The sequence below is a fragment of the Artibeus jamaicensis genome, unplaced genomic scaffold (genome assembly GCF_021234435.1).
Source record: "Artibeus jamaicensis isolate MK-2021 breed Jamaican fruit bat unplaced genomic scaffold, CSHL_Jam_final contig_311, whole genome shotgun sequence".
Taxonomy (NCBI): Eukaryota; Metazoa; Chordata; class Mammalia; order Chiroptera; family Phyllostomidae; genus Artibeus; species Artibeus jamaicensis.
In genome coordinates this window covers 2,939,993-3,228,350 of record NW_026521717.1, presented here as the reverse complement: position 1 = coordinate 3,228,350, position 288,358 = coordinate 2,939,993, and the positions used below count along the sequence as shown (strand labels likewise).

At 35.6% G+C, this 288,358-nt stretch overlaps 1 protein-coding gene across 2 annotated transcripts; it reads right to left on the bottom strand.

The window, feature by feature from the left end:
* Positions 1–55,427: 55,427 nt before the first annotated feature.
* TFEC (transcription factor EC) lies at positions 55,428–195,989 on the bottom strand. Of its 2 annotated transcripts, none has more exons than XM_053662934.1 (8): positions 195,875–195,989; positions 142,145–142,396; positions 105,198–105,284; positions 76,197–76,311; positions 73,910–73,966; positions 70,593–70,668; positions 57,765–57,912; positions 55,428–56,902 (listed from the first exon to the last, which is right to left on the bottom strand). In XM_053662934.1, exons 1-8 carry the CDS (start codon positions 195,887–195,889, stop codon positions 56,522–56,524), a joined length of 1,131 nt encoding a protein of 376 aa, XP_053518909.1. In that variant the 5' UTR covers positions 195,890–195,989; the 3' UTR covers positions 55,428–56,521. The 2 variants fall into 2 exon arrangements, with proteins under 2 accessions (XP_053518909.1, XP_036992104.2); XM_037136209.2 differs by lacking the exon at positions 195,875–195,989 and adding an exon at positions 169,204–169,341.
* Positions 195,990–288,358: the final 92,369 nt, after the last annotated feature.

The following is a 288,358-nucleotide window of genomic DNA, read 5'->3' as shown; positions in this document are numbered from 1 at the left end:
TTTTGATGATGTTAATTCTTCCAATCCATGAACAAGGTATATGTTTTCATTTGTTTGTGTCTTCCTTGATTTCTTTCTTCAGGGCTCTGTAGTTTTCTGCATACAGGTTTTTTACCTCCTTGGTTAGGTTTATTCCCAGATATTTTATTTTTCTTTTTGCTATATCGAATGGGATTTTTTCCTTGATTCCTGCTTCTGCTGATTCACTGTTGGTATACAAAAATGCCTTTGATTTCTGGATATTGACTTTGTAACCAGCTGCTTTGCCAAACTCATTAATTAGTTCGAGCAGTTTTTGGGTAGAGTCTATAGGATTTTCCATGTACACTATCATGTCATCTGCAAACAGTGACAGTTTTGCTTCCTCCTTTCCTATTTGGATGCCTTTTATTTCCTTTTCTTGCCTGATCACTGTGGCTCAAACTTCCAATACTGTATTGTATAGAAGTGGTGAAAGTGGACATCCTTGTCTTGTTCCTGATCTTAGTGGAAAAGCTTTTAGTTTTTGTCCATTGAGTATGATATTGGCTGTAGGTCTCTCATATATGGCCTTTATTATTTTGATAAATGCTCCCTGTACTCCCACTTTGCTGAATGTTTTTATCATAAATGGGTGTTGTACCTTATCAAAAGCTTTTTCCGCATCTATTGATATGATCATATGATTTTTGTCTTTGCTTTTGTTTATGTGATGTATTAAATTTACTGATTTGCGAATATTGAACCATCCTTGCATCCCTGGGATGAATCCCACTTGGTCATGGTGTATGATCTTTTTGATATATTGTTGGATGCGATTTGCCAATATTTTGTTGAGGATTTTAGCATCTATGTTCATCAGCGATATTGGCCTGAAGTTTTCTTTCTTTTTGGGGTCTCTATCTGGTTTTGGAATTAAGATGATGCTGGCTTCATTAAAAGAGTTTGGGAGTTTTCCATCCTTCTGGATTTTTTGGAATAGTCTGTGGAGAATAGGGGTTAGCTCTTCCTTAAATGCTTTGTAGAATTCTCCTGTGAAACCATCTGGTCCAGGGCATTTGTGTGATGGGAGTTTTCTGATTACTGCTTCAATTTCTTTTGCTGTTATTGGTGTATTTAGATTTTCTGCTTCTTTTTCACTGAGTTTTGGAAGATTGTATTTTTCTAGAAATGTGTCCATTTCCCCTAGGTTTTCTTCTTTTTAAGATTTTATTTATTCATTTATAGGGGGGAAGGAGAGAGGGAGAGAAACATCATTGTATGGTTGCCTTTCATGCATCCCCTGCTGGAAACTGGCCTGCAGGGAAGCAGTCTGCAACCCAGACATGTGCCCTGACTGGGAATCGAACCGCAATCCTTTGATTCGCAGCCCCGTGCTCTCCCCACTGAGCTACACCAGCAGCTACACCAGCCAGGGCTCCCCTAGGTTTTCAAATTTCTTGGCATACAGTTCTTCATAGTAATTTCTTACAATCCCTTCTATTTCTGTGGTATCAGTTGTAATCTCTCCTCTTTCATTTCTGATTGTGTTTATTTGTGTCCTCTCTCTTCTTTTCTTGATGAGCCTACTTAAAGGCTTGTCTATTTTGTTTATCTTTTCAAAGAACCAACTCCTGGATTCACTGATCCTTAAAATTGTGCTTTTAGTTTCTATGTCATTTAATTCTGCTCTAATCTTGGATATCCTTCCTTCTGCTTGCTCTGGGCTGTCTTTGTTGTTGTTCCTTGAGTTCTTGCAGGTGTAGGGTTAGGTTGTTTGTTTAAAACGTTTCTATCTTCTTTAGGTAGGCCTGTATTGCTATAAACTTTCCTCTCAGGATAGCTTCGCTGTGTCCCATAATTTTTGGGTTGTTGTGAGATCATTTTCATTTGTTTCCAGAAACGTTTTGATTTCTTCCCTAATTTCATTCTTGACCCATTCGTTGTTTAATAGCATACCATTCAGCCTCCATGATTTTGGGTGCTTTGGGTTTTTTCACTTGGGGTTGGTTTCCAATTTCAGTCCCTTGTGGTCAGAGAAGATGCTTGGTATGATTTCAATTTTCTTGAATTTTTTGAGGCTCATTTTGTGTCCTATCATGTGGTCTATCTTTGAAAATATTCCATGTCCATTTGAAAAGAATGTGTATTTAGCTTCTTTGGGATGAAGGGATCTATATATATCCATTAAGTCCATTTCATCTAGGGTGTTGTTTAATGCCACAATATCTTTGTTGATAATTTGTTTGGAAGATCTGTCCATTTTTGATAGTTGGGTGTTCAAATTCCCTACTATAATTGTGTTGCTGTCAATATCATTCTTGAAGTCCTCAAAGATTTTCTTGATATATTTGGGTGCCCCTATGTTTGGTGCATATATGTTTACAACGTTAATGTCTTCTTGGAGGATTCTTCTTTTGAGTATAATGAAGTGACCTTCTGTGTCTCTCTTTATGGCTCTTTTTTGAAGTCTATTTTGTCCGATATGAAAATTACTACCCCAGCTTTTTTTTCTTGTCCGTTTGCTTGGAAAACTTGTTTCCAGCCTTTCACTTTTAGTCTGTGATGGTCTTTTGTCCTGAGGTGGGTCTCTTGTAGGCAACATATGTGTGGATCATGTTTCTTATCCATTGAGCTATTCTGTGTCTTTGGATTGGAGCATTTAATCCATTTAGGTTTAAGGTTATTATTGATAGATACTTATTAATTGCCATTTTTGTACCTGTGTTCCTCTCTGTCTCCCTCTTATCCTTCCTTCCCTTAAAGCAGTCCTTTTAGTATTTCTTGTAGAGCTAGTTTGGTGGCGGCGTATTCTTTTAGGCTTCTTTTTTCTTGGAAGCTCTTTATTTGGCCATCTATCTTGATTGAGGGCCTTTCTGGGTAAAGTAGCCTTGGTTGTAGGCCTCTGGTTCTCATTACTTGGAATATTTCTTGCCATTCTCTTCTTTCTTGAAGTCTTTCCATTGAGAAGTCAGTAGCTAACCTTATTGGGGCTCCCTTGTATGTTATTCCTTTTTTCTCCCTTGCTGCCTTTAAGATTCTCTCTTTGTCTTGGAATTTTGCCATTTTGATGATGATGTGTCTTGAAGTGGGCCTCCTTGGCTTCCTCTTGATTGGGACTCTCTGTGATTCCTGGATTTGTGAGACTTTTTCTCTTATCAAATTAGGGAAATTTTCTCTCATTACTCATTCAAATACGTTTTCTATCCCTTGTTCTTCTTCTTCTCCTTCTGGTATTCCTATTATTCGGATATTATTACGTTTCATATTGTCTTGCATTTCTCTTAATCCTTCATTCTTTCTGAGCCTCTTTTCATTTTCTTGCTCTTTTTGTGAGATGCTTTCTACCTTGTCCTCCAACTCACTAACCCTATCCTCCGCTTCATCTATCCTACTTTGGAAACTTTCTACTGTGTTCTTCAACTTGGAAATTGTATTCTTCATTTCCTCTTGTCTCTTGCTGATAGTTTCCATTTCCTTTTTCATGTTGATGTAGTTTGCAGAGAGATCATTGTAGTTCCCCTGTAGTTTCTGGTAGTTCACTGTGAACTCTTTGAACTTGGTAATAACCAGTGCTTTGAATTCAGTATCTGATAGTTGATCTGCCTCTATTTCATCTAACATTCTTTCTGAAGTTTCTGCTTTTTCTTTCATTTGGGATTGTTTCTTTTTCTTCTTATTGTTTGACACTCTTCTTGTTAGTCTCTGCTTCTAAAACTGATCTGTTCTGAAACCCTGGTTTTATGGTGTGAACTTCTTTGGTATGATCCTTGTGAAGTTCAGTGGTGCAGACTCCTTGAAGTTTCTTGATGTTCTCTGTCTCCACCTACTCTCACGCTGGTCCTCGTGCTGGTCCCAGCTTTGGTCCCGTACCACTGCTGAATGTCGAGACTCTAGTAGCTGCCTCCTCAAGCACCCAGGCTCGTTACTAAGGCAGCGGCACAGGAGCTGGGAATGTCGGGGCTCCTGTATCTGGCTCCTCTGCCGCCAGGGCTGTCTCAGGGGTTTGGAGTGTCCCGGCTCCCGTACCTGACTCCCCAGTATCCAGTCCAGTGGCTTTGGCATCTGCACAGGGGCCGCGTGAGACCCAGCTCCAGTGGCTGACTCTGCCGCCATCTGGTGTTTCAGCGTCCGTCACAATCTCTGGCCTTTTAATTTCATAAATGCTGGGTAACCGATGGTTTATTGTGCTGTTTCTCTATAGATCTGCCAGGATTTTCACCCATGAGTACAGGAGCTAGCATCAGCTCTGTCCTACTCCGTCACCATCTTCCCAGCATCCCGATGAGAAAACTTTAAAACAAAGGTATAAACCTAATAGAGATGTACAAGATCTAGAAAAATATTACAAAACATTTTAAGGCACAAAATCTTTTGTAGAGGGCATGACTTGACATATTAAAGATAGAAATTTTTTGAAATTACTCTTTTTAAAATTAAAAACTCTGGACAACTCATTCTTAAAGAAGTCACATGAAATTTCTCTTACGACAAGCTACTCAAGTACAAAGTAGGAGTGGATGTCATTGTAAGTTTATTTTTATATTTTTAATTATATTTTATTGATGATGGCACTACAGTTGTGCCAATTTCTTTCTCTTTGACTCTCTTCACTGAGCACTTCCCACTCCCTTAGTCAATCCCTGAAGCATTGTTCATGTCCAAGTGTCTTGTATATAGGTCCTTTGGCTACTCCATGTCCTATACTTTACTTTACATCCTTATGGCTATTCTGTAACTACCTATTTGTACTTCTTAATCCCCTCAACTCTTCACCCATTTCTCCTTATCCCCCTCTGATCTGGCAACCATCAAAATCCTCTTTGTATCTATGATTCTGTCTCTTCTTGTTTGCTTAATCTGTTTTTTTTAGATTCAGTTGTTCATAGATATGTATTTATTGCCATTTTACTGTTCATATTTGATTTTTCTCTTAAATAAGTCCCCTTAACTTTTCTTATGATAATGGTTTGGTGATAATGAGCTCCTTTAGTTTTTTTCTTGGCTGGGAATCTCTTTATCTGCCCTCAATTATAAGTGATATTTTTGCTGGGTAGAGCAATCTTGGCTGTAGGTCCCTGATTTTTAAGACTTTGAATATTTCTTGCCAATCCCTTCTGGCCTGCAAAGTTTCTTTTAAGAAATCATATGACAGCTTTATGGGATTAACCCTGTAGTTAACTGTTTTTTTCTTGCTGTTTTTAAGATTCTTGCTTTATCTTTAATCACTGGCAATTCAGTTATGATGTGTCTTGAAGAGGGCTTCTTGCCATCCATCTTGTTTAGGACTCTCTGTGCTTCCTAAACTTACATGTCTATTTACTTCACCAAATTAGGGAAGTTTTCTTTCATTATTTTTTCAAATAGATTCATAATTTCTTTCCCTTTTTCTTCTCTTTCTGGCATTCCTATGGTGTGAATGTCAGAAAACTTGAAGTTGTCCCATAGGTTGCTTATATTGTCCTTGTTTGGCGAAATTCTTTTTTCATCTTGTTGTCCTGCTTGGTTGTTTTCTGCTTTCTTGTGTTCTATATAATTGATTTGATTCTTGGATTAATCCACTCTCCTGTTGTTTCCTTATAAATTATTCTTTATTTAAGTTAGTGTATCCTTCATTTCTGACTGGATCTTTTTTATGCTGTGAGGATCTCACTAAGTTCCTTGAGCATCCTTATAACCAGTGTTTTGAACTCTGAATCTGATAGATTGCTTATCTCCATTTTATTTCATTTTTTCTAGAGTTCTGATATTTTATTTTATGCGGGCCATGTTTCTTTGTCTCTTCATTTTGGCAACTACCCTGTGTTTGTTTCTATGTATTAGGTAGAGCTTCTATGACTCCCTGTATTGGTAACATGGTCAAATAAACAAGGCTTGGTAACATGAGCCATGGTTGCTATGGGCAGATCAATGGGAGGGATTTACCCAGACCAGTCAGCTGCAAGTGTCAACCACTTACCACCAATCTCTTCACTCTGTGGAGGATCAGCTGTGCAAAGGCATGGTGGTGATGCTCCAACATGGTCTGTATATGTCCACTGGTTGCACAGCCCCTGGGCTTTCTTGCATGGCACAAGCAAGGTCAGCCCTCAAGATGTGTTTTGCCCAGAGTCACCCTGTCTGAGCTTTCAAGAAATCTGAGATGGCTGCTACTTACGCTGGGCTTAGAGATTTCTAGCTCAAATTAATCTTTGAATTAAATGCAATTTTATGAGTTTTTCAAGCAGCAGAGTAGGTTAACCTTACTCCCACCTCCTTCCACAACCAAATTGTAAATACAACTAAATTATAAAACTCTGACCTTGAATTACCAATTAAATACTTCTGAAGAGGAGACTTATAACCAAATAAAAGCAGAAGCCACCTCAAGACTGGTAGGAAGGGTGGAGACATGAAAAGGACTGGCTCAGCTCCCATGGGAAGGTAGCTGAGATAAAGGAAGAATATCTTAGTTGCATCAGGTTCCCCATGAAAGGTGTGATGCTTAAACACCAGGCCAGTCTCCCCAGGTCATTCTGCCTTGCCAAAAGTACCAGTGCCAGGAACAGGCACCCACCTAGTTTGTGCTCATAAAAAATGTTGGGGTTTCTGTCCACCAAGAAGAGGTATAGCCTGATGGAAACAAAGGCACTTTGTTAAAGGGCCAATGTACAAAATTTTATTTGCAGTTTCTCTCCCTCTGCTTTGTTAGGGGGGAGGCAGTGGAGATTGGAGTTGCATGAGGAGAGTCTGAGGTTTGTGGCTATGGGGAGAGATGTAGAACAGCCATCAGAGTTCCAGTATTGAGTCATCCTTTAATACCACAGAAGTCATCTTTCTAGGGCCAAGCAATTTCTTCCACGCAGCATTAGTCTGGGAAAAAGCAATCATCCTACTCTCTGAAATTTCTCTTGTGTGGTTAGCAAACCCTGCTGAGAAATCAGCAGCATAGGCTGGGGTATAGAAGTCTAGAAAGACTCAGGAGGTATCAGTGACAGGCTTTGGGTTGGGCCATTCCCTCCAATTTCCCATGAACCTGACAAGTGCTTCCCCCAATATGGAAAATAAGATAGAAACAACCTCCCAGCTTCTGGCAGAACCAAATTCTATGCTCTGGAGGTCCTATCTGCTTGATTAGTAGGGGTTCTTCCCTTCCAAGGTCATGGAAAAAATTTGGGAAACCCTCAGACTATGGTTCTGGGGCAAAGAATCATACACACCATATTCCTGGAAATCTGAATGATACCTCTGCTTCAGAGGATATCCAAAAGCCCCATTCTTTTGATCCCATGAGAAGTTCTTTCATTAAATGAGCTTTTTCATTGACTAATCCTAAAAGCCAGCTGGCAGGTGGAGGCAGGAAGCAGACCCCTGGGTGCATTGAGATATTTGCTCACCAGCCACTGGAATCTGGTGCTGGTAAAATCCAGCTTTGAAGTGCAGCTTGAACCTCCCCATATGCCGCTAAGCCCAGCAGAAGCAGCCAAAAGCTGTGGATTGCTTATAGCTTCAAACAAGTTGCTGAAGGTGAGGCATAGACAGTGTCTGTCATTGGCTTACATCAGAGTCCCTCCCAAGAGACCCACAACTAACACACCAAGTAGCCAATTTCAGACATCAGAGAAGAATCCAACAAGTTTCACAAACAGCATATGGAAGGGAAGATTTCAGCAGGTACTAACATTTGCTGAGGTAAACTCCACACTTGTTTTTTTTTATTCTTTTACTTGCTTTTTTCTTTTCTACTTTTATCTTTATTCTTATTTTTTCCTATCTTTTTTCTTATTTTTCATCTTTCTATTCTTATTATATTTTATTTTCTTTATTTCTTTTCATATTCATTTTCTTTCATGTTTTTCTTCTCTTATTCTATTTTTCTTATTCTTTTTTGCTTTTCTTGTTCTTTTTTTTCTTTTTTATTGTTTCTTTTTGGTTGTTCTTTGGTTTTGTGTTTTGTTTTATATTGTTTTGTTATGTTGGCCCTTGTATAGCAGTTTACATGCCATGGTTGGGTTTGAGCCTTAAGTCAGCCAGCCTGAAAACAGAATCCTACCATGGATTCTACCATCAACTACCAATCCTACCATCAACAGCAATCAACACCCTATTATAAAAGGAAGACCTATATGACCCATACAAAGTACAAATCTAGAATACATTATTCAGGGGATCAGGGTGACTACACCACTGAATCCCCCAGAATACCTACCACATATGTCACCCAACTAAGACTGGGAGTCATAGCAGTTATATCTAATACATAGAAATAAATACAAAGAGACAGCCAAAATGGGGATAGAAAGAAAAAAGTCCCAATAAAAGAATAGGAAAAACTCCAGGAAGAGGGCTAAATAAAATGGAGACAAGCAATTTATCAGATACAGCATTCAAAGTTATGGTTATAATGTCCTGGCTGGTTTGGCTCAGTTGATTATCACCCACAAACCAATAAGTATAGGGTTCTATTCTCAGAAAGGGCACATGCCTAGGTTGCAGGTTCAGTTTCCAGTTGGGATGCATATGAGAAAGGCAGCCGATCTTACATCGATGTTTATTTCCCTTCCTTTTGCCTTCCCTTTGCTTCTATTTAAAATCCAAGGGTAAAGATTTAAACAGTTAAGGTTGTAAGCATGCTCAACAGCCTCAAAGAGGACATAGAAATCATAAAAAAGGACAAGTTGGAAATGAAAAATCTCATATCTGACATCAGAAATACACTAGAAGGAATAAAATGTAGGTTGGATGAAACAGAGGATAGAATCAGCAATTAGGAAGACAAAATAGAGAAAAAAACCCAGCCAGTCGGTACAGCAAAAAATAAAATAAAAAAGAATTAAAAAGAATGAGGATAGTTTAGGGAAACTTTTGGACAACATGAAACATAAAAACATCCTCACCATCGGCACAAGGAGAAGAGAGAGAAAGAAAGAGAAAGAAATAGAGAACACGTTTGAAGAAATAATAACTGACATATTCTCTATCCTGGTGAAGGAAAAAAAAAAACAAAAACAAAAACACAAGTCCAGGAAGTACAGAGAGTCCCAGACAAGAAACACCCAAAGAGTACCATACCAAAAGACATCATACTTAAAATGGCAAAGGTTAAAGGCACAGTGAGTCTTTAAAGCATCAAGAGAAAAGCAGTTAATTACCTACAAAAGAGTTAAGACTGTCAGTGATATCTCAACAGAAACATTTCAGGCCAAAAAGGATTTCCATGAAGCATTACTTTATCCAGCAAGGCTATCATTTAATATTGATAGTGAAATAAAGAGCTTCCCAAAGAAGCAAAAGTTAAAGGGGGTTTTCTCCACAAAACTAGAAATGTTACAAGAAATGTTAAAGGGCCTGTTTTAAAAAGGAGCAGGAGGAGGAGGACAGAAAGAAGAAGGAGGAGAGTGGGGAGGAAAGGGATGAGGAGGAGAAAGAAACAGAGGTAAAAGAATGAAATGGCAGTAAATACATACTTATCGATAATCAATCTAAATATTAATGTATTAAATACTCTAATCAAAAGACATAGGGTAGCTGATTAGATAAGAAAACAAGACCCATATATATGCTGTCCACAAGATAACCATCTCAGAATGAAAGATACACACATATTAAAAGTAAAAAGATGGAAAAAGATATTTTATACAAATATAAATGAACAAAAAGCTGAGTAACAATACTTATATCTAAAAAAATAGACTAAAACAAAGTCTATAGTAAGAGACAAAGAAGGATACTACATAATGATAAATGGAGTAATTCAACAAAAGAATATAACTCTGGTAAGCATTAATGCTCCCAAGCAGGACTAACATAAAACATAAGCAAATCTTGATGTACACAAAGAGAAAGATTGACAACAATGTAGTCATGTTAGGGGATTTTAACAACTCTTTAATATCAATGGATAGATCTACCACATAGAAAATGAATAAATAAATAGTGGTCTTAAATTATGCACTAGATTAGATAAATTTAACTGATATTTTCAGAGCATTTATACTTCATTCAGAGCAGAATATACATTATTTTCAAGCCCATATGAAACATATTCTAGGATACACCACATATTAGGACACAAAACAAATCTCAATAAATTTAAGAACATTGACCCCTGGCCATGTGGCTCAGTTGGCTGGAGCATTGTCCCATAGGGAAAAAAAGTTTCCAGTTTTAATCTGTGATCAGGACACATATGTATGTTGTGGGTTTTATTCCTGGTTGGAGTAGGCATGAAACACACAGGATTGATGTTTCTCTTTTGTATTTCTCTCTTACCTGTCTCTAAAATCAATAAAAACATATCCTCAGGTGACAATTTTAAAAAATAAGAAGATTGAAATAATATCATGCACCTTCTCTAGCCATAATGGTATGAAATTATAAATCAACCATAATAAAAAAAACCCACAAAGTCTTGGAGGCTAACTAACATGTTACTAAATCATGAATGGATTATCAGTGAGATCAAGAAAGACTTCAAAAGTTACCTTAAAACAAATTGAAAATATTTCAACAACCCCATTATCTATGGGACACAGTGAAAGCAGTCCTAAGAAGAACATTCATGGCATTACAGGCCAACCTGAGGAAATAAGAAAAAACTCACAAAATGTAATGCCACACTTAAAGAAACCAGAAAAAAAAGTCCCAGAGTGAGTAGAAGTAAGAAAACAATAAAGATTAGAGCAGAAAAAAAAAACCCAAAATAGAATCTTAAAAAAAAAACATACAAAAGATTAGTTAAATAAAGAGCTGCTTCTTTGAAAAGATAAACAACATGGACAATATTTAACCAAACTCATCAAGAACAAAGAGAGAGGACCCAAATAAATAAAATAAAATAAAAGAAGAGAAGTAACATGACCACCAAAGAAATGCATAAGATTGTTTTTAAAAAATTACAAAAAAAAAACACCCTGTATTCCAACAAATTGAATAATCTTGGAGAAATCAATAAATTCCTAAAAAAATAGTATCTTCCAAAAATGAATCAGAATCATAGAAACTGAACAGACAGATTACAACTAGTAAAATTGAAGCAGTAATAAAAAAAAAAAAAAAACTCTGAACAATGGAAGTCATGAACCAGGTGGCTTCACAGGTGAATTTTACCAAACATTCAAAGAAGAGCTAACATCCATCTTCCTCAAACTATTCTAAATAATCCAAAAGAAGAGAAACCTGCCACACTCATTTTATAAGGCCAGCATTTTTCTAATTTTGAAACCAGAAGAAGACACTACCAAGAAAAAATAATAGGCCAATATTCCTGATGAACATAAAGGTTAAAATCCTCAACAAAATATTAGCAAATAGCATAATCCAGCAATACATTAAAAGATCATACACCATGATCATCTGGGATGTATTCCAAGGTTGCAAAGTTTAGTACAATACTCACAAACCAATAAATATTATACATCATAAAAAATTAGAGATGAAAACATTAGCATATTAATAAATGTAGAAGAATCATTTGATAAAATCCAGCATCCATTATGATAAAAACTCTCATCAAAGTGGGAACAGAAGGAATATACCTCAACACAAGAAAGTCCACATATGACAAACCCACAGCCAATATCATAATAGGCAAAACCCACAGCCAATATCACAATAGGCAAAAAATGTAAGTGATTCTCGTAAGATTGGGAATAAGACAAGGATGTCTACTTTCAACTCTTTTATTCAACATAGTACTGCAAGTCCTAGCCAAAACAATCAGACAAGTAGAAATAAAAGACATTCAAATTAGAAAGGAAAAAGTAAATCTCATTATTTACAGATGGCATAACATTGTACACAGAAGACTCTAGAGAATCCACCGAAAGCTAATGAAACCAATAGATGAATTCAGAAAAGTAGCAGGATACAAAATTATTGTCCAGAAATCAGTGGCATTTTTACGTACCACCAATGAACTATCAGAAAAAGAAATCAAGAAAACAGCGCCATTTACCATTGCAAAAACAACAACAAAAGTAAGTTACTTAAGGATAAATTTAACTACTAAGGTAAAAGCCCTATACTTGGAAAACTATACAACATTAAAGAAAGAAATTGAGAAAGATAGGGAGCAAGGAATGGGATGGGCAGAGGAAGACAAAGGGGGAAACTTGGGACAACATAATAAAAAATGATTTAATAAAAATAACAAATAAGTTAAAGCATATGCTGTGTTCATGAGTTAATTGGAAGAATTAACATCATTAAAATGTCCATACTACCCAAAGCAACCTACATATTCAATGCAATTCATATTAAAATACCAATGACATATTTTACATACCTAAAACAAATATTTCAAAACTTTTTATGGAACCAAAAAGACCCCAAATAGACTCATCAATCTTGAGAAATAAGAAAAAAGTTGGAAGTATCACAATACCTGACACATCAGTCCACTGTAATGAAAACAGCCTGGTACTGGTATTACGATAGGCATATACATCAGTGGAAAAGAACACAGAGTCCAGAAATCAAGCACCAATATGTTCATTTAATATTTGACAAAGGAGGCAAGAACTAACAATGGGATAAAAACAATTTCTTCAATACATGGTGATAAAAAAATTGATAGATATATGCAAAAAATATAAAACTACACTGGCAACCTATGCCATATCAAGAAAAAACTTGAGATGGATAAAAGGAAATCTAAGTCATGAAACTATAAAAATCCTAGAAAAAAAAGATAGGCAGTAAAATCTCAGATATTTCTCTGGGCAATATATATTCTATTTTATATCCTCGGGCAAGTGAAATAAAATAAAAATTGACAAATATGAATACATCAAACTACAGAACTTCAGCAAAAGAAACTGTCAACAAAATAAAAAGGGAACCCATTGTATGGGAGAACAATTTTTTCTTTTTTTATATGTTATTTATTTCTTTTTAGAGAGAGGGGAAGGGAAGGAGAAAGAATGGGAGAGAAACATCATTGTGTGGTTGCCTCTCATGCATCCCCTACTGGGGACCTGGCCTGCAACCCAGGCATGTGTCCTGACTGGGAATCAAACCAGTGACTCTTTGCTTCACAGGCCTGTGCTCAATCCACTGAGCTACACCAGCCAGGGCTGGGAGAACAATTTTTCTAATAATATATCTGATAAGAGATTAATCTCCAAAATATACAAAAAATTTATATAACTTAACACCAAAGACCAAAGAATCCAATTGAAAAATGGGCAAAGGACCTGAATAAACACTTCTCCAAAGAGGGCATGCAGATGGCCAAGAGACATATAAAAATACTCAAAATCACTAATCATAAGAAAGATGCTATTTAAAACTACAGTGAAACCTGGCTGGTATGGCCCAGTTGTTTGGAGCACTGTCTTGTAATGAGAGGGTTGCAGGTCCAACTCTAATTCAGCGCACATGCCTGGACGGTAGGTTCCACCAACCAGATGTGTACAAACTCTGGTCTGGGTGTGAACAGAAGACAGTTAATATATGCTTCTCTCTTGCATTGATGTTTCTCTCTCTCTCTCAAAAAGCAATGAAAAAATGTCCTCAGATAAGGGTAAAAATAAATAAATAAATAACACAATGATATATCACCTCATACCAAAATAATGGCCAACATCAATAAATCAACAAACAACAGGTGCTAGAGAGGATGTAGATAAAATGGAAACTTACTGCACTATTAGTGAGAATGAAGACTGGCATAGTCACTGTGAAAAAATATGGAGTTTCTTCAAAAAATTAAAAACTTAAGTGCCTTTGACTCAGTAATCCCACTTCTGGATAATACCCTAAAAATCCTGAAACATCAGTTCACAAGAATATATACACTCCTATGTTCACAGCAACATTATTTACAATAGTGAAGAATTGGAAATCGCTCAAGTACTCATTAGTAGATGAGTGGATAAAAAGGATATGCTATATTTACACAATGGAATACAATGTGGCCATAAAAAAGAAGGAAATATTACCTTTTGCAACGGCATCAATGGGCCTGGATTTATTATGCTAAGTTAAATAAGCCAGCCAGAGAAAGACCAATACTATATGATCAATAAAGATCAATAAAGATCTCTATAAAGATCAATACTATGTGATCTCACTTATATGTGGACTAAAATGAACAAAATAAACTGACAAATCAAATAAAAACAAAAGTTTGGATACATGGAGCAGACTAAGTCATTGGATGAGAGGTTGGTTATGGGACTGGATGAAATAGAATGAAGGGATTAGCCAAAGAATATATATGTATAACCCATAAACACAGATAACTGTGTGGTGATTGTCAAAGGAAAGGAGGAGTGGGTACTGAAAGGAGAGGGGCAAAGGGTTAGAAATGGGGACATCTACAAAAGTGTTAACCATAAAAATAATTTTAAAAGTACAATAATAATATAAAATAAATATAAATGCAATTTTAGTAAAAGTTTGTACATGATTCACAAAACCAGAATAGCCAAAGCAATTCTGAGGAAAAAAAAGAACAAAGCCAGAGGTATCACACTACCTGACTTCAAATTATACTACAGGGCTACAATAATAATAATTAAAAAAAGAAACATAATATTGTCAGAAAAACAGACACACAGATCAATGAAACAGAATTGAGAACCCAGGGGGAAAAAGATCATGTATATGGGCATATAATTTTCAACAAAGGATCCAAAAGGGTGTGAGGAAAGAAAATCTCTTCAATAAATAGTGCTAGGAAAACTGGAAAGCCACACACAAAAGAATTAAACTAGGTTAAAATTTGTCCCCATGTACAAAAATCAATTCAAATAGATCAAAGAGCTAAATATAAGATCTAAAACAATAAATTACATAGAAGAAAAATTGGTACTAAAGTTATGGACCTTGGTTGTAGTGAAGTTTTCATGAATCAGACTCCAAAGGTAAGGGAAGCAAAGGTAAAAATAAATTTAAAAAAACTACAGTAAATGAAAAAGCTTCTGTGTGGCAAAAGAAACCAGTAACAAAACAAAAAGGCAACAATCAAATATTTGCACACAACAGCTCTGACAAAGGTTTAGTATCCAAAATATAGTAAGAAATAATGAAATTCAACACTAAACAAGTGAACAATCTAATTAAAAATAGACAAAGGATATGAATAGACACCTCTCTCAAGAAGACACTAAAATGATCAAAAGACATGTAATAAGATGTTAATCTCCAACTAGCTTTTAGAGAAATGCAAACCCAAACTACAGTGATATGCTGCCTCACACTTGTTAGAATGGCTATTATCAACAAGCCATGTAATAATAAGTGCTGGACAGGTTGTAGACAAAAGGGAACTCTTGTTTCCTGTTAGTATGAATGTAGACTGGCACAGCCACAATGGAAAACAGTATGACGATCCTTCAAAAAATTAGAAGTATAGTTAACATATGATCCAATAATCCCTCTCCTGGGTATATACCTGACAATCTCAAAAACATATATGTGAAAACATATATGCATTTCTATTTTCATTGAAACATTATTCACAGTGGCCAAGACATGAAGACAACCAACGTTTCCTTGAATAGGGCATTGAACAAAGATATAATATAAATATTTAGTGGAATACTGCTCAGCTATAAGAAAAATGAAATACTTCCACTTGCAACAACATGGACAGACCTTGAGAATATTATGCTAGTGAAATAAGTCAGTCAAGAAGAACATAAGAATCATAAGATTTCACTCATATGTGAGGTATAAAACTGAAACTTGTGGACACAGACAGCAGTGTGGTGATTACCAAAAGGAGGAGGGTGTGGAGGAGGGTGGTAAGGGATAGACAGGGCCTAATATATAGTGATGGAAGATGATTTGACTTTGACTGACTTTGAGTACTTAATCATAGAGGTGTGCACATAAAACCTGTATGATCCTAATAATAAATATCACCTCAATAATTTTTTATTTTAATTAATTTTATTTAGTTATTTTTCAAGTACAGGTTTTTGTCTATTTCTCCCATCCCAGCCTCACCCGCCCCTTGCTCCCCACCTCCCTCCCATTTCCACCTCCCTTAGTTCTTGTCCCTGCGTCCTTCCTATTTGTTCCTCCAAATCCCTCCCCCTTTTTCCCCTTAACTTCCCTTCCCTATCCCCTCTGGTCACTGTCCCCTTGTTCTCTATTTCAGTGTCTTTGTTTTTTTTTTTCTGCTTGCTTCTTTCTTTTGTTGTTTAGCTTCCTGTTATAGGTGAGATCATATGGTATTTGTCTTTCAGCACCTTGCTTATTTCACTCAGCATAATGCCTTCCAGTTCCATCCATGTTGTTGCAAAAGGTAGTAGCTTCTTCTTTCTCTCTGCAGCATAGAATTTCATTGTGTATATGTACCACAATTTTTTGATCCATTCATTAACTGACGGGCACCTAGGTTACATCCAACTCTTGGCTATTGTAAATTGTGCTGCTATGAACTTTGTGGTGCATAGGTTCTTTGATATTGATGTTTTAGGATTCTTAGGATATAATCCTAGCAATGGAATTGCTGGATCAAAAGGCAGGTCAATTTTTATTTTTCTGAGAAAATTCCATACTGTTTTCCATAATGGTTGCACCAGTCTGCAATCCCACCAACAATGGACTAAGGACCCCTTTTCCCCACACCCTCTCCAACATTTGTTGTTTGTTGCTTTGTTTATGATAGCCATCCTGACTGGTGTAAAGTGGCATCTCATTGTGGATTTAATTTGCATCTCTCTGATAGCTAGCGATATTGAGCACCTCTTCATGTGTCCCTGAATGTTCTGTATGTCCTCCTTGGAGAAGTGTTTGTTCAAGTCCTTTTCCCATTTTTTAATTGGGTTGGGTGTCTTCTTAGGGTGGAGTCATGTAAGTTCTTTGTATATTTTGGAGATTAAACCTTTGTCTGAGGTATCATTGGCAAATATGTTTTCCCATACAGTTGGTTGTCTTGCTAATTTAATACTGTTTTCTTTAGCCATGCAGAAGCTTTTCATTTTGATGAGATCCCATTTGTTTATTCTTTCCTTTACATTCCTTGCTCTAAGGGACATATCAGTAAAAAAGTTGCTGCATGAAATACCTGAGATTTTCTTGCCGATGTTCTCTTCTAGGACTTTAATGGTGTCATAGCTTACATTTAAGTCTTTTATCTACCTTGAATTTATTTTGGTGTATGGTGTAAGTCTGTGCTCAAGTTTCTTTTTTTTTTTTTTTTTTGCGTGTAGCTGTCAAGTTCTCCCAACACCATTTGTTGAAAAGGCTACCTTTACTCCATTTTATGTTACTGCCCCCTTTATCAAATATTAATTGACTGTAGAGAGTTGGGTTGATTTCTGGGCTCTCTGTTTTGTTCCATTGGTCTATGTGCCTGTTTTTATGCCAGTACCAGGCTGTTTTGATTACAGTCGCTTTGTAACACAGTTTGATATCAGGTATTGTGATCCCTCCTACTTTGTTCTTCTTTCTCAAAAGAGCAGCTGCTATTCAGGCTCGTTTATGGTTCCATATAAATTTTCGAAGTGTTTGTTCTATGTCTGTGAAATATGCCATTGGTACTTTAATAGGTATTGCATTGAATCTGCATATTGCTTTGGGTAGTATGGACATTTTGATGATGTTAATTCTTCCAATCCATGAACAAGGTATATGTTTTCATTTGTTTGTGTCTTCCTTGATTTCTTTCTTCAGGGCTCTGTAGTTTTCTGCATACAGGTTTTTTACCTCCTTGGTTAGGTTTATTCCCAGATATTTTATTTTTCTTTTTGCTATATTGAATGGGATTTTTTCCTTGATTCCTGCTTCTGCTGATTCACTGTTGGTATACAAAAATGCCTATGATTTCTGGATATTGACTTTGCAACCAGCTGCTTTGCCAAACTCATTAATTAGTTCCAGCAGTTTTTACGTAGAGTCTATAGGATTTTCCATGTACACTATCATGTCATCTGCAAACAGTGACAGTTTTGTTTCCTCCTTTTCTATTTGGATGCCTTTTGTTTCCTTTTCTTGCCTGATCGCTGTGGCTAAAACTTCCAATACTATATTGAATAGAAGTGGTGAAAGTGGACATCCTTGTCTTGTTCCTGATCTTAGTGGAAAAGCTTTTAGTTTTTTACCATTGAGTATGATATTGGCTGTAGGTCTCTCATAAATGGCCTTTATTATTTTGAGAAATGCTCCCTGTATTCCCACTTTGCTGAGTGTTTTTATCATAAATGGGTGTTGGACCTTATCAAAAGCTTTTTCCGCATCTATTGATATGATCATATGATTTTTGTCTTTGCTTTTGTTTATGGGATATATTACATTTACTGATTTGTGAATATTGAACCATCCTTGCATCCCTGGGATGAATCCCACTTGGTGATGGTGTATGACCTTTTTGATATATTGTTGGATGCGATTTGCCAATATTTTGTTGAGGATTTTAGCATCTATGTTCATCAGCGATATTGGCCTGAAGTTTTCTTTCTTTTTGGGGTCTCTATCTGGTTTTGGAATTAAGATGATGCTGGCTTCATTAAAAGAATTTGGGAGTTTTCCATCCTTCTGGATTTTTTGGAATAGTCTGTGGAGAATAGGGGTTAGCTCTTCCTTAAATGCTTTGTAGAATTCTCCTGTGAAACCATCTGGTCCAGGACTTCTGTGTGATGGGAGTTTTTTTTATTACTGCTTCAATTTCTTTTGCTGTTATTGGTGTATTTAGATTTTCTGCTTCTTTTTCACTGAGTTTTGGAAGATTGTATTTTTCTAGAAATTTGTCCATTTTCCCTAGGTTCTCAAATTGCTTGGCATACAGTTCTTCATAGTAATTTCTTACAACCCTATCTATTTCCATAGTATCAGTTGAAATCTCTCCTCTTTCATTTCTGATTGTGTTTATTTGTGTCCTCTCTCTTCTTTTCTTCATGAGCCTACTTAAAGGCTTGTCTATTTTGTTTATCTTCTCAAAGAACCAACTCCTGGATTCACTGATCCTTAAAATTGTGCTTTTAGTTTCTATGTCATTTAATTCTGCTCTAATCTTGGTTATTTCCTTCCTTCTACATGCTCTGGGCTGTCTTTGTTGTTTTTACTCAAGTTCTTGCAGGTGTAGGGTTAGGTTGTTTGTTTGAAATGTTTCTATCTTCTTTAGGTAGGCCTGTATTGTTATAAACTTTCCTCTCAGGACAGCTTCGCTGTGTCCCATAATTTTTGGGTTGTTGTGAGATCATTTTCATTTGTTTCCAGAAACGTTTTGATTTCTTCCCTAATTTCATTCTTGACCCATTCGTTGTTTAATAGCATACCATTCAGCCTCCATGATTTTGGGTGCTTTGGGTTTTTTCACTTGGGGTTGGTTTCCAATTTCAGTCCCTTGTGGTCAGAGAAGATGCTTGGTATGATTTCAATTTTCTTGAATTTTTTGAGGCTCATTTTGTGTCCTATCATGTGGTCTATCTTTGAAAATATTCCATGTCCATTTGAAAAGAATGTGTATTTAGCTTCTTTGGGATGAAGGGCTCTATATATATCCATTAAGTCCATTTCATCTAGGGTGTTGTTTAATGCCACAATATCTTTGTTGATAATTTGTTTGGAAGATCTGTCCATTTTTGATAGTGGGGTGTTCAAATCCCCTACTATAATTGTGTTGCTGTCAATATCATTCTTGAAGTCCTCAAAGATTTTCTTGATATATTTGGGTGCCCCTATGTTTGGTGCATATATGTTTACAACGTTAATGTCTTCTTGGAGGATTCTTCTTTTGAGTATAATGAAGTGACCTTCCGGGTCTCTCTTTATGGCCTTTTTTTTGAAGTCTATTTTGTCCGATATGAGAATTGCTACCCCAGCTTTTTTTCTTGTCCGTTTGCTTGGAAAATTTGTTTCCAGCCTTTCACTTTTAGTCTGTGATGGTCTTTTGTCCTGAGGTGGGTCTCTTGTAGGCAGCATATGTGTGGGTCATGCTTTCTTGTCCATGCAGCTATTCTGTGTCTTTGGATTGGAGCATTTAATCCATTTAGGTTTAAGGTTATTATTGATAGGTACTTATTCATTGCCATTTTTGTACCTGTGTTCCTCTCTGTCTCCCTCTTTTCCTTCCTTCCATTAAAGCAGTCCTTTTAGTATTTCTTGTAGAGCTGGTTTGGTGGAGGCATATTCTTTTAGGCTTCTTTTGTCTTGGAAGCTCTTTATTTGGCCTTCTATCTTGATTGATAGCCTTGCTGGGTAATGTAGCCTTGGTTGTAGGTCTCTGGTTCTCATTACTTGGAATATTTCTTGCCATTCTCTTCTTTCTTGAAGTCTTTCCATTGAGAAGTCAGTAGCTAACCTTATTGGGGCTCCCTTGTATGTTATTCTTTTTTTCTCCCTTGCTGCCTTTAAGATTCTCTCTTTGTCTTGGAATTTTGCCATTTTGATGATGATGTGTCTTGAAGTGGGCCTCCTTGGCTTCCTCTTGATTGGGACTCTCTGTGATTCCTGGATTTGTGAGACTTTTTCTCTTATCAAATTAGGGAAATTTTCTCTCATTACTCATTCAAATACGTTTTCTATCCCTTGTTCTTCTTCTTCTCCTTCTGGTATTCCTATTATTCGGATATTATTACGTTTCATATTGTCTTGCATTTCTCTTAATCCCTCTTCATACTTTCTGAGTCTCTTTTCATGTTCTTGCTCTTTCTGTGAGATGCTTTCTACCCTGTCCTCCAACTCACTAATCCTATCCTCCGCTTCATCTATCCTTCTTTGGAAACTTTCTACTGTGTTTTTCAATTCAGAAATTGTATTCTTCATTTCCTCTTTCCCTTGCTGATAGTTTCCATTTCCTTTTTCATGTTGATGTAGTTTGCAGAGAGATCATTGTAGTTCCCCTGTAGTTTCTGGTAGTTCACTGTGAGCTCTTTGAACTTGGTAATAACCAGTGCTTTGAATTCACCCTCTGATAGTTGATCAGCCTCTATTTCATCTAACATTCTTTCTGAAGTTTCTGCTTTTTCTTTCATTTGGGGATTGTTTCTTTGTCTTCCCATTGTTTGAGACTCTTCTTGTTAGTCTCTGCTTCTAATATTGATCTGTTCTGAAACCCTGGTTTTATGGTGTGAACTTCTGTGGTATGATCCTTGTGAAGTTCAGTGGTGCAGACTCCTTGAAGTTTCTTGATGTTCTCTGTCTCCACCTACTCTCACGCTGGTCCTCGTGCTGGTCCCAGCTTTGGTCGCGTACCACTGCTGAATGTCCCAGCTCTACTATCTGCCTCCTCACTCCCCCAGGACCATTACTAAGGCAGCGCACAGTGGCTGGGAATGTCCCGGCTCCTATACCTGGCTCCTCTGCCACCCATGGCTGCCATAGGGATTTGGAGTGTCCTGGCTTCTGTACCTGACTCCCCGGCATCTAGTCCTGTCTCTATGGCAGTGGCCCAGAGGCTTATAATGTCCCAGGTCTGGTACCTGACTCCCCAGCTTCCAGACCTGTCGCTATGTGAGCGGCACAGAGGCTGATAATGCCTCAGCTGCGTAGCTGACTCCTCTGTCTCCCAGGACCGTAACAGGGATTTGGAGTGTCCTGGCTCCCGTACCTGACTCCTCGGTATCCAGTCCCATCGCTATGGCAGTGGAACAAGGGCTGAGGACTTCCCAGCTCCAGTAGCTGCCTCCTCTGCTGCCCACAGCAGTCACAGGTGTTTGGAGTGTCTCAGCTTCCGTACCTGACTCCTAGGTATCCAGTCCCATTGCTAAGGTAGTAGCTCAGAGCCTGAGAATGTCCTGGCTCTGGTAGCTCACTCCTCTGGGCCCAGGCCCCTCTCTATGGCAGCATCACAGGGGCCTCTGGTGTCCCGGCTCCTGCAACTGACTTTTCTGTTGCCCAGGCCGGTGGCTATGGCAGCGGCACAGGGACCAAGAATGTCCCAGCTCCGGTTCCTGACTCCTCTGTTGCCCAGGACCGTCACAGGGGCTTGGAGTGTCCAGCTCCCAGGCCTGTTGCTCTGGTGGCAGCACAGGGGCCATGTGTGTCCCAGCTCCAGTAGCTGACTCTGCAGCTGTCTGGTGTTTCAGAGTCGGTCACAATCTCTGGTCTTTTAATTTCATAAATGCTGGGTAACCAAAGGTTTATTGTGCTGTTTCTCTATAGATCTGCCAGAATTTTCACCCATGAGTACAGGAGCTAGCATCAGCTCTGTCTTACTCCGTCCCCATCTTCCCAGCATCCTCTCATCTCAATAATTTTAATAAATTTCTGAAAATTAAAATTACTACAACTTTTATGAAACCTGCTTTCAGTGACTTAGAACAGCAGCACTGACCACAAAGTCAGGTCAGGAAGCAATTCCAAGAAGAATCCTCTCCTGATCTCCTGTGTCTTGGTTACTCAGGCCTCCTATGTGATCCTTATTTAATTGTGCATGCACTGATTTATCTTCTCCACCAATGAGTTAGTTCTTTAAGGGTAAGAACTAAAGAAATCTTTTTTCTCTCAAGTATTGATAGAATGTAAATACTGGACAACTGACAGGAAACTTGGAGATGTTTGATAAATGGGCAAATATAAGAAGCTCCATTTTCCTGGTGATCCTCTCAATTCTGTCATTCAGAATCACTTGCACTTATGTGAATATCAAGTGAACAACTTTTAAAATTATGTAAGTCAGAGGACTTCCCCCAAGATGGAGGTGTAGGTGGAAACACTTTGCTTCCTTCCACAACCAAATCTAAAAACAACAAAGTTTTAACAACAATAAAAGCAACCAAACCACAGAAAATCAAACAATATGGAGTCTGAAAACAGTGAACTGCTCAGCTAAACTGGTGAGAGGGGTGTAGCCAGCAGTGGAGCAGGTCAGTCTAAAAAGATCCCCCGACCCAGGCAGTGCTCAGGAAGACAAGGGCACAGATCCCAGGTGCAGGGTAGCTACGGGCAGACCAAGGGAAGGTGCAGTGCAGCTGGCTGTCTGCGATGGCACATTTTTTCACAGATAAACCAGTGAAGAGACGTGCATTGAGACAGACCACACAGGCCCCTGCACGGGGCTGCGGGTTCACACATTTGTGCTCAGATAAACAGGCAGGGGCGAGCAGTGAGGTGGACTGGGTTAGCAGAGAGGACTGCCAGTGCTCCCTGTCTGACCCCGCCCCCACACACGGCATCACAAACCAGTGACCTGGGTGGCTCTGCCCTGGTGAATATCTAAGGTGCCTCTCCTCATACATAACAGGCACAAATAGATCAAAACATGGCTCAAGAATAACTCAGAGCCCCAGAGCCAATAAATCTAAGTGATGAAGAAACAGCCAAACTTTCAGATGCACAGTTCAAAACACTGGTGATCAGGATGCTCACAGAACTGGTTGATTTTAGTCACAAATTAGAAGAACATATGAAGGCTAAACTAATTGAAATGAATGGAAATGCATAGGAAACCAATAGTAATGAAAAGGAAACTGGGACTCAGATCAAGGGGGTGGACCAGAAGGAAGAAAAAAATGACCAAACAGAAAAGGATGAAAAAATAAGAATTCAAAAAAATGAGGAGAGGCTTAGGAATCTCCAGGATATCTTTAAATGCTCCAACATCCAAATTATAGGAGTACCAGAAGGGGAAGAGGAACAGTCATGAGTGGAAACCTTATTTGAACAAATAATAAAGGAGAACTTCCCCAATCTGGCAAAGGCAATAGACTTCCAGGAAATCCAGGAAGCTCAGAGTCCCAAAGAAGTTGGACCCAAGGAGGAACACACCAAGGCACATCATCATTACATTAGCCAAGATTCAAATGAAGGGGAGAATCCTAGAAGCAGCAAGAGATAAGGGGACAGTCACCTACAAAGGACTTCCCATTAGACTGTCAGCAGATTTCTCAAAAGAGACCTTACAGGCAAGAAGGGGCTGGAAAGAAGTATCCCAAGTCATGAAAACCAAAGACCTACAACCAAGATCGCTCTATCCAGCAAAGTTTTCATTTAGAATGGAAGGACAGATAAAGTGCTTCTTAGATAAGATCAAATTCAAGGAGTTCATCATCACCAAGCTCTTATTATATGAAATGTTAAAGGGACTTGCCTAAGAAAAAGATCAGTGAAAAGACAGCAAACTCAGTTATTAATAACCACACCTAAAACAAAAGCAAACTAAGAGGACAGCTAGATCAGGAGCAGAACCATAGAAATGAAGATCACATGGAGGGTTAGCAACAGGGGAGTGGGAGGAGGAGAAGGGGGGAGAAGGTACAGAAAATAAGTAGCATAGACAGTAGGTAGAAAATAGATAGGGGGAGGGCAAGAATAGTATGGGAAATATAGCATCTAAAGAACTTGAGACACGTGGTCATAAACTAAAGGGGGGGAATGGTGGGGGAGGGGGTGTGCAGGGTGGAGGGGAATGAAGGGGGGAATAGAACAACTGTAATGGCATAATCAATATAATATATTTTAAAATAAAATAAAATATCAAAAAAATAAATTAAATTATGTAAGTCAAATTGTTTTTACTAATAGGAGAAGAAATCTACTTACATTTAAGGGGGTTGCAAAAAGAAGTGTAACCAAATTCTATGTTTGAATAGAAAGAAGAGCTGTCCCTCTTACATCAAAGTTTCCTCATGCACAGATCTCAAACTGAAGGATGTAGCACATTTATTATGAGTCCCTAAGACATGGAACCAGGGCATTTCCTATGGAGAATCTCAATCTCCTGCCCCTTCCTGTCTTAAACATTGACACATGGAAGTCATGATCTGCTGCAGGTGACTGGGTTTCAAAAACATGGCCAAGTCTGTCAGAAAATTAGGTCCTTCAGTTCTGGTGTATCTTGTCATATGTTTTCACCTACCAGTGATAGAAATTCCCACCCAAACTATTTCAAATATGTAAGGAGACTTTTAAAACCACAGAACTTAAAAAGTCATGTGATAGTGCAGGATTTAGGTGACATTGGGTTAGTAACCCAGGCATATTTCTCTAGAATTATGAAATCTCCTCTCTTCACATATGTCAGCTTTGTCCTCAGGCTGACAGTCCTGCCAAATGACTAGATGGCTGCCAGCAGTAACTCGTACCATATGCTGCCCTATTCACAAACATGGAGAAATAGCAAACAAATCAATTTACAAAACTATTAAACAAAAGTTCTGAGTCTCCTGAACTTGACTGTCTTTGAACCAATTATGTCACCAAGAAAAGCCAGGAACTGGCTTACCTGGATTACTTGAACCAATCTCTATTGCAGCAACCAACACTTGAAATTTGGTATGGAATCAATGCTGCCAAATGGATACAGCTGCTTCCCATGGGGAAAAGGACTGAAAAAAAACATGGTCTGTGCCATTTTCATACTGTTGAAGAAGGCCCAAATGATTCTTCCAGCATTCAAATATTTTAGAGTATCCTTTTGATATATTCATAATAAAAGCCTTCTATTTTTGAGTCATCTCTATCTGCAAGGTATGTTGCAGACAAAGACATTCAATACACAAAAATGACTGAGTCAGCAACTATCCTTAGCACCAAGTGCTAATCATCATACTACTTCAATTAGTACAGGAAAAAAGAAGTGGTGACTAATAACTTGCCTATATTCTAACTGGTAATAATCTAGTCATAGTGAAATTGGAAAAATATATGGTTTAATATTGCCAAACACATATGGCCATAATTCTAGCCCACAAGTAAACCCAAGCAGTAATTTCTTATTATGAGATGAATTTGGAAGATTTAGCTGTAGCAGGAAGAAATGCAGGTGATACTTGTAGAACTAGAAGACTCTACCTGTCTCTACCCACACCTTTCTATTCCTCAGACAGGTGAAGTTGTTTTTGCAGTGAGGCCTTTTAAAAATTTGCTTTCTCTACTGCTGGCCTGGTCCTTTCCACAGTAGTTCATTCATAGCTTTGTGTCCCTGTTAAAATGTCACCTGTGATATTCTTCCTGATAACATGTTCAAAGCATGTATTTCCACTCTCATTGTTGTCTATGATATTAGTGTCCTTTATTTTCTTTCTAGGACTAATAGTACTTCAGTGTAATATATATATATATATATATATATATATATACACACACACATATATATACATACATGCACATGCACATGCATGCATTTATATACACATAATGCATGCATATATACACATACACACATGTGTAAATTTATGTATATGTGTGTACATAACTGTGTACATATATTTAAATATGTGTGCATATTTATGTACACATTTCTATTGTGTCTGAGATATATATATATGGATATATATATTTATATCAAGAAAATGTATGTACACAGCATAGAGACACTGGACAAAGACGATTCACTTCTACATAAGATGGAGCCAGCCTACATGATACTCATACACTACTCAGAATAGTGTACAATTTAAAACTTATAAATTTTTTTGTTTCTGGAATTTTCCATTTAACATTTTTGAATTACAATTGACCATAGTAACTGAAATAGCAAAAAGTAAAACTATAAATAAGGGAAACTACCGTATAAACATGATGCTCATTTTAATTTTTTCTTTGACATATTATGTGCTTTAAAATTAATAAAAAAATAGAATGATAATCAGTGAAAATATTTTAAGTCTATTCCCTCTTTACAGCAAGTATTATGTCCTTTTGTATTTGCCAACACTTTATTTTTGCATATATAGCAAATATATGTACATTTATATTTTTTCTTATTACCCAAAAGGAACTGTCATATAAATACAACTCAATACTCTATATTATTACTTAGTAAAAAGAAAAATTTATGGAGAATTTTCTAAATCAAAACACTGAGTTTTCAAGAGGAGGGAAGATGGCAATGGAGTAGGACACAGCAGATTCCAGCTCCCATACACAGGGGTGAAAATCCTGGCAGATCTACTGAGAAACAGCACAATCAACCAACAGTCCCTAGCATTTATGAAATTAAAAGACCAGAGATTGTGACGGATGCTGAAGGACCAGACAGCGGCAGGTCAGTGGGGTCTGGGGGACCTAGGTAAAGACAAGAGCGGCGGCGGGGCCGGGTATCCCTGGTGCTGCCTCTGTGGTTGGGGTCCAGAGGCATCGGTCTGAGACCAGCATCAGAGGTGTCTGCCACAGGAGCCTGGGCACCCAGAGGAACTTGGTAGGCGACCAGTGCCGGTCATCAGCTCCCTCCCTCTCCATCTAAGCAAGGCTGGGCAACACTGGGCAGAGACCTGTCTGCTTGAGTTTACAGGGAAGGTTACAAAGATAAAGGGCTGGATTCAACTGCAGACTCTGTGGTTGCCAGCCCAGGAGAATTGAGAGGTTCATTGTCATCACCGGTCTGGTTAGGGATTGGGCTGGGCTGAGAGGCAGAATTTCTGGAGAAGTTTTTTTTTGCAAAGTAGACTGAGGTGTTCTCCTGTGACAGCAGCTTGGCTTGCTTCCCACCTCGCCTGGCATTGATCCAGAGGAGGGGTAGAAGCATTTGAGTCCCACCACAGGACTGGGAAGGACCCTATCAGATCCCCTGGGACCTAAGCAGCCTGGCGGGTGCGGGGGTGCCTGCATCCCAGTCTGGTAGCCTGGCAGGCACACGCACGTGCGTTGGCACCCCAGCCCACAGAGAGGTCCTATGACAACCAGAAAAACTGGTCTGGACAGTTTGAAAACAAAAAAGGAAGGGTTTGTTGTTGTTGTTTTTCTTTAGAAATCTTTTTTTAGTAATCTTATATTTTTTTAATTTTATTATTGCTTTATCTTTTAAAACCTTGTTCCTCTCCTTTCTTTATTCCTGTTTTAGTCCTTCTTTCTTTCTTCCCAAACTTATCACTTTTTCCTCCCTTCTCCTGCCTTTTATGTTTGTTTGTTTGTTGCTTTGTTTTCTTTTACCCACAAGAGACACTAAAAACTGGGAACTGGGGAAAAAACAGAGTGAGACCCAGAGAGGGGGCATTACAACAGTAGAGACAGAGAGATAAATTTCACTTTGCTATGGCAGAGAAGCCACAAATTACTGCATATTTTTCATTATTCTCACTTTTTAAATATTTTAATAGTATCTTGTATTCCTAGTCTTTCTGTATAGGCTTCTTAGTCTTGGCTGTTATATTGTCTTATTTGAGAGGTTTCCCCTGTTCTCTCCTCCACAGTGTATTGCTACTCCTCTATACTTCACTCCACTTGTTTTCCTTTAGCATACTACCCAAAGCTCTATACCCCCTATTCAGACAGATCACATAGGGTCTGTCATACAACTGTTGCTCTAATATTATTGTAAATAATAGCAGTTCTATACAACTGTAAATACTTCACAACATATCTCCCAGATCTTAGCCCACTTTACAGGTTCCTGAATTCTATTACTGTAGAGATTAACTCTATTTGCTCACACTCTACACCTATTTACTATTCTTTACTCTCACCTTATCTCAAAATCTGACCGTTCCCAAACCCACTGCTTTCTGGATCCAACTCACAAGCCTTCCCTCCTGACCAAGAGACTTATCTTTTGTCCATCCTTTCCTAAAAGTGGCAAGTTGGGTTGAACATTACGGTTAACACTATATATAGCCTAAAGATGTTCTATTTTTTCTCTACCAGGTGTAACGGTGAATATCATAAAATATCTTCTGCTGTCATAAGCCATTTTCCCTCCCCCTCAAACTGATCACACACACACACACACACACACACACACACACACACACACACACACACAGGAGTAGGTGGAAGCAGAGAACATCAAGATACCTGAAAGAGATGGCACCACTAAATTTCACAGGTAATCTACCACAGAAGTTCACACCATAAACTCAGGGAGTCAGAACAGATCAATTTAAGAAGCTGAGGTAAACAAGAAGAATATGAAAAACAAAGGAAAGACAAAGAAACATTCCCAAATGAAAGAAAAGGGGAAGCCTCAGAAAAAAAATGTTAGATGAAATAGAGGCAAGCCAACTATCAGATATTGAATTCAAAGCACTGGTTATCAGGAAATTCAAAGAACTCACAATGAGCTACCAGAAACTACAGGGGAGAGACAATGAACTCAACACAAACTATATCAACATCAAAAAGGAAATAGAAATTATCAGCAAGGCCAAGAGGAAATTAAGAATGCAATTTCTGAACTGAAGAACACAGTAGAAGGTATCAAAAGCAGGGTATATAAAGCAGAAGATCAGATAAGTGAGTTGGAGGACAAAGTAGAAGAAAACTCCCAGAAAAAGCAAGTAAAGGAAAAGAAATTCAGAAAGAATGAAGAAGAATTAAGAGAAATGTGAAACAATGTGAAACATAATAATATCCGAATAATAGGAATACCCGAAGGAGAAGAAGAAAAACAAGGGATAGAAGACCTATTTGAAAGAGTAATGATGGAAAATTTCCCAAACTTGATGAGAGAAAAAGTCACACAAATTCAGGAATCACAGAGTTGCAATCAAGATGAACCTGAAGAGGCTCACTTCAAGACACATCATCATTAAAATAGAAAAATTCCAAGACAAAGAGAGAATCTTAAAGGCAGCAAGGGAGAAAAAGGAAGTAACATACATGGGAGCTCCAATAAGGTTAGCTACTGACTTCTCAATGGAAACACTCCAAGCAAGAAGATAATGGCAAGAAATATTCCAGGTAAGGAAAACCAGAGGCCTACAACCAAGCCTACTTTACCCAGAAAGGCTCTCAATCAAGATAGATGGCCAAATAAAGAGCTTCCAAGAAAAAAGAAGCCTAAGACTATTTGCCTCCACCAAACCAGCTCTACAAGAAATACTAAAAGGACTGTTTTAAGGAAAGGAAGGAAAATAGGGAGGCAGAGAGGAACACAGGTACAAAAATGGCAATGAATAAGTACCTAACAATAATATTAAACATAAATGGATTACATGCTCCAATCAAAACACACAGAATAGCTGAATGGATAAGAAAGCATAACCCACACATATGCAGCCTACAAGAGACCTACTTCAGGACAAAAGACCATCACAGACTAAAAGTGAAAGGCTGGAAACAAGTTTTCCAAGCAAACGGACAAGAAAAAAAAGCTGGGGTAGCAATTCTCATATCGGACAAAATAGACTTCAAAAAAAAAAGCCATAAAGAGAGACACAGAAGGTCACTTCATTATACTCAAAAGAAGAATCCACCAAGAAGACATTAACGTTGTAAACATATATGCACCAAACATAGGGGCACCCAAATATATCAAGAAAATCTTTGAGGACTTCAAGAAAGATATTGACAGCAACACAATTATAGTAAGGGATTTGAACACCCCACTATCAAAAATGGACAGATCTTCCAAACAAAATATCAACAAAGATATTGTGGCATTAAACAACACCCTAGATGAAATGGACTCAATGGATATATATAGATCCCTTCATCCCAAAGAAGCTAAATACACATTCTTTTCAAATGGACATGGAATATTTTCAAAGGTAGACCACATGATAGGACACAAAACGAGCCTCAAGAAATTCAAGAAAATTGAAACCATACCAAGCATTTTCTCTGACCACAAGGGACTGAAATTTTTAACCAACCCCAAGTGAAAAAGCCCAAAGCACCCAAAATCATGGGGACTGAATAATATGCTATTAAACAATGAATGGGTCAAGAATTAAATTAGGGAATAAATTAGAAAGTTTCTGGAGACAAATGTAAATGAACTCACAACAACCCAAAACTTACACGACACCATAAAGGCAGTCCTGAGAGGGAAGTTCATAGCAATACAGGCTGACCTAAAGAAGATAGAAACATTTCAAACAAACAACCTAACCCTATGCCTGCAAGAGCTCATTGAACAACAAAAAAGACAGCCCAGAGCAAATAGAAAAAAGGAAATAACAAATATCAGAGCAGAATTAAATGACACAGAGACTAAATGCACAATTCTAAAAAAAAAATCAATGAATGCAGAAGCTGTTTTTTTTTAAAGATAAACAAAATAGACAAGCCTTTAAGCAGGCTCATCAAGAAAGAAAGAGACAGGACCCAAATTAACACAATCAGAAATGAAAGAGTATGTCAGATTATAACTGGTACCACAGAAATAGAAGGAATTGCAAGAAATTACTATGAAGAACTGTACGCCAAGAAATTTGAAAACCTAGGGGAAATTGACACATTTCTAGAAAATGCAATATTCCAAAACTCAATGAAAAAGAAGCAGAAAATTTAAACACACCAATAGCAGCAAAGGAAATTGAAGCAGTAATCAAAAAAAACTCCCATCACACAAAAGCCCTGGACCAGATGGTTTCACAGGAGAATTCTACAAAGCATTTAATGTTTGTATCTTCACCTATTCTTCACAGACTGTTCCAAAACATCTAAAATGATGAAAAACTCCCAAACTCTTTTTATGAAGCCAATATCACCCTATTTCCAAAACCAGATGGAGACACAAAAAAGAAAGAAAACTTCAGGCCAATATCACTGATGAACATAGACCCTAAAATCCTCAACAAAATATTGGCAAATCACATCCAACAATACATCAAAAAGATCATACACTATGACTAAGTGGGATTCATCTTAGGGATGCAAGGATGGTTCAATATTCCCAAATCAGTAAATGTAATACATCACATTAACAAAAGCAAAGACAAAAATCACATGATCATATCATTAGACACAGAAAAAGTTTTTGATAAGGTACAACACCCATTTATGATAAAGGTACTCAGAAAAGTGGGAATAGATTGAGCATTCCTCAATATAATAAAGGCCATATATGAGAGACCTACAGCCAACATCATACTCAATGGTCAAAAACTAAAATCTTTTCCACTAAGATCAGGAACAAGACAAGGTTGTCCACTTTCACCACTTCTATTCAATATAGTATTGGAAGGTTTAGCCACAGTGATCAGACAAGAAAAGAAAATAAAAGGCATCCAAATTGGAAAGGAGGAAAAACTGTCATTGTCTGCAGACAACATGCTAGTGTACAAATGGCTCAAACTAATAAATGAATTTGCCAAAATAGCATATTACAAAGTCAATACCCAGAAATCAAAGTCATTTTTGTATTCTAACAATGAATCAGCAGAAGCAGAAATCAAGGAAAAAATCCCATTCAATATAGCAAAAAGAAAAATAAAACAGATGGGAATAAACCTAACCAAGGAGGTCAAAGACCTGTATACAGAAAACTACACAACACTGAAGAAAGAAATCAAGAAAGACACAAACAAATGGAAACATATACCATGCTCATGGATTGGAAGAATTAACATCATCAAAATGTCCATACTACCCAAAGCAATTTACAGATTCAATGCAATACCTATTAAAGTACCAATGGCACATTTCACAAACATAGAACAAACACTTCGAAAATTTATATGGAGCCATAAATGACCCCGAATATCAGCCGCACTTTTGAGAAAGAAGAACAAAGCAGGAGGGAATCACAATACCTGATATCAAGCTGTATTACAAAGCTACTGTAATCAAAACAGCCTGGTACTGGTATAAAAACAGGCACATAGACCAATGGAACAGAACAGAGAGCCCAGAAATAAACCCAACTTTCTACAGTTAATTAATATTTGATAAAGGGGGCAGTAACATAAAATGGAGTAAAGATAGCTCTTCAACAAATGGTGTTGGGAGAACTGGACAGCTACGTGCAAAAAAATGAAACTCAAGCACCGACTTACATCATACACCAAAATAAATTCAAGGTGGTTAAAAGACTTAAATATAAGCCGAGACACCATTAAAGTTCTAGAGGAGAGCATTGGCAAGAAAATCTCAGATATTTCATGCAGCAACTTTTTTAATGATATGTCCCCTAGAGCAAGTGACATAAAGGAAAGAATAAACAAATGGGATCTCATCAAAATAAAAAGCTTCTGTGTGGCTAAAGAAAACAGTATTAAATTAGCAAGACAACCAACTGTATGGGAAAACATATTTGCCAATGATACCTCTTACAAGGGTTTAATCTCCAAAATATACAAAGAACTACACAACTCCACTCTAAGAAGACAACCAACCCAGTAAAAAAAAAATGGGAAAAGGACTTGAACAGACACTTCTCTGAGGAGAACATACAGAAGATACAGAGACACATGAAGAGATGCTCAATATCGTTAGCTATCAGAAAGATGCAAATTAAAACCACAATGAGATACCACCTTACACCAGTCAGGATGGCTATCATGAACAAAGCAACAAACAACAAATGTTGGAGAGGTTGTGGAGAAAAGGGGTCCCTAGTTCACTGTTGGTGGGATTCCAGAGTGGTACAACCACTGTGGAAAACAGTAGGAATTTTCTCAGAAAAATAAAAATTGACCTGCCTTTTGACCCAGCAATTTCACTGCTAGGATTATATCCTAAGAATCCTAAAACATCAATTTCAAAGATCCTATGCACCCCAATGTTCATAGCAGCACAATTTACAATAGCCAAAAGCTGGAAGCATCCTAGGTACCTGTCAGTAAATAAATGGATCAAGAAACTATGGAACATTTACACAATGGAATTCTATGCAGCAGAAAAATAGAAAGAGCTTCTACCATTTGCAGCAGCATGGGTGAAACTGGAAATCATTCTGAGTGAAATAAGCCAGGTGTTGAAAGACAAATACCATATGATCTCACCTTTAACAGGAAGCTAAACAACAAAACCAACAAGCAAGCAAAATAAAACCAAAGACACTGAAATAGAGAACAAGGGGGACAGTGAGCACAGGGGAGAGGGGAGGGAACCTCAGTGGAAAACAGGGAGGGATTTACAGAAACTACTATAAATCAAACATGGACAACAGCTAAGGAGGTAGAAATGGAAGGGAGGTGGGGAACTTGAGGGGTGGGCTGGGATGGGAGTAAAAGACAGAAAACTGTACTTGAAAAGTAATTAAATTAAAATTAAATTGCCTTCAAACCCTCACCAAAAACAACAAAAACAACACTGAATTTTCTTCTACTTCATGTCTCATTACAGGGACATGGTATTCCATTTTATAGCTATACCATAATTCTCATGTAGACAAACATTTTTTTATAATTCCAACACCATTATTTATGGAATAGGCTCTTCACTATGATTTGCAGTGCTTCTTTTACGTTCAATTCCAATATGCCTGTGCTTAATTCTGTCCTTTGGACTACTTTTTCATGACCCATACCTCAGATTTAATTAGTAAGACTTTATGATAAGCTTTAATCTGGTAGCCCTTGTCTTCCTTAATTGCTCTTCTTTTTCAGACATTTCCTTTTCAATTTATTTATCTTATACAGTTTAATATCAACTTGTATGATTTATGAAATTAGTAATATTTATAAAATTTAAAAGTTAATTTAGGGAGAATTGAAATCATTATTATATTGAGTATTCTCATTCAGGGACATAATATACCTTCTTTTTTTCTTTTTATTGTTTTTCAAGTACATGTGTCTCCATTTTTCCCCACCACTTCCACCTATGCATCCCTCCCATCCTCAATCCAACACCCCTTTGGCTTTGTCCATGTGTCCTTTATACATGTTTTTGATGACCCTTCCCCTTTTTCTAACCCTTATCTCTTCCTCTCTCCCCTCTTATTACTGTCAGTTTGTTCTTTATTTCAATGTCTCTGGTTATATTTTGCTTGTTTTTTTGTTGTTGTTGTTGTTGATTAGGTTTCACTTATAGGTGAGATCATATGGGATTTTTTTTCACTGCCTGGCTTATTTTCCTTAGCATAATGCTCTCCAGATCCACCCATGCTGTTCTGAAGAGTAGGAGATCCTTCTTTCTTCCTACATAAATGTACCACAGTTTTTGTATACAGTCATTTACTGGTGGGCACTTAGGTTGCTTCCAACACTCAGCCATTGTAAGTGGTGCTGCTAGAAACATTGGGGTGCATAGGTACTTTTGAACTGGCATTTCAGGATTCTTAGAGTATAATCCAAGTAGAACTGCTGGGTCAAAAAGTAGTTCCATGTTTAGTTTTTGAGGAAGCTTGATAATGTTTTCCACAGTAGCTGCACCAGTATGCATGCCCATCAACAGTGTGCTAAGGTTCTCTTTTCTTCACAACCTTGACAGCACTTGTTTGTTGCTTTATTTATGATGGCCATTCTGAATGGTGTGAAGGGGTGTCTCATTAACATTTTAATTTGCATCTCTCTGATGGCTAGCGATGCTGAGCATCCTTTCATGTGTCTCTGGACCCTCTATAGGTTCTTCTTGGAGAAGTGTCTGTTCAGGCCCTTTCCCATGTTTAATTGGGTTATTTGTTTCCCAGGAGTTGAGTCCTACTAGTTCTTTCTATACTTTGGATATTAAACCCTTGTCCAAGATATCATTGGCAAATATATTTTCTAATATTGTTGTTTCCCTTGTCATTTTACTGATGTTTTCAACTATTCAGAAGACTTTTATTTTGATGAATTTCCATTTGTTTATTTCCTTCTTCATGTCCTTTGCTCTAGGGGGCATATTGGTGAAAATATTGCTGTGTGGGATATCTCCAATTTCCTTGTCTATGTTTTCCTCTAGGATTTTTATGGTGTTGTGATTTGTGGTGTTGTGACTTACATTTAAGTCTTTTCTCCATTTTCAGAATATCTTTCAGTATGGTGTAAGTTGCTGATCGAGTTTCATTATTTTTCATGTGGCTGTCCAGATCTCCCAAAACCATTTGTTGAAGACACCATTTTTACTTCGTTTTATGGGTCTGCCCTCTTTGTTGAATATTAGTTGACCATAGAGACATAGGTTTACTTTTGGGGTCTCTATTCTGCTCCACTGAATTATGTGTCTGTTCCTTTCCTAGTACCATAGTGTTTTGCTTACCATGGCCTTTTAATATAGTTTGATGTTAGGTATTGTGATCCCTCCTACTTTGTTCTTCTTTCTCAAAATTGCTTCAGCTACTTGGAGTCACTTATGATTCCATATAAATTTGAACCTGTTTGTTGTATATCTCTAAAATATGTCATTGGTATTTTAATAAAAATTGCATTAAATCTATAAATTGCTTTGGATAGTATGGGCATTTTGATGATGTTCATTCTTTCAATCCATGAACACAGTATATGCTTTCATTTGTTTGTGTCTTCTTTAATTTCTTTCCACTGTGTTCTCTAGTTTTCTTAGTACAGGTCTTTTATCTTCTTGGTTAGGTTTATTTCTAGGCACTTTATTTTTCTTGTTGCTATAGAAAGTGAGATTTGTTTCTCTGATTTCTGTTTCTGATATTTCACTGTTGGTGTACAAAGTGGCCTCAGTTATTGAATATGGACTGTGTATCCTGCTGCTTTGCCAAGTTCATTATAATGTCAAGTTTTTAGTGGTGTCTATAGGGTTTTCTATGTACACTATCATGTCATATGTAAATGATGACAATTTTACTTTTTTCTTTCCAATTCAGACGCTTTTTATTTATTTTTCTTGTTGAATTGCTGTGTCAAGGACTTCCAATAGAATGGTGAACAGAAGTGGTCAAAGCAGACATCCTTGTTTTGTTCCTGATCTTAGCAGGAAAGCTTTTATTATTTGCCTATTGACTATGATATTGGCTGTAAGGTTTCCATATATGGCCTTTCCTATGTTGAGGTACACTCCCTCTATTCCCACATTGCTCAGCATTTTATCATAAATGGGTGCTGTATCCTATCAAATTTTCATATCCACATCATACCCACATCTGTTGATATGATCATGTTATTTTTTCTTACCTTTTTTATATGTGATGTACTACATTTATTAATTTGTAAATATTGTACCATCATTGAATTCCTGACATGAATCCCATTCAGTCATGCTGTATAATTTTTTAATAGATTGTTGGACGTGGTTTGCAATATTTTGTTAAGAATTTAGTGTCTATGTTCATCAGCAATATAGGCCTGTAGATTTCTTTCTTTGTTGTATCTTTATCTGGTTTTTGGATTAAGATGATGTTGGCCTCATAAAAAGAGATTGAGAGTCTTCTCTCCTCCTGGATTTTTTGGAATAGTCTAAGAAGTATAGAGGTTAGCTATTTCTTAAATGTTTTGTAAAATTCTTCTGTGTTACCATCTGGTCCTGGGCTTTTGTGTTACAGGAATTTTTTTTTAGTACTGCTTCAATTTCACCAGCTGTTATCTGTCTGTTAAGGCTTCCTGCTCCTTCTTCATTGAATTTTAGAAGATTATATTTTTCTAGAAATTTTTCCTTTCACCCAAGTTTTCAAATTTCTGGCATATAGTTCATAGTAATGTTTTATAATCCTTTGTGTTTCTGGGGTACCAGTTGTTATCTATCTTCCTTCATTTATGATTTTGTTTATCTCTCTCACTCTTTTTTTCTTTTTCTTAAAGTTGTCCATTTAGCAAATCTTGCACTGCTGATTTGATAGATGTGTATTATTTCAGCATTCTTTTGTCTGGGAAATTCTTTATTTCACCTTCCAATATAATTGAGAGTCTCATTGGGTAGAGTAGTCTCAGTTGCAGGCTTTTGTTTTTAATTAATTAAAATATTCTTGAGGGATGCTGGGAAGACAGAGTAGGATGGAGTGGATTCTAGCTCCCGTTCTCGTGGGTGAAAATCCTGGCAGATCTATAGAGAAACAGCACAATAAACCATCGGTTACCCAGCATTTATGAAATTAAAAGACCAGAGATTGTGACCTACACTGAAACACCAGACAGCAGCACAGTCAGCTACAGGAGCTGGGACATGTTCGAACCCTGTGCCACTGCCATAGTGATGGGCCTGGGCACCGGGAAGTCAGCTACAGGAGCCGGGACACTCAGCAGTGGTAAGAGACGAGCACGAACACCAGCGTGAGAGTAGGTGGAGATGGAGAACAACAAAATACCTGAAGGAGTCTGCACCACTGAACTTCACAGGTATCATACCACAGAAGTTCCCACCATAAACCCAGGGTGTCAGAACAGAACAATTTTAGAAGCTGAGACTAACAAGAAGGGTCTCAAACAATGGGAAGACAAAGAAACAATCCCCAAATGAAAGAAAAAGCAGAAACTTCAGAAAGAATGTTAGATGAAATAGAGGCTGATCAACTATCAGATAGTGAATTCAAAGCACTGGTTATTACAAAGTTCAAAGAGCTCACAATGAGCTATCAGAAACTATAGGGGAACTACAATGATCTCTCTGCAAACTACAACAACATGAAAATGGAAATAGAAAATTATCAGCAAGGACAATGGGAAATGAAGAATACAATTTCTGAATTGAAGAACACAGTAGAAAGTTTCAAAAGTAGGATAGATGAAGCGGAGGATAGCATTAGTGAGTTGGAGGACAAAGTAGAAAGCATCTCACAGAAAGAGCAAGAAAATGAAGAGGCTCAGAAAGAATGAAGAGGGATTAAGAGAAATGCAAGACAATATTGAATGTAATAATATCCGAATAATAGGAATACCAGAAGGAGAAGAAGAAGAACAAGGGAGAGAAAACATATTTGAATGATTAATGAGAGAAAATTTCCCTAATTTGATAAGAGAAAAGGTCACACAAATCCAGGAATCACAGAGAGTCCCAATCAAGAGGAAACCAAGGAGGTCCACTTCAAGACACATCATCATCAAAATGGCAAAATTCCAAGACAAAGAGAGAATCTTAAAGGCAACAAGGGAGAAAAAAGAAGTAACATACAAGGGAGCCCCAATAAGGTTAGCTACTGACTTCTCAATGGAAACACTTCAAGAAAGAAGATAATGGCAAGAAATATTCAAAGTATTGAGAAACAGAGGCCTACGAGCAGGGCTACTTTACCCAGCAAGGCTCTCAATCAAGACAGAAAGCCAAATAAAGAGCTTCCAAGACAAAAGAAGTCTAAAAGAATACACCTCCACCAAGAAATACTAAAAGGACTGTTTCAAGGGAAGGAAGGAAAAGAGGGAGACAGAGAGGAACACAGATACGAAAATGGCAATGAATAGGCACCTAGCAATAATAACCTTAAACGTAAGTGGATTAAATGCTACAATCAAAAGACACAGAATAGCTCAATGGATAAGAAAACATGACCCACACATATGCTGCCTAGAAGAGACCCACCTCAGGACAAGAGATCATCACAGACTAAAAGTGAAAGGCTGGAAACAAGTTTTCCAAGCAAACAGACAAGAAAAAAAAAGTTGGGGCAGCAATTCTCATATCGGACAAAATAGATTTCAAAAAAGGGCAATAAAGAGAGACCCAGAAGGTCACTTCATAATACTCAAGGGAAGAATCCACCAAGAAGACATTAACATTTTAAACATATATGCACCAAACATAGGGGCACCCAAATATATCAAGAAAATCTTAGAGGACGTTAAGAAAGATATTGACAGCAACACAATTACAGTAGGGGATTTTAACATCCCACTATCAAACATGGACAGATCTTCCAAACAAAATATCAACAAAGATATTGCAGTATTAAGCAATGCCCTGAATGAAATTGAGCTGATATACATAAAGCCCTTCATCCCAAAGAATCTAAATACACATTCTTTTCAAATGCACATGGAACATTTTCAAAGATAGACCACATGATAAGTCACAAAACGAGCCTCAAAATATTCAAGAAAATTGAAATCATACCAGGGATCTTCTTTGACCACAAGGGTCTGAAATTGGAAACCAACCCCAAAGGAAAAAACCCAAAGCACCCAAAATCATAGAGACTGAGTGGTATGCTATCAAACAACAAATGGGTCCAGAATGAAATTAGAAAAAAAACAAAACATTTCTGGAAAAAAATGAAAACGATCTCACAACAACCCAAAACTTATGGGACACAGCAAAGGCAGTCCTGAGAGGAAAGTTTATAGCAATACAGGCCTACCTAAAGAAGATAGAAACATTTCAAACAAACTAACTAACCCTATGCCTGCAAGAACTCGAGGAACAACAACAAAGACAGCCCAGTGCAAGCAGAAGGAAGGAAGGAAGCAAGATAAGAGCAGAATTAAATGACATAGAAACTAAAAGCACAATTCTAAGGATCAATGAATACAGGAGGTGATTCTTTGAGAAGATAAACAAAATAGACAAGCCTTTAAGTAGGCTCATCAAGAAAAGAAGAGAGAGGACACAAATAAACACAATCAGAAATGAAAGAGGAGAGATTTCAACTGATACTATGGAAATAGAAAGGGATGTAAGAAATTACTATGAAGAACTGTATGCCAAGAAATTTGAGAACCTAGGGGAAATGGACAAATTTCTAGAAAAATATAATCTTCCAAAACTCAGTGAAAAAGAAGCAGAAAATCTAAACACACCAATAACAGCAAAAGAAACTGAAGCAGTAATAAAAAAATTCTCATCACACAAAAGCCCTGGACCAGATGGTTTCACAGGAGAATTTTAGAAAGCATTTAAAAAAGAGCTAACCCCTATTCTTCACAGACTGTTCCAAAAAATCCAGAAGGATGGAAACTCCCATTTTTTTTTTATGAAGCCAGCATCATCCTAATTCCAAAACCAGATGGAGACACAACAAAGAAGGAAAACTTTAGGCCAATATTGCTGATGAACACAGACACTAAAATCCTCAAACAAATGTTGGCAAATCTCGTCCAACAAATTATCAAAAAGATCATACACCGTGATCAAGTGGGATTCATCCCAGGGATGCAAGGATGATTCAATATTCCCAAATCAGTAAATGTAATACATCACATAAACAAAAGCAAAGACAAAAACCACATGATCATATCAATAGATGCAGAAAAACCTTTTGATAAGGTACAACACCCATTTATGATAAAGGTACTCAGCAAAGTGGGAATAGAGGGAGCATTCCTCAATATAATAAAGGCCATATATGAGAGACCTGCAGCCAACATCATACTTAATGGGCAAAAACTAAAAGCTTTTCCACTAAGATCAGGAAAAAGACAAGGATGTCCACTTTCACCACTTCTATTCAATATAATATTGGCAGTTTTGGCCACATTGATCAAGAAAGAAAAGGAAGTAAATGGCATCCAAATAGGAAAGGAGGAAGAAAAACTGTCACTATTTGCAGATGACATTATAGTGTACAGGGAAAATCCTATAGACTCTACCCCTAAACTGGTCAATCAAATTAATGAGTTTGGCAAAACAGCAGGTTACAAAGTCAATATCCAGAAATCAAAGGCGTTTTTGTATGCCAACAATGAATCAGCAGAAGCAGAAATCAAGGAAAAAATCCCATTCAATATAGCAAAAAAATATATATATCTGGGAATAAACCTAACCAGGGAGGTAAAAGACCTTTATGCAGAAAACTACACAACACTGAAGAAGGAAATCAGGGAAGACACAAACAAATGGAAACATATACCGTGCTCATGGATTGAAAGAATTAAAATCATCAAAATGTCCATACTACCCAAAGTAATATACAGATTCAATGCAATATCTATTAAAGTACCAATGGCATATTTCACAGATGTAGAACAAACACGTAGAAAATTTATATAGAACCATAAAGGCCCCGGAATAGCAGCTGCTCTTTTGAGAAAGAAGAACAAAGTAGGAGGGATCATAATACTTGATATCAAACTGTATTACAAAGCGACTGTAATCAAAACAGCCTGGTACTGGCATAAAAACAGGCACATAGACCAATGGAACAGAACAGAGAACCCAGAAATCAACCCAACTCTCTACAGTCAATTAATATTGGACAAAGGGGGCAGTAACATAAAATGGGGTAAAGATAGCCTCTTCAACAAATGGTGTTGGGAGAACTGGACAGCTATGTGCAAAAAAATGAAACTTGAGCACAGACTTACACCATACACCAAAATAAATTCAAGGTGGATAAAAGACTTAAATATAAGCAGTAACACCATTAAAGTCCTAGAGGAGAACATTGGCAGGAAAATCTCAGATATTCCATGCAGCAACATATTTACTGATATGTCCCCTAGAGCAAGGAATATAAAGGAAAGGATAAACAAATGGGATCTCATCAAAATAAAAAGCTTCTGCATGGCTAAAGAAAACAGTATTAAATTAAAAAGACAACCAACTGTATGGGAAAGCATATTTGCCAGTGATACCTCAGACAAAGGTTTAATCTCCAAAATATACAAAGAACTTACATGACTCCACCCTAAGAAGACACCCAACCCAATTAAAAAATGGGAAAAGGACTTGAACAAACACTTCTCCAAGGAGGACATACAGAACATTCAGAGACACATGAAGAGATGCTCAATATCGTTAGCCCTCAGGGAAATGCAAATTAAAACCACAATGAGATATCACTTTACACTGGTCAGGATGGCTATCATAAACAAAGCAACAAACAACAAATGTTGAGAGGCTGTGGGGAAAAGGGGTCCTTAGTCCACTGTTGGTGGGATTGCAGACTGGTGCAACCATTATGGAAAACTGGAATTTTCTCAGAAAAATAAAAATTAACCTGCCTTTTGACCCAGCAATTTCACTGCTAGGCTTATATCCCAAGAATCCTAAAACATCAATTTCAAAGAACCTAAGCACCACAATGTTCATAGCAGCACAATTTACAATAGCCAAGAGCTGGAAGCAACCTAGGTTCCCATCAGTAAATGAATGGATCCAAAAATTGTGGTACATATACACAATGGAATTCTATGCAGCAGAGAGAAAGAAGGAGCTCCTACCTTTTGCTACAACATAGATGGAACTGGAAAGTATTATGCTGAGTGAAATAGGCCAGGTGTTGAAAGACAAATACCATATCATCTCACCTTTAACAGGAAGCTAAACAACGAAACAAACAAGCATGCAAAAAAAAAAAAAAACAAAGACACTGAAATAGAGAACAAGGGGACAGTGACCAGAGGGGATAGGGAAGGGATGTTAAGGGCAAAAAGGGGGAGGGATTTGGAGGAACAAATAGGAAGGACACAGGGACGAGAACTAAGGGTGGTGGAAATAGGAGGGAGGTGGGGAGCATGGGGCGTGGGGGGATGGGATGTGAGAAATAGACAAAAAACTGTACTTGAAAAATCACTAAATATAATTAATTTAAAAAAGAATATTTTTTTTTCCATTCCCTTCTGGCTTGTAGTGTTTCTGTTGAGAAGTCAGCTGCTAGCTTATCAGGGCTTCCTCATATGTTACTCCCTGTTTCTTCCTTTCTCTTTGAATTATGCCATTTTAATTATGATGTATTGTAGAGTGGGCCTCTTTGGATTCCTACTTTTTGCATCCCTCTGTGCTTCCTGGATTTGTGTGACATTTTTTCTCATCAAATTAGGAAAATTTTCCATCATTACTTTTTCAAACATGTTTTCTATCACTTCCTCCTCTTCTACTCCTTCTGGTATCCCTATTATATGAATATTATTACATTTCATGTTGTCCCGCAGTACTTTAGCTCCTCTTAATTCTTTTTTTAGTCTTTTATTCCTTTTCTTGCTCTTATTGAAAGTTGTTTTTCTACCTTGTCCTCCTGCTCACTGAGTCAAAGCTCTGCTTCATCTGTCTTGCTTTTGATTTCTTCTCCTCTATTCTTCAGTTCAGAAATTTTATTCTTCATTTCCTCTTGGCTGTTTTTGATAGCTTCTATGTCTTTCATGGTGATATAGCTTCCAGTTAGTTCCTTGTATCTTCAATGTAGTTTTTGGTAATTTTCACCAAGCTCATTGAGCTGCCTTATAACCATTGTTTTGAACTCAATATCACATATTTGACTTTCCTGTATTTCATTTAGCACTTTTTGAGTGCTAAAAATGAATTCATCTTTTCCTTTCAATTTGGTTTTTTCTTTGTCTTTTTATTATTTGTGAAACTGTTTTTGTTTGCTTCTGCTTCTTAAATTGATTTCTTTTGACTCCCTGAGTTTGTGGGGTGAATTTCTATGGTCAGATAATTGTGAGATTCAGTGGTACAGTTTAATGTTCTTGGAGTGCCCTTTATGCTATTTATTTTGGCTCTTTTGATGTAATTGGGTTTTGATCGTTGTTGCCTTATTCTTCAGTGGGTCATTCCCTCCAGCTGGTTGACTGAGGGTCACTTTGCCCACCAGGTCTTGTATGCTGTTGTGCAAGTGCTACCAGAAGAAAAACCATATAGCCCATGGAACAAACCAACATCCCCAATGACTCCCCCTGCAATTCCACTATCAACAGCAAATGAACCAGTATTAATAAGGGTGTTAGGAGATTAAGAGTACGATATGTAAATAAAGGAATAAACCATAGTACAAATATAGTGACTTAATATGCACAAACTTGATGGACATGAAACAAATGTTTAAAAGCTATGCCAGAAAGACAATATCACAAGTCATGGAGCAGACCATGGTGGATTTTGTTTCGGTATCCTCTAGTATTTAGCAATATTTTTCTTTCTGGATCCTCCTCTGGTGATATCAGATGTTGGCTCCGTCTAACCTTAGCAGCATGCTTTGAAACTGCCAGGGATCTACTTTCTGTGGCTATCTTCTTCATTTGTTAATCTAGTCACTCTGCACTCAGCAGTAGGGCTTATGCCCCATACAATGGTACAGAATCCCTCTTAGGGTTGTGGCTATCGTTTCCTATCAGGCTGCTGCCGCTCAGAGGGGAGTGGTCTGCCTGAGCAGGATGACTGCTGCCATAGGGGTGATGATCGGGGCTTAGATCCTGTTGGCTATTCTTTCAGTTCTCTCCCCAAAGTATCTGTCCCCAATCTCCCCTCAAGCATCTCTAGTCCACCCTGGCACCCCCCCACCTTTGTCAGGGATCTACTGTCTGTGGCTGACTCCTATGGTTGTTAACCTAGTCACTGTGCACTCAGCAGTAAGGCTTAAGCACCACAGAGCCAGGGCAGAGTCCCTCCTGGAGTCAGAGCTATTATTTCCCCTTAGGTGCTACCCCTTGGAGGGAAGTGGTCTGCCTGAGCACAATGGCTGCTGCCAAATGGGTGATAAGTCAGCACCAGGATCATTGTGCCTACTTCCTGAGCTCTGTCCTCAAAGCTTCCATCCCCAGTCTCTCCTCAGAAGTCTCTAGGCCACTCTGCCCCCACCTTTGCAGGGAGCCCAGGGTAAATGGCTATAAATAAAAATGTGTGTGTTGGCCCTTTAATCGGGCCTTTGCATCTCCAGCTGTCCATCTCTGGCAGAGAGCAACCCTGCCTCTTTTTGCCACTATTTGTTATCTGTGAACTTTTCAGGCTCTGGTGCTTTATGCTGTGAATCTCAGCTTAAGGTTTAGATCCCATACTTCTCAGAGAGATCCAACTGGTTGTTTAATTATCCCTCTAGCACTTCAGCTATTTGTGGTTGCCTAGACAGCCTTCTTGATTCTCCACCACACTCCTTACCACTCAGGTTGTGCCAAAGGTGATTCTTCTGTCTGTCCAAGGTTAAAAGTCTTCTCGCTCTCTACTGTTCAGTTGTTTTTTCTGGGTAATTTCTTCACAATTTAGTTGTAATCCCAGATTGGTCCTAGGGGGAGGTTAGTGTGCTTTCCATTCACTCCTCTGCTATTTTGCCAATCTAGTATACCTTTCTACTTATTAAGTTTCCATTTCACATTAAGTTTCTTAAATAATGTATGTAGAAAATTAATAAAAGAGGCAAGGTGTTTTGGTAACTGTTCCACATTCACAGACAGTGAGGAAAGGGTATTTAATAGAGCAGTCTACTAGCTGTAAGCATAAGGTTTAAACTACATGCTTAACACTAAAAAAAAACACAAAAACTTATCCCCTGTTTGGAAAGGAGAGGTGAGTAATGGCAGAGCTATTTGAGAACAGTACCTTTTTTTCACCATACAAGTATAATTCCTCCTTCTCCCCTTCCTTCTCTCCTCACACCCCCACACACATACATTCATGCACACATATACATACTGAAATATATGCTTTCTTACTCTAGGTATAAGAGAATTGACACCAAGTACCTCTGACAAAGGGCCTGAATAACATGGGTTTTCTGTGATAAATGAGATTTTAGACTAATTACTCCAAATAAATCTAAATTTTCTGACTGTAAAAAATTACATTTCATATACTGAAAGCACTGATGAATCTCCTGAATTAGTAATAGACATCTTGTAATAAGATACAGAACATGGGTCCCCTGATAATAGGGGAATACCTGTAGGCAGGATGGGGGCAAGGGACATCAGAAAATACAGTGTTTAAAGACACCTTGCATAACAAACTCAAAATTAACAGCCATACCTCCCTGAAGGACAGAAAGCTACTGCCCATGGCAGATTGTATATGTTACTGTGAGAATATGCAGCGACTCATGACATAGCCATCAGGCAGATGTGCTCCCCAGATGCCTATGCATCACTGGGAACTCTTGCCCTGACTAAAGATAGCAGCTGAAAGAGGGTCAAAGACACTGGAAAACTGACAAAAATTGTGGACACTAACACAGCATAGGAAGAGCTGGTTTTGAGGTCACATAGGAAGTTCCAAACTGAGCATTTAAATTAGGTTAGGCTGAAAATGAAGAGGGAGCCACAAGGTCTGCCTGCCTGGAGGTGTGCCTGGAGAAAATGACATCAGAGCTGAGAAAGTTTTAAGGACCCACCAGGTGAAGCAAAGACATGTGAAAGATGTTTGGAGCTGAACTATGACTGGGAATTCTGAGTTACAGGCTTCTGCTTCTCTGAAGGCCATAAAGAGAAGTCACCCCAGATCCTGAAGGAGGGAGTTGCTGTGAGAGGACAGCTTCTCTGAAACCAAAAAGTGCACATTCCAGAGAGGATGGAGACCTATTTGCATGACCAGCTGATGGACAGATAGATAGGGGGAAGTTCTGAGCATGGTTGAGTACTCTCAGCCTCCCCCAAGGTTGGAACCCTGTTAATAAAAACCTGTTTCCTTCAACACTAATTATTGAGTCATGTAGATTCAAGGCACAAAGTGGCCAAGCCTCTGTTTGCACAGTTACAATCTGACTGATTGCCTTTGCTTAGATAATACTCTCCCTTCTCTCTGACTCACATCCTCATCTTCCACCAGGCTAGCCCTACTTGCCTTAGGATATGAGTTACCTGAGACTGGTCAAGGTGCCCTGATATGTACTTCCATACCACCCTGATTCTGCTAGTATAGCACTTACTGCAATTTATTAAAAGATCATGTTTTACATTACCCTAAGCAACAACCACTGTTCTTTGAGGAAAACAGTGAATAAATTAATGAATTAATTCTAGAATAAAAGATGTCTCTACATTCATTCTTGCAACATTTGATATTATTTTCATTTAGATAAGACAAAGAAGGCACAAATCTTACTGCAGTTGAAATAACCAACAAGAAGAGATAGGAGGAGATTCATTTCAATGAATGTTCATAGCCTGCAGTGAGCACTATTTCATTATCTGAAGAATGTGAGAATTCACATTTCTCTTACCTATAATTAATTATGTAATTATTTATTAAGGAAAAAAACATGTTAAGTAAGACACAGTGTTAAGTATTGTGGGATGTAAAGAAAGCTAGGGAATAATTTTGGTGTCCAATGCCCATCCATCCGATGAGGAAGGTAATCTCTGCATGGCTACAAAAGCAGAAATACAAAGATTTTTAAAAGTAGCTAGCTGCTATAGTCAACAAGGAGCATAGTGATGGTAACAGTTGATGTGGATGATGAGAAAAATCTTGAAGCAGGATTGTTAGACTGAAGAACAGCAGGCCAGTTGTTGCAAGGCCTAACTAAATTTATTGATTTGGGGACATGTGTAAAAAATGTAATTCATCTATATCTCTAATCTACTCTCATATTCACCAATGAATAAATAGGAATTTAATAGCATAATGAATAAAGTCTCAAATATCTCCCTCTTCCTGTCCTTAGGAATATCAGAAGGGGTTTTATAAAACTACATACCTCTTTTAACATAGGATGATTATAAAGTCTTGAAGAACTTCAGACCCTACTTGTTCCATGTAATTATAAAAAAATAAGAATTTTGGAAGAGAAAACCACATAGTTCAAACATTATTTTTCTTCACAGATATACCCAGCACCACTTTTCACTTGTGTAAGCAAATAAATATAATCTTGACTATAGTATTGTTTGCAGTACTTTAATATTTTGGAACATAACTTTTATTCTATAATAATGCTTCATTGTTTCATATGCAGTATTTCCAATTCATTTTTCCTGGCATGTGAAAGTTTTTAACAAAATGTTAGTATTTGCAGGCACCACATGTTTTGACATAAAGGGAAGCAATATATAAATTTTAATCCATGCTAGAAATAATAACCTGCAGGCTCCTTTTTCTTATTACATGAATTATATACTTAACCATAATGTGATAGATTCTATCAAAATTATCACCATCCAGAATGCTGTACACTGGTCTTCCAGACCAATTAATGAAACTGATATATATTTAACCAGATTACTATCCATTACTTAACCAATAAGTTTTCTTTATTTTACTATATAACAACCCAATAGCTACAACTCTGCTGGTGATAATAACAGCAGAGGTCAATACTTGTGTTATGTCTAAATTATCTATAGCTGTATAAATCACTTATTTTAAGTGATTTATACAAAAATATTAAAACCTGTTACAATTTTTTTTATCATTTCCATATTTTTAACTAATCTCAGTGTCAGGTGTGTGTGTGTGTGTTTCTAATTGAATTGATTTTGGGATAGCTCTGAATGTTTCCTAGACATAGGTTCAAACAAAGAATAACATATTCTTATATAAAGGGTCTTTTATAATATCAAGAGATTATCAAACTTTTTTATAAGCTCTTACATGGGCATATGAGGCATGTACACACACACACACACACAGCAAGCAATCATGCATAAAATTTGTCCAATCATCCAACTGTTCAGCCTACACTGTGTCAAAAATCATCCTGATTTATTTTTACCTGTATTAGATTGGTTATTTCTTTCCACAGAGAAATTATTATATGGATTAGTATTTTTGGCAATAACAATACCTTAAAAATATGCATGTTATAACTTTAAAAAAAGAACATATATCTGAAATAGAACACCATCTTTATAGTCAACTCAGAGTAGTACTGTTTTTTTAATTTTGAAGCAACTAAGTAGAAAAATTAACAAACATGGTATCACATATTAGAAAGTCTTAACATTTCACTGAAATTCTTATTAATTTAATTATCAAGGGATATGTCAAATCAATACCAATTAGCAGCTTTAAAATATTTTACATATTAAAATACATCATTCTATTTATCCCAGATTGGGGACCATCAAGTATATTGAAATATTTTGTTGAGTTTCTTAATGATTTTACTGTTACTATTATGCCTGTTAGCAATTTTGCAACATTTTCATAAATATTTCCCATAAATAAAAACCATAACAGAATGGAGAAGCAGATGGCAGGATAGTATATTAAGAAATGTCACAATTATTTTCATGAATAGGAAAATAATGGATCATCATTTTTGCATGTGCTATGCATTGAGCAGTGTCAGTTGTGAACTCTCATGACCATTAAGTATACTTTCAGATGATTAACCCACATTCTGTACTTTCTAGTACAGTCTACACACAAAGGCAGAACCAACAGTATACTAAATGTTCAATTATTGTATGCTTTTATTTAATATAAGCAAAGAAAATGTCAGTACATTTTTTAAAGTATGTGTACAAAGATTTATATATGTACTAAATTAGTGATCTTTTTTCGCAGAAAATTAGACGATTTACAGTATTATTAAAAAGGAAAAATAGCAATAATTTCAAACTTACACTCTTACTATGCTAACAGTATTCTCTTCATCTAACCAATGGTGTATTAAAATTATATGAATATTACTTCAGCTAGTCATATATGTAAAATAGTATTTGAGTTAAAAATTTTAAACTAGTTTGTTATTTTTATGATTAAATAATTGAATTAATTTTATCCTTGTATACTACAAGCAATTGCAATGCAATTAAATAAGATCTTTGATTTTAGTTTTTAAACTTTAGTAGTAAACTATTAAAGGATGTTGTATTATATAACTTCTTAATGATACATAATTCAGTAATGTATCTCCCTTCATTTGCATATTTTATATTTTCTTTGTTATATAACCACCAGCTTTAAATAAAATTTATTTTTGTGGAAAAAGAAACAGAAGCATGAATACATGGAACAGAACGACAGCTGTCAGAGGGGAGGGGGGCTGACTGGCTATAAGGAGGTGAAAGATTCTGCCAAAGAGCATATATGCATAACCCAGAGACACAGACAAACAGTGTGGCCACACCCACAGGGAAGTGGAGGGGCAGAGTCTGGGTAGAGTCAGGCAAGGGCAGCTGAAAGGGTACTTCTGTAATAGTGGAAACAATAAAAATAAATTCAAAAATAGCAAATTTTTAAATAAAATGGTAATGTAGGAATGGGAGAGGTAGCATTTTAAAAACAAAAGTCTTTTAAGTTTACTCTTGAAGCCTGCTGCATAAGTACAGAAAAGACATTTTACTGAGGAGTCCATCAATAGAAAGCACAATATAAATTATTTGCATATGCAGAAATACAGGCACATAATCTTTTATAAGAACATAAACAGTTCCCTTTTATGTATAAAGCAGCAGATAGTAGTAGTTCATCATTAAATTGGTTAAATCCAGTAGGAGATTTTCTTTTTTTAATCAAAATAACTATTTTTCAGTAATCTTCTATACATTAATTCTTTTTTTTAATTTTTATTTTATTGATTATGCCATTACAGTTGTTCTATTCCCCCCTTCATTCCCCTCCACCCTGCACTCCCCCACCCCTACCATTCCCCCCTTTAATTTATGACCATGTGACTCAAGTTCTTTGGATTCCATATTCCCCATACTATTCTTGCCCTCCCCCTATTTATTTTCTATCTACTGTCTATGATACTTATTTTCTGTACCTTCTCCCCCCTGCTCCTTCTCCCACTCCCTTGTTGCTAACCCTCCATGTGATCTTCACTTCTATGGTTCACTCCTGATCTAGCTGTCCTCTTAATTTGCTTTTGTTTTAGGTGTGGTTTTTAATAACTGTGAGTTTGCTGTCCTTTCACTGTTCACCTTTTCTATCTTCTTTTTCTTAGGTAAGTCCCTTTACCATTTCATATAATAAGGGCTTGGTGATGATGAACTCCTTGAATTTGATCTTATCTGAGAAGCACTTTATCTGTCCTTCCATTCTAAATGAAAGCTTTGCTGGATAAAGCAACCTTGGATGTAGGTCTTTGGATTTCATGACTTGGAATACCTCTTTCCAGCCCCTTCTTGCCTGGAAGGTCTCTTTTGAGAAAGCAGCTGACAGTCTGATGGGAACTCCTTTGTAGGTGACTATCCCCTTAGCTCTTGCTGCTTCTAGGATTCTCTCCTTCATTTGAATCTTGGCTAATGTAATTATGCTGTGCCTTGGTGTGTTTCTTCTTGAGTCCAACTTCTTTGGGATTCTCTGAGCTTCCTGGATTTCCTGGAAGTCTATTGCCTTTGCCATATTGGGGAAATTCTCCTTAATTATTTATTCAAATAAGTTTTCCACTTATGGCTGTTCCTCTTCCCCTTCTGGTACCCCTATAATTCGGATTTTGGAGCACTTAAAGATGTCCTGGAGGTTCCTAAGCCTCTCCTCATTTTTTTGAATTCTTGTTTCTTCATCCTATTCTGTTTGGTCATTTTTATCCTCCTTCTGGTGCACTCCATTGATTTGAGTCCCAGTTTCCTTTCCATTACTATTGGTTTCCTGTGCATTGCCATTCATTTCAATTAATTTAGCCTTCATATGTTCCTCTAATTTGTGACTAAAATCAACCAGTTCTGTGAGGATCCTGATCACCAGTGTTTTGAACTGTGCATTTGAAAGTTTTGCTATTTCTTCATCACTTAAATTTATGGGCTCTGGGGCTTTGAGATCTTCTTGAGCCATTTTTGGTCTGTTCCCACCCATTAAGTATGAGGAGGGGAGCCTTAGGGGCGGGGTGGGGCCTCCAGGGTGGGGTCGCTGGGTTTCCATGCTGTTTGTGGGGGCGGGGTCAGAGCCGGGAAATGGCAGTCCTCTCTGCAGCCTCCCGGTGCTGGGGCCCACTAGGTCCCATCTCACTGCCCACTCCCTCGCTGGTCTATCTGTGCAGGAATGTGCCAGCACAGTCAACCCGCTGCCCTTCACCCTCGCTGGATCCTCCAGTCGCTCACTGGGTCGGCCCTTTGCAACCCCATGCCTGGGATCTGCGCACCTGAGTCCATCTGACCGAGTTTTCCTGTGCAACCCTGCTTCGCTAACTGCTGGTTTCGCCCCTCTTACAGGTCAGGCTGAAGAATTTGTTGTTATCAAACTTCCAAAAAGTTCAATTTTCTGTGTTCTGGCTGTGTTTTCTGTTGCCAATATTTTGTTGCCTCTAAACTTGGTTGTGTGAGAAACCATGGTGTCTCCACCTATACTTCCATCTTGGCAGAAGTCCACATTAATTCTTTATGAACTTCAGAGAAGAAAAAAGTAGAAGAACAAAACTATATAATTTTTAAATTGTTTTTGTTAAAAATTAAAATTATAGGATTATGAAATATTGCTACAAGCAATGAATAATGATTATAGAAAGGTTACATGATGCATTAGATCAGCAACACTCTAAATGTGTTTAGTGTTTACTCATTACATATAATAAAATGTCTTTATGTTTAACTTGCACTAACTCAGATTGACATTATACTTGTCAGCATGCAGGGCCCTGGAGGGGCAAATGGTGTAATTTCATGTAGCACAGCTAGGCTGTACCCTCAATATTGAAGGTACCTCAAAATTCAATCTTTCAGGTGTTTTCAAGAAACACAGATAGCTGATCTAGTGCTGATAACACAGCAAAATGATAAATTGATTCCAGTTTTCATCTATATCTTTGATATTTTAAGGTCATTAAATAGCCTAGAGATATTCTAAAAACATTGAAAACATTAGTCAACCATTTATTTAAATATCCAAATTTCACAATATCTACAGCAAAAATAATTTTCATAATATTTTGAAGTACAAGAAAATGACAATATATTCAATCTATCAAAACAGAAAAAAATATATTATTTTTTACATTGTAAAATCTAACTATTCATCTGACATAAAGGTAAATGAGTAAAGCAAATAAAGAAGCTCATTGTGTCTAATTTTTAAGAGCTATTAAACATTTTATTTATAGTTATGTGAGAGAAAATATGAATTAAAGAAGAACCAGGAAGAGTATTTACCCAATGTCCACAGCTCATCTCATTATTTATTATTTAGAGCTTCTGTGCCCACATAAACAAAGTTATAGTCACTGATATCACATCTTTATATTAAAGAAATGTGTTCTGTTTATATATTCTTCAGTTATGGGAAAAGTACAAAAAGAAAGAATTAAAGAGAAATTATGAAGATCTATTTCAAATCATAGGAGGCCCTTGTTAAGATCACTGGGAAATGGAATAGTTGCTTAGTGTAAAGATGGTCAATGTTTTATAATAAATACAGAGACTAGATTGGATGTGACATTGCCTTAAAAATGTACCTAAAAATAATGAAAACAAAATTAATCTTATTTTTCACTAAGTTTTTATTATCATTGCAATTATGCATTAATTATTTGAATGAACAGGCTTGGTTAATTGTATGTCAATAATCCAGCAATAGTTAATGCTTTTTCTTGACAAAATTGTTTGATAAACAGTATAACTCTCTCCTTGTTAATATGTCTAATTTCTGCAAAAATATTCTAGACAATGAATTTTCCCAAGGATCACTCATGATTATTTACTCAAATAATTTTGCTGTTGGATTTATATGTTTTTACTCTGTTATTTATTTGTATCATTCAAAATTTTATTGTCAGATGCTTACAACATTTAGTAGCCATAGAGAAACTGACCAATAAATATTTAACAAATATATAGCAGGAGTCATACATATATAATGGGGCGTTTGAAAGGGGACTATTTTATAATTGAACAACTCCCTCAGTAGATTGTCTAATGCTTGGTACACTTTCAATTTCCTATGCAACCTCATCACTATTGCTGTTGGGATAATGATATTCAAATAACAAGGGCTCCATCCTCCATCATTATATACAGTATTAATTATGCACTTAGCTCTTGATGAATATAGCTACAATTATATAGCCACAATGGTATATATGAAAGTATCAGACTATGCAGAGACTCTTCACCTGGGATCCAAGGAGACATTCAGGGGGTTCTTAAAACCTCCTGGTGCATGCAAATTCTTGACTGTATATATAATTTTATGTTTTTCTGTGGAGAGGGTCTATTTGTTACACAGTACCACTCTTGCCTTTCAAAAATCCATTATCCATTTTACAACCCTCTAATAGTTATTATAATCTGAGAATAGCAAAAAACATTTGTTCTTTTTCCAGATCTCTTTTGTCCAGACTGAAAATATATCCTGTGTCAAGTTCTTACAATTAGCTATGATAATAAAAATTGGGTGTCAGGACTGGGTAGTAGTATCTTGAATAGAAAATCATGATGAAGGAATGATATCATCAGTATTTCTTCTCAAACTATAACGAAAAGAAAATAATTGATAATATGAGAGCATAAATGAGATTCTATACAGAATTATATGTTTTCCATGGACTGAGAAACATATTGTTTCTCTATGATTTACAATGTTAAATTATCAACTCAAATAGTAAAGTGGGATTTTATCATAAAGTTAAAAGTATATAAACTTCCCCTAAAAATTCTTGAGGAAGTATATCTCACTGCTCTATTTTACATGCCATAATCTCTCTATCTGGCTTTAATGATGGCTCCTATAAATTAAGAATTATTTTTCCATGTCAAATTATGAAAATTGATTATCTAAACTCTGAGGTAATGTTGTAAACTAAGCCAGATATAATCATTATACCATAAGAATGTAATATTTTCTTCTTTCATCAGCATTTATCTCAAACTTTGTGATGGTGTATTTTCCATGTAACATTAAACACTCTGAAAAATTTATCACCAAGTTGATATGCATGAAAGATTGTATTTCAATCACATTAATAATATACAGAAATATTTTACTTTTTAGACTTCTTCCTAATTAAAAAAATCTATTTCTACTGTCATTTTCATTCTAATTTTCAAGGGCTTTCACAATCTGTTGCCAATATTACCTTTCAGAACTCCCTAACAGGCATCTTTTAGGGTTTCCAGGTGAATGTTCTATTTCTAACAATGTTACATTAAGATATTTATATAACTTATTTTCATTTTTATCATTCAGTTCATATTTTTGCTCTATCTTCCCTTCATTTCACTCAATTTATGCTTCCAAATTACTTAAATTCTGTTCTTCACATAGATTTTTGTGATTCTCCAGACTTTATTCATTTTTATTTTTTGTCTGTATCTGTACCCTATGGTGCTCCATGTAGGCTTTAATTCTTATATTGTCTATAATTTTTATTCTCTTTTCATGTCCTCTTAATAACTCTCTGAAGAGAAAGACCATACCATTTGCTTCTCTGTTGTATATTGTCACAGGACAATGCAGTTTTGAGTATCCCTCAATAAATACACATTGATCAGATTACCATTCATGGAGGTCTAGTACAGAGCAATATACTTAGTTAGTAATTTCCCATTCCTAAAATAAGTTCAAGAGAGAAAAATTTGAGTAAAGCATTATAAACATAAATATTCTTAATAAATACTAATAAACAATAAAAATCAGTAGAGTACCTCAAGTACTTATGAGAAAAGAACTTTAATTCAAAGCTGGATGTAATAAGAGCTTCTGTTTCACAAATTATTTTGTCACTTGGCAATACAATTCTCAACATTTTGGCAATCTGAAGTGAGACTGTATTGACAACTAATTATTTTACATTCAATAGTGGACATAGTGATAAGTTTTAAATAGCTGACACATTGTCATAGTAGCAAGATTTTTTAAAAAAATAGTTCATTTGCTGAAATTGATTCCCCAAAATCTCTTCTTGATTAAAAATGTTAATTTAGAATGTGATTTCTGATGAAAAATAAAAAATCAGAAGAGTGAAAGAAAAAAACCACATTACCTGCATTGTATGCATGTGTGGGGGGGTATATCTGTGTGAAGGCATAAAATTCTAATCCATATTCTTGAGAAAGGTTATTCTGAACAAGGCATATTTCCATAAATATGCAAAGAAACTTTTAGAATGTGTGTCATTAAACAGACTAGCAAAATTAAGATATAATTTTAGAAACCAGTTCATATGAATTTTAGGAACTAGTATTATTTTGAAAAATTTTAATGTTTATTGTGGATTCACTTCAATTATGAACAACTGATAGATAATCTATGTAATTACTTTCTTAGAAGGTGGAACTTTAAACAACATGGTAACCAGGTGGTAGAGAAAGGAAATGAACTTCCAAATCTATTGATCAAGATTCTTGCAAACCGTTTTGAGTTGAATAGGAAGGAGTTGGAAATGAGTAACTAAGAAAATGTTTGTATATTTCAGAGGTTTACCCTTTGCAGTCTGTTAGTTACAATAGTACATCCAGTAAAGAGCTATTTCTTATTTTGCACCTCTTTCTAGAAAACAAAATTTGAGTAGATTTAGGTTCCATAGTCAAAGAGGAAAAATATGTTTTAGCCTTCAGTAATTCCTCAATACCATATTTCTTCTTCTTTGAATTTATTCTACTGTTGTTTTTAATCCTCAAGTTTTTCGTGAACAATATATTCTTTTCAAAAAATGAAGCCAAAGCAACACATGAAACACAGACTATAATTGCATAGCACCAGAATACAATTGTTTCCTAGTTGATGAGTGGACTGTGTTTACTTCTTATAATTCATCACCATCATCTGAGCTAAAACAGCTTCTCCTACTGCTCTCTTTGGAAACTGCAGAGGAAGTGGCAGATAGCAGAGGATCTGTTCCTAAATGAGATATTGTATCATCCAGTAGCATATCATCCAATCTTTGTTCCTCTTTCAAAGCAGCACTGAATGATAAATCTGTGAAGTGTGACAAAGGATCAGAGAAAGCCATAGCTTGATCACAGAGTTCGGGGCTTGTTCCCTGAGACAGAGTCAGTTGTTGACAATAGTCTACTGAATTCTGTTCAAGATGGGTCTGTTCTTTGGTGACATGAGCACCTAAATCAACTCGGTCCAGTGAAACCAGGGTTGGCAGACCATGAACACGAGCCTGTATTTCTAGTTCCTGCAATTTCAAACAAGAATAATTAAATAATGATTTTGAAAGGGGACTTAACACTAGAGAGTAAATCAGAAATAAAAACAAAATATTTTCAAGTATTTGAAATGAAAAGTAATACAAATTATAAATATTCTTGCAAATAAGAGAATCTGATGTTTCTATTGCCTAAAAAATAATATTTAGAAAAATATGAAAAAAAAGTAAAGTCCATATCCTTGTCCTTTAAAGGAATACACTACGGTCCCATAGTGACTCAGACTCTAATACACTTATTCGGAGAGAATAAAAAATCTTCCATTTACTCTTCCAGATTAATTTCTCACTATATTACCATTTCATGGAAACAAAGTAAGTGGTTTACTTGGCCATAAGCATACTCATGTAAAAAAGACTTATTATGAAAGCCCATATTTTAATATTTTTGTCACATGAACAGATGAGGAGTGACTTAATATAAACTTGCACAATATGCCTTGAGGCAATGAAATCCATAGCAATGTTACTAAAGAAATAAAAGGGGTAAAGGAGAGTTTAGTGTCCAATATTATCTAAAGAAACAAATGTTCTACTTTATTAGTTTTTGTCTGAAATATTATCGTGTGTGTTTATAAAATTGATTCAATGTTTTGCATTTTGCTATTAGTTGTCATTCATTATGTATTTTTTAAGTCATCTTGATCCTAGATTTCCAATGAAAACTTAATTGAAGCAACCCAATTCATAAATGCCTAAAAGGCAACAAATTTATCATTCAGAAGGAAAAATAATTGTTAACAAGAAAAAATAAGTGAGACTAATGAATAAAACTGATGACAGGTAAATCATATTTAAGCTACGTGGTTTGCAGCAACATTCTTATAAAAACCTGAATCCGGAGTAGAAGCCGCCTGTTAGCCTGCTCTAATTTCTTCTGTCTGTGTTCTAATTCTCGAGCTCTCTGTTGTTCTTTTTGTAGCCACTTGATGTACTCCACTGATGCTTTTAGAATGGTTCCTTTGTTCCAGCGCATATCACTGTAGAAGGGAGAGATAACCTTTTTCACAATTGTGCATGTCAGCAGAATTCATAAGAACTTACAAAATCCTTTACATTAATATGAAATAATGATTTACATGACTATTATTCACTGTTAGATATTATTGCTTCTGAATAGAAATTTTAATAGAATAGTTAAGGAGCCCTTATATAGTAAAATTAATCCCAGAATGAAAATAAGTGTCAAAAAAAGTAATAAAGTGACTTTTTGTGGGGAGAGCTAAATACAATATCATGATTCTACCATTACAGTTTTTATATTTTTAGTGAAAATTGCTTTTATTATTAACTCCAAGATTAAAATCTATGTGCTGTATTTCTGCATTAATGAACTGGAAAATGTACATTAATGAAGACTTAAGCCTAAATTTTTAAAGATCATTTCAAATGTACCAATCTTTTAACCTACTCTCTAATAGGGTTGCTTTTATGCTTCTAAGAAAAAAAAATAAGGTCCCTCTTGAATGTTGATCCCGAGTCATTGTGAAACAAAACCAAATTTGGCAATATTATTTTATGCAACAGAGCAAAACTTTCTAGAATTATTAAGCAAATATTTCTGTACAGAAAGTATCAATACTTTTTTTTAAAAAGCTAGATACCTATTTTTAAATAAATTGAATATAAGTAAATACAATTAAACTATATCAGATAGCCTTTCAGGCTATAGTATATAAAAATATTAAAACTTATTTTTGATATAGGAGAATGATAATCTGTAATTACAGAATAGACTACTGATTTTAATACCTGAAAACACATCAATAAATTTAACACTTTATGAGAGTTAATAATATTTTAGGAGAATGAAGCCAAATTATTTGCTAAAAGTTAACCCAAGCTATTAGAAAACCTAGAAGAATTTTCCATTTATAGTCATGAGGTGTTTCAAATACAGCAGAAAGTAAGAATGTAGGACAAATTTAAAAGGATTGCACTGCATCTATTTTTTAGTTTACATGATCTTAGTAAAATATATTGAACTTAATATATACAGCATCTGGCAGAAATAATGCCTGCTTGAATGTGGTTGGTTGGTACAGTAATAATATGGGTCTAATAATTTATACTTTTAATTTGAATATTTCACCTAAAATGCCATATGGGTTTCTTGAGTGTGATATGGTTATGTTACAGAATTACATGCTTATGATATTGTAGTAAAATATTTTGTGATAAAAAGGGACATTATTTATGCCAGACCCTGTATATATTTATTAAATGATCAGAAGTGGAAACATATTTTAAGAAACAAATCTGCTTTGCATATGCCTCATTAGAAGTTCATGTTAAATGACAATTTCCTTAACTTTAACAAACTAAGTGTAGCTGCATTTTTCCACCAGCAATTGAAAATGTTTATTAGAGACTGGATAAGCCTTCTTCTACTGAAATACACCAAACTATTCAGTGTCCCTTATAACTCTAAAAAGGCTTTGTCAATTGTCTAAGGCTAAAATAGCTTTTCATTCCATTTATCTCACAGTGACTTATCTGATGGTAAGAAGGCTAGGAAAAAAAGAGGGTACTTTGTCACTAAATCAAGAAAGTACTTGTATTTGAAAAGCATAGTGAACTTCTGAATTAAAACTCTAACCAGTAGGGAGCCTTTCGGCCCTAATTTTGTTTCATTTCTTCTCATGAGAAGAAAAAGTTGGCCAGTAAGACTAAAATGAAAAAATATAACCCTAGCTAACTTCCAAGTTTAAAGCACTCTTTACTTATATCTAAAAATAAATCCTCAATATGGTAGTAGAAACCACACAAGGAGTCTTCCTTCAGTTCCTACATGATATAATTTAAAATTTTATTAAGTGATCACTCTATTTTAAAGCCACTTTAATATATAGTTTCACATGCTCAAACTTTCATCAACTGGTTTTCTCAGAATTAGGACTATATGCCTGAAAACACCAATAAGAAATTCAACAGAGGCTTAGTCAAGTCAAATAAGGTAATATACAGCAGCCGAGGACCTATTCTAGCCCAGGACTGGGCATGCCAAGAGAAGCCATGCACAGAGCTCTCCAAGGAGAGAAATTCAATAGCTTCTCAAGTCCCCTTTGCTCTGCATACAAGCTGATAGGAGTCCTTCTGTGGCAGGTGAAGGAGTGAAGAGGGCACCAAGAAGGTGGTGAACTCATTAATGGAAATTCTGTATTGTACTGTGGGGAGCTAAGGATACTAACTTCCAGTGGAGCTGAACCACAAGAATCAACAAGACTATGTGTGTGATATAATAAAGAAAGAGTCCTTTTACTTGAATTCTTGTACATGAAATAAATAAAAGTGGAAAGAATGATTTGTGTTTTTCCTAGTTTTAAAATATGGCTTGTATATTTTCAAATTTTTCAATAAAATAAAGCAAAAATAAAGGTCACTTAAAATCTAAAAAAAATAAGATAAAAAATATATAAAGTTCCTTCTTAATGTATTTTAAGTTTTCTAAACTCATTAAGGAGATGTAAGCCTTTCCCCCAAGACAATTTCAAGCAGCTAGGCATTCAAAACACTATATACAACAGTAACACCAACACATGTACAGCAATGTCCAACAAATTAATGTTTATACTAACTTTCCATTTTTTACAAAATATTTTTCTTTGAAGAACTTAAAAATTTTTAGGAGATTTAATGCATTTAGATTTAAAGCAAGTAATAAAAATGCATACATTGTAGTAGAAGTGTGGCCATGCTTAAAATTATTTAAAATGCAGTCTGTTGCCATTTTAGGAGTTCACATCCACTAAAAAGCATTAAAACAAAACAAAAAAAGAAGACACCATGGCAGGTTTAATTTCTTTGCTTAGATTAATATTTAAAAAGTATTGTTAGATCTCTTGTACCACTTCAACCATCATTCATACATAAAAGCAGGTTAAAATTATAACTATAGAAAAATACTAAAAAAACTATAATTTGTTTTATAATTTAAAAAGTTGAAAAACAAGAGCAATTTTATAGCATCAGTATAATAACTTATGCTGATAGTATTTTATAGTTCTACTAATACAATTTTTATAAATATGATTCATAAAAACCACATATAAATTAGACCTCAACCACTTATCTGTAGAAGCACTTCATTTTTGTGTTTATTAAGGTTTTTTGGTGTTATTATTTACCAATGGTCAGGAGATTGTCATCCCCTCATAGTTGGTTTTTTTAATCTAATTTTCTCAACCTATATATTTTAAGTACAGATTTTCACTATATTATTTCCTCTTCTGACCTTACTATTTTGACCTAGCAAAGAAATAGTAATTTCTGAAGTTTTTTGACACATAAAAATGACCACTTCATAGAACTAAATATGTCCTTCATTTCCTAAACCAAGCAATAAGTTTATTCTAATCATGAACTGGAAAGTTCCTCAGAGTTCAATTGCTTCACAGTTCCTGCTATTTGCCCAAGAGCACGTGATGTTTAGAAGATGAACAACAGATCTCTTCACTCAATTAGTAATCTTTCTGCAAATCTCTGGCTTTTCTACTTTTTCAAAAGTATCTGCCATACAAATATACTTTCCATTGTAATTGAGTGCATAAAATTGCAACAAATATTTTACAAGTTATTACTATCCTCTTTATGTGCAATATGTAATATTTTTGATGTTTGCAAAGCTATTTTTCTTCTTTGTTTAAAAATTCACAATCTGTCCCTTTTCATTGATTTCATGATCTATTAATAAGTTATGGTAAACAATTTGAAAAATTCCATTCTATATTACTTAATGATCTGATATATATCCTTCTTTTAAAAAAAGAAAAACTGATCTTATGTATTTTAATGGTTACAGTCATTTATTCAACAAATTACTCTGATTTTTTTACCCACTTTTGGTTAACTTCATCACTGCCATAACATGGTAAATTTTCAATGTGAAACTTAGATTTCTGGTCAAGATGGTAGCAATATGGTACTCACACCTTCCCACAACCACAATTAAACTACAGAACAACTAAACTACAGAACAAAATTACAACTAAACTACAGAACAACTATCATCATAAACCACCTGAAATCTAAAGAAAGTCCTACAACTAAAGAATTAAAGAAGCCACATTGAGATGACAGGAGGAACAGAGATGAAAAACAGGTGAACCCACGCTCATGTGTAGCAGATAAAAATCAGGAGAGGATCTCAGCTGCAGAGGTGCCCCTGAGGAATGAAGGGTCCTAGCTCCACACCAGGCTCCCAAGCCCCGGATTTTAGTCCTGGAGAAAAAAAGTTCCCATAACTTCTGGCTGTAAAAAAACAAAACAAAAAACAAAAAAACAAAAAAAACACACACACAAAAAAAACACAGCAGAAATTGAGGTCAAGTAAGATGGAGTGCCCTCGGAGTCCTAGGCGTTCTTCCTAAAGGGCCTAAAAACACTTATTTGGATTCAGTCCCTATAAGCTCTAGTGATGGGGCAGTGATTTGAAAGGCACCAAGAACATATGAGGCAGAACTGAACTGTCTGGAATCAAGGCTAGAGTTCCTACTGCCAGGCAAAAGTGCCAGCAGAGGCATTGTACCTTTGATGAGACATGTCCCTACAGAGCCAGCAGTTGGTGCCCTATAGGAGTTTCCATCAACTTGGCTCACACTATTCACCCAACCCTGGTGATTCCCTAAGACCACGCACCACCAAAATTTCAGGCCCACCTAAGCTTTTTCTAGTGGCTTTTCCATATCAGTGGCCCATCTTGCCTCACACTTAAGGTTTACCTAAAATCTCTCAAACAAGCAGCATCTGGCCTCATTGTTCCATACCTCTCCATAAGTGGCTTAGCCTTTCCTTGGAACTTCCAAGCCAAGCACAGGTAGCAGTCATTTTATGATCACTTTGTATTTCAAGCTGGATGGACACTGGGCAGAATACAGGTAGCTGCTGACTTGGGTCTACACTCCCTGCCAGGCCCCAGAGCCAGCACACCCAGTGGATAACTTCAGACCTTGTCGAAGCACCATGCAACAACTTCCACAAACAACACACTCAGAGGCAGACTTAGTGAAGTAAGTCCTGCTCCATGGAGGGGCACCCTATACAACTGATCCTCCACTGTAGTTGGTGGTCACAGCCATTCCATGCAGTCAGCCTATTGGCCTGGCAATAAATCACTCTTATTGATGTGCCAACAGCAAGAAAGTTTCAATTACAATAGTAAAGTGTATACAGCCCACATAAGGAGGTTGTGCTACTATACCTACAGGGCACCTACTACCTTAGGACACTCTATCAAGCCTAAGAGATGTAGTAGCTCTACCTACTGCATAGAAATAGCCCTGGCTGATGTAGCTCAGTGGATTGAGCTCAGTGGAGCAAAGGCCTGCAAACCAAAGCATGCTGGTTTGATTCCCAAACAGAGCACATGTCTGGGTTGCAGGCCAGGTCCCCAGTGGGGGTACACAAGAGGCAAAAAAAACACTGATGTTTGTCTCCCTCTCTTTCTCTTTCCCTTCCCCTCTCTCTAAAAATAAATAAATAAAATATTTTTTAATAAAAAAAAACACAAGGAGGCTCTTAAAGTGAGGAGACAAATAAACATGTCCCAAGTGAAAGAACATACAACCCCAAAAAAGAACCAAACAAAATGGAGACAAGCAATCTATAGATGTAGCGTTCAAAACATTAATTACAAGAATGCTCAATGAACTGAGAAGAAAAATTGTTGAACTCAAAGAAAACTTCAACAACATAAAAAAAGACATAAAAACCACAAAAAAGAATCAGTCAGAAATTAAAGATACATTAACTGAAATGAAAAATAATTTAGAGTATAAACAGTAGGGTAAATTAAGCTGAGAATCAAATCAGTGATTTGGAATATAAGAAAACAAAACTACCCACTCAGAATAGCAAAAAGAAAAAAGAATCTAAGAAAATGAGGGTAGTGTAAAGAGCCTCTTGGACAACTTCATTCACATCATGGGGGTGCCCTGAGGAGAAGAGGAGCAAGAAATAGGACAATCTATTTGAAAAAATAATGACGGAAAACTTCCCTAACTAGGTGAAGGAAATAGACATACAAGTCCAGAAAGCAGAGTCACAAGCAAGATGAACCCAAAGATGCCCACATGAAGATACAACATAATTAAAATGCCAAGGGTTAAAGACAAAAATAAAATTTTAAAAGCAACAAGAGAAATGCAGTTAGTTACCAACAAGAAAGCTCCCATGAGACTGTCATCTTTGCAGACTAGAGGGATTATGAAGAAATATTCAAAGTGATGAGAAGCAAGGACCCACAACCAAGATTACTCCACCTAACAAAGTTATCATTTAGAATCAAAGGTAAAGAGCCTGCCAGGCAAGGAAAAGCTAAAGGGGTTTGTTTATCACCACCAAACTAGTATTAAATGAAATTAATCTAAAAAAATAAATAAATAAGCAAAGAAGCAAAACAGAAATAGACACATAGGTGTAGATAATATTTTGATGGTTACTAGATGAGATGGTGCTTGCAGGGATGGTAAAAAAAAGTTGAAGGGATTAAGAAATATTAATGAGTTGTTGCAGAATAGTTTTAGAAATGTAAAATAAAGCACATGGAATATAGTCAATAATACTCTAATAAGTATGGATGGTGTCAATTGGGTAGTAGATACATTGAGATGATTACTTAGTAAAATATGCAATGTCTAATCACCTGGGTGCATACCTGAAACTAATATAATATTGTAGGTCAACTGTATTTTTAAAATATTTGAAATTTAAAAATACTAATAAAGTATAACTATGAAAAAACAACAAAGTGAAAATTGCCCACTTTATTTTATCCCCACATTCTACTTCCCATTAATTTATTTTCTGCAACTTTTAAAAAATTATTATATTTAGTTATTTATTTATTTTTAGACAGAGGGGAGGGAAGGGAGAAAGTGAGGGAGAGAAACATCAATGTGTATGCCTCTGGCCAACCCCCTACTGGGGACCTGGACCATGACCCAGGCATGTGCTGTGACTGGGAATTGAACTAGCAACCTTTTGGCTTGCAAGACAGCATTCCATCCACAGAGCTGAACTAGCCACAGTCATTTTCTGCAACTTTTATATTATCCACAGTAGCATCTGAAAATTCAATAAATGAAATTAAAATAACTTCATAGAGTAAACGGCTAGTACTTAAGCCCATATACCCAGACTCTACTTCTCAAGTTAAGTCAGTTTGAAGAGGCTACATTCTGGATTCAACCATGAGACTTACATTGGTGACCCCCATAGAGGGACATAGAGTGACAGGTCAGGCCACAACAATCCAACAGATAAGATGTATTGAAACAGAATTGGTATTTGGATGTCTGGAATGTCACAGCTGGCAGGGAGTAATCTCTTCTGTCTGTGCTATGTGGACAGAGTCACATATACACATATTCAACATCTGACTAATGTTTTTAATTAGATGAAAAATAAATATAATTTGGCTACATATAAAATAATACAGTTAAAGTAAATACTAATCACTCTTTCCGAGATCAATAGAGAAGAGAAATACACTTAAGAACCATTCCTAATGGTTGTCCCATTCAGGGTAAATAGATTTTCCATATTCTAGATTAGAGGATTTTTATGGTATCATGTCTTATATTTAAGTATTTTATCCATCTTGAGTTTATTTTTGTGTGTGGTATAAGTTGGTGGTCAAGTTTCATTTTTTTGCATGTAGCTGTCCAGATCTCCCAATGCCATTTGTTTAAGAGTCTATTTTTACTCTATTTTATGCTCCTCCCCATTTGTCCAATATTAATTGACCTAGTAGATACATGGGTTTATTTCTAGGCTCTCTATTCAGTTCCATTAGACTATGTGTCTGTTCTTATGCCAGTACCAGAGTATTTTGATTACAGTGGCCTTGTAAATACAGTTTGATGTCAGGTATTGTGATACCTCCTACTTTGTTCTTCTTTCTCAAAATTGCTGAGGCTATTTGGGGTTGTTTATATAGTTCCTTATAGATTTTTGAAATGTATGTTCTTTGTGAAATATGTCGTTAGTATTTTAATAGGGGTTGCATTGAATCTATAAATTCCTTTGGATAGTATGGACATTTTGATGATGTTCATTTTTCCAATCCACACAGTATATGCTTCCATTTATTTGTGTCTTTCTTAATTTCTTTCTTCAGTGTTCTATAGTGTTCTGAGTACAGGTCTTTTACCTCCTTGGTTAGGTTTATTTCTAGGCACTTTATTTTTCTTGTTGCTATAGCAAATGAGATTTGTTTCCCTGGTTTCTGTTTCTGGTATTTCATTGTTGGTGTACAAAAACTGAATATTGACTGTGTATCCTGCTGCTTTGCCAAATTCACTATTATGTCGAGTTTTTTGGTGGTGTCTATAGGGTTTTCTATGTACACAATTATGTCATTGAAAACAATGACAGTTTCACTTCTTCCTTTCCAATTTGGATGCCTTTTATTTCTTTTTCTTGTCAGATCACTGTGGCTAGAACTTCCAATACTATGTTGAATAAAGGTGGTGAAAGTAGACACCTTTGTCTTGTCCCTGATCTTAGTGGGAAAGCTTTTAGATTTTCCCATTGAGCATTATGTTGGCTGTAGATTATTCTTATATGGACTTTATTATGTTGAGGTGTGCTAGCTCCCTTTACTCCCACTTACTGTTTTTATCATGAATGTGTGGTGTAATTTATTGAATGTTTTTCTGCATCTATTGATATGATCATATGATTTTTGTTTTTCCTTTTGTTTATGTGATGTATTATGTTTATTGATTTGTGAATATTGTACCATCCTTACATTCCTGTCAGGAATCCCACTTGATCATGGTATGTGATCTTTTTAATGTAGTGCTGGATGTGATTTGTCAATATTTTGTTCAGGATTTTAGCATCAATGTTTGCCATTGATGTTTGCCAAACATTTAGCATCAATGTTTGCCAGTAATATCAGCTTGTAGTGTTCTTTCTTTGTTGTGTTTTTATATGGTTTGGGGATTAGGATGATGCTGGCCTCATAAAAGAAGTTTGAGAATCTTCCCTCTTCTTGGATTCTTTAAAATAGTTTGAAAAGGATAGGGGTTAGCTCTTTCTTAAATGTTTTGTTAAATTCTCCTGTAAAAACATCCAGTCCATGGCTTTTGTGTCCCAGGAGTTTTTTTTTATTACTGCTTCAATTTCACTAGCTGTTATTCATCTATTTCAGCTTCCTGCTTCTCCTTGACTCAGATTAAGAAAATTATATGTATCTAGAAATTTGTCCATTTCACCCAGGTTTTCAAAGTTTTTGGCATATACTTGTTTGTAATAATATCCTACAATCCTTTGTATTTCTGTGGTATCAGTTATAATTTCTCCTGTTTCATCTCTGATTTTACTTATTTGGGTCAAGCCTCTCACTTTTTTTCTTGATGAGACTGTTTAAAAGCTTGTCAATTTTGTTTATATTTTGAAAGAAGAAAACAATTGTTTTTCTTTTTCTAGATTTATTGATCCTTTGAATTGTTGTTTTAGTCTTTATGTCATTTAATTTTGCTCTGATTTTGATTGTTTCCTACCTTCTACTCACTCTGGGCTTTATTATTGTTCCTCTAGGTTTTTTTAGATGCAGTGTTAGGATGTTTATTTTAAATATGCCTATCTTTTTTAGGTAGGCCTGTATTCCTATGAACTTCTCTCTCAGGACTGTATTAGTGGTATCCCATAGTTTTTAAACTGTTGTGTGTTCATTTTAATTTGTTTTCAGAAACTTTTTGATTTCTTCCTTGGCTCATTATTCACCCATTCATTATTTAATAGCATAGTATTCAGTCTTTATGAATTTGAGTTTGAGTTTTTTCCTGGAGGTTGGTTTGTAGTTTCAAGTGCTTGTGGTCTGAGAAAATGCTTGACATGATTTCATTTTTCTTGAATTTGTTGAGGCTTGTTTTATGTGGTCTATCTTTGAACATGTTTTATATGCATTTAAAAAGAATGTGTATTTTGCTTCCTGGGATAAAAGATTTTATATATATCAGTTAAGTTCTTTTCATGTATTGCATAATTTATGCTGTTTATGTTGACTCTCTGGATGTAATTGGGTTTTGACTATTGCTGGGCCATTCTTTGGTGGGTCCTTCCCTCCTGCTGGTTGACTTAGTGCCACTCCACCCACCATGTCTTGTATGCTGTTGTGCAGGTGCTGCCAGAACAAAACCACAAAGTCCAGGAAATAAACCCACACCCTCAAAAATAACTTGCACCCCCTACTACTATCAACAGCAAATAAACCAGTAAAAATAAGGGTGTAAAGAGATTAAGGGTATTATAAGAAAGGAGAGTGAATATGAGATGACCTCCCAAAAGAAAAATGGTTTTGAGAGGATAGAGGGAGGAGCACTAACAAGAGTTGCAAATTTGAGCAATGCAAAGAGAGAAAGTAAAATTTACATGATAAATAAAAAAGGAATGAAGAAGACAGGATGGAATAAGAGAAGGGAAGCACATACTATTAGATTTAAACAGAAAATAAAATCAAATAAAAGTAAATTAAAAAGTGAGAGACAGAAAAAAAGGAAGAAAAAGTAAATAGATTAAAAAATAGGAACCATATTGGAAAGAAAGATCCACCACACACAGCACTATCAATAACAAATGAGCTGATCCAAGATGACTGAGAAGTAAGTGGAAGTTACACTAATCTCCTCCCAGGACCAAACTAGAATTACAACTAAATTGTGGGAAAACCACCCAGAAAAAAATGACTGAATAATATTGAGAGAGAAGCCTTAAAACCTCGGACAGACAGAAGAATCAGCTTCAGCTCCACGTGACTGGTAGGGAGTGCAGTGGAGACACAAGAGGGCTGGCTAGGGCTGGCTAGGCACCCACTCGGGGCAGTTGAAGTGGCGAAGGGACATTTAAGCAGCTGGTTGGATCCCCCAGAGAAGTGTGGGATCTAAACCCTAAGCTGGGATCCCCAGCCTAGAGCAACAGAGCCTAAAAAGTACTCAGATAATAGCCAGCTGTGAAAAGGGACAGGGTTGCTCTCTACCAGAATTGGATGGCGGTAGAAGCAAAGAGCTGTTTAAACAGCCAGCACATAAATTTTCATTTGCAGTTACTTACCCTAGGCTTTAGCAAAGGGGAGGGGGGCAGGGTGGACTAGAGACACTTGAAGAAAGACTGGGGACAGAAGCTTTGGGGAGAGAACTGAGAGAGTAGCTGGAAGCAGCTTGAGGGGAAACAATAGCCTGACCCAGGAGGGATTCAGCCCCTTCCTGTGGTGCTTAAACCTCAGTGCAGATTAACTAGATTAATAACTCAAGGAGTCAGCCACAGACAGTAGATCCCTAAAAGTCTAACACCATATGACATCACCAGAGGCTGACACAGAAAAAAAAAAAAAAAAACAGTGGTAAATACTAGATGTTACTGAGATGAAATCCACCACAGACTTCTCCATGATCGGTGATATTTTCTTTCCTGTATAGCTTTTTAACACAAATTTCTTGGCCTTCAAGTTTGTGCATATTAAGTCACTAGATTTTATACTATAGTTTATTTAAATTCACATATTTTACTCCTTTCTCCTCTTACCTCATTTTACCTTCCTCTTTCCTCTTATTTTCATTTTAAATTTTATATTCTCTCATGCTATGACTTGTTTCCATTCTGCACTCTTGCTATTTCACCCCCATCCAGCCTCTCAAAGTCAATTTTGTTGTTAATGGTCATCTCACATTTTTTTCCTGCTCTTAAAATACCTGCATTCTATCTCTACATTTATCAATCTTTGTTCATTGATTGTGGATAGAGTAGTCATTGTATCTTTTTTTTTCATTTTTATTTTTAGATCTTCACTAATTTTGTATTTCAAATCTCAAATTTTACCATTCCCCTCCCCTACTCTTTTTCCTTCTTAAATTTTAATTTTGTTGTCTTAGCCTGCTTTTTTACTTTCTCTTTTTTTCTTTCATCCTGACCTTTTTAAAATTTTTTTCTTTCTTTTTTTCCATATCAAATATTAATTTTTCCCTGTCTTAGCCTGGTTTTTATTCCTCATTCTTAGTATTCCCTCTCCCTCTGTCATCTCAAAATCAGTTCTGTTTCCTTTAGACATCTCTTAAGCCATTCTTTCTTTCTTTTTTCCTCTTATTCCTATCCCACCTATATTAATTTTAGTTCAAACATCTTGTTTAACTGGTTTTGTATGTATGATACCAAAACTTGGCTAAAAATTTCATTACAATAATCAATTACTAGTTGAAATCTGTAAGCATGTTTTTTTATAATTTTATTTTTTACTTGCATGTCTCCAGAATGTTGGAACCTATAAAAATCTGACATTCCAATGTCCATGCACACACAAATCTTACATTTGAAGAATTGTTAGAACCATAAATTAAGTATAGTACTGTTTTAGACATCATGTGACACTAACAATAAGTTTGTCAGTATTGGTGTTATACAGAAAGACCCACTATAAACTAAAAAGAAATAATTTACTTATTTTTTACAGCTCAAAAGGATGACTGTTAGTGACAACTTTGATGCTTAATGGCTTTCATCCTTGAATAAATATTTTAAAATAAAATCAAAAATAGATTTGTCTCTACCATAAGCTCCTTGGCTTCCTAGTTATTAGTCCTCCTCTATCCTTCTTCCCTCCCACCCATTTTGTAGGGTATTAAAACCATAACTTTATTATAGAAATGGTTATTGAACTCACGGATCATTAGTCTTTGGAATAAGAGTACCAAGCTCCTTGATTTGGTAATTAATATTATACCTTCTTCTTCTTTCAACTATTGAAAAAAAAAATGTATTATTCTCATTAAAGCACAATTCACTATTTTATAGATGTAAACTTTCTTAATAATTTTTAAAGAACAATAAAAATGTCATTTAATCAAAAGAATATTTCTCAAAACAAAATAAAAATTCAAATATATTTTATTGTAAAATAATAACAATATATTCACAATGTCTTAAAATATTTCCTTCTTAATACACATTTCTCAGTATTTAAAATGTCATATAAAGCCCTGGCTGGTGTAGCTCAGTGGATTGACCGTGGGCCTGCGAACCAGTTGATCGCGGTTCAATGCCCAGTCAGGGCACATTTGTGGGTTGCAGGCCAGTTCCCAACAGGTGCCAGTTCCCAGCAGGGGGTGCAACCATACATTGATATTTCTCTCCCTCTCTCCTTCCCTTCCCCTCTAAAGATAAATAAAATCTTTTTAAAAGATGCCATATAATATTTACTCATACTGAAACATATATGTATTATATATATGTATTTTGCAAGACCATAAGGATTATAAACACCTGAGGACTGAACTCTCCTTATATACAGCCTTGAAGGCCTAACATAAAGTTTGGCACATGGTAGGTATGTGTAACCAAGTGAACTATGAACTTTCTGAGGGAAGGAACCATTTCCTCCTGATTTTTGTATCCCCAGAGGGCTTGGCATATAAGAGAAGCTAAATAAATATATGTCCATTAGAGTGTAAATATGTTCTTTTAAACTTTTCAATTATATATAGAACAGTGGTTTTCAAAATTTAGTGTATATCAGATATGCCTGAAATAACTGTTAGAATATATATGTACCCTACTGGTAGAGATTCTGAGTTTAGTAGGTCGGGGTCAGGGCCCCAATATTTGCATTTATAAAAAGCTTGCAGGTGAATCTGATATTCATATTTAAAGCCTTCTTTAAAAATGATTATGCTTGAAAATTAAGATCATTACCAGAAAGAAGGAAAGACATGAAAGACAATCAATGGTCTTTGTGAACCTATAATATATGAATGGATTTGACCTTCGGGAATAATATATTGCTATTCCTTTGAAATTAGAAGATAATTGATTCTTGAGACAGTTGATTTCCCTTCTTTATTAATTCTATTTGCTCTGTGCATGGGATTCAAACAGCATGACACCACATTTAAAAAAAACTGAAAAGAAAATAAAGATAAAGCTGATAGAAATGCATGTATATTTCACAGTGAGAATGTATTAATAATTTTATGTTCACACATACTAACTCCTATACTATAAAAAGACTTTTAAGTATAAAATGAGTCCCAGGCAAGGGTAGTACATTTGGTTAGAGCATCATTCTAATACACCAAGGTTGCATGTTCGATCTCCAGTCAGCGCACATACAAGAAGTAACGAATAAATACATAAATAAGTGGAGCAACAAACTGATCTCTCTCTTGCTCGCACTCTCTCTCTCTCTAAAAATTAATAAATAAAAAATTCAATTAAATATAAAATGAAGAACAGCTATGAAGTATATTCAAAAACTTATCTCAAAATGAGGGGTTGTTTTAGTCTTAAAATATTTCCCCAAAATCTATTCTTTAAATATAAATAATAAATTTACCTCATGTAAAATATTAGAAGTTTCTATTCTATTTTTCTTAAGCTGTGCTCAATACATGTTTAATGGGTAATTATAATGAGAGCTTTGGTTTCTTCATACCTAGTACTAGTTATTTGTAGAGAAGTCAATTTTTAAAAATTACAAGATTACTTCATGCCATGTGTGATTTCACTTTTCACAAAGTTGTTGATATAGTCAATCATTTCTGCCTTTAGATCCAGGCAAGAGTAGCCCCTATCTAGGATCCCATATTTAAGAGGAATCACACTTGCCTTCTCTCATCATACCCATCTTCACTGAGCAAGGCAGCCACAGAGTCAGTGTGATCCCTTCTAAAATACACACATAAGGGATATCCTCTATACACTGAACCTCCTGCTAGAGCCTGCATAGGCCACTTCTGAGGTCCATCTTTCTGGAGAAAGATCATAACACCAGTGTGCTCACCAGTATACCCAAGATATGGAAAAGGAGCAACTATTTGCTGAGATGTGTATGGAGCTTGAATGTACTGGATGAAGTTGTCATACTCATAACTGAGACCACTGGCAACACAGAATGAAATATGGGGTGAAGAGACAAGTGAGATGGGCTAGTATTGCCCCACTCTGATATTCCCATTCAGAACTCCAAGGATCTGAGAATTCTAAACTCACACCTGGCCTTCCAGTCATTTGGAAGAATAGAGCATACTTATTTTAGCACTTTATAACTTGAGTCATAACTTTTAAATATTTAGACATCTGGTAAGTGGGACTTCATCTGTCTTCTTGTCAAAATCTTCACAAACTTTAGTGGTTATCCTAGATTCAACATATTTAAAATGTGATATTAATTTTTTAACAATGATATCTCCAAAAAGCAAAATCACTCAATAAGGGAATCCAGGTTAGAAAACACTTTAATAATGGACATACAAGGTATCTATCATACTTAATCTTAAATGACCTGTTATTTAAACTGCAGAAATAGAAGAGAGAAGAAACAAGGAGAGTGATAAGCAGTCTAAAATAAAAGAGAAGCCCACAGTTCCTTACTCTATTAATTCTTTCTTTTTTATTGTAATTCAATTACAGTTGCAATTCCCCCCCTACTACTTTCCCCCTTCCCTACCTACCACCTTCCACATTCAATCCTATGAATCACAATAGAGTTCAACTGTAACTAGGTCACAGGTGGAAAACACAAGGCCCTCAGGCCAAATCTGGCCCTCCACCTTGTTTTATCCATCCTGAGGTGGCAGTGCTGGGCTCATTGCCCCTACTTAAGCAGTAGTTACATTTATACAGTCCTAAAATTACATTTGGCTTCTTGAAGGCAACTGTGAGGCTGATGTAGCTCCCAGTGAAAATGAGGGTTTGACAACCCTGAACTAGGTGAACTCATCTCCATTACATGCAACATTCTTGAGAGAGAATGATCAAGGAGAGAATTTCAGAAGTTTCAATTTGTGGAAGTGTATAGCTTTTCCGAAATTTTACATCATTTAAATGTCTCCAAATAGCTCAACTGGTAAGATGTACTATTAATTTTGGTCATCTAACCTCAAAATGGAGGAGACACGATAAATAACAACACATTTTAATCTCCATGAATTTTCTCTTGTATTAGTTTCATTTGGAAAAGAAGAAAAAGAAAAATGTACTCACTGAGGTTGTGGTTGTCCTTTTTTTGTCTCTCTTTTGTTAAAGCTCGAGTATCAGTTTCTGATAAAAGGAAGATAAAACAATTCTTAGTTCTACTGTTTACACCTTTAATCAACATAATTCAATAATACTAAGTGAAATACAATATTACTTATTCCAAGCAATGTAGTATTTTTACGCAAATATTTAGATATCAGAAGAAAAATATTTTTTGAGTAGGAGGCAATGGCAAACCCTTTAGACTTTGAGAAGTAAATATCAGATTTGTATTCTGGCCCTCCATTTAATAGCCCTCTGATTTATTAGGTAAATTTCGTTTCAACTGTAAAATTGATATAATATTGTGATGATTAAAAGAGGAACAGTGCACAACAAGTGTTTAGCAGCTCAATTATTATTATTTCAGAACATTAATATTATTTAAACCTAAATTTTACAACCTATATTTACAACACACATACACACAATCTTTACCTGAGGATATGTTTTTGATTTTTTTCAGAGAGAGAGATAAAAACATTGATGTGAAAGAGAACCATCAGTCAGTTGCCTCACATATGTGCCCTGAATGGCGATAGAACCCATGACCTAGGTATGTGCCCTGACCAGGAATCAAACCCACAACCTCTTGTGGTTGGGTTGATGCTCCTAACAACTGAGCCACCCAGCCAGGGCAACAACCTACATTTTTCATAACTAATTATGATTTACAAATTATAGAATTTGGAATTAAGTACATTTCTCAGATATTACTATTAAACAATGCCAGTAAATAACACATTATATGCTATTTGATTGTAAGCATTTGTGATAGTCATCTTCCAACATGGCACACAATAATTATTCATGACATTCACACACTCGGTAATTCCCTCTCATATTGAATAAGGTTGACCTGTAAAATCAATATAATATTGTCTAAATGACTAGTGTGGCTTCCAAGAACAGGTATAAATGACATTTTCAGCTATCAGTTTGATGTCTTGGATCACCACTTGTCATGTCATGATGAAACTTGAGTAGCCCTATGAATGTCCACATGTTAAGTACCAAGGTCATTTGCCAACTAGCAGCACTAACTTTCAAGACCTGTAAGTGAACTACCTTAGAAACACACGCTCCCGCCCATTAAGGGACAAATGTCTGTATCTTTAGCAAACATCTTGACTATAGCCTTATGAGAAACTCTGAGTTATAACCAACTTTCTAAGCTACCCCTGGATTTTTGACCCATAAAGATTATTTGAGATAAGTATCATTTCAAGCTATCAAATTTTCAGGTATTTTTTTATAAATTAATGCAGTGTCCCTTAAATTATTCTAGTTTTTAAAGTAGGTAATATAGAAATACATTTACTTAAATTTGTTCATTTCAGCTATAGGCATTAATTTTGCTCTAAATTATTTGAATGCATAAATATTTGTGCATTATTGATTAGACTGTGTAAAAAATATTTAAAAAACAATGTTTGGCCCCCCAACTAAAAATGTGTAATTTTAATTTAATTTAATTTAATTTAATTTCAATCTTATTTTATTTTATGCAAATGAAGGAACTAAAACTTGACTTATAAGTCAAGAAATCTTTATTTGATCCATTTTTCCCTATTCAGCTTTATGACTAGTGGAAAATAACTCCTCTGACTCCTGATTTCCTCATCTATATATTGAAGGAATTTTACCATGTCTCTATAATGCCTTTGAGTTGTAAGAATTTTAGAATATATTCTTGAAAATTGAGAGGTTTTTACCCACTTGTGAAAGTTAAATGTGAGTCCATCATAAAATGAATAAAACAAGCTTTTAAAATTTTTTTTAATTTGATTTTCTCTTTTTTGAACTTTATAAAATTCATAAAAAGAGAAAATCAAGCTGTTTTATATCAAATTTTACATACAAAAGGACTAATTTTCCCTAATCTATTAATATATTATTTTGCAATCATGCTAATAAATTGCATTATTTAATATTAAAATGAACCTATGTTACATAAAGAACTTCTCAAGCTGTTTTATACATGTATCTCTTATATATGCATATGTATACATATTCATATGCATATATGTGTATGTGTGTATATCTATGTATGTAGAGAGAACATATGTGTATATTTGCCTATTTTCTAAAATAATAAATCAATTTATTTGAACTACAAGTTACACCCTAAATCTTAAATGCCCCCTATTTTAACTGACAATTTTGGTATTTTAAATTTTTTATTTATCTTGATAATACATGCTATTCTTATGTAATTGACTAAAGAAGGATAAAAGGGTAAAAGTAACATTACCTGTAATTTCTCTTTTCACTGATAGACTCCTTGGACAGGAAGCACTAGTAAGTCCCATATTAACTGATGAAATTTCCTGCTCGCTACTATACACATCCAAAATACTGCCAGATAACTTTAGGGAAAAAAAGAAAGAAAAGGTCAATTAATCTTTCTGTGGGCATTGACATATTTGGCTGTATATTTTAAATTTGCCATTTTCATCTGAAATAAAAATGAATATGCATTGACTTTAAAATCAATATTGGATGCTTGTGGAAATGTTAAAAAAGTTATTTGTATGTAAGCAAAAAAAGAAATTAGTTTACTCATGCAGGAAAATTCTGATTACAATTTACAAATTTATAAAAGTTTGATCTATCACATTACCTCATTATAAATGAATAAGGTTAGATACATCACTTGAACAAAAATCAATATACATATTAGCAAAGCTGCTAAGAACAGCATAAATTAGGTATAATGGTTGAACATTTTGGAAACCTTCTTAACACTATTAGTGCTACCAGACACTCACAGTCAAGAAGTGTTTTACACTGTTTATTGAGAAATTCCCTTTTCTCACAGGAAGGCATACTTTTTTCATTGTACATCTAATGTTCTAGATTATTGTAATTATTCCAGATGGTAACAAAAGTAGCCTAAAACTACTCTTGCCTGTAGTAAAGTTACATCTAATTATAGCAACATTACAATTCTTAAAGTGATGTTGGGAAAAATTTTTCAGATAGCTGTTTTCTATACAATTCAAAACTGAATTCATTTCTCAGAGAAAAATGTTAAAAATACAGTGGAAATTAGGTCAATCTGTAAGTGCATGTACGTATCAATGAAGACACTATAGAATACATATGTATTCTGATATATATTTATAAGTATTACCATATTCTGGACCATAAAACACATCTAGGTTTTAGAGGAAGAAAATAAAAAAAATGTTTTGAAACAAAAAATGTGGTAAAATATTTCATAACATAAATAACAATATTTTAGCACTGTAAATGTAAACAGAACTCAATGGCAACATTAACAACCATTATTTCTCCCAAATTGGGGGGGGGCGTGTGTTATAGTCCAAAAAATATGGTAGTTCTTTTCATGTTTACTCTATTAGGAATCTTTATCTTTGTTTTATATAAACTCATTATTTTAAAATGGATTTGCACTTCATGCATCTTGGAAGGGAGCTATTTAAGTCAGGAAAGTCTTCTCAATTTTCTCATCTGAAAAACAGGGACAAAGTTGATCATATTGGATAGATGATGAATGTTAGTATCAGAACAATACAAGTAGGGAGAAATTTTAAAAGCAGTTATTTCCTTAACTTGTGAGTCATTTAATCTTACTTATAAAAAAAAATGTTTCCAAGATCTTTTTGGGAAACCCTATTGGTTATAAGCTGAGGTGTCACCATTCTAAATTGTGTATTTCTACTTTACCTTTGAGAAATAGAATGGTTGTGCCAAACAAGAAAACAGGCACTAAGGGGAAAGGAAGGGAAAAGGAACTAGAGAAAGGGCATTTTTTCTCTGAAAAGCTGGAATTCAGATGGATTTCAAAGCAGCAGCAGCAAATTGCAAAAATGTTTAAGAAAAAAAAAGAATCATATTACATATATGCTGAAACAATAAAATGATAGATTCTTATCATACCATTTTGCTGAGTCCATATTACCTAGTCAAACTATACCTAATCAATGATTTTAGTCTTAGAAATGGGGCTGAAATTCTGATAATGAATCTAATCTTGCTTCACCACAGGTATATTACATCTTCTACTAACCTTGGTTATTGTCTAATTTATACACTAAAAGCACAATGATTAATATCCTATTTAATTTTATGCTATAAGTACTACTCTATTTTATGTAAATGGCTAATCACTTTTTGACTATCATTACACAAGTATCACACATTTCATATAATCTAACGTGCCTTTCTCCATTAAAATATATACAAGTATACTGTTAGGGAATATTTAGATATTAAATACACATCTGAAAGGTCTTACAAAGCAAAATTATATTTAGTTTTCACAAAATTATTGATATAATTCGCTTAGGCAATAAAGTCTTAGTGTTTGTTTTATAAATAAGTTGGCAAATGGATATTTTATGAGGAAATATTTATTATCCTTGTTTAAAAGAATAATATTTATTATGTAATAATATTTATTATTCTTTTCACTAAAGCCAAAGCTTTGACTTGAAATATTAGAACATATTATTAACAAAAAACTAATCAACGGGCAATGGATTGATGTTTCTCTCACACATCAATGTTTCTCTCCCTCCCTTCTCTCTCTAAAAATAAGTAAAATAAATCTTTAAAAATTTTAAATGCATATAAAATAATTTATTATAAAATATTTTCAACAAGGGAGAATGTTCTCCTCAAGACAATACTTCTTACTAGTAAAAATTAAACTCATTATCTAAGAAGTTGCTTTGAGTAGAGAAATAATTGACAGTGGTTTTATGCACATTTTCACTACTGAGATCATAGAGTATGAAAAAGGTAGGGATCTGACCTTTCCACATATAGTTGCCTTTCACAGTAGCCAATATTCCCTGAAGAAAATGAGCTCACAGCTCATAAATATCATAGCAACATGCAGCGTTAAAAATAACATCAAAAGATGCCCCAGCTGGTGTGGTTCAGGGGATTGTGTGCAGGCCTGTGAACCAAAGGCTTGCTGGTTTGGATCCCAGTCAGGGCACATACCTGGGTTGTAGCCCAAGTCCCCAGTAGGTGCTATGCCAGAGGCAACTGCACATTTATTTCCCTTCCCCTCTATAAAAGTATAAAAAATAATTTTTAAATAACATCCAAAGAAGCAATAAAAATAAATAATTTCATGAAACAAAGTTCTTAAATTAGCCATGTAAATTCTTTTTTTTAACTTTTTAAAAAAATTTTATTTATTTATCTTTAGAAGGGAAGTGAAGGAGAGAGGGGGAGAAATATCAATGTATGGTTGCTTCTTGTGCATCTCCTGCTGGGAACTGGCCCCTGCTGGGAATTGGCCTGCAACCCAGGCATGTGCCCTGACTGGGAATCAAAACCATGATCTTTTGGTTCACAGGCTCATGCTCAATCCACTGAGCTACACCTGCCAGGGCTTAGCCATGTAAATTCTTTAAAATATATATTTGTAATAATTTATAATACACAATAAAAACAATTAAAATAAAATTCTCCAAAATTATCAAGCAAAAATAAGAAGTGTGAAAATATAATACTTTAAAAAAATCTGTACAAGAAAATAAAGCATAATGTATACACTAAAAAAAGAATAAAGAAATTAATAAATTATAAAACCAAATTAATCTCTCAGGAGGATGAAGAAATGGACCAAGAACTAGAAGACATAAAATAAAATATAATCAGAAGATCAAATCATTAGAATTAAATACAAAGATTATCATCTCAGAGAAAGAAAAATAAAATGGGAAGAAAAAATATTTTAATGAATAATGGAGATATATTTCTGAGAATCAATACTAAATAAAACACTAAAGTCTTTTATTTATTTTATTTTATTTTTTATTTCTTAATTTTTTATTTCAAAAAAAGTCAAAGGGCTTAGGATTGACAATGAGCCCTGACCAATGTGCCTCAGTTGGTTGGGTGTCTTACCACAAAGTGAAAGGTTACCAGGTCACTGTTTTGATTCCTGCTCAGGGAACATGCCTGGGTTGTAGCTAGTACCTAATTGGGGAAAGCCCGAGGGGCAACATATATTGATGTTTCTCTCACACATCTATGTTTCACTCCCTTTTTTCCCCCTCCCTTCCTCTCCTTCTAAAAATAAATACATCAAATCTTTAAAATAAAAGAATGACAAGGAAAAATAATATAGAAAAACCTAAACCTAGATATATTTTATAAAAATTTATACATATACAATGATAAAGAAAAAATCTAAAAGCCTATATAGAAAAAAATTATGTCCAAAATAACAAGAATCTGATTTACATAAGATTTTTCAATTGTAAAATTAGTTGAAAGAAGAAAGTGAATCAGTAAGAAAAGGAAGGGTCATCAAGGAACATGTATGAAGGAGCCATGGACAAAGCTGAAGGGGAGAAGGACTGAGGGCAGGTGTAAGTGAGGTGGGGGAAAGGGGTGGTAGGAAAATAGAGACAATTGTACTTGAACAACAATAAAAAATAATAAAAGCAAATGAATTTCAAAAAATTAAAAGGTTAAAAGAAAAGAACTTAAAACAGTTTTATATCCAGCTCAAATGTCATCCACATATTAGACCATGATAAAAATATTCTTAGAGGCATAAATACTTAAGGATTTATTTATCCAAACAGACAAACATTGAAAACAATTTTGGATGAATACCTAAGTGGAAGGATATATTTAAAAAAATCTTCAAAAATATAAAATAAAATGACCAAATATATTGGTAAAGTACTTGTGGTCTAAAAAATGATGAGAAGAACCAAGTTCAAAGATAAAGTGAAATGAGCCAGTCAGAGAAAGACAAATACCATATTATTTCGCTCATATGTGGAATGTAATGAACAAACTGAGGTAACAAGAAAAATGGGGACAGACTCAAAGATGGAGAACAGAATGACAGCTGTTAGTGGGACAAGTGAGGGGGTAGAGGGATTGAGCAAAAAGGAAAAAGAACTCATGGACACAGGCAACATTGTGGTGACTGCTGGGGGGAAGGGAGTATAAGAGGACTAAATGGTAAGTGGAAAAAATACTGTAAAGATTAAATCAAGGAAAAAAAGAATTGTTCATTCTCAGTGAAGGTTGAAAATGCACACTAGAACATTTCAGCTACTTTCAGGGTTCCCACCAGCCTAGTTGTATGTGTGTTTGCAAAGGGACAGCCTGTCTCAGAGTAGATACATGAGGAGCCTTTGGGAGCTGACATAACTGAAAGACAAGTTTGTGAATAATTTCAAGGTGTAGGGACATTGATGAAGGGATGGTGTGCTGAGAATGTATTTCCAATGGAGTCAGCTCCATAGGTATAAGGAATAAACAAGCATCACAGTTGGCCTGGGACTGATGAGTTTCCCAGGATGGGAATTAAAAGCTTTGACGATAAAAACAGGGAAAGTTCCAGGCAAACTTTGACAAGCTGGACTTTCCAGGTACAGATCCCTTTGGTCCTAATAACAGAACAAAACAAGAAAAAATATATTTAAGGCACACAAGCATCAAAAACTTGTGCAAACAATAACCAAGTTTCATTGGTTCCTTGGTCTAAAAGTTGCTGAGAAGCAAATGAAACTCTCTCACTATGAAAAAAAAAAAAAAAAGATAGTGACCTGGCTGGTGTAGCTCAATGGATTGAGAGTGGGCTGTGAACCAAAGGGTTGGTAGTTAGATTCCCAGTCAGGGCACATGCCTGGGTTGTGGGTTAGGTCCCCAGTGGGGGCCATGTGAGCTACAACCACATACTGATGTTTCTTTCCCTTTCTCCCTCCCTTCCCCTCTAACTAAAAATAAATAAATAAAAATTTTTAAAAGATAAAATGAAATATATAACCATATAAATCAGTCTATTAATATCAATATGATTGGGTAGAGTAGTAAGGAACTTAATGAATGTGAAAATAGTAAAAAAAAAGGACTACAAAGAAACATTAAAATATGGGACAAAAATAATAAAGATGAAACAGGTAAAAATATATCAATAATAACAATCAATGTAACCAGTAACGCCTCAGCTAATAGGTTGAAAGTCTCAGTAAAAACACAATATTTAGATATATGTAGCTTACAACAAACACATTTGAATAGTAACAGGAAATACAGAGGTTAATGGAAAAAATACAATAAAGATTAAATAAAACACAAAAATATTCATTCTGGAACTCAAAAAATAACAATAAATAAATAAATAAATAAATAATAAAATGGAAATATATATCCAACAAATAATAACCACAAATAATAACAAATAATTGACTCTTGCATGTTGGTTTCATATCCTGTAACTTTGCTCAATTCATTTATTAGCAGTAATACCCGTGTATGTTCATACACTCATATGTACACATGTGTGTAATCACAAGGTTTTCTAAATATCATCAGTAAAGCTGATGTAGCTATTAATATCAGAAAATTTTGATTTTTAAATTAGAAAAAGCATTAGGGATAGAGAATATCATCATATAATAATAAATAGTTCAATTGTCAAAAAAAAGCACAGCAATTAATAGCCTGCCATGTACCTAATAAAATAACATCAAAATATATGAAACAAAATGGTTTGAACTACAAGAAGAAACTAATAAATTCACAAATGTAGTGAGAGATTTCAACACTTCTCATTTATGAGAAGTCAAGTAGGCTGAAATAATCATATGTTACATAAGATTTTATTTTGCTTTTTTTGTATTGAATTTTTTGGGGTAACACTGGCTAACAAAATTATACGTGTTTCAGGTACACAATTCCAACAAGATTTACATGCTTCTGGCAAGAGTGATTTAAAAAATAAAAAAAGAATATTTTATTTTTTCTTAAAGATTGTATTTCTTTAGTTTTAGACAGAAGGGAAGGGAGGCAGGAAGAAAGAGGGAGAAGTATCAGTGTGTGGTTGCCTCTCATGTGCCCCTTACTGGGACCTGACCCGAAACCCAGACATGTGCCCTGACTGGGAATCAAACTTGCAATCCTTTGGTTTGCTGGCCTGCACCCAATCCACTAAGCCAAACCTGCCAGGGCAATAAATAATATTTTAAGTTAAAGGAGAATATAACTAGAGTGCAAGTTGAAATTTAAAAGATATTTTTCCTACTAAATTCAGGGAAAAGGATGCCTGCTTTCATTTCTATTCAACATAAAAAATGGAAGTTCTAGCCAGAGAAACTAGGCAAGGAAAGAAAATGAAAGTCATCCAAATTGGAAAAGAATAAGTTAAATGATTTTTGTTCACAGATGGTATTATCTTATATTTAGAAAACCCTGTGATTACACACATGTGTACATATGAGTGTATGAACATACACGGGTATTACTGCTAATAAATGAATTGAGCAAAGTTACAGGATATGAAACCAACATGCAAGAATCAATTACATCTTTTTACACTAACAATCAACAATCTGAAGATAAAATTAAGAAATCAATTTCATTTCAAATAACATCAAAAAGGTAAATACATAGTAATAAAGTTTCCCGAGGAGGCAAAAGAACTGATACTAAAAAACCTTGCTGAAAAAATTTAAAAAGACATAAACAGGTGAAAAGACATCTCATATTCATAAATGAGAAGGCTTAATGTCATTAAGATAACAATAGTACCTATAGTGATCCACAGATTCAATCTCTGTGGAGATTGAATCAATCTCTATTAAAATCCTAACAGCTGTTTTTGCAAAAAAAAGAAAAACTCATACTAATAATAAAATTTATATGGAATCTCAAGGACCTTCAAATAGCAAAACCAATCTTAAAAAATTAACAAAGTCAGAGAATTTGCACTTCCAAATTTTAAAACTTAAAAAAAAGGCAGTTAGCAGTGTGACATAAAGACAAACATATAGACAGACTGAGTTGGAAAAAATGGGCCAGAGGGGTGGGAGAGAGGGATAATGGTGCAAAGCAGGGGAAGGGACTAGTCAAAGAGCATGTATGAATGGCCCGTGGACATGGACAACAGTGAGATTGACTGTGGGATCAAGGAGTAGTCTGGGCAGAGGAGAACTAGGGGAGGAAAATTGGGACAACTGTAATAGAATAATGTTAATTTTTTTAATGAGGCAAGAAATAAACTCTTAAATATACAAATATGTGAAGACCATTCAGTGGGAAAAGGCACAGTCTTTTCAACAATTTTCCCAATAATATTGGGAAAGCTGGATATTCACATGCAAAAGAATAAAGACTCTTATTTTACACAATATACAAAAATTAATTCAAAAGTGGATCAAAGACATACAAAAAGAACTTAAACAATGAAACTTAGAAAAACAAGAAAATATTGGAGTTAGTGATTATTTTGGGGGTATGACACCAAAATTATAGGCAACCAAAGAAAAAGATAAAATGGACATAAAACTTTAATACTTTGTACATTAAAAATACTATCAAGGGAGTGAAAAAGACAACCTATAGAATGTGAGATACTATTCACAAATAACATATCTAATAGATTAATATTTAAACTATATTATAAAAACAACTTCTACAATTAACCCACCACCGACAATAACTCAATTAAAAAAAATAAAGGTAAAGGCCCTGACTACACATTTGTTAAAAGAAGTTATACAAGTGGCAAAAAAGCACATGAAAAGATGCTCAACATCACTAGTCATTAGCAGGATATGAATCAAAGCCACCACGAGATACCACTTCCGACTTATTGAGATGGCTTATCAAAAACAACAACAACAACAATGTGTTGGTGAAAATTAGAACCCTGATGCACTGCCATTGAGAGTGTGAAATTATATAGCCATGGTGGAAATCAATATGGCACTTTCTCAGAAAATTCAACTTATAATTACCATATGACCAGCAATTCCACCTGTAGTTATATACCAAAAATAATTTAAAATGGAGACTTAAAAAGATACTTACATACCAATGTTTGTGCCACCATTTTTCACAGTAGCCAGAAGGTAGAAAAAAAAACCTGTCTACTAATAGATGGGTGAATAAATGAAATATGGATACAAATATAATAGAATACTATAAAACCTTAAAAAGAAATAAATTCCTGATACATGCTACTACATGGATGAATCTAGAAAACATTATGCTAAGTGAAGTAGGCTGACAGAAAAAAAGCAAATATTGTATGATTCCACTCATAAAAGTACAAATTAGGCACAATTCATATAGACAGAAAGTAGAAAAGAAGTTACTAGGAGCTAAGGGTCAGTGGGAAATAGGTAGCTATTGTTTAATAGATGCAGTTCTGTTTGCAATAATGAAAAGATATGGGAAATAGTGGTGGTTGTTGCAGAACTTTGTGAAATTTTTTAATGCCACTGAATTGTACACTTTAAATTGTACATATTGGCAAATGTATGTATATTTACCACAATTTAGAATGTAATGAAATATAACAATAATTTGCCAATGATTATAAATGCTTATACAAAAGAGCATATTTTTGAAAAATATTATTTAGTAGGACTGAAGAAATAATAGCTTAGAGTCTTCTGATCATTGGATATCAAAATAAACTCCAAACATATTGCACAAAAAATCAGAAAATTAAGTTTTTATGAGCCAAAGTGTTCAAGAAAAATATTACCCCAATTTTGCACAAATATTTTTAAACAATAGAGACCAGAGGGAATCTGTCCCAATTCCTTGAAAATGAGTCATAAAAATACATTATAATAATGAAAAATTATAAACCTGGTTAACTCAACTATAAATTTTAATGAAAATTGCATTAGCAATATGAATCCAAGAAAATGTACACAACATAATTTGCTATAATCAACTTGGGTTGTCTATAAATACATTTTATGATATTAAAAGAGAAAAATTTATGATCATCTCAATAGATTCATAAGAATTATCTGATAAAATTCAACCCCATTTATAATAGAACTCAGTTTTTGAGATTATAATTTTCCATAATTGTAGAAAATATAGCTTTACCTATTTTAAAGTTACTGCTTTCCCCTGAGAAAATAAAATCTAGGTTCAAATTATTGTAGAAACATCTAAGTAAACTATGAAAATGTTCATATATCCATTTATTCTTATCAGGCCAAAATACTAAAGGACAGCATACGTAATCTGACCTAAATTTCACATATTTTTCTGACTGTTTTGACCTATTCCATCTCTTATATACTATGTTCAACCTATCACTCAGTTATTTCTTTTTCTTTTTTTTTAAATAATTTTAAGATTTTTAATTTATTTATCTTTAGAGGGGAAGGGAAGGAGAGAGGGAGTGAAATATCAATGTATGGTTGCCTTTCGTGCATCCCCTGCTGGGAAGTGGCCTGCAGGGAACCAGCCTGCAACCCCCGCATGTGCCCTGACTGGGAATTGAACCGCGATTGTCTGGTTTGCAGGCCCGTGCTCAATCCACTGAGCTACACCAGCCAGGGCTTCTTTTTCTTTTAAATCATGTATCAGTTTAAATTTTCTTCTCTATTCTCATATCTCAAGATCCGCAGGGCCCTAAGCCTAACTTATATCCTTTTATCTAATATCCATCCATTCTTCTTAGTTAATTCCCAGCTGCCCCTCTCAGCCCAAATCGTGTTTAAAAAGTAGAATTTCTGTTTTCTTCCAGCTCAAAATCTAAAATATAAAATATTTTCCCTTTAACTCATATATTAAGGTCAAAATTTTTTGTCTAGCTTTTAAAATCTGATTAAATGTACCTACATTATCTAGCCAACATTATTTACCACTATTCTCATGTTTTGAAAGGCTTCTCAACAGCACATACACATACCTAAGCCATGGCTTCCAACAACAGATTTCAGATTCCAGTGGGAGATAGAGAGTGGGGAAAAGAGAGTTGCCATGAGGAATCTATAAATTAAAATTTAAACATAATAAAATATAATATAAAATATAAGCATTATAGTCATCTTACATCTATAGGACACAGAGGCTGGAATTTTTACTACTAACCCTATTGTGGAAGGGTCCTTGCTTTAAAACCTTTAATGGTGAGAACTGTTTGAATACTCAAAAATGTTGAAATCCACTGGACTATATTTTTCTCTGTTTTATTCTTTCCAATTGATATTTTCTGTACTTCAAATATCCTCACTCATTCATTAATTATCAAAATCTAGCCTATCTTCTAAGACTCGATTTAGGGCCCAAGCCATCTCTAACACTCTTCTTTATGGGACCCTGGTTTATTTTTCTTTATCCAAACTCTGTAAGACTAATAAACTTGACCATATTTTTAAGAATTTAACTTAGGAAGGAAGATGGCAACAGAGCAGGACAAAGTGGATTCCATTTCCCATACACATGGGAGAAAATCCTGGCAGATCTACAGAGGAACAGCACAAATAGCCAACGATTCTCCAGCATTTATGAAAATAACAGGCAAGAGATTTTGATGGACACTGAAGGACTAGACAGTAAGGAGACAGCTGCAGGTCAGTGGGGTCTGCAAAGACAAGAGCAGCGGTGGCGTTGGCTGGGGCGTAGTGGCCTCAGTTGGCAGCCAGTGCTGGGGTGTCTGCCACGGACTCTTCAGGAGCCCAGGCCCCCAGAGGGTCTATGGCAGACTCTTTGGGAGCCCCAGGCCTGCTGCAGGGTCCTTGGGGGAGAGCCAGGTTATCAGCTCCCTCCCTTCCCATCTAAGCAAGTTTGGGCAACATCGGGCAGAGACCTGTCAGCTTGAGTTTATAGAGAAGGTAATAAGGACAAAGGACCGCGTTCATCCACTGACTCTGTGGTCACCAGCTGGGGAGAATTGAGAGGCGCAGTGTTCGGTTCTGACTCTGATAGTAACCAGTCTAGCTGGGGGATTAGGCTGGGCTGAGAGGCAGGCTTTGTTAAGGAGAAATTTATTGAAAAATAAACTGAAGGATTCTCCTGCAACAGCAGTTTGGCCTACTCCACAGCCAGCATTGTAGCGATCCAGAGATTGGGCAGAAAGCCTTGTATTCCCCCACAGAACTGGGAAGGTCCATGCCAGATCCCTCAGGACCCGGGCAGCCTGGCTGGTGCACGGGTGCGCCCGCACCCCACCCCACACTGAGGTCCCCTGGGGAATGTGCTCTGGGAAGAACCTAGATCACTTTCATCAGGTGCTGGGGAGAGGTGCTGGGCTAGCTCTTGGGAGAGCACATGCAGAAAGACCACACCAATCTACCCTCAGCCTGCTGCAGCCACAAAAACCGGTTTGGCCAGTTTGAAAACAAAAAGAGATGATTTTGGGTGTCTTTGGGTTTTTTTAGTAATTTTTTTAGTAACCTTGTAGGTTTTTAATTGTATTATTATTTTTTCTTTCAGTACTTTCTTCCTCTTTTTCTTCTTTCCTGTTTTATTCCTTCTTCCTTTCTTGCCACCTATTGCTTTTTCCTCCCTTCTCCTGCCTTTTTGTTTGTTTGTTTCTTTCTTTGTTTTCTTTTCTCTTACCCACAAGGGACACAAACAACTTGGAACTGTGAAAAGACCAAAGATGGACCCAAAGAAGGGGCATCCCACCAGTAGAGACAGAGACAAATTTCAATTTGCTATAGAGGCCACAAGTTGCTGCATATTTGTTTTGTATCATTATTCTCACATCTTTTATATTTTAATAGTATATTTGTATTCCTCCTCTTTCTGTATAGGCTTCTTAGTCTTGGCTGGTTATATTGTAACATTTGACAGGTTTCCCCCATCCTCTCCTCCACAGTTTATTGCTAATTTTCTGTACTTCACACCACTTGTTTTCCTTTAGCACACTACCCAAAGTTCTATACCCCATTCATGTTATCCAGACCACATAGAGTCTGTCATATGATTGTTGCTCTAATATTATTGTAAATAATAGCTGTTCTATACAAATGTAAATACTTCATAACACATCTCCTGGATCTTAGTCTAATTCACATTTTCCTGAACTCTATTACTGTAGTGATTAACTGTATTTGCTCATATACCACACCTATTTACTACCCTTTACTCTCATCTTACCTCAGAATTTGACCTCCCACAACCTCACTGCTTCTAGATCCAACTCACAAAGCTTCCTTTGCAAACAAGAGACTTATCTTTAGTCCATCATTTCTTAAAAGTGGCAAGTTGGGTTAAAGATTACAGTTAACACTATATATAGCCTTAAGATCTTTTATCACTTCTCTGCTGGCTGTGACTGTAAATATCATAAAATACTCTCCTTCTGTCATAAACCATTTTGCCCCCCCCCCTCGAACTGATCACACACACACAACAAAGGAGTAGGTGAAAGCGGAGAACACCAGAATACCTGAAGTAGACTGCACCATTGAATTTCACAGGTATTCTACAATAGAAGTTCACACAATAAACCCAAGGAGTCAGCAAACATCAATTTAAGAAGCTGAGGTTAACAAGAAGAGTCTCACAAACAATGGGAAGACATTCCCCAAATGAAAGAAAAGGAGGAAGCCTCAGAAAAAAATGTTAGATGAAATAGAGGCAAGTCAACTATCAGATATTGATTTCAAAGCACTGCTTCTTAGGAAGTTCAACGAGCTCACAGTGAGCTACCAGAAACTACAGAGGAGCTACAATGAATTAACCACAAACTGTATCAACATGAAAAAGGAAATAGAAACTATCAGCAAAACCCAAGAGGAAATGAAAAATACAATTTTGGAACTCAAGAACGCAGTAGAAGGAATCAAAAGCAAAATCGATGAAGCAGAAGATCAGCTCAGTGAGTTGAAGGACTAAGTAGAAAAAAAAAAAAAACTCCCAGAAAGAGCAAAAAAAGGAAAAGAGGCTCAGAAAAAATGAAGAGGGATTAAAAAAATGCAAGACAATATGAAACGTAATAGTATCCAAATAATAGGAATACCCAATGGAGAAGAAGAACAAAAGATAGAAAACCTATTTGAAAAAGTAATGAAGCAAAATATCCCTAATTTGATGAGAGAAAAAGACACACAAATCCAGGAATCACAGTGAGTCCCAATCAATCAAGATAGAAGGCCAAATAAAGAGCTTCCAAGACAAAAGAAGTCTAAAAGAATATGTCTCGAACAAACCAGCTCTGCAAGAGATGCAAAAAGGCCTGCTTTAATGAAAGGAAAAAAAAGAGAGAGACAGAGAGAAACACAGGTACAAAAATGGCAATGAATAAGTACATATTAATAATAACCTTAAATGTAAATGGGTTGAATGCTCCAATCAAAAGACACAGAATAGCTGAATGGATGAGAAAACATGACCCGCATATGCTGCCTACAAGACCAACCTCAGGATAAAAGACCAACACAGACTAAAAATGAAGGGCTGAGAACAAATTTTCCAAGCAAACACCAAGAAAAAAAAAGGGTACCAATGCTAATATCAGACAAAATAGACTTCAAAAAAAAAGGGCCATAAAGAGAGACCCAGAAGGTCACTTCATAATACTCAAAGGAAGAATCCACCAAGAAGACATAAACATTGTAAATATATATGCACCAAACATAATAGCACCCAAATATATAAAGAAAATCTTAGAGGACTTCAAGAAAGACATTGACAGCAACACAATTATAGCAGAGGATTTTAACACCCCACTGTCAAAAATGGACAGATCTTCCAAATAAAATCTCAACAAAGATATTGTGGCATTGAACAATACTCTAGAAGAAATACCATAGATGATATATATAGAGCCCTTCATCCCAAAGAAGCTAAACACACATTCTTTTCAAATGCACATAGAACATTTTAAAACATAGACCACATTATAGGATACAAAACAAGCCTCAACAAATTCAAGAAAATTGAAATCATATCAAGCACTTTCCCCAATCACAAGGGACTGAAACTGGAAACAAACTCCAAAGGAAAAGACCCAAAATACTTAAAATTATGGAGCTTGAATAGCATGTTATTAAACAATGAATGGGTCAAGAATGAAATTAGGGAAGAAATCAAAAAGTTTCTCGAAACAAATGAAAATGAACTCAAGAAAACCCAGAACTTATGGGACACAGCAAAGGAAGTCTTAACAAGGAAGTTCTTAGAAATACAGGCCTATCTAAAAAAGATAGAAACATTTCAAATGAACAACCTAACTCTACTCCTATAAGAACTTGAGGAACAACAACAAAGACAGCCCAGACCAAGTAGAAGGAAGGAAATAATGAAGATTAGAGCAGAACTAAATGACATAGAGACTAAAAGCACAATTGTAAGGATCAGTGAATCTAGAAGCTGGTTTTTATAAAAAATAAACAAAATTGACAAGCCTTTAAGTAGGATCATCAAGAAAAGAAGAGAGAGGACCAAAATAAACACAATCAGAAATGAAGGCGGAGAGGTTACAACTGAGACCACAGAAATAGAAGAGATTGTAAGAAATTACTATGAAAAACTATATGCCAAGAAATTTGAAAACCTAGGTGAAATGGAAAAATTTCTAGAAATATATAATCTTGCAAAACTCAATGAAGAAGAAGCAGAAAGCCTGAACAGACCCATAACAGCAGATGAAATTGAAGCAGTAATCGCAGCTGCAATTTTGGGAAAAAAAAAGAACAAAGCAGGAGGGATCACAATATTCTATACCCTATACCTTGTATTACAAGGCCACTGTAATCAAAACAGCCTGGTACTGCCATAAAAACAGGCACATAGACCAATGGAACAGAACAGAGAGCCCAGAAATCAACCCAAGTGTCTATGAGAAACTAATATTTGACAAAGTGGGCAGTAACATAAAATGGAGTAAAAATGGCCTCTTCAACAAATAGTGTTGGGAGAACTGGACAGCTACATGCAAAAAAAATGAAACTTGAGCACCAACTTACACCCTACACCAAAATAAATTCAAGGTGGATAAAAGACTTAAATATAAGCCATGACACCATTAAAGTCCTATAGGAGAGCATTGGCAAGAAAATCTCAGATATTTCATGCAGCTACATTTTTTACTCATATGTCCCCTAGAGCAAGGGACACAAAGGAAAGAATAAACAAATGGGATCTCATCAAAATAAAAAGCTTCTGCATGGCTAAGGAAAACAGTATTAAGATAAAAAGAGAACCAACTGTTTGGGTAAAGGTTTAACCTCCAAAATATACAAAGAACTCACATGACTCCACTCTAAGAAGACAAGCAACCCAATTAAAAAATGGGAAATGGACTTGAACAGACACTTCTCCAGGGAGGACATACAGTGGATCCAGAGACACGTGAAAAGATGCTCCATATGCCTAGCTATCAGAGAGATGCAAATTAAAACCACAATGAGGTACCACTTTACACTGGTCAGAATGGCCATCATAAACAAAGCAACAAACAACAAATGCTGGAGAGGTTGTGGGGAAAAGGGGACCCTAGTTCACTGTTGATGAGATTGCAGACTATAACAACCATTATGGAAAACAGTATGGAATATTCTAAGAAAACTGAAAATGAATATGCCTTTTGACCCAGCAATTCCTCTTTTAGGAGTATATCCTAAGAACCCTGAAACACCATTCCAAAAAAACCTATGCACACCAATATTCATAGCAGCACAATTTACAATAGCCAAGAGTTGGAAGCAACCTAGGTGCCCATCAGTAAATGAATGGATCAAAAAACTATGGTACATATACACAATGGAATTCTATGTAGCAGAAAGAAAGAAGGAGTTCCTACCCTTTGCAACAGCATGGATGGAAATGGAAAGCATTATGCTGAGTGAAATAGGCCAGGTGCTGAAAGACAAATATCATATGATCTCACCTTTAACACTAAGCTAAACAACAAAACAACAAGCAAGCAAAATATAACCCAAGACACTGAAATAGAGAACAAGCTGACAGTGTCCAGATGGGAGAGGGGAGGGAATTTCAGGGGAAAAGGGGAAGGATTCACAGGAACAAGTATAGAGGACACATGGACAAAAACTACGGTGGGGGGGTGAAAATGGGAGGGAGATGGGGAGCACTGCAGGGGGTAGGCTGGGATGGAAGTAAAAGACAAAAAACTGCACCTGAACAATAATTAAATTTTAAAAAATCTTTAAAATAAAAAAATTATAAATAATAAAAAGAATTTAATTTATATATTTACTTTTTTACTTCTATTTATTTATATTCACTCAGAAAGAGAGAAGGTACCAGAGTATGTACTCACTATGTGCCTGAAAATTGATTGTTCATTTGAAATCCTGAGAATTTTTTGAGATATATGTGTTTATATATGTATGTATACATATATATATTCTGTATTTGTGAATGTGTTTGATAGAGCTATCTCCCAGATAATCTCATTATAAATACATGTAATGAAAAAATATAATAGATATACATTATATATTATATGTTCAGACAATTTGTCAATATAAATAGCAAAAAGAAAATAAACACCCTGAACCCTTACATACACATGTGTATATGCCCCATCTATATATCTATATTATATATTTAGTGTGAGTTTTATAAGAAACTGACAGAAGAATTTTGCATTGTTTGGATCCTCTACTTTGGTTTTATGTGAAGACATTCATCATGGACCTAAAATGTTCAAAATGATCATGAAACTATTAGATAAAATAACTGTAGACAAAAAAGTAGATAAACTCAAGACATGAAGAGGGACCACTATAGAGGAGCTTATACCACACATGTATGAATACTTGAAAAACTGACATTTAACTATTATTTTCTGTCCTTTTGTGTATTTATTCATTTAAATGTAGTAAACTAGATTTTTCCAGTTTTAAGACACATGCAACTGACCTCCCTCTAACTTTACTTGGGTTGCTAAAGTAAAACTATGAGGTTTGAATGATAAACATAGAACAGAGAGGTCCCACTGAATTATTATTATTTTTGTTCTATTCTGAGCATATAAAAGTAATGTGCGGAGTAGGAATGGGAGACCCCTTGCTCTTGACTGGCTTATAACTCAAATAGACAAAGAAAAAATACAAAACAGAGAATGTTAACTTATAAAATCTTTTGCATCATATACTTTAGAGGCATATAATCTATTTAGTATTAAACTAATAAAAGTTATTAATTTAATGTATACAGTTCAATAAGTAATTAATGGAACTCTCACTTTGTGATAAAATAGTTAAAATAAAACATTATTTTATTTTTAACAATTTTTTTACTAGACTGTTTTTATAAAAGGCTTACTACATCATGACCACTAAAAACTACCCTGTCATTAAGTGACTTTTTAATACAGCAGATTATATATGACATATTTCAAAGCTCAATTTCTACATTCCATATTTTATTAACTACTAATTTGTAAAGTTTTATGTCAGTATTTAAGGTGGTTTCATTTCCAAACATTGAAACAATGGCAAAATGCACTTGCTCACCATTTTAACTTTGAAATATCTATAAACTTCACAATAGCAATGGTCTTCTCTTTCTCCTTCATCATTTACTTTTCCTTAAACTTGCAAACAATAACCAGGAGAGCTGCACAAAAATGTCTGCACTAAAGTGACCTTTGGTTCTTTCTTGGAATTTAAAACTAATCTAGTCTAGATTGTGATCGAGAAAAGCTTGCTTGTTGATGGTATGCAGTCCTTTCAAGTTCCAACCAAGCACATGGGTTGTTAATATTTACTCAGTCTTCATCTCTCCAATGATCTTGAACTACAATAGTTTACTGAGATTGGCAAATGCCACTAGCATTTATAGACACCTGATTGAAAAATACATATTTATGATAAAAGAAATGAGTTACTGTGCACTACCATTTCATTGAAAGGAAGGGGTGAAACCATACCAATTGGTGAAGATTATAGGGAAACATATCTAAACTCAGAGGTTAAATAATCATTCAACTAGAGTCAGAGAATTAGATCAGTCTAATGTCTCTACAAATACTAAGGTTCTATAATTTAATTAAATGGCTTCATTCTGAAGCTGCAGGCATAGCACAGTGGTTAGGATTGCTGCATATGGAATCATACAGGACTGGATTCAAACCCCTTCCCTGCCATTCACTAACTATATGAACTTGAGTGAGCTGCTAAATATTTCTAAGCCTGTTTCATTTATAGATTATACTAGGTGATTATAGCCTTTATCTCATAAGTTTATTGTGGTGATTAAATGTAGTTTTTCACACAAAAAATATTTTGCACAATCCTTGTCACATAACAACTTCCTAAGACATAGCAGCAATTATTACTGTTGTCATTCTAGTTATGCTACTACTTTTTATGAAATAGTAACATATAATGAGGAAACTTTTTAATAATCCATGTGAATTTTATAGCATGTATTTAATATACTTGCTTAGCCTCTATGATGGACTAGACACTTGGCTGGACGCTGAAAATAAAATAATGAACAGGTCACTATTCTAGGCTCCAGAAACAGCAGTGAACAAGACAGACAAAAATAGCTATTTTCAAAGAGTTTATATTCTAGATATGGGAACACACAATATATATGTAAATAAAATAATAAGAATGATAGTATTTTGGTAATCAAATCATAAATGTCAGAGGAAATTAAAATGATACTGATTTAAAGAGTGATGGGCTAATGTTTTTTAGTAAGGGTGATTGTGGATAGACTCTCTGACAAGGTGATATTAGCTAAGCATCTGAAGCATAAAGAAGCTTCCATGCAAAGATCTATAACAAAAGTATTCCAAGACAAAAAAGGAAGTTAAGTAATTCTAAAATGATAATATGCCATCATGTTCAAGGAGCAGGAAAAAGACTATGAAGGCTAGAGCCGAAAGTTAAAGGGAAGTACTGACTATGATAAAGTACCTAGATTATATTCAAGTATTTCAAGGAGTTAATAAAATTTTAAACAAGGAGAAACGGGATCTTATTTTTGCTTGTGAATGTCATTCTGGTTACTGTTGAGAAGTAGCAAGAAAGTTAGGTTGGAGTTTGTTTCTGAAATTCAAGTTAGACATGATAGGGCATACTGAAGGGCATATTGAATAGATGTGCAGGTGTGGTAGTAAGAGAGAGGAGAAAACAAATGGCTTTGGGGGCATTCAGAATTAGCAAAAAGCAGGTTGGGAGGAGACAAAGATTTTCAGTCATATGAGATGATGTTAGAAGCACAAAAGATGTCAAGTAAGCAGTAGGATATATGAGTCTAGCATATAGGGGAGAATCTAATCTGGAACAGGTTGGGATCACCTCTAGGATGTACAGATACATGAGAAAAAAGTCTAAAGTCTGAGCTTGGAGGCACTTTAGCAATTAGACATATCTTACAGGAGAAATAACACAAGATTATGTAAACCCAGATGATGTAAAGCCATCACAGATACTACTTTCAGGAGACAGTGGTCAAACATGACAAATGCCACTGAGAAGTCAATTCAAGTGAGAATGAAGAATTTACTATTGGCTTTTGTCCCCCTTGGTTTTAAGAGCCCTTTTAAAATTGTGAGGACAACAGCGCCATAGGGTAGTAGAGAGTGGGCAATGAGGAAATGGAGGCAGGGTGAAAATCAAAGCAATGAGGTTTTTTTAAGGGAAGGAGAGTCATGAAATTGTGCAGTGACCAGAGAGAAAATGTATACAAAGAGATTTGTTTGATTTGGTTTTATTTTGGGGAGTTTTATTAAAGACTAGTGTAATGCTGCTATTTACAATCCAATAAATCTGAACAGACTGGTAATACAGGAGGAGCTGCTGTTTAAAGAAGGAAACTTCTTGAGAAGATAATAATGAGTGGGATCTGAGACACATGTAGTTGAGCTGGTTTTAGATTATGAGCTGGGATAACTATTTTATTATTATAGAAGAGATGTGCCAGAAAAAAATGAAAACATATACAAGTGGTTTGATAGAATTGGTAATAAAACTTAATGAATCAGTTCTAATCTGATTACATATATTTTTTCTCTGAAATATGTGGTAAAAGAGAAATTAGCTAAAAAAATGGAGAATGGGTGAGGGATCATGGAGATTTGAGGAGAGCAGGGAAGGTACTTAAAAGTTATTTTAACTCATGGGAATTTTATTCCAAGGAATGGCGATAGTATTATCTGTGAAATTTTACTGATGCATTTGAGGTGAAACCCCCAATGAAATTTTGGTGATGTATTTGTGATGAGTAATATGAGAAATGATGTAAAATTTTATCCACCCACTGCCTAAGTGAAGATATGGAATAAGATAAGTAATAAGTTTAGCTTGGGTTGGGGTTTTGTCAGGAGAATAAATTAGGAAAACAGAAAACATGTCAAGAGTATCTGTAAGAGAACTGGTTATAGTGCTTGACCAAAAACTCTAGACAGGTTAAGGAAGAAAGTTTCAAAATTCTGTGACTGGAAGTAATAGCTATTGAAAACAGTGATAGAGTCCATCAATATGGAGTATCCGCCCTGGCTGGCATAGCTCAGTGGATTGAGCGCGGGCCTGCGAACCAAAGTATCGAGGTTCTAGCTCAGTGGATTGAGCGCGGGCCTGTGAAGCAGACAATCGCGGTTCGGTTCCCAGTCAGGGCACATGCCAGGGTTGCAGGCAGGTTCCCTGCAGGCCAGTTCCCAGCAGGGGACGCACGAAAGGCAACCATACATTGATGTTTCTCTCCCTCTCCCCTTCCCCTCTAAAGATAAATAAATAAATAAAATCTTAAAAAAAAAAAAAAAAAAAAAGTATCGAGGTTCGATTCCCAGTCAGGGCACATGCCTGGGTTGCAGGCCAGTTCCCAGCAGGGGACACATGAGAGGCAACCATACATTGATGTTTCTCTCCCACTCTTTCTCCTTCCCTTCCCCTCTCTCAAAAAATAAATAAATAAAATATTTTTTAAAAAATATGGAGTATCCACACCTTGTACAATCTTGTACAATTGGTGAATTTAGAAGACTGGGAAAAATAGAATGTAACAATCAAAAATACAAAATAAAATTGTTACAGGGTAGAGAAATTGGTTATAATGAGATCTAGGATACCATCATATGAGGGATGACTAAACAGGGAAAAATAAAAATACCAATCACACTGAGACTGAAAGACTGAATAGTTAAGCAAGATGTTAAAAGCACAACTAATATGCTTAAATATTGCTTGCTCTTTGACTCTTTTCAATCCTGTTTACTAGTTGTTGCAGTAAGAATAATTGAAAGGTGACTAACTCTGTTGATCAAGTAAAATTGAGAGGTAACTTTCCCTTAATTATTCTGAGTCTAGTCACTAATCTATTCAATTCATTTCTGAGGCAGAAATGCCTGGGCTGAATTGATCTATGAACATTTTGAACTATTTTATTCAACCTACATTAATAGGAAGAACCACCACAGGTGATCCAAGCTACAAGTCAACAGCTTCAAAGTGTCCCACCAACAGAAGTTACAACATGACTTTTAGTTAAGCCTGTATACAGTGGTCTGAGATAAATCTTAGCTAAGTGATATTTTAGGTTTTATGCTTAGGGCACAGCAAAGGTGCCAAAAAAGTGTCTAAGAACACATGCAGTAGACAGCCCCAGAGATGTTGCATATTTCTGTAAGAACTAGAGAACATATACTTAGAAAACTCTCAAAAGTAGATGAAAATTAGTCATAATTATTCATAGTAAATCTCACTTTTGAAGCTTACCATAATGGACAGCTGTTGTCCATATGACATTAGAATTCATTCACATTTATTTTGTAACAACCCCTATGCTCCTAGTTCTGACTCAATCTAGGTAATTTGGTATATGGGGCTGCTCAATCCACAGCTCTAGGGTGGGCCTAAGACCAGAGAAGTTGGACTAGGTATATATAATTTATAAAGTTGCTCCAATAGGAATTATCCAACGTATTTAACTAGAACTATGGGGGTGGGTGGTGGAATTCTACTTCTCTTTGGTTGCCAAGCCTAGCTGAATGTATCCATTAGTTGTGATAAACAGAAAATTCTGACACAATTAGCTCATAAAATAAAGAAAAAAATCTTACATAATAGAAAATCCATACGTAAAAAAAAATTCTCTGGGGACACACAAGTATTTCTTTGCATTTTTCACATTTCTTCACAATTTGTTTATATTTTTCCTCAATTTACCTTCTGAGCAATAAGTAGCTAAGTTCTATTATCCTACAACACCATAAAGAGGCAAAAAATCCTTCACTCTCTTGGGTCTTGTTTAAGGACTGAAAAGAACTTCCCAGAAGGCCCAGTAGCCTGCTCAAAATACCAGAGTTACAGCACAAGCCCATTCTTAAAATAATATCTGGCAAAAGAAATGGAGCCACCGGAATTAGCTTACGTTGTTAATCAAACACTATATATCCTTTGTGAAGGAGTGGGTGTCTGAAAAAAATGTACCATAGTCTTTTTATCTACTTATTTAATAGTAGGCAAAAAAAAAGATGGTATATTTACACAGTGGAATGGTACACAGCAGAAAAAAAATAAAGAGCTCCTACCCTTCAGGACAGCATGGATGGAACTAGAGAGCATTATGCTGAGTAAAATAAGCCAGGAAGCAAAGTACAAATACCATATCATCTCACCTATAAGTGGAATCTAATCAACAAAACAAGCAAGCAAGCAAAATATAATCAGAGACATTGAAATAAAGAACAAACTGACAGTAACCAGAGGGGATGAGGAAGAGAGATAATGACAGAAAATAGGGGAAGGTCCATCAAGGAACATGTACAAATGGCACATGGAAAAAGCCAAAGGGGGTAGGTTCAAGGGTAAGAGGTGGGGATGGGTGGGGTAAAAATGAAGACAACTGTACTTGACCAATGATTTAAAAATAACATAAAAATACATTAAAAAAAAGAAAAATGGTTGGAAGGACAAACTGTGTCCATAGCTAAGGATAGGCTATGATAGTGTCTACTCAATGGCTGGGAATAAAGACAGCATAGAAGAAAGCAAAGGCAAAGTTATGGAGGAATGCCCACATACATACAAGGCCTATCCAGAAGGTATCTAGCCATGTAAAGAGTGATGTGAAAAAATAGAGATATTTATTGAAAAAGATAGAAGATACAAGAAACATTGTACATAAGACCCCCTTCAAAAGTAACTTTAGTTGAGAAAAGCCAGAAATCATAGCACAGCAAATCTGGTTTGTAGTGGGGCTGAGACACCTGGGTGATTTGATGTTTCACTAAAAAACTCTCCATGAGATGTGAGGCATGAATGGGCATATTGTCATGATGAAGTTGCCAAATATCAGTTGCCCACAGCTGCAACCTTAAGGAAAAAATGATCTGAGTCTGGTTGTATGATCTCATTTCCCTCTTGTTCTCATACATAAGGTCTGTCCAGAAGGTATCCAGCCATGTAATTTGAAAAACAGAGATATTTATTGAAGATACAAGAAACAAAAAATATTGCACATAGAACAATGATGTATCAGTCCCTACCAAAGTTGGTACCTTGGGGCCTCACCCAGTTCTCCCAATCACCTTCAGCTGCCCCACTGTATTTTTCTGAATATCATCAATGGTCTGAAATCATACCCCTTTCAAAGGTGATTTTAGTTTTGGAAAAAGCCAGATGTCACAGGATGCCAAATATGGGCTGAAGGTAGGCTGAGTCACCTGGGTGATTTAATGTTTCACCAAAAACCCTGCACGAGATATGATGTATGAGCAGGCGCATTGTCATAATGAAGCTGCCAATCATGACTTTGCTCATAGCTGTGGCTTTCTAAATCATCAGAATAGTTTCTGTGGAGGAATGTTCATGCTTAACACAAAATTTGATGCAGATTCATTGATCTCCTCACTCAGTCATTTTAAATGAGATGGCCACACAGTACACACGCTCACTCAACAGACATCACCACCTCCATTGACTAGTACAGTGAAGGCGTCATTGTTTATGCATGCACATTCCAGTCCACTCTCCTTGGCTGCCAGTTTACATTGATGTCATGCAAACCATTTTCATTATATTAACAATAGCTGGACTTTTTCTGTACAGACCTCGTATTTTTAGGTAATTCCTTTCATGCCTAAGCCCCATAGAACCAGATTCTGCCATCTCCAATCAATAGTTCCCTGACTAATATGAAATTCAAAGCATTCCTCTGAACCTAGCAGGTTTTATATTTATCTACATGAACTAAAATAATTCTTCATGGTTTCCTATCTCTGGTCTTATCTATCTTTATATCTACCCTTAAAATCTTAACCATCTTCATAACTATATTTCAAACATCATCTTTTCATAAAAGCATTTCTCAAAAAAATTCATTTTGGTAATGGTTTCTTCTTCACTTAAACTGAAGAGCAACTATCTGACCAACATTTAAAATATACACATGTAATCTACTAAGATTTGATATATAATGAATTTGGAGATAATTATTTTAATTGTTCTTATAATATGAAAGAAAGAAGCAAAGAGAGGTTATGTGTCTTGTACAATGTCTAAATTAGAACCTGGATTTAACACCGAGATTCATACTCTTTCCTTCCCTGCTTCTCAGGTGTGCCTCACTGCACCACCCCACTATGATGTGGTCTCTTGACATGTCCATTGTATCTCACTCAACTTTTCTTTTCTATGGTGCAAGTATTATGCTTTATACATAATAAGTATTAAATAAATATTTGGTTAATTGAACAGTTTGGTTTGATATATAAATAAAAATTATCAATAATTACTGATTGGTTAACAGTAGATATTTCTTTATATAAATACAGATAGGTCAGTATTATCTAACTTTTAAACAATCTGGCCCTGGCCAGTTGGCTCAGTCTGTTGGAGCATCATCCCATACACAAAAAGGTTGTGGGTTTGATTCCCTGTCAGAGCACTTACCTAGGTATATGGTTCAATCTGCACTCAGGGTTCATATGAGAGGCAACTGAGGGATGTTTCTCTCACATATTGAAGTCCCCAACCCTGCTCTTTCTTTTTCCCTTCCTCTCTTTCTAAAAATATTAGTAAATATATGCTCAAGTAAGGATTAAAATTATATTCTGAATATCAAAAGCAAATCCCCAATAATCATTGGCAACAAATTGTACTGTTATTCTATGCAGTCTCTGGAAAGCAAGATAATTGGCAAAGAAAAGTTTTCAAAATATAATTTCAATGAAATACTACATCCAATGAAAAGAATTAGCAGGAAATATATATAATTTTCTCTAACCCAGAGTTAAATACTAATTAAGAAAATAGAATCCTTATTCGGTGAAATTAGACTCAGAAAGCTAGGCTTTAAACCTCATTTCATCTTTGTCAGATAAAATTAGTATTAGTGACTTTTTATAAAGTAGAGGTTCTGCATATTGGAAAAAAAAAGAAAAGAAATATTTCTCTTTAAATAGTCTATTTGGGAATTAGTAAAGAAAAAAGGGACCCTTTCTCCAAATTTTTAGATTTAAATTTAAGACATCCATCATTAACATATTCCAGTTCAGGGATTTACTGATGAATGGTATCCACACTATGCAATAATGTCAGTATTCACTTTCTTTAAGTAAAAAATGTTTAAAGTCACACTTCAATTAAAATGTTTCATATTTTCTCATATTTTCTGCAAAATCGAAAGCCATAAATAAACCAAATATAACTTTTCAAAATGTGTGAGAAGAACTTACACACTCTTTAGAGATAACAATTTTAGTGGTTGATAAATGAGCAATGTAAAGGCAACAGCAATAAAGTAGGGAATAAGGTACTATCACTTCATTGACTGTTATTCCAGGAATATGTATTAGTTTCAACATAGACGTCCATCCATTACCTTAAAGGAACATTCTTTCTTCAGTTCATCTTTAACTTCTTGTTATTCTCTCAGAGTAAAGTTATATTTCTTTTGTGGTAACAATCCTTTTTTCTTTATTCTACAAGGTGTAGAGCATCTGAATGTAATAGTTATTAGTCCTGGTAAATTAAGCAAAACTCAGTCATGACCTTATGAGGATGTTTGATTATGTGCGGAGCTTCAAACAGAAAATCTGAAGATTAAATCACTCACAGAAAATGTTATAGAAGATTAGACATATAATTAAATGAGTGTTTATAGAGATTAGAAAGATAGATAGATGATAGGTAGACAGACAGGACAGGTAAAGCCATATTACCTAGCTTCCTCAATAATATTATATAATAATTTTTTCTGCATCAAGAAATATTTTCTAATATTCATCCATTATCTTGTCTGTTTCAAAAATTCAGAAGAAAACACCATTTACTAAGCAATTTATTGATTTATTTATTGTAAATTGAATTATATATTTTTTACTTAGTTATTTTTCAAGTACAGTTTTCTGTCTATTTCTCCCAGCCCAGCCCATTCCGCCCATCAATTTAAATTTATTCTACAATCTGACTTCCGCCAAGATGGAGGCATAGGTGGATATGCCGTGCTTTCTCACACAACCAAGTTTAGAGACAATTAAATATTAGCAACAGAAAACACAGCCAGAACACAGAAAATTGAACTTTCTGGAAGTCTGTTTACAACAAATTCTTCAGTCTGACCGGTAAGGGGCGAAACCAGCAGCTGGTGAAGCGGGGTTGCACAGGAAAACTCGGTCAGACAGACTCAGGTGCAGGGTTGGACCTAGTGAGCTACTGAGTGAGCGACCAAGTAAGCAGCGACTGCAGGGAAACAGCGAGGGAGCAGGGCTGTGGTGGACTGTGGTTGTGCATTTGTGCGCAGATAGACCAGTGAGGGAGTGGGCGATTGGACCAGGACCCAGCCGGTCCTGCTGCAAGTGGCAGGGAGGGCGCCGCCATTTCTCTGCTCTGACCCCACCTCCACATACAGCATCATAACCCAGCGACTCTGAGTGGCCCGGCCCTGGTGAACCACCTAAGGTTCTGCTCCTCACCCAGCAGCACGAAACAGCAAAGGGTGCCACCATTTCCCCGCTCTGACCATGCCCCCACATACAGCATCACAACCCAGCGACCTGGGAGTCCAAGGCTCCGTTCCTCACACTTAAAGGCAAAGGCAATAGACTTCCAAGAAATCCAGGAAGCTCAGAGAGTCCCAAAGAAGTTGGACTCAAGAAGAAACACACCAAGGCACATCATAATTATATTAGCCAAGATTAAAATGAAGGAGAGAATCCTAGAAGCAGCAAGAGATAAGGGGACAGTCACCTACAAAGGAGTCCCCATCAGACTGTCAGCAGATTTCTCAAAAGAGACCTTACAGGCAAGAAGGGGCTGGAAAGAGGTATTCCAAGTCATGAAATCCAAAGACCTACAACCAAGATTGATCTATCCAGCAAAACTTTCATTTAGAATGGAAGGACAGATAAAGTGCTTCTCAGATAAGATCAAATTCAAGGAGTTCATCATCACCAAGCCCTTATTATATGAAATGTTAAAGAGACTTATCTAATAAAAAGAAGTTAAAGAAACATGAACAGTGAAAGGACAACAAATTCACAGTTATTAACAACCACACCTGAAATGAAAGCAAACTAAAAGGACAGCTAGATCAGGAGTGGAAACATAGAAATGAAGATCTCAAGGAGGGTTAGCAACAGGGGAGTGGGAGGAGGAGAAGGGGGGAGAAGGTACAAAAAATAAGAAGCATAGACAGTAGATAGAAATTAGACGGGGGGCAAGAATAGCATGGGAAATATAGAATCTAAAGATCTTGAGACACATGGTCATAAACTAAAGGGGGGGTAATAATGGTGGGGATGGGGGGTAGGGTGGAGGGGAATGAAGGGGGGGAATAGAACAACTGTAACAGCATAATCAATAAAAAATTAAAAAAAAATAAATTTATTCTTACAATCTGAAGCTTCTTTATTTGATATTTTATTTTGAAAACATAAATACAAGTTTGTATTTCTTTTTTTATAGCATAATCAATAAAATATACTTTATTTATTTTTTTTGCATTCATAGTTTTCCTTTATTTTTTTTATTGGGTTGTGGGTTACACTTTATTTTTTTTATTTTTTAATTAATTTTATTTAGTTATTTTTCAAGTACAGTTTTTTGTCTATTTTTCCCATCCCAGCTTCCCCTGCCCCTTGCTCCCCACCTCCCTCCCATTTCCACCCCCTTTAGTTCTCGTCCCTGTGTCCTTCCTATTTATTCCTCCAAATCACAAGTTTGTATTTCTTTTCATTATTATATGGAGAACATAGTAGTCAAGTGTGTTATTTAAATTCTAACTGCACATATTTAGTTTAATCATATTTACATATATTAATTTGGGTAATTTTATACATGATTATTGGAGTAGTATTTCATTAACTATTCTATTATGCAGAAAGGGTCGTAGCATTTCAGGGTGCAGTTTAAATAATGTTCATTCTTCTTTCCTGATACTTAAATTATCCTTTGGCAATTGTAATCAACAAAAGAATAAAAGCATTTTATTTTTTCCAATAAATTGAATTTAAAAGATCTTAGGGAAATGATTTTACTATATACTAAGACATTTTTTTGTAATCAGAACTATTATTTATTTAAATCACATTGACCTCAGGTCTAGAAATACTTACTTTTCTTTGCATTAGCAGAAGAGAGTCTGTTTCTTCCTCTTTAAAACTTGATTCCATACTGCTTATATCCTCAACAGCATCTTCCATCTAGCAAAATACAGTACATTTAGAATAATGGGTATAATGATAAAAGTTATGCTTCATCCTGAATTTAAAGACAAACATTTTAGTAACTATTAAATTTTTTTAAATTTCAAAGTTCTATGTATACAAAAACCTAAAATATTTCAGAACTAAAAATGATGTCATCTTATCAATAGATGTGGAAAAAGCATTTGATAAGGTACAGCACCCATTTATGATAAAAACACTGAGCAAAGTGGGAATAGAGGGAGTGTTCCTCAATATAATAAAAGCCACATATGAGAGAACTACAGCCAACATCATACTCAATGGGCAAAAACTAAAAGCTTTTCTACTAAGATCAGGAACAAGACAAGGTTGTCCACTTTCACCACCTCTATTCAATATAGTATTGGAAGTCTTAGCCAGAGTGATTATACAAGAAAAGAAAATAAAAGGCATCCAAATTGGAAAGGAGGAAACAAAACTGTCATTGCTTGCAGATGCCATGATAGTGTACATAGAAAATCCTATAGACTCCACCAAAAAAACCCTGCTCAAACTAATAAATGAATTCAGCAAAATAGCAGGATACAAAGCCAATACTCAGAAATCAAAGGCATTTTTGTACACCAACAATGAAATATCAGAAACAGAAATAAAAAAATCCCATTTGATATAGCAACAAGAAAAATAAAATACCTAGGAATAAACCTAACTAAGGAGGTAAAAGACCTGTATGCACAAAACTACACAACACTGATGAAAGAAATCAGGGAAGACACAAACAAATGGAAACATATATGGTGTTCATGGATCAGAAGAATTAACACCATCAAAATGTCCATACCACCCAAAGCAATTTACAGATTCAATGCAATACCTATTAAAGGACCAATGGCATATTGCACAGCCACAGAATAAATGCTTCAAAAATTTATATACAACTATAAATGACCCCGAATAGCAGCTGCAATTTTGAGAAATAAGAACAAAGTAAGAAGGATCACAATACCTGATATCAAACTGTATTACAAGGCCACTGTAATCAAAACAGCCTAGTACTGGCATTAAGAACACACACATAAACAAATGGAACAGAATAGAGAGCCCAGAAATACACCAAGTCTCTACAGTCAATTATTATTTGACAAAGTGGCAGCAGCATAAAATGTAGCAAAAATAGCCTCTTTAACAAATGGTGTTGGGAGCACTGGACAGCTATGTGCAAAAAAAAAATGAAACTCAAACACCAACTTACGCCATACACCAAAATTAATTCAAGATGGTTAAAAGACTTAAATATAAGCAATGACACAATTAAAGTCCTAGAGGAGAACATTGGCAGGAAAATCTCAGATATTTCACCCAGTAACATTTTTACTGATATGTCCCCTAGAACAAGGGACATAAAGGAAAGAATAAACAAATGGGATCTCATCAAAATTAAAAGCTTTTGCACAGCTAAGGAAAACAGTATTAAAATAAAAAGAATCAACCATATGGGAAAACATATTTGCTAATGATATTTCAGACAAGGGTTTAATCTCCAAAATATGTAAAGAATTTACGTGACTCCACTCTAAGAAGACAAGCAACACAATTAGAAAATGGGAAAAGGACTTGAACAAATATTTCTCCAAGAAGGACATACAGAGGATCCAGAAACATGAAAAGATAGATGCTCGGTATTGCTAGCTATCAGAGAGCTGCAAATTAAAACCACAATAAGATACCATTTCACACCGGTTAGAATGGCCATCATAAACAAAGCAACAAACAACAAGTGTTGGAGATGTTGTGGAGAAAAGGGGACCCTAGTGCACTCTTGGTGGGATTGCAAACTGGTACAACCACTATGGAAAACAGTAGGAAATTTTTAAAGAAAACTAAAAATGGGTCTGCCTTTTGACCCAGCAATTCCACTGCTAGGATTATATCCTAAGAACCCTGAAACACTAATCTAAAAGAACCTATGCAACCCCATGTCCATAGCAGTACAATTTACAATAGCCAAGTGCTAGAAGCAACCTAGGTGCCCATCAGTAAATGAATGGATCAAAAAACTATGGTATATTTACACAACTGAATTCTATGCAGCAGAAAGAAAGAAGGAGCTCCTACCCTTTGCAACAACATGTGTGGAACTGGAAAGCATTATGCTAAGCAAAATAAGCCAGGTGTTGAAAGACAAATACCATATGAACTCATATTTAACAGGAACCTAAATAACAAAACAAATAAGCAAGCAATATATAACCCAAGACACTGAAATAGAGAACAGGCTGACAGTGTCCAGAGTGGAGAAGGGAGGGATTTTCAGGGGAAAAGGGCAAGGGTTTACAGGAACAAGTATAAAAGACACATAGACAAAAACTAGGATGGGTGCAAATGGGAGGTTGGTGGGGAGCACTGTTGGGGGTGGGATGGGATGGGAGTAAAAGACAGAAAACTGTACTTGAACAACAATTAAAATTAAAAAGTTAAAAAATAAAATGATGTAATCTTCAAACACTTTGATTTGTGTTGCTTTTTCTTGCATTTATTTCTACCTACTGGCAGATAATGGTTGGGCAAATGATCCTGGGCTAGTCTCTTGGAAATCACTATCACCATAAATACAGTGTTTTTCATGAAGTAACTCAAGCCATAACCCATATCCTTAAATTGTAGGAAGAGAACTTTTCAAATATTTCAATTGAAATCTAAGTACTAACCAGGCCTGATTCTACTTAACTTTGATATCAGATCAGATCAGGTACATTCAAGGTGGTATGGCCATATTTGAAAAACAAGAGCTAGTTCTTTGAAAAGATAATCAAGATTGATAAACTTTTAACCAGACTCTTCAAGAAAAAAAGAGAGAGTTTTTGTTCATTAGATTCCACATATATGTGAAACCATACGGTATTTTTATTTTTCTGGCTGGCTTATTTAACTAGCATAATAGTGTCCAGGTCCATCCATGCTGTTGCAAAAGGCAAGATTTTCTTCTTTTTTTATGGCTGAGTAGTATTCTATTGTGTAAATATACTGGTGATATCTTTTATCCACACATCTACTGATGGCCAATTGGTAAAGGGATTGAGCAGAAAAAAACAACACTCAAACAAACACCAGTATGGTCATAATCAGAAAAAAATAATAAAATGGTAGGATCAGAAGAGTGTAAATGAGGGATAAATAGTGGTAGAAAGAGACACCTCTTGAGGTGGTGAACACACAATACAATATACAGATGATGTACTACAGAAGTGTACACTTTAAACCTACATAATTTTTATATAATGTAATCACAATAAATTCAATAAAATTTAAATTAAAAAAGAGGACCCAAATAAATAAAATAAGAAATGAAACAGAAATAACAAATGATATCAACAAAATACAAAAATTGTAAGAAAATATAATGAACAACATTCCAACAAAATGGGCAACCTGTAAAAAAAAAATGAATAAATTTCTAGCAACACACAATCTTCCAAAACTGAATCAGAAAGAATCAGAGAATCTGAATAGACAGACTGAAACTAGTGAAGTTGAAGTAGTAATCAAAACACTGCTAACAAACCAAAAGTCCTGGACTGAATGAATATACATGTAAATTTTACCAAACATTCAAAGACAAACTAACACTTATTCTTGAATTCCAAAAAATTCAAGATCAGGTAAGACTCCTAAGCTCATTATACGAAGCCAGCATTATCTGAATCTCAAAAGCAGATAAAGAAACTATAAAGAAAAAAATTACAGTCTGATATCCCTGATGAACATAGATGCTAAAATCTTCAACAAATATTAGGAACCAAAAACAGCAATAAATCAAAAAAATCATACACTACAATCAAGTGGAATTTATTCCAGGGTGCAATGTTGGTATAATATCTACAAAACAATAAATGTGTTATGTCACATAAAATGTTGTATAAAAGCACATAAGCACATTATCAGATGAAGATAAAGTATTTGATAAAATACAGCACCCATCTATGACTAAAAAAAACACTCAGCAAAGTGGGAATAGATAGAACAAACTTCAATGTAATAAAGGTCATATATGACAAACTCACAGCCAATATCATACTCAATGGGCAAAAACTGCAAGTGTTCCCCTTAAGATTGGGGACAAGACAGGTTTGTCTGATTTTGCCTTCTTATTCAACATAGTAGTTAAAGCCCTAGCCACAGCAATCAGACAAGAAGAAGAAATAAAAGGCATCCAAATTGGAAAGGAAGAAGTAAAACTGTCACTATTTGCAGGTGATGTGATACTGTATATAGTGAACCCTAAAGACTCTACCAAAAGCTTACTAGAACTGAATTTATTAAAGTAGCAGGATACAAAATAAATATCCAGAAATAAGTTGCATTTTTAAACATTAATAATGAATTTTCTGAAAGGGAAACTAAGAAAACAATCCCATTCACAATTGCTTCAAATGTAATAAATACCTAGAAATAAATTTAACCAAGGATGTAAAATACCTGTACTCAGAAAATTATAAGACACTGAAGAGACAAACTGAAGAAGATAAAGTGAGTGGAAGCATATACTATGTTCATGGATAGGAAGAAATTACATCATTAAAATGTCCATACTGCCCAAAGTACTGAATCTATAGATTCAGTACAATATCAATCAAGACACTAATGGTGCATTTTGCAAAATGACTACAAATATTCCAAAAATGTATGTGGAACACCTAAAAGAGCTTGAATAGTCATACCAATGTTAAGGAAGAAGAATTGGAGAAATTATGCTACCTGATGTGAAACTATACTATAAGATCATAGTAACCAAAACAGCATGATATTTGGCATAAAAATAGACATACAGATGAATGGAACAAATTAGAGAGCCCATAAATAAACCCACAACCTTATGGTCAATTAATATTTGACAAAGGAGATAATAACAAACAATGGGGTAAAGACAGTTTGTTCAATAAGTCATGTTTGGAAAATTGGACAGAAACATGCAAAAAGTGAAACTAGACCACCTTCTTAACCATACAGAAGAAAAACTCAAAATGAATTAAAGACTTACATGTTAGACTTGAAACAATAAAACTTCTAAAAGAAAACATAGGCAGTAAAATCTAGAATATATCTCATAGCAATATTTTTTCTGATATACCACTTCAGACTAGAAAAACTAAAGAAAAAATAAACAAATGGGACCACATCAACTAAAAGCTTTTGCACAGCAATAAAAACAAACAAACAAACAAACAAAACAAAAAACCATCAACAAAATGAAAAGACAGATATTTGAGAACATATTTGTCAATACTTCTGACAGGAGGTTAATATCCAAAGTTAACTAAAAAACTTACAAAATTCAACACCAAAATAATAATTCAATTAAAATATGTGCAAAGGGCCGGAACAGACACTTCCCAGAGAGGACACACAGATAGCCAATAGGCATATAAAAACATGTTAAATGTCACTAATTGTCAAAGAAAATTTACAAATTACAGATTACAAATTATAACCACAATAAAGTATCACCTTATACCTGTCAGAATGACTACCATCACTGAATCAACAAACAGTAAGTGTTGATGAAGATATAGAGAAAAGGGAACTCTCATGCACTGTTGGTAGGAATGCAAAATTGCTGCAGCCACTGTGGAAAGCAGTAGGAGTTACCTCAAAAATTAAAATTGAACTGCTTTATGTCCCAGTGATTTCACTGCTGGGGAATTTATCTAAAGAAACTTGAAACTAATTCAAAAGGATATATGCAATCCTATATTTATTGCAAAGTTATTTACAATAACCAAGATTTGGAAGCAGTCTAAGTGCCTATCAGTAGATGAATGGATAAAAAACGTGATACATTTACACAATAAACTTCTGCTCAGCTATCAAAAAGAAGAAATTTTTATCCTTTGCAACAGCATGGAGGTATCTAGAGAGTATTATGGTAAGTGAAATAAGCCAGTCAGATAAAGACAAATACCATATGATCTCACTCATGTGTGAAATCTAATGAACAAAATTAACTAATGAGCAAAATAGAGAAAGACTCGTAGATAGAGAGTAGGCTGAAAACTGTTGGGGAGTTGGGTGGCTGGGTTGGGGGAGTGGAGGGATTGAGCAAAAAAGAAAAGAGGAGAAAAAACTCATGGACATGGATAACTGTGGTGCTGCTAGGTGAGGGGTTAGGAGGGGGGTGTAAAGATGATAAATGGTAATGGAAGGAGATTTGATTTAGAGTGGTAAACACAGAATATAGTGCACAGATGATGTGTTGTGGAATTGTGCACCTGAAACCTGTATAGTTTTTCTAACCAGTGTCAATGTAATAAAATCATTAGAAAAGAAAAAATGTTTTGACTGCATCTTACAGGTATATAAATGTAAGTGGTCAAATACAAGTACAACTAACTAGAAACACATTGAACTTTACAAAATGACCAAGAATAATGAAAAGAATAACAAAAATAATCATAGATACCTTAAACTGTAACAGTAACAAACATTTATATAGTGTTGAAGATGCACTGGGCACTGTTCTATATACTTTGCATACATCAGTTTATTTACTCTTTCATATTAGCCCTATGAATTGGATACTATCATTATCTCCATTGTGAGATGAGAAACTGAGAGAAAAGGAAGTTTAATAATGTGTTTCAAAATATGGAGCTAATAAATGACAGAAGCAGGACTGAAATCCTGGAAATTTGGATTTATAGTCCTGATTTATTTATTGATTTTCTGCAAAGATTTTTTTTTTACTGCTTTTTCCTATGTTCTTCCAGAAAGCAATACAAAAACAGATGTATCTGATTTTGTGGTTAGTTATTTCTTAAAGTCTCAAGGTTTATACTTTACTGTCATGTGATAGGTAGTCTGTGATTTTAGTCATGTTTCCTATAACATATACCTCAAATATAGGGACCCAAGTTGTGAAGGGATCAAAATATTTGTCAAATATTCTCAGTTCTTCACAAAGTTAACCCATTGAGGAAATAAAGATCTTATTCTTTAAAATCATGTCTATTACTCCTACAAGCCCATCAGAGCAATGAACCAGGAACCGCTTTTTAAAAAAACATTGCAGTTTAAAACACAGCTGATGACAAATTCTACTCCCTTTCTCAACTCTTTCTAAAAATGATGTATTTCTAAGTTGTAGAAATAACTTAGCTGAAGATTTACAAAGCTGTTTTAAAATACCATGCTTGCCAGCCCCCTTCATTTCTATTTAGCTTTACTAGCTATCTTCTGTCTCATTATCTTCTCTCTGGTGAAATTTTAAAATATGATATAAACACAATGAGTGTGAAAATACTGATTTATATAACTGTAATATTGTTAATCTCCATGATGTACAGAAACAATCAAGAATAAACTCTGGGAGATATACAAAAATATTTTATGATTTTGTTATCTTCTAAACAAAATTTCTGAGAATTTAGAGCATCAAATGTTCAGAGACATCTACTAAGATACTTTCAAAGGTCATATGACAAAAAATAGAACACTATTCATATGTTAATTTAACAAATATTTATTGAACAATATTTATTTCAAGATCTTGTAAATACTGGAGCTATAAAAACAAGCAACACAAAGTCTCTGTTCTTATGGAGTTCAAACTCTTTTGAGGAAACAGAAAATAAGCAGTTAATAGCAAAAAGTAGTTTGAAAACAAAGAAGGAAGTCAATGTAGTTTAATGGGAAGAAATGTTGTTTTAGAAGATTGTCACAGAAGGATTTACTGATATTTGAACACAGGCATGAATAACATGAGGAAGAATAGCCTTTGGAAATAAATTTTAAAAAAATACAAAGACCCTAAAGTAGGAACAAGCTCAGACTATTTGAGAATGGGAATGGAGTGGAGTGAACAAAGGCAACTGAGGTTTCAAAGTCAAAAAGTAGGCAAGAAACCTACATTGTAGAAATCTGTAGGGCAGTGCTATCCTACAAAAATTTCTGCCATAATGGGAATGTCCTATATTTTGTTGTTTATATAGCAGCAACTAACCACATACGGCTACTGAGACTTGACATGTGGCTAGTGTAACTGATGAAATAAATCTTAATTGCATTACATTTTAAATATTTCATTGACTTTGAATTAATTTAAAATTAATTTAGGAGAAGATGGCAGCAGAGTAGGACAAAGGATTCTGCTTCCCCCTACGCGTGGGAGAAAAGCCTAGCGGATCTGCAGAGGAACACAGCAAATAGCCAACAGTGACCCAGCATATAGGAAAATAGGAGTCCAGAAATTGTAATGGACACTGAAACACCAGATGGTGAGGAGATGGCTACAGTTCAATAAGGTCCAAGGGAACAGCACAGAGGCCTCAGGCTGAGGCTGCTGCCTCCGCCTGGCCACACCAGGTCTGCCTCAAACTCTTTGGAAACCAAGGGCCAGCAGCAGGGTCCTTGGGAAAGAGCTGGGTCATCAGTTTCGTCCCTACCCAGCCAGGTGCAGTTTGAAAACGCCCAAGAGAGATCTGTTTGCTTCGAGTGTCAGAGAGAGGAACAGGCAGGAGGAGGCAAACATAGGGGCCTTGATCATCTGTGGAGTCTGTGGTAGTCAGCTTGGGAGATTAGAGAGTCGCCTTGCATTCCCTGTAGTACTGGGAAAGGTTTGCGCCCAAGCCTGCAGGAACAGGGAAGCCTGGCCTGGAGCACATGCCTGAACCCCAGCCCATGACAGTGACTCCCAAGCAAAGACTGCTCTAAAAGGACTCCAGGGGAAAGACTGCTCTCAGGGGAGCATTGCAGAAAGGTGCCTGTCTGGATCTTGGGATAGCACTCGTGAGCCAGCTGAGTACACAGAGAAGGGAAAAAAGCCACACCAATCACCCCTAAGACAAGGGAGAAAAGCCACACCAATCGCCCCTAAGACAGCTGCAGCCAGTGAGACCAGACAAACCAGTTTGGCCAGCTGGAAACCAACAAGAGGTTTTTTGTTTGTTTGTTTTTAATAATCTTTTATTTTTTAACTTTATTGTTGTTTTATCTTTCAATACTTTAACCCTTTCTTTCCTTCTTTCTTGTTCTATTCCTTCTTTCTTTCTTTCCAAACATCACTTTTTCCTCCCTTCTGCTGCCTTTTTTCTCTCCCCCACAAGTGAGACAAAAAACTTGGAGCTACAAAAAGACCAGAGTTGGAGCCAAAGAGGGGGCATCCCAACAATAGACACAGAGAGACAAATTTCACTTTGCTATAGCAGAAAACCTATAAGTTACTGCATATTTGTATTATTTTTCATTATTTTTCATTATTCTTACATCTTTTATTTTAATAGTATCTTTGTATTCTTCCTCTTTCTGTATAGTCTTCATTGCCTTGGCTGGATATATTGTATCACTTGACAGGTTTCCCCTGTCCCCTCATTCATAGTATATTGCTAATTTATTGTCCTTTAATTCACCTTGCTCCATTAGCACACTATTGAAGGTCCAATACCCCCTAATCTTGGTATCTCATAGATTCTATCATATGATTGTTGCTATAATATTATTGTAAATAATAGCTGTTACATACTATTACAAATACTACACAACACCTCCCCCCCAGATCCTAGTCCACTTCATTGTTTCCTGAACTATAATACTGAAGTGGTTAACTCTATTCTCTCTCACACTACACCTATTTACCATCCTTTCTTCTCACCTTACCTCAGAATCTGACCTCCCACAACCTCACTGCTTTCTAGATCCAACTCACAAACCTTCCCTCCCCAACAACAGCCTTATCTTATTTCCATCCTTTCTAAAAAGTGGCTGATTAGGTTGAAGATTATGGTTATCACTATGCATACCTAAAGGATCTCCTATCCCTTCTCTTCCAGCTGCTACTGTAAATATCATACAATACTATCCTGCTGTCATAAACCATTTTCCCTTTCCCTCCAAATGAACAACAACAACAACAACAACAACAACAACAAAAAGAATAGGTAGAAGCGTTGAACACCATGACCCACACTGGAAGAGGAAACCCAACAACAAAGGAATCACCAACATAAAACAACAAAAGAAGGTGAAGGAGAGTGGAAACTAAACAAACCTCAACCCAAGACCTATCTGGAAATAAAACTAAACAGTGGAGAAACTACCCAGGGGAAAAAAAAAAACTGAACAAGAGCAAAAGAGAATCCTCAAAACCCTGAACACACAGAAGAACTAGCTTCAACACAACCCACCCTCACCAGCACAACAAATTAAACTGGGTAGTGGATAGAAGGACCATCAGTTCACAAACTGGTGGGAAGGACCCACAATAGACCCCAAAACAATCAAAACCCAAAGACAGACTCAGAGCCAACATAAAGGGCAGCCCAAGACCAGTGAGATGGGGAGATCAAGAAAACTGAACCACTGAATCTCACATGTATTATATCACAGAAGTTCACACCATAAACCCAGGAAGCCAAACAGATCATTATAAGAAGCTGAAGATAACAAGAAGAGTCTCACAAACAATGGGAAGACAAAGAGACAACCTCCCAATGAAAGAAAAGGAGGAAGCCTCAGAAAAAATGCTAGATGATATAGAGGCAAGTCAACTATCAGATATTGAATTCAAAGCACTGGTGATCAGGAAGTTCAAAGAGCTCACAGTGAGCTACCAGAAACTACAGGGGATCTACAATGAACTCACTGCAGACCATACCAACATGAAAAGAAGGTACAAACAGTCAGCAAGGACCAAGAGAAAATGAAGAATACAATTTCGGTACTGAAAAACACAGTAGAAGGAATCAAAAGCAGGATCAATGAAGCAGAACATTGGATCAGCGAGTGGGAGGACAAACTAGAAAAAAATTCCCGGAAAGAGCAAGAAAAGGAAAGAGGCTCAGAAAGAATGAAGAGGAATAAAGAGAAATGCAAGACAATATGAAACGTAATAATATCCAAATAATAGGGATACTAGAAGGAGAAGAAGAAAAGCGAGGGATACAAAATTTATTTGAAAAAGTAATGATGGAAAACTTCTCTAATTTGATGAGAGAAACAGTCATACAAATTCAGGAAACACAGAGAGTTCCAATCAAGAGGAACACAAAGAGGCCCACTTTAAGACACATCATCATTAAAATGGCAAAATTCCAAGACAAAGAGAGAATATTAAAGGCAACAAGGGAGGAAAAGAAAGTAACATACAAGGGAGCCCAAATAAGGTTAACTGCTGACTTCTCAATGGAAACACTCCAAGCAAGAAGAGAATGGTAAGAAATATTTTAAGTAATGAGAACCAGAGGCCTGCAACCAAAGCTACTTTACCCAGCAAGGCTCTCAATCAAGATAGAAGGCCAAATACAGAGCTTCCAAAACAAAAGAACTCTAATAGAATACACCTCCACCAAACCAACTCTGCAAGAAATACTAAGAGGGTTGCTTTAAGGAAAGGAAGGAAAAGAGAAACACAGGTAAAAAAATGACAATGAATAAGTACCTATCAATAATAACATTAAACATAAATGGATTAAATGATCTAATCAAAAGACATAAAATAGCTGAATGGATAAGAAACCATGACCCACATATATGCTGCCTACAAGAGACCAACCTTAGGACAAAAGATGTACACAGACTAAAGTGAAGGGCTGCAAACAAATTTTCTAAGCAAATGGCCAGGAAAACAAAGCTCAGGTAGCAATACTCATATAAGATGAAATATTCTTCAAATAAAGGGCCATGAAAACAGACCCAGAAGGTCACTTCATAACACTCACAGGAAAAATCCACCAAGAAGACAAAAATATTGTAAATATATACGCATGCAACATAGGAGCACCCAAATACATCAAGAAAATCTTAGAGGACTTCAAGAAAGATATTTAAAGCAACACAATTATAGCTGGGGATTTTAACACCTCACAGTCAAAAATGAACAAATCTTTCAAACAAAATATCAACAAAGATATTGTGGCATTGAACAACCTCCTAGATAAAATATACTTAACTGATATATATAGAGCCCTTCATCCCAAAGAAGCTAAATACGCATTATTTTCAAATACACATGGAACATTTTATGTTTTTTCTTTTTTTTTAATATTAAATTTTATTTAGTTACTTTTCAAGTACATTTTTTTTAATCTATTTCTCTCATCTCACCCCACCCCCCCGCCCGGTCTCCCCCCTTCCTCCCACCCCCCCCCCGCAGTCCTCATCTCTGTGTCTTTCATACTTGTTCCTCAAAATCCCTCCCCCTTTTTCCCCTTAAGTTCCCTTCCCTCTCCCCTCTGGTCGCTGCCCACTTGTTCTCTATTTCGTGTCTTTGTTTTTATTCTGTTTGCTTGTTTGTTTTATTCTTTAGCTTCCTGTCAAAGGTGAGATCATATGGTATTTGTCCTTCAATGCCTGGCCTATTTCACTCAGCATAATGCTTTCCAGTTCCATCCATGTTGTTGCAAAAGGTAGTAGCGCCTTCTTTCTCTCTGCTGCATAGAATTCCACTGTGTATATGTACCACAATTTTTTGATCCATTCATTTACTGATGGGCATGCAAAAAAATGAAATTGAGCACAGACTTACACCATACACCAAAATAAATTCAAGGTGGATAAAAGACTTAAATATAAGCCATGACACCATTAAAGTCCCAGAGGAGAACATTGGCAAGAAAATCTCAGATATTCCACGCAGCAACATTTTTACGGATATGTCCCCTAGAGCAAGGAATATAAAGGAAAGAACAAACAAATGGGATCTCATCAAAATAAAAAGCTTCTGCGTGGCTAAAGAAAACAGTATTAAATTAAAAAGACAACCAACTGTATGGGAAAACATATTTGCCAATGATACCTCAGACAAAGGTTTAATCTCCAAAATATACAAAGGAACATTTTAAAACAGACCACATTATAGGACACAAAATAAGCCTTAACAAATTCAAGAAAACTCAAATCATACCAAGCACTTTTCCCAATCACAAAGGACTGAAACTAGAAACCAACCCCAAAGGAAAAGACTGAAACACTCAAAATCATGCAGGTTGAATAGCATGTTATTAAACAATGAATGGGTCAAAAATAAAATTAGGAAAGAAATCAAAAAGTTTCTGTAAACAAGTGAAAATAAACTCAAGACAACCAAGAACTTATGGGACACACTGATGGCAGTCCTAAGAAGGAAGTTCATAGCAAAACAGGCCTCTTTAAAAAAAGATAAAAACATTTCAAACAAACAACCTAACCCTACAACTATAAGAACTCGAGGAACAACAAAAAAGACAGCCCAGAGCAAGTAGAAGGAAAACAGTAAACAAGATCAGAGCAGAATTAAATGACATAGACACTAAAAGCACAATTGTAAGGATCAATGAATCCAGGAGCTGGTTTTTTGAAAAGATAAACAAAATCAACAAGCCTGTAAGTAGTATCATCAAGAAAAGAAGAGAGGACTCAAATGAACACAATGAGAAATGAAAGAGGAGAGATTACAACTGATACCACAGAAATAGAAGGGATTGTAAGAAATTACTAAGAAGAACTGTATGCCAAAAAATTTGAAAACCCCAATGAAATCGACAAATTTCTAGAAATATATAATCTTGCAAAACTCAATGAAGAAGAAGCAGAAAGCCTGAACAGACCCATAACAGCAGATGAAATTGAAGCAGTAATCAAAAAACTCCCATCACACAAAGCCCTGGACCAGATGGTTTCACAGGATAATTCTACAAAGCATTTAAAGAAGAGCTAACCCTTATTCTTCATAGACTATTCCAAAACATCCAAAATGATGGAAGATTCCCAAACTCTTTTATGAAGCCAGCTTCATCCTAATTCCAAAACCAGATAAAAACACAACAAAGAAAGAAAAATTTAGGCCTATATCACTGATGAACAGAGACACTAAAATCCTCAACGAAATATTGGCAAACCGCATCCAACAATACATTAAAGAGATCACACACCATGACCAAGTGGGATTCATCCCAGGGATGCAAGGATGATTCAATACTCCAAATCAGTAAATATATCACATAAATAACAGCAAAGACAAAAACCACATGATCATATCAATAGATGCAGAAAAAGCTTTTGATAAGGTACAACACCCATTCATGATAAAACACTCAGCAAAGTGGGAAAAGAGGGAGCATTCCTCAGTATAATAAAGGCCATATATGAGACACCTACAGCTAACATCATACTCAGTGGGCAAAACTAAAAGCTTATCCATTAAAATCAGGAACAAGACAAGGTTGTCTACTTTCACCACTTCTATTCAATATAGTATTGGAAGTTTTAGCCACAGCTATCCAACAAGATAAGAAAATAAAACACATCCAAATTGGAAAGGAGAAAACAAAACTGGCATTGTTTGCAGATGACATGATAGTGTACATGGAAAATCCTATAGACTCCACCCCAAAACTACTTGAACTAATTAATGAATTTGGCAAAACAGCTGGTTAAAAAGTCAATATCCAGAAATCAAAGGCATTTTTTATACCAACAATGAAACAGCAGAATCATAATTTTTTTTAAAAATCCATTCAATATAGCAAAAAAAAAAAAAAACAACCTTGGAATAAACCTAACCAAGGAGGTAGAAGACCTGTATGCAGAAAACTACACAACACTGAAGAAAGAAATTAGGAGGGAAGACACAAATAAAAACATAAAACATGTTCACAGATTGGAAGAATTATCATCAAAATGTCCATACTACCCAAAGCAATTTACAGATTCAATGCAATACCTATTAAAGTACCAATAACATATTTCACAAAAATAGAACAAACACTTCAAAAAATTATATGGAACCATAAACGACCCCAAATAGCAGCCACAATTTTGATAAAGAAGAACAAAGTAGGAGGGATCACAATACCAATACCAAACTGAATTACAAGGCCGCTGTAATCAAAACAGCCTAGTACTGGCATAAAAATGGTCACATAGACCAATGGAACAGAAAAGAGAGCCCAGAAATAAACTGAAGTCCTATGGGCAATTAATATTTGACAAAGGAGGCATCAACATAAAATGGAGTAAAGATAGGCTCTCCAACAAATGGTGTTGGCAGATCTGAACAGCTATGTACAAAAAAATGAAACTCAAGCACCAACTAATACCATACACCAAAATAAATTCAAGATGGATAAAAGACTTAAATATAAGCTGTGACACCATTAAAGTCCTAGAGAAGATCACTGGCAAGAAAATCTCAGATATTTCGCACAGCAACTTTTTTAGTAATATGTCTGCTAGAGCAAGGGACATAAAGGAAAGAATAAACAAATGTGATATCATCAAAATTAAAAGCTTTTGCACGACTAAAGAAATCAGTGTTAAAATAAAATTGAACCAACTGTATGGGAAAACATATTTGCCAATGATACCTCAGACAAGGTTTTAATCTCCAAAGTATACAAAGAACTTACGTGACTCCACTCTAAGACAAGAAACCCAGTTAAAAAGTGGGCGAAGAACTTGAACAGATACTTCACCAAGGAGGACATATAGAAGATACAGAGACACATGAAAAGATGCTCAATATCACTAGCTATCAGAGAGATGCAAATTAAAACCACAGTGAGATACCATTTCACACTGGTCAGAATGGCCATCATAAATGAAGCAACAAACAAGTGTTGGAGAAGTTGTGGAGAAAAGTGGGCCCTAATACAATGTTGGTGGGATTGCAGAGTGGTGCAACCACTATGGGAAACAGTGTGGAATTTTTCTCAGAAAACTAAAAATTGAGCTGCCTTTTGACCCAGCAATTCCACTGCTAGGAGTATATTCTAAGAACCCTAAAACACCAATCAAAAAGAACCTATGCATACCAATGTTCATAGCAGCAGAATTTACAATAGCCAAGGGTTGGAATCAACCTAGGTGCCCATCAGTAAATGAATGGATCAAAAAATTATGGTACATATACACAATGGAATTCTATGCAGAAGAAAGAAAGGAGCTCCTATCCTTTTCAACAGCATGGATGGAAATGGAAAACATTATGCTGAGTGAAATAAGCCAGGTGTTGAAAGACAAATACCATATGATCTCACCCTTAACGGGAAGCTAAACAACAAAACAAACAAGTAAGCAAAAGATAACCAAAGACACTGAAATACAGAACAGTGTGACAGTGACCAGAGGGGAGGGAATTTCAGGGGGAAAAGGGGAAGGATTTATAGGAACTAGTATAAAGGACACATAGACAACAACTAAGGGGGGTGGGAGGGAGGTGGGGAGGATTGGGGGCTGGGCTGGGATTGGATAAAAGACAGAAAACTGTACTTGAAGAGCAATTAAATAAAAAATAAAAAATAAAATTAAAGAGCCACATCTGGATAATGGTACTATATTTAATGGTGTAACTCTAGAACAATGTCTAAACTTAGATGTTATTCTATGTGCTTTGAAAGATGTTCCAACAATCTAGGATAATAAATATGTTTCATTTCTTTCGTTTAGTCCAGTCTATGAAAGTTTTATGGTGTGTTATTTATTGTTACTAAACTAAAATTTTAATTTCATAACATTTCTCTCATTTACTTTATGCTATTAAGAGGACAACAATATTTTTATGAACAGATATAAAGAAGACCTGAAGAGAGAAGGGTGGTAAGAATAACTTATGTCAAATATTTTTATTTGAGGTACTGCTGATTGTTTCACAAACAATTACAAATAAGTCATTTAACCTTTTATATTTCCTGTAAATTTACAACATAAATAACTCAATCTCTTGCATTTCTAATTTTTCTCTTGCCTATAAACATGCTTAGGTTTCTCCTATTTCAGAGGGAAACTTTCCTTCCCTACATGTGATAGTTCATCCACCTAAGAGTCTCTGTCTTTTCCTTTCACACCTCTGTCTCTTATTTCTGTTACCCACCAACATGACTTTTTCCCTAATTTACTGAAGAGGTTGGTTCTTCTATTATCCTAAATTGATTTAAAGATCTAAAATACAGTCCAAATTTTTGTTTCACATCTTCCAAGAATCTTCATAATTAATCATCTTGGAATCCAATTGATATTTTTAAAGAGATAATAAATACAACATTTTGTATCAGGTGAAATGATTAACAGCTTAGACAAAAGCACAATTACAAATCTGCAGAATAACCACCCTGAAAGTAATAAATGAAGATAATGAAATACACAGAAAAGGAACATATAATTTTAACAAACATCAAAATGTCAAAAATAAACACAGAAAGTATGAGGTTCAAGGACAAAGGAAAATGTTTACAAGGTTCAAATGATTTTTTAAAAAGGTCTACAAACAACAACAATCAAACCTTTCAACATCACAGGTGCAAAATAACAATGGGATAATATTTTAAATATTAAAGGTAAAGGATTTGAACCTCAACATTTATAACCAATAATATATCCTTTAAGTATATGGTGTGATAAAATTTTTCTTAGGCATAGAAATTCTGAAGTTTTAAAGCAAAAAGAAAATTTAAAAATACTCTTTCAGAAGGCAATTTAGTCAGGTGATAAATACAACTATAAAATAAATACAAAATATAGAAAGAATGAGTAAGCTACAGTAAAGATTTTGAGATATAAATAACAAGTATATACCATAGGTCTGTCCAGAAAAAGCCCAGCCATTGTTAATATAATGAGAATGTTTTGCATGGCATCAATGTAATATGGAAGCCAAGGAGAATGGACTGGAATGTGCATTCATAAACAATGATGCTTTCACTGTACTAGTCAGTGGAGGTGGTAATACCTGCTGAGTTAGCATGTGTACTGTGTGGCCATCTCATTTAAAATGACTGAGCAAGGAGATCAATGAATCTGCATCAAATTTTGCATTAAGCACAAACATTCTTCCACAGAACCTATTCAGATGATTCAGAAAGCCACAACTATGGGCAACTCATGATTGGCAGCTTCATCACAACAACATGCTTGCTCATGCATCACTTCGCATGCAGAGTTTTTGGTGAAACATCAAATCGCCCAGGTGACTCAGCCCCTGCATAGCCCAATTTGGCACCCTGTGACTTCTGGCTCCTCCCAAAACTAAAATGACCTTTGAAAGGGAAGAAATTTCAGACTGTTGATGATATTTAGAAAAACACAATGGGGCAGCTGATGGTGACTTGGAGAACTGTGTGAGGCCCCAATGTGCCTACTTTGGAGGGGACTGAGGCATCATTGTCCTGTCTACAGTGTTTTTGTACCTTGTTGTCTTCTTCAGTAAATATCTCTAATTTTCATATTATATGCCTGGATACCTTCTGGACAGACTTTATATATGAGATCAAGAAGGAGATGGGACCACACAATCATAATAACTTTTTCCTTAAGGATATAATATAGCTATTTCTAAACAATGATATAGATAGAAAACATAACTATGTTTCTTAAAAAGTTAGGAGTCATAAGAGAGAAAAAGAGAGAAAGAGAGAAACTTAACCTGTCCAATGGTGTATAGGAAAAAGATTGCAAATAAGAAAACAGTATAGTAATTTAAAGAAGACATGAGAAAAGAAAACCATTAAATATTAATAGTAACCTAATTGTAAGAGTGTAGATAAGTTAACATACTAATCAAGAATCTGTCTTAAATTTGATTTTAAAAAAGGTATTGCATAGTATATCTATAAGAGACACATTAAAAATAAAACAATAGAGAAAACTGAAAATATAGTGAAAAGTTTAACCACAAATGAACAAAAGGAAAGCTGCAGTAGCAATTTTACTATAAAGCCATATAAAATTCAAAGTTAAATTTTAAAGAAAAAATAATACCATATGATTAGAAATGCACATGCATCTAAAAATACTTGTAGTAAACAACTTTCAGAACTCAATATATAAAGCAAACCTCTAGATTAATATTTTAGCTCACCACTCACAAAGTTATAAATCTGAATCTAAACTTCTCTTCACCTATTCTCTAGGCCATGACTTGGGTCTTGTCATCTTCTAAATCACTCTATTTCTGAACTCTTAAATTTTATTTTTTCACTCATCAAATGTAATCTTATAGTTAGATCCAATCTAGACCCTCTAGCAGATAAATTGGATAAACTTCACAATTTTCATTTTAGATTCTTCATGCCTTTTTCCTATTATCTTTTGCTATAACCACCCCAAATATCTATAGATTCAATCTCTCCCCATCCTGTTAACTCTGAATCCAGGGTGGAATGGCTCTTGCGTACTATTCTAACTGAAATTCCTTTTGTTGCTATTTTATTTGACTTATTTTTTTAGTGAATTTAATTTTTTTTAATTTTATTGTTGTTCACGTACAGTTTTCTGCCTTTTCCCCCCTGACTTTCAAATTTAATGTATATTCATCAATCCTTATTCTATAAGAGTCAATTGCTACATTTGAGTGTGTGGGTGATTCTCTCCTTCTTTAACTCTTTCTTTGGCTTCAGTGACACCACACTGGTTATCTTTTTACTTTCTCTTTATGGCCCCTCTCCTCTGACCATCCGTAAATGGTGATATCCTCAATCCCATATCCCATACATGGTTCACCATTCTCTTAACTAGGTTCATGCTCTCCAAGGACTCTCTAATTTCAATTTTCAAGTACCACCTGTGTGTTGACTACTTCCAAATCTCTTCCTCCAGTCTAGATTATTTCTCCTCAAGGCAAACTTGAATATCTAGCTATCACCAGCATCTTCACAAGCTATCATCAGCATCTCACAGATACCCCAGCCCTAATGTGTTCAAATAGAGGGCCTTATCATCTCTCACCGCATTATAGAAAAAAAAAAAAACAAACTCAACTCCAGGCTTCTTCCCCTACAAAGCTGACAGAGTGATATGAAACTCAAATATGATTATGTCATTATGGCCCCCACATTTAATCCATTTAATTATTTGGTGTTGTTTAACATAAAGTACCAGACTTCCTGTGATTTGTCTATTGCCTACCTCTCTGGTATCTCTTTTAAACACTATCTGCTTCTCACTTTCCACTCACCTCATGCTACTTCCCATCTCTATTCTTGGTTTATGCAATCTCACCTGGCTCAATATTGCACTAGCCATTTTCCTCCATTTCTTATTGAAATGGAGGAAAATATATATATATATATATATATATATATATATATATATATGTGTATGTATATATATATATATATATAATTGCCCTTTCTATATAATATTATAACTATTTGCTTATTTTTCTCCCCCCTTAACTTGGAGCACCTAGAAGGTACAGAAGATAAAAAAAGACAATGAATAGTAAATGTAGGACATGATCTGAAAATGCTATAAGTGCAATTTTCATCCACGTAATGATATAGCTGTAATTATAAAAACTCAGAGAATAGGCACTTAATTCCACTCAGAGAACCACCAGGGAAATTACCATATAGAATAAACCTAAAATTAATTCTCAAGTGATTTGGGATTTTCCAGACAAATGGTAGACTATGAATGAGTAGTGGGAGAAGAACAGGTGTTAAGAAAGGAAACACTGTGAGAATCATATGGCTGAAGCCAATAGGGCTGAAACACAGAGCACCATCATAAGTCTGGGTCAAAAGGCAAGGGTTAAGTGTGGAAGGGTCCTGTGTTCCATGAATACAAATTTGGATTATCCTGGAAAGACTATGCTATAAAATGCTTCTTTTGATTTTACATTTCATTGTCTCAGAAACCTTTAATCACCAAGATATTTCTAATTCCAGCTCCCAAATCCTGAATCTAATGATCCTCTCACAGAATTATTCTGTGATAGCTATGACTTCTGGGGTATTCCCTGAATTCACAAAATGCTCCTAATGTCACAGGAAGACAGCTTAGGAGAAAGAAAAACTAAAGTGACAACATCCAACATCACCTGAGCCACCATGTTGTCCTTGTATTAGGAATTTTTTAAATGTAAGCATCAAAACAATTCTTCAAGATGTAGAAATGTTGATGAGTGAGGTTAAGAATTGAGACCCCACAGCTAGAAGAGGTAGCAGTAACCTCATGCTGTGTCTCTAAAGAATGTACAGGGAAGGAAGAATGATGGTGATGGAGTAGGACAGAGAGTATTCCAGCTCCAGTACACATGGGTTAAAATCCTGGCCGAGCTACTGAGAAACAGTGCAATCAACTAATAGATCCACAGCATTTATGAAGTTGGAAGAGCAGCGACTGCGATGGACGCTGAGGGTCTGGTCAGCGGCAGGTTGGTGGTGCATAGGGGAGTTGAATGGAGACAGGAGCGTTGGGTCTGGGACCAGCACCAGAGGAGTTTTCCTTGGGAGCCGGGATACCCAGCAGCCTCAGCAAGCGACCAGCGTAGGTCAGCAGCTTTCTCCCTCCCCGTCTGGGCAGCGCCAGGCAGAGGTGGTCTTCTTGAGTTTACACAGAGAGCAGAGAGTAACAAGAACAAAGGGCCGTGTTCATCTTCGGACTCTGTGGTTGCCAGCCCGAGAGAATTGAGAGGTGCATTGTTGCCACCAGTCTGGCTGGGGATTGGGCTGGGCTGAGAGGCAAGCTGTCTGGAGAGGGTTTTTGTGTTTTTTTTGGAAAGTGGACTGAGGTACTCTCCTATGACGGCTTGGCTTGATTCCCACCTAGCCTGGCAGCGAGGGAGTACTATGCCAAAGACTGAGGGACCCAGACAGCCTGGCAGTTGCGAGGGCACGTGCATACCACTCTGGTAGACTGGCTGGTGCGCACTGGCAATCCAGCCCACAGACAGCTCCTGCTGCAACCAGAAAAATCAGTTTGGAAAGTTTAAAACCAACAAGGGAAGTTTTTTTGTTTTGTTTTGTGTTTCTTTTCTTTTCTTTTTTTTTTTTTAGTAATCTTATACATTTTTAATTTTATTATTGCTTTATCTTTCAATACTTTGATCCTCTCCTTCCTTTTTTCCTGTTTTAGTCCTTCTTCCCTTCTCCCCAAACATCGCTTTTTCCTTCCTTCTCCTGCCTTTTTTTTTTGTGCTGTTTTCTTTTGTTTCTTTGCAGCTTTGTTTTCTTTTACCTACAAAAGACACAAACAACTGGAAACTGTGAAAAGACCAGAGTGGGACCCAAAGAGAGGGCATCTCAACAATAGAGACAGAGAGACAAAGTTCACTTTGCAATAGCAGAGAAGCCACAAGTTGCTTCATACTTGTATTACTTTTTTTTTCATTATTCTCACTTCTTTTCTATTTTAATAGTATCTTTGTATTCCTCCTCCTTCTGTATAGCTCCTTAGTCTTGGCTTGTTATATTGTATTATTTGACAGGCTTCTTCTGTTCTTTCCTCCACAATGTATTTCTAATTTTCTAAACATCAGGCCTCTTGTTTTCTTCTAGCACACTACCCGAAGCTCTACACCACCTATTCAAACAGATCTCATAGAGTCAGTCATATGACTGTTGCTCTAAAACTATTATAAATAATGGCTGTTCTATATAACTGTAAATACTTCACAACAAATCTCCCAGATCTTAGCCCATTTTGCAAGTTCCTGAATTCTATTACTGGAGTAATTAACTCTATTTGCTCACACACTACACCTATTTACTATTCCTTACTATCACCTTACCTCAAAATATGACCTCCCACAACCTCACTGCTTTCTAGTTCCAACTCACAAGCCTTCCCTCCCCAATGAGAGGCTTATATTTTGTCCCTCATTTTATAAAAGTGGCAAGTTGAGTTGAAGATTACAGTTAACACTATATATAGCCTAAAGATCATCCATTTCTTCTCAACTGGCTGTGACTGTAAATATCATAAAATACCCTTCTGTTGTCATAAACCATTTTGCCTCCCCCTCCAACTAATTACACACACACAAAAAAAGAACTAGGTGGAAGTGGAGAACATCAAGATACCTGCAAGAGTCTACACCACTGAAATTCACAGGTATTTGACCACAGAAATTCACACCATAAACCCAGGGAGTCAGAACAGATCAATTTTAGAAGCTGAGGCTGACAAGAAGAGTCTCACAAACAATGGGAAGATAAAGAAACAATCCCCAAATGAAAGAAAAGCCAGAAGCCTCAGAAAGAATGTTAGATGAAATAGAGGCAAGTCAACGATCAGATATTGAATTCAAGGCACTGGTTATCAGAAAGTTCAAAGAGCTCACCAATGAGTTACCAGAAACTACAGGGGAACTACAATGATCTCTCTGCAAACTACATCAACATGAAAAAGGAAATAGAAACTATCAGCAAGGGGCAAGAGGAAGTGCAGATTTCTGAATTGAAGAACACAGTAGAAAGTTTCAAAAGTAGAATAGATGAGGCAGAGAATAGGATTAGCAAGTTGGACGACAAAGTGAAAAACACCTCATAGAAAGAAAAGGAAAAGAGGCTCAGAAAGAATGAAGAGGGATTAAGAGGAATGCAAGACAATATGAAACGTAATAATATCTGAATAATAGGAATACCAGAAGGAGAAGAAGAAGAACAAGGGATAGAAAACCTACTCAAAAGAGTAATGAGAGAAAATAATTTGATGAGAGAAAAAGTCTCACAAATCCAGGAATCACAGAGAGTCCCAATCAAGAGAAACTCAAACAAGCCCACTTCCAGACACATCATCATTAAAATGGCAAAATTCCAAGACAAAGATAGAATCTTAAAGGCAGCAAGGGAGAAAAAGAAAGTAACATACAAGGGAGCCCCAATAAGGTTAGCTACTGATTTCTCAATGGAAACACTCCAAGCAAGAAAAGAATGGCAAGAAATATTCCAAGCAATAAGAAACAGAGGCCTACAACCAAGCCTACTTTACCCAGCAAGGCTCTCAATCAACATAGAAGGCCAAATGAAGAGCTTCCAAGACAAAACAAATATGTCTAAAAAATATGTGTCCACCAAACCAGCCCTACAAGAAATACTAAAAGGACTGCTTTAAGGAAAAGAAGGAAAAGAGAGAGAAAGAGAAGAACACAGGTACAAAAATGGCAGTGAATAAGTACCTATCAATAATAACCTTAAACATAAATGGATTAAATGTTCCAATCCAAAGACACAGAATAGCTGAATGGATAAGAAAGCATGACCTACACATATGCTGCCTACAAGAGACCCACCTCAGGACAAAAGACCATTACAAATTAAAAGTGAAAGGCTGGAAACAAATTTTCCAAGCAAAAGGACAAGAAAAAAAAAGCTGGGGTAGCAATTCTCATATCAGACATCCAAAAATGGCCATAAAGAGAGACCCAGAAGGTCACTCCATAATACTCAAAAGAAGAATCCACCGAGAAGACATTAACATCATAAATATATATGCACCCAACATAGGAGCATCCAAATATATAAAGAAAACCTTAGAGGACTCCAAGAAAGATATTGACAGCAACACAATTATACTTGGGGATTTTAACACTCTACTGTCAAAAATGGACAGATCTTCCAAACAAAATCTCAACAAAGATATTGTGGCATTAAACGACACCCTAGATGAAATGGACTTAACTGATATATATAGAGAGCCCTTCATTCCAAAGAAGCTAAACACACATTCTTTTCAAATGGACATGGAACATTCTCAAAGATAGACCATATGATAGGACATAAAATGAGCCTCAACAAATTCAAGAAAATTGAAATCATATCAAGCATTTTCTCTGACCACAAGGGACTGAAATTGGAAACCAACGCCAAAGGTAAAAACTGAAAACACCCCAAATCATGGAGACTGAATGGTATGCTATTAAACAACAAATGGGTCAAGAATGAAATTAGGGAAGAAATAAAAAGTTTGTGGAAAAAATGAAAATGAACTCACAACAACCCAAAACTTATGGGACACAGCGATGGCAGTCCTGAGAGGGAAGTTTATAGCAATACAGGCCTAGCTAAAGAAGATAGAAACATTTCAAACAAACAACCTAACCCTACACCTGCAAGAACTCGAGGAACAAAAACAAAGACAGCCCAAAGCAAGTAGAAGGAAATAAATAACCAAGATCAGAGCAGAACTACATGGCATATAGACTAAAAGCACTAAAGTGTACATGGAAAATAATATAGACTCTACCAAAAAACTGCTTCAACAAATTAATGAATTTGGCAAAACAGCGGGTTACAAAGTCAATATCGAGAAATAAAAGGCATTTTTGTATACCAACAATGAATCAGCAGAAGCAGAAATAAAGGAAAAAATCTCATTTGATATAGCAAAAACAAAACAAAACAAAACAAAACAAAACATCTGGGAATAAACCTAACCAAGGAGGTAAAAGACCTGTATACAGAAAACTACACAACACTGAGGAAAGAAATCAAGAAAGACAAAAACAAATGGAAAGATATACTGTGCTCATGGATTGGAAGAATTGACATCATCAAAATGTCCATACTACCCAAAGCAATTTACAGATTCAATACAATACCTATTAAAGTACCAATAGCATATTGCACAGACATAGAACAAACACTTCAAAAATTTATATGGAACCATAAATGACCCCAAATAGCAGCTGTAATTTTGAGAAAGAAGAACAAAGTAGGAGGGATCACAATACCTGATATCACACTAGGTTACATGGCCACTGTAATCAAAAGAGCCTGATACTGGCAAGAAAACAGGCACATAGACCAATAGAACAGAACAAAGAGCCCAGAAATAAGCCCAACTCTCTACAGTCAATTAATATTGGACAAAGAGGGCAGTAACATAAAATGGAGTGAAGATAGCCTCTTCAACAAATAGTGTTGGGAGAACGGGACAGCTACATGCAAAAAAAAGAAACTTGAGCACAGACTTACACCATACACCAAAATAAATTCAAGGTGGATAAAAGACTTAAATATAAGCCATGACACCATTGACGTCCTAGAGGAGAACATTGGCAGGAAAATCTCAGCAACATTTTTACTGATGTGTCCCCTAGAGCAAGGAATATAAAGGAATGAATAAACAAATGGGATCTCATCAAAATAAAAAGCTCCTGCATGGCTAAAGAAAACAGTATTAAATTAAAAAGACAACCAAGTGTATGGGAAAACATATTTGCCAATGATACTTCAGACAAAGGTTTAATCTCCAAAATATACAAAGAACTCACACAACTGCACTCTAAGAAAACAACTAACCCAATTAAAAAATGGGGAAGGGACTTGAGCAGACACTTCTCCAAAGGGGACATACAGAATATCCAGAGACACATGAAAAGATGCTCAACATCACTAGCCATCAGAGAGATGCAAATTAAAACCACAATGAGATACCACTTTACACTGGTTGGGATGGCTATCATAAACAAAGCAACAAACAACAAATGTTGAAGAAGTTGTGAAGAAAATTGGACCCTAATCCATTGTTGGTGGGATTGTAGACTGGTACAACTATTATGGAAAACTATGGAATTTTCTCAGAAAAATAAAAATTAACCTGCCTTTAGACCCAACAATTCCACTGCTAGGATTATATCCCAAGAACCCTAAAACACCAATCTCAAAGAACCTATGCACCACAATGTTCATAGCAGCACTGTTTACGATAGCCAAGAGTTGGAAGCAGCCTAGGTGCCTGTCAGTAAATGAATGGATCAAAAAATTATGGTACATATACACAATGGAATTCTATGCATCAGGGAGAAAGAAGGAGCTAGTACCCTTTGCAGGAGCATGGATGGAACTGGAAAGCATTATGCTGAGTGAAATAAGCCAAATGTTGAAAGACAAATACCACATGATCTCACCTTTAACAGGAAGCTAAATAACAAAACAGGCAAGCAAGCAAAATAAAAACAAAGACACTGAAATAGAGTACAGGGGGACAGCAACCAGAAGGGAGAAGGGAGGAAATTTAAGGGGGAAAAGGGGAGGGATTTAGAGGAACAAGTATAAAGGACACAGGGACAATAACTAAGGGGGGTGGAAATGGGAGGAAGGTGGGGAGCACAGGTCGGGGTGGGCTGGGATGGGAGAAATCTAAAACTGTACTTGAAAAATAATGAAATTTAAAAAATAAAAAAAAGAAAGAAAAAAAAAAGAATGCACATTTTCTGCTTAGTTACATGGACTCCTAGCACCAGTCAAAGAATCTTGTAAAATTGCAAATCATAGGATACATTTTAGCTATTAAAGATAACAAGAGTGTAAATAATGGCAGTATGTGAAAATGTGCAAGTTACAAGTCAAATTCAAAAAGAACGCAGAATGATTAAAGCTCTAACAGATTGATTTAAACTATGACTTAAAGGACATCAATGAAGGAAGAGACTTTTATATACATGCTTTGTAGTAAACTGATTTTTTTTTTAAAAAAATTGTGCTCATTGCCCTTAGATTACTCTAGGGACTTTCAGTCCTTCCAAGCCATGCAATTCCTTGTAACTGATAAAACCTAAAAAGCCACATTAATTTTCTTTACAATGTACAAACATTATTTTTTAAAGGTAAACTGTATACCTAAGGAATAAAAATACTTGCCAAAAATACCTGAGAAGACTGATATATGTCAATTATCCTTTCTTGGTTTTAGAACATATGTATCATAAGAAATATAATACCTTTTTCTGAGTTTTGCCTAGAATTGACTGGCATATGCATATCCTTTGGGATTTGTCTTTTTGCTTTAGAAACCACTCTTCTACACACACAAAAAAATGAACTTTGAAAGAAGGTGGTTGTAAAATAAATTGTATTGAGTTACATCTAATATTTACTGTACAGATGGTTTTTGTCCTACATACATTTTTTATATTCACAGAATGAATAGAAATTCTAGTTTACATTTTTAAAGGGTGGATTTTTTTATATACCCACTATTGAAAAGTTTAAGTAAATATACATGTAGAGATTTATATTTCATTTCGGACTTCAATGAGTCCCATTTTGTGGTCGTTTTAAATTTTGTTAAACAATTTCCAGATCCTTATTCTTTTACTTTTTTCAGATTAACATAAAACTTGCACACACAAAAGAATCTTCTTCTATTACTTGGAATTCAAATAATGAGATACTGAGCATTACTCTTTTGTACCTGGAAGCTACAGACTTAATAACTAAAAAGCAGTGACCCAAAATCAGTAATATCCATCAGGAATGTAGATTGGTAGATTGAACTTGGGGGAATCATAGGACCATAGCTCCATCTAACAAGTCAAGTGAAAAGAAAATAGAAAGCTCAGTGATTAATGTGTTTTTTCTACATTGTGATAGTAAAGGAAGTCATTTACCCAGTTCTAGCATTTTTTCCTGTTCTCTTCATCCTTCATCATTTTTTGAAGGCTTATGTACAAGTCAGTCACAAAAAATATAAATCCCATAAAGCTACATAATCTCATTTATTTTATATTGTCAGTGGTTCTAACTTCCTCTTATTTAGTAAACAGAGGCAAGTATGTTTTGAAAAAATAATAATAGTAAAATTTCCATATATAATTTCATAAAATATTAAGTCCAAGATTATTAGTCTTATTTTGATTAATATTTCTAAAGCACATATTTACTACTATTTAAACACTGTCTGCCTTATTCATTTAAATGTGTATTTAAGATATATAACTATGATAAATATTTTAACAATTTATTAGAAAACCTTTAAAATTAAAGCTAAATATTCTTGAGAGAGGATCCAATATGGTGACAGTATAGGTTGAAGTTTACACTCACCTCTTCATTAAAGAAATATTACAACTTAATTATGGAATAATCAACCTAAATAAACAATGAAGACTAGCTTAACAGAAGTCTTATGACCAAGGATTTACAGAAGACATATCAGAATTTGTAGGTAGAGTTGAAACCAAAAAAGGCAAACACATAAAATGGTTCAAACTCTGGAGAGGTAGCCTAGCTGCTAAGGTCTCCCCTCAGGAGTGAGAATTCTCAATCCCACAAGACTTTCTAGCCAGAGGACTAGAACCAGGAAGAGAAGCTCACATAACATCTGGCTATGAAAATAGATAGGGATAATATTAGCTAGGAAGAGATGACAGCCTGCTGGAAGCCCAGGTGCCCTCTTAAAAGGATAAGCACGAAGTCTCATTCCCAACCATTCACTCTGGGTGAGGAAAGGGAAAGCACTTAAAATCAAACTGGAGTCATACAGAGAGAAACTGGTAGATTGGCTTTGCAGAGAAGGCTGGTGGAACAGCAGCCAGGGTCCCTGTGCTGAGACTCTCTCCTATACCACCCAGAGATGCCATCTTTACCTCAAGCACACCCCTTCATATGATACAACCCTGGGGAAACACACTAGCTCCACTCTCCTGAATCCCTGTGGCCCCAGTCTGTCAAGCTTGTGTCCTATGGAAGAGTCTGCAGGCTGCAGCCATTTTGGGCCTACAATAAAGACATTATTGGAGGGCCCTTAAGAAGGTCTGAGCAAACTCAGGGGCTATTAAAGACTGAGTTGTATGAATCTAGGGTAAGGGCCTTTTTTCCCTTTCCTGCCTGACAGGTGCCGCCATTCTTATGCAGAACCTTTCCTCCACACTACCACATTTTGGTCTGTTTTAGCCTAATAAACCCTATTGGCTTCACTGTGATCACTCCCTGAGACCCAGACATAGCACAAAGGTGTTTGGGCACCAGGTCTTTGGGTGGGGGTAGCCATACTGTACCCTGCGATAACTGCCAAATGGCCTCAGACCTAAGTTTGAATCTGTATCAACCTGGTGACCTCCGCTAGTCCCTACCTGGTAATTCATTTAGAACCTACCACATGCACTCATACCACCAGAAGCTCTTTAAGGACTGAGCCTAACAGGCCACTGGCAGGCAGAGGTAGATCTTGAGGTACCTTGAGGTACCTTTTCCTGGGCTGGCCTGGACCCAGGGCTGGTTGAAGCCAGCCATGGTGTAAATCTAGGCTCTTCTCATGTACAACCAGGCAGTATCTACAAAGGTAGCCAAACACTGTAAAATGCTTTGCAGCTTCTAACAGGTAGCCCAGGGCCAGTCACAGGCAAGTATCTGGCTTTACCTGCACCACTGTCCCTCCCAACAGTTCCCAGAACCTACATACGCACCATCAGGCAAACTTCAGATCACACCAGAGCACGACCCAATTAGCTCCACAAGTGGCACATACAAAGGGAAAATCTCAGCAGACACCAGACACTGCTGGGGTTCATTTCACTCTATGGAGTAGCCTCCTACACAGCAGCTTATACAATGTGATTCAGATCAATCTTCACAGTCAGACAGCCTGAGGGAAAACCCAATCCAGAGACAAACCAAAAACAATCAACTACCAATCAACACAACTACCACAGAAGGGCTCACATAACCCACACAAAAGACATTCTGAAAGTACCTAGCTCAGGGGACCAGAAAGACTGTATGAATGACCCCACAGGGTACCTACTACCTAAGATAACCATACCAAGACTGAGAAACATACCAGATGCACATGATACATAGAAACAAATACAGAGCATCCAAAATGAAGAAAAAAATAAACAGGCCCCAAATGAAAGAAGAGAATGAATCCCCAGAAAATGAACTGAATAAAATGAAGGCGAGCATTTTACCAGAAACAGAGTTAAAAACAACAGTAATAAAGGATGTTCAAGAGACTTGGGGGAAGAATGGATGAACTCAGTGAAAACTTAAAATAATATATATTAAGTAAGCATAATAAAAAAAAACAGCAACCATAAAAAATGAACCATTCAGAAATATAAAATTGAATATCTAAAATAAAGAATAAAGCCCTGGCTGGTGTAGCTCAGTAGATTGAGTGCAGGCCCACGAACTACACAATCCCAGGTTGATTTCCAGTCAGGGCACATGCCTGGGTTGCAGGCCAGTTCCCAGCAAGGGACTCATGAGAGGCAACCATACATTGATATTTCTCTCCTTCTCTCCTTCCCTTCCCCTCTAAAGATAAATAAATAAAATCTTTAAAAAATAAAAATAAAAATAAAATAAAATAAAGAATAAAGAATCAAAAGCAGACAAAATGAAACAGAAGACTGAATCAGTGATTTGGAAGACAAAGTAGCAAAAGAAAAATAATAAGAGCAGCAAAGAGAAAAATAAATAAACAAATAAATGATAGTGTAAGGGACCTTTGGAAGAACATGAAGCATAACAACACCCACATAATAGGAATTCCAGAAAGACAAGAGAGAAATCAAAGGATTAAGAAATTATTTGAAGAAATAATAACTGAAAACCTTACCAACCTGATGAAAAAAATAAACACAAGTTCAGAAAGCACAGAGGGTCCCAAACAAGATTAACCCAAAGAGGCCCACACCAATAAATATTCAAAGTAAAGAAAAGCAAGGACCTACAATCAAGATTAGTCTCTGAACAAGGCTGTCATTTAAAATTGAAGGAGAAATGATGAGATTCAAATGCAAGAAAAAAAGAAACATAGTTTAAAAGAATAAAATAGCAATAAACATGTACTTATCAGTAATCACTTTAAATATAAATGGGTTAACTGCTCTAATCAAAATAACATAGGTGCTGAATGAAAAAAAAAACAGATCTGCACATATGCTACCTACAAGAGACCTACTACAGAACACAAGATATGTACAGACTGAAAGTAAAAGGATAGAAAAAGATACTTCATGCATATGGAAATGAAAATAAAGCTGAGGTAACAATAATTATACCAACCAAAATAGACTTTAAAAGAGAGGTTATAAAAATAGACAAGGAAGGCCATTACATAATGATGAAGGAATTAATCCAACAAGATTGTAAATATTTATGCGCCCAACAAAAGAACACCTAAATATGTAGAGCAAAATTTGATGGACATAAAGGGACAGACTGCCAGTAATACGGTTACAGTAGGGGATTTTGATACCCTATTGACATCAAATTTTAGATCTTCTAGAAAGAAAATAAATAATGACCTTAAATGACACACCAGATCAGATGGATTTAAACGATAGCTACAGGGTATTTATCCCCAAAACATCAGAATATGCATTCTTTCAAAATACACATTGATCATTTTCCAAGATAGACCACATTGTAGGATACAAAACAAGTTTCAATAAATTTAAGAAGACTGAAATTATATCAAACATCTACTCAGACCACAATAGTAGAAAACTAGAAATCAAGGGTCCAGTCCAGGAACATACATAAAGGGCCCATGGACATGGACAACTGACTGTGGGATTGGGAGGGTAGGTTAGGGCTAGGGGAGAACAATAGGGAAAGATTGGGACAACTATAATAGAATAACAGAAAAATAAAATTTTATTATGTAAAGGGAACAAAACTAAAAAACATACAAACATATGTAGGCTAAATAACATATTAGTAAACAATGAATGGGTTAATAATGAAATCAAAAAGGGAATCAAGGATATGTTGAGACAAAATTGAAAATACAACAATCCAAAAAGTTATGGAGCCCAGGAAAATTAGTCCTAAGAAAAAAATTCATATCAGTACAAGCCTATCTGAACAAAAAAAAAATTCAAATAAATAATGTAACCTTATACCTAAAAGAACTAGAAAAAGAACAAGATACAAAGCCCAAAGTAAGTAGAAGTCAGGAAATAATAAAGATCAGAGTGAAAATAAACAAAATAGAGTCTAAAAAACAATACAAATTTTCATCAAACCAGGAGCTGGTTCTTTGTAAAGATAAATAGATTGGTACCTATAATCAGACTCATAAAAAAAAAAAGTGAGGTAGCGGGCACCCAAATAAAATAAAAAATGAAAGAAACAGTAGCAACTGACACCATCGAAATACAAAGAATTATAACAAAATACTATAAACAATCATATGGCAACAAATTGAACAATCTGGATGAAATGGATAAATTCCTAGAAACATACAATCTTCCCAAATGAATCATGAAAAAAGCAAAAAAGCTGAATAGACCTATTTTATTAAACAAAATCAGAGGGATAAAAATAATAAGAAAAAACTCCCAACATTTGTCCTGGCTGGTGTAGCTCAGTGGATTGAGCATGGGCCTATGAAACAAAGAGCAACTGGTTTGATTCCCAGTCAGGGCACATGCCTGGGTTGCAGGCCAAGTCCCCAGTAGGGAATACAGGAGAGGCAACCACACGTTGATGTTTCTTTCCTTCTCTTTCTCCTTCTCATTTCCTCTGTCTAAAAATAAATAAAATATTTTAAAAACTCCCAACAAAGAAAAGTTCTAGACCAGATGTCTAGACCAGATGTCTTCACATATCTTCAAAGGTGAATATTACCAAACGGTCAAAGAATACCTCTCCTTCTCAAACTATTCTGAAAGGCTCGGGAGAAAACAATATTCTGAAGGCCATTTTACAATGTCAGCATTATCCTAATTCCAAAACCAGCTGTGGACACTATTAACAAAGAAAATAATAGACCAATATCCCTGATGATCATAGATGTTAAAATCCTCAACAAAATATTGGCAAACTGAATTCAGCAGTGCATCAAAAAGATCAAAAACCATGATCAAAAAGGATTTATTCCTGGGATGCAAGGTTGGTACAATATCCATGAATCAATTGATGTGATACATCACATACAAAATTAAAGGAAAAAATCATATGATTGTATCAATAGATGTAGAAAATCATTTGACAAAACCCAGCACCTATTTATGATAAAAACTATCAATGAAGTGGGAATACAGGGAACTTACTTCAACATAATAAAAGCTATATGTCAAATCCACAGCTAACTTTATATTTAATGAGGAAAAACTAAAAGTGTTTCCATTAAAATTATAAACTATACAGCATGTTCACTTTCACAGACCACTGGAGTTCTGGCCACAGAAATCAGGTGAGTAGAAGAAACAAAAGGCATCCAAATTGGAAAGCAAGAGGTAAAATTGTCACTATTTGCAGGTAACATGTAATTTGCAGGTAACATGCAATTTGCAGGTTCTTTATATAAAGAACCCTAAAGATTCCACCCAAAAACTAGAATTGATGGATTTATTAATGCAGTAGGATAAAACATAAATATTCAGATATTATTTGTGTTTTATTTTATTTTTAAGTATATTTTATTAATTATGCTATAACATTTCTCCAATTTTTTCTTCCCTTTATCCCTCCTCTACCCTGCACCACTCCTTGCCCTCCAGAATCCCTGCCCCTCATGACTGAGCTCATGCCCATGGGTTGTACATGTAAGTTCTTTGGCTTCTCTGTTTCTTATACTATTCTTAACCTCCCTCTTACTATTTTATGTCTATCAATCATGTTTCTTATTCTCTGTACCACCCCATTCTTCCCCTCCCCCACCCCACTGAAAACCCGCCATGAGATCTCCATTTCTGCTTCTGTTCCTGTTCTAGTTATTTGCTTAGTTTTTGTTTTCTTTAAGGTCAGTTGTTGATAGTTATGAGTTTGTTGTCATTTTACTGTTCATAGTTTTTAATCTTCTATTTCTTAGACAATAAACTATCAAACAGGGAAACTAAGAAAACAATTTCATTTACAATTGTGTCAAAAAATGCCTAGGAATAAATTTTTAAAAAGGAGGTAAAAGATTTGTACTCAAAAAATTATCTGATTTGAAGATTACAATCAAATATGATAAAATAAATGAAAGCATATAACATGTACCTGCATAGAAATAATTAATATCATTATAATGTGATACAACCTAAAGCAGTTTTTAGGTTAACACAATCTCTATCAAAATACCAATGATTTATATGACAGAACTGGAATAAATAATCCCCAAATTTAAGCAGAACCACCAAAGACTTCAAATAGCTACAACAAACTTGAGAAATAACAAAGTGGAAATATCATGCCACCTGATATCAAACTATACCACAAGGCTAGTAATCAAAATAGTGTGATAATGTCATAAAAAGAGCCACATAGGTCAATACAATAGAATAAAGAGCCCTGGAATAAACCTATGCCTATATGGTTAATTAATACATATTTCACAAAGGAAGCAAGAACATACATGGGTAAAAGCAGTCTATTTGATAAATGGTTTCAGAAAAATTGGACAAATATATGCAAAAAAAATGAAACCAGACCACTTTCTTACACCATGTACAAGAGAAACCTCAAAATGAGTTATAGGCTTAAATGTAAGAATCAAAATTGTAAAACTCCTAGAAGAAAACATAGTAAAATCTGTGACATTTACCTCAGCAATAGTTTTTTCTGATACATCAGATCAGACAAGGAAAACAAAAGAAAATAGAAACAAATGGAACTATAACAAACTAAAAAGTTTTTGACCAGCAAAGGAAACCTTTGACAAAATGAAGAAAAAAAAAAAAGACCCTACTGAATGGGTGAAAGATATTTGCTCAAGATACATTTGATAAAGGGTTAGTATAAAAAAACTCAGGTTAACTCATACAACTCAATACCAAAAATTTAAAAAAAAAAACTAATTCATTAAATATGAGCAGAAAACCTGAATAAACACTTCTCCAAAAAGGACATACAGATGGCCAACATGAAAAGACACTCAACATTACTGAAAATTAAAATCACAATGAGATTATTTCCTCACACCTGTAAAAATGGTTATCATTTTTTACCTTCACCAGAGGACATGCTTATTGATTTTAGAGACAGGAAAAGGGAGAGAGAGATAGAGGAAGAAAAACACTGATGTGAGAGAGAAACACCAATCAACTGCCTCTCACATGACTTGACCAGTGACCATACTGGCAATCCAAACATGTGCCCCAACTGGAGTTGAACCTGCAACTTTTCTGTTTATGGGTCTATGCTCCAACCAAGTCACACCAGCCATGGCAGAAAACTCAGAGAATGGCTGTCATTAATAAGTCAACAAACAAGTGTTGCTGAGGATGTAGAGAAAAAAGAACCCTCATGTACTGTTGGTGGCAATACAGAGTAGTGCAGCCACTATGAAAAACAGTATGGAGGTTCCTCAAAAAATTTAAAATGGAACTGCCTTATTACCCAGTTATTCCACTTCTGGGTATATATAAAAAAATCCAAAAAACACTACTTTGAAAGAACATATGTACCCCCCATGTTCACTGCAGCATTATTTACCATAGCTAAAATATGGAAGCAACCCAAGTGCCCATCAATAGATGATTGGCTAAAGAAGTAGTGATAAATATATACAATGGAATCATTTGCCACAGCATAGATGGATTTAAAGGGTATTATGCTAAATATAATAAGTCAGTCAGAAAATACAAATATCATTTTATTTCACTTACATATTAATCTAAAGAACAAAATAAATAAACAAAACAGAAATAGACTCACAGATACAGAAAACAAAATATTTGTTGCCAGAGGAGATGTGGGGTAGAAGATTGATTAAAAAATGTAAAGAGATTAAGAAGTACAGATTGGTAATCACAATATAGTCACAGGGATGTAAATTACAGCATAGGGAATATAGTAAATAACTATGCATAGTGCCAAGTGAGTACTGGAAATATTAGCAGGAACAATTTTTTAAATTATAAAATTGTCTAACCACTGTGTTGTACACCTGAAACTAAAGAAAAAAAACTTTATTAATGAAGATGATCACCACAGAGGGTCTATATTTAGGTCCCATAACTTAGTATTTCATTCATATCAATAAAACCCAAATAATTTCAGAATAAATTTTTCATTTATTGTCAGTAAAGTGGTGAGAGTCAGTTCCAGTATGGGCAATGGACCCATAAGTCATGCAGTGGTTACTGAATACTCTACTTGAGAAGAACGGTGCTTGACTCTCAGCTGGTTTGTTTGTTTTATAAAAGAAATTCTTTTAATTATTATTTTTTATAACAAAGATCTTTTCATGCCACACTTAAAAGCTAAATCTTAACATATATTACTGTTAGTGATTATTTTGTCTTACACCAATAAATAACTGAAATAAATATTGAAATAAATTTTATATTTTATTATGTATAATTAATATATATAAATAAATATTACAAATTTTAAAAATAAGACATCTTTTGTTAAATGAATTTGTATTTGGATTTTTACTATAAAAGTGTCAACTTCAATTTCTTTGAATGCCTTTTTTTCAAAAACTCACTATATATTTTCATTAGCAGCTATTAGACATACATGCCATTCCACATTGTCATCTTCTTTCCCAAGAGTTAGCAATTTGGTGAGTGGATCTCCAGCCAGGACAGTGTCACTCTTAGGAGATAAGTGTCCAGGATGTGCCACAAGCACACTTCTTTGTATCGGAGGGTTGGACTGTTTAAAAGTCTGGTTGACAATCGGGTGGTCAAGGGTCATGAAGGGTTTTACTTTCTGTCTCTGGACTTGCTGTACGTGAGTCCTCCCAGGAGTTTCCAGATATTGGGCAACCTAAAAATAGAAACCAAAATGTTGCAAAATGTAGCATCATATTGTATTTCAAAATTCTGTTTTCAACAATTGAATTACAACAATATCACTATAACATATAGTTGCTCTCAAATTTATGATCTGCAATTTACTAAAATATATTAAGTGCTAGCTATGTTTTTTACCATATAACCTTCAAAATTATATGCAACTAAAACAAAGTTTGGAATAAATATATAAGTAGTGATACTTTTTTCAGGGTCTAAAAAGGAAAGACTAAAATAATACAAAAAAGTTATAGACAATTCATTATTAGTGTAATTTTTACATTCCTTTATATTACAAATCTAAATATTCTATGGGGTATAATCACAACTATCTTTTAGTTTAAAAATTTAAAAGTTATCCAGGAGGGAACAGAAAGAATTTTTTTTTCTGGAAAAAGTCTAATCATTGCCAATATAATGGGAATGGTTTGCCCAACATTGGTGAAACCTTGCAGCCAGGGAGAGTGGTCTGGGATGTAGGTGCATGAAAATAACAACTTCACTGTAGTAATCAGTGGGCTGTACATGCTGTTGAGTGAGCATGTGTACTGTGTGGCCATCGCATTCAAAATGACTGAGTGAGTATGCAACAAATCTGAATCAAATTTTGTGTTAAGCTTGAACAGTCTGCTGCAGAAACTTGAACATTCCTCTGCAGATTCAGGAGGCCTCTGCTATGGGCAACTGGTGTTTGGCAGCTTCGTCATGACAACGTGCCTGCTCATGCATCATGTCTTGTGCAGAGTGTTTTGGTGGAACATCAAGTCATCCAGTTGACTCAAGCACCCCACAGCCCAGATCTGGTGCTCTGTGACTTCTGGCTTTTCCCAAAACTAAAATCACCTCTGAAAGAGAAGACCTTTCAGAGCGTTTGTGAAATTCAGGAAAATATGATGGGGCAGCTGATGGCAATTGGGAGAACTGTGTGAGGTCCCAAAGTGCCTTCTTTGAAGAGGACTGAGGCATCATTGTCCTATGTACATTGTTTCTTATATCTTTTATCTTCTTCAATAGATGTCTCTATTTTTTATATTACATGATTGGATAGCTTCTAGATAGACCTCATGTCTAATCACAAAGTATTACATGTGATTCTTTACAGGTGGCGAAAATCTAGATGATTATTTTCACTTTTCTATATTTTCCAAAGTATCTATACTAAATTTATTTTAATATTTTAATAATCTTGTTGCTAAAGCCTTTCATATTTCTTTTTATTTTTTATTTATTTTGTGTTATAACTTTTAAAGTACCCTGTACCCCCCATGCCCTGCTCCACCACACAATCCCCACATTATTTTCTATGTCCATGAGTCCTTCTTCCTTTTTGCTTGATCCTTCCACCCCCAACACCCACCAAGAGCTATTAGTCTCTTCTCTTAGTCTGTCTCTATTTTGCTTGTTAGTTTAGTTTGTTCAATAGATTCCACCTACTAGTGAAATCATATAACAACAACACTTTAGCAGAGTCATTATGAATGGCAAAAAAGCATTCAGAAAAATATGTAATAAACTAAACAACTGTATTATATTTTGAAACTCCTTTTTCAAAACATAGATTAAAATGCTGGGAATCTTCAGTCTAGCTATTGTAGTTAACAATATACCAACAATATACCATTATTTACATGAAGACAATTATAAGCATTTTCAAGCTTTCCCTTTAAAAACATCTGAAAGTATTATTGTCTGCCAGTCCTGTTTATATCAACTGTGCTGTGATGTGAATACATTTTCCTCAAGTGACCTATATATAAACCTATTTAATATTTTTCTCATGTTAAACAATAGTAAAGATTGCTGCACTGTGCCTATTTTACTTATTTCCACTACATAAACTACTCCTTAAAGCACTTAACATGAATTAGACCAGATAAATGGCATTTATGAAGTATTTTGCACTTAAAGTAGCTGGTTTGGGGTATGATATTGTAGCAGTTACTTTAGTTCAATTCTGCTATGCTGACAGTTTTATCATTATTTTAATTTTACTAGTATAAATAATTTTTCAGTCACATAAAAAGATTGATTGGTAATAGATATTATATATATTATTAATTATAGTGCTATAAACTAAAGTTATAACATAACATTGCATTAAAATGCCATGAGTATTTCTAGGGTAGCTATTTCAATTAGCCTAAATTTTAAATCAATACTTCTTAATCTATGTACATTTAAAAACACACATTATACATACATTTTTATATTCACAAATTTGTATCATTTATACAATGTAAATGAATACTAAAATATATGTTGTATCTACAAATGGTAAATATTTCTTATAAGAAAAGTATGTTGAATCAGAATTTATAACATTAGTTAATTCATTTTTCACTTTTCTTCCACCAACTGTAAAAGCCTTCATTAGAGTACTTGTATTTTGTGTTATATCAAGAGTACAAGAGAAGTCATAGGTGTGATCCCAGGGCCTGAGAAGTTTTCCATCTATGGCAGTATTAATATCAACTACAGCAAAAGCAACAATCGTGATAAAACTATGCAACAGGTACCAGACACTGTGCTGAAAAATTTACCCACATTACTACTTTTTATTGTTGTTATAACCTTAGGAGATAGGTATCACTAGTATATCCATTGCAGCTTATAGATGAAGCCACTGAGACTTAGAAGTTAAGTGCCATGTCAATTATCACTCCTTAGTGAGAGATGAATCCAGAATACAGAGGCTGCCTTCCTACACATTACACATATTGACTCAGTAATGTATATAACAAATTAAAATTTTGATTTTTTCCACAAAACAAGAGTTTAAAAAAATAATTGGAAGAGAAAATGGTTATAAATCAGATGTTGGAGGGAGATGGACCTATGCCTGGAGACTAAAGGAAGGAAATCTCAAATGCAAAAAATTAAAATGAGGACATTTTACTTTAATAAAAATAAGTGTCAAACAGTAAAAAGAAAGTTAAAAGGAAAGAGGAGATGGCAATGATGTAAGTGGGAGCTGAGCCCACTTGCTCCTGCACCCAACTGGGACACTTAGCAGATCTAAATAAATGGAGGCATATACCATGCTCATAGATTGGAATAAGTAACATCATTACAAGGTCCATATTACCCAAAGCAATTTATAGATTCCATGTAATTCTTATTAAAAATACCAATGACATATTTTACAGATATAAAACAAACATGTCAGAAATTTAATTGGAACAAAAGAAGACCCCACATAAACACAGAAATTTTGAGAAAAAACAAAGTAGGAAGGATCACGATACCTTATATCAAACTATATTACAAGGCCACTGTAATCAAAACAGTCTGGTACTGGCATAAGAACAGATATATAGATAAATGGAACAGAATAAAGAGCCAAGACAAGAAATATTCCAAGTAATGAGAAACAGAGGCCTACAACCAAGGCTACTTTACCCAGCAAGGCTCTCAAAAAAGATAGAAGGCCAAATAAAGAGCTTCCAAGACAAAAGAAGTCTAAAAGAATTTGCTGCCACCAAGCCAGCTCTACAAGATATACTAAAAGGTCTGCTTTAAGGAAAGGAAGGAAAAGAGACAGACAGAGAGGAACACAGGTACAAAAATGGCAATGAATAAGTACCTATCAATAATAACGTTAAATGTAAATGGATTAAATGCTCCAATCAAAAGACACAGAATAGCTCAATGGATAAGAAAGCATGACCCACACATATGCTGCCTACAAGAGACCCACCTCAGGACAAAAGACCATCACAGACTAAAAGTGAAAGGCTGGAAACAAATTTTCCAAGCAAATGGACAAGAAAAAAAGCTGGGGTAGCAATTCTCATATCAGACAAAATAGACTTCAAAAAAAGAGCCATAAAGAGTGACCCAGAAGGTCACTTCATAATACTCAAGGGAAGAATCCACCAAGAAGACATTAACATCATAAATATATATGCACCCAACATAGTAGCACCAAAATATATAAGGAAAATCTTAGAGGAATTCAAGAAAGATATAGACAGCAACACAATTATAGTGGGGGATTTTAACACCCCACTATCAAAAATGGACAGATCTTCCAAACAAAATATCAACAAAGACATTGCGGCATTAAACAACACCCTTGATGAAATGGACCTAACTGATATATACAGAACTCTTCACCCCAAAGAAGCTAAATACACATTCTTTTCAAATGCACATGGAACATTCTCAAAGATAGACCACATGATAGGGCACAAAACAAGCCTCAACAAATTCAAGAATATTGAAATCATACCAAGCATTTTCTCTGACCATAAGGGACTGAAACTGGAAACCAACCCCAAAGGAAAAAAACCAAAACACCTAAAATCATGGAGACTGAACGGTATGCTATTAAACAATGAATGGGTCAAGAATGAAATTAGGGAAGAAATCAAAAAGTTTCTGGAAACAAATGAAAATGATCTCACAACAACCCAAAACTTATGGGATAGAGCCAAGGCAGTCCTGAGAGGGAAGTTTATAGCAATACAGGCCTACCTAAAAAAAACAGAAACATTTCAAACAAATGACCTTACTCTACACCTGCAAGAACTCGAGGAACAACAACAAAAACAGCCCAAAGCAAGTAGAAGGAAGGAAATAACTAAGATCAGAGCAGAACTAAATGACATAGAGATTAAAAGTACAATTCTAAAGATCAATGAATCCAGGAGTTGGCTCTTTGAAAAAATAAACAAAATAGACAAGCCTTTAAGTAGGCTCATCAAGAAAAGAAGGGAACGGACACAAATAAACACAATCAGAAATGAAAGAGGAGAGATTACAACTGACACCACAGAAATAGAGAGGATTGTAAGAAATTACTGTGAAGAACTGTATGCCAAGAAATTTGAGAACCTAGGGGAAATGGACACATTTCTAGAAAAATATAATCTCCCAAAACTCAATGAAAAAGAAGTAGAACACCTGAATAGACCAATAACAGCAAAAGAAATTGAAGCAGTAATCAAAAAACTCCCATCACACAAAAGCCCTGGACCAGATGGATTCACAGGAGAATTCTACAAAGCATTTAAGGAAGAGCTAACCCCCATTCTTCACAGACTATTCCAAAAAATCCAAAAGGATGGAAAACTCCCTAACTCCTTTTATGAAGCCAGCATCATCCTAATTCCAAAACCAGATAGAGATACAACAAAGAAAGAAAACTTCAGGCCAATATCGCTGATGAACATAGACGCTAAAATCCTCAACAAAATATTAGCAAATCGCATCCAACAATATATCCAAAAGATAATACACCATGACCAAGTGGGATTCATCCCAGGGATGCAAGGATGGTTCAACATTTGCAAATCAGTAAATGTAATTCATCACATAAACAAAAGCAAAGACAAAAACCACATGATCATATCAATAGACGCAGAAAAAGCTTTCGATAAGGTACAACACCAATTTATGATAAAAACACTCAGCAAAATGGGAATAGAGGGAACATTCCTCAATATAATAAAGGCCATTTATGAGAGACCTACAGCCAATATCATACTCAATGGACAAAAACTAAAAGCTTTTCCACTAAGATCAGGAACAAGACAAGGATGTCCACTTTCACCACTACTATTTAATATAGTATTAGAAGTTTTGGCCACAGCGATCAGGCAGGAAAAGGACATAAAAGGCATCCAAATAGGAAAGGAGGAAACAAAATTGTCACTGTTTGCAGATGACATGATAGTGTACATGGAAAATCCTATAGACTCTACCCAAAAACTGCTCAAACTAATTAATGAATTTGGCAAAACAGCAGGATACAAAGTCAATATCCAGAAATCAAAGGCATTTTTGTATACAAACAATGAATCAGCAGAAGCAGAAATGAAGGAAAAAATCCCATTCGATATAGCAAAAAGAAAAATAAAATATCTGGGAATAAACCTAACCAAAGAGGTAAAAGACCTGTATGCAGAAAACTACACAGCACTGAAGAAAGAAATCAGGGAAGACACAAACAAATGGAAACATACCGTGTTCATGGATTGGAAGAATTAACATCATCAAAACGTCCATACTACCCAAAGCAATATACAGATTCAATGCAATACCTATTAAAGTACCAATGGCGTATTTCACAGACATAGAACAAACACTTCAAAAATTTATATGGAATCATAAACGAGCCCGAATAGCAGCTGCTCTTTTGAGAAAGAAGAACAAAGTAGGAGGGATCACAATACCTGATATCAAACTGTATTACAAAGCCACTGTAATCAAAACAGCCTGGTACAGGCATAAAAACAGGCACATAGACCAATGGAACAGAACAGAGTGCCCAGAAATCAACCCAACCCTCTACAGTCAATTAATATTCGACAAAGGGGGCAGTAACATAAAATGGAGTAAAGATAGCCTCTTCAGCAAATGGTGTTGGGAGAACTGGACAGCTACGTGCAAAAAAAATGAAACTTGAGCACCAACTTACACCATACACCAAAATAAATTCAAGGTGGATAAAAGACTTAAATATAAGCCATGATACCATTAAAGTCCTAGAGGAGAACATTGGCAAGAAAATCTCAGATATTCCACGCAGCAACATTTTTACGGATATGTGCCCTAGAGCAAGGAATATAAAGGAAAGAATAAACAAATGGGATCTCATCAAAATAAAAAGCTTCTGCATGGCTAAAGAAAACAGTATTAAATTAAAAAGACAACCAACTGTATGGGAAAACATATTTGCCAATGATACCTCAGACAGAGGTTTAATCTCCAAAATATACAAAGAACTTACACGACTCCACTCTAAGAAGACACCCAACCCAATTAAAAAATGGGAAAAGGACTTGAACAGACACTTCTCCAAGGAGGACATACAGAACATCCAGAGCCACATGAAGAGATGCTCAATATTGTTAGCTTTCAGAGAGATGCAAATTAAAACCACAATGAGATACCACTTTACACCAGTCAGGATGGCTATCATAAACAAAGCAACAAACAACAAATGTTGGAGTGGTTGTGGGGAAAAGGGGTCCTTAGTTCACTGTTGGTGGGATTGCAGACTGGTACAACCATTATGGAAAACAGCATGGAATTTTCTCAGAAAAATAAAAATCGATCTGCCTTTTGACCCAACAATTCCACTGCTAGGATTATATCCTTAGAATCCTAAAACATCAATATCAAAGAACCTATGCACCCCAATGTTCATAGCAGCACAATTTACAATAGCCAAGAGTTGGAAACAACCTAGGTGCCCATCAGTAAATGAATAGATCAAAAAATTATGGTACATATACACAATGGAATTCTATGCAGCAGATAGAAAGAAGGAGCTACTACCCTTTGCAACGACATGGATGGAACTGGAAAGCATTATGCTGAGTGAAATAGGCCAGGTGTTGAAAGACATATACCATATGATCTAACCTTTATCAGGAAGCTAAACAACAAAACTAGCAAGCAAGCAGAAAAAAAAACCCAAAGACACTGAAATAGAGACAAGGGGACAGCGGGATCAGAGGGGAGAGGGAAGGGAAGTTAAGGGGAAAAAGGGGGAGGGATTTGGAGAAACAAATAGGGAGGACACAGGGACGAGAACTAAGGGGAGTGGAAATGTGAGGGAGGTGGGGAGCAAGGGGTGGGGGAGGCTGGAATGGGAGAAATAGACAAAAATACTGTACTTGAAAAATAATTAAATAATTTTTTTTAAAAAGGAACATGTATGAAAGACCCATGGACAGACACCAGCAGGTGGGTAGAAGATTGAACGTGGAAGATAGGGATGGGTATGGAAGGGGGAGTAATGGAAGGAAAATGGGGAAAACTGTAACTAAACAACAATAATAAAAGTTTAAAAAACATTATCTAATTTAATTTGGCTAACAAAAGATTAAAAAAAGAAAGACAAAAAGTTGGGAGATAGTGACAAAGCTATTCATGAAAAGGAACTCACACAAGTACCTTCTTTTCTCATAGGAAGACTACCATTGCCTCTTTAGATCACTCTATACAGAGACAAACTGAAATATAAGACAAAACCAACTCTAATTCTGCCTAAATTATTGGTTATTTATAGGGAATCCCAAATGTTTAGCAGGCAAAGATGAAGAATGTCTTGGGCCCAACCTATATAGCACCTGGAAACTAAGCAAAAAGAGTCTAAAAGCTTAGTGAAGCAGAGAAAAAAAAATCAATGAAATGTGATTAAACTACTCCCCAGAAAAATCTCTGTTCTTTTCCAGTCATGAACCGATATCAGAAAAATGAGACAACTAAGTGTAAATATCAGTTAAAATCATATGCAGCCAATTTTAAAATACTTTTAAATTTCCTGAGACCTAAAGATGCATTCATAAAATTATTCATTGCATTTGTTTACTAAAGGACCTAGTATTTGGTTGGATGAATGAAATGAAATTAGAGGCTGTTATTGTTCATTTAGTCACTTATGTAAGAAATATATTTTGAGTGCCCAGCATGTTTGCAGAATGATACACTTAACATAGAAAGGAGATAACTGGAATGTCTGGTTTCAAAGAAATTGCAGTGTTGTCATAGTCTAGACAGGGAAGAAACATATGTGATTTCCAAGAGCACGCACTATGTTTATCTTGCTGGCTGCTATACTGCCATTATTTTCTATGCATATGCCAGATAATGGTACAGAGTATGCTTTTTAAAATATGTATCTAAGCCCTACTTGGGAAGCTCAGTTGGTTAGAGCATTGTCCAGATATACCAACGTTGCAAGTTCAATCCCCCTGCAGTCAGGGCACATACAAGAATCAATCAATGAATTCATAAATAAGTGGAACAACAAATCTCTCTCTCTCTCCCTCTCTCTTGCTCTCTCTCCTGTCCTTTCCCCTCTCTATAAAATCAATACATAAACATTTTAAAATATGTGTCTGTATATATTCAGTGAATGATTGAATGAATGAGTCATCAAAGTACAGACTGACTATAGTGACCACAAAGTGCTTTGGGAATCCACAAGAGAAACAGATGACTGTAATAAAAAATATCAGTATTAACATAGAAGACTGAAGCATCTATAGATTGTTATTTGGTTCACTAAAATACCACAGATTAAGACCATAAATATTGTACTTCCAGAACTCTGAATTATGTCTCAACATTGTCACTCTGCTACTGGAAACTAAATATAATGGTGGTCAATTGAAGTCCAAGATTTTTTCTATGTGCAGAAATCTGTTTTATTTCACTTAAAATAATTTATTTTTAGTCTCCCTATTTTCTGAAACATTGTAAATAAATAAGAAGGGTGCATGTGGTGAGAGTTATTTTACCAAAAAATGTAGGTAGAAAAATTAATTTATAATTGTGTATACAATTTACCCATGAGCATCCTGTCAGCCAACAAAAAAACTTTTTTTTTAATTATTAGGTGAGAACTTTTGAAATGGCAGATATTTGGCCATTTTTGATCCACAGAATATCAGTTCCATCTGATTCAATCTAATATATATCTTACTGATGTTTTATTATACCAGTTCTAAGGAGAGAAAAATATTTTTAAGGATAGTATCAGAATTTATGAACTAGGTTTTTTAATGTTTTCAATGACATAGGAACAAAATTTCAACAGCAACTTTTACAAATATGCAATGACATTCTTCATATGCCCATATTTTTTAATATAAAAATATACATTTATTGTCATAAGTTAGGTGACCTAGGAAATGTACTCTGACTTTATTAGCAGGTGCTGTCAGAACCTGAGCCACGGTAGGATGAAAAAAGAAAGATTATGCAGGCAAAGGCAAGGGTGGTTCAGTCATGAAGAGGATAATCTAGTCCATGCACTGTAACAGCCGTTATATTCACTCTTAATCAAAGGCTCAAAGAATAATGTAAGTCAGCTCAAGTAAAAAGTCCAAATACATAATTTGGTTCTGGTTTGACTGATTCTTTGATAGTATTTACACAGGCAGAGACAACAGTGTTTTCTAAACCAAATTATCATGCAGATTCTGTATTTGTACATACAAACCCAAAAGATCACCTGGTTAGATCATTACCTCATTATCAATTGTCTCAAACTAGACTTTAGATAAAATCACATTTTTTTTTACTTAAAGATCCATTATTTTAAGTTACAAAAATAAAAAACTGAGCTTAAAAAGTTTAACTTTTTAGACACTGGCTGGTATGGCTAAGTAAATTCAATGCCAGCCTGTGAACTGAAAAATCACAGATTCAATTCCTAGGTAGAGCACATGCCTGGGTTTTGGGCCAGATTCCCAGTTGGGGGTGGGTAAGAGGCAACTGATCAATGTTTCTCTTGCATATCAACTTCTCTCCCGCTCTTCCTCTTTCTCTAAAAATAAATTTAAAAAATCATTTTTATTTATTGTTTAAATATATTTTATTGATTATGCTATTATATTTGTCCCATTCCCCCACTTTATTCCCCTCTGTCCCTGCACCCTCCCTCCCACCTGCAATTCCCACCCCTTAGTTCATGTCCATGGGTCATACATATAAGTTCTTTGGCTTCTACATTTCCTATACTATTCTTAACCTCCCCCTGTCTATTTTGTACTTACTATTTATGCTTCTTATTCCCTGTATCTTTTTCCCCATTCTCGCTCCACCTGCTCCATGCTGATACCCTCCATGTGATCTCCATTTCTGTGATTCTGTTCCTGTTCTAGTTATTTACTTAGTGTTTTGTTTTTTGTAGGTTCAGTTATTGATAGTTGTGAGTTTTCTGTCATTGTATTGTTCATAATTTTTTATATTCTTTTCCTTAGATAACTTCATTTAATATTTCATATTATAAGGGCTTGGTGATGATGAACTCCTTTAACTTGACATTATTTAGGAAGTACTTTATCTGCCCTTCCATTCTAAATGATAGCAGTTCTGGGTAGAGTAATCTTGGATGTAGGTCTTTGCCTTTCGTGATTTGGAATACTTCTTTCCAGCCTCTTGTTGCTTGTAAAGTTTCTTTTGAGAAATCACCTGATAGCCTTTGGGGAACTCCTTTGTAGGTAACTGTCTCCTTTTCTCTTGCTGCTTTTAAGATTCTCTTCTTCTTTAATCTTGGGTAATGTAATTATTTTATGCCTTGGTGTATTTGTCCTTGGGTCCAACTTCTTTGGGACTCTCTGAGCTTCCTGGAAGACTATTTTCTTTGCCAGAGTAGGGAACTCTATTTCCTTTGCCAGTTTGTTCAAATTTTTATTTTGAACAAACATTATTTTTTCAAACAAATTTTTAATTTCTTGCTCTTCCTTTTCTCCTTCTGGCACCCCTATAATTCAGATTTTGGATTATTTAAAGTTTTCCTGGAGGTTCCTAATCCTCTCCTCATATTTTTTAATTCTTATTTCTTCATTCCATTCTAGTTGAATATTTAGTTCCTCCTTATGCTCCAAACCATTGATTTGAGTCCCATTTTTCTTTCCTTCACTGTTGGTTACCTATGCGTTTTTCTTTAATTCACTTTTCATAGCCTTCACTCCTCTATTTTGCAACCATACTCAACCATTTCTGTGAGTATCCTGATTACAAGTATTTTGAATTGTGTATCTGATAGACTGACTATCTCTCCATTACTTAGTTGTACTTTTTCTGCAACTTTGATCTGTCCTTTTACTTGGGCTTTTTTTTTTTTTTTTTGTCTCAGTATGCCTATTACATAGTAAGCAGTGGAGCCTTAGATACTCACCAGGGCTGGGCAACCCATGTCACTGCATTGTGGTGATGTATATAGGAGAGGGATCCAGAAGAAAACACTGAAGCTAGCTGGGCTCTCTGCTAGCTTTCAATCACTTCATCTGCTACCCACAAGCAAATTGGGCCCTTCTAGCGCCCATTCCCAGGTAGGTGAGTTTGTGTAGGTTCTAGTACTCTGTGGGTCTCTCCAATGAACTTTCCTGTGAGGCTGAGAATTTCTCCCCCAACCACAACCACCACAGGCCTTTTCAGTCAGATATGAGACTTTATTTCCCCACAATAGAAACCTGGGTGGCAGAGTCTGTTCCCCCCACCCAGTTGTTCCTCCTGGTTTATCCTAATACAAATATGGGACCTCCCACTCCACCAGCTACCTCCACCTTGCCACAGATCCTCTCCACCTGGGATGTCCATCTGCACCCATCCTATTCATCTGGGTGAATATTTCTTTTTTAACTCCTTGGTTGTCAGACTTCCATATTGTTTGATTTTCTAGCAGTTCTGGTTCTTTTTTGTTTTTAAATTTGTTGTTGTCCTTCATTTGGTTGTCCTACCTATACCTCTATCTTAAAATCCTTTTTTAAAAAGTCTTTTTAAAAACTATGATTCAAATATAGTTCAATACCCATATTCTGATAAAAAGATGTTGCTCTTTTAAAAATTAGAAATACAATTGTAGATACCAGAGGTAAAAGGAGGTGCAAGCAGATTTAATATGGTAAACAGGGTCAAATATATAGTAACAGAAAAGGATTAATATAATATACAAATGATATATTGTAATATTGTATACCTGAACTGTACATAATCTTCTTAATCAATGTTACCCTAATAAATTTAATAAAAAAGAAATATATGTATTGGTGAGCTATTAAAATGCTTAGACCATTTAATAAGAGAGCTGAAACAATGGGTCCCACTTCTCAATGCTTAATGGGTAATCTGAAGTACTTTAAAAAAAATAGAATCACAAAAAATCCTACAAGTACCAAGTGCCAAAGAAAAGGAGTTGGTCAGGAAGAAAAATATCATTTTCAAGAGTACAGAGAACATGATCATAGGGAAATCACAATCACAAATACAAAATGTATGTATGTGGTTTTTATTGTTTTCATTTTTCTATTCTTGTTTTTGGACTAGACTAGATACAGGAATTCTGCCCTTTAAGGTATTTGATGGAACTCCATGAGAATGCAGCATACTACTATAGAGTCAGATATCATTCTCTGACAATAGCAGGTGAAATAACAGAATAAAATTTAGAGTATCAGATATCTGATGATGTTTTTTAATCTTAGAGTTTAGATCAGTCTTACAAATTTTCTACTCTACAAAATGGCAAATATTTAATTAGAAGTTAATTCATACTAACAAAATATTATGTGGTCCTATTTGCATTTGAATTTAAAATTTCCCACTAGGTAAAAGAGTTGAGGAGTAATGTGCACCAGCCAAGCAGTGCTAACTAAAAAGACCTCAAAGTCCTCACATGGAGTGATTTTCACATAGTGGTTTTCAAATTATGCTCCTACATACATGAATTCATTCCTCCAATTTACTGTTTGGTGTTCTATATTTTAATCTTCTGATCTAATTCTTACATGTGTTTCAGATCCCATCCATTGGATAACAACAGGAAGAAAGTATATTGTACAAGGAAATTTTCAAATCAAACAGATAATTGTACCAAAAAAAAACTTTGGAGGACTCCACCAATCCTGTGATTCTCCATGTATAAGGTTAAACATATCATATTTAATATTTGTATTATATTTCCTTAAATATTGTTATACATTCATATGTATGCAGGCTTGTATAAACATATTTTTGTCTTCTTTTAAAATGTTATCTTCTGCTAAAGAAAGTGTAAGATTATGGTAAAGCCCTCAGATATTCTTTCAATATTCACTCAGTAAACAATTAATAATAGTTTGCTCTTTCTTAAAGCCAGTTCCAAGAGAAATTAATTTCTTTCTAGAAAGCAGGTTTGTGACCCATGTGTCACCATCCACCTGAAGACCACTTATCTAAACTGAGGGAAAAGAACCTGGGAGGAGATGAGACAACTTCTGGTACTAGCTTTTTGAAACTCAAAACTAAAATGGAATGGCGAACATCACATACGCAATTATATCAATAAAAAGACTCTATTATCATGTTTTATTTAATTATTGTTAAAGTACACTTTTCTGTTTTTACTCCCATCCCAGCTCACCCCCCCCAGTGTTCCCCACCTCCCTCCCATTTCCACCCCCCTTAGGTGTTGTTCATGTGTCCTTCATACTTGTTCCTGTGAATCCTTCCCCTTTTCCCCTCAAATTCTCTCCCCTCTGGTCCCTGTCAGCCTGTTATCTATTTCTGTGTCTTTGGTTATATTTTGCTTGCTTATTTGTTTCATTGTTTAGGTCCCTGTTAAAGGTGAGATCATATGGTATTTGTCTTTCACCACCTAGCCTATTATATTCAGAATAATGCTTTCCAGTTCCATCTATGCTGTTGAAAAGGGTAGGAGCTCCTTCTTTCTTCTGCTGCATGTAATTCTGTTGCGTAAATGTACCATAGTTTTTGGATCCACTCATTTACTGATGGGCACCTAGGTTGCTACCAACACTTGGCTATTGTAAATTGTGCTGCTATGAACATTGGGGTGCATAGGTTCTTTTGTATTGGTGTTTCAGGATTCTTAGGAAATAATCCCAGCAGTGGAATTGCTGGGTCAAAAGGCAGGTCAATTTTTATTTTTCTGAGAAAATTCCATACTGTTTTCCATAATGGTTGTACCAGACTGCATTCCCACCAATGGTGAACTAGGGTCCCCTTTTCCCCACAAACTCTCCAAAATTTGTTGTTTGTTGCTTTGTTTATGATGGCCATTCTGACTGGTATACAGTGACATCTCATTGTGATTTTAACTTGCATCTCTCTGATAGCTAGAGATATTGAGCATCTCTTCATGTGACTGGATGCTCTGTATGTCCTCCTTGGAGAAGTGTCTGTTCAAGTCCTTTTTAGATTTTTTTATTGGGTTAGATGTCTTCTTAGAGTGAAGTCACAGAAGCAGAAATCAAGAAAAAAATTCCATTTGATTTAGCAAAAACAAAAATAAAATATCTGGGAATAAACCTAACCAAGGAGGTAAAAGACCTGTATACAGAAAACTACACAACACTGAAAAAAGAAATCAAGGAAGACACGAACATCACTACAGTAATAGAGTTCAGGAAACTGTGAATTAAACTAAGATCTGGGAGATGTGTTGTGAAGTATTTACAGTTGTATAGAACAGTTATTATTTTCAATAATGTTAGAGCAACAATCATATGACAGACTCTATGTGATCTGGATAATATGAATAGGGGTATAGAATTTTGGGTAGAGTGCTAAATGAAAACAAGTGGCATGAAGTATAGAAAATTAGCAATACACTGTGGAAGAGAGAACAGGGAAAACCTGTCAAATGATACAATATAACCAGCTGAGGCAAAAAAGCCTATACAGAAAGGGGAGGAATACAAAGATACTATTAAAATGTAAAAGAAGTGAGAATAATAAGAAAATAATAATACAAATATGCAGCAACTTGTGTCTCTGCTACAGCAAATTGAAATTTGTCTCTCTGTCTCTACTGTTGGGATGCCCCCTCTTTGGGTCCATCTCTGGTCTTTTCACAGTTCCAAGTTCTTTGTGTCAGTTGTGGGTAAAAGAAAAAAAAAAGGCAGGAGAAGGAAGAAAAAAGTGATAAGTTTGAAAATAAAGGAAGAAGGAATAAAACAGAAAAGAAGGAAAGAGAGGAAAAAAATATTGAAAGATAAAACAATAATAAAATTAAAAAGATAAAGGATTACTTAAAAAAAAAACCACACATCTCTTTTTGGTTTCAAACTGGCCAAACCAGTTTTTGTGGCTGCATCAGGATGAGGAGCAATTCGTGTGGGCTTTCTGGGAGTGCTCTCCCAAGAGCTAACCTGGTGCCTCTCCCCAGTGCCCCATGAAGGCGATCTAGGTTCTTTTCAGAGCACTCTCCCTGGGGGTCCTCACTTTGGGTTGGGGTGTGGGCATGTGTTAGCCAGGCTGCCTGGGTCCCAAAGGATCTGGCACGAACCTTCCCAGTTCTGTGGGGGAACTCAAGGGCTTCCACCCAATCTCTGGAATGCTGCCAGGCTGGGTGGGGAGTAGGCCAAGCTACTGTCACAGGAGAATTCTTGTTTACTTTCCAAAACATTTATCCTTAAGAAAGCCTGCCTCTCAACACAGCCTAATTCCCCAGCCACACCAGTGACTATCAGAGTCAAAGCCTGACACTGTACCTCTCAATTCTCCCGAGTTGGCGACCACAGAGTCTTTGGTTGATCTTGATCTTTGTCCTTAGTACCCTCTCTATAAACTTAAGCAAACAGTTCTCTGACCAGTGTTGCCCAGCTTGCTTGGCGAGGGAGGGAGGGAGGGAGCTGATGACCCAGCTCTCTCCCAAGGACCCTTTGGCAGGCCTGGGGCTCCCAAAGATTCCATGGTAGGCACAGGGCACTGGGCACTGGCCAAGGCCACTGCTGCTCCTGTCTTTGATTCGTTCCCTGAGACCCTACTGTCCTGCATCCGTCTCCTTACCATCTGGTTTTTCAGTGTCCATTAAGATGTATGGTCTCTTCTTTTCATATACGCTGGGGAACTGTTGGCTGTTTGTGCTGTTCCTCCATAGATAGGCCAGGATTTTCTCCCATGTGTACAGGAAAATGGAATCTGCTCTGTCCTACTCCATTGCCATCTTTCCTCCCTCTCCTCAAGGTTTTAGGTAGACCCTTTAAGGTAAGATATTACTTCTTCATTTATTTCTTGTTCTCAGCTCATAACATAGGACCTTAGTGCTCAGAGCCTCAAGGTCTGGCCAGGAGAAAGCTATTCCTGGGTCACCTAGGGCAGTCCTGTTCTTGCCCTCTATTATCGTTAATTTGATTAGCCAAACAAATTAAACAAACATGGGCACCTGCTTAGTAGGAGTATATAAACTATCTGCAAGCAAATAAATAAAATGTATTCAACCAGAAATAAATTTCTTCTAAATATATTATGAGATGATAGTAAATAAATACATACACACTGGCATTAAACACATACACACATCAGAAAGAAAGACAATCTCATTCACTACAACAGTGTTCAATTTTGTTAAATTTGTACTAAGTTTGAATTTAATAAATGAAGTAAAGGCTTGGACTTTACATGTGAGTAATAGGTTACCATTAATTACATTCTATATCACAGGTACATAATAGAAAATCTATTTGGGGGGACTTATGAATCTACTACCTCCTAGCTATCTTCTCATAAAAGCCATATGACATTTGTTAAGATTCTGTAGTAAAGATTAATAGCTCATTTCTTCAAATCTTTTTTATAGCAGTCTTTGGATATGATATACACATAAATCTCACCCTGACTAAACTTAAGATTATATAGTTGAGCTTGTCTGATTGAGATATAACTATTGAAAACAAAGTAGGGCCCAGTTCATCAAAAGTTTTACTTAGGTTTCTGAATAAATGTCAGCATATTTCAACTGAGTATTATGTAATCCAAAGTTATCTGATGGATAATAATATTAAATGTGAATGTAATATAAGCCCTTCAGTTGTAATCTTTGAATTTGAATAATTCCAATGGTATATCTTTGAGAAAAGACCCACACTTAAAAGACTTTAAGAGGCATGGATACTATTAATCAGAGTTTTTCTAATTCAATAATATTCTAGCAGTAAAAATGCTTACACTCCACAAGCACTCATATTTGCATTATAAAGTCTAAGGTTCCATTACAAATCCTTCACAACTAATCCAGGGCCATCTACTGCACCAATTTGTTTTATTTTAGTATTTCAGTAAAATTTATATATTTAAAATAATTAGATAAACCAACTATATAACTATGGTTTGTTTAGTCTGATCTCTCCTGTTTTGTAGTGTTTACCACACATTAGGATTCATGCTACTAAATTCTAGGAATAAAATTATTAACAAAAAAGACATAACCCAATCTCCAAAGAGTTCATAGTCTACTAACAGAGACAGATAACATATAATTCTTTTTTTTAATTTTTTTATTGAATATGCTGTTACAGTTGTTCTATTCCCCCTTTATTCCCCTCCACCCTACCCTTCATCCCCACCATTATCCCCCCTTTAGTTTATGACCATGTGTCTCAAGTCCTTTAGATTCTATATTTCCCATGCTATTCTTGCCCCCCCATCTATCTTCTATCTACTGTTTATGCTTCTTATTTTCTGTACCTTCTCCCCCCTTCTCCTCCTCCCACTCCCCTGTTGCTAACCCTCCTTGAGATCTTCATTTCTATGTTTCCACTCCTGATCTAGCTGTCCTTTTAGTTTGCTTTCGTTTTAGGTGTGGTTGTTAATAACTGTGTTTGTTGTCCTTTCACTGTTCATGTTTCTTTAACTTCTTTTTCTTAGATAAGTCCCTTTAACATTTCATATAATAAGGGCTTGGTGATGATGAACTCCTTGAATTTGATCTTATCTGAGAAGCACTTTAACTGTTCTTCCATTTTAAATGAAAGCTTTGCTGGATAGAGCAATCTTGGTTGTAGGTCTTTGGATTTCATGACTTGGAATACCTCTTTCCAGCCCCTTCTTGCCTGTAAGGTCTCTTTTGAGAAATCAGCTGACAGTCTGATGGGGACTCCTTTGTAGGTGACTGTCCCCTTAGCTCTTGCTGCTTCTAGGATTCTCTCCTTCATTTTAATCTTGGTTAATGTAATTATGATGTGCCTTGGTGTGTTCTTTCTTGGGTCCAACTTCTTTGGGACTCTCTGAGCTTCCTGGATTTCCTGGAAGTCTATTTCCTTTGCCAGATTGGGGAAATTCTCCTTTATTATTTGTTCAAATAAGTTTTCCACTGGTGGCTGTGCCTTTCCCCCTTCTGGTACCCCTATAATTTGGATGTTGGAGTGTTTAAAGATGTCCTGGAGGTTCCTAAGACTCTCCTCCTTTCTTTGAATTCTTGCTCCTTGACTCTTTTCTGTTTGGCCATTATTTGCTTTCTTCTGGTCCACTCCATTGATTTGAGTCCCAGTTTCCTTTTCATTGCTATTGGTGTCCTGTGCAATTCCATTCATTTCAATTAGTTTCGCCTTCATATATTTGTCTAATTTGTCGGTATAATCAACCAGTTCTGTGAGGATCCTGATCACCAATGTTTTAAACTGTGCGTCTGTGAGTTTTGCTATTTCTTCATTGCGTAGATCTATTGGCTCTGGGGCTCTGAGATCTTCCTGCACAATTCTTGGTCTGTTCGGGCCCTTTAAGTGTGAGAAGCTGCGCCTTGGATTCCAAGGTCGCTGGGTTGTGACACTGTATGTGGGGGCGTGGCCAGAGCGGGGAAATGGCGACCCCTTTTGCAGCTTCTCACAGCTGGGTGCGGAGGAGCAGTGACTTAGGTGGTTCACCTGGGCCAGGCCACTCAGCATCGCTGGGTTATGACGCTGTATGTGGAGGTGGGGTCAGAGCAGGGAAATGGCGGTGCTCTCCACTGCCCCTTGCCTGGGGACCTGACGGCCAGGTCCAACCGCCCACTCCCTCGCCTGTCCACCCGCGCACAAATGCGCGACCTCAGTCAACACGCAGCCCCGCTGCCCCGCTGTCTCCCCCGTGGTTGCTCGCTCGGTGGCTCACTAGGTCTGACCCTGCGCCTGGATTCCACGGGCCTGGGTCTGTCTGAGGGAGTCCTCCTGTGCAACCCTGCTCCGCCAGCCCCTGGTTTCACCCCTTACTGGTCAGGCTGAAGAATTTGTTGTTAACGGACTTCCGAAAAGTTCAATTTTCCGTGTTCTGGCTGTGTTTTCTGTTGCTAATATTTAGTTTTCTCTATTCTTGGTTGTGTGAGAAAGCACGGCACATCCACCTATGCCTCCATCTTGGTGGAAGTCAACATATAATTCTAATATGATAATATCAGCCCTATAAAATCAAAAGTTGTCACAAAATTAAGCATAAAGACCCACATACAAATGGGAACAAATCATTCAAATGAAAGTCATTTCTAGAAAAAAATGAATGAAAGAAAGACAGTTTCTCCTACTAATTTCACTAATTCATTCACTTAACAAATATATGTATGCTTATATAGCCTAGCTACCTGGATTAGTAAATATGGTAAGCAAAGTCTTTCTCCTCAGGAGCTCATGGAAAGGTGAAAGAGACATATTTTTTTATCAAACCATCACACAAATTACTGTAAATTTTCCACAGAAATCTTTAGTAAAAGGTGAAAGATTTATACAATTTGAAGAGAAATCAGAGTATGATGACTGTAAGTTTTCAAGTACTATAAGTGATAGGAAGGATAGATACACATGACTATGAGCAGGTACAAAAAGATTAGACATAAATTAGGGATAATTTCTCTGAAGAAGGAATGGCAGGGCTGAATCTGGAGGATGATAAGAAGAAACTAGAGGAAGAGCACAGAAAAAAACATTGTAGGGAGATGAAACGGCATGTGCAAAAACCCTTGCAGCAGGAAGCAAGATGAGAAAAATGCACTGAAAGGAAATAACTGGGAGCAGAGAGCTTAGAGTGTGTTACAAGGTTGGGGAAGCCAATAGGACCAGTTTATGAAATCCTTTAGGTATTTAAAAGTGTCTTCTTTTCTTTATCACAAGGAAGCAGACATAGTAGTTTGGTTGGATGAATTTTAGAGGTATAAAATGAGAGTCCAGGAGACAAGGGCTGCTGCACTAGGGTTAGTATAGCTGGATTCCAGGGACATTAGAAATTGACTTAAGACTGTTACCTGAGTTTCTGGCTTAAGTGACTGAATAAATAGTGATATACTTCACAGAGAAAATTTGGTTGTGTTTTGGAGGGGACATAGAATCATAAACTTTGTTTTCAAGATATTCAAGAGGGTATATGAAATATGCAGTTGGACATGTGGGCCCGAAACTCAGAAGTAAGGTATATACTATCAATAAAACTTATATGACACATATACTTAGGTGGTAACTTATGAGATTATCATTAGAGGATGTGCAGAATTTTATGGGGAGAGGGCCTAGAACTGAATAGGCTCTACTCCCAAGTTCTAATTACACATATGAAATTTATTCTGATTCCACATACTACATTCCCTTAAGACCCACTGATTTTTTCACACATTTTTCAAATGCTTATTTGTTGTGTGTTTACATTGTCAGGTAAATCCTCCTTAATTAAATAATTATTAGTTTGCCTTGTTTCCAAAATTATTCATTCCTCTGATACAGATGCAGCAGTATTTTCCTAGTTCAACTACATTACAACTTTTATGTTACCAGTCCTCAACTTCTTCACTGCAGTTCCAATATCCAAAAAGCTCTAAAAATCAGATTTTAAAAAAATTGATGTAGTTCCTGGTCAGATATATCAGTTGGTTAGAGTGTCATCCCAATACACCAAGGTTTCAGTTTAATCCTTGGTCAAGGCACATACAAGAAGCAACCAGTGAATGAAAAAATAAGTGAAACAAAAAATCTCTCTCTCTCAAATCAACATATAAAAAGATTTTTAAAATTACTGCATACCTAAATGGTGGCAAAATCAGATACAAAATGAAGTCAAGCTATATATACAGTCTTATCCCACGTAGAGTAGATATCTATCTGCACTGCTGCAGACATATTAATGTATTTGATTTGGAATGGTGTTTTTGGAATACTGCATTAGTTTTTTTTACCTTTACTTTATTTTTTGTTTTAATAACATTTTTGCAATATAATGAGGCAATAGGAAAAAACAGTTTATTCTAATATTGTCTTAGTTACTCCAGTGATTAGATGAAGCTTCAAATATGATTTAAATTTTCTATGATTCAGATATTTCTTATTTCTCACATATTCTTCATTGTTGTGTTGAGGAAAAAAGATATTTAAAGAATAATCAAAGGCAATTTCTTTTGTCACTTACCCTTCCCCTATAGGCAATCATATGGCTTACAAAAATACATGGATAAGAATATTCATTGATGTTTTATTTTTAATAACAAAAACTTGGAAGCAAAATAAGTTGTGATATAATTATTAAATTATATATTACATAATGACAATAAATATATTTATTTTCTAAATAAGAATAAATCATGTGTATACATACACACATACATACAACAATGCTTTATTTGAAGCTTATAAAATGATGTAAGTCATTTAAGATTGTTCTGTATTACCTTTTAACATCAGAAATATTGTGAATTCTGAAGACAGCTAGACCTAGGTTTTTGAATAGTAAATTTTATAACTCATTATTTATTGGGTGAATGTCATACAGAAAAGACTATGCTATATGCTTTGCATATGTTATTTCATTTAAATTCACGAACCATAAATAAAAATTGAAATGGGCTTTCACAATTAGTTTTTAAAATGTCACTACAATATTTGTTTTCTTTTCAAAAATTATGTATTCAAAATTCAAATTTAAATTGAGCACATTCTATCTCTTGATAGCAAAAAAAAAAAAAAAAAAAAGAATGAGCCCTGGCTGGTGTAGCTCAGTGGATTGAGCACAGGCCTGCAAACCAGAGGATCGTGGTTCAATTTCCAGTCAGGGCACAGGCCTGGGTTGCAGGTCAGTTCCCATCAGGGGACACACAAGAGGCAACCATACATTGATGTTTCTCTCCTTCTCACCTTTCCTTCCCCTCTAAAGATAAATAAATAAAATCCTAAAAAAAGAAAAACTAATGAGTTATGCCCTTTCCAATTCAACAGATCAATTCAATGAATGAGAGGTATATTCTTACATTAATAAGAATTAATTGTCCAATATAACACCATATTTGTATTATTAGTCATATTTGTATTTAGTGCTTATGGCTATATTTAAATAAGTTAGTACTACAATTTGTATGCTTTTTAGAAGTTCCCTATACAATTCAATTTTTTCCTGTAAGAATGGAAATATGCAAGTAAAATACTTAAGCTAGATTCAGTAAAATATCTTAAGTTTCTTTTCATAAAAAATGATTGTCTAACTGAATGCTAGATGATTAATATTTATTAGGAAGATTTTATAAACAAAGGAGATGTTGCTTCAGAAATCAACAATTGTGTTTAAATGATGTTTTATACTTCATAGTTACTTTCAACTTAAAACAAACCTTTCATGTAATGCTTAAATGTATTAATTTTCATCCTTGGTATAGTGACATTTGGTATAGTAACATTTTCATATTATTTTCATTATAAAGTTGTGAGTGTTCTTTCAAGGATGCAGAAAATAGAGATGCAAGACTGACTTCTCTAAAAGGTCCTATTTCAAATATCTTAGAGAGTCATCAATTGCACTTTTTAAAAAATTTACATGTTGTAAAATATAACCAAAGCCATAAATAAAACATCCGGAGAAAATATTCAAGCCTTTCAACAATAATTGACATTTCTTGTATCATTTTATTAGAATTATATTATATTTCTATTTTTAATTATATTAATGGTTATTTCAGGAATAATGCCAATAGATTATCAATATTACAGACCTTGTAAGAGAAAGAAACTGGTCATGTAATATAGTTAAATTTATAACAAAGAAGTTCATACAACTTTGTAAAAATAAAAGTATCATAAATGTTTATTCCTCAAAAAATTCCAAATAGTCCAAAAGATTTTATACTAACTTATACTTGAAAACTTTAAAAATTAAAAAATATATATTTACCTTATAAGTTGATATATGATTATCAATTAATAAAGTCATTTTATCATAATAAAATATTATCATTAGAGATGCAGTAGTGTAGTCTAACCATTTCTAAAGAATATGATTGTGGCATTTTAGGTAGTTAAATATTAAAATAATGTAGCTGAAAATGAGACTTTGAAATGATTCACTTTGATTGACAGAAGAAATTGGCTTTGTTTAATAAGTACATATGTATCACTCAATTTTTTGAGATATTACTACCTTTTGAGGTGGGAAGGTAAAATTTATATTGTCTTTGTTTACTTAACTGGTAAATATGATATTTGGGGCTCTGTGTTTTAAATGTACCTGTTATTACATTATCTACATTAATCAAATCCCTTAAGTAAGTATGCCTTCTTGTAGAAAAGTCCTTCAGTTATATAGTTGTAGATTTACCTTACCTTTGACACTGAAGAATAATATTTTTTTAAATCAAGTAAACATACTTAATTTTTTTATTGTTACAGAAAGCACATTATCATGAAACATTAATTCATCAAGCAAACTATTCACAGAGACCTCATGGACTAGTTGAAATCTCAAAATGAAAAGTAAGTTGAATCAAACATTCCAATGAATTTTATACAAACTTTTATCTTCACTTTACAGATGAATACTGAAACTCAAAAAAATTATCAGACATACTCACAATCATACAGGCAAAAATAGTGAACTCAACTTCTCATCTTTTGATTACAAATAAGTTTGACTGCAAGTTATTTATTATCAGCTCACAAAAAATATTTTAAGTTTACTCCAGTTAACACTATTACAAAAAAAAGTATCCTATATCCAAACACAAATATGAAATAATCACTTCTACTCTCTGACAAAAAAACTTTTGGAGTTGCTTCCACACTCTTAATAGAGTTTGATTTGATTAACTTATAATTCTTTGTTTTATTTTCTGTTTTATTTCATCTGTGTGGTAACCATTATATGCTGCAATATCTGGGTTGTCCATACAGTGTCAGACAATGCTATAATAAAAATCTACCATCAGCAAATATTAACTCTAGATGAGTCTTACTTTAAGGTGCTTTGTTCCATGTTAGTTTCTAGATCTATTTATTAAATAGACACTATTCGAAAAAGTTCTTGTCCTCTTACCAAGGGAAAATTTTAGTTTCCTTAAACCTTCTTTACTATTACCTTCATGATCCTTTCCTAAAAATCTCTAACTGCTTTTCATATGAGAGAAAGTTTGGTTAGGGATGGAGGTAAAGGCAGAGATTATTATTTTCAGATTGGCTTGTTCTACATATATCATGTTTATTATATTTTATATTTAGTATTTTAACTTCTTTCTTTGAGGAATAAACTTAAGAAATGAATAAATGCATATAAAATTTGGCAAGAATTGAAATAGACCCAGAAGAAAATTTTAAACTTGTTGGTTAAGATTATATTTCTTATGAAAGTCAAAACCACAATTATGACAGGATTCTGAAGATACAGAATAGTGGATCCAATCTTTTATCGGCTTATTAAAACATATAGTATGTGAATATACACGTCATTGTCTATTTAAGCATAGGGAAATCTAAGATAGTGTTGGAGTAAGTAGAAGCTACACTCATCTCCTTCTGGAATTAAAACTGAATTATAGAACAATCATCCTAAATAACCAACTGAAGACTAGCTGAAGAGAAATCTTATAGCCAAGGAAGTACAAAAGTGGTCATATCAAGACTGGTAGGAAGGGCAGAAGTGAAAAATGGCTGGCTCTGTTCCTAGGGATAGCCACTAAGTTTCCAGAAGGATATCTCATCTGTGGAGGGTTCCCCCTGAGAAACATAAAGTCTAAACCACAAACCAGGCTCCCCAGCCCAGAGCACCAGAGCCAGTGTCCACATGAAATCTGGCTGTGAAAAGCAGCAGGGTTTCTGTCCACCAAAAAGAAACAGGAATCCACTAGAGGTACATGCACTGTTATAAAGAGTCAAGGCACAAAATTTTGTTCACAGCTACTTACTCTGATCTCTAGTGAAGGGAGGGTACAGAGGACTAGGGTCACATGAAAAGAGTCTGGGGTTTATGGCTCTGAGGAGACAGTTTAAGGGATACTTGACAAGATCCCTGTGCTGAGACATTCTACCATACCATGGATGCCATTTTTCTTGGGTGAAGCACTCTGTTCCATGTGGCATAAAACTAGTGGAAGGCAATAATCCTACAGTCTGGACTGCCTCTCACCCAACCATATGGAGCTTATATCCTGTTGAGGAGTACAGCCAGAGGTTCTTTCAGTGTCAGAGCCTAACAGGAAGCCAGCAGGTATAGGCAGGTAGGGGTGGATCTTGGGTTGCCTTGAATTTGCTACAGAACTGCCCACAGACCTGGTACTGGTAAAAGTCACCATTGGAGTGAAACCTGGTCCTTTTTACTCACACTCAGGCACAGCAGAGGCAGCTACAAATTGTGGGTCACTTGTAAGTCCAAACAGGTTGCTGAAGGGCAGTCACAGAATCTTATATTGGCTTGCACCATGGTCCTTCCCCAAAAAGCAAAAACAACACACCTAGTGGCTAGCTTCAGACAACAGCAGATCAGAATCCATTAAGGTTAAAATCACATATCCAAAGGCAGATTGTAGTGACACAAAACCCTGCAAATTTCACTTCATGTGGTCAGAACCTGCATGGCAGCTTACAGTGTGAGATTGAGATTGAGCCTCACAGTCATCTGGCCTGTAGGTTGATCCCAAACACAAACGAGATAATAGCAATCAATATTTAATTACAATAAGAAGGCCCACCTAACACAAACAAGAGATACTCCTGGTTCACCCAGTTCAGATAATTAAGAAAATCAAACTCTGGAACCCACATGAAAACTACTTCATAATGCCACCCTCAAAACACTGCTGTCATAGAAGATCTAATACATAGAAACAAATACAAAGAACCCAGCTGGGGAGACATAAAAATAAGCCTCAAAGAAAAACAAATAGGACATTCAAAGGCCAGTACAATGGCAGAGGAATGAGTGGAAGCCACCCCAACCTCCACCCAGAACCAATATGGAATTGTGGAGAAATTACCCAGAAAAAAACAACTGAACAATAGCGAGAGAGAAGCCTTATGACCTTGGACATACAGAACAACCAGCTTCGGCACAACCTGTCTGGTAAAGAGTACGGTGGAGACTCAAGAGAGCTGGCTGGGTGCCCACAGGTGGCAGAGCCAGAGGGATAATTAAGCAACTGATTGGATCCCCCTGAGAAAAATGGGGCCTAACACTAAGCTGTGACCCCCAGCCTAGAACACCATACCCAAAAAGTTCACAGATAACAACCAGCGGCAAAAAGCCATAGGTTTGCTCTCTGCCAGAGATAGACACCTGGAGAAGCAAAGAGTCATTTAAAGGGCCAACACACAAATATAATTTGAAATCACTTACCTGAGGTTCTGGCAAAGGCAGGAACAGAGTGGGCTGGAAAAGCCTGAGGAGAGACTGGGGATGGAAGCTTTGGGGAGACAGCAGAGAGAGTAGCCTCAGGGATACTGGTCCTAGTCATCCCCCAAACAGTGGCAGCCATCATGCTCAGGCACATCACTCCCCTCCAAGTGGCAGCACCTGAAGGGAAACAACAGCCCTGCCCCCAAGAGAGACTCTGCCCCAGCTCTGTGGTGCTTAAACCTGACCGCTGAGTGCAGAGTGACTAGATGAATTACTGAAGGAGACAGCCTCAGACATAGATCCCTGTCAAAGAGGTGGGACAGAGTAGACTAGAGAGGCTTGAGAAGAGACTGGGGATGGCAGCTTAAGGGAGAGAATTTAGAGAACAGCCCCTGTCACCCCAGTGCTGAGTCATTCCCCAAACAGTAGGAGTCATCCTGCTCAGGCAGACCACTCCCCATTGAGCAGCAGCAGCCTAAGGGGAAACAATAGCCCCAACTGCAACAAGAATTCTGCCCCACCCTATGGAGCTTAACCCTATAGCAAGGTAGTCATGAAAGGGAAGTTCATAGTGATACAGGCCTACCCAAAAAAGATAGAAACATTTGAAAGAAACAACTTAACCCTACATCTACAAGAACTGGAGGAACAACAACAAAGACAGCCCAGAGCAAGTAGAAGGAAGGAAATAATTGAGATCAGAGCAGAATAAAACAACAATGAGACTAAAGAATCAATTCTAAGTAAGGATCAATTAATCTAGAAGCTGGTTCTTTGAAAAGATAAACAAAATCAACAAAGCCTTTAAGCAGACTCATCAAGGAAAAAAGAGAGAAAAAAACACAAGCAGAAAAAAAAGAAGAGAGTTTACAAATGACACAGAGATACAAAGAATTGTAGGAAATTACTACTGGGAACTATGTGCCAAGAAATTTGAAAACCTAGGTGACATGGACAAATCTAGAAAAAATATAATATTCCAAACTGGATAAAGAAGCAGAAAGCCTGAATAAACCAATAATAACTAATGAAATAAAACCAATAATCAAAAAACTCTGGGCACACAAACACCCTGGACTGGTCAGTTTCACAGGAGAACTTTACAAAACATTTAAAGAAGAGCTAACCCCTATCCTTCACAGACCATAACAAAAAAAACCCGAAAGGACTGAAAACTCCCAAACTCTTTTTGTGAAGTCAGCATCATCCTAATCCCAAAACCAGATAAAGACACAACAAAGAAAGAAAACCACTGGCCAATATCAATGATGAACATTGATGCTAAAATCCTCAACAAGATACTGGCAAATATCATTCAGCAATACATCAAAAAGATTATACACCATGACCAAGTGGCATTCATCCCAGGGATGCAAGGATGATATGATATAAGCAAATCAATAAATGTAATACATCACATAAATAAAAGGAGAGACAAAAATCACATGATTGTATCAATAGATGCAGAAAAAGCATTTGATAAGGTACAGCACCCACTTATGACAAAAAACACTCAGCAAAGTGGGAAGAGAAGGAGCATTCTTCAACATAATAAAGGCCACATATGAGAGACCTACAACCAACAGCATACTCAATGAGCAAACACTAAAACCTTTCCCACTAAGATCAGGAACAAGACAAGGATGCTTGCTTTCACCATTTTTATTCAACATAATATTGGAATTTCAAGCAACAGAAATCAGACAAGAAAAAGAAATAAAAGGCATCCAAATTGGAAAGGAGGAAGCAAAACTGTCATTGTTGCAGATGACAGGATAGTGTATATAGAAAATCGTATAGACTCCACCAAAAAACTACCCTACCTAATAAGTAAATTTGGCAAAACAGCAGGATACAAAGTCAAAATTCAGAAATAGAAGGTATTTGTACAACAACAATGAAATATCAGAAATAGAAATCAGGAAAAAATCTCATTTCATGTAGCAACAAGGAAAATAAAAACCTAGGAATAAAACTAAGGAGGTAAAAGACCTGTACTCAAGAAACTACACAACACTGAAGAAAGAAATTAAGGAAGACACTGTAAATTAATGGAAGCATGTACCATGTTCATGGATTGGAAAAATTAACATAATCAAAATGTCCATACTACTCCAAGCAATTTATACATTCAACACAATCCCTATTAAAATACCAATGTTGTATTTTAACAGGGATTGAACAGATACAGAACAAATACTTCAAAAATTTATATAGAACCATAATTGACCCCAAATAGCCACAGCAATTTTGAGAAAAAAGAACAAAGAAGGGGGAATCACTATACCTGATATCAAATTGTTTTACAAGACCACTGTAATAAGAAATGTCTAGTATTGGCATATGAACAGACACATAAGCCAACAGAACACAATAGAGAGCCCAGAAAAAACAAAGTCTCTACAGTCAAATAATACTTGATAAAGTGGTCAGAAGCATAAAGTGGAGTGAAAATAGCCTCTTCAATAAATGGTTTTTGGAGGTCTGGACAGCTACGTGCAAAAAAATGAATCTTGACCACCAACTTACACCATACACAAAAATAAATTCAAGGTGGATAAAAGACTTAAATATAAGTCATGAGACCATAAAAGTCCTTCAGGAGAACATAGGAAGGAAAATCTCAGATATTCCACATAGCAATATTTTCACTATAGGTCCCCTAGAGCAAGAGACTTAAAGGAAAGAATAAACAGATAGGATCTCATCAAAATCAAATGCTTTTGCATGGCTAAAGAAAACGGCATTCAATGAAAGAGAGAATAAAAAGTGAAAAGAGAACCAACCATATGGGAAAACATATTTGCCAATGATACCCTAGACAAAGGTTTGTTTCTCCAAAATATATAAAGAACTCATGTGACTCCACTCTAGGAAGACAAACAACCCAATTAAAAAACGGGCAAAAAGATTTGTACAGACAATTCTCCAAGGAGGAGCTACAGAGGGTCCAGAGACATATGAAAAGATGTTCAGTATCACTGGCCATCAGAGCAATGCAAATTAGAACCACAATGAGATACCACTTCACATCAGTTGCTTTGTTTATGAATAGCCATCATAAACAAAGCAACAAACAACAAGTGTTGGAAAGGTTGTGGAGAAAAGGGAACCCTAGTGCATTGTTGGTGGGATTGCAGAGTGGTGCAACCACTATGGGAAACAGTATGTAATTTCTTCAGAATACTAAAAATGAAACTACCTTTTGGCCAGGTAATTCCATTGCTAGGATTATATTCTAAGGACCCTGAAACAGCAGTTCAAAAGAATCTGTGCACCCTCGTTCATGGTCATAGCAGCACCATTTACAAAGACAAGTGCTGAAAGCAACCTAATTGCCCATCAGTATATGAATGAATAAAAAAACTATGGTACATTTACACAATAAAATACTATGCAGCAAAAAGAAATAAGGAGCTCCTTCTGTTCATGACAGCATGGATGGAACTAGAGAGTGTTGTGCTAAGTGAAATAAGCCAGGTGGGAAAAGACAAATACCGTATGATCTTACCTATAAGCAGAACCTAGTCAAAACAAACAATCAAGCAAAATATAACCAGAGACATTCAAATTAAGAACAAACTGACAGTAACTGGAGGGGAGTTGGGAGGTGATAATAGGGGGCAAAGGGGGAAGGGTTTGCAGGAATATTTATAAAGGACAAAATCAAAGTAGTGTAGGATCAAGGGTTGGAAGTGGGGATTCCTCAGTTGGGGAGAAGTGGTGGGAGAAAAATTGAGACAATTGTGTTTTAACAATAATAAAAATAATAATAAAATAAAATACCTAAAAAAGAAAAGAAAATTCCAGAAAAAATAGCTAAATAAAATGGAGGCAAATATTTTATCAGATATAGAGGTCAAAATAATGGATATAAGGATATATATCCATTAGCAAAAAAAGGACATAGAAACAATAAAAAGGGACCAGTCAGAAATGAATAATGCAATATCTGAAATGAAGAGTAGACTAGAAGGAGAAAAACAGTATATTGAAAGAAGCACAGGATTGAATCAGAAATATGGAAAACATATAGAAAATATACCTAATCAGTGCAAAAAAAGGAAAAAACAGTTTAAAAAATAAGGATAGTTTAAGGAAACTTTGAGACAGCATTAAGCTAGTGACATCTGAATCATAGGGTACTATAAGGGGAAGACAGAGAGCAAGGGACCAAGGACCTGGTAGGAGAGAGAATGACTGAAAAGTTCCCTAAATTGATAGAGAAGGACACACATGTCCAGGAAGTGCAGAGAGTCCAAAACAAGATGGGTACAAACAGACTTACCTCAAGAAACGTCATAATTAAAATGGCAAGGTTTAAAAACAAAGAGAATCTTAAAACCACAAGAAAAGGATGGTTAGTTACCTGCAAGGCAGCTCCTATAAAACTGTCCACTGATTTCACAACACAAATATTTCATGTCAGGGGGGAATTGTCATGCGACAATGAAAATAATGAAAAGCAAAGACCTACAACCAAGACTACTTTACCCAGCAGAGTTATTATTTAAATTGAAGGAGAAACAAAGACTAGAGCTTTCCAGACAAGGAAAAGCTAAAAGAGTTTGTTACCAGCAAGGCAGTAGTACAAGAAATTTTTTAAAACCTGGTTGAAGAAGAAGGAGGAGGAGGAGGAGGAGGAAGAGGAAGAGGAAGAGGAAGAGGAAGAAGAAGAAGAAGAAGAAGAAGAAGAAGAAGAAGAAGAAGAAGAAGAAACAAAGAATGATAGTTAAAAAGTAAATAGCAATAAACATATACCTATCAATAGTCACTTTAAATGTAATTGACTTAAGTGTTCCAATCAAAAAACATAAGGTAGCTAAATAGATAAGAAAGCAAGATTACAGATAATATTATATATATAGATATATAGATCTATATATCTCTCTATATCTATATAGAGATCTATATATATTATAGATATATAGCTATACATATCTGTAATATACATAGATTTATAATCTATCTACATCTATAAAGATACAGATATATATATCTGTAATCTTGCTTTCTTATATCTCTCATAGGATATATAAATATATTCTATATATTTTTCTCTATATATAATATAACATATATATTTTTTCATTTTTTAGTATTTTATCTGCATTGTCTATAAGAGACCAACCTAAGAATGAAAGATGTACACAGGCTTAAATAAAAGAGATAGAAAAAGATATTTCACACAAATGGACATTTTAAAAAGCTAAAATAGCAATAATTATATCTGACAAAGCAGACTTTATAACAAAGGCTATATAAGAGACAAAGAAGGAAAGAACATAATAATAAAGGGAATAATCCAACAAGAAAATAAAACCCTAGCAAACATTTATGCTCCCAATATAGGAGAACCTAAAAGCAAATCTTAATGGAAACAAAGGCAGAGATGGACAATAATACAGTCATATTAGGAAATTTCACACCTAAATAACATTAAATGATAGAGCTTTGAGACAGATAATCAACAAGGAAATAGCAGCCTTTGGTCAGATGGGTGTAATTAATATCTTCAGAGCACTTCACCCCAAAGCAGCAGACTATACATATTTTTCATATGCACATTGAATAATTTGTAGGACAATCTATATGGTAGGAAACAAAACAAGTCTCAATAAATTGAAGAAGATTTAAATCATAGCAAGCAGCTTTTCTGACCACAAGTGCATGAAACTACAAATCTGAAAAACACATAAAGACATAATGGTGAACAACATGTTACTAAACAATTAATTAGTAGCAATGGGTTAACAATGAGATCAAGAAAAAATCAAAAGGTACCTTGAAACAAATAAAAATTGCTACACAACAACCCAAAACTTATAGGACACAGAAAAAAGCACTTTTAACAAATAAATTTACAGCACTACAGGCTTATCTCAATACATGAGTAAAATCATAAATAAACAATATTACTTTACACTTAAACTTAAAACAAAACAACAAATAATGCCCAAAATGAGTAGTAAAAAAAGAATTAATAAAGATCAGACAAGAAATAAATAAAATAGATTCTTAATAAAAGGAATAAAAAGGTCAATAAAACCAAGAGCTGGTTCTTTGAAAAGATAATCAAGACTGACAAACCTTTAACCAGACACATGACATTATAAATATATATATATATGAAGAGAGAGAGAGAGAGAACCCAAATAAATAAAACCAGAAACGAAAGAGGAAAAGTAACACCTGATATCAAGGATTTATACAGTATTATAAGAAAATATTATGAAAAACTGCAAAAATATGCCAACAAATTAGACAATCTGGAAGAAATGGATAAATTCCTAGAAATGTATAATCTTTTAAAACTGAATCAGGAAGAATCAGAAAATCTGAATAGACAGATTAAAACTAATGAAATTAAAGCAGTGATCAAAAATCTCCTAATAAACAAAAGTCCCACATAAAATGGTTTAACAGGTGAATTTCACCAAGCATTCAAAGAACTAAGAACTATCCTTTTCAAAGTATTCCAAAAATTTAAGACAAAAGAGGACTCCCAATTTCATTTTATAAGGACAGCATTATCCTAATTCTAAAACCAGGTAAAAGATTACCAAAAAAGAAAATTTTATATGGATATCCTGATGAACATAGATGCAAAAATTCTCAATAAAATACTAGCAAACATAACCAAACAATACATTAAAAAATCATATACCATGATCAAGTAAGATTTATCCCAGAATACAATGTTGTTATAAGATTTATAAAATAATAAACATGATATACCACATAAACCAAATGAAGGATAAAAACCACATGATCATATCAATAGATACAGAAAAATATCTGGTAAAATCCAGCACCCATTTATGCTAAAAAATGTTATCAAATTGGGAATAGAGGGAACATAACTCAATGTAATAAAGACCATGTATGACAAGCCCACAACTAACATACTCAGTAGGCAAAAATCAGAAGCATTTTCCTTAAGATCCAGAACTAGACAAGATGTCCACTTTCACCATTCTGATTCAACATAATACTGAAGTCCAAGCCAAACAATCAGAAAAGAAGAAATAAATTGCATCAATATTAAAAAGAAAGATGTAAAACTGTCATTATTTGTAGATGGAATAATACTATATAGAGAGAACCCAAACATTCCACCAAAAATCTACTAGAACTAATAAAGGATCCCATAGTACAAGTTGGCAGAATATAAAATAAATGTCCAGAAACCAATTGCATTTCTGTACAACAATAATGAACTATCAGAATGGGAAAGTAAGAAAATAATTTCATTCACAATTGTTTTAAAGGTGATAAAAATGCCTTGGAATAAATTTAAACAAAGATATAAAAGACCTGCATTCAGAAAATTATAAGACACTGAAGAAATAAATTAAGGAAGGTTCAAATAAGTGAAAGCATACATTGTATTTATAGATAGGAAGAACATCATTAAAATATGCTTACTATCTCAAAGCAATCTATAGATTCAGTACAATTCTTATCAAGAAACCAATGGTGTATTTCACAGAACTAGTACAAATATTTGAAAAATTTATATGTAAACCATGAAAGAACCCAAATAGTAAGGCTGATCTTGAGAAAGAAGAATAAAGTTGGAGGATTCACTGTACCTGATATCAAACTATACTACAGGCCAAAGTAACTAAAACAGCATACTACTGGTATAAAAATATACATATAGATCAATGAAACAAAATAAAGAGCCCACAAATAAATTCATGCTTTTATAAACAGTATTCAACAAGGACACAAAAACACACAGTGGGGTAAAATAGTCTATTGAATTATTGGTGTTGGGAAAATTAGATATAACCTAGACCACATTCTTATACCATGCACAAGAACAAACTCAAAATGAATTAAAGACTTGAATATTAAACTTGAAATCATAAAACTCATAGAGGAAAACATAGGCAGTAAAATCTCAAGATTTCATGTTACAATATTTTTTTTGATGTATCTCCTTCGGCAAGGCAAACAAACAAAGAAACAAAGTGTATGGGACTACATCAAACTAAAGTGCTTTCTGCATAGCAAAGGAAATCCATCAACAAAATGAAAAAACAATCCATTAAATGGGAGAACATATTCATCAATACATCTGATAGTAGGTCAATGTCTAAAATGTATAAAGACCTTACAAAACTCAACACCAAAAAATTGAACAATCCAATTTTAGAAAATGGTCAAAAGTCCTGCAGAGACACTTCTCCAAAGAGGACATAGAGATGGCCAGTAGGCATATGAAAAGATGTTCAACATCAATAATGCAAGAAATGCAAATTAAAACCACAATGAGATAACACCTCACTCCTGTCAGAATACCTATTATCAATAAATCAACAAATAACACCTTTTGGCAAGGATGTGGAGAAAAGGGAACTTTTGTGCACTGTTGGTGGATGCAGATTGATGAAGCCACTATAGAAAATAGTATAAACTTACCTCAAAAAATTAAAAATAGAACTTCTTTATGACCCAGGGATATTGCTCCTGGGAAAATATCCAAAGAAAACCAAAATAGTAATTTGAAAGAAGATATGCCCTGCTATGTTCATTGCAGCATTATTTACAATGGCCAAAGTCTGGAAGCAGCCCAAGCATCTATCAGTACATGAGTGGGTAAGAAAACTGTGGTACATTTACACAATGGAATAATACTTGGTCATACAAAAAACAAAAGAGTTTTTATTTTTTGAGACAGCAAGGATGGACCTGGAGAGCATTATGCTAAGTGAAATAAGCCAGTTAGAGAAAAATAAGTACCATATGATGTGTGGAATCTAATGAACAAAACACAGCTAACAACAAAATAGAGAGAGACTCACAGAGAGCAGGCTGACAGCTCTCATGGGATGGGGAACAAGTTGGGGATGTGGAGGATTGAGCAAAAAAAAGAGAAAAATTCACAGACACAAGCAGTGGTGTGGTGATTGCCAGGGAGAGGGAGAGAGGTAACGGAAAGTGGATGAGGGTATGGAAGGGTATAGAGGAAATAAATGGTGCTAGATGGAAACTTGACCTGGGGTGGTGAACACACAATACATTGTACAGATAATGTGCTATAAAATTGTGCATCTGAAACCTGTATATAATTTTGTTAACCAGTGTTACTCAAATAAATTCAAGAAAAAGGAAAAAAATAAAATAACAAAAAGTTCTTTGTAAGAACTTTCTTTTATGTCATTTACTTTTGAGAAATAAAGAAAAAATCAACATGGTAGTTAATAATATAGCTTTGAAATATGTGGAAAATATTTTACTGTCACTTCAAAGGAGATGATCCAGGTTTATATTTTCCATTTTATTTTGAGTAGACTAACCAATTAAAATAAAACTTTTTTCATTGAAGACTAAAGAAGAAAATGAAAATTCATTAGAAAATATATTGTTTTTAGCCTTTTAAACATTTATCAATTATTTGTAATTATTTTGTGATATGTAAAATATCGCCTTCCTCACCAAAGATATTTACATATTAATCCCCAAAACCTTGGATATATAAGCTTACATTATAAAAGGGACTTTGTAGATGTGATTAAAATAAAGAGTTGTAGGTGAGGAGATTATTTCAGATTTTCTAGAAGGGCCAATGTAATCTCCAGGGAGTGTCCTTCTTAGAGGGAGACAAGAGGGTCAAAATTCAACAGAAGGAGATGTGACTCTGGAATTAGATGTCACAGTGATAAACATTGAGCCAAAATATGCAAACAGCCTGTAGAAGCTGGAAAAGGCAAGGAAACAGATTCTCCCCTGGAGCCGCCAGAAAGAAACTAAGCCCTGATGGTGCTTTCATTTCAGCTTAATGAGAATGATTTCCTCTGAAACTATAGGATAATAAATGTGTGATCTACAAGTCTCTAAGTTTGTGGATTTTTATTACAGCAAAGATAGGGAAGTAATATGTACTCCTTTTAAATTTAATTCAATTTTTTCTTTTCTCATTTTTTAAAAATTGTTGTTTAAGTACAGTTGTCTCAGTTCTTATGGGAATTTTGCTAGTGGCTTTTAAGAAACACTCGGCATTGAAATACTGATAGTATGGGATTTCCCCCTCATAGTTGAAGTCACTTGAGGAAAAACCTAAATGAAGTCAGTTCCCTAATCTAACACCTTTAATTAACTGCACAATGTTACTAAAATGTTCCAGTAATAGAAGTTATAAAAGCAAAATATTCTTCCTTTCTTTCTTCCTCCATTCTCTCTTTTCTTTCTTTCTTCCCTTTCCTTTCTTTCTTTTTCTTTCTCAGAATGATCTGAAGAAAGTATAGTTAAGGACAGATGAAAATAGAAAACTAAATTGAAGCCAAGTTTATAAAGAGGAATAAATATCATCCTAAACTTATAGCCCTGATGTGCCATAAGATGCTTTTAGTAGGATAGTAACATGATCAACTACTATTTTTGAAATATCCCTCAGGTAGCAATATGAAGATTGAATCATAGAAAAACCAGACTGTGCACAAGAAGATTTAGGAGTTTTCAGTAATATTACAGGAAAGAAGAATTAGAGGGCCCAAGCTAAGGCAATAGTATTTAATACTGGAAAGATAGATAAAATATTACTTCTAATATGGAGGAATTAAACCAAAAACATGTATAGGACTTCTGATTGATTTATAATATAGTAAAAAAGGAGGAATGTGTGTATGTGATCCTTCAGGCTGAGGGGGAAAGTTCTGGAGATGGTATTTACAAAAATAAGAAGTGGAGGGAAAGTTTTAATGAAAAGAGTAATTTCAATGAAATCTGAGTACCTCTTCAGAAGGGTACGTGATAAAGAGATATATGGGTTTAGAAATTAGATTTGGTTGCCAGCTTAGAAGCATTGAATCAGGGTTTTCGATAAAACCACACAGGATGAAGAATTAAAATTAAAAAGACAAAATACCAAGTCAAGACCTGTGAGGACCATCAACATGAAATACACAGGAAAGACTAAAGGAATCTGAAAAAAGTAAAAAATTAGTATAGAGTGACATGACAAGGACAATGCCAAACAGTTTCAAGGTAAAAAAAAATGGTTAACAAAGTTCAATGTCACAGGGATGTGGGAAGAGAAAGAGCAGAAGATATTGCTGAAGAAACTGGGCCACTGGTCCAGTTCCTCATAAGAATAATCTCAGAGACTTAGAAGGGAAGTCATTCTTTAGGGACAAGAAGTACATTGTGAATTGTAAATGAGACCTTAGGGCTCAGCATTTGGCACTTTTTCTTCTCTCTTTACACTCTCTCAAAGGTAGCATCTGTTCTTGTGGTTTCAAACACTACCTACATCTCTGACTTCAAAATTTGCATTTCTGTTCCTGTTGACCTGTGAGGACAGACCCCAGAATGCAGTGACTTAAGAAGTGAATTGGAAGTGCCACAAGACTCTGTACTAGGCATCTTCTCCTCTTGTCTATGCAGATGTTATCATCTATTCCCAGTTATAATACCATTTACATACTAACAGAATATAAATCCTAAATGTTCTCTCTCTGTAGGATATATATATATATGTATATATATATATATATGTATATATATGTGTATATATATACGTATATATATACATATATGGGAATATATATATATATATATATATATACATATATGGGAGAGGGAAAGAAAGCCAGAGACAGAGAAAGAGAGATAACTTACAAATATTTCAAAATTTAAATTTAATGTCTAAATACCCCTGAAACTTGCTTCTCCCCAGTCCTCTCCAAGTCAATCAATGGCATCATTATTCATTCAATTTTTGAATTCAGAAACTGAAGTCTTCCTTGCATTTTTCATTTTCCTTACTCACAACATATGATCAATACTGTACATGCTAGATCTCAAATGTATCTCAAATAGACCTATTTTTATCTTTACTACCAGAGCTCTAGTCCAAGAGGCCATCATTGCTAACTGTGAATCCTCTGCTACTGATCTTTCAGCTTCCTTCATTGCTCTCCTCAACCATTCTTCATATACCTTCAGAATCATATACCTTTTAAAATCATAAAATGGATTATCCTCTCTTGCTTAAAATCTTTCAATTGCTTCTCATTTTATCTAAAATAGAGTTCAGTTTCCTTATTATGGCTTACAATTGGATAGGTGGTTCCTGGCCTATTCAACTTCATCACATGCTGTTCTCTTGCATGCTCACTTTGGTCTACCCACAATGGACTTTTATTTTCAGTTATTGTAACAAGATAAGCACTATCTCCTCTCACTTTTAGAGCCTCTGGATATGCTTTTGTTCCTACTTGGAATGTTTCTTTTCTTGGATTCTTTAAAATATTGATAACTTACCTCACAAGACTTAATTTTAATGTATTCTGATCACTTTGTTTAAATGTTTTTCCTAATATGTTCCTAATATTTTCCATTTATAAATACTTTATAGTGTTGGCATTTTTCTCACTAGTTTTCATGTAATTCTTTATTACCTATGTATTAACTACATTATAAGCTGTTTTAGGACAAAGACTTAGCCCCTTTCATTTAAAATTAGACATCCAGTACTGCACACAGCACCAAGTAAATGATAGGTTCCAAATAAATAATTTTGAAATAAACAAATCAGTGAATTTTAACAAAACCTTAAGTAATAATGATTATCATATATTGGGTGCTTACTATATGCCAAGAACTATTCCAATCATTTTACATGTATTAATTCTTTAATCTTCCTACCAATCCTAGGGGGCAAGAACTATTCTCATCCCAATTTCAATGATGAAAACACTGAAGCAAAGAAAAGTAATATTCCAAAGATCACACAGCTAATAGTGCCAAGATTTGAACCTAAGAAGTCTAATTCTAGATTTTACACTTAATCGGCTTTAAAATTTTAGAATGCTTGAGCATAAAAAAAAGAAATCTAGAGGGACATTAGCTCTTATAGTTGACTCTAGGGTTAATAAATGGGAGTGTTAGTATATTTGTGTGTTTGCATATATGTGTATAAGTGGAGAGACTTCACCATATTTACATGTAGATGCTAACATTTAATTAAGGAGAGGTAAAAGATACAAGCAAGAAAGAACAACTGATTAAGCAGGTGATTGACAAACCAGGTGTTGAGTGGAATCTAAAGCAAGGTACCTACTTTGGCAAAAAAAAAAACAAAAAACATTATCTTTCTATGAAACAGGAAGAAAATGAATGTGCTTTAACAAAAATATTTTTTAGATTTCTAGGAAGAGATTTGAAAAATTCTTTTTTAATTAGAGTTCCTTAGTAAAGTTGTAGGCAAATGTATCTGCTGGAAATTGTGAGCAGAGGCGATGAAGTACAAGTTTTGATGAGAGAAATAAAGTGTACAAAATCTACTAGATGGAATGGAAGAGAAGTGGAAGGCCCAGCTAACACTAAAGATCACTAAGTTGTAAAGGCCTCAATTCACATATTCTCCTGGACTGTTATCCTTGACAGCTGCCTGGAGGCTGAGCTAAGAGGCTGCACTGGTCAATAATAGTCAGGTATAACAGAAAAACAATGGGGCAAGAAATAATTTTAGTTGTGAGAACTGAGTGAAACAAATGGGGTAAAAGCTTGATATGGAAGGGACAAAGACAAAGACCAAAAGGTGAAGAAATTGATTAACAAATGGATAAGAACACTCAGACCAATGAGAAAATTTAAAGATTGCAAGAGCAAGAGAACTGGAAGGCTGAGGGCTGTGGCCTCTGCCCAGGACATTGGCTCATCCTCTAAAACTTCCTGACCCTGGGAAACAAGGTACTACACAACCCATCCCCTACTGATTTTTATATTTTTATCCTTCCCTTTAATTGCTCACTAATCCTCTGCCTTAGAAAACCATTGACAATTCTAATAAATATTCACGCATGTTAACTTGACCACTTGCTTGGTGGTGGAAAAAAAATCACACAGGAGAATTCTACAAAGCATTTAAGGAAGAGGTAACCCCTATTCTCCACAGACTATTCCAAAAAATCCAGAAGGATGGAAAACTCCCAAATTCTTTTTATGAAGCCAGCATCATCTTAATTCCAAAACCAGATAGAGGCACAACAAAGAAAGAGAACTTCAGGCCAATATCGCTGATGAACATAGACACTAAAATCCTCAACAAAATATTGGCAAATTTCATCCAACAATATATCAAAAAGATCATACACCAAGACCCAGTGGGATTCATCCCAGGTATGCGAGGATGGTTCAATATTCACAAATCAGTAAATGTAATACATCACATAAACAAAAGCAAAGACAAAAACCACATGATCATATCAATAGATGTGGAAAAGCTTTTGATAAGGTCCAAAACCCATTTATGATAAAAACACTCAGCAAAGTGGGAATACAGGGAGCATTTCTCAAAATAATAAAGGCCATATATGAGAGACCTACAGCCAATATCATACTCAATGGAAAAAAAAACTAAAAGCTTTTCCACTAAGATCAGGAACAAGACAAGGATGTCCACCTTCACCACTTCTATTCAATATAGTATTGGAAGTTTTAGCCACAGTGATCAGACAAGAAAAGGAAATAAAAGGCATCCAAATAGGAAAGGAGGAAGCAAAACTGTCACTGTTTGCAGATGACATGGTAGTGTACATGGAAAATCCAATAGACTCTACCCCAAAACTGCTCGAACTAATTAATGAATTTGGCAAAACAGCTGGTTACAAAGTCAATATCCAGAAATCAAAGGCATTTTTGTATACCAACAGTGAATCAGCAGAAGCAGGAATCAAGGAAAAAATCCCGTTCTATATAGCAAAAAGAAAAATAAAATATCTGGGAATAAACCTAACTAAGGAGGTAAAAAACCTGTATGCAGAAAACTACACAGCCCTGAAGAAAGAAATCAAGGAAGACACAAACAAATGGAAACATATACCTTGGTCATGGATTGGAAGAATTAACATCATCGAAATGTCCATACTACCCAAAGCAATATACAGATTCAATGCAATACCTGTTAAAGTACCAATGGCATATTTCACAACCATAGAAAAAACACTTCGAAAATTTATATGGAACCATAAACGACTGTGAATAGTAGCTACAATTTTGAGAAATAAGAACAAAGTAGGATGGATCACAATACCTGATATCAAACTGTATTACAAGGCCACTGTAATCAAAACAGCCTGGTTCTGGCATAAAAACAGGCACATAGACCAATGGAACAAAACAGAGAGCCCAGAAATCAACCCAACCCTCTACAGTTAATTAATATTTGACAAAGGGGGCAGTAACATAAAATGGAGTAAAGATAGCCTCTTCAACAAATGGTGTTGGGAGAACTGGACAGCTATGTGCAAAAAAATGAAACTTGAGCACCAACTTACACCATACACCAAAATAAATTCAAGGTGGATGAAAGACTTAAATGTAAGCCGTGACACCATTAAAGTCCTAGAGGAGAACATTGGCAAGAAAATTTCAGATATTCCACACAGCAACATTTTTACCAATATGTCCCCCAGAGCAAGGAATATAAAGGAGAGAATAAACAAATGGGATCTCATCAAAATAAAAAGCTTCTGTGTGGCAAAAGAAAACAGTATTAAATTAGCAAGACAACCAACTGTATGGGAAAACATATTTGCCAATGATACCTCAGACAAAGGTTTAATCTTCAAAATATACAAAGAACTTACATGACTCCACTCTAAGAAGACACCCAACCCAATTAAAAAAATGGGAAAAGGACTTGAACAAACACTTCTCCAAGGAGGACATACAGAACATTCAGAGACACATAAAGAGATGCTCAATATCGTTAGCTTTCAGAGAGATGCAAATTAAAACCACAATGAGATACCACTTTACACCAGTCAGGATGGCTATCATAAACAAAGCAACAAACAACAAATGTTGGAGAGGTTGTGGGGAAAAGGGGCCCTTAGTCCACTGTTGGTGGGATTGCAGACTGGTACAACCATTATAGAAAACAGTATGGAATTTTCTCAGAAAAATAAAAATTGACCTGCCTTTTGACCCAGCAATTCCACTGCTGGGATTATATCCTAAGAATCCTAAAACATCAATCTCAAAGAACCTGTGCACCACAATGTTCATAGCAGCACAATTTACAATAGCCAAGAGTTGGAAGCAACCTAGGTGCCCAGCAGTAAATGAATGGATCCAAAAATTGTGGTACATATACACAATGGAATTCTATGCTGCAGAGAGAAAGAAGGAGCTACTACCATTTGCAACAACATGGATGGAACTGGAAAGCATTATGCTGAGTGAAATAGGCCAGGTGTTGAAAGACAAATACCATATGATCTCACCTTTAACAGGAAGCTAAACAACAAAACAAACAAGCAAGCAGAAAAAAAAAAACAAAGACACTGAAATAGAGAACAAGGGGACAGTGACCAGAGGGGAGAAGGAAGGGAAGTTAAGGGAAAAAAAGGGGGAGGGATTTGGAGGAAAAAATATGAAGGACACAGGGACGAGAACTAAGGGGGGGTGAAAATGGGAGGGAGGTGGGGAGCAAGGGGTGGGGGAGGCTGGAATGGGAGAAATAGACAAAAAAAACTGTACTTGAAAAATAACTAAATAAAATTAATTTTAAATAATTCACAATAAAAGATTTATTGGCAACATATACTTGTCTATTCACCAGGCTTCCTCTTTTCAATGGAAAATTATCTCCAAGGACTTCCACCAAGATGGAGACATAGGTGGAGACACCGTGCTTTCTCACACAACCAAGTTTAGAGACAACTAAATATTAGCAACAGAAAACATAGCCAGAACACAGAAAATCGAACTTTTTGGAAGTCCGATAACAACGAATTCTTCAGCCTGACCAGTAAGGGGGGCAAAACCAGCAGCTGGTGGAGTGGTGTTGCACAGGAAAACTTGGTCAGACAGACTCAGGCATGCGTGGATCCCAGGCATGCTGATCCAAAGGGCCGGGCCGACCCAGTGAGCGACCTAGTGAGTGCGACCCAGTGAGCGACCGGTGGATCCGGGGAGGGGGAAGGGCAGCAGGGTTGACTGTGCTGGCACATTCCTGCGCAGATAGACCAGTGAGGGAGTGGGCAGTGAGATGGGACCAAGCGGGCCCCAGCAACGGGAGGCAGCAGAGAGGGCTGCCATTTCTCAGCTCAGACCCCACTCCCACAAACAGCGTCACAATCCAGTGCCCTGAGTGACCCTGCCCTGGTGAACACCTCAGGCTTTGCTCCTCACCCAGTGGCGGGAAGCAGGAGAGGGGGATGCCATTTTCCCACTCTGACCCCACCACCACATACAGCATAGCAACCCCTCCAGGACCCCGCCCTGGAGGCCCTGCCCCACCCCTAAGGCTCCCCTCCTCATACTTAATAGGCATGAACAGACCAAAAATGGCTCAAGAAGATCTCAAAGCCCCAGAGCCCATAAATCTAAGTGATGAAGAAATAGCAAAACTTTCAGATGCACAGTTCAAAACACTGGTGATCAGGATGCTCACAGAACTGGTTGATTTTAGTCACAAATTAGAGGAACATATAAAGGCTAAATTAATTGAAATGAATGGCAATGCACAGGAAACCAATAATAATGGAGAGGAAACTGGGACTCAAATCAAAGGAATGGACCAGAAGGAGGATAAAAATGACCAACCAGAAAAGAATGAAGAAATAAGAATTCAAAAAAGTGAGAAGAGACTTAGGAACCTCCAGGACATCTTTAAACGCTCCAACATCCGAATTATAGGGGTACCAGAAGGGGGAAAAGGAACACCACCAGTGGAAAACTTATTTGAACAAATAATAAAGGAGAATTTCCCCAATCTGGCAAAGGAAATAGACTTCCAGGAAATCCAGGAAGCTCAGAGAGGCCCAAAGAAGTTGGACCCAAGAAGGAACACACCAAGGCACATCATAATTACATTAGCCAAGATTAAAATGAAGGAGAGAATCCTAGAAGCAGCAAGAGCTAAGGGGACAGTCACCTACAAAGGAGTTCCCATCAGACTGTCAGCTGATTTTTCAAAAGAGACCTTACAGGCAAGAAGGGGCTGGAAAGAGGTATTCCAAGCCATTAAATCCAAAGACCTATAACCAAGATTGCTCTATCCAGCAAAGTTTTAATTTAGAATGGAAGGACAGATAAAGTGCTTCTCAGATAAGACCAAATTCAAGGAGCTCATCATCACCAAGCCCTTATTATATGAAATGTTAAAGGGACTTATCTAAGAAAAAGAAGATAAAAAATATGAACAGTGAAAGGACAGCAAACACAGTTATTAACAACCACATCTAGATAAAAAAAAATGTACTTGAAAAGTAACTAAATAAAATTTAATATTAAAAAAAAACAACCACATCTAAAACAAAAGCAAACTAAAAGGACAGGTAGATCAGGAGCAGAACCATAGAAATGAAGATCTCATGGAGGGTTAGCAACAGGGGAGTGGGAGGAGGAGAAGGGGGGAGAAGGTACAGAAAATAAGTAGCATAGACAGTAGATAGAAAATAGATGGGGGGCAAGAATAATATGAGAAATATAGAATCTAAAGAACTTGAGACACATGGTCATAAACTAAAGGGGGGGAATGGTAGAGGTGAGGGGTGCAGGGTGGAGGGGAATGAAGGGGGAAATAGAACAACTGTAATGGCGTAATCAATAAAATAAAATTAAAAAAAAGAAATAGTCATTAACCCTAAGACTAATGCTAGGACTAGTAGTTTCAGTGAGTGCAGATAGGAAAAACAGAAACAACAGATTCATTTGGTATTAGGGAACTACAGAAGTGAAACAGCTACATCAGGAAGGACTGGGCAACTATTTGGATGATTCAGAAAGCCACAGCTACGGGCAACTGGTGTTTGGCAGCTTCATCATGAGAATATGCCTTCTCACATATCATGTCTCCTACGAAGTTTTTTTTGGCAAAACAACAAATCAACCAGATGATTTTGCCCCCTACAACACAGACGTGGTGCCCTGAGACTTCTGGCTTTTCCCAAAACTAAAATCACCCTTGAAAGGGAAGAGATTTCAGACCATCTGTGAAATTGAGGAAAATACAACAGGGCAGCTTATGGTTATTGGAAGAACTGTGTGAGGTCCCAAGGTGTCTACTTTGAAGACAACTGAGGTGTCATTGTCCTATGTACAATGTTTCTTGTATCTTCATCAATAAATGTCTCTATTCTCAATAAAAAAAAATTATCTCCAAATATTGCAGCATGAAACAGATTTTTATTACTCTTCTTACTGTTTATGGAAATTTTTACAATGACAAAATGGTAGGCATTTTCTTAACTTTAATTATAATATTTTCGTGAGACTTAATCAAAAAGCAGGGATTCAGAAGAGAGCAGCTTAATGGGTGGAAGCTGAGCCCATTTGCTTATGTCCTCAGCAAGAATTCTCAGCTGATCTTCCAAAAGTAATGTGAATAGTCAACAGAATCTCAACTGACATGAATTTTTGAAGCCAAGGACTACAGAAGATGCTTTGCACCATTCAGTAGGAGATTTTGCACATTGAGGGGGAAATGGCCTGTGTGAGCTGAATGCAGGAGGAGAGAAAACAGACAAAAACACAGCTTACTGGCTTCCTCCCCTGCTGGAGCCGGATCATTGTCACACTAAGGGAAACCACTAACCCTAATCAGGGGAGACATGGAAGGACATACAAAGTCTGGGAGACTTAGACTACACAAACAGAGTGAGCAACACATCCATAGCTGCAACACCCAACCAAAAGAGTTCCAGAGAGAAACTCCATCCCTAAAACTGTCAGAGGTACTGGGAAGGCTGTTGGCAGCCCTGATTGAGAGACACTTTGTGCTTTTTGGGGAGGTGGAGCACATGGAGAACTGGCCAGGACTCAGTGCTACAGTGTGAGGGTCAAATAGAGACTCTTTAAAAGGGGAGCTGAGGTGAGCCTTGGCAGGGACCCTGTACTCATACACATGTGCAATTGCTCTGCCAACAAATAAGCCATAATGAAAGCTCAGTTCAGTGCCACTGAGTCCAGCTTCACAGGAAGAACAGAAAGTGGTATGGTAAAGGGATTGTGGGACCTGGTGTGACATAGCTGGTGATAAGAGGGCTGTACAGAGCAGACAGAGAGTCAGGGCTGAGTCTCCTGCAAGAGTAACAGGCTAGGGACTAGACAGCCAGGAGCCAAATGCCTGAGATTTATTGCAGCCAGGCTGGTGCTGCACAGGCAGGTGCGTTCAAACTTCACCTGTGGAATTGCAGGTTCTTCAGATCAGTGAGGCCAGGCTAGTATCCCCATGTTCAGTACATATACACAAGGGAAAGAAGGAGAAGATCTAAAAGGGCCCTTTCTGAACTTCTATTAGATGCTGTGAGCTATGCTGATTCCTCAGGCCCTGATCCACTGAAACCAGCAGAGCAGAGAGATTACATGCAAGGGGTGTTCAGGGCTCTGCCCAGCCTCAGCTCTTATACAGAGCTGCCATCAGTGCTAAGCAGAAAAGAATTACTCCTTTTACAAAGATTGGCCTCTCATAGGAAGTGGACAGCTAATTCATCACAAATGACATATTACTGAAAATAATCTGGGACAGACCAAGACAAATTATGGTGGACTGTAGGGTGGGGAAACATTCTCACCATCTTCCCTGAAGACTTAACAGTACATACTGAGGGTGATCCAGGGATTCCACTCTCCTGATAGCATTAGAGATCCCCTCTTGGGCAGGGAGGGTGATACTGGCAACACACTCAGACTTTAGATGAAGCAGTCCTGGGTCTTGTGCTAATGGAAAGCTGGAAGAGAAGAACAGTGAGGCCCAGCCAAGCCTAAAGGAGACAGTCACAGATTGTGGATTGCTTGTAGTTTCAAACAGGCTGGCAGGGCAAGACTATGATACCATCTGACGAATGGTATGACCAGGAGTGAATCCAGAAAGAGAAGACAGTGGCAAATACTAGACTCAGCTGAGATGAATTCCACCATGATCTTCTTCGTTATGTCCTTTATTTTTTCTCCAGCATAGCTTTTTAACATTTTTTTCTTTTTCTTCAAGTTTATACTTGTCACATCACTGTTTTTATTTTAGTTTATTTCAAATCTCATATTTTACTCCTTTGTTCTCTTACTCCCTTTTGCCATCTTCTTTCCTCTTATTTCTCTTATTTTATATTTTCCCTCTTTGTACCTTGTTTTTATTCTACTCTAGCTATTTCTCCTCCCTCAAGCCTCTCAGAAGCATTTTTTCTGTGATTAGTGATCTCACATTCTTTTTCCCTTTCATGTAATATACTTATCCTCTCTCCACCTTTATTAAACTTTGCTTGTTAGTTACTGATATAGTGGTTGTTGTTGAATTTCTTCAATTATAATCCTAGAGTTTCACTAATTTGTATTTCAAATCTAAAATTTTACTGTTCACTTCTCCTATTCCATTTTTTCTTCTTCCTTCTCTTTTCTATTTACAATGTAAATTTCATTTTCTTTACTTCTTCACCTTGTTTCTATTCTCTACTCTTATTATTTTTCCTCCTTTTATTCTCCTAAATCATTTTTCTATTAGTCATCTCATATTTGCTTTGCCTTTCTTATAATAATTTTAATCTCTTTCCACTCTTACTAATATTTGTTCATTTGTTGTTGATAATGTGGCTGGGGTTAATTTGGGGGATGTGTATTTACTTACTGGGTTGTTTTGTTTTCTTCAAGCAACACCTGTACAATAGCATAAAAGAGGTGGTAGGTGGTGTGAGTCTCAGTCAGTCAGCTGGAGGGAAGAACCAACCAAAGTATGACCCAACAACAATAAAACCCAATTACACCCAGACAGCCTCCAAATAAACAGCATAAGGGGAATCCCAAGAGCATCCACCTCAGGAGATCAAAGAGACTGCTCCACTGAGTCCCACAGGTCTCCTACCATAGAAACCCACACCATGAAGAAAGGGAATCAGAGCAGATCAATCTAATATGCAAAGACAAATAAAAAGTCGCCTAAAATGGGGAGACAAGGAAATAAATTCCAAGTGAAAGGAAAGAAGAAATCCCTAGAAAGAGTGCTAAATGAAATGAGTGAGGCAAGCAATATGCCAGACATAGAGTTCAAAATAATGGTTATAAGAATGCTCGAGGAGCTCAGTGAGGACTGTAAGGAACCCTATGGGAGCTACAAGGAACATAGTGGGAACTATAACAGCATTAAAAAAGATATAGAAAAATAAATAAAAGCGAGAAAAATAAAGAATATAATATCTGAGCCCTGGCTGGTGTAGCTCAGTGGATTGAGCGCAGGCCTGCAAACCAGAGGATTGTGGTTCGATTCCCAGTCAGGGCACTTGCCTGGGTTGCAGGCCAGTTCCCTGCAGGCTATTTCCCAGCAGGGGAAGCACTAGAGGCAACCATACATTGATGTTTCTCTCCCTCTCTCCTTCCCCTCTAAAGATAAATAAATAAAATCTAAAAAAAAGATTAAAAAAAGAATATAATATCTGAAATGAAAAAATACACAAGAAGAAATTAAAAGAAGGCTAGATGAAACAGAGTATCAAATCAGTAAGCTGGATTATAAGGCAGAAAAAAATCCCAGATAGAGCAACAAAGCAAAACAGAACAAACAAAAAAAGACTCAAAAAGAACAAAGACAGTTTCATACATAAGGGATATGTATGAAAACATAAAACATTATAATATTTACATCATAGGGATACCAGAAGGAAAAGAAGAAGAGCAAGGGATAGAAAACCTGTTTTAAAACTAATAACAAAAAAATTCCTTAACTTAGTGAGGGAAAAAGTCCAGGAAGCACAGAGTGTCCCAATCAAGATGAACCCAAAGAAGCCAACTCTGATACACATCATAATTAAAATGGCAAAATTCAAAGACAAAAAGAGATTCTTAAAGGCAGCAAGGGAGAAATAAATAGTAACATACAAGGGAGCTCTGTTAAGGCTAGCAACTGATTTCTCAACAGAAGCACTGCAAGTCAGAAGGGAATGGCACAATATATTCCAAATAAAAAAGCAACAGCCTGCAACCAAGACTACTCTATGCAGAAAAGCTCTCATTTAGAATAGAAAGCAAAATAAGGAACTTCCCAGACAAAAAATGGTTAAAAGAGTACATTTCCACTAACCTATCATTGCAAGAGATGCCAAAGGGACTGCACTAAGAAGAGGAAGAAATAAAGAGAGAGAGGAATACAGATACAAAGGGGAAAATGCCAATGAATAAGTACCTATCAATAATAACCTTAAATGTAAATAGATTAAATACTCTAATCAAAAGATACAGGGTATCTGAATGGATAAGAAAACATCACTCACAATATTCTGTCCACAAGACACCCACTTCAGAACAAAAGATCTACACAGGATTAAAGTGAATGGTTGGAAAAAATATTCCAAGCAAATAGACATAAAAAAAAAACTGGGGTAGCAATATTCATATCAGACAAAATAGATTTCTGAAAAAGGTCATAACAAGAGAAAAAGATGGTCATTACATAATACTTCAGGCAGTAGTCCAATAAGAGGATTATAATCCTTGTAAACTATATGCACCCAACATAGAAACATGTAAATACATAAGGAAAGTCTAGCAGACTTTAAGAAGAAATCAACAGCAATGGTCACCATTGAGGATTTTAATACCATACTGTCAACAATGGATCTTCCAAAGAATCAACAAGGATTCTGTGGCATTGAATTATACTCTAGATTAAATAGACTTGATATATACAGGACATTTCACCCCAAAGAAGCAAAATGTACATTCTTTTCAAGCACATATAGAACCTTTTCAAAGACAGACCACATGATAAGACACACACACACACAAAACACCTCAACAAATTCAAGAAACTTGAAATCATATCAAGTATCTCAGATCACAAAGGCTTGAAACTAGAAACCAACCTCAAGGAAAAAACTCAAAAATGTTCAATACATGGAGACTACATAAAATTTTATAAAATAATGAGTAAGCTAATAATGATTGTACAAAATTACTATGAACACCTACATGCCAAGAAATTGGACACCTTGAGCAAAATGGATAAATGTCTAGAAACATACAACTTTCCAAAGCTAAATCAAAAAGAAGAAGAAAGCCTGAATAGACTGACAACAATTATGAAAATGAAGCAGTAATCAAAAACCTCCAGGCACACAAAAGCCTTGGTCCTGATGGCTCCACAGGAAAATTTTACTAAACATTTAAAAAAACAACTAACTTGTATCCTTCTCAAGCTATTTCAAAAAATTCAAAGAGGGAAGCCTCCATGCTCTTTTTAAGAGGCCAGTATTACCCAAATTCTAAAAACAGGTAAAGACACAGCAAAGAAAAAAAAACACAGGCCAATATTTCTAGTGAATATTGTTAACATATATCGAATATTGTTTAACATATATTCATTTCTAATGAATATACGTTAAAATATTAGCAAAATGCATACAAAATACATTTAAAAGCTCATACACTATGATCAAGTGAGATTTATCCCAGGGGTGCAAGGATGGTACAATATTTACAAATAAATAAATGTAATATACCACATAAACAAAATAAAAGTCAAAAACCTTATGATTATATCAATAAAGGCTGAAAAAGCATTTGATAATTTAAAGCACCCATTTATGATAAAAAACACTCATCAAAGTGGGAATAGAGGGATCATTCCTCAACATAATAAAAGCCATGTACAAGAAACCTACTGCCAAAATCATACCTAAAGAGCAAAAACAGAAAACTTTCTTCTTGAGAACAGGAACAAGACAAGGTGTCCACTATTACAACTCTTATTCAGCATAGCTCTGGAAGATCTAGCCATAACAATCAGACAAGAAAAAGAAATTAAAGACATCCAAATTAAAAAGGAGGAAGTAAAACTGTCATTGTTTGCAGATGGCATGATAGTGTACATAGACAGCCTCATAGTTTCCACCAGAAAACTATTTGACCTAATAAGTGAATCAGGAAAAATAGCAGAATACAATGTCTGTATCACAAATTAATGACATTTTTGTACTACAGCAATGATCAGAAACTGAAACTAGAGGAAAATCCTATTTACTATAGCTGTAAGAAAAATAAAGTACCTTGGAATAAATTTAACCAAGTAAGTAAACGACCTGTACTTGAAAAACTACAGAGTACTAAAGAAAGAAACTGAGGAAGATACAAATAAATGTATCTTCCATTTATAAAAGTTTGTAAACTTCTATTTATACAAATAAATATACCCTGTTCATGGATTGGAAGAATTAACATCTTTAAAACGTCAATAATACTCAAAGCAATTTATAGATTCAATATAAATCTTATTAAAATATCAATGGTGTATTTCACAGAACTAGAACAAATGTTTAAAAAATTTTATGAAAATAAAAAGATCCCAAATAGCTTCAGCAATTTTGAAAATGAAGAACAAAGCAGGAGGGATCATAATACCTCATATCAAACTATACTAGAATCCTGCTGTAATCAAAATGTCCTGGTACTGGCATAAGAACAGACACATAGATTAATGGAACAGAATAGAGAGCCCAGAAATGAACCCATGTCTCTATGATTAATTAATGAATCACAAAGGGGGTACAGGCATATAATGGAGTAAAAATAACCTCCTCAATAAATGGTATTGGGAGAACTGTATAGGTACATGAAAAAATGAAATTAGACCACCAACTCACACCATATGCCAGAATAAACTCAAAAGGGATAAAAGACTTAAAAATAAGTTGTGATAGCCCTGGCTGGCGTAGCTCAGTGGATTGAGCGCGGGCCTGCGAACCAGAGTATCGCGGTTCGATTCCCAGTCAGGGCACATGCCTGGGTTGCAGGCCAGTTCCCGGCAGGGGACGCATGAGAGGCAACCACACATTGATGTTTCTCTCCCACTCTTTCTCCTTCCCTTCCCCTCTCTCGAAAAATAAATAAAGAAAATATTTAATAAAAAATAAATAAAAAAATAAGTTGTGACACCATTAAAGTCCTAGGGGAAACAGGCAGTAAAATTTCAGATACCTCATGTGGTAATATTTTTGCTGATATATCTCCTAAGACAAGGAAAATTAAAAAATAAATAAACAAATGGGACTACATAAAATTAAATAGCTTCTTATGGCCAAAGAAACCACCATCAAAATGAAAAGGAAACTGAGTATATGGGAGATCATATTTGCCAATAATACATTGGACAAGGGTTTGATCACCAATATACATAAAGAACTCATATGACTTAACAATAGGACAACAAACAATTCAATTAAAAAGTTGGCAAAGGACATGACTAGACCCTTCTCCAAGGAGGATATACACATGTCCCATAGACATATGAAGAGATGCTGAGCATCCCTAGACATCAGAAAGTTGCAAATTAAAACCAAAATGAGGTATCGCTTCACACCTGTCAGAATGGCCATCATTCATTAATTAACAAACAAGTTCTGGCAAAGATGTGGAGAAAAGGGAACCCTAGTGCACTGTTAGTGGGAATGAAAACTGATGCAGCTACTGTGGAAAACAGTATGAAATTTTTTCAAAAAATTAAAGATGGAACTGCCTTCTGATCCAGGAATTCCACTGCTGGGAATATATCCCAAATCACCTACTGCAAAGAACTTATGTACCTCTTATGTTCATAGCAGCACTATTTACTATAGCCAAGTAATGGAAACAGCTTAAGTGCCCTTCAATTTATCAGTGGATAAAAAAAAAATGTGGTACATTTACACAATGGAATACTATGCTGCAGAAAGTAAGAAGAAACTCCTACCTTTTGCAACATCATGGATGGACCTGGAGAATATTGTCCTGAGTGAAACAAGCCATTCTATGAAAGACAAATACCAAATGATCTCACCTATAAGAGGAATCTAATGAACAAAATAACTAACGAGCAAAATACAACTAGAAGCATGAAAACATAGAACAGACTGACAGTGACCAGAGGGGAGGAGAGAGGGTGATAATGTGGAAAGAAGGGAAAGGCAAAGTCAAAGAACATGTATGAATGACCCATGGACATATATAACAGTACAGGGACTGACTGTGGTGGCAGGCTGATGGGCTGAGTAGAGGAGGGCAAAGGGGAAAAATTGGGATTCAATTTAAAAATATTAAAAAATAAAATAAATAAATAAGATATGGACCTAAATTCAAGAAATTTATGAAATAAGAAGCTATAACAATGAGCAAAGTTCAATGTAAATTCTATAAAAGTAAGCACAATGTTCACAATAAAATGTTCTGAACATTTTGTGACGATGGCATAAACAACTTAATTTTTAGACATTTCCGCTATTTTAATAATTTTCACCATCAGTGTCACAGACTTTGTGTCTTCTCTGTCATTGAAATTCAATTTTTAAATATGCAGCCACAAAATTATAGGGAAAGTAGACAATTAGCATGAAATCCAGAGATAAAAATGAATAAGACTTATAGAATAGTGTATTTTATACACTACTTTACAATTTACACAGCATTTTCTTATCCATTGATTCCTTTTGTGATTTCTTATTTGATCCCTTATGATATGACCCCATCCCTATTTGACACATTTTATTGATGAGCTCAGAGAAATTAATCAACTTATTAAAGTAGCACAAAGTTAAAAATTAATCCATCCAAGCCTGCTTATCTCTGTTATGGTGCTCTTTTTAAAGTAAAATCTATGTGCCTTGGCTGGTGTGGCTCAGTGGATTGAGTGCCAGCCTGCACACCAAAGGGTTGATGGTTCAATTCCCAGTCAGGGCACATGCTGGGTTGCAGGCCAGGTGCCCAGTGGGGAGCACAGAAGAGAAAACCACATCGATGTCTCTCTCCTTCCCTTCCCCTCTCTAAATATAAATAAATAAAATCTTTTGAAAAATAAAATCCAATCTATGTTAGTATCATAGTGTTAACAGTGGCACACACTGCTGGTAAGTAAAGAAAAACTGCTTTATGTCAGGCCCAGAGCTTGAAACACTGTAACTGCCACAACAGGCCAGTGAGGTGACCAGCCTTATTTTTTATTTACTCCACCTGAAAAAAATGGAGATAAAGCATAGGTGAAAGAGCTCTGAGACAAAGTGAGATTTCAAATCCTTACTAGTCTCACTACTGAATTTTGTTCCTTCACCAGGGTGATAATTAAAATGAAGCTGTTTGTCTCTCGAATTAACAAATATTTTAAAATGATAATACCTGGTGCTGAAGAAGGAATAATGCTACAAGGCACCAGCAAGAGTTGCTGCTAGGCAATTAAATTCATACATTTGTATAGCCTAAGGAAGTAATCCTCAATGTGTACAAGGTTTGAAGCATTAAGATGATCACTGAAACCTTATTAATGATTCCATAATGTAGAGAACATATAAATTTTAAATAGTATATATCCTGCTGGCCTATTTATAGCAGTCTTCAAACTATGAGATTTAACTTCTTACTTTTACTCAAGTCAAAGGGCCTTATTGCTAAAAACAATCATAAATGACTAAAAGCAAAAACTTTGAAAGTGAGGCTAAAGTAATTTTCTTTTCTTCCACTATTTAAACAATTTTTAAAAATGAATGACACATTAAATGACTCTAATACAAGAGAAGCTATGACTATTAAGTAAGCTATTTTAAGATAAGTGTCATCATTTTATTCATTGCTGACATTAGCCCTAACTTCTCATTGCTGACATTGGCCCTAACTTCTATCTAATCTTTCTATTGAACTTATTTAATAAAAGTAAATGAGGCACTGGCTGGTGTAGCTCAGTGGATTGAGCGTGGGCCCCGTGAACCAGAGGATCGCAGTTCAATTCCCAGTCAGGGCATATGCCTGGGTTGCAGGCCAGTTCCCAGCAGGGTACCTACGAGAGGCAACCATACATTGATATTCTCTCCCTCTTTCCTTCCCCTCTAAAGATAAATAAATAAAATCTTTAAAATTTTTTAAAGTAAATGAAATAGCATCTAAGTCCTGAATATTTACAAAACACTTTTATGGAAAAAGGTAAAATTTTAGGAGTGTTAGAAAGCAGTTCATGGATGTCTTTCAAACAATAACAGGGTATTTCAAATTATTGATGTAAAAGCAGTAGGATACTCAACCAATGTATGTCAAACCTTATTACAATGTGCTACAGCAAGCAATAACCTTGGTATATTCTCCGTATAAATGTGAGACTAAATCATTATGTCTATCTTTTATACTGGTGTTTTTATCTTGCCCGATCCTGGGAGCTCATTTCAAAGTAAATTTCCTAAAGGAACATAAGCATGGATGTATAGAAAGGTGCTTGCTTTAAAAAGCTGCTCAAATAGTAGTAGCAACCAGATTCTCTTGCCTCATCAAAGGTTTTGTTTGGTGTTTTGTTTTAGTGGATCTTTTTGTCTCAAATTCTTTTTTTAGTACAACTACTATTAGTAGCAAGGTCAACTTTTCCTTACCACAAGTCATTAATGACTGAATTAGTAACCTGATATCAGAGAAGTCATTTGCCACCATACATCTATCATCAAACCTTCAGAAGGGTAAGAAAATATGATGCCTTTTAGTACGTGGCCAAGTTAGGGTAGAGTTACAGTCTTATTGAACTCTATATGTGCACAGAGAAAATATGATTGTTTTGTAGCCTATAAATATATTGTGAGCCCTAGAAAATGTAAAGACATCTTACCCTTAAAATTCAAATATTGCAATTTGTCAGTTTTGAACTTCTTACTGGTTCCAGGAAAATAGGTTCAGTTTCAAATAAAGCTATTTAACGTAGATTCTAGTATACAGACACCCATGTACTCCAAAGTTAAATTTCCCAGGTAGGTTGTCTCCAGTCAATCTGACCACTTACACATGACAGGCAAGCCAGTCAAATAAGCAGTCACAATGGGCCAAAAATCTGTCAAAATGGTTTGCTTAACTAGTGATTACTTTTTGAGTGACTGAGCAGTCAAGTGCATCAAAAGAGTCAAACCAGATTTCCCATGTATACACAGTCTTAGCTCTTCCTGTTTTAGTAGGTGTGCCCTGTTTATATATTTATTTGATTACATTACATTGTTTAAGAGATACAAATCAGTTATGAGCAAGTAGTGTGATACCTGGGGCTCTCTTCATCATTGATTCTGAGATTCAACACTGGGGAGAAAGGGCTCACTGGGCCTTCCTGAGTGTTGGTTGCAGAAGGGAAGCAAGGGGGAGAGGCAGACAAGAGAAAACACCATGGGAGCAGGAAGGAGCCATAGGCCTAGTTCCCAACAGTTCTTGGTAAGAGGACTGAGACTTGTGTCCTGACAAGGAAATGGGCTAGTTGTACTGTTTGAGATTAGATTAAAACCCTTAGAAAGAACTCAGTTTAAGGTTTGGTGACATAGATATCTCTGTTGATAATGTTTTTTGTTCTTAGTATGAATAATCATTTTTGTCAGCAGAAAGATAAGCTTTAGGAATCCCCTTAATTGATTTAGAATGAGGGTGATGGTGATTTCATGTCTTGGCATGCACAAATGATAACCTTGAATTGCAGTTTGATATTTCAAAAGGATTGGTAGAACAGCAATTGGGATTGCAGGTTTGGGAATTAGTCCACCTAGCTTAAAACCTGAGTGTCTTTGGGCCAAATATTTTCCTCACGTGATGTAAATACCTTTACAATGAGGGCAATAATACTACTCAATTCCTAGGATTGTTCTGATTGGTAAATAACTTCATGAGAATACAGCACTTTTAATAAGGTAGGGTAAGGGATACTTGCTGTACAGAGATATCTGACGGTAGGCAGATGGTCCAGGTCAAGTTCACCATAACTGTCAGAGAATTTTACTTGAATAGTTCATTTTTATTGTACTTTTTCCATTACCATTTATCCACCCTATACCCTCTTATACCCCTACTCACACCCTCTCCCCTCCACTATTACTACAGTGTTAATAAAGTATTTTTATAGAAAGTACTAAACTTCTTCTATACCAGCATCTTATGTTTGTTTGGCCTTGCTTCAATTAATAATGTTATAATTTAATAACTGTACAATTTATAATAACAACACTAAGGCATATGGCTAAAGTTTCTAGGATGGACTCCATCTATGCAGGCATTGAGCTACTCGTTTTCTTTCACTTTCACATTGAATAACCATAAAACCCATGAAGTATATCAGATTAACATAAAGAAACTGAGTTTCAGATTATATGAGCTGTCTGGGATCAAACAACTGATTCTGACAGAGCTTGTTTTAAAATTCAACCATCTTGCTTTAAAACATATGTCCATTCTAATTTGTGTTTCTAAGAGCCTATAATGTAACAAATATCAACAAATATCTAATTAATAATAACTTATATTTCTGCTTTTTCCAGCAAAGAGTAGTTGATACTGCAGATTTGGAACTTCCCAAAAAGAACTTGTCTATTGGGTCTCTGAAGGTATTACAAGTAAACCACAGAAGCCAAATGATTGTACACTGACCTATCATATCCAGAGCACATGTTCTTTCTTTTGTCTATATTGCTATTTTTTATTCCAAAAGAATAAAGCAAAATGTCTAAAATATAAAACTCACATATTTCAAAAGACATGGGTGGAGATTAACAAGACTTCAAAGACTGGTTAATTCAGACTATAAAAAGTACAATTTCTCACTAACTGAAGATAGCTGGAGCATCAAAAGTTTACAAGTGACACAACTGTTGTGACATCAAATGGTTCATGCTGTTTCTTAGTTGATTATTCTGTCATTGAGAGAGGTTGTAATCTCAGACATTAACATAGAAAATCCTAAAAACTCCAAAGAAGCATGAACAAATAATGCCTATGGGAAGAGCCCAGGCTTACAGCTAAAATTCAACATAGGAGGTTATAATCCAACACACAGGATTAACATCTCAGGAGACTTGCCCTAGGTCAGTTCATCTCTCTGTGATACCTTATCCTCTAGATGGAAATAAAAACAGTGAACTCTCTTAAATGTGCCCTACGACCTGATTAAAGATTGAAAAGGTTTCTAAAAATCTATAGCATTCCCAGGGAAAAATGCTATCATTGTCATTATTACACCAAATGCCATAATTTGGTCTCTTCAGATTCCCTTTTTATGTAGATTCCATCAAACTCTGACTTTTGACTTCTTGCCTCTCTGACCAAATCTCCAAAGACAAAGCAAAGGGAAATGTTGAGGCAATTAGTTGAAAATGGAAGCAATTAATTTCCTTTTTTACTGGAGACCTGGCCTCTGTGAACCAGTTTAACCAAAAATAATCAATGACCTTTCTCTGACCAAACTGAAGCAAATCTACTTGATATTTGTCACTGGTTATCCATCTACTCCTTCAAAATTAATGAGTCTCTTCACTTTGCCCCTTTCTTTTATGAAATAGAGTCATCTATTCTGGTCCTTTGTTACATCTACAATTGCTATTTTTGCAAACGTAACATAGTCAAAGACCTCATTATCCATATGTAAGCCTAGAAACCATTTTTAACATAACAGTGCTTTCTGATTTTCTGAAAACCTTCTTTCTTGAACTGTTTTCCCTTCTGTGCTATAAAGATAGGCTCTTGTTCAAAAATTAATTAAATAGAACAACAAAGACAAAGTTTAAATTTAAAAGTGGTCAAAAAAAAGATTGTACAATTTACCTGTGTCTAATACCACACATGCCAAGATCCAAGTCCCTGCTCCATTATTTACTCACTGGTCACCTTGGGAAAGTTACCTATCCTTCAAAAACCTCACTTTTCTGAACAATAAACGTAAGAGATTTTGCCTCAAGATTATTGTCAGGCTAAAATGAGGTGGTATATGTAAAATCTTTTAGTACCTGATGAGAGCCCAGTCAATGTTAGCGACTATCAATTGGTGAAGAGAAGAGAAAGAATTTCATGTAATAGAGCTCATATTGATACTCTTTACAACTCTTCTAAGATGACTGCTACTCAAGCAGAATAGTTAACATTTACTGATTCCCACTTATCCCTCAGTGAAGGACTTAATATTTTAGTTAATGCATTTATTTTATAAATTCTTTTCAACTAATATATTCTGAAATATCTTTGCTTGCTATTTTGTTGTGGTGGTGGTGTTTGTTTTGTCTTTAGACAAATACATCTTAAGCAACTGATGAAATTTTGCATACATTTCACTGTGTTCAGTAGGGCTAAATATAATTGAACTTAAGATACAAATTAGTACAACCTGTGCTTCATGTTGAAACAAATAAAAATGCAATTAATTGGCAATAACTTTTTAGAAATTATGGAAAAGTAGAGATAACTTATGAAGAAAAACAAATTATTGGTTACTTGCCAAATTATGCAAAAAAATTGCCTCATTGTTGCTCTGAGAGTTCTGTCTGAAGGCAAAATTCTCAGACACACTGTTTTCAGGAGAGGATATTGGAGGAAGAAAGGCCAGATACATGAAATAGTAGCTCCTGGATATGTTTCATGGTGTGAAAATCTGAAATGTGAGATCATGGATCCTAAAGAAAAAGGAGGTTCTACATTTAGGCTCTGAACTAGATTTCCAATTTTAGAGTTCCCACATCCACTGTAAGTTTAGTATCCTAGGAGTAAATTCAGAACACTGTTTAGGAACAGGGGACCTAAACTTGAACAACATCAGACCCCTTCTTCACGTTCAGTCCAGTCCCTCACTCACCACACTAGATATTGGATATTAATTTAACTTAAAATATTTAGTAAACACACAAGAGAGAGACAGAGACAGAGAGAAAGAATAGAGAGACTTTCTCAAAATCACATGGTAAGTTAGCAGCAAGCTAAAAATGCTGAACTGACTTCCTATTTCACAGTGTGTTATATCAGCACTAAACCAAGCAACCACAAAGAAATCACTGAATCACTTACAAATATTTTCTCGGCCCACTGCTTTAGGAGCTAGTCCATGTTCAGTTTAAATGCTTATTTGCACGATAAAAAATGTTATAGTACACCATATTTTTAGCAAAATAGATGTTTTTGTTCTTTCCAAAATACATACATTTTGCAAAGTATTATCCAGGAACACATACTTGTCCTTGCTTTCTTAAAGCAGGTACACTCTATAGTCAAACCTAAAACTAATAACTGTAGTCTTTTGTTCCTCCAGTATGTGTTCTGAATGGCCAGAGATATCCTGCTAGAACACAATCAAACCAAGATACTCCCTTTGAGAAGATACCAAAATAAAAGACTCCTGAATGTGCCATGCTTTCTGAGCTCTCTGCACATGCTAGTTTTGGGTTTGATGCTTTCCTGCTACCTTGTGTCTGCCTAGAGAATAGCTAATTACTTTTCAAGATGTCCTTCAACCATCATATCTTTGAACACTTTGCAAAAATAGAGGCTCATAACAAATTCATATATACTTTTATTATATCACTTTTCAGTGTAATTAATTGTTGAAATGCAGTTGTTCATGGGCAGATAACATATTTTACATATCTAGTGAACTACCTGGTACACTCCTTTATATATACACCTTCAACTTAAGCAAACTTATGTAGTTATTAACTAAGCAAATGATCACGGCAAAATCACAAATTTTCTACATCGCCAGAGGATGGTGTTGCAATCATCTTACTGTGCAGACTCAATTCCTGTCTTGTTTCTACATTTAAGAGTGGATATTATCAGAGTTTGCCAAACACTATAACCTCACATGTCCACAATAAGCATTCAAAAGGCAAAAATTTTTAAATAAAAGTGATGGATGTTTTAATATTTGAGAGCAGAAAGTATAGAAGGTTGATATGGGAAGAACATTTAATGGCAGGTATAATTCTGATGGAATGAGAAAATTATAGATCATGTGAAAAGTGCCTTGCACATTTGAAGAACAATAATAAGCTACAGGAAAGGAAAATTGATTGAAAAATGGAAAAACCTCTGAGAGTACAACTCTTAGTTATAGATTAGATGTCTCTTAGACTAAGATTAAGAAAGATAAAAGTTTACTAGAATTTAAAGTCTGATGGTAACAAAAAAATGCTGCTTCCAAAACTGTTGCAGACCTCAGATTGTTTAGTAGAGTCAAATTCATTTGAATTTGCATAGGATCAAAAGGAACAGAGAGTGTAAATATCTTATCTGATGAAAAATTCCTACAGACACTAACTGAGATTATTACCTGCCAGGTTTTCAATGTAGTAGATACTGGTTTAAATTTGGGGGGAGTGAGGAAAGATGTTTGAGAGAATGACTTTTGGCTAAATGGGAAAAGGATATAGCAAAGCATATGACTAAACATAGAAAATTCTGGCTCAAACATTTCATGTTTGGAAATACAACTAAGGAAGCTGAATGTCTTTCAGAACTTTACTTGTTCACGTGCACATAAACTTTTGTATTGGAAACATGTTCATACAATAAGAAATAAAGAAAAGAAACAAAGGGAGGAATGAAAGGATTCTCTGGCCCAGTAGAAGAAGCTAGAAAATGAATCACACTCTGTTCTAGTATGCAAGCTCAGCAGGAGCATTTCAGAAAAGGCAAGAGCTGATTTGGAAATACTCTTCCATGGTAACTCTTAGGAATAAATATAAGGAGGCCTGCGAATCTTTATTAAAACTCAGTCTCTATTTCTTCATTTCCATCAATTGCTTTTTAAATTCTGTTTTTGAATTTTCAGTCTTTCAAAACTGAAGAGATATTGTAAAAAGAAAAAGAGCAATCTAATGGGTCTTCAAGACCATTAACCTCAATCTCTGACTCTATCATGAGAGCAACTATAAAATCGGGAACAAGAGATTTCACCTGAGGAAATTCTACAATATACCTTACTATTTCACCTTTCAATAATATCGATTCCCCCAATTTTCCTAAAGTTTAACATACATTACCTGTAATACATATTCATGTCATTCTATTTTTGTTGATAAGTGGCCAAGCCTTCTTAAGCTCCAATAAATACAATTTAATAAAATCACAAAAGTATCTACCATTCACTAAGTTCTCATAGGCAAAATAGTATCTGTCAAATGTTGAATATCTCCAAGGACCTGCACCCCAAACCAATTAACTGGATAATAATTTATAATTATAAAAAATAAATGCTTCTGACGCAGCAGAGGAGCCAGCTACGGGATCCGGGAAGTTCTCAGCTCCTGTGCCCCTGCCGTAGCAATGGGACTGGACGCCAGGGAGTCAGGTAGGGGAGCCAGGACACTCCAAACCCCTGAGACAGCCCTGGGAGGCAGAGGAGCCCTATACGGGAGCCGGGAAGTTCTCAGCCCCAGTGTCGCTGCCATAGCGAGGGGACTGGACACTGGGGAATCAGGTACGGCAGTTGGGACATTCTAAGCCTCTGTGCCACTGCCATAGAGACAGAACTAGACACCGGGGAGTCAGGTATGGAAACCGGGAAACTCCAAACCCCTGTGATGGCCCTGAGCGACAGAGGAGCCAGATACGGGAGCTGGGACATTCCCAGCCTTTGTGCAACTGCCATAGTAATGGGCCTGGGTACTTGAGGACGCGGCTACTAGAGCCGGGACATTCAGCAGTGGTAGGCAACCAACACAGGGACCAGGGCGAGGACCAGCGTGAGAGTAGGTGGAGACGAAGAACATCAAGAAACTACAAGGAGTCTGCACCACTGAACTTCACAAGGATCATGCAACAGAAGTTCACACCATAAAACTAGGGTTTCAGGACAGATCATTTTTAGAAGCAGAGACTAATAAGAAGAGTCTCAAACAATGGGAAGACAAAGAAACGATCCCCAAATGAAAGAAACAGCAGAAACTTCAGAAAGAATGTTAGATGAAATAGAGCCTGATCAACTATCAGATAGTGAATTCAAAGCACTGGTTATTACAAAGTTCAAAGAGCTCACAGTGAACTACCAGAAACGACAGGGGAACTACAATGATCTCTCTGCAAACTACATCAACATGAAAAAGAAAATGGAAACTAACAGCAAGAGACAAGAGGAAATGAAGAATACAATTTCCGAATTGAAGAACACAGTAGAAAGTTTCCAAAGTAGGATAGATGAAGCAGAGGATAGCATTAGTGAGTTAGAGGACAAGGTAGAAAGCATCTCACAGAAAGAGCAAGAAAATGAAAAGAGGCTCAGAAAGAATGAAGAGGGATGAAGAGAAATGCAAGACAATATGAAACGTAATAATATCCGAATAATAGGAATACCAGAAGGAGAAGAAGAAGAACAAGGGATAGAAAACATATTTGAATAAGTAATGAGAAAAAATTTCCCTAATTTGATAAGAGAAAAAGTCACACAAATCCAGGAATCACAGAGAGTCCCAATCAAGAGGAACCCAAGGAGGCCCAATTCAAGACACATCATCATCAAAATGGCAAAATTCCAAGACAAAGAGAGAATCTTAAAGGCAGCGAGGGAGAAAAAAGAAATAACATACAAGGGAGCCCCAATAAGGTTAGCTACTGACTTCTCAATGGAAACACTTCAAGCAAGAAGAGAATGGCAAGAAATATTCCAAGTAATGAGAACCAGAGGCCTACAACCAAGCCTACTTTACCCACCAAGGCTCTCAATCAAGATAGATGGCCAAATAAAGAGCTTCCAAGACAAAAGAAGCATAAAAGAATGCACCTACACCAAACCAGCTCTACAAGAAATACTAAAAGGACTGCTTTAAGGGAAGGAAGGATAAGAAGGAGACAGAGAGGAACACAGGTACAAAAATGGCAATGAATAAGTACCTATCAATAATAACCTTAAACGTAAATGGATTAAATGCTCCAATCCAAAGACACAGAATAGCTGAATGGATAAGAAAACATGACCCACACATATGCTGCCTACAAGAGACCCACCTCAGGACAAAAGACCATCACAGACTAAAAGTGAAAGGCTGGAAACAAGTTTTCCAAGCAAATGGACAAGAAAAAAAAGCTGGGGTAGCAATTCTCATATTGGACAAAATAGACTTCAGAAAAAAGGCCATAAAGAGAGACCCATAGGTCACTTCATTATACTCAAGGGAAAAATCCACCAAGAAGACATTAACATCATAAATATATATGCACCAAACATAGGGGCACCCAAATATATCAAGAAAATCTTAGAGGACTTCAAGAAAGATATTGACAGCAACACAATTATAGTAGGGGATTTTAACACCCCACTATTAAAAATGGACAGATCTTCCAAACAAATTATCAACAAAGATATTGTGGCATTAAACAACACCCTAGATGAAATGGACTCAACTGATATATATAGAGCCCTTCATCCCAAAGAAGCTAAATACACATTCTTTTCAAATGCACATGGAACATTCTCAAAGATAGACCACATGATAGGACACAAAACGAGTCTCAAAAAATTCAAGAAAATTGAAACCATACCAAGCATCTTCTCTGACCACAAGGGACTGAAATTGGAAACCAACCCCAAAGGAAAAAACCCAAAGCACACAAAATCATGGAGACTGAATGCTATGCTATTAAACAATGAATGGGTCAAGAATGAAATTAGGGAAGAAATCAAAACGTTTCTGAAAACAAATGAAAATGATCTCACAACACCCCAAAACTTATGGGACACAGCAAAGGCAGTCCTGAGAGGGAAGTTTATAGCAATACAGGCCTAGCTAAAGAAGATATAAACATTTCAAACAAACAACCTAACCCTACACCTGCAAGAACTCGAGGAACAACAACAAAGACAGCCCAGAGCAAGCAGAAGGAAGGAAATAACCAAGATTAGAGCAGAATTAAATGACATAGAAACTAAAAACACAATTCTAAGGATCAATGTTTCCAGGAGCTGGTTCTTTGAGAAGATAAACAGAACAGAAAAGCCTTTAAGTAGGCTCATCAAGAAAAGAAGAGAGAGGACACAAATAAACACAATCAGAAATGAAAGAGGAGAGATTACAACTGATACCACAGAAATAGAAGGGATTGTAAGAAATTAGTACGAAGAACTGTATGCCAATAAATTTGAAAACCTAGGGGAAATGGACATATTTCTAGAAAAATACAGTTCTAGACTGTATTTTTCTCAAACTCAGTAAAAAGAAGCAGAAAATCTAAATACACCAATAACAGCAAAAGAAATTGAAGCAGTAATCAAAAACTCCCATCACACAAAAGCCCTGGGCCAGATGGTTTCACAGGAGAATTCTACAAAGCATTTAAAGAAGAGCTAACCCCTATTATCCACAGACTATTCCAAAAAATCCAGAAGGATGGAACACTCCCAAATTCTTTTTATGAAGCCAGCATCATCTTAATTCCAAAACCAGATAGAGACACAACAAAGAAAGAAAACTTCAGGCCAATATCGCTGATGAACATAGATGCTAAAATCCTCAACAAAATGTTGGCAAATCGCATCCAACAATATATCAAAAAAATCATACACCATGACCCAGTGGGATTCATCCCAGGTATGCAAGGATGGTTCAATATTCGCAAATCAGTAAATGCAATACATCACATAAACAAAAGCAAAGACAAAAATCACATGATCATATCAATAGATGTGGAAAAAGCTTTTGATTAGGTCCAACACCCATTTATGATAAAAAACACTCAGCAAAGTGGGAATACAGGGAGCATTTCTCAAAATAATAAAGGCCATATATGAGAGACCTACAGCCAATATCATACTCAATGGACAAAAACTAAAAGCTTTTCCACTAAGATCAGGAACAAGACAAGGTTGTCCACTTTCACCACTTCTATTCAATATAGTATTGGAAGTTTTAGCCACAGTGATCAGGCAAGAAAAGGAAAAAAAGGCATCCAAATAGGAAAGGAGGAAGCAAAACTGTCACTGTTTGCAGATGACATGATAGTGTACATGGAAAATCCTATAGACTCTACCCAAAAACTGCTCGAACTAATTAATGAATTTGGCAAAACAGCTGGTTACAAAGTCAATATCCAGAAATCAAAGGCATTTTTGTATACCAACAGTGAATCAGCAGAAGCAGGAATCAAGGAAAAAATCCCATTCAATATAGCAAAAAGAAAAATAAAATATCTGGGAATAAACCTAACTAAGGAGATAAAAAACCTGTATGCAGAAAACTACACAGCCCTGAAGAAAGAAATCAAGGAAGACACAAACAAATGGAAACATATACCTTGTTCATGGATTGGAAGAATTAACATCATCAAAATGTCCATACTACCCAAAGCAATATACAGATTCAATGCAATACCTGTTAAAGTACCAATGGCATATTTCACAGCCATAGAAAAAACACTTCGAAAATTTATATGGAACCATAAACGAGCCCGAATAGCAGCTGCACTTTTGAGAAAGAAGAACAAAGTAGGAGGGATCACAATACCTGATATCAAACTGTATTACAAAGCCACTGTAATCAAAACAGCCTGGTACTGGCATAAAAACAGGCACATAGACCAATGGAACAGAGCCCAGAAATAAACCCAACTCTCTACAGTCAATTAAGATTTGACAAAGAGGGCAGTAACATAAAATGGAGTAAAGATAGCCTCTTCAACAAATGGTGTTGGGAGAACTGGACAGCTACATGTAAAAAAATGAAACTTGAGCACAGACTTACACCATACACCAAAATAAATTCAAGGTGGATAAAAGACTTAAATGTAAGCCGTGACACCATTAAAGTCCTAGAGGAGAACATCGGCAAGAAAATCTCAGATATTTCATGCAGCAACTTTTTTACTGATATGTCCCCTAGAGCAAGGAATGTAAAGGAAAGAATAAACAAATGGGATCTCATCAAAATAAAAAGCTTCTGCGTGGCTAAACATATTTGCCAATGATACCTCAGACAAAGGTTTAATCTCCAAAATATACAAAGAACTTACATGACTCCACTGTAAGAAGACACCCAACCCAATTAAAAAAATGGGGAAAGGACTTGAACAGACACTTCTCCAAGGAGGACATACAGAACATTCAGAGACACATGAAGAGATGCTCAATATCGTTAGCTTTCAGAGAGATGCCAATTAAAACCACAATGAGATACCACTTTACACCAGTCAGGATGGCTATCATAAACAAAGCAACAAACAACAAATGTTGGAGAGGTTGTGGGGAAAAGGGGTCCTTAGTTCACTGTTGGTGGGAGTGCAGAGTGGTACAACCATTATGGAAAACAGTATGGAATTTTCTCAGAAAAATAAAAATCGACCTGCCTGTTGACCCAGCAATTCCACTGCTGGGATTATATCCTAAGAATCCTAAAACATGAATCTCAAAGAACCTATGCACCCCAATGTTCATAGCAGCACAATTTACAATAGCCAAGAGTTGGAAGCAACTTAGGCACCCAGCAGTAAATGAATGGATCAAAAAATTGTGGTACATATACACAATGGAATTCTATGCAGCAGAGAGAAAAAAGGAGCTCCTACCCTTTGGAACAGCATGGGTGGAACTGGAAAGCATTATGCTGAGTGAAATGAGCCAGGTGTTGAAAGACAAATACCATATGATCTCACCTTTAACAGGAAGCTAAACAACCAAACAAGCAAGCAAGCAAAAAACAAAAAAACAAAGACACTGAAATAGAGAACAAGGGGATAGGGACCAGAGGGGAGAAGGAAGGGAATTTAAGGGGAAAAAGGGGGAGGGATTTGGAGGAACAAATAGGTAGGACACAGTGACGAGAACTAAGGGGGGTGGAAATGGGAGGGAGGTGGGGAGCAAGGGGCGGGAGAGGCTGGGATGGGAAAAATAGACAAAAAACTGTACTTGAAAAATAACTAAATAAAAATTAATTAATAAAAAAATTTAAAAAATAAATGCTTCTGTACACATTAGTTTCTTATTCACTTCTACAAAAACTGTTGAGTTCTCTCTCAAAGATTATGTTTTTGAAGACATGATTCTTAATAACTTTCCGTATTCATCTTCTGCCCTATGCCTCACAGACTCTTCTTTCTAAACTTAGTAAATATAATCAGTAAAACCTGCACAGGAACTATATTTTGGATTATATATTTTTATTTTGCCACATGGCAAAAAATTGCAATCTGCTATTTGTAAACACTACCTCTGGATTTGTTATTACTCAACTCCTTAATTAATTAATTTTTTTTACTATAAGAATTAATTAAGTTTATCTCTGTGAAAAGTCTGGCATGCTTACCTGATTTTGTATAATTTTACTTGTAAATTAATTAATAAAGAACTGAATGATTGCATTTACACATGCACACATTTACTATTATCTATAGCTATCATTATTCCCTTTGAATCATATTTTATTAGCTTATTTGAAATTTTTGTGTAAAAATATTTTATTTTTTTAGTTTCTTTTTTTCTTATTTCTCCTTTCTAGCCATTCAAACCACTGTTTTCAAAATTATTTTTCACTTCCACTGTGTTAATTACCATAATTTCTAAAAATTTTACTTATGCTAGAAATGTACATCATATTTAAATTGCTCATAATTATTTTGGCTATCTAGCACTTATAACAAACCCTTATGTCGCAGCCATTAAAATTAATCTGACTTTTAAAAGGCGTTTCTCAGCTTGTTTTATTTTTCATTTCATCTCCAAGTTTCAGTTCAACAAAATTCTACTGCTTTGATATGAAACTGAAAATTTAAAAATAATAATAATAGTTAAAACCAAAGAAATATATACAATGAAAATCATATGGGTTCCATTTGTTTTATAGATTATTTTTATACTAAAAATGGATATCACAAAAATTAGTCTTCTTTAAGACAGTTTCCACCCGAAATAGTAAAATATTTAATATTAATTCAAAAGCTACAAAAGTGTATAAAACTATCATCAGATTCATCTAAAATAGAAGTAAAGCAGAATTATATAAATAAGCTTGATAATGTACTTTACATTCTGTTTCACTTTTCTTTGTTGACACAGTCTCTGAACTGGGAAGAACTTTGAAGTTTATTTTGGTCTCTTAAATGTTAAATGAAATTACTAGTAAGTAAGTTAGTAATAAGTTCCCTGAAATAAATTAAAGGTCACCTCAAGTTTATTTTTCTCAAAATGTTATTTCTGATTAACTATTTTAAGATAATATTGATAGTATGAGATTACAATTCATATAAACAAATATAGATATATAATACATGTACAGATAGATGTGTGATGTTTTCAGATATAAAACTCAACTCCCTACTCCAACTCTAATTATTGCAATTAAAATCTATTACTATAAAAATTATTGCTTTGGGATACTTGACATTACCTAAACAAACTTTCTGGATCCAGAACTTCATTAAGAAACTCAAGAGTGTTAACCATGGATAAATAACATATGCTAATGTACTACCTGGTGTTATTTCTGCTATGAACAGTAGTATTTTCCTACATTTAAAATCCAATGACATTTCTGTTTCAAAGACAAATACCATATGACCTCACCTATATATGGAACCTAATCAACAGAACACAAAAGCAAGTAATATACAACCAGAGACACTGAAATAAAAAACAAACTGACAGTAACCAGAGGGGAGTGGGGAGGGGAAAAGCAGAAGAAAGAAGGGGAAAGGTCATCAAGGACCATGTATAAAGGACACATGGACAAAGCCAAAGGGGGGTAGGATTGAGTGTGGGAGATGAGGGTAGGAGGGGCGGGGAAAAGTGGTGGCAGGAAAATGGAGACAGCACTACTTAAACAATAAAAAATAAAAAAATAAATAAAAGCCCATGACATATATTTTGCTAAAATATAAACAGAAATTAATACTTACTCAAAATAATATATAAGATGCAATGAAATGTTAAATCATGTTTCCATTTAGTAAATATTTGAGAATATTGCACTAGAAGAATAGCTTTGGTTATCATGAACTGAAACAGTGATTTCTCTCTTTATTAAAATAAGATGCTTAGTTTTAGATGTATTTTACCCAAATTACAGAAAATCACAGTTGACTACTTTAATATCTTGATACCTAGTGATCATGCAAAATAAAACCATAATTATAAGCAAGCCACACATATCAAAGTAAAATAGGTATTGATTAAACTCAGAATTTGTTTAAAGTACAGAAGATTAACCTGCCAGTTTAGTTACCTACCAGCAATGATTGGATTCTATCAGTGTTATCACCTCTACAAACAGCACCATAGAATAGTCCCTCTTCCCATAACATAAGCACCACGCCAAAGAGATAATCAGAGTAAAAGATCTGAACATGAATAACTTGGGCTGGTAGGAATCCACTTATTAGAGGAAAGAGAAAAGAGAAGTGGCTCACTAGGGCATTTCCTGAACCTTGTTTGGAATTTCAGTTAAGGAAGAAGAAATGACACAGCAGTTTCAAGTAAGGGAACTTCCTTTCTTTATCTAAAATATGTTACCAATTTGAGAAAAAGCACTCCAACAAAACTACTCCACCACAGTACTGTGGCCACAGTAAAAGCTCTTGTTTCATTTATTACCCCATAAATAACATTTCTCCCAGGATATAAACAAGCATTATGTGGTTTTTATCAAAAAGGACTTAAAATCCCACATTTATTGCAGCATGTTCAGTCTCATATTTAACATCTTTTTAACAAACTGACCTGCACCAATTTTTACTTTTTAAGAACTTTAATTTTATTTAGAGTAGTATTAGATTTTTAGTTTCTATTGAAGACCATCGAATTTCCCATGTTTCATATAATCACATTTTCCTTACATGTACTTTTGCTCTCAATGTGACCTCAGGATAATATTTATTTTGTCCAAGAATATTTTATTTTCCTATGTAGATGGAGGCTATACAATTCAGCTTATAAATTTTATAATTTTTATTTTTATAATGCAGTATTTTTAATGAACGTGAACACCTATTTACTCACTGCCTTTAATTATGAAGTTTCTTTAGAAGTTTCATTTTACATACTAGTTATCTGCAAAAACGTATAAAATCTAAAGATATAAATTTCTTCCCAAACTATAACTTGTGCTGTAAAAATCTTCCTTCATTCTGTAATATTCTACCATGTTTATTTTACCTATATTTGAAAACATTTAAAAACAATATATGTGAAGCAAAACATTCATGTTAATTACTAAAGTTTCATGCAAAATTTCTCTTGCCTTTTTGTTTTAAAACATTAATCATCCTACCCAAGTTACACATGAGCAGAGTGGATTTTGCCATGCTGAGGGCAGCCCTCTGACAAACCTTCCACTGCAGACTGTTGGAAGACAAACTCTCATTTGCTGAAATGATGAGGGATGTGGAAATACAGTCAGAGCACCAATAGCATCTTCTCCAAGTACTTAGAATCAATCCTGTCACACAGTAGACAGTGCACATTAAATACTAAGTCTTAATGTTTTTTAGATTAACCTCTCCATCAGAACTAATATCATATTTATTTATTCATTCATTCATTCATTTATTAATAAACTTCTATTGAATATCTACTACATATGAGGCACCAGGAGACTAAGACAAACAGTTATGGTTATTACCCTGAAGGATATTAAAATCTAATAGAATGTGGAAGATAAATTACCTATGGTTTAAATTAGTTAAAGAGAGAGAAATAGTAATATAATGGGTAATATATGAAATAACAAAAATAATATAAGGAATAAAAGGATTATTTTCTTACATATGATTTTAGGGTAAAAAGGATATTGAAATAAGAAATGCCATGAAAGTAGAGATTGTTTGGTTTCTAAAGTCAAACAATTTGGATGCACTAAAGTAATAAATAATAACTAATGTCTAAGTCAAATAATGTTTAAGTTAAAAATATTAACAGTTCATATAGGAAAAAATTGCTGTTTGCAAAGTGGCAGCTAACACACTTTTCAAAATTGATTTAAAAAGTAGTTTTACAAGTAAGTAAAAAGCAGACCACGATATAGAATATTAGCCCTTTGAAAAGGAAAAACAATAAACTTGTTGTTATTCAGTTTGCTTTTATAGATGCCTCAATACAAAGGTTATTATTAAAATGCTTTATTGTCAATTGATTTTATACTTACACACCTGGGATTTTGAGTCTTTATGCCCATAACTATGTTTTTAATCTTACCAACAAGTAGCCAAGGTAAAGACAATCATTAATTTACAAAAAACTTCCAATCTCAGTGGATTGAGCACAGGCCTGTGAACCAGAGGATCGTGGTTCGATTCCGGTCAGGGCATATTCCTGGGTTGAAGACTGGTTCCCTGCAGGCCAGTTCCCAGCAGGAGATGCACGAAAGGCAACCATACATTGATGTTTCTCTTCCTCTCTCCTTCCCCTCTAAAGATAAATAAATAAATAAAATCTTTAAAAAAAAAAAACTTCCAATCTGATAAAACTGGAAAACTCCAACTTCTTTTTTAAAAAAAATCAAGTAAGTCAGTCAAAGGAAAAGATATTTCTCTTTTAAGAAGCTTGGAAAGGAAGTCCCAAATCAACAGTACCAAAGAAAACAAGTAAATAAAATCAGATATGAATATATAATTTATATGCCACTCATGGATATGAATCATACTTTTAGAGAGATTATATTACAATAAAGTCACTTAGCAAATAATTGATATTGATTATTCTAAAGTCTGGTTTCATTACCAGTTTGGGGAATTTCAGAAGTTAGAAAGTGAATGTTCTCTGTTTTTACATAACTGCAGACTCTGCCTGAATAGTGCTTTATGGTAAACACTGAATGTCCAATCTGATCTTAAATTCCAGTATCATTTAAAAACTACATATATCTAACATATAGGAGCTGATCTCACTAAAATACTAACATTGAAACTTATCTATATTACAACTATTTCACTAGCACACTATAGTTTTTGTAAACTTTAAAAATATTTTTTAAAACTGCACTTAAGTTTTATTCTATCAAAATTAATACATCCTTAACAAGAAGCATACCAACCATGAGGGCTGTGGAACACATGTAAAATGTGCACATCACTATATAATTGTAATAGTAGTACTTTTTCACTTCTGAAATGCTTTTCATCTACCTCAGTGGCCTTAAGAATTCTCAACCCGTTAACCCACCTGTGTCAGCATCAATGCATGGACTTATCATCACCCTATGAGAAAAGGGTAAATGCAATCAAGAGAATCAAATGACTTTCCTAAGTTTGTCCCTAACTCAGTTTTGAAGAACTAGGAGTTCCTAGAAACCTTAAATACATTAATGTAATTTAATTATTCAATGATGTCAAGGGCTTTAAGAATTCCCTGGAGTTTATCTTTAATTTTGGCATACACTGGAGTATTAAACAGTCAGCCCTTCTGAAATTTATGAAGTAGGCAAAATTTGTCTTTAGCATGCACTGTCTATGTCCTTTTCTCTTTTGCCAGACAGGTGCCATGATGCCATATCATCTCCCCACTTTGCCACTGTCTACAACTATTTTTAGAAAACTCTATAATTAATTCATTATACACTTTATTCACTAAAATATACATGACTGATGAGACATAAAATATTCTTCCTCCTAAGCATGTTTGCATTTGAAAGGTTATGAATGTTTAAGGTAAAGAAGGGAAGATATATTTAAAATTGGGAATGGATTATTATATAAAAAATTGGGGAAATCAAAAATATTCCATGGAGACTGTCATGTAATCTGAGCACTGCTATTCTCAGACTAGATGGTGTATTATCCATAACATATATAACAGTATAAAGCTTTTTCCGTTGCACTGTTAGGATCTTCCAAATGAGATGGCATCTCCCATGATTGACACTGTAACTCCCTAAAGATTAGAAAAATGACAAGACTTCTACAGTCTGCCAGAATTGTAGTTTCTCTCTGTCAGACAGGGAAGGATAGGCTATGCTGTCATAACAAACAACTTGTAAAAAACACAAAATATTAAAAACAAAAATGTTATTTTATACTCTATACATTCAGTATGGATTGGTAAGAAAGCTCTGTTCCACATAGTTACTCAAGGACCCAGGATCTGAAGGCCTCATCTCCACACCACTGAGGCAGGAAAACAAGAAAAGGAAAACTGCACACAGGTTCATAAAGCTTTTGCAGAAAGTAATACTCATAAATTCTGTTCATCATTCATCAGTTAACACTGTTAATGGCCATATCTGCATCAAAATAAGTTAACCTACAATTCTAGTATGTGTTGAGAAGTGAGAACTAAGATATTTGTTATTAAGACCAATGATTATAACACTCTTTTAATAGTTTTTAATAATCAACTTTCCCAGGGAAGAACTCTTTTTTTAATATATTTTATTAATTATGCCATTACAGTTGCTCTATTTCCCCATTCATTCCCCTCCACCCTGCACACCCCCTCCCCCACCATTCCCCCTTGTAGTTTATGACCATGTGTCACAAGTTCTTTAGATTCTACATTTCCCATACTATTCTTGCCCTCCCCCTATCTATTTTCTACCTAGCATCTATGCTACTTATTTTCTGTACCTTCTCCCCCCTTCTCCTTCTCCCACTCCCCTGTTGCTAACCCTCCTTGAGATCTTCATTTCTATGTGTCCACTCCTGATCTAGCTGTCCTTTTAGTTTGCTTTTGTTTTAGGTGTGGTTGTTAATAACTGTGAGTTTGCTGTCCTTTCACTGCTCATGTTTTTTTAACTTCTTTTTCTTAGATAAGACCTTTAACATTTCATATAATAAGGGGTTGGTGATGATGAACTCCTGGAATTTGATCTTATCTGAGACGCACTTTATCTGCCCTTCCATTCTAAATGAAAGTTTTCCTGGATAGAGCAGTCTTGGTTGTAGGTCTTTGGATATCATGACTTGGAATACTTCTTTCCAGCCCCTTCTTGCCTGTAAGGTCTCTTGTGAGAAATCAGCTGACAGTCTGATGGGCACTCCTTTGTAAGTGACTGTCCCCTTAGCTCTTGCTGCTTCTAGGATTCTCTCCTTCATTTTAATCTTGGCTAATATAATTATGATGTGCCTTGGTGTGTTTCTTCTTGAGTCCAACTTCTTTGGGACTCTCTGAGCTTCCTGGATTTCCTGGAAGTCTATTTCCTTTGCCAGATTGGGGAAATTCTCCTTTATTATTTGTCCCAATAAGTTTTCCACTCGTGGCTGTTCCTCTTCCCCTTCTGGTACCCCTATAATTCGAATGTTGGAACATTTAAAGATGTCCTGAAGGTTCCTAAGCCTCTCCTCCTTTTTTTGAATTCTTGTTTCTTCATCCTTTTCTGTTTGGTCATTTTTTTTCCTCCTTCTGGTCCACTCCTTTGATTTGAGTCCCAGTTTCCTTTCCATTACTATTGGTTTCCTGTGTATTTCCATTCATTTCAATTAGTTTAGTCTTCATATATTTTTTTAATTTGTGACTAAAATCAACCAGTTCTGTGTGCATTCTAATCACTGGTGTTTTGAACTGTGCATCTGAAAGTTTGGCAATTTCTTCATTGCTTAGATTTATTGGTTCTGGGACTCTGAGTTGTTCTTGAGTCATATTTTACTGTGTTCGTGCCTGTTACATATGAGGAGTGGAGCCTTAGTTGTTCACCAGGGTGGGGCCACCCAGGCCACTGGTTTGTGACACTGTATGTGGGGGCGGGGTCAGAGAGGGACAATGGCGGTTCCCTCTGCTGCTTCCTGCAGCTGGGGCCTGCTCGGTCCGTCTCACTGCTAGCTTCTTCATCGGTTTATCTACATGCGAATGTGTGACCGCGATCACCCCTCAGTGGGTCCACTGCCTTGCGCCCTCAGTGGGTCTGCCTGCTTCTCCACACCTAAGATCTGCCCATGGCTGCTGGCACACCTCGGTCTTTTGCCCGGGTCAGTCTGGTGGATCTTTCCTGCCCGACCCTGCTCTGCTGCTGGCTCTGCCCCTTTTACCGGTTTGGCTGAAGGGTCCATTGTTGTCAGACTTCTGTGTAGTTCAATTTTCTGTGGTTTGGCTGCATTTTTGTTGCTAAAACTTTGTTGTTTTAAGCTTGGTTGTGCAAGAAGGTACAGTGCTTCCACCTATGCCTCCATCTTGGCAGAAGTCCTCCCAGGGAAGAACTCTTTAGCAAAGATCAGTTCTTCCATAATGTCACCTAAGAAGCAAATTCAGTCCATGCAATAATAAGCTCTGAGCTTTATTAAATGATTCTACTATAAATACAAACAAGAAGGGGAAGTAGGCAAAGGGATAAGAGAAGGAGCAGATAAACAAACAATAGAAGAGGATAATTTGGATTATCATGATTTAGGGAAACAAAAATTGAACTAGAAGACAACTTCTAGGTAAGAGTATATGGGCTTAACAGTGTTACAATTTTTGTTCTTAAGATCTACATTAAACATACCTTCCAGAATTTATCTGCGAGGGGAGGATAATTTATTTGCAACTAGAGCATCTTTCAGAGAAGCATAAAAATTTGAGAGAGACATTTCACAAATTTGAATTTTGCTACAAGCATACATCAAGTTTTCCTGAGAAAATTATATAAAAAATAACAATTATTTTTATTATTTTTTCTTATTTTTTAAATTCTCACCTGAGACTATGTTTATCGATTTTTTTAAGAAAGAGGGGAAGGGAGAGAGAGACACATCAACCTGAGGGAGAAACTGATTTTCTCCCATATGCATCCCCAACGGGGGACAGAACTTGCCATCTACATATGTGTCGTGACTTGGAATCAAACTTGCAACCTTTCGTGTACAGGACAATACTCTAACCAACTGTGCCTCCTGGGCAGGATAAATACAGCTTTTTTAAAGGAAGAAAATTTGGAAAGAATAATAGAATCAGAAATACAAAAATAAAGAAATTCTACTATATGTACAATATTTTTCATGTTTTTTACTCACTTAGAAGTTTAAAAAATACCCATGTATACATAAAAATCATCAAGCAGCACTTCTTGTTTTAATTTGTAATTATTAAAAACTATTTCATTGTTATCTCTAGAACTGCACTGATTTTGTATGTCAAATAAAAAATTTCCCAGCCCCCTCTCCTACAGTTTTTTTTTTACTCAAATTTTAATTATGCCATCTTAGCCTGTTTTTTTCTTTTCCCCTTTTGTCTTTCTTCAATTTCTCTTTCATCCTGCCCTTTTATTTCTCTTAATTCTTTTTTTCTTCTTTTCCCTTACATCCCAAATTTTAATTATATCCCACAGTCTAGGTTTTATTCCTCACTCTCAGTATTCCCTCTATCACTACAAAATCACTTCCCAGTCCTCTAAACATCTCTTAGACTTTGTTTCTTTTTCCCTCTTATTTCCATACCACCAATATTAATTTTAATTTGTTGTTGATGGTGCTCCAGTAGATCTTTCCAATTTGGTTCCTATATATTTTTTTAATTACATAGTTTTTTTATTATGAGTTTTTTTCACTTGATTTTTTTCAATTTAATTATTTTTCAAGTACAGTTTTCTGTCTTTTACTCCCATCCCAGCCCACCCCTCCGTGCTCCCCACCTCCCTCCCATTTTCACCCCCCTTAGCTGTGGTCCATGTGTCCTTTGTACTAGTTTCTCTAAATTCCTCCCCTTTTCCCCCTGAAATTACCTCCCTTCTCCCCTCTGGTTGCTGTCCCCTTGTTCTCTATTTCAGTGTCTTTGGTTTTATTTTGCTTGCTTGTTTGTTTTGCTATTTAGCTTCCTGCTAAAGGTGAGATCATGTGGTATTTGTCTTTTAACACCTGGCTTATTTCACTCAGCATAATGCTTTCCAGTTCCATCCATGCTATTGTTGCAAAGGGTAGAAGCTCTTTCTTTCTTTTTGCTGCATAGAATTCCATTGTGTATATGTACCACAATTTTTTTTGATCCATTCACTTACATACTTTTGATTTTTATTGTTGTTCAAGTACAGTTTTCTGCCTTTTCCCCCCACCCTTTACCACGACCCCAGCCTTGCCCACCTCTCTCCCCTGTTTCCAGCCACTCTTGTTATTGTCCATGTCTCCTTTATATAATTGTTCCTATAAACCCTTGACTCTTTTCATCCATTATTCCTTCCCCCAACTCCTTTGGTTACTGTCAGTTTGTTCTCAATTTCAATGTCTCTGGTTATGTTGGCTTGCTTGTTTGTCTTGTTGAGTAGGTTCCACTTAAAGGTGAGATTATAGGGTATTTGCCTTTCACTGACTGGCTTATTTCACTTAGAATAATTCCAGTTCCATTCATGCTGTCCCAAAGCATAGGAGCTCCTTCTTTCTTTCTTCTGTGTAGTATTCCACTGTATAAATGCACTATAGTTTTTTGATCCACTCATTTACCAATGAGCACCTAGGCAGCTTCCAGCAGTTAGCTAATGTAAATGGTGCTGCTATGAACATGGGGGTGCACAGGTTCTTTTGAACTGCTGTTTCGGGGTCCGTAGGATATAATCCTAGCAATGGAATTTCTTGGTCAAAAGGCAGTTTCATTTTTAGTTTTCTGAAGAAATTCCATACTGTTTCCCATAGTGGTTGCACCACTCTGCAATCCCAACAGTGCACTAGAGTTCCCTTTTCTCCACAATCTCTCCAACACTTATTATTTGTTGATTTGTTTATGATGGCCATTCATAAACAAAGTAACTGATGTGAAGTGGTATCTCATTGAGGTTCTAATTTGCATTGCTCTGTTGGCCAGTGATACTGAGCATCTTTTCACATGTCTCTGGACCCTCTGTAGCTCCTTCTTGGAGAATTGTCTATACAAATCTTTTGCCCATTTTTTAATTGGGTTGTTTGTCTTCCTAGAGTGGAGTCACATGAGTTCTTTATATATTTTGGAGAAACAAACCCTTGTCTGCGGTATCATTGGCAAATATGTTTTCCCATATGGTTGGTTCTCTTTTCATTTTAATGCTGTTTTCTTTAGCCACTCAAAAGCATTTTATTTTGATGAGATCCCATCTGTTTATTCTTTCCTTTATGTCCCTTGCTCTAGGGCACATATAGTGAAAATATTGCTATGTAGAATATCTGAGATTTTCCTTCCTATGTTCTCCTGAAGGACTTTTATGGTCTCATGACGTATATTTTAAGTCTTTTATCCACCTTGAATTTATTTTTGTGTATGATGTAAGTTGGTAGTCAAGTTTAATTTTTTTGCATGTAGCTGTCCAGATCTCCCAACACCATTTGTTGAAGAGGCTATTTTTGCTACATTTTATGCTGCTGCCACTTTGTCAAATAATAATCAATTGTAAAGACTTGGTGTATTTCTGGGCTCTCTATTCTGTTCCATTTGTTTATGTGTCTGTTCTTAATGCCAGTACCAGGTTGTTTTGAACAGTGGCCTTGTAATACAGTTTGATATCAGGTATTGTGATTCCTCCTACTTGGTTCTTCTTTCTCAAAATTGATGCAGCTATTTCGTGTTGTTTATGGTTCCATATAAATTTTTGAAGTGTTTGTTCTCTATATGTGGAATACACCATTGGTATTTTAATAGGTATTTTGCATTGAATGTATAAATTGTTTTGGGTAGTACGGACATTTTGATGATGTTAGTTATTCTGGTACATAAATATGATATATGTTTCCATTTGTTTGTGTCTTCCTAAATTTCTTTTTTCAGTGTTGTATAGTTTTCTGCATATAGGTCATTTACCTCCTGTGTTAGGTTTGTTCTGAGGTATTTTTTTTGTTGCTCTATCAAATGGGATTTTTTCCTGATTTCTGTTTCTCATATTTCATTGTTAGTACACAAAAATGCCTCTGATTTCTGAATATTGACTTTGTTTCCTGCTGTTTTGCCAAATTCATCTGTTAGGTCAAAAAGTTGTTTGATAGAGTCTATAGCATTTTCTATGTTGTACACTATCATGTCATCTGCAAACAATGACAGTTTTATTTCCTCCTTTCTGATTTGGATGCTTTTTGTTTTCTTTTCTTGTCTGATCGCTGTGGCTAAAACTTTTAATACGATATTGAATAGAAGTGGTGAAAGTGGACAACCTTGTTTTGTTCCTGATCTTAGTGGAAAAGCTTTTAGTTTTTGCTCATTGAGTATGATGTTGGCCATAGGTCTCTCATATGTGGTCTTTATTATATTGAGGAATTCTCCCTCTATTCCCACTTTACTGAGTGCTTTTATCATAAATAGGTTCTGTACCTTATCAAATGCTTTTGAAGCATTTATTGATATGATCACGTTATTTATGTCTCTGCTTTTGCTTATGTGATATATTATATTTATTGATTTGTGAACATTTTACCATCCTTTTATCCCTGGGATGAATCCCACTTGGTCATGGTTTATGATCTTTTAAATTTATTGCTCGATGCAGTTTACCAATATTAGTTATTTAATATTTTCCTATCTTTTACTTTCTCTCTCTCATTTTATTTTATACTATTTCAATTTCTGATTAAATCTAATATTATATGCTTCCCTTCTCATCCTCCATTTCCACACTCTTCATTTCCTTTGTTTATTCATGAGGTAAACTTTACCTTCTCTTCTTCCATTGCTCCAACTCCCAACTCTTATTACTGCTCCTCCCCTCTACCATCTCAAAATCATTTCTCTTTCAGTAGGTTGCCTTGTATCTACTTTCTCTACTTATAATAGTCTTAATCTCATTATGTGCTTATTAACACTGGTTCATTTGCTATTAATAGTGGTATTGTGGAAGGGAGTTATACTTGTGGGTATGGGTTTGTGTCTTGGGCTCTGTTGTTTTGTTCAGGCAGCGCCTGCACAACAGCACACAAGACTAGATGGGCAAAGTGACCCTCAGTCAAATAGTGGCAGAGAAGGACACTCAAAAGAATGGCCCAACAACAATCAAAACCCAATTACATGCAGAAAAACAGCATAAAAGGCATAAAGGACATCCCAAGAACACCAAGTTCAGGTGATCAAGGAGAGTGTACCACTGTATCTCACAGGCCTCCCACCATAGAAGTTCACAATACAGAGTCAGAAAGTCAAAACAGATCAATTTAAAAAACAGAAGCAAACAAAAAGAGTCCCACAAACAATGGGAAGACAAAGAAACCACCCCAATCTAAAGGAAAGGTGAAATCCTCAGAAAAAAAATTGTAAATGAAATAGAGGCAAGTCAAATATCAGATATTGAGTTCAAAACAATGATTATAAGGAAGCACAATGAAGTCAGTGTGAACTACCAAAAACTACATGAAATTACAAGGAACTTACTGCAAACTATATCAGCATAAAAAATGACATAGAAACAATCAACAAGGGCCACAAAGAATTGAAGAATATAATTTCTGAATTGAAAAATACACTAGAAGGAATCAAAAGCAGGCTATATGAAGCAGAGGATCAATCAGCAAGCTGGAGGGCAAAGTAGAGAAAAACCTCCCCAAAAAGAGCAAGAAAAAGAAAAAAGATTGAAAAAGAATGGACAGTGGTTAAGGGAAATGCAGGATAACATGAAACAGAATATCTGTATAATAGGGATACCAGAAGGAGAAGAAGAAGAGCAAGAGATAGAAAACCCATTTGAAAAAGTAATGATGAAAACTTCCCTAATTTGATGAGAGAACAAGCCACAAAGTCCAGGAAGCAGGCAGGGTCCCAGTTAAGAGAAACACAAAGAGTCCCACTCCAAGACACATCATAATATTTTAATTTTAGGCAAAATTTCAAGACAGAGAATCTTAACAGCAACAAAGGAGAAACAGGAAGCAACATAAAAGGGATCCCCAATAAGGCTACCAGCTAGCTTGCAGCATTTCAACAGAAATGCTGCAAGCTAGAAGGGAATGGCAAGAAATATTCCAAGTAATGAAAAACAAAGGCCTGCAACCCAGACTACTCTATCCAGCAGGGCTCTCAATTAAAATGGAAGGACAAATAAGGATCTTCCCAAACAAAAGAAGGCCCAAAGAATACATCTCCAACAAACAGCACTGCAAGATGTGCTAAAGGAACTGCTTTAAGAAAACATCAACAAAATGGAAAGGAGAATCTACTGTATGCGAAAACGCATTTACCAATGATACCTAAAACAAGGGTTTGATCTCCAATGTAAAGAACTAATAGGACTCCACCCCAGGAAGACAAACGATGAGACTAAACAGTGGAAAAAAAGGTCTGAACAGACATTTCACTAAGGAGGACATACAAAAGGTCCAGAGACATATGAAAGGATGCTCAGCATCACTAGCCATCAGAGAGATGCAAATTAGAACCACAGTGAGATACCACTTCACACTGGTGAGGTCTAGCCATCATAAACAAATCAACAGACAATAAGTGTTGGCAGGGTTGTGGAGAAAAGGGAACTTTAGTGCACTGTTGGTGGGAATGCAGACTGATGCAACCACTGTGGAAAACAGTATGGAATTTCCTCAAAAAACTAAAAATGGAACTGCCTTTTGACCCAGTAATTCCACTGCTGGGTTTATATCTGAAGAATCCCGAAACACTAATTCAAAAGAACTTATGCATCCCAATGTTCAAAGAAGCACAATTTATAATAGCCAACTGCTGGAAGCCGCCTAGGTGCCCATTGGTAAATGAGTGAATCAAAAACTATGGTACATTTGCACAGTGGAATACTACACAGCAGAAAGAAAGAAGAAGCTTCTACCCTTTGGGATGGCATAGATGGAACTGGAGAGCATTATGCTAAGTGAAATAAGCCAGGCTAAGTGAGGGACAAATACCCTATGATCTCACCTTTAAGTAGAACCTAATCAACAAAACAAACAAGCAAGCAAAATATAACCAAAGACATTAAAATAGAAAACAAATTGACAGTAATCAGAGGATAGGGAAAAGGGAAATATTACGGGAAAGAAAGGAAAGGAACATAAATGAACGTGTATGAGGTACTCATGGATGGAGCCAAGGTGGGGTGGGATTTAGTGTGGGAGGTGGGCATGGGTAGGGTGGGGGAAAGTGGTGGTGGGAAAATAAAGACAACTGTATTTAAACTGCAATAAAAATAATAGAAGACAAATAAAAACTTTCCTGCACTTTCTAAACCTTTGCAACCGCTTTTTTTGCCATTGAAACTAACCTGATATGATTTAACCCAGATATACTATACTCCATGAGTGGCCTCTGCATTTGGGAGAATTCTGATTTTTATACCAAATGGTAAGGAATTAACACTGGGATATTTCATTTTATTTTGACAGAGTTTAAATAACAACATAAGTTAGATACACTGTTGGGAACCGCCCTACCTAGTATCAGAAGCTATAACTCCCCATGGCTAAGGCTGAGTAAAAAGACCTTGGGCCCTGGCTGGTGTAGCTCAGTGGATTGAGCATGGGCCTGCGAACCAAACAATCGCGGTTCGATTCCCAGTCAGGGCACATGCCTGGGTTGCAGACCAGTTCCTTGCAGACCAATTCCCAGTAGGGGACGCATGAAAGGCAACCATACATTGATGTTTCTCTCCCTCTCTCCTTCCCTTCCCCTCTAAAGATAAATAAATAAAATCTAAAAAAAAAAGACCTTGGGACAATAAGCCACTAAAGATACAAAGCTTATCTTCCTGTCAGGAACACCACCTCTGCCCCCCTTATTTCACCTTGCTTGGCCCTGAGCAGATGACTGGTTAGCCAACGACAGGTCAGATTTCTCAAGGGAGGGATGACCTAAGACAGGCATGGTCATGAAAAGGCCATAAGGGAAGGACTTGGGGACTATAGAAAAAGGGGGTAATGGACCCTCACCCCTCAGCTTTGACATACCCTGATTCTTCATTCTACCTGTAAGAAGTCTTCTAATATCTTGGCAGCTGGCATTCCCCACCTGACTTAAGCCTGAAACAATGCTGGAGGTGGGTATAGCCCTATGCTGGAAATAAGGGGTTCCCTGGGCTATCAGGCCTAAAAAAGAATGCAAAAACTCCTGTGAAACCTGCTTTGCTAATACAGCCAGTTTAAATTATAAGGGTCCAAGCATAAAATGAGTTTGCTTCCCAAAGTTTTATGGAGCTTTGGCTATCAGACCCTGACTAAGAATAAGCCATCATAATTCTTTGATTGTTATTTATTGTTTGATCATTACTGCCCGACAATGATTGAGCCTTATGTATATGCCCTGTATTCCTATGCAAATTAAACCCAATGAAAGCCCATTGAAGAACAGGCTCAAGGCTCTTCTCCTTTGAGAGATTGGCCACCTCTCCTCCCCAAGCAGATCATGTCTTGGTAGACTTATTCTCATCCGTGGCAGATGGATGACTCTATAGGCAGAGATTTCCACCCAATACACTATCATGGCTTAGTAAATTTACAATGGAATACATTCCTCGTAGATAGAGGTTTCCTCCAAGGAAATGTTAATATTTAATTTCCCAGAATACTTAGGTTATGTTGCTTGAATATCTGTCTCCTGTCATGACACTTAAATGAGAAGAATCTGTTGTATTTACTACTGAAATATTTCTGAAAATATAAATAACTGGGTATATCTACACTAGCATGTAAACATACTAATTACATGGGTGTAAGTTTTCTTATTTTTAATATAACATTTGTAAGTATTACATGTCCCACACAATGGTTTCTTTCATTGTGCTATCAACTAATGAGGAAAAAGAAAAAAAAATTTAATTGAAAAGATATCCAGTTACATGCTAGAGGTAGCCAACTATTATAAAATACAAACACAACTCTAGTCACATATCAGATCTAGAATTTAGATAATTTAGAGCCTGTGTATTGTATGCCAGGAGTGTACATGTGTTCACTTGCATACATAATGGAATGCAGTGATTTTTTAAAAATAAATATAAAGTTAGAAGATTGTAAAATTAAACCCCTTAAAACCTTTTTATGTTTAATAAAAAAACAGGAAGCTGGTAAATGGCAGTGATCAAGTTGGAATACCTGAAAATTTATGACAAGGAATGATGTGCTCAGAAGTGATGATTATTTTCTCCTATGTGTAGATCTTGCTAACCATGTAGAAAACTGTCTTGTTGCAACTGAAAGCAGGAAGAGCTGAGCTTTGAAAAACCCCAAAATCTGCTCTGATCAGTGTGGTTCAGTTGGTTGAGCATCATCCCACAAAGCAAAATGTCCACAGTTTGATTCCTGGTCAGAGCACATGCCTGCATGGGGCTCATATCAGAGGCAATCAATTGATATTTCCCTCACATGCCAATGTTTCCTTCTTTCTCTCTCTCTCTCCCTCCCCACTCTTTAAAAATAAATAAATAAAATCTTCTTTTAAAAGTCCAAAATCTCACAGGCTTTATGTTTTCTGTTATAGTCTCCCTGTTCAGGATGACAATTCTGAAGCAAACTTAGACACACAGGCATGCATGCACACATATATATGTATGTTGGTGAATCTGACTCCCCTAGGCAGAGCTTCTTGATCAGCCAGTTTCTGAAAGAAGAGGCAAGAGATGCATCTCTCGTGCAATATGTACACCTACAACTCATCACCCACTGGCAAGCTCATATATTATTGGTGAAATATAACAGGTGTGACAAGCAAGGAACAATAGGGATAGTGGTACATAGTAATCTTAATTTTAAAGACAAAAAAATACAGGGTGAAGTGTCTGAAACTGCAGTGAGATTTCCGAGGTACATGTTATCAATTCACAGAATATAGATAACATAGCATTGCTTATGAAGAACAAACAACTAAATGGGTTACATGGGCTCAGGGAAACATTCACAGTATAGACAAGTTTGTCCAGTTATTGACAAAAAGAGAGGTAATATGCAATAGTCACTATTTCATATCACAAGTAAGTTTGGAGTTTTATGACTAATATAATTTAACTCTGAATGTTAAGGGTTTTTATTTTGTTTTTCAGGTTTATTGAGGAATAACTGAAATATATAATTGTATTTTTTAGTGGACAACATAATGATTCAGTAGACATATACATTGTAAAATGATTATCACAATAAAAACAATTAACACTTTATCATGTCACAAAATTAACTTTCTTTTTTATGGTGATGACACATGATCTAGTTTCAGTAGATTTCAAGTACATGATACCATATTATTAACTGTAGTCTAGTTGAAAACAGAACTTAACTTCATTATTAATCTGCTAATAGTTCACCCCTATAGGAATATTAAACTTGAGTCTGGATATAAGTAATCTACAATGGCTTTTTATTAAATATAATTGACACAAAATCATTTGGAGGCATATATGTGTGTGTGTGCATACACACATACACACATGAATTTAAAAGAATGCAAGACTCATTCAGAAGTCAAGCAGTGATGATGAAGAAAGTGAATAAGAACAAATCAATATCTATGCAATGACTCTTCTCCCTCCAAACTTCATTGATGGGGAATTCCTTCCCCATTCCATCCAATGAAGAAGTAGCTGTATAAACCTCAAAAGGATAACTTGAATAACATATTTTGGCTTCTTTTAAAGTTAACAATTCATATTTTTCAGAAATTAAAAATAAACTTATAATTAGAGAGAACACTATAATGTATGACAGAATTGATGACATTGATAACTACTTTGTTACTAAAATTTGAATCTTTTTATTTGTTAACACACTGCCTTGACTTCTCATGCTTATGCAAAACAGATTTTTTGGAGAAATAAATAAAGGTACAATATCATCTGAGAAAATCATTAAAGAACTAGTGGCAACATCTTAAGACTTTTATCAAAGTAGAGAGAGAATGCATTAAATAACAATATATGAAGCTTACATGTGATGGAACTACTAAGTTTAACACAGCATCTTACAAATATAAGTGGATATAATAATTTTTATAAGAATACCCCATTCTAAAAGACTTTTTCTGAGTATAAGAACATCATTATTTCAAGACAATTCAGAAAAAAACAATATTTCATTAATAATTGATGTATTACACACTACAAACAGAGAACCAAAATATTTGAAAAGCGATATGCAGTGTAGGTGAAGGTTATACAAAGAGAAATAAACTTATAAATGAAAAAAAAAGTCATTTACAACATCCCTCATCAAATTCCTATGAAAAAATGGTGGGGATAAAACATGAATGAGTCATAGCACATAAGGGTTTAAGTAAAAACAGAGAGCTCTTGTTTAACAAATCTTGATAGGCAAGCTATAATCAAAAGGGGGCAGAAGCACAAAATTGAGTAAAAATAGCTTCTTCAACAAATGGTTTTGGGAGATCAAAACAGCTATATGCAAAAAGAAAAAAGAAAAACTCAATCACCGGCTTACACCATACACAAAAATAAATTCAAGGTGGATGAAAGACTTAAATGTAAATCATGAGACCATGAAAGTCCTTCAGGAGAACATAGGCAGGAAAATCTTAGATATTCCATTCACCAATAGTTTCATGATATGTCTCCTAGAGGAAGGGACATAAAGAAGAGAATAAACAAATGGGATCTCATCAAAATTAAAAGTGCTGAACTGCTAAAGGAAACAGCATTAAAATGAAAAGAGAACCAAGCATATAGGAAAACATATTGCCAAAACGCTCAGACAAGGGTTTAATACCCAAAATATATAAAGAACTCACATGACTCCACTCCAGGAAAACAAACAATCCAATTAAAAAATGGGCAAAGCACCTGAACAGACACTTCTCCAGGAAGAAAATACAAAAGGCCCAGAGACATATGAAAGGATGCTCAGCATCACTAGCCATCAGAGAGATGCAAATTAGAACCACAATGAGATACCACTTCACAACAGTTGCTGTGTTTATGAATGGCTATCATAAACAAAGCAACAAACAAGTGTTGAAGAGGTTGTGGAGAAAAGGGAACCCTGGTGCACTGTTGGTAGGAATGCAGACTGGTGTAGCCACAGTGGAAAACAGTATGGAATTTCCTCAAGAAACTAAAAATGGAACTGCCTTTTGACCCAGCAATTCTACTGCTGGGATTATACCCTAAGAACACTGAAACACCAATTCAAAAGAACTTATGCACCTCAATATTCATAGAAGCACCATTTACAATAGCCAAGTGCTGGAAGCAACCTAATTGCCCATCAGTAAATGAAGAGATCAAAACACTATGGTTTACTTACACAATGGAATACTACAAAGAAGAAAGAAAGAAGGAGCACCTACTATTTGCAAAAGCATGCATGGATCTGGAGAGAATTATGCTTAAGTGAATTAAGCCAGGCCATGAAAGGCAAATACCATATGCTCTCACCTTTAAGAGGAACCTAATCAACAAAACAAACAAGCAAGCAAAATATAATCGAAGACATTGAAATTAGGAACAAACTGACAGTAACCAGAGGAGAGGTGGGAAGGGATAACGGGGGGGGGGGGGGGAGAAGGGGAAGGGTTACCAAGGAACAAGTATAAAGGACGCATGGACAAAAGCAAAGGGGGTAGAATCAAGGGTGGGACATGGGTATGGCTGGGGGCAGAAAGTGGGGGGAAATGGAGACAACTGTACTTGAACAACAAAAAACAAAAAAAGGAGAAAAAAGAAAATAAATGCAAACTACACAACAGAGAGAAAATGAATATAAGAAAATGAATGTGCATAAATAAATGTAAAAAATACAAATTTGAGATATCTATTCACAGTTATCAAAATGTGTTAAAAATAAACCACTTATTGTTCTTAAAAATGTACTGAAATATAATCTTACCTGCAAATAGTAGGTAAAAGGGAAGGGAACATAATGAAAATTTGTATCTTAATATTTAACATAGTGTGACCATTTCAGACACTACTAATAAGAAATATCATGGGAGGTTACCAAGGAATTCTCTCATATACTGGCAAATGCAAGGTTAACTTCTTATGCATAGTCAGTCTCCTTAGGGATTATTTTATAACTCAATCATTATTGAGCTCTTTGGGTAATGAAGTAGAATGCATGGGTGGGAATGGTAATGCTGTAAAGGAAGACTCTTCTGGGTTCTATAAAGGCCTGTCCTGTAAATGGGTCTACAAAGCCACTAGTATTCCATTTTGGGGATGTTCAGCTAACACATAATGCTTATTTTCTCAAAAATAAAGAGGTACTCTACAATCTCTAAAATTATATCATTTAAATTTATGGCACTATTAGAATCTGCCATCCAATGTGAATGATGTAAAAGTTTTACACAGGAGTTGTGAACTTGGGCCTGTGAAAATAAAACAAAAGAGTGACTTGCCACAAAGCAGACAGAAATAGAATTCATTAAATATTCTAAAGTTCTCCTGTATACATTTTTTGTCACAGCCATAGAAAGTCTTATGTGCTACCATGCAGGCTAATAATATGTGAAATCCTTCTGACTGATATTTTAAGGTATTCACAGAAAAAAAATCTATTTAACAAGAGTAGGATTTACTCTTAATTAGTATTAATAGTATAACTTTTTTTAGTCAAAATAATATACTGATTTCATGCTCTGAACATAAAATTTAAAATACTTGGAATATTATTTTCTTTCACAGTCATCAACAATAAATGTGACTAACTTACACTTATTATGTAATAAAAAACATGCAAATGTAAGTATATGGTCTTTTGGCTACTATATCAGCAAAATATCTTTCAACTTCTTAAGTGGTTTTGTGTCCTCTCATTTTTTGTTTTTTGTTTTTTGCAACAATATTTTGGAAACATATTTAAGGCTTAAAGATTAAGTGATAAGTTGAACCAGTGATTCAACTTAGGAACCAGTAAACAGCTGGATGCTGAGCATCATTCCCTCCTTGAGCATTTTCACTGCTTCACATACTGTTTTCAGGCATCTGACAGCTGTCTGGTTTTAGGCTTAGAGGCATAATCTGTATAGTTCCACCTGGAACCTGCCTATATGAAATGCAAAATACTCAACTGGGACAGACCAGAAACTGTGAAGAGGTTTTTGTTTTCCAAATGTATTTCTGCTGGGTGGCACTGTTTACTTCAGTGGAGGGTAGACCAAATTAGATCCTACCAATTTGTAAGGAATTGAGTGGGAGAAACCTGAGCAAGCTAGCAACCCAGTTCCAACATATCCCAGTGTTGCTTCAGTATTGCCTATAAACTGGCACCCTATGATGATGCAAAGTTGGTTGAACCCTTAATCCAACACACATATCAAAAAGAGGAGAAATCATCGTGCTTATGGTAATTTAAGTGAAAATTATCTCTGATTTCATAAGTTCAAAGAGGGCAGAAACTTTTCAGCTTAATCACCATTGTACCCCATTACAAACTTTGTGCATAACATTTAATTAGTGCTTAATAGCTCTCCATTGAATGGATGAAATTGACAGACATTTGATACTGATTATGTTCCTCATACTTTAAGTACAGCTAAAGTTGTCCATTTTTGTTCCAGAAAGATATATATACAAAAAAATTAAAGAATCTAGGACAAAATCTTGCTGTGATTTATATTTTGGAGGTTGTGAAAAACTATTGTCATATGCATAGACTTTCACATCTGTAAAGGAAATAAACAATAATACAATTCTTCAAATTTATGCCTCAGAAATTTCTTACAAGTTTATTGCAATAAAAACAAAAAGACCACTTTATTGCAATAAAAACAAAAGTGGTGAAAGACCACTTTATTGCAATGAAAACAAAAGTGGTGAAAACTCTCACTTATGTATTGATAACTGCACTAAGTACTACACAAGTAAGAAGAAATTTAAAAAGCTTACGAGGAGGTATTGTTATACTCCCCATACTAAAGATGGGGAGTATAACATAAAATAAAAAATAAAGTTCTAGTCAGTAACCAGAGTAATACTAGAGGCAAAATTCAAGCTCAAAAATCTGAATCAAGCTGAATTCTTAAGATTACACAACATAACTTCTAGTAATGAGGTTTTGGGGGATACCTCTCAAGCTAAACCTATATAAGCCGTTCAAAGGAATTGTTATTTTAAGAACTTGGGCAAATAGCATATTTTGTATTAATATGTAGCTGATGACAAGTCGGCCCATGGTGTTTTATATTCAGGTGAATGTGTGTGTGTAGTTATCTACATTAATAATACCTAGAGGAGGAGAAATACAAAATGGAGCAGTATTAATAATAGTAAAAATAGCTGAAAACACTTATTGACCATTTACTACACACTGTGTTCAGCATTTTTCATGCATTATTGGTTTAATTCTCCCTCATTTTTTGACAGGTGCTACTATTTGTTATCCTCTACTTTTTCCAGATTATAAAACTAAAAATTGGGAAATTAATTTTTTGAAACATCAGGCAATCTTTGGAACCCATGCAAAGGATGTCTGGTATGAGAGGAAGGGAGGAGCCAAGTGATTTGTGCTAAGAAACTGTAAGGTTGGAACTGCTGTTTTCTGTGATAGGATAATCTGTTGGAGAAATTAGCAGTGCATACATGTTAATTTTGTGGTGCCTATTATATATCCAGATGCAAATAAACAGGAGGGTAGGAGATGCAGTGCACAAATGGGGGCGCTTGCTCATAGCCAGTGGCACTGAGAGTACAGTGAAAGGAGGAAATCCAAAGTATGCAGACAGACTTAGAAAGCCTGGGAAATATGGCTGTGAAGAGTTTTTGAGTTTTTGAACATTCTCTCCTGATGGCTCAGATTTCCTTAGTGAAGTAAAATTTAAGAGTAAGAAGAGGAATTCCAGGTTAGTGAGAAAGGAGAGGTGTAAGACAGGGATGGAATGAGTCTTGAACATGTAATTGGATTTCTGGAGAGCAACCATGGCCCAAAGTTCACAGTAACTAATTTAAAGTGAAACTAGACAGCCTATTTATTTTTATTTTTGTCTATCTACTTTCTATGTGCATGTGCAGAATGCAGTTTAATTTAAATAATGTTGAGGTTTTGCCAAACAAGAAAGGTGAAGAAAGAGAAGGACAAAGGATTTGAGAGTGTGAATAAGAGCATTATGATATTGCCAATGGTGATAATGTTAATGATGGTGACAATGATAACAAAAGCTAATCTTATTGCATGCTATGTACCAGTAGGAGCTAAGGTTCTAAAGAAGGTTCTAAGCACTTTATATAAACTGTTTTTATTCACAATAACCTGATGTGAATGTGTTTTATTATTGCCATTTTCTAAATCAGGTAACTGAGGCAGAAAGATTAAGTAAATTATCAAAGACTATAGCTAGTAAATAGGGAAGGCAGGATTTAACTCCAGGTATTCTGGCTCCCTGCCATAATAGTTCTATATTTTTATGAGGAATGTACAATCTGTTGAATAGTCCATTGATTCTGATATATTCTGAGAGAATTAAGAGCTTGAAAGTAAAGGTAATGAAACAGTCGAAGGATCAGTGGACTGTAGATCCTAGTGGAGGAAAAAGAACAAATTCTAGATTTGGGGATCTTTGATGATGCAAAATAAAAATACATAGTGTTAGTTATAGAGTGGAATTATTAAAATTTAATATAATGAATGATGTGACCATATTTGCAGTGGGTCTATAATATAACCACATGAAAGTATGATTAATGTAGTAGTGTCCAATAACCCTGGAGGAAAAAAGATCAAGAAATTAAGAGACCAAACTAGTGGAGATATCATCTGCAGAGGTATTGAAATCACCAAGATAGAACCGGTTGTAGAAAGAATTACATGGGTCCAGGGGCTAAATGTAGAGAATAAAGGGGATTAACACTGAGATGGTGACTGATGAATAGACTTGCCCAATTAAAAAAATAAAAATATAGGATCCCAAGATACATTAAAATTTCAAATAAAAACTGAATTTTTAGTACGTTTCAAATATTATATGATACATATGTAAACCAAAGATATTATGTGTGTTCATCTAAAGTGCAAATGCAGTTAGGCATCTTATGTTTTATCTGGCAAACCTACTAATTGATACAGCATCTGAATTTAGATTTGTTTTACTCACAGACTGATTTCCTAAACTTGATATACTTTATCACTAGTATTAATTTAAGCAAATAAAGTAATGAGTAAATCTTACCAAGTAAATATTATACTCCTACTTTACTAAATGAGAGTAAATGCATTCCATGATCTTAAGATATTCTATTTATATGAATACATAAACATATATGGTACTTTATAAAACCAAATGTATTTCAAAAACATAAACTTCATATTCAAATTTTTATCACCAGTTATATGTACAATAAGATTTCAATGGCCCAGTTCCCCAATTATCTCTTTTGTTAATTTAGCCTAGCAAGTAAAGCCAGTTATGATATAAGGAAAATAGCTACGCATTATCACAAATGAGCTTATATCTCTGACATAAATTGAAAAAGATTCCTCTCAGTAATTCTATAGTTATATTTAAAACAAATTTAGCATTGTGGTTGAAGTTATGCTTTTACAAGCAAGAGGCCTCACAGTTTGGAATCAATGGTATAGTAATATCATTTATTTAAATGTGGCTTTTTTCTTTTTTCAATGCCATGTTAAGCTATTTCATTATTAATTTAAATTTTTATTCAGTTATGTCAATAAAATTCAAAAGATACAGGAAGATATGTGTATAAAAAGAATAGAAATCTAAATAATTCCAAAAAAATTAAACATACAAATATTTTAAATACTTTTTATATGCTAGTTTATAGTGTATTAGGATTTTTAGTGATTTGATATTATGCATATTTTCTGCAAAACATAAGTAATATAGGAAATATATATTCATTATATAATGCAAAAATATTTGTAATAAATGTTATATAAAAGTGAAATTCAAAACTTTTAAAGAGATCTTATATTTACATAAAATGTTTATTTTTCAAAGTAATTTTACAGACATTATCCTAATAATTTTATAATTCTGTGAAGATAATAATATAACTATAATACTCTTTTTTGCAAGTAAGAAAATCAAGTATTAACAGAAAGCTAAAATCCTGACAAACTAACAAATAATAAATTTAACTCAAAGATCAGATATTTCTATTACTGTTTCTTTAATTTTTTACTATAATAACTTACATCCTCAGATGCTCCTACATAGTACTTATTTAAGCATTTCATTTATGTTATTATAGATACTATAATTAATAGCTATAAATTTGAATGTGTAATTATTGCATGTACATAGTTGGAATCTCACTAAAACAGTAGTAAAAATATTGTTAAGAAAGCACAAACTGAATGTTACCATAGCTGACCAAGACAGAGTAAAAAGGACCATTTATCTTGTAACACAAACAATATATTTCAATATATTTCAATATATTTGAAACACAGAGAATATATTTGAAACACAAGCTTTGAAGAGACTGGATATCAATCAAAGAAAATGATTCCTGAGAGACAAGAAACATTCAAAGAGAAAATTAGCTCAATTATTTCCCCAGCTTATTGTCAAGAGAGTTTCCAAGTTGTGGTACAAAGAAAGTAAACCCAGGCAGAAACTGGCACACTCTGAGAGTGGAGAAAGCTGATATGAGTTACCAAGAGACCAATGTGGCTAAAGTTCGCAATGCAGTATTCTGGGGACAAAGGGATGGGGGAGGGCTGCAGAGAAAGAACTCTATTTCTCCCATCTCAGCCCACCCTGCACGGTGCTCCCCACCTCCCTCCCATTTCCACCCCCCTTAGTTCTCGTCCCTGTGTCCTTTACACTTGTTCCTCCAAATCCCTCACCTATTTTTCCCTTTAAATGCCCTCCCTTCTCCCCTCTGGTCTCTGTCCCCTTGTTCTCTATTCCAGTGTCTTTGTTTTTATTTTGCTTGCTTGCTTGTTTTGTTGTTTAGCTTCCTGTTAAAGGTGAGATCATATGGTATTTGTCTTTCAACACCTGGCTCATTTCACTCAGCATAATGCTTTCCAGTTCCACCCATGCTGTTCCAAAGGGTAGGAGCTCCTTTTTTCTCTCTGCTGCATAGAATTCCATTTTGTATATGTACCACAATTTTTTGATCCATTCATTTACTGACGGGCACCTAGATTGCTTCCAATTCTTTGCTATTGTAAATTGTGCTGCTATGAACATTGGGGTGCATAGGTTCTTTGATATTGATGTTTTAGGATTCTTAGGACATAATGCTAGCAGTAGAATTGCTCATTCAAAGGGCAGGTCAATTTTTGTTTTTCTGAAAAAATTTCATACTGTTTTCCGTAATTGTTGTACCAGTCTGCAATCACACCAACAGTGAACTAAGGTCCCCTTTTCCCCACGACCTCTCCAACATTTGTTGTTTGTTGCTTTGTTTATGATAGCCATCCTGACCAGTGTAAAGTGGTATCTCATTGTGGTTTTAATTTGCATCTCTCTGATAGCTAACGATATTGAGCATCTCTTCATGTGTCTCTGGATATTCTGTATGTCCTCTTTGGAGAAGTGTCTGTTCAAGTCCTTTTCCCATTTTTTAATTGGGTTAGTTGTCTTCCTAGAGTGGAGTCCCATAAGCTCTTTGTATATTTTGGAGATTAAACCTTTGAGGTATCATTGCCAAATATGTTCTTCCATACACTTGGTTGTCTTTTTAATTTAATACTGTTTTTTTTAGCCATGCAGAAGCTTTTTATTTTGATGGGACCCCATTTGTTTATTCTTTCCTTATATTCCTTGATCTAGGGGACATACCAGTAAAAACGTTGCTGCATGAAATATCTGAGATTTTCCAGCCAATGTTCTCCTCTAGGACTTTAATGGTGTCACAGCTTATATTTAAGTCTTTTATCCACCTTGAGTTTATTTTGGTGTATGGTGTAAGCCTGTGCTCAAGTTTCTTTTTTTTTTTTTTTTTTGCATGTAGCTATCCAATTCTCCCAACACCATTTGTTGAAGAGGCTATCTTTACTCCATTTTATGTTACTGCCCCCTTTGTCAAATATTAATTGACTGTACAGAGTTGGGTTGATTTCTGGGCTCTCTGTTTTGTTCCATTGGTCTATGTGCCTGTTTTTATGCCAGAACCAGGCTGTTTTGATTACAGTGGCCTTGTAATACAGTTTGATATCAGGTATTGTGATCCATCCTACTTTGTTCTTATTTCTCAAAATTGTAGCTACTATTCACGGTTGTTTATGGTTCCATATAAATTTTTGAAGTGTTTGTTCTATGTCTGTGAAATATGCCATTGGTACTTTAATGGGTATTGCAATGAATCTATAAATTGCTTTGGGTAGTATTGACATCTTGATGGTGTTAATTCTTCCAATCCATGTGCACCATATATGTTTCCTTTTTTGTGTGTCTTTCTTGATTTCTTTCTTCAGTGCTGTGTAGTTTTCTGCATACAGGTCTTTTACCTCCTTAGTTAGGTTTATTCCCAGATATTTTATTTTTGTTTTTGCTATATCAAATGGGATTTTTTCCTTGATTTCTGCTTCTACTGATTCATTGTTGGTATACAAAGATGCCTTTGATTTCTAGATATTGATTTTGTAACCCACTGTTTTGCCAAATATATTAATTAGTTCAAGCACTCTTTTAGTAGAGTCTATAGGATTTTTTATGTACACTATCATGTCATCAGCAAACAGTGACAGTTTTGTTTCCTCCTTTCCTATTTGGATGCCTTTTATTTCCTTTTCTTGCCTAATCGCTGTGGCTAAAACTTCCAAAACCATATTGAATCGAAGTGGTGAAAGTGGACATCCTTGTCTTGTTCCTGATCTTAGTGGAAAAGCTTTTAGTTTTTTCCCATTAAGTATCACGCTGGCTGTAGGTCTCTCATATATGGCCTTTATTATATTGAGGAATACTCACTCTATTCCCACTTTGCTGAGTGTTTTTATCATAAATGGGTGTTGTACCTTATCAAAAGCTTTTTCTGCATCTATTGATATGATCATGTGGTTTTTGTCTTTGCTTTTGTTTATATGATATATTACATTTATTGATTTGCGAATACTGAACCATCCTTGCATACCTGGGATGAATCCCAGTTGGTCATGGTAAATGAGCTTTTAATGTATTCTTGGATGCAGTTTGCAATATTTTGTTGAGGATTTTAGTGTCTATGTTCATCAGCAATATTGGCCTGAAGTTTTCTTTCTTTGTTGTATCTTTATCTGGTTTTGGAATTAGGATGATGCTGGCTTCATAAAAAGAGTTTGGGAGTCTTCCATCATTTTGGATTTTGGGGAATAGCCTGTGAAGAATAGGGGTTAGCTCCTCATTAAATGATTTGTAGAATTCTCCTGTGAAACCATCTGGTCTGGGGCTTTTGTGCTTCAGGAGATTTTTTATTACTTCCTTCAATTTCATCTGCTGTTATTGGTCTGTTCAGGCTTTCTGCTTCTTCTTCACTGAATTTTGGAATATTGTATTTTTCTAGAAATGTGTGCATTTCCCCTAGGTTTTCAAATTTCTTGGCCTACAGTTCTTCATAGTAATTTCTTACAATCCTTTCTATTTCTGTGGGGTCAGTTGTAATCTCGCCTCTTTCATTTCTCATTGTGTTTATTGGATTTTTTCTCTCTTTTTGTTGATGAGCCTGCTTAAAGGCTTGTCTATTTTGTTTATCTTTTCAAAAAACCATCTCCTGAATTCATCGATCCTTAGTATTGTGCTTTTAGTCTTTATGTCATTTAATTCTGCTCTGATCTTGGTTATTTCCTTCCTTCTACTTGCTCTGGGCTGTCTTTGTTATTGTTCCTTGAGTTCTTGCAGGTGTAGTGTTAGGTTGTTTGTTGGAAATATTTCTATCTTTTTTAGGTAGACCTGTATTGCTATGAACTTCCCTCTCAGGACTGCCTTCACTGTATCCCATAAGTTTTGGGTTTTCATGAGTTAATTTTCATTTGTTTCCAGAAAATTTTTGATTTCTCCCCTAATTTCATTCTTGACCCATTCGTTGTTTATTAGAATGCTATTCAATCTCCATGATTTTGAATGTTTGGGGTCTTTTCTCTTGGGGTTAATTTCCAGTTTTAGTTCCTTGTGATTGGAGAAAATGCTCAGGATGATTTCAATTTTCGTAAATTTGTTGAGGCTTGTTTTGTTTCCTATATTGTGGTTTATCTTTTAAAATGTTCCATATGCATTTGAAAAGAATGTGTATTTAGCTTCTTTATAGGGATATAGGGATAAAGGGATATATATAATCAGTTAAGTCCATTTCATCTCGGATGTTGTTCAATTCCACAGTACCTTTGTTGATATTTTGTTTGGAAGATCTGCTCATTTTTGACAGTGGGGTGTTAAAATTTCCAACTATAATTATGTTGCCATCAATATCTTTCTTGAATTCCTCTAAGATTTTCTTTACATATTTGGGTGTTCCTATGTTGGGTGCATATATATTTACGATGTTTATGTCTTCTTGGTAGATTCTTCCCTTGAGTATTATGAAGTGACCTTCTGGGTCTCTTATTATGGCCCTTTTGGGTCATAAAAGTCTATTTTGTCTGATATGGGTATTGCTACTCCAGCTTTTTTTTTCCTGGCTTTTAGCTTGAAAAATTTGTTTCCAGCCCCTCATTTTTAGTTTGTGTAGGTCTTTTGTCCTTAGGTGGGTCTCTTCTAGGCAGCAAATGTGTGGGTCCTGCTCTTATCTATTCACCTATTCTATGTCTTTTGATTGGAGCATTCAATACATTTATGTTTAAGGTTATTATTGATAGGTATTTATTCATTTTCATTTTTGTACCTGTGCTTCTCATTATCTCTCTCTTTTCCTTCCTTTCCTTAAAGCAGACCTTTTAGTATTTCTTGCAGAGCTATTTTGGGGGAGTTGTATTCTTTTAGACTTCTTTTGTCTTGGAAGCTCTTTATTTGGCCTTCTATCTTGATTGAGAGCCTTGCTGGATAAAGTAACATTGTTTGCAGGCCTCTGATACTCATTACTTGAAATATTTCTTGCCATACTCTTCTTGCTTGGAATGTTTTCATTAAGTCAGCATCTAACCTTATTGGGGCTCCCTTGTATGTTACTTCTTTTTTCTCCCTTGCTGCCTTTAAGATTCTCTGTTTATCTTGGCATTTTGCCGTTTTAATGATGCTGTGTCCTGAAGTGGGCCTTTTTGGGTTCCTCTTGATTGGGACTCTCTGTGATTCCTGGATTTGTGTGACTTTTTATCATATCAATTAGGGAATTTTTCCCTCATTGCTTTTTCAAATAGATTTTCTTTCCCTTGCTCTTCTTCTCCTTCTGGTATTCCTATTATTCAGATATTATTACATTTCATATTGTCTTGCATTTCTCTTAATTCCTCTTCATTCTTTCTGAACCTCTTTTCCTTTCCTTGCTCTTTCTGGGAGTTTTTTTCTACTTTGTCCTCCAACTCACTGATCCAATCTTCTGCCTCATAAATTCTGCTTTTGATTCCTTCCACTGTGTTCTTCAGCTATGAAATTGTATTCTTCATTTTCTCTTGGCCCTTGCTGATAGTTTCTATTTCCTTTTTCTCGTTGGTATAATCTGCAGTGAGTTCATTGTAGCTCCCCTGTAGTTTCTGGTAGCTCATTGTGAGCTCTTTGAACTTCCTGATAAGCAGTGCTTTGAATTCAATATCTGATAGTTAACTCGCCTCTATTTCATCTAGCATTCTCTCTGTGACTTTCATTGGGAGGTTGTTACTTTGTCTTCCCATTGTTTGTGAAACTCTTCTTGTTAGCTTCAGCTTCTTAAATTGATTTGTTCTGACTTCCTGGATTTATGGTGTGAACTTCTGTGGTATAATACCTGTGAGATTCAGTGGTGTAGTCTCCTTGATCTCCCCAAATCCCTGGTCTTGGGCTGTTCTTTACATTTGCTCTGAGTTTGTCTTTGGGTTTTTGTTGTTTCTGGGTCTTTTTTTCTTTTGTGGGTCCTTCCCACTGGCTGGTGAACTTGGGTCCCTCTCTCCACTACCCATTTTATTTTCCTGTGCTGTTGAGGGCGGGTTGCGCCAAAATTAGTTATCCTGCACATGTACAAGGTTTTGAGGATTCTCTTTTATTCTTGTTCAGTTGTTTGCCCTGGGTAGTTTCTCTGCTGTTTAGTTTTATTTCCAGATAGGTCTTGGGTTGAGGTTTGCGTGGTTTCTACACCCTCCTTCACCTTCTTCTCTTGTTATTTGTTAGTGGATTCTTTGTTGTTGGGTTTCCTCTTCCTTTGGGTATCCTGGTGTTAATCTTTCCACCTACTCTTTTTTTGTGATCAATTTGGATGAGAAGGCAAACTGGTTTATGACAGCAGGACAGTATTCTATGATATTTACAGTACTAGCCAGTAGAGAAGAGATAGGCAATCCCCTGACTATGTATAGTGTTAACTGTAATCTTCAACACAACTAACCACTTTTTAGAAAGGATGGAAGATAATGCTCTTATTGGGGAGGGAAGGTTTGTGATTTGAATCTAGAAAGGAGTGAGGTTGAGGGAGGTCAGATTCTGAAGTAAGATGAGAATAAAGGATGGTAAATAGGTGTAGTGTGAGAAAATAGAGTTAACCACTACCATATTATACTTCATGCAACAATGAAGTGGGCTAAGTTCGGGGGGAGGGTGTTGTGTAGTATTTACAATAGTATGCAATAAATATTATTTACAATAATATTAGAGCAACAATCATATGACAGAATCTATGATATACCAAGATTGGGAAGGATTGGTCCTTTAATAGTGTGCTAACTGGGCAAGGGGAAGTAAAGGACAGTAAATTAGCAGTATACTATGATTGAGGGGACAGGGGAAACCTGTCAAGTGATACAATATATCCAGCCAGGGTAAAGAAGACTATAAAGAAAGAGAAGGAATATAGAGATACTACGAAAATAAATGATGTAAGAATAATGACAAAATAATGAAGAAAATACAAATATGACGTAACTTGTTGTTTTTCTGTTATAGCAAAGTGAATTTTATTTCTCAGTCTCTACTGTTGGGATGCCCCCTCTTTGAGTCCAACTCTGGTCTTTTTGCCTTTCCTAGTTTTTTGTCTCACGTGGGGGGAGGGGGCAAAAAGAAAGTAAAAAAAGGCAGCAGATGGGAGAAAATAGCAGTAGGTTTGGAAAGAAAGGAAGAAGGAATAAAACAAGAAAGAAAAAGAGAAAGGGGAATAGTATTGAAAGCTAAAACCATAATAAAGGTAAAGGAATAAAAGATTGTTTAAAAAAAAACCTCTTGTTGGTTTCTAGCTGGTAAAACCTTTTCTTCTGGTCACACTAGCTGCAGCATTCTGAGGGGCGATTAGCGTGGCCTTCCTCCCTTCTCAGTGAACTCAGCCAGTCTCACCAGTTCCTTCCCAAGATCCAGACTGGTGCTTCTCCCCCACACCCCACTGATAGCAGATTTTCCCCAGGATTTACAGTCCTGGCCTAGGGTGCGGTCGCGTACACTACAGGCCAGGTTTCCCTGGTCTCGCAGGCTTGGGTACAAGCCTTTCCCTGTGCTACAGTGGAGCGCACGGACGACTCTCAATTCTCCCCTGGCAACCACAGATTGATTTCATGGGTGATCAGAGTTCTGTGGTGTGCTTCCTAATGGCCACTCCTCTCTCTGACACTCCAAGCAAACTGATCTCTCCTGGTATTTTTCAGTCTGCAGCGACCAGGTAGGGAGGGAGCTGATGACTGGCTCTCTCCCGAGGACCTTGTGGCCAGCCCTCGGCTCCCTGCATCCAAGATAGAGCCTGCAGACTCGGCCCAGGCCCAGTGCAATGGGGAAGGCATGGGCATCTCTCAATTCTCCTAAGCTGGTCAGCACAGACTGACTCCACACAGGTGATCAGAGCTCTCTGGTTTGCTTCCTGATGCCCACTCCTCTATCCGACTCTCCAAGCAAACAGATCTCTCCTGGCATTTTTCAATCTGTGCTCGGTTGGGTAGGGAGGGAGCTGATGACTGGCTCTCTCCCAAGGTCCTTGCTGCCAGCCCTAGGCTCCCAGAGACCAAGGTGGATCGCCCGGGCCCTGGCGAGGCCCTGAGGAGGGCCTGTGGCCTCTGTGCTGTTCCCTCAGACCTTGTTGACCTGCAGTCATCTTCTCTCCTCACTGTCTAGCCATTCAGTGTCTGCTACAATTTCTGAAGTCCTACCTTCCTATATGCTGGGTCCCTGTGGGCTATTTGCTGCACTCCTCTGCAGATAAGCCCGGTGTTTCTCTGGTGCGTGGCGGGGGAGTGAAATCCTTTATCCTACTCCACCACCATCTTCCCTCCTCCCCCCAAACTCTTTTTATGAGACCAGCATCATCCTAATCACAAAACCAGTTAAAGACACAATGAAGAAAGAAAACTATAGGCCATTATTGCTGATAAGTATAGATGTTAAAATCCTCAACATAATAGTAACAAACCATATCTAGCAATGCATTAAGAAGATTGTACACCATGATCAAGTGGGATTTATCTCAGGTGCAAGGACAGTACAATATTCACAAATCAATAAACATAATACATCACATAGACAAAAGGAAAAACAAAAATCACATGACCACATCAATAGATGTGGAAAAACATTGATAAGGTACAGAGCCTGCTTATGATAAAAACACTCAGCAAAGTGGTAGTACAGGGAGAATATTTTCAACATAATAAAGGCCACATATGAGAAGCCTACAGCCAACATCATACTCAATGGACAAATACTAAAATCTTTCCCTCTGAGATCAAGAACAAGACAAGGAGGTCCGTTTCACCACATGTATTCAACTTACTATTGGAGGTTCAAGCCACAGCAATGAGACAATAAAAATAAATTAAAAAAACATTCATATTGGAAAGAAGGAAGTAAAACTATCATTGTGTGGAGATGTCCATAGAAAACCCTATAGTTTCCACCAAAAAACTACTCAACCTAATAAGTGAATTTGGAAAAATAACCAGATGCAACATCAACATTTAGAAATGAAAGGCATTTCTGTGCACCAACAATGAAATAGAAATTAGGGGGAAATCCTGTTTACTATAGCAAAAACAAAAAATTAGCACAGGAATAAACTTAACCAAGGAGGTAAGAGACCTATACTAAATAAAATACACAACACTAAAGAACAAAATTAAGGAAGATACAAGAGAGTTCTAGCCAAGATGGAGATGTAGGTAGAAATCCTGCACTTCCTCATGAAACCAAAAGGAGGATAGAAACCAATCTAAATTCAATAAACAACCAAAAGCACCAGAAAATCAAACTGCATGGAACTCCAACAACCAAGGAATTAAAGAAAAATGGAACCAGAACAACCACACTGGTAAGGTGGCAGACTATGTGGGTGGAATCAAAAAAACCACTGTGAGGTGGCAGACTGAGGAGGCAGGGTTGGTTGAAGGCAAAACTGAGACTCAGATTTGACTGTGGACTATGGTTGTTGCTGCAGTGGGAGAAATGCCCAGTCTCACAGGAGAGTTTGTTAAAAAATGGGCCAGAGCCCAGTAGGCGAGCTGCATTGTTCCCTCTCTGGTCCCTCCCGCACAGGCAGCACAGCAGCGCGGCAAAGAGGTTTGCCCTGTCTGGCTGAATTCCTAAGGCCCCACCCACTTACAACTTATCAGGTATGCCAAGATAAAGAAATATGGCCCAAATGAAAGAACAGAGAAAAACCTCAGAAAGAAAACTAAGTGATGAGGAGATAGCTAACCTCTCTGATAGAGAATTTAAAGTACTGCTAATCTAAATGTTCACAGATCTGACTGAGCTTGGTCAAAAAAAAAAAAAAAAAGAATGATACCCAAAGTGAAATAAAGCAAAATATTCAGGGAACCAACAATGAAAGGAAAAAAGGAAGAACCAACAGGAAGGAAACCAGGACTCAAAGCAAGGACGATTTGGAACAAAAGGAAAAAATAAACATCCATTCAGAAAAAAAAAAAAAAAAAAACAAGAAGTAAGCATTCAAAAAAGTGAAGAGAATCTTACAAACTTAGGGGACAACCTTAAATGTTCCAATATTTGAATTATAGGGGTGCCAGAAGGAGAACAACAGCAAGAAATTAAAAACTAATTTGAACAAATAATGAAGGAAAACTTCCCCAATCAGGCAAAAGAAATAGACTTTGAGGAAGTCCAGGAAGCCAAAAGAGTCCCAAAGAAGTTGGACCCAAAGAGGAACATATGAAGGCACATCATCTTTAAGTTATCCAATATTAGATATAAAGAGATAATCCTAAAAGAAGCAAGAGGAAAGGAGGGAGTTACCTACAAAGGAGTTCTCATTACACTATCAGCTGATTTCTCCAAAGAAACCTGGCAAGCAAGAAAAGGCTGGAAAGAAGTATTTGAAGTCATGAAAGGCAAGGACCTACATTCAAGGTTACTCTATCCATTAACACTTTCATTTAGAATGGAAAGGCAGATAAAGTGTTTTCCAGATAAGGTCAAGTTAAAGGAGTTCATCATCATCAAGCCATTATTACATGAAATGTTAAAGGGACTTATCTAAGAACAAGAAGATAAAAAATATGATCAGTAAAATGACAACAAACTCACAGCTATCAACAAATGAACCCAAAAGAAAAGAAAAACAATGAAAACAAAAACTAAGCAAATGACAGAACAGGAACAGAATCAGAGGAATGGACATCACACAGAGGGATTTCAGTAGGTTGGGGAAAGGAACAGGAAAGAAGAAGCATAATTAGTAGCCATAAAATAGATGGGGAGAGACAAAAATGGTATAGGAAACAAAAGACTCAAAGAACTTATATGTATAACCCATGGATATGACTAAAGCAGGGAATGCTCCAGGGTTGAGGAGGCAGGGTGGAAAGAGGATAAAGGAAGGAAATTGGGAAAACTTTAATAGCATAATCAATTAAAAATATTTAAGAAATAAAAAATGAGTTTAAAAAATAAATTAAGGAAAATACAAATAGATGGAGCATATACCATGTTCTTGGGTTGAAAGAATTAACACCATTAAAATTTTCATATTACCAAAAAGAAATTTATAGATTCAACTCAATCCCTATTAAAATACCAATGACATATTCCACAGATATAGAACAAATGTTTCAAAAATTTATATGGAACCATAAATAACTTGGAATAGCTGCAGCAATTTTGAGAAAAAAGAACAGAGAAGGACAGATTGCCATACATGACATCAAACTATATTACAAGGCCACAGTAGTCAAAACAGTCTGGTACTGCCATAAGAACAGACACATGTATTAGTGGAACCAAACAGACAGCTCAGAAATAAACCCAAGTCTCTATGGTCAATTAATATTCAACAAGGGGGTCAGAAGCATAAAATGAAATAAAAACAGCTTCTCCAATAAATGGTATTGGTAGATCCAGATAGCTACGTGTAAAAAAAAAATTAAACTAGACCACCTACTTTCACCATACATAAAAATAAACTCCAGATGAATAAAGAACTTAAATATAAATCATGACTTCATAAAAGTCCTAGAGGAGAACAGAAGCAGGAAAGCTGCCAATATCCCATCCAGCAATAGTTTAAACAATATGTACCCTAGGGCAAGGGACATAAAGGAAAAAATAAACAAATGGGGCTATATCAAACTAAAAACCTTCTTACAGCTAAAGAAATCATCACCAAAATGAAAAGAGGGCCAACCATATAGGGAAACATATTTGAAAATGATACCTCAGACAAGGGTTTTATCTCAAAAATATTTAAAGAACTCACAAAATTCCACACCAAGAAGACAAATAAACTGATTAAAATATAGGCAAAGGACCTAACACCTACTTCTCTAAGGAGGACATACAGAGGGCCCCTAGGCATATGAAAGGATGTTCAACATCATTAGCCATCAGAGAGATGCAAATTAAAACTCCAATGAGCTACCACTTTACACCAGTCAGATTGGCCATCACTAACAAATCAACAAACGACAAATGCTGGTGAGGTTGTGGAGAAAAGGGAACCCTAGCACATTATTGTTGAGAGTGCAGATTGGTGCAGCCTCTGTAGAAAACAGTATGGAATTTCCTCAAAAACTAACACTGTAACTACTTTTTGATCCAGTGATTCCACCACTGGAATTATATTCTAACAATCCTGAAACAGCAAATCAAAAGGACCTGTGCACCCCTATGTCCATAGCATGTTATTTATAATAGCCAAGTGCTGGAAACAGCCTGAATGTCCATCAGTAAATGAGTGATCAAAAACAGTGGTACATTTACACAGTGGAATACTATACAGAAAAAAGAATGAAGGGGATGCCTAACCTTTGTGACCACATGGATGGAACTGGACAACATTACACTAAGTGAAATAAGCCAGGCAGTGAAAGACAAATACCATATGATCTTTCCTATAAGTGGAATCTAATCAACAAAACAAGTGAGAAAAAAACAACCAAAGACATGGAAATAAAGAACAAACAGACAGTGACCAGAGGGGATGAAGGAGGGGGATTAAGGGGGAAAGAAGGGGAACGTGTACAAAGGACCCATAGACAAGACAATGAGGTGGGGATTGTCTTTGGGAGATGGCATTGGTCAGGCAGGGGAGAGCAATGGGAGTGGGGGTAATGGGGATTATTGTAACAGAACAATATTAAAACATACATGTTAAAAAACTATTGAAATCATATGAGATTTTTATCAAGATTGCAGCATACATCAATATAAATAATCAATATAAAATCAATGATAACTTTATAATTAGGAATAAACTATTGAAAATTTAAATTAAAAACAATACTATTTAAATCTCAACAAATTTTAATATTTAGAGGTTCCGAAGATGGTGACAGAATAGGAGGTAGCAGATTACATTTCCCCCATACATATGGGAGAAAATCCTGGCCAATCTACAGAGGAACAGAGCAAACAGCCAACAGTTCCCCAGCATATATGAAAATAAGAGACTAGAAATTGTAACGGACACTGAAAAACCAGACAGTAAGGAGACGGCTGCAGGACATTAGGGTCTCAGGGACCAGAGCGGAGATAGTAGCTGTGGCAGTCTCCACCCATGCTTGGCACCCTGCAGGTCTACTTGGGCTCTACGGGAGCCCCAGGCCTGCTGCAGGGTCTTTGGGAGAGAGCCAGGTCATCAGCTCCCTCCCACCCCAGCCAAGCAAAGCTGGGAAAAATGACAGGGAGAGACCTCTTTGCTTGAGATTGCAGAGAAGGTGATAAGGACAAAGGGCCGTGATCAACCACGGAGTCTGTGGTTGCCAGCTTGGGAGAATTGAGAGGCACAGGTGTTGAGCTGTGACTCTGATAGTCACCTGTCTGGCTGGGGGATTGGGCTGGGCTGAATATCAGGCTTCTTAAGGAGAAATGTTTTGGAAAGTAAACTGAAGGATTCTCCTGTGACAGCCACTTGGCCTGCTCCCCACCCAGCCTAGCAGCAATCACGGAGGTTGGGCAGAAGACCCAGAGTCTCCCCACAGAACTAGGAAGGGTCTGCACTCAAAACCTCGGGACCCAGGCATCCTGGCTGGCAAGCACCCGCAACTCAGCCCACAGCTATGATTCCCCAAGGACAGTGCTCTGAAGAAGACCTAGATCACCTTTGTGAGAAAACTGGGGAGAGGCTCCAGGTTGGCTCTTGGGAGAATACTCACAGAAAGATCACATGAATTGTCCCTCAGCCTGCTGCAGCCATCAAGACCAGAAAAACCAGTTTGGCCAGTTTGAAACCAACAAGAGATGTTTTTTGTTTTTTTTCTGTTTTATTAAAACTAATCTTTTATCTTTTTAATTGTATTATTGTTTTATCTTTCAGTACCTTTTTCCTCTCTTTTCTTCTTTCCTGTTTTATTCCTTCTACCTTTCTTTCCAAACTTATCTCTTCTTCCCCCCTTCTCCTGACTTTTTTTTTCTTTAAAAAAAGGTGACATAAACAACTTACAACTGCAAAAAGACAAGAGGTGGAACCCAAGAGGGGGCATCCCAACAGTAGAGACAGAGAGACAAATTTCACTTTGCTATAGAATAAAAGCCACATATTGCTGCATACTCGTGTATTATTTTTTTTATTATTCTCACATTTTTTATATTTTAATAGTATCTTTTTATTCCTCCTCTTTCTGTATAGGCTTCTTTGCCTTGGCTGGTTATATTGTATCATCTGACAGGCTTCCCATGTTCTCTCTTCCACAGTGTATTGCTAATTTTCTATACTTCACGCCACTTGTTTTTGTTTAGTATACTACCCAAAATTCTATACCCCTATTCATGTTATCCTGATCACATAGAGTCTCTCATATGATTGTTGCTCTAATATTAGTGTAAATAATAGCTGTTCTAGATCTTCCAAACAAAATATCAACAAAGACATTGTGGCATTAAACAACACCCTTGATGAAATGGACCTAACTGATATATACAGAGCTCTTCACCCCAAAGAAGCTAAATACACATTCTTTTCAAATGCACATGGAACATTCTCAAAGATAGATCACATGATAGGGCACAAAACAAGCCTCAACAAATTCAAGAATATTGAAATCATACCAAGCATTTTCTCTGACCATAAGGGACTGAAACTGGAAACCAACCCCAAAGGAAAAAACCCAAAACACCCAAAATCATGGAGACTGAACAGTATGCTATTAAACAATGAATGGGTCAAGAATGAAATTAGGGAAGAAATCAAAAAGTTTCTGGAAACAAATGAAAATGATCTCACAACAACCCAAAACTTATGGGATACAGCCAAGGCAGTCCTGAGAGGGAAGTTTATAGCAATACAGGCCTACCTTAAGAAAACAGAAACATTTCAAACAAATGAACTTACTCTACGCCTGCAAGAACTCGAGGAACAACAACAAAAACAGCCCAAAGCAAGTAGAAGGAAGGAAATAACTAAGATCAGAGCAGAACTAAATGACATAGAGACTAAAAGTACAATTCTAAAGATCAATGAATCCAGGAGTTGGTTCTTTGAAAAAATAAACAAAATAGACAAGCCTTTAAGTAGGCTCATCAAGAAAAGAAGGGAACGGACACAAATAAACACAATCAGAAATGAAAGAGGAGAGATTACAACTGATACCACAGAAATAGAGAGGATTGTAAGAAATTACTATGAAGAACTGTATGCCAAGAAATTTGAGAACCTAGGGGAAATGGACACATTTCTAGAAAAATATAATCTCCCAAAACTCAATGAAAAAGAAGTAGAACACCTGAATAGACCAATAACAGCAAAAGAAATTGAAGCAGTAATCAAAAAACTCCCATCACACAAAAGCCCTGGACCAGATGGATTCACAGGAGAATTCTACAAAGCATTTAAGGAAGACCTAACCCCCATTCTTCACAGACTATTCCAAAAAATACAAAAGGATGGAAAACTCCCTAACTCCTTTTATGAAGCCAGCATCATCCTAATTCCAAAACCAGATAGAGATACAACAAAGAAAGAAAACTACAGGCCAATATCGCTGATGAACATAGACGCTAAAATCCTCAACAAAATATTAGCAAATCGCATCCAACAATATATCCAAAAGATTATACACCCTGACCAAGTGGGATTCATCCCAGGGATGCAAGGATGGTTCAACATTCGCAAAACAGTAAATGTAATTCATCACATAAACAAAAGCAAAGACAAAAACCACATGATCATATCAATAGACGCAGAAAAAGCTTTCGATAAGGTACAACACCCATTTATGATAAAAACACTCAGCAAAATGGGAATAGAGGGAACATTCCTCAATATAATAAAGGCCATTTATGAGAAACCTACAGCCAATATCATACTCAATGGACAAAAACTAAAAGCTTTTCCACTAAGATCAGGAACAAGACAAGGATGTCCACTTTCACCACTCCTATTCAATATAGTATTAGAAGTTTTGGCCACAGCGATCAGGCAAGAAAAGGAAATAAAAGGCATCCAAATAGGAAAGGAGGAAACAAAATTGTCACTGTTTGCAGATGACATGATAGTGTACATGGAAAATCCTATAGACTCTACCCAAAAACTGCTCAAACTAATTAATGAGTTTGGCAAAACAGCAGGATACAAAGTCAATATCCAGAAATCAAAGGCATTTTTGTATACAAGCAATGAATCAGCAGAAGCGGAAATCGAGGAAAAAAATCCCATTCGATATAGCAAAAAGAAAAATAAAATATCTGGGAATAAACCTAACCAAAGAGGTAAAAGACCTGTATGCAGAAAACTACACAGCACTGAAGAAAGAAATCAAGGAAGACACAAACAAATGGAAACATATACCTTGTTCATGGATTGGAAGAATTAACATCATCAAAATGTCCATACTACCCAAAGCAATATACAGATTCAATGCAATACCTATTAAAGTACCAATGGCGTATTTCACAGACATAGAACAAACACTTCAAAAATTTATATGGAATCATAAACGAGCCCGAATAGCAGCTGCTCTTTTGAGAAAGAAGAACAAAGTAGGAGGGATCACAATACCTGATATCAAACTGTATTACAAGGCCACTGTAATCAAAACAGCCTGGTACTGGCATAAAAACAGGCACATAGACCAATGGAACAGAACAGAGAGCCCAGAAATCAACCCAACCCTCTACAGTCAATTAATATTCGACAAAGGGGGCAGTAACATAAAATGGAGTAAAGATAGCCTCTTCAGCAAATGGTGTTGGGAGAACTGGACAGCTACGTGCAAAAAAATGAAACTTGAGCACCAACTTACACCATACACCAAAATAAATTCAAGGTGGATAAAAGACTTAAATATAAGCCATGACACCATTAAAGTCCTAGAGGAGAACATTGGCAAGAAAATCTCAGATATTCCACGCAGCAACATTTTTACTGATATGTCCCCTAGAGCAAGGAATATAAAGGAAAGAATAAACAAATGGGATCTCATCAAAATAAAAAGTTTCTGCATGGCTAAAGAAAACAGTATTAAATTAAAAAGACAACCAACTGTATGGGAAAACATATTTGCCAATGATACCTCAGACAAAGGTTCAATCTCCAAAATATACAAAGAACTTACACGACTCCACTCTAAGAAGACACCCAACCCAATTAAAAAATGGGAAAAGGACTTGAACAAACACTTCTCCAAGGAGGACATACAGAACATTCAGAGACACATGAAGAGATGCTCAATATCGTTAGCTATCAGAGAGATGCAAATTAAAACCACAATGAGATACCACTTTACACCAGTCAGGATGGCTATCATAAACAAAGCAACAAACAACAAATGTTGGAGAGGTTGTGGGGAAAAGGGGTCCTTAGTTCACTGTTGGTGGGATTGTAGACTGGTACAACCATTATGGAAAACAGTATGGAATTTTCTCAGAAAAATAAAAATTGACCTGCCTTTTGACCCAGCAATTCCACTGCTAGGATTATACCCCAAGAATCCTAAAACATCAATTTCAAAGAACCTATGCACCACAATGTTCATAGCAGCACAATTTACAATAGCCAAGAGTTGGAAGCAACCTAGGTGCCCATCAGTAAACGAATGGATCCAAAAATTGTGGTACATATACACCATGGAATTTTATGCAGCAGAGAGAAAGAAGGAGCTACTACCTTTTGCAACAACATGGATGGAACTGGAAAGCATTATGCTGAGTGAAATAGGCCAGGCATTGAAGGACAAATACCATATGATCTCACCTTTGACAGGAAGCTAAAGAATAAAACAAACAAGCAAACAGAATAAAAACAAAGACGCTGAAATAGAGAACAAGTGGGCAGCGACCAGAGGGGAGAGGGAAGGGAACTTGAGGGGAAAAAGGGGGGAGGGATTTTGAGGAACAAGTATGAAAGACACAGAGTTGAGGACTGGGGGTGGGGGGAATAGGAGGGAGGGGGGGAGACCGGGCCGGGGGGGGGAAGGGAAAAAAAATGTACTTGAAAAGTAACTAAATAAAAAATAAATAAAAAAAATAATAGCTGTTCTATAAAACTGTAAATACTTCACAACACACCTCCAAGATCTTAGCCCACTTCACAGTCTCCTGAACTTTATTACTGTAGTGGTTAACTCTATTTGCTCACACACTACACCTATTTACTATACTTTACTCTCACCTTACCTCAGAATCTGACCTCCCAAAACCTCACTGTTTTCTAGGTCCAACTCACAAGCCTTCCCTCCCTAACAAGAAACTTATCTTTTGTCCATCCTTTCTGAAAAGTGGCAAGATGGGTTGAAGATTGTGGTTAACACTATATATAGCCTAAAGGTCTTCTATCTCTTCTCTACTAGCTGTGACTGTAATTATCATAACATACTCTCCTGCTTTCATAAACCATTTTGCCTCCCCCTCCAACTGATCACACACAAAAAAGTAGGTAGAAACAGTGAACTCCAGGATACCCACTGGAAGAGAAAAACCAAACAGCAAAGGAACCACTAACAGAAGAAGGTGAAGGAGAGGGTGGAAACCACACAAACCTCAATCCAAAACCTATCTGCAAATACAACTAAATAGTGGAGAAGCCTACCTAGTACAAACAACTGAACAAGAGGAAAAAAGAATTCTCAAAAACCTTGTACACACAGAAGAACTAGCTTAAATACAACCTGCCCTCAACAGTACAAAAAATTAAAACAGGTGGTGGACAGAGGGACCATCAGTTAACAAGCTTGTGGGAAGGACCACACCAAAAAGACCCCAAAACAACCAAAAGCCAAAGACAAACACAGAGCCAACTTAAATGACAGCCCAACACAAGTTAGCTTGGAAGATCAAGGAGACTACACCACCAAAGCTCACAGGTGTGATACCACAAAAGTTTACACCATGAACCCAAGAAGCCAGAACAAATCTATTTAAGAAGCTGAACCTAATGAGAAGAATCTCAAAAACTATGGAAAGAAAAAAAAACAATCCCCAAATGAAAGTAGGGAGCCTCAGAAAAAAATACTAGATGAAATAGAAGCAAGGCAGCTATCAGATATTGAATTCAAAGCACTGCTTATCAGGAAGTTCAAAGAGCTCACAAAGAGCCACCAGAAACTGTAGGGGAACTACAATGAACTCACTGCAAACTATATCAACATGAAAAACGAAATAGAAAGTATCGGCAAGGGCCAAGAGGAAATGAAGAATACAATTTCTGAACTGAAGAACACAGTAGAAGGAATCAAAAGCAGGATCAATGAAGCAAAGATCAGATGAGAGAGTTGGAGGACAAAGTAGAAAAAACTCCCAGAAAGAGCAAGAAAAGGAAAAGAAACTCAGAAAGAATGAAAAGAAATTTAGAGAAATGCAAGACAATATGAAATGCAATAGTATCCAAATAAAGGGATACCAGAAGGAGAAGACAAAGAACAAGGGACAGAAAACCTGTTTGAAAAAGTAATAAGGAAAAACTTCCCCAATTGGATGAGAGAAAAAGTCACACAAATCCAGGAATCACACAGAGTCCCAATCAAGAGGAACCCAAAGAGGCCCACTTCAAGACACAGCATCATTAAAACGGCAAAATGCCAATATAAACAGAGAATCTTAAAGGCAGCAAGGGAGAAAAAGGAAGTAACATAAAAGGGAGCCCCAATAAGGTTAGCTGCTGACTATTCAATGGAAACAGTCCAAACAAGAAGAGAATGGCAAGAAATATTCCAAGTAATGAGAAACAGAGGCCTGCAACCAAGGCTACTTTACCCAGCAAGTCTCTCAATCAAGATAGAAAGCCAAATAAAGAACTTCCAAGACAAAGAAGTCTAAAAAAATATGCCTCCACCAAACCAGCTCTGCAGGAGATGCTAAAAGGACTGCTTTAAGGAAAGGAAGGAAAAGAGAGAGGCAGAGAGGAACACAGGTAAAAAAATGGCAATGAATAAGTATCTCTCAATAATAACCTTAAATGTAAATGAATTGAATGCTCCAATCAAAAGACATAGAATAGCTGAGTGGATAAGAAAGCATGACCCACACATATACTGCTTACAAGAAAGACACCTCAAGGCAAAAGACGTACATAGACTAAAAGTGAAGGGTTGCAAACAAGTTTTCCAAGCAGACAGACAGGAAAAATAAGCCAGGGTAGCAATACTCATATCAGAAAAAATAGACTTCAAAAAAAAAGGGCCATAAAGAGAGACCCAGAAGGTCACTTCATAATACTCAAGGGAAGAATCCACCAAGAACACATTAACATTATAAATATATATGCACCCAACATAGGAGCACCCAAATATGTAAAGAAAATATTACAGGACTTCAAGAAAGATATTGACAGCAACACAATTATAATAGAGGATTTTAACACCCCACTGTCAAAAATGGACAGTTCTTCCAAACAAAATATCAACAAAGATACTGTGGAACTGAACAACACCCTAGATAAAATGGACTTAACTGATACATATAGAGCCCTTCTTCCCAAAGAAGCTAAATACACATTCTTTTCAAATGCACATGGAACATTTTCAAAGATAGACCACATGATAGGAAACAAAACAAGCCTCAAAAAATTGAAGAAAATTGAAATCATACCAAGCATTTTCTCTGACAACAAGGGACTGAAATTGGAAACCAACCCCAAAAGAAAAACCCAAAACACCCCAATCATACAGATTGAATAGCAGGCTATTAAACAACAAAAGGGTCAAGAATGAAATTAGGAAAGAAATCAGAAAGTTACTGGAAACAAATAAAAATAAACTCATGACAACCCAAAAGTTATGGGACACAGCGAAGGCAGTCCTGAGAGGGAATTTCATAGCAATACAGATCTACCTAAAAAAGATAGAAACATTTCAAACAAACAACCTAATACTACACCTACAAGAACTCGAGGAACAACAACAAAGACAGCCCAGAGCAAGTAGAAGGAAGGAAATAATCAAGATCAGAGCAGAATTAAATGACATAGAGACTAAAAGCACAATTCTAAGGATCAATGGATCCAGGATCTGGTTCTTTGAAAAGATAAACAAAGTTGACAAGCCTTTAAATAGGTTCATCAAGAACAGAAGAGTACATGGAAACTTCTAAAGAATACCCAAGAACTGCTGAGAGGGAAGGGAAGTTAAGGGGAAAAAGGGAGAGGGATTTGCAGGAACAAATAGGAAGGACACAAGGACAAGAACTAAGGGGGATGGAAATGGGAGGGAGGTGGGGAACAAGGGGCAGGGGAGGCTGAGATGGGAGAAATAGACAAGAAAACTATACTTGAAAAATAACTAAGTAAAATTAATTTTAAAAAAAGACTACCCAAGAACTGCTTGACCTAATAAATGAATTTTGCAAAACAGTGGGATACAAAGTCAATATCCAGAGATCAAAGGCATTTTTGTATACTAACAATGAAACAGCAGAGGCAAAAATTAAGAAAAAAAATCCCATTGGATATAGCAAAAACAAAAATAAAATATCTGGGAATAAACCTAATCAAGGAGGTAAAAGATCTGTATGCAGAAAACTACACAGCCCTGAAGAAAGAAATCAAGGAAGACACAAACAAATGCAAACATATATGGTGTTCATGTATTGGAATAATTAACATCATCAAAATGTCCATACTACCCAAAGCAATTTACAGATTCAATGCAATACCTGTTAAAGTACCAATGGCATACTTCACAGACATAGAACAAACACTTCAAAAATTTATATGCAACCATAAATGACCCTGAATAGCAGCTGCATTTTTGAGAAAGAAGAACAAAGTAGGAGGGATCACAATACCCAATACCAAACTATATTACAAGGCCACTGTAATCAAAACATCCTGGTACTGGCATAAAAACAGGCATATAGATTAATGCAACATAACAGAGAACCCAGAAATAAACCCAACTCTCTACAGTCAATTAATATTTGACAAAGAGTACAGTCAATTAATATTTGACAAAGAGGGCAGTAACATAAAATGGCCTAAATATAGCCTCTTCAACAAATGGTGTTGGGAGAACTAGAAAGCTACATGCAAAAAAATGAAACTCTAGCTCCAACTTACACCATACACCAAAATAAATTCAAGGAGGGTAAAGAACTTAAATATAAGCCGTGACACCATTAATGTCCTAGAGGAGAACATTGGCAGGAAAATCTCAGATATTTCACACAGCAACATTTTTACTGATATGTCCCCTAGAGCAAGGGACATAAAGGAAAGAATAAACAAATGGGACCTCATCAAAATTAAAAGCTTTTGCACAGCTAAAAAAAAAAACAGTATTAAAATAAAAAGGAACCAGCTGCTTCGGAAAACATATTTGCCAATGATACCTCAGAAAAAGGTGTAATCTCCAAAATATACAAAGAACTCACACAACTCCGCTCTAAGAAGTCAAGCAAACCAATTAAAAAATGGGCAAAAGACTTAAACTGATACTTCTCTAAGGAGTATATACAGAGTATCCAGAGACACATGAAAAGATGCTCAATATCACTAGCTATCAGAGAGATGCAATTGAAAACCACCATGAGATACCACTTTACACTGGTCAGAATGGCTATCATAAACAAAGCAACAAACAACAAATATTGGAGAGGTTGTGGGGAAAAGGGGACCCTAATTCACTGTTGGTGGGATTGCAGACTGGTATAACCACTATGGAAAGCAGTATGGAATTTTCTAAGAAAACTAAAAATGAATCTGCCTTATGACCATGCAGTTATGCTGCTAGGATTATATCCTAAGAATCCTGAAACACCAATCCAAAAGAACCTATGCACCCCAATGTTCATAGCAGCACAATTTACAATAGCCAAGAGTTGGAATTAACCTAGGTGCCCATCATTAATTGAATGAATCCCAAAACTATGCTACATTTACACAACTGAATTCTATGCAGCAGAAAGAAAGAAGGAGCTCCTACCTTTTGCAACAGCATGGATGGAACCAGAAAGCATTATGCTAAGCAAAATAAGCCAGATGGTGAAAGACAAATACCATGTGATCTCACCTTTAACAGGAACCTAAACAACAAAACATTCAAGCAAGCAACGTATAATCAAAGATACCTAAATAGAGAATAGTTTGATAGTGACCAGAGGGGAGAGGGGAGGGAATTCCAGGGGGAAAGGAGAATGATTTGCAGAAACTAGTGTAAAGAACACATGAACAACTTCTAAGGGGGGTGGAAATGGGAGGGAGTTGGAGAGCACTGAGGTGTTGGGCCAGGATGGGAGTAAAAACCCCAAAACTCTACTTAAACAACAATTAAATTAAAAAAATATTTTTTTAATATTTAGGAATAATCTGACAAAATATGTGAACTACCAGTACATTAATACTATAAAAATTATTTAGAAAAGTTAAAGACCTAAATGATTAATAAGGTACATTGGAATCATGAAGTAAAAGACTCAATATTTAATATGTCAAAAAGTCCCAAAGTTTTTCATAGCTTCAGTACAATATTAATTAAACTCCACTCAGGGTATTTGTAGAAATTGCCAGGTTAATTCTAAGATTCATATGAAAATAGAAAAGATACAAAATTACCAAAATAACAAAATGATAAAATTTAGAATAATAACACTAATTTACTTCAAAACTTGTAAAGTCATGATAATCAGAACAATAAAAACCATGTAAACAGATACTCCAACCAGCCAAAAAAGAATGTTCAATATCAATAGTATTTAAGGAAAATGTAATTTAAAACCACAATGAGATACCGCTATGCATCTACCACTATGCCCATGTTAGAATGGCTGAAATGTAAAAGACAGACCATACTGTGTTAACAGATTATAAAATTGTACAACCACTATAAAAAGTGTTTGTCAGAGTTTATAAAAGGGTAATCAATCATTCATCAACTATATGAGAGAGCCATTCATTTCTAGGAATTTATTCTGGTGCAATGAAAGCATATGTTCATACAAAGATGTATACAACAATATTCATAATATCTTTATTTCTAGAAACCTAAAGTTGGAAACAGTGCAAACAAATGTCCATCAATAGATTTATTTATATAAGGAAATGCTACTCAGCAATAAAACAGGAATGTACTATTAGTACATGCTTCAATATGGAAGGATCTCAAAATGATACTGAAGAAGTTTTTCTAAAACAGAAAAAGAAAGCTCATACTGTTGAATTCCATTTACATAAAATTCTAGAAAATGCAAGCTAATACATAGTGATAGAAATCAGATCAGAGATTTTCTTCAAATGGCAGTAGAGGAAAGTGGAAAGAGTCATGAAGACATGTTTATGAAGAAACAAGAGAAATCTTTTGGGAAATTATATTCATTATCTGGGTTGTGGCTTTAGTGTCATAGGTTACACACACACACACACACACACACACACACACACACACACACACAATATCTATATTGTTTCCAGAAGGCACCCAGATATGTAATATGAAAAATAGAGACATTTATTGAAAAAGATACAAGAAACATTGTACATAGGACAATGGCTTCTCAGTCCCCCTCAAAGTAAGCACCTTGGGACCTCACAGTTTTCCCAATCACCATCAGCTACACCATTGTATTTTTCTGAATCTCATTGATGGTCTTAAATCTCTTCCCTTTCAAAGGTAATTTTAGTTTGGGGAAAAGCCAGAGTCATAGAGCAGCAAATCTGGGCTATAGTGGGGCTGAGTCACCTGACAGATTTGATGTTTCACCAAAAACTCTGTATGGAATGTGATGCATAAACAAGTGTGTTATTGTGATGAAGCTGGCAGTCACCAGATGTCCATAGCTGTGGACTCCTCTATCATCCAAATAGTTTCCACTGAGGAATGTTCCAGCTTCAGGCAAAATTTGAGGCAGATTCATTGCTCTCTTACTTAGCTCAGTCATTTTTAATGTGATGGCCACATAGTACACATGTTCACTCAACGGGTGTCTACCACCTCCACAACTAGCACAGTGAAGTCATCATTGTTCATACATATGCATTCCAGTCCACTCTCCTTGGCTGCCAGGTTACATCGATGTCACAGAAACCATTTTCATTATATTAACAATGGCTGAACTTTAATATGCAGAATGCATTCTTTTTATGTAGCATATTTTATATCAATTATACCTCAATAAAGAAAAACAATGTAAAGTCACAAGAACAGGAAAAAAAGTAAAGAGGAAAAACAAGTTTAGGAAACCAGAAAGCAGCTAACAAAAAAAAAGCAACTTATAAAATATTGAGAAATCTGAATTTTAAGCAAGCATCAAAACAAAGCAAAAAATAATAAGTTTTTGGCTTTAAAACAAGCTTCAGAAATTGCTGGCCCAGTTACATTTGAAAATAAAATGAGACAGGAAGTGCTAATAGAAAGGTTGGTTAAAAATTATTTAGAAATTTGTTAGATCCTAGTATATTCCACTACCACAATAGAAGAGACTGGAGATTAATCCCCTGAAGAAAACAAAACATATCCTATATACTGCACTCAGATAAGAGTGAACTATTCCACTGAAAACAGAGGGATGAAGTGAACATGTGCCCACCAGGTCATTTTTCTAGACTACCCAGAACCCTCACAGCCTGGCCTCTTCTATCCAGGTAGGAGACTTAAATGGTCTTTCTGGGAAATCAGACAGGGACAAGAGGAAAAACCTAAAGATAAAAGAATGAAACGGTTCAATCTGATCATCCTACAATGAAGTTAACAATCAACAAGCCCCATACACTCACTCTGGTTTCCAATCATCTTTTGAGCCTCTTGTTCTTAAATATGAGCACAAAATCCAGGACTAAATATGAACATAAAAACCTTAGGGAAGCCCCTAGGAGAGAATAAAACAAACTTACACACACACACACACAAATAACATTAAGAAAACAGAATGGAGATTTCAAGAAAACTATTATTAACAACTTCAGAGGAAAATGAGAATATATTACAAGCACAAAACTAAAAAAGGATTTCTATTAAAGGAATATTGCATAGAACAGAAAGCAAATTAGAAATTAAAGTTATAATTATATTACATATAAATCATTCTTGGTGATTAAATATATTAAAAATATATAACATTATTGGTGATTAAAAAGAGAAATTAGAAGCAAAAAAAATCATGAAAGTTTTAGAATATAGAATTGAGATAATCCCCCAATTATCTCAATTGGGGGGTTGAGAAATATAAAATAGGAAAGACAGATTTTTTTAATTAGAGAATCAGTTCAGGAAATCACTATTCCAATAAAAGGGAAAATAAGTGCAGACTGAGGTCAAAAAAAAGAACCAAAAAATAATTCATGGATATTTACAAGAATTTAAGGACATGAATTTGAACATTAAATTGGTCCACTGATGACAATGTATTAAGATATACCCACCCCAACTGTCAATAATGGGACTAAAATAAGATCTTACAACTTTCCAGAGAGGAGGGGTAAAGAAAAATAACATGTATAAGAGATCAAGTATTAAAATGGCCTCTTTCTTCTTAAGAAAGAAGAAAGAGTTTCATAACTGAAACTAGAATTGACTCAAATAAATTCTGAGAAAAAATTATTTCCAAGTGAGAATTATTTGTAGACATAACAGAATTCAACTTGTTTAATATGTAATATAAGAAATTACACCTGAAAGGATGATGTGGTGTAAGAACACAAGGGACAACATGAAAGTCCCCAGGGTGATAGGAATGAGATCCCATAGGACTGCTATAAACCAGACATAAAGAGCAACTTCTTTGTATCGGAGAATATCAAATTTCTTTAAAAAAGACGAAATTCTTCAGCAAATGGTGTTGGGAGAACTGGACAGCTACGTGCAAAAAAATGAAACTTGAGCACCAACTTACACCATATACCAAAATAAATTCAAGGTGGATAAAAGACTTAAATATAAGCCATGACACCATTAAAGTCCTAGAGGAGAACATTGGCAAGAAAATCTCAGATATTCCACGCAGCAACATTTTTACGGATATGTCCCCTAGAGCAAGGAATATAAAGGAAAGAATAAACAAATGGGATCTCATCAAAATAAAAAGCTTCTGCATGGCTAAAGAAAACAGTATTAAATTAAAAAGACAACCAACTGTATGGGAAAACATATTTGCCAATGATACCTCAGACAAAGGTTCAATCTCCAAAATATACATAGAACTTACATCACTCCACTCTAAGAAGACACCCAAACCAATTAAAAAATAGGAAAAGGACTTGAACAGGCACTTCTCCAAGGAGGACAAATAGAACATTCAGAGACACATGAAGAGATGCTCAATATCGTTAGCTTTCAGAGAGATGCAAATTAAAACCACAATGAGATACCACTTTACACCAGTCAGGATGGCTATCATAAACAAAGCAACAAACAACAAATATTGGAGAGGGTGTGGGGAAAAGGGGTCCTTAGTTCACTGTTGGTGGGATTGCAGACTGGTACAACCATTATGGAAAATAGTATGGAATTTTCTCAGAAAAATAAAAATCGACCTGCCTTTTGACCCAGCAATTCCACTGCTAGGATTATATCCCAAGAATCCTAAAACATCAATTTCAAAGAACCTATGCACCACAATGTTCATAGCAGCACAATTTACAATAGCCAAGAGTTGGAAGCAACCTAGGTGCCCATCAGTAAATGAATGGATCAAAAAATTGTGGTACATATACACAATGGAATTCTATGCAGCAGAGAGAAAGAAGGAGCTACTACCTTTTGCAACAACATGGATGGAACTGGAAAGCATTATGCTGAGTGAAATAGGCCAGGTGCTGAAAGACAAATACCATATGATCTCACCTTTAACAGGAAGCTAAAGAACAAAACAAACAAGCAAGCAGAAAAACAAAAAACAAAAACCAAAGACACTGAAATAGAGAACAAGGGGTCAGTGACCAGAGGGGAGAGGGAAGGGAAGTCAAGGGGAAAAAGGGGGAGGGATTTGGAGGAACAAATAGGAAGGACACAGGGACGAGAACTAAGGGGGGTGGAAATGGGAGGGAGGTGGTGAGCAAGGGGCAGGGGAGGCTGGGATGGGAGAAATAGACAAGAAAACTGTACTTGAAAAATAACTAAATAAAATTAATTTAAAAAAAGAAAAAATCTTATTTGTCTGCTAACATTTCTTAAGATTTTAACTATTGCATATTGAGTTTCTTGAAGGTAAGAATTAAAAGAATCCTTGGAACAACTGCTCTAGCTCCAAAGGGCAAGGCCATAAAACACAGACAGGGCCTGAAAAAGCCTCTTTAGTTTTCATAGCTTATATTAATCAAGATTACCACATTTTACACATTTTGTTTTATTCATTTAAGATGATTATACAAGACATAATTATCATAGGTATTTTCAAGTGTATGGCAGAGATCAATCAATCATTTTTCCAGTGTTAATTTGCAAATATCTGCAATGTCTCTGATTTCAGCAAAAATGCAATGACTGCAGTGTGAGATTGACCAACTTTAACTGTGGATTATAGAACAGAATGTGAAATTAATAAAAAGGACAAGAGAAATATAGAGAAACTGTTGGCACTAGACAAAAAATTGGTTATAAGCACAACTATGAGCATTTAGCTTGACATATTCATTTTGTATTGTGTAGATCAGGTTCACAGGGCAATTCTCTGTGTTGTACACATTAAGTAATAGCATTGTCCCATCTCAATTACTGCTCTACACTCATCATGCATTTACTCATTAATTTAGAAATATATTTTAAGATCTATTATGTGGTATATAGTTACTATTTTCAAACTCACTGTTACATAATCCATCTTTACTCAAAATTGACCATTGGAAATTTTCTTCTACTTAGTCTATTTTTCTCCTCCACTTACTAATTCTTGACCATTAACCTGCAGTAACATATATTTGCTGTCAAACTGCTCTTTTGATAAATAAATTTTCTGAGAAAATAAGGAAAGGGAGGAGCTCTAGTCTCATTTCTAACCTAATGAGCAATAAGTCACTTAAAAAAGCAGAAATGCTATTTATTATATCTAGTTCATTAACTTATCAGCAGGCTTTTTAACAAAGATCAACTTTCTCATTTTTAAAATAACATTTATATTTTCCAAGGATATTTCCAAAAATACAATATACTGAACTTGAATAGAGCAAAATAATAAAAGTAAATACCAACTAAACACTAAGAAATAAGAGAAATAATAAGACAATTTTTAGAAAATAGGAAGAATATATAAATGTAATTTGTTAAGATTTGTGGATTTGGGATTTATAAATATTGGATTTCTCCATGCTTGATTCTTGGCTAACATGCTGAGCTCTCATTTGTAGAAAAAAAAATGATTAATTTTCAGATTCATTGAAACATAAACAAGAAGTACTCTAGAGGAGATCAATGAAGCTGAAGTTGAAGAAAAAGTGTAACAAAACAAATAAATCTCTGGCAAAATTGATTAAAAAAATAGAGAAGACCTAAACAATAGAATGAATATAAAAATGGATGCAATCACCCATAAAGAAGAGATTTTAAAAGGTATGGAACATTGTCAATACCTATAGGCTTCAATTTGGAAAACAAACTTACAAATTCTTAAAATACATGTCTTGACAGAATTGACTTGATGAGAAGTGAAGAGCTTGGGTAAAATTACATACTTAATTCATTTTTCTACTTCATGCTGATGACAAAAGCATGGAAGAGGAAGAGATTAGACTATATTCTCTGAAATACTGCTAGAGCCTTACTTCCAAATTGATAGAACATTATTAATCAACAACATAATAGTCAGTAATCATGATTCTTAACTATAATTTTAGATTAATATGATTTATTCATGCAGGCTTTTAGTAAGCATTGCTTCCTCTTCCAAAGAAGCCATAATTAATGGTTAATCTTAAATCACTAATGTATTAATCAGTGGTTTAAAATTTTTTACTTTTCTCCTTCTCATTGCCACTGACTTAGTTGATGGGCTCATGATTTCTTGTCTGAAAAATTGTAAAAGCTTCCTAATGGTTTTTTTCAATCACAATTAATCTTCCTACATATCAACTTAAAAATATTTGTAGAAATTCTCGGATTATTAGTCTAGAATATATAGCCATTTCAAAATTTTCAAAAAAGATCAATTTTGACCTTGTTAGTGCTTCATAAAACCTATACAATCCAATATCACTTCTTTGTCATCAGATAAAGCAAGAGATCAAATTGATCCCTAAAGCAAACAAATGAATCAATTTTATTTATTTGTAAAAAATACTTTAACATGTATTTATTTGAAAAAATGATGTTTAAATTTAATATTTATGAGGGAACATTGAACTAATAAATTCTCTCAGATCACCTAATATAAAATTATAGTATTAGGCATTTTAATATTTTGACAGTTAAGAATATAGAGTTATACTTTTGGAAATTAGTATCACTGTGTTAGGAGATATAACTGAAGAAAACAAATGTAAACACAGTGGGAATAAAAGGAAAACACATTCAATATGCACATCCTACTTGGTAGTTGATTAAAATATCATCTTTTAATATATATCACAATAAATACTATTATCTGTTAAATTTAAATTTAAGTTTCAATGACAGTGTTTAGTTTTTAAGTAATAAAATTTTCTTATAATAAACTATGGAACACTTGATATATCTTAATCATGTAGTTAAAATCAAACTTAACAATGTGACTAGCCATGCTGAAAAAACAATCCTCTAAAGCAAGACAACAAAACAAGCACAAACCCCAAAGTAACACATAGATACACACTTACTCTCTCAAGTTATGCACAATGAAACTGACTTAAAATATTCCTCTAAGCTATACAAACAGTCTATATTCTTGACACACAATGAAGAATGAAAAAAGTAACAAAATATATAAACACATATTAAAATTATTTTATATGATTACTATATAAGAAAGGGAATTTGTAAAATAAAACACTTTGCTGATCAACAAATTAACACTTTTACTATATTTAGGTGATGCTAAAATAAGACACCTAATGAAACTAAAAATACTCCCAATACAAAGCTTCAAATGTTACTATTAAAGTTGAGAGATTCTATGAAATTCAAGCTTATCACAGCAGCTATGACATAATGATATTCTCTATATATAATACATACATGATCTATACAGAAAATATCCAGCCATGTACTAGGAAAAATAGACACATTTATTGAAGAAGATATAAGATACAAAAAACACTGTACATAGAACATTGATGCCTCAGTCCCCTTCAAAGTAGGAATCTTGGGACCTCACACAGTTCTCCCAGTGTCTCTTTCACTGTTCAGAACACTGCAAAATCCTTTGTTGGAATTGCCATCAGATGACTGTCCTACTTTCCTGAATCTCATCAGCAATTTGAAATCTCTTCCCTTTCAAAGGTGATTTTAGTTTTGGGAAAAGCCAGAAGCCACAGGGCACCAACTCTGGGTGATAGGGTGGCTTAGTCACCAGGATTGCTGATCTTTGTTGATTGCAGGCTGTACACATTTGACATTCTCAGGTGTTCTGCTTGTTGCAGACGTTCCAGAACATATATCTCTTTCAACATATTCTTGACCATCTTTGAAGTATTTGTACTACACTATTATTTGTGCTGCACTCATTGTATCATCCCTGAAAGCCTTATGAATCATCTGAATAGTTTTTGCCAAAGAATGTTCAAGCTTAACACAAAATTGGAGGCAAATCCTTTGATCTACTCACTTAGTCATTCTGAATGCGATGACCACAGAGTACACATGCTCAATCAATAGCATCTACTGCACTCACTGACTAGTGCAGTGAAGTAATAATTATTCATGCATGCACACACCAGTACTCCCCTGGACTGCCAGGTTATATTGATGCCACCCAAACCATTCTCACTATATTAACAATGGCTAGACCTTTTCCAGACAGAACTTGTACATATCTCCAAATGAAATAAAACATTCTTCCACACAAAATTTATGCATGTATATTATAGCAGCATTATTCACAATTATTAAAAAAATAGAAGAGCCCAAAATATCTATTAACCCATTAATGGGTGAAGAAAATATAATATGACTATACAATGAAACATTACTTATCAATAAAGAGGAATGAAGTTCTGATACATGCTACAACATGGATGAACTTTGAAAACATTATGCTGGATCAAAGAATTTAGTCACATAAGACTACTTATTTTATTTATATGAAATGCTCAGAATAGGTAAAATGGAAAGCATAACGTTGGTTGCCCAGAATTGGGGAAAATGGGGGTAACAGGGAATGATTGCTAATGGGTATGGTGTTTTGGGGGACAGATGATTAAAACATTTTAAAGTTAAATTTTGATATTTACACAACTGTGAATATGTTTAAAAAACATTAAATTTCACCTTGTGAGTGGACTGATTGGTATGTGAGTTATATCTCAATGATGCTATTTTTAAAATGTGCTTCCTATTATCTTCCTACAAAGATATATTACACCTTCAATGTCCCAAACACCAAAAATGTAAATCTTGGGGCTCTCCTCCACTATAGCAAATTCTTTACTGGCAATATCAAATCCCATGGACTCTCTCACAGTTGTCTTCTTAAAATAAGCTGTACTCTGCTCCATGTCCACTGCCCCTGCCTTGTTGAGCAGGTGACAGTTTATTGTCTAAATAATCACAACTTCCCAGAAGTTCTTGCAGCAAGCCACCATTCACTGCTCTCTTCATATCAGCTTATTCACTGCCTACTCTCTTATCTTCCTAATGTGCACACTTTTAAAGATGTTTTAAAGTTCCCCAATAACTCCCATAATTAAGTTCAAATATTTAGCATAGATACAAGGTACTTTTCAACCTGACCCTACACAATAAATTAGCCTAATATCCCTGCAACTTCCAATGAACTCAGTACTCAAGGTAGTGTTTTAAGCAACTTAGCTTGCTTTTTTTTCTAACACAATATACTCTTTATGCCTCCATAACCTAGTCTAATACATCCCTTGCATCTTTTACCTTAACTGCCTGATTGTTTCTCTCAGGACCTTTTTGAAGTCTTTTAGGATTCCCTTCAGGAATATTTCATGACTCATTTCTCCCACTTGGGAAGAATTTTATTCATATCTTCATTATAGTATTGGTCATCATTATAATGATATTACTTGTTTATACACAAATAGACTTTGAGCTTAGTAATGATACTTTTATTCATCTTTGATTTTCTAGTCCATCTATTAAAACCCTTGTTATATTAGAAAATACTTAGTTAATACTTATTAAAGCAAGGAATATATACAGGAGCAATAAATGTGTATACATATGCATTTACTTCAGAATGAGTGAAAACTTTAACACTGAGGAAACACATCCTTCAAAAACTCTACTGCTAAATTTTTCTACTTCACCCAGATTTAACATAGCATAGTAGAGCTAGAGGACTTTTTACTAGATTAACTTAATGAACTAAAGTCAAAAGATGTCCTCTAAAAATTTTTAAACTTAAAAATTTTAAGTCCAAAATATTTTTAACTCACCATGAGAAATATTTGATCAATATTATGTATTGACAAATTATTTATTAACCAAAATTAAAAGGTGCTTTTCATTACATATAAAGAAGAGAAAAAAGTTTATTTATTTAAAATTTAAGGCACCATTATAATCTAAAATAAAATAAAATATGCTAAGTTAAACCAATAAATATAAAAGCTACCAATAAATATAAAAGCTAAATTTGCAGATTCATGTATTTATATTGAACTGTAATGATTTTTCAACAGTATGCTTACATAAATTAGGATATCAAAAATTTTATTTTTTGTTGGCAAATTATATTGTCAGCAAATACATCCTAAAATACATGTGTGTGCATGTATGTTTCAAATTAGTCTCATCTCCATTAATCATCTTCAATACATTTTAATAGCTGTTTAGTGAGAATCCCAAAACTAAATGTCTAACTCAATTAATTTCATACTTTGTATTTGATTCCTATTTGCCTCTAAAGTTTGAGAGAAATTTGAATGAAACATTAAAAAAATATATAGCTTATTTACAAATATACAGTATGCTTTTGAAAAACAAAATATAACCAAAAATATAGAAGCTTTCAATAAAATGCTAGTTTAAAATATACAGCTAAGTTTTTAATTAAATAAATAATAACTCATTATGTTCTATGAAAATATTTGAAATTTTAAATGTTAAACAGGTGCTTTAATTATTTTTGTACTTATGTTTACAATTGCATTATTATATGTAATTCCTAAAATTGAATTACCTGTACTAGTATAAAAATGTAGATGAATAACTGAATTCTATCTTCTAAAGACTTTAGAGTAATTAATAAAAATAGAGATAGTGTTCAGGTATCTATGTGCAGAAAGAAAATTTATACTGTCTTACATAATGACCCCAGAAAATTAAAAAGAAAAGCATGAAACTTGAAAACATTTGCATATTTTGTGTACCAGTTGCTATGAAAACTTCCATTTATAAAACAAATTTAGCTTACTAAATTAAAAGAATTAAGAAAAATTATCTTCAAATTTATCAGAATACTTTCCATGTTTTCTTCCAGTATGAACTAAAGTAAGTAATCAAAAGGAATAAAAACATCTAAAAAACTATATAATTAAAAAATATATAAGAGATAATTTACAGTTCCGTGCTTGGAGTGATAAAACTCTTGGTGTCATATGGCAGTAATTCAGTCATTTAAAATAACATCTGAAGTGTAAATCTTTCACCACAACTTCCAACCTCATTGAAATGGAAATATACATACCTGTCCACACCAACCATATTCCAGCATTGTAGAGTTGAATAATATAAAGCTTTCAAGATTCTGAATATGTATATAAAAGCTGTTGGTTCACTCAGAAGAAATCTATTTTCCTTCCACAAAGAGTAGTTATCAGCTACAACTTTTTGCTCAGCTATCAACACTGCCACAATCCAAACTTTGTTGTCACATTGTATTCTTACAGTTAAAAACCTGTTGATAATGAACCTGAACCCATTATTTTGAATCAATGAATTGAAAGAAATAAGTAAAGAATGAAAGCCACAGGGCCAATTATGGGCATTCTCTGATGTATTATATACTAGTACCCAACATATTACTTTGTGTCTTTGTCTTGATCCCCTCTGTTAGTCATTAATTATTCTGGAAGGGTTAAAGTTCAGAGAACTAATTGCACAAACCATCTTTCTTAGTAAGGATTCTCCTTACTCTGACACTTTCCCCAACTGTGCCCAACCACTTTGTATTATGCCAATTAACCCACTTCTTGACATTTTTTGCTTGGCCTTCTAGCATTTTTTAAGGTTTACCTAAAATCATTTCCCAGGGTAACCTACAGAATAAACCATGCAAGTTTAAGATTTGGTTAAAACTTATATCATGATTTAATCTTTCCTAAACTTCTAATGATACAATTCTATTTTTCTATGACAATTATGTTATAAATACATTATTTATAATAAATAAAAATATCTTATCTAACCAATTGCTGAACATTTAGCAATATTAAGTCATTCATTCTGCTGTCCTACACTGAGTCACAGCCTATTCTAATTAAGATTACTTTTTGAACATTTCTTAGCAAAGATTGGAACTAAGAAGATTCAGTTTTTTTACAAGTATCTGGTAATTGTTTGAAGTCATCTATTTCAGAGCTATGCACAAATTAAGTACTTTATTGTTACTGCAGTGGTATTTTCATTGATTAGGAAATTATTGAAGTTACTACATATCAAGCATTTGCTAACTGCTGTGGATGAAGGATGAATAAACCAGAGTCTCTGTTTTCACAGAACTTTAGACTAATATGGTTGTCAAAAAATAAAAAAAGTTAAATGCTAACTGAAGAAGAAGGAGGCCCATTAAATTTTCTCCATTTAAATATTTTATTATTTTTGTTATAACACTGTCCCAATTTCCCCCCTCACCCCCTTCAATCTATCCCACTGCCCCATTTTCACAGTCAATCCCCTCACTATTGTCCTGTCCATGGGTCAATTAATATTTAACAAAAGAGGCAAGAACAAACAATGGGGTAGACAGTCTATTCAATAAACAGTGCTGGGAAAATTGGACAGGTGTGGGGGCAACTTTGCCCACAAAGTCCCCCTGTCCACCAGAGATGAAAGTGAAACTACCAAGACAGGATCTGCTTGGGGAGGAAAGGTAGCCGATCTCTCAAAGGAGAAGGGCCAAGATCCCCTTCCTCAAGGGGCTTTTATTGGGTTCATTTTGCACAAGAATACAGGTAAGGATCAAACAATAGATAGCATTTAAAGAACTAGGAGCGCTTATTCTCAGTCAGGGTCAGATAGCTAAAGAGCCATAAAACTTTGAGGAACAGACTTCTTGCTTGGACCCTTATCATTTAAATGAGAGCATTCTAAACAAAGCAGGTTTCACAGGATTTTACATATTCTTTTTTTAGGCCTGATCACCCCAGGACCTGCTCTAGCTGGCAAAGGGTTGCACTGCCTTCCCAGTCATAGGTGTTTAGGCTTATGTGGATTAGAGACAGGAAGTGCTTCTCCCAGATGGAAATGGGCACTCAGGCTGTGTCAGAATAGCCAGGGGATGAGGGTCCATAACTCCCTGCTTGTTGCAGCCCCCTGAGTCCTTCCATGATGGCCTCCCAAGTGATCATGTCTGGCTTAGGTTGCCCACCCCTCTGAGGGGTTGTACCTGTCACAGACTAACTGACCAAGCATTGGGAGCAAAGGACAAGCTTTGTCTCCTTAGTTGCTTGCATTCCAGAGGTTGCTCACTCAGCCTTAGCCATAGGGGGAAGTTACAACTCCTGAAACCAGGCAGAGCGGTTCCCAACAGACAGATACATGCAAAAAATGAAAGAAGAGACAAGAAGAGGAGGAGAGGAGAAGAAAGAAATAAAGAAAAAGAAAGAAAGGTAGAGAGAGAGAGTGAAAAGAAAGGAACCATACTACCTTCTTATACCATATACAAGAATAAACTCAAAATGAATTAAAGATTAAATGTAAGACTTGATACCATCAAAATCCTAGGAGAAAATGCAGGCAATAACATACCTCACATTTCTCTTAGTTATATTGTTTTCAGATATACCTTATTGGGCAAGGGAAAACAAAAGAAACAAATGAGACTACATCAGACTAAAAACTTTTTGCACAGCAAAGGAAACAAAATGAAAAGGCAAACTTTCTGAATGGGAGAACATATTCACCAGTATGGGGTTAATATCCAAAATTTATAAAGAACTTTTAAATTTCAACCCCCAAACACAAACATTCCAATTAAAAAACGGGCAAAGGACTGAATAGATATTTCTTCAAGGAGGGCAAACAAATGGCCAATAGACATATAAAAAGTGATCAATAATCATCATAGAAATGCAAATTAAAACCACAATGAAATATTACTTCAACATGTCAGAATGGCCACCATCAATAAATCAACAAACAAATGTTGGTGAGGATATTGAGAATGGGGAACCCTTGTGCACTGTTGGTGGGAAGGCAGATCAGCACAACCACTGGGGGAAGCAGAATGGAGGATACTTAAAAAATTAAAATGACACTGCTTTATTGTAACAGGGTGCAGCCAAGAGGGGGCCCCCAAATAGAGATTTGTAATGGGGTCCAGAACTCAATATTAGTAAATATTAGAAAAAAATATATGATACCCACACAAACCCCCACAAGTCTGAGCTGAGGGATGGGACACATGCAGCAGGGCTATCCAGAGGTGTTTTGTACAGCAACAGCTTAGCAGCTAATCTCTGGCATAGTCATTTAACATATCTATAACCTTTCACTGGTTTCATAGATATGTTAAATAGCTGTGGCCATGCTTTGAGCCAGGGGATGGGAGTGACTTCCATCCAAGATGTAACTGGGAGGCAACTCACCTGAACACAGCACCTGTGAGAGAGCTTGGGGATGACTGGCTCCATGCCATGGGGCCACAGCTGCCCAGAATTACTATGGCATCCCAGAAAAGCTAGAAGAATACAGGAATGCTGGCAGTTGTAACTGATTATTGGAGGAGTCAGAAATGGGGCTGCGAAGGAAGATTGGTGTGGGGATTTAAAACCCGGGTGTGGCTGCCATACCAAGGAGAACCATGTAGCTTTGGCAGTGCGGACCCTACAGCTTTGGGGTGCTCCCTTTTGCCACATGCCTTAGGAAGCAAAAAACACTTTGCCTGGAAGAAAAGGGGTAAAAGGACTCTTGCTGGTAGGCCACAAGGAGGTGCCACATGGCTTTGGATTAACTGGAGATTGTGGCGGTGACATAGTGGATGGCACTGGGAGCCCAGACCAGGGCAGAGGGAGAAGGAAGGACTGTTTGCATCTGTGGGTATTCTAAAGGACTTTAGTATTTTAACGAAGACATTAAGTCATGACTCTAAGTCTGTATAGCTTTTAAATAAATAATTCCTTTCCTTTGCACAAGTCTCTGGCATTGAGAAATGTCTTTCCTCTGGTGGTGGGCATAGCAAACCTAGTGGGGAGTGGAACCCACAGGGATAAAAAGAGGGGTCCTTTCAGTAATAGTATATTGCACACCCCCCTTAGGTATGTTCTGTAACATTATGACCCAATGATTGTACTTCTCAATATATATCTGAAGAAACCCAGAACACTAATTTGAAAGAATATATGCACCCCTATGTTCATTGCAGCATTATTTACAATAGCTAAATTATAGAAGCAACACAAGTGCCTATCAATAGATGATTGGCTAAAGAACTAATGGTTTTATATATATATAATGGAATATTATTCAGTCATAAAAAATAAGGAAATCTTACCACTTGCAATAGCATGGATGGACCTAGAGGGTATTATCCTAAGTGGAATAAGTTAGTCAAATACTGTATAATTTCATTTATATGTGGATTCTAAAGAACAATGTAAACAAACAAAACAGAGGCAATCCCACAGAGAACAGACTGATAGTTGCCAGAGGAGAGGGAGTTGGGGGTTCTGGGTGCAAACATGAAGGAATTGAGAGGTACAGATTGGAAGCTACAAAATAGTCATGGGGATATAAAGTACAACAGGGGATATAGTCAGTAATATTGTAATAATTATGTATGGTGTCAGTTGAGTACTAGAAATATCAGGGGAAACACTTTTTGAAGTGTGTGATTCTCTAACCACTGTGCTGTACACCTGAAACTAATACAAAATAATACTGAATGTAAACTGTAATTTAAACAAATTAAAAATTAGAAAAAATAGTAAGATACAAAATATAAGTAAGCAAGCTGAGTTTGAGAAACTGAATTAAGGTTGTTTGCAATATAGTGAGAGAAAGTAACTGTTGGGACTAAATTAGAAAGATAGATAAGAACCAGATTATGCAGGACATTTAGATAGTGATAAGAAGTTATATTTTATTTAAAGAACAAGACATGTTATATGACTGATTTTGTACTGCTAAAAAGAATATATGAAATAGCTTTTAAATTTAAGAAAAGAAGCCAGGGATAAGTTTTTAAGTAGAAATTCCATAAATCTTCTAATTAGTTCTATGGAAGAGGGTGTTATTTGCACATAGGCATAAAATTTTTTTAAAGTTTAATTTATAGAACTAGTTTGACCACATGAATTGTACTTGTTAATAACCATTAGGTGCATGATAAAACCCCATACTCTACCAACAGCTGTGTCAGAAGAACAGGCTAATGATCTTTTGTCTTAAATAAAAATATGTTTAAAATCCCAAATTATATAATTGTTTAATAAGATTTTTAAAGTTTGTTTACAGAGTTCATTAAATGGTACAAGAATAAAATAAGTCCAACATAAAGCTAAAATAAAATTATTAGCTCTAGTGAAGCTGAACCATTCATTCAAAGTTAGATAGATATCACCTTTAGCTAGAACTGTATATTAAATGCATTTGTTTAGTTTATAGGATCGTCAATAACAGAACTTTTCATTTTGACTTTTTGATAAAGCCAGCACAAAAATAACAAACTGTGATTCCAAAGGTATTAAATGTATCCTTTAACCTCTCTTTTAAAGATTCCCTAATTTAATATTAGAATTGCAAAAATAGGTTTATGAATTAATTAACTCGTATACAACATCTGCAAAAATACATCTTTCAGACCTGTGGTTTATCTATTTCTTATTTTGAGAATGCCAATTATTCTCTTCTAAATTTAACTTTTCTCACATATGATTTAGGAAGATATTAAGCTATTCTTAATATAAATAAAAGATAAATGATCATTATAAAAATAGTTTTGTTCTAATGATTCTTCTCTCTAAACACAAAGTGGTTAAAGTAAAGGGGGTGCTCTAGACTGAGGTTAGCCCCTAACACCCTGAATTCAAAGGACTTATTGCTTCATTCCAATCCTCTTCATCTCTTCAGGCCCAGTTTATCAAAATATGTATTCCTCTCTCTATTTCTGGTTGGTCATGTAATAGGTACTTTCCCAAAATAATGCTATATTTAGGACCAGGAACTCTGAGAAGTCCAATTCCAAATTATGATTCAATTGTTATTATCATCACTTTTAAATACTTTGATTGTTTCTTTATTATTATGTTTCCCACTCTTAAGTTGTAATGTTACAGGACACTGTCTACATCCTAATGAATTCCTAGCAAATGCAAAGTGACAATATCAATACTTTGAGCGATTTGAACCTTACCTCTAGGGGTCAAATTCCAGAAGAATGGTAACTCAGCATTCAACAGAAAAGAAAGTGGAATGTTTAGCCAAGTCATGATTTTAAACTCCTATCCTCTCTTTGTAAACTACTGGTAAGCTGCTTACACTGAAATAGAATGGAAATTATATAATTTTGTACTTTCTGCTACAGATTGCTTTCTGGATCTCTAGGTGAAATAATTCTGAATCTGCAAAATATTGTAAAAGAAGTGAAGTGATGTCCTTAGAGCAGCCATACCAATAATAGAGTTATTTTTTCATTGGTGAATTTATTAACCCTCTGGCTCAATCTACCACTATTTGGACCATTACTGGGAATTTTATGGTAAAATTGGTACATGATTTACAATCAGTTAAAGATCAGGGAAGAGAAGATATTTCAGTCAATGTTAAAAACTTCCAACTAACCCTAGATGCCACCAACTGCTTTTCATAATTTTATCCCAATGAAACTGTGCTTAAATTACATTTATTTAGAATAAACTATATTAAAAATTGTGTTAAATATTTTACTAAAAACTTATATACCCAATAGAAGTATTTCTCTTTTAAGAGATTTTTTTCAGGTAAAGTTTAAAAATAAAAATTATTCAATAATGTTTAGGGCCTCTAAAACATGTATCTTACAAAAATAGAATGTCTAGGATACTAAGAAGTATAGATCATTATTGCCTGTGTTTTGTCTTACTCTTCATATCTAAACTGAAAGTAGCTATGACAAAGACCATAATTTTATATTCCTCACTATTTCTCTAAAGTTCATGCAGTTTTGGCCCATGAACTATAAAATTCACTCTACTTCATGTTCCCACTCTCCTTCATGTGGGAATTGACTGTGGAAACAGGGGGTGGGATAGTCAGAGGAGGGCAAAGGAGGAAAACCTGAGACAACTGTAATAAAATAACAATAAAAAATGATTTTAAAATCCCTTGCAAACTGAACTTCATATGTTATCAGATATATCTGCTTCTCTACAAATCCTATTTTCAGCAAATTAGAATGCTACATAATCACTTCTCATCTTTTCTTAAAATCATCCTTTGCAATCTAGTAATTGTTTCAGGGATAGGTGAGTTGAAAGGTATCTGCAAACAAAAGTTCCTTTCCAATGAGGGAAAGAAAAAATAATCTGCCAGTGTTCATGAAAAAGGAATGTCTTCCAGCCTGTAATTAAGTGCCTCCAGTAACACAAATCTCAAAAACCATTCTATCGTTGTACCAATCTAAGAGCCTAAGTGTTCATTTTTAATATTAAACTGTAAACAACTATAGTCTAACATGTTAATGTTCATTTCTGTTAGTCATTCTTCCTTCTGGAATAACATAAAATAAGATTATTTTCTCTATATAGCAGTCCTTCAAAAAGAAAAACATTTGCTATTACACTTTTCTTAAACCCAATTTCTGATGTAAGTATGTACTTATTCCTTTTTTATTATTTATATGACTTTCTTGTCAAGCTTTTCAGGATCTCTTTCACCTCAGTTCTTAAACCTACTGTTCCTTTGCCTGAAGCACTATTTCTGGGCCCCTTACTGCTCCAGAATGATTCTCATTCACCAGATCTTAAATAGAGGCAAATTTCTTTGGAAAACTTTTTCTAAGGTTCTAAAAGAATGCATTAGACAACCACTTCTACCTTTACCTTAAGTGTTGCTATAGAATTGTGTGCTGAAAAACCATGTAATTTTTCATAGTGTATTGTAATTCTCTTCTTTTATTCTGTCTTTTCAATTACACTGCCAACTCACTGATGACAGGAACTACCTTAACCATTGAAATATTTCCAAAACTGAGCACATGATAGAAGGCATATAAATATTTGTGAAATACTTGGAAAACCTAAGAATAAGGCAGCATGATGAAGAACCATGTCCTTCAGTTGTATATAAAATAGAAATGAGAACAATATAAACTTCTTGTGGTTATGGCATACTGTAATTGAATCAACATATATAAAAATCTAAGAAAAGTTCCTAATATATAGTTTTGAAAAACCTTGGTTATTATATTTTATGGTCAACTAAAATATCTCTTGTTTTTATATAAGATAATTTTTAATATATTTTATTAATTATGCCATTACAGTTCTTCTATTTCCCCCCTTTATTCCCCTCCACCCTTTACACCCCCTCCCCCACTATTCCCCCCCTTTAGTTTATGACCACATGTCTCAAGTTCTTTAGATTCTATATTTCCCATACTATTCTTGCCCTCCCCCTATCTATTTTCTACCTACTATCTATGCTACTTATTTTCTGTACCTTCTCCCCCCTTCTCTTCCTCCCACTCCCCTGTTGCTAACCCTCCATGTGATCTTCATTTGTATGGCTCTGCTCCTGATCTTGCTGTCCTTTGCTTTTGTTTTAGGTGTGGTTGTTGATAACTGTGAGTTTGCTGTCCTTTCACTGTTCATCTTTTTTATCTTCTTTTTCTTAGATAAGTCCCTTTAACATTTCATATAATAAGGGCTTGGTGATGATGAACTTCTTGAATTTGATCTTATCTGAGAAGCACTTTACCTGCCCTTCCATTCTAAATGAAAGCTTTGCTGGATAGAGCAATCTTGGTTGTAGGTCTTTGGTTTTCATGACTTGGAATACTTCTTTCCAGCCCCTTCTTGCCTGTAAGGTCTCTTTTGAAAAATCTGCTGACAGTCTGATGGGCACTTCTTTGTAGGTGACTGTCCCCTTTTCTCTTGCTGCTTCTAGGATTCTCTCCTTCATTTTAATCTTGGCTAATATAATGATGCTGTACCTTGGTGTGTTCCTACTTGGGTCCAACTTTTTTGGGACTCTCTGAGCTTCCTGGATTTCCTAGAAGTCTATTGCCTTTGCCATGTTGGGCAAATTCTCGCTTATTATTTGTTCCAATAAGTTTTCCACTTGTGGCTGTTCCTCTTCCCCTTCTGGTACCCCTACAATTTGTATGTTGGAATGTTTAAAGATGTCCTGAAGGTTCCTAAGCCTCTCCTCATTTTTTTTTTGAATTTTTGTTTCTTCATCCTTTTCTGTTTGGTCATTTTTTTCCTCCTTCTGGTCCACTCCTTTGATTTGAGTCCCAGTTTCCTTTCCATTACTATTGGTTCCCTGTGTATTTCCATTCATTTCAATTAGTTTAGCCTCATATGTTCCTCTAATTTGTGACTAAAATCAACCAGTTCTGTGAGCATCCTGATCACCAATGTTTTGAACTGTGCATCTGAAAGTTTGGCTATTTCTTCATTGCTTAGATTTATTAGCTCTGGGAATCTGAGTTGTTCTTGAGCCATGTTTTGCTGTGTTTGTGCCTGTTACATACGAGGAGCGGAGCCTTAGTTGTTCACCAGGGCGGGGCCACCCAGGTTGCTGTTTTGTGACACTGTATGTGGAGGCATGGTCAGAGAGGGGCTACCCAGGTCGCTGGTTTGTGACGCAGTATGTGGGGGCGGGGTCAGAGAGGGACAATGGTGGTCCTTCTGCTGCTTCCTGCCACTGGGGCCTGTGAGGCCCATCTCACTGCTAGCTCCTTCACCAGTTTATCTGCGTGTGAATGTATGACCACAATCAGTCTTCAATGGGTCCACCGCCTTGCGCCCTCAGTGGGTCCACCTGCTTCTCCACACCTGGGATCCACCCACGGCTGCTGGCGCACCTGGGTTGCATGTCCAGGTCAGTCTGATTGATCTTTCCTGCCCGACCCACTCTGCTACTGGCTCTGCCCCTCTTACCAGTTTGGCTGAAGTGTTCGTCGTTGTCAGACTTCCATGTAGTTCAATTTTCTGTGGTTTGGCTGCATTTTTGTTGCTAAAATTTTTGTTGTTTTAAAACTTAGTTGTACGAGAAGGCACAATGCTTTCACCTACACCTCCATCTTGGCGGAAGTCCCCCCTAGAAAATAGATAGGGGGGAGGGTAAGAATAGTAGGGGAAATATAGAATCTAAAGAACTTGAGACACGTGTTCATGAACTAAAGGGGGAAGGATGGTGGGGGAGGGGTGTGAAGGGTGGAGGGGAATGGAGGAGGGGAAATAGAACAAATGTAATGGCATAATCAATAAAAAAAAGTTAAAAAACAAACAAAAAAATAAACTATGTCCATACATTTTTCTATTTAGAGTGTTAATTTTTAAAATATAAACGAAGAGCTTAACATTTATATTTGTTACTTTTCATTTTAGTTATTCCAGATGACATATGTGAATATCTTTAATATTTTCACCTAAGATATGAATAAGTGACACACATATATAAATTATATACATATAGTGTATGTTGTATATATTTAAGTATGTGTGTGTGAAGTCTCTTCACTGAGGTGAAACTAGAAAATACTATTTTACTACTATATTTTTTCTCAAAAATAATATATATATACACACAGAGAGAAACATTGACAGAGAGATCAGCATGGAAAGGAAGGGATAAAAAGGAGCAGATAGAAAGTGAAATTTATTAATCAATTAAGAATTTTGGACAAAGTCAACCTTGTGTCTAAATCTCAGTTCCTTGTACCCCCTGATTTTACAAACTTGGAAAAGTTGCTTACTCTTTTCTACTATTAATCTCCCTGTGTATGGATATTCAGTTAACTATAAATTCATCATAGCACCTCTTCACCAGATTAATATTTTACAATACCTTTGTCATATATTTATTTAAATCTATAGCAAAAATATCTTTATCCTTTGAACCTATACTTGCTCATAACATTTTCACAGAGGAGCATGGAACATATCTGAGAAATGGTGGATATCATACTGAGACCTGAAAATGTAGTACATAAAACACAGTAAAGAAAGAACATTGGAAAGGTGGAAGATGGGTTAGATTATTTAAGGCCTTGAATACAAAGATGAACAGTGTACACTTAATTGGAAGACTAACTAATGAATGTTTCTCAGTGGAAGAATGATACAAATAGAGATCTACTTCAGGAACATAATGTGTCAGAATATGAAAAATGATGATAAGCGTTTGACTCTTAAGCAAGGAGATCAGTTAATAGTCTTTGTGTTAGCCTGAGCAAGAGATTGGTCAAAAATGTTTATTGAATAACTCTCAGGTACAAATGACAACCATTAACATTGTTAGAGATATACTGATGAAATATATATTAGCCTTATAAACTAAAAAACAAACATACGTTTCAGAAATATATGTATGTGTGTATTTAAAAACTGATATAAAGCATCTATGACCACTCAAAATAGAAATTCAAATGATGATTTAAAAAAAGAAATATTAAAAGGAAAGGAAACTGGGACTCAAATCAAGGGAGTGAACCAGAAGGAAGGAAAAAATGACCAAACAGGAAAATATGAAGAAACAAGAATTCAAAAAAATGAGGAGAGGCTTAGGAACCTCCAGGACATCTTTAAATGCTCCAACATACGAATTATAGGGGTACCAGAAGGGGAAGAGGAACAGCCACAAGTGGAAAACTTATTGGAACAAATAATAAAGGAGAACTTCCCCAATCTGGCAAAGGCAATAGACTTCCAGGAAATCCAGGAAGCTCAGAGAGTCCCAAAAAAGTTGGACCCAAGTAGGAACACACCAAGGTACAGCATCATTATATTAGCCAAGATTAAAATGAAGGAGAGAATCCTAGAAGCAGCAAGAGATAAGGGGACAGTCACCTACAAAGGAGTGCCCATCAGACTGTCAGTGGATTTCTCAAAAGAGACCTTACAGGCAAGAAGGGGCTGGAAAGAAGTATTCCAAGTCATGAAAACCAAAGACCTACAACCAAGATTGCTCTATCCAGCAAAGCTTTTATTTAGAATGGAAGGGCAGGTAAAGTGCTTCTCAGATAAGATCAAATTATGAGTATAAATTTTAAAATGTCATAAAACATACATTTGCAAAGATTGGGCATTCTAGAGATCTGAACTGGAGATTTAAAAGAGAATACACAGAAAATACTCTTTCTTCCAATCACTTATGCATAAAAAATTCTCTAGAAAATCTTATTTTATAGATGAGAATTGTGTGAAGAACACTGGATATAGTAGGAGAGAGCCTTAAGATCGAGAATGGTTTTATTTCTAAAATCTCACAGGTTAGAATACACAGAGCTTTATTTTTTACAAAATGTATAAAATGATATAATGTTCTTAATAAAAGCAAATAGTGGGCAAATGTTAAAATAAGATTTGGGGACTGCCATTCACACAAAAGTTTAGGATTATAGTTTCCTCCATCTGTTTTTCTTCCATTTAACTCATCGTTAACAGAAGAGCCTTTATATAAACAATTCATTAACATTTATAGTGTCCCTGCCATTAGATAATCAACATTTTTTGTTAACAATATCAATATCTGTTTTGTTAACAATATCTTGCAAAAAGATGCAAGACCCTACAACAAATATTTGGCTTCCAAATAGATGTCAAAATTGATTGGTTTGAACTCTAGTGAAGAAACATCTCCAACATGATTTTTTTATATAAAAATAAGCAAGAACTCTAATCCTTAACTCAATTTACAAAGTCTTTCAGTCTTTAGCAAGACTGAAAATGTGCCTCAGCCCAAAATGTTCTTTTTATAAACATGTGTCTGTTTGTTGTATAGGAAAAATTGTACATTTGCAAAAGCCATTAAAAAATTCTTAACTAACAAGCCCTGGCTGGTGTAGCTCAGTGGATTGAGGACAGGCCTGTGAACCAGAGGATCGTGGTTCAATTCCCAGTCAGGGCACATGCCTGGGTTGCAAGCCAGTTCCCTGCAGGCCAGTTCCCAGCAGGGGACACATGAGAGGCAACCATACATTGATGTTTCTCTCCCTCTCTCCTTCCCTTCCCTTCTGAAGATAAATAAATAAATAAATATATTTTTTAAAATTCTTAACTAACAGAAAAAGTAAAAAGCAATTGGACACATATATTTATCCTCTTTAATAAGCTAAACTGGTACAGCTGATTTTCTATAACAAAATAGCTTCAAGCCTAGAATCTTGATGCCAACATTAGCCCAGAGCAAATTTTTACACTGACATTGTTTAGTCTGTAAAAAGTGTCTTAATGGAAACATTGTTGGAACTTTTGTCCAATAAAGTTAGGAGATGCCTCATAAAGACATAATGTAAACATCTCAACACCACAGGGACCTTTTTACTTGTTAATTTTTCTTTCAAAGATAAGAAGAGCTCATCCCAATGTCTCCAGTGAATTTCCCATGAATTCTGAAAGTAGTCTTTCACCTCACCCTAAGATCCAAGTGGAAAGAAAAAAATTACAAGTTAGATGTTACTGTTTGGTTCTTAAATTTTATTTCCTTTAATACTAGTTATAAATCAAACTTTGCCTAACTTACAAAACCTACAGACTCCATTCAATTAGTTTTAATAGGATTAAAACACTGCCTTGGAACTGCAGATTTAAATAGACAAAACTTAGCAAATACATCTTTCATGCACCCATTAATTAAAAATAAATGTGTTATCTGAGGTAAAATAAGCATAATCAGATAGTTGAAGCACTGTACATTTTAACTAAAGTATGACTTCTCATTGTGGTGAAATTTTAAAACCTAAAGTTAAAAAAGAAAGAGTGATAGGTATGTGTAATGTGTGTCTGTGTGTATGAATTAAAGTTAGATTCAACATACACACTTTCTTGGTAATATTCTTCCAACTTAACTTCAAGGCCATGGCTAAAGCAAATACCACATTAATACATTTAATTACTTGAATTAGGTAAAATCTACCAAGTAAACAAGGCAAATTTCCATGATGATCACTACTGCTTTCTTTATCCATATATTTTTTAATGTAAAAAATGTAGGTCCCTTCAAGAGTCACAAAGTAATTGCCAGATTTAATTAAGTATGGTCATTACCAGAAAACCAGCCACCTTCCACAGACTCTATGACAGAAAGCAACTAAATACACAAACGGCTCCAACAAATGCCCTGAAAACAATTAAAACCAGTCCAGAGAAATAATACATTAACAATTCTTTAAAAAGACAAAAAATTGCATTGCTTTAATTGGCTCATTCATTCAACCAGTTAACATTTACTGAGTATCTAATGAGTTAGCATGTCAGCAGACTGAACACAATGAAGTTTCAAAGAGAGATATAGACTTGACCTTGTCCTCAAGAGAAAACTTTCTAGAAGAAGGCAGGATGTGACATCCACATAAACTCCAAAGTGCATTCTAGAAAATATATATGTCTAAAGAAATGGAAGTAAAGGAAAACATGGAGAGTAAAAGGAATACTTGGAGGAGAGAAGATGGCAGCCAAGTAGGTGGGAGCTGAGCCAATTTGCTCATACCTCCAACTGGGACACTTAGATTATCTTCCAAAAAACAAAATAAACAGCCAACAGAATCTTGGGTGATATGAAGTTTGGAAGCCAAAGTGTACAGAGGATACCTCAAAATGGGTGCATAGAAGGCAAGGTGGGAGTTGTGACTACCAATAAGCCTGCTGGAGGGAAGAACCCACTAATAAATATGCCACTAACAAGTAAACACAAAGTACAAACAAGACAGCCCACAAAAATGGGAGAAAAGGCAACCCTAGAACATCCAGACAAAAAGATCAAAGAGATTGCAACACTGAGTCCTATAGGACTCCTTCCATAAAAATTCACAAAACCCACAAAAAAAGGCAGGCAAAGCAGAGTAGCCTGAGATGCAGGAAAAAAAAAAAGAGGTAGCTAAAATAGGGCAACTAAGAAAGAATCTACAATCAAAAAGAATGGAAGAATCCCCAGTAAAAGAGCTAAACGAAATTGAGGAAAGCAACCTATCAGATACAGAATGCAAAAATATGTTTATAAGAATGCTCAAGGAACTCTGTAACAACCACAAAGAACTGAGTGGGAACTACAACAGCATAAAAGAGAAAATAAAAACCATAAACAAGAGCCAGGAAGAAATGAAGAATACAATATTTGAAATAAAAAATACACTACAGGGAATTAAAATCAGGCTGGATGAAGCAGAGGACTGCATTAGTGAGCCAAAAGACAAGCTAGAAAGAAATACCCAGGTAGAGCAACAGCATGAAAAAAGTATCGAAAAGTATGAGGATAGCTTATCAAAATTTCAAAACAACATAAAACATAATAACAGAATCACAGGAATACCAGAAGGAGAAGAAAGGAGCAAGGGATAGAAAACCTGTTTGAAAAAATGGCAGAAAACTTCTCTAACCTGGAGAGGGGAAAAACCATGCAAATTCCGGAAGCACAGAGGGTCCCAATCAAGAGGAATCCAAAGAGGTCTATCCAAGACACATCATAATTAAAATGCCAAATTTTAAAGACAATGAGAGAGTATTAAAGCAACAAGAGAGAAACAGATAGTAACACACAAGGGAACTCCAATAAGGCTAGCAGGTGACTTCTTAAAAGAAAGACCAGAGGGAGAAAGGAAGATGGCGATGAAGTAGAATGGAGTAGATTCCATGTCCCACACACAAGAAAGAAAATCCTGGCAGATCTGCGGAGGAACAGCACAAACAGCCAACAGTTTCCCAGCATTTATGAAAATAAGAGACCAGAGATTGTGATGGATTCTGAAGGGCCAGACAGTAAGGAGACAGCTGCAGGTCAGTGGGGTCTTGGGGACCTGAGCCAAGACAAGAGCAGCTGCAGCATTGACCAGCACCTAGTGGCCTCAGTTGGGGACCAGCAGCCTCAGCCAATGACCAGCACCCAGTGCATCTGCCACAGGAGCCCCAGCACCCAGCAGCCTCAGCTGATGTCCAGCACCAGGGGTGTCTGCCATGGATTCTTCGGGAGCCTCAGCCCACTGCAGGGTCCTTGGGGGAGAGCTAGGACATCAGCTCCCTCCCTCCCCAGCCAAGCAAGGTTGGGCAACGCCAAGGAGAGACCTGTTTGCTTGAGTTTACAGAGAGGGTAATAAGGACAAAGGGCCATGTTCAACCACTGACCCTGTGGTCCCCTGCTCACAAGAATTGAGAGGCGCAGTGTGGGGCTCTGACTTCAATAGTCACCCGTCTGGATGGGGGATTAGGCTGGGCTGAGAGGCAGGCTTTCTGAAGAAATTTTTTTGAAAAGTAAAGTGAAGGATTCTCCTGCAACAGCAGCTTGGCCTGCTCCCCACCCAGCCACGCAGGGATCCAGAGATTGGGCAGAAGCCTTATGTTCCCCCACAGAACTGGGAAGGTTGGTGACAGATCCCACAGGTCCTAGGCAGCCCCACTGGCCAGCATGCATGCCTGCACCCCATCCCACAGAGACGACACCCAGGGAAAGTGCCCTGAGAAGAAACTAGATTGCCTTCATGGGATGCTGGGGAGAGGCTCTGGGCCAGCTCTTGGGAGAGCACACGTAGAAAGAACACACCAATCAACCCTAAGCCTGCAGCAGCCACAAAAATCAGTTTGGCAAGTTTAAAACCAACAAGAGATAATTTTGGTGGGGTTTTTTTAGTAATATTTTTATTAGAATGTATTTTTTAATTTTATTATTGTTTTATGTTTCAATACTTTTCCCTCTCTTTTCTACTTTCCTGTTTTATTCCTTCTTCCTTTCTATCCAAACTTATTGCTTTTTCCTCCCTTCTCCTGCCTTTTTCGCTTGTTTGTTTGTTTGTTTTTCTTTTCTTTTGCCTACAAGGGACACAAAAAACTTGTAACCACAAAAAAACCATAGTTGGACCCAAAGAGGGAGCATCCCAACAGTAGAGACAGAGAGACAAATTTCACTTTGCTATAACAGAGAAGCCAAATGTTGCTCCATATTTGTATAATTTTTTTCATTATTCTCACTTCTTTTATATTTTAATAGCATCTCTGTATTCCTCCTGTTTCTGTATAGGCTTCTTGGCCTTGACTGGTTATATTGTAGCATTTGACAGGCTTCCCCTGTTTTTTTTCTCTACAGTGATTGCTAATTTTCTATAATTCATGCCACTTGTTTTGTTTAGCACACTATCCAAAGTTCTAACCCCCATTCATGTTATCCAGATCACATAGAGTCTGTCATATCATTGATGCTCTAATATTATTGTAAATAATAGCTGTTCTATAAACTGTAAATACTTCACAACACATCTCTTGGATCTTAGTCCACTTAACAGTTTCTGGAATTCTATTACTGTAGTGATTAACTCTATTTGCGCACACACTATACCTAATTACTATCCTTTACTCTCATGTTGCCTCAGAATGTGACAACCCAAAACCTCACTGCTTTCTAGATCCAACTCACAAGCCTTCCTTCCCCAATGAGACACTTATCATTTGTCCATTATTTCTTAAAAGTGGCAGTTGTATTGAAGATTATGGATAACACTGTATATAGCCTAAAGATCTTCTACTCTTCTCTACTAGCTGTGACTGTAAAT

Excerpts from the sequence above, each read along its gene's own strand:
- TFEC (XM_053662934.1), bottom strand. Across the intron at positions 105,285-142,144 it reads ATGACAATGTGGAATGGCAT|ATGGAAGATGCTGTTGAGGA; the intron begins GTATGTCTAATA and ends GTATTTTGCTAG. Across the intron at positions 76,312-105,197 it reads TTCTGCTAATGCAAAGAAAA|TTATCTGGCAGTATTTTGGA; the intron begins GTAAGTATTTCT and ends TTTTCCCTAAAG.